General features: G+C 43.3%; 14 protein-coding genes across 38 annotated transcripts; 5 read left to right on the top strand and 9 right to left on the bottom strand.

The window, feature by feature from the left end:
• The first annotated feature begins 3,625 nt into the window (after positions 1-3,625).
• On the top strand, positions 3,626-19,245 carry LOC143322262 (BTB/POZ domain-containing protein 10-like). Of its 4 annotated transcripts, none has more exons than XM_076733349.1 (8): positions 3,626-3,792; positions 11,083-11,336; positions 11,435-11,756; positions 12,502-12,604; positions 14,442-14,562; positions 16,071-16,268; positions 16,960-17,070; positions 17,801-19,245. In XM_076733349.1, exons 2-8 carry the CDS (start codon positions 11,144-11,146, stop codon positions 18,289-18,291), a joined length of 1,539 nt encoding a protein of 512 aa, XP_076589464.1. In that variant the 5' UTR covers positions 3,626-3,792; positions 11,083-11,143; the 3' UTR covers positions 18,292-19,245. The 4 variants fall into 4 exon arrangements, with proteins under 4 accessions (XP_076589464.1, XP_076589465.1, XP_076589463.1 ...); XM_076733350.1 differs by having other exon boundaries at positions 3,671-3,792; positions 11,086-11,336; XM_076733348.1 differs by lacking the exon at positions 3,626-3,792 and adding an exon at positions 6,072-6,362 and having other exon boundaries at positions 11,086-11,336.
• A 1,294-nt stretch (positions 19,246-20,539) lies between these two features.
• Positions 20,540-49,657, bottom strand: bmal1a (basic helix-loop-helix ARNT like 1a). The gene is made up of 20 exons (XM_076732791.1): positions 49,525-49,657; positions 37,362-37,546; positions 36,006-36,069; positions 35,252-35,399; positions 34,922-34,942; positions 34,722-34,754; positions 33,462-33,491; positions 32,729-32,886; positions 32,255-32,334; positions 31,863-31,955; positions 31,277-31,394; positions 30,349-30,498; positions 27,601-27,847; positions 26,223-26,329; positions 25,976-26,126; positions 25,806-25,885; positions 25,554-25,662; positions 25,013-25,106; positions 24,642-24,735; positions 20,540-24,543 (listed from the first exon to the last, which is right to left on the bottom strand). The coding sequence occupies exons 3-20, from the start codon at positions 36,049-36,051 to the stop codon at positions 24,386-24,388; spliced, it is 1,917 nt and encodes a 638-aa protein (XP_076588906.1). The 5' UTR covers positions 36,052-36,069; positions 37,362-37,546; positions 49,525-49,657; the 3' UTR covers positions 20,540-24,385.
• Positions 49,658-53,514: 3,857 nt separating this feature from the next.
• Positions 53,515-126,083, top strand: ppfibp2b (PPFIA binding protein 2b). 20 transcript variants are annotated; one of them, XR_013077252.1, is made up of 33 exons: positions 53,537-53,705; positions 72,809-72,913; positions 75,254-75,462; positions 89,822-89,908; positions 91,917-92,030; positions 97,227-97,376; positions 104,856-105,083; positions 106,096-106,188; positions 107,184-107,312; positions 108,842-108,953; positions 109,138-109,170; positions 110,232-110,293; positions 110,400-110,475; positions 110,617-110,699; positions 110,853-110,920; positions 111,022-111,087; positions 111,206-111,266; positions 112,001-112,048; positions 113,317-113,479; positions 115,281-115,313; positions 116,352-116,384; positions 116,801-116,936; positions 117,033-117,152; positions 117,316-117,466; positions 117,873-117,984; positions 118,069-118,157; positions 118,329-118,451; positions 118,868-118,993; positions 119,079-119,267; positions 120,345-120,545; positions 121,899-121,964; positions 123,658-125,683; positions 125,933-125,954. XR_013077252.1 is itself a non-coding variant. In XM_076732729.1 (33 exons), the coding sequence occupies exons 2-33, from the start codon at positions 72,832-72,834 to the stop codon at positions 125,954-125,956; spliced, it is 3,333 nt and encodes a 1,110-aa protein (XP_076588844.1). In that variant the 5' UTR covers positions 53,537-53,705; positions 72,809-72,831; the 3' UTR covers positions 125,957-126,083. The 20 variants fall into 20 exon arrangements, 17 of the variants coding, with proteins under 17 accessions (XP_076588855.1, XP_076588844.1, XP_076588843.1 ...); XM_076732729.1 differs by having other exon boundaries at positions 125,618-125,683; positions 125,933-126,083; XM_076732728.1 differs by having other exon boundaries at positions 125,615-125,683; positions 125,933-126,083.
• A 3,558-nt stretch (positions 126,084-129,641) lies between these two features.
• poglut3 (protein O-glucosyltransferase 3) lies at positions 129,642-133,260 on the bottom strand. Its single transcript, XM_076733390.1, has 6 exons — positions 132,929-133,260; positions 132,331-132,528; positions 131,932-132,215; positions 131,581-131,785; positions 130,566-130,762; positions 129,642-130,472 (listed from the first exon to the last, which is right to left on the bottom strand). Exons 1-6 carry the CDS (start codon positions 133,206-133,208, stop codon positions 130,032-130,034), a joined length of 1,605 nt encoding a protein of 534 aa, XP_076589505.1. The 5' UTR covers positions 133,209-133,260; the 3' UTR covers positions 129,642-130,031.
• Positions 133,261-133,749: 489 nt separating this feature from the next.
• On the bottom strand, positions 133,750-139,204 carry cyb5r2 (cytochrome b5 reductase 2). The gene is made up of 9 exons (XM_076733385.1): positions 138,895-139,204; positions 138,514-138,660; positions 138,046-138,118; positions 137,327-137,433; positions 136,860-136,989; positions 136,641-136,724; positions 136,225-136,310; positions 135,995-136,094; positions 133,750-134,284 (listed from the first exon to the last, which is right to left on the bottom strand). Exons 1-9 carry the CDS (start codon positions 138,907-138,909, stop codon positions 134,112-134,114), a joined length of 915 nt encoding a protein of 304 aa, XP_076589500.1. The 5' UTR covers positions 138,910-139,204; the 3' UTR covers positions 133,750-134,111.
• A 6,461-nt stretch (positions 139,205-145,665) lies between these two features.
• Positions 145,666-154,528, bottom strand: LOC143321841 (ovochymase-2; the record flags this gene model as incomplete). Its single annotated transcript, XM_076732513.1, has 15 exons — positions 154,483-154,528; positions 154,273-154,370; positions 152,395-152,492; positions 152,062-152,234; positions 151,868-151,963; positions 151,599-151,777; positions 151,191-151,392; positions 148,781-148,813; positions 148,571-148,661; positions 148,125-148,258; positions 146,981-147,124; positions 146,302-146,426; positions 146,116-146,209; positions 145,875-146,006; positions 145,666-145,721 (listed from the first exon to the last, which is right to left on the bottom strand). Coding segments are annotated over exons 2-15 (1,620 nt in total), but the record flags the coding sequence as incomplete, so codon positions are not given.
• A 3,118-nt stretch (positions 154,529-157,646) lies between these two features.
• far1 (fatty acyl CoA reductase 1) lies at positions 157,647-186,184 on the bottom strand. 2 transcript variants are annotated; one of them, XM_076732800.1, is made up of 13 exons: positions 186,093-186,178; positions 179,388-179,499; positions 178,824-178,940; positions 177,218-177,393; positions 175,380-175,559; positions 173,588-173,765; positions 172,079-172,123; positions 170,507-170,634; positions 170,315-170,382; positions 167,675-167,846; positions 164,938-165,067; positions 162,482-162,609; positions 157,647-162,005 (listed from the first exon to the last, which is right to left on the bottom strand). In XM_076732800.1, the coding sequence occupies exons 2-13, from the start codon at positions 179,457-179,459 to the stop codon at positions 161,846-161,848; spliced, it is 1,554 nt and encodes a 517-aa protein (XP_076588915.1). In that variant the 5' UTR covers positions 179,460-179,499; positions 186,093-186,178; the 3' UTR covers positions 157,647-161,845. The 2 variants fall into 2 exon arrangements, with proteins under 2 accessions (XP_076588915.1, XP_076588914.1); XM_076732799.1 differs by lacking the exon at positions 167,675-167,846 and adding an exon at positions 168,474-168,645 and having other exon boundaries at positions 160,274-162,005; positions 186,093-186,184.
• A 1,683-nt stretch (positions 186,185-187,867) lies between these two features.
• On the bottom strand, positions 187,868-197,282 carry dkk3b (dickkopf WNT signaling pathway inhibitor 3b). Its single transcript, XM_076732798.1, has 7 exons — positions 196,897-197,282; positions 196,123-196,248; positions 195,831-195,911; positions 191,639-191,731; positions 190,637-190,781; positions 189,359-189,509; positions 187,868-189,256 (listed from the first exon to the last, which is right to left on the bottom strand). Exons 1-7 carry the CDS (start codon positions 197,077-197,079, stop codon positions 189,232-189,234), a joined length of 804 nt encoding a protein of 267 aa, XP_076588913.1. The 5' UTR covers positions 197,080-197,282; the 3' UTR covers positions 187,868-189,231.
• A 3,605-nt stretch (positions 197,283-200,887) lies between these two features.
• Positions 200,888-221,071, bottom strand: cry2 (cryptochrome circadian regulator 2). The gene is made up of 13 exons (XM_076732510.1): positions 220,748-221,071; positions 215,813-215,921; positions 211,085-211,227; positions 207,688-207,872; positions 207,224-207,312; positions 206,821-206,961; positions 206,550-206,675; positions 205,948-206,133; positions 205,697-205,848; positions 205,324-205,526; positions 204,767-204,847; positions 204,070-204,633; positions 200,888-203,943 (listed from the first exon to the last, which is right to left on the bottom strand). The coding sequence occupies exons 1-12, from the start codon at positions 220,903-220,905 to the stop codon at positions 204,071-204,073; spliced, it is 2,136 nt and encodes a 711-aa protein (XP_076588625.1). The 5' UTR covers positions 220,906-221,071; the 3' UTR covers positions 200,888-203,943; position 204,070.
• Positions 221,072-233,589: 12,518 nt separating this feature from the next.
• Positions 233,590-255,337, top strand: tango6 (transport and golgi organization 6 homolog (Drosophila)). Its single transcript, XM_076734076.1, is given in 18 exon segments — positions 233,590-233,729; positions 234,097-234,755; positions 235,028-235,141; positions 235,384-235,543; positions 235,755-235,861; positions 236,474-236,648; positions 237,285-237,349; positions 238,003-238,115; positions 239,414-239,590; positions 239,868-239,994; positions 240,172-240,375; positions 242,228-242,371; positions 243,433-243,924; positions 245,841-245,898; positions 246,061-246,219; positions 251,115-251,266; positions 251,435-251,548; positions 253,566-255,337. Coding segments are annotated over 18 exon segments (3,249 nt in total). The 5' UTR covers positions 233,590-233,677; the 3' UTR covers positions 253,743-255,337.
• A 1,927-nt stretch (positions 255,338-257,264) lies between these two features.
• On the top strand, positions 257,265-270,605 carry has3 (hyaluronan synthase 3). 2 transcript variants are annotated; one of them, XM_076732067.1, is made up of 5 exons: positions 257,265-257,959; positions 263,948-264,041; positions 264,155-264,705; positions 266,703-266,804; positions 266,987-270,605. In XM_076732067.1, exons 2-5 carry the CDS (start codon positions 263,948-263,950, stop codon positions 267,914-267,916), a joined length of 1,677 nt encoding a protein of 558 aa, XP_076588182.1. In that variant the 5' UTR covers positions 257,265-257,959; the 3' UTR covers positions 267,917-270,605. The 2 variants fall into 2 exon arrangements, with proteins under 2 accessions (XP_076588182.1, XP_076588183.1); XM_076732068.1 differs by lacking the exon at positions 257,265-257,959 and adding an exon at positions 261,561-261,639.
• A 2,536-nt stretch (positions 270,606-273,141) lies between these two features.
• Positions 273,142-275,510, bottom strand: chtf8 (CTF8, chromosome transmission fidelity factor 8 homolog (S. cerevisiae)). Its single transcript, XM_076733800.1, has 3 exons — positions 275,337-275,510; positions 274,872-274,995; positions 273,142-274,250 (listed from the first exon to the last, which is right to left on the bottom strand). Exons 1-3 carry the CDS (start codon positions 275,354-275,356, stop codon positions 273,969-273,971), a joined length of 426 nt encoding a protein of 141 aa, XP_076589915.1. The 5' UTR covers positions 275,357-275,510; the 3' UTR covers positions 273,142-273,968.
• Positions 275,511-275,565: 55 nt separating this feature from the next.
• utp4 (UTP4 small subunit processome component) lies at positions 275,566-281,888 on the top strand. The gene is made up of 17 exons (XM_076732662.1): positions 275,566-275,667; positions 275,854-276,020; positions 276,294-276,482; positions 276,597-276,681; positions 277,419-277,508; positions 277,635-277,846; positions 277,958-278,129; positions 278,325-278,416; positions 278,551-278,647; positions 278,952-279,016; positions 279,238-279,354; positions 279,770-279,926; positions 280,472-280,578; positions 280,699-280,794; positions 280,932-281,117; positions 281,279-281,389; positions 281,576-281,888. Exons 2-17 carry the CDS (start codon positions 275,862-275,864, stop codon positions 281,690-281,692), a joined length of 2,052 nt encoding a protein of 683 aa, XP_076588777.1. The 5' UTR covers positions 275,566-275,667; positions 275,854-275,861; the 3' UTR covers positions 281,693-281,888.
• A 2,174-nt stretch (positions 281,889-284,062) lies between these two features.
• Positions 284,063-286,384, bottom strand: il17c (interleukin 17c). Its single transcript, XM_076733851.1, has 3 exons — positions 286,210-286,384; positions 285,877-286,112; positions 284,063-284,974 (listed from the first exon to the last, which is right to left on the bottom strand). The coding sequence occupies exons 1-3, from the start codon at positions 286,222-286,224 to the stop codon at positions 284,707-284,709; spliced, it is 519 nt and encodes a 172-aa protein (XP_076589966.1). The 5' UTR covers positions 286,225-286,384; the 3' UTR covers positions 284,063-284,706.
• Positions 286,385-286,605: the final 221 nt, after the last annotated feature.

Here is a 286,605-nt window from a genome sequence, read left to right as displayed (position 1 = left end):
TGGTCGAGGAAGCGTTAAGGTCCTTTGCTTAAGTAAAAGTTGTCATACCACTATGTCAAAATACTCCACTATAATAAAAAGCCGCACATCTTAAAATGTAAGTAAAGGAATTGTTCACAGTCATGCAGTAAAATATCCCCTGTCAGTGCTATTTTATTCTATAATCTATCATTGCAGTAATCATTACTGTGCCTTAACGTGTGAGCAGCACTGCATTTCTGTAGCAGGGTTGAGGACATGAGCTCATTTTAATCTCCCAATCATAACACTGTTGAGTAACAATGCGTAATATTTTAGAGATGCATCATACATTTTGTATCTAAAATCTTAATCTGCAACTAATAACTACAGAGGTCAGTGGAGTAAAATGTATATTATTTCACTTTGGAGTAAAATGTATTAAAAGTGGTGGTATAATTTGAAAATACTCATGTAAAAGTACCTTAAGCAAACTTTTACTGAAGTGCTTAGATACATGTACATCCATCCATAAGCTTTTAGTCTTGTGCATGCTGCATCAGTGTCACATTGTCAGGGTTTAATGGATGGAACCGCATGATGTGACCATTAATGTTGTGAATAATACCTCAATCAGCCGGGACGATACATCACCAGCAAATGTTACCTTACTGGAAATATATTGCTATCAGTGTGTTGGTGGATAAACAAACTGCAGTACAGAAATGTCAAGTATATTTTTGAGGTACTTTAGATTTAGTTCTTCCATTACTCTTTTGGCCACTGGGGAGCCCAATTTTATTTTTCATTTGCAAAACGTCCCTTACATACAAATCAGGGTCACAGTTCTTTAAAAATATCATTTTAAGGGATACTCATAAAAAGTTTCTTTGCATATATGTTATGTTGCATATTAATGTAAAGCCTGTCTATCAGCCAACATATCATACTGAGCACAATGGATGTGAGGGAAATATGTTCCTGTGTGAAATGGCCCTTTGCTTGACCTCGTTTCAATAAGGTTTGCAGCTGAATCAAAAAGCTGACATATAGTACATGCATGCACACAGCACTCATGACCAAGACAGTGACGGCAACGGCATCACCCACTGACACACCTCCTGAACTCTCACTTACTCTTTGATTCAGGATGTTTTCTCTGACGTCAGGCCGGTTTAAAGGCTCTTTTTAGGTGGTGAACTCATTAAAACAATGTTAATTCTTGAGTAAAATGCCTATGTAACCACGGAAACTCTTTAATGGTCAATGAGAGTCATAAATCCATCCAAATGTTGGCGCTATTGTTGTGAGGCAGGCTGGGAGTCAGACAAAAAAAGGTCACATCAGATGTGGACTAATAGATCTGGCCTCTCTACAGAGATAGGGAAAAAATAACAGAGGAGCATGCAAAATTGAAAATGCGGAGGGAAGTTGCGTGCTAAGAAAGTGCTTGGGAAAGTGAAGTTTTAGTCAGGGAAACAGGATTTGTTATGTAAAAGCCCTTCAGTAACAGAAGCCATCTCTTTCAGTGGATTAACTAATGTTTCTACATACATACATGTGATGATTAAACGTCGTAGTGATATCATTGGAGAAATGAATGTCACTGGGCACCAAATCCCTTTAGAAATACAAAGAAATCAACAGATTTATGTCAGGGAAATAGCATTCCTTTAAAGGTCTAGGAATTTGGTGTGTGTGTGTGTGTGTGTGAGAGAGAGAGAGAGAGAGAGAGAGAGAGAGAGAGAAGGTATTTGGGTTCAACATGCCATTAGTTGGGTTTGGTATGACAGTGGTGAAAGCCTGAAGCTCAGAGGAGGTGTTGTCATTCCAGTCCCCCCCCCCCCCCCCCCCCCCCCCCCCCCAGAAGCTGAAGGTGTGACATCAACAGCAATAATGAAGGCAGCTCATCAATGGCTGAGCCCGGGGGCTATAAAAGGAAGTTGGAGAGTTCAGTGCTTATCATAACAGATAGGAGCTAACCACCGAACCAGACTGACTTTATACCTGGTACACGACTTTTCACTGTATCAGAGTGAGGAGAAGCCACCACCAGAGGTACGTTCAGCTTGTTCTAACTTAAAGTCAGAGATGTAGGCCGAACACACCCCAACTCAAGTTGATTCCTTTATCTATTTTAGATAAACCGTTTTTAGGTATTGTGATATATTTGAGTGTTTGATAAACTATGGGAATATGTGGATTTCAAGATAAAAACAAACAAACTTAAATCTTGGTAAATATTTGAATTGATCCCATCCACATCCAGTATCTTCCTCGCTTTCTTTAACACAAGGCAAACATTTGCACAAGTGCAGTTATTTATTTTATTTGTTTGCAATATTTTTTATGTACTGAGAGCTTTGTGCAGGAAAACGTGATTTGAGACTTTTTTTTATTTTATGTTAACAGGTCATCAAGGGCAACATGAGAAATCTGGACTATAGAATCGTATTAATTTCACTCTGCATTTCACACCTCTTCACTCCCCATGAAGGACGCCCCTTAAGGTAATCCCAGCCCGTCTCCTGTTTCATCTTCCAGATTAATTAGATCAATTTTACTACTACAAGCTCATTGCCTCATGTCGGCTAATCTTATGAGCACGTCCTGTTTTTGCAGTGTTAAACTGACGTGTATTTCATGCCTTTGTGCTACAGAAAAAGGACAGTGAGTGAGGTTCAGCTCATGCATAATCTCCGGGAACACAAGCAGGTGCAGGAGCGGCGGGAGTGGCTGCAGATGAGGCTGCGGGGCATCCACACAGCCCCGGCCCGGGGCAGCAGCGCGGAGGCGGGGCGGCCGAGGAGGAGGCTGCGTCCCGGGGATCTGCCCGACCTGAGCGACCTGACGCCGGAGGAGGTTCAGTACGCTTTGAACTTCTTGGAAAAGCTCCTCAAGTCAAAGCATTCATGAATTTGGTTGATTTTATTTCAACAGTCGCAGCAACATTTCCAATATCCTTTGAACAGACTTTTTTCTGTTTAGTTTTAAATGATTCAAGCTGTCTGAATATGTCCCCGTTGTATTAGAATGTACTTTTATTTTATTTATTTATTTCATTTTTTATTTATGAATTGATGTTTATGAAACTGATAAAGGGAAACTACCGTGACGAGGCAAAGCTTCCCCGTTGTGTATGCACTTTTCTGTGGTGTTGTAAAGCTGCTCAGCCTTCTTCAACAAACTGAGATGAAGAGTAGGACCAACAGTGTTTACGATGTGATTGTCTTTCAATTCATGTCTGTCTTATCTAGTTTAAGGGGTGTGTGTGTGTGTGTGTGTGTGTGTGTGTGTGTGTGTGTGTGTGTGTGTGTGTGCGCGCGCGTGTGTGCGTGTGTGTGTGTGTGTGTGTGTGTGTGTGTGTGTGTGACAGAAATAAACTGTATATTTCTTGTATGTGCGTCTAACTGCATAAAATAGACCGTTTTATTTTTGTAAGTAGATTTTATAAGTATTTTAAGTAGCCTGTTATGTGTGTGTATAATAGGAATAAATACAAACATAATGAATTAAAAATGTTTCTATTGTTGTTGTTTTAATCTGTTATTTACGCATGGACCTGTTTTCTACATTTTTGATAAAGTATACATATTTTATGTGTGCGCTTGCACGTGGGAGGTACTACTCTGGAATGTGCGCTCATCTCGCGATATGTTTCACGCGAACTCCGCTGTCCCAAACCAAAACAAAGAGTCTGCATCTCTGCAGTTCAGTTAAGCTGAGCGTTTCCTTCAAAACTCTGCTCATTTTGTCTTTCTCACTTTTGAGAGATTGTACAGCGGACTGCTTAAGCGACCGGACAAAGGGCAAGTCGGAATGTAGCGAAAGCAGGTAAAGAAAAGTTGTTTTAAACTCTCGATAAGAAACGCAGCTAGCTAACGTTAGCTGCCCAACTGCTGGCGAGGTGTTTAGCTTAGCGGTTAACGCTAATTTAACAGCCTACCCAAAAAGTCTAAAATCCTCTTAGCTGGTTTAAAGTCTCTGTAAAGCACGATGTCGACTAACGTCTTGCTTTTGACATCGTTGTTAAATTCACACACAGTTAGCCTCACAAGAACAGCAGCATTGAATTTTACCTGGTAATTCAACAGTGTCACGACTGACAATCGATGTTCGAAACAGAATAAATTTGGGTCAGTAAGTTAGATTTTCGTTAAAGCCATCTTCGTAACAACGATGAAACATGTAGAGTTAAAAGAAGTTCGTGCTGCTGACTGTAACCTGCTGTGTCTCCAGCCAACGTGGCCACAGTTTGAAGCTTGAAGAATCGTGTTGTTGTGAAATTCCTTCGCATTAAATTTATGAATCTGTTTCATATCTCACTTTCTTTAGCTTAGCTCACGTTAATTTATGTTATGTGAAGCTCACATTTTGCAGATGTCAAGCTCCTTCCTGAGGTCTGATGTTACCGTTGAACACACTTGGCTACAGTTTAGCGGATCACATGTAGCTCCTTTGTTTATTGACATTAACTTAGAGGACATTCATGAATGTTATAGATTAGATTAGATTTTAGAAAATGTGACTTTTTTTGAGGTCAGTGTATGCATGTTGCTTGATGGATGATCGATGATTTACTATTAAAATTCACCAGATCAGTGGTTTGAAATCACTGCAACTAAATTCCGAGTTAATTTGGTAAAACACCGTCATATCACAGAAAAACACCACCACAGCCCTTGTTGTCCAGAGGACAGACAGCAGTCAGAAAGTCGGTGTTGTAACGAGTGCAGACAGATGTTGCGATGGTTAATCCCACACTGTGCGCAGCATCTGAATTCCTAGTGAGCATTATTCTAAAAGATAAAACTATGGTAAAGCCGGAGGTGACCCATTGACGGCTCCATCTGGATCATGACATTTAGGAGGAGTTAGGAGGAGCTGACCTATGCAACAATGGCTGCTTGTGCTGTCGGTGCTGTACTGTAAAGTACAGGATATAGTTTTATCAATGCATGGTCGTAAGGTTTATTCGGCTCTGTGCCTCTTGTGCCTTAGCCTGGAAGAGTGTGTGTGTTTTATATTATTATTATTATCATTGTTGTAGTTTAAAGAAGTCCTCTAGTGTGGCAAAGGTGACATTACTAAGACGATATCCTCTTGCGGGACACAGGTCTTAATCAACCAGGGCTCTTAAAGACGATAACGTTAGATAATACAGTTTGACTTGTAAATATGAAGCTGTGTTATAATATAACATATTAGGTGGTAAATAGCGTTTTGCACTTGCAGTCTTGATGCTGAGGAGGCAGAGAAAAAAGGGGACCTACAGGCCAGTATTTTGCGATTACTACGTTTTTCTAACGCCTACATTTATCTTTTGGGCTTTTGGATCATTTCTTTTGCTATGCGTTTATAATATTAAAAATTTTGGTATTTACGATTTATTCGTGCTCTCTCAGATTTGTTTACCCCCCCCGTGCGTGTTTTTCGACAAGAGGGAAAACTGCTGTCGACAGTCTTGCAGGCAAAGCGATTCAATAAGTGCTCGTTTGATGCTGCCTTCACGTGGTGTTGGACATATTGCAATTATGTAGTCAGTTTGAGCATATTTGAAAGAACAGATCAAACGATTGCTCTGGAAAACTCCGGATTTGTTGTTCAACATCTGGCAGAGATCTACTACATTTATTGGAAATTAGATCTGGCGAGACGAATGGCGAATAAATCTGCATGTCCCTTACCCAACAAATTCTATTTATGACTGTCATAAATAGACAAGTAGTCCGATTAACACCTGGGTTTTCTTGACAATTCCTGTTCAAGGACGTTATTTTTCTTGTGTTGAGAATATTTAAAACGACGTTTTTGACAAAATTTCCGCACTTAACTGTTCGCTGAAATTGGTTGAGGTTATGCACATGTAGATCATTTTGATTCCGACATAATTCACAATTTCCATAATATTTTCCACATATTACGATTAATTGAGGGTCCTGGGAGAAATGACGGTATAAAGACATCCTGCAGTTGATGTAGGTAGCAGCATCTGTCGTTATTGAGGGCCAGCGTTCACGAGATGCACTGCATGTGTACAGAGCACTCAGAAAGGGGAGCTCGCCAGGCGCACGTGAAGGCAGCATCGCTCTGATTCAGTCAAGCACGCGGCCATTCACAGTTTAAGGTCCCTCCGGTGACTCTGAATGACTAACCGGTGCACGTCTTCCTCGCCTCGTAGACACATTTAAAGCTTTGGGTCGAAGCGGCGGATTTTACCGGCGAGTTGAAGTCCAGGTCGAGTGTGTGAAACGATGCTGATGAAGTTGGAAAGTAATGAGCGAGGATGCTGAAGCTGCCGGCAAGCCCGCTTTGTTCGGAGGAGCGCAAGGCTTTTGTGCCGCTGTCATCCCGCAGCTCATCCCCTGCTGCTTTGTCTTCACTTGGCCCTCTGATACCGACCGGTAGGCGCACGTCCGCTTTCAAAGCACCTTGCTTTAGCTCGGTCATCGTGTTACATGTGCACACCGCTAGTAACCGTGCTCGTGGTATGATTTACTGTAATTCAAAGATTTCTAATAGTGTCCTAGAAAGAACATCTGACTGGATTATCCTTGGTGGGACTCCGTCTGACTCTCGGGTACTGAGTGGAGACTAGATAGTGATCTTGTGATATCAAATAGCATGTTTTTTATGTGACATGATTTGAGAGATTTCCATAATATTTCCAAAAATGTATTGAAAAAAAGGAAGTATGATAGTCATGTTATTGTTTTAAGGGGGTATTTCCCAGTTTAAATCCTGTATTCAGCAACCCAGACTGCTGCAGAGAGCAGATTCCCCGTCTTTGCCTGTCAGTGTGCTGGTGTCAGCAGCCCCTAAATAATAGATGGGACCCTCACCCCTTAGGGCTCTCACCTCATGCTTTTAATAGACTGCCAGGACGCCAGGACTTATTGTGTCTTAGATGGGTTGGTGAACTTGACTTGTATTTAACACAGTAAACGTGCATGCGCAGCTTTTGTAAGCACTCTAGGCCACTGATCTATTCAGCAAAAGACAAGGGGGATTGTGATATCACGGGGGTGGTGACCAGTAACAGAAAACTGGACAAGTGAAATGTTACCCCCCTCTTCTAGTTTTGTCTGGCTGTGTGAAATCTTGGCTGCTGTACATTTGCATTGACATGTGAAAGATGAGAGGAGCTGCCTGCCCCGAGTGAAATATTGCCTCCTCAGTTCCTTTGTTCCCTCTACCCTGCTGGTCTGGCCACTGGCTGCCTGCCTGTTTGGCTGGAAGACCCGCTTTTGTTTTTATTATCCCATTTCTGCCAAGCATTAAAATCCCGTTGGAGACAAAACATGAATTTATGCTCTGTCAGGCACGAGTGTAAATAAACACAACGTGTTTCAATCAGTCCGTCCTCACTAGATCACTTAATGTGTCCGTTTAGAAAGGGAGACCTGATTGTTTTGGACAATATTTCCTTCAGTACAATGGTATTATAAAAAGTGGGCCTGACTTCTTTTCTTTTGATGTTGTTTACATTGTCAGTGATAGGTAGTGTCTGTTAAATACGCTGAGGGAAGTTGTCCCCTGTGTGTGTCACACAGCTGTGCATCTTTGTGTGCACGTTTCTTCCTCTCCTCAGCTGCTATGGTGACCCTTCGCTTCAAGGACATTGCCAGAGTCTGCAGCAATACTGTGAAGCGGGCATGTTATAAACAGAAAAAGAAGAAAAGGTCTCTGTTTCCTCTCTGATTTGAAATGTACCCTTTGGAGTAGAATTCAAAAGTTAACTGGCCCCATGCGCATTGATCTTCTTTGCATTCGTGTGTCGGACCTTATTAAGTCCGTCGTGTTTTGACATCCTTTGTGTCCACACAGGGTTTGTGTGCATGTGTGTGGTAATCTTCGGCATCTTTAGGCTGGTGAGGCACCACCGAACAAAAAGGATTCTGTGACCTTCACCAGGTGTAGCTTAGGCAGAGGTGCAAATTCAAGGTGATGTGCAGTCGTCGCGCTGCATCGCTGATCATTTTGTGCCATCAGTTCACTGGTCTTGTTACATCTTGGTCGGCTCTCTCTGGGTCTACCCACCCAGACAGTTAGCCAATTAGCCGCTCAATCAGTCTGTTAGTCAGCTGGCCAGCTACCCGGCCATCCAGCACATTCAGATGTCAGCTGGTATCCAGTGTCCTTCTTTCATTACCGGCCTTTGAAGCAAAACATATTCGCTGGACTCGGTGCAGGGAAACAAAAGAAGCTTAGACTGTATTATTCAGTCTGGAACAGCTTGCCCTCAGGTTTTAAACTGATATGCACTTGGTATTTTTTTGTTTCTGTAAAAGTATATGAAACCTCCATGCCAAATCTGCCTCAACTTTATGTGTTAGTGGTTGATTTATGTGTGTGTGGTCATGCGCTGTGCAGAGTAGAAGGCAGCACTCTGGGTCTTGATGTGTCACCAGCTTAATTTGTATAAAATAATAATTAAAAAAAAGACGCCTGTCCCTCCACCCCTCCTTGCTCCTGTTTTCCATCTCTTTGATTCCATAACTGAGAGTAGATGGTCATCATGGTATTTCATAGCAGCTTCTCTCAAGAGAGTGAGGCTGTCTTCGTTAGTGAGACCTGCATGTGTTTTTGTCTCACAAGCTCATAGCTATTGACAAGATAGCAAGCTACACTCTGTGAAATGGATGTATTCATCAACACAACACGTCATAATACAGCTGAATAATGATGTAATTATAAAAGTTTTGGTTATCCCTTTCTTATCAACACCAAAGCCTAAAGTATCAGTGTGATCCAATTTAAGACAATAAGGCAATAATCCAGTGCTGTTGGCCATCTTTAAGACAATGCTTACTGCAGTTCAGATGCCTCCACACATGCATGTCTAACACCCTCCCATTCATCTTCTCTGATGTTCATATATTTACTATTTAAATTTGCATATTTAAAAGTGTCCTTTTGTGACTGCATTATGTGGCTGTCAGACTCAGCCGCATGCTGTGCTTTTGAGCGTGTGCACTAATAAATCACAACCTTGCTCGAATCAAACGTTTCATCAGAGAAAGTAACAGAATGGAAAAAGACTGTTTCAGGCAAGATATTAGGAAAATGAAAGCCTAACAACAAAAGTGTCCAAAAATTGAAAGCGTTCACATCGCTTTCTGAATGGCACTCAAGTGCGCATGTATGTGCATTAATGTATGCATGAGACGGTGTGGTTAAGTCCTTTCTGAAATGGAGGCCAGATATTACAACATGCTCACTCTGGGCTCCTTGTTTGTCTCCGGAAAAAACATGGAAGTACAGCGAACCACTCCTGGAAGCATCACTCGCTCCGAGGCAAGGTGGAGTGGTTGCGACCCATCAGTCAGAAATCTGGGAGAAACCAGCCTGTGGAGCAAGTAAACAGTTGAAGGCATTTCTGTTTGTTGTCCTGTAAGTGAGTTCCGCTCGCTCAGATTGTTTCACATGGATACACTCCCTAATGGATGCTGGGGCAGTGTGCGTATGTAGCTGCAGGCTGAGTTTGGTGTCAGGGCTGTCTCTGCAGCACTCAGTCCCTGTAAGGGTTCACATGAGTTGACTGCAGACTTTTTTTACAGGCTCTCTTCTCTTTCCACAGCTCAGCAAAAAACAAGCCCCGTACCCCCTGAGCAATTTCTGCACAACTGTGCGTGTGAGTGTGCCCTGGGAGGATCTAATCTTAGCACCAAGTAATCTATCTCATTGTTGCATGAAATCATGCATCAGTGCTTTGGTTTCTGTGTGATGAGAAGTGTCATCCCGCTCGGACTTGGAAGTTCTGACCGTATCAAACTTTGGTGGCGGTTTGGAGTCCTGCTGTGATAACACAGCACACAAATAAGTGTCGCAGAGTATTTTTCTGTCAGTGTAGGGTGGCGCAGTCGGCTGGAAGTTGGTCTGTAAGTTTTGCAGTGATCGTCTCTCTCTAACAGTGGTTTCTTGATGTGGGCGGGGGTCGAGGGGGTCCCACTGTCCCCTGCAGCGCATGTGGCCTTTAAGTAGCTTTTGTCTGCTTTTCTCTACCAAATAAGCACTTGCACAGTGTTTTCAATACATTCGTCCAGTTTTGATTAAGGTTTTAGTCAGTATTAGTCAGCTTGCTTCCTACCCCAATGTAAGGCAACCCAGAAGGGCCAAAAATGTTGTAGAAGGACCAAAGAAGGAGGGGAGTTGTTCAGTGCAGGACAGTGAGAACGCAATGCTGACGGAGTAGGGAAGTGCCTGCACTCGTGCACATTTAGCATGTTACATTTTCTCACTTTGTGCATTCAACAGCTCCCCTCCTCTTCATCTCTGCTCCTTTTATCAAGTGACTGAAAGAGCTCAATAAAAAGATGCTTTGTTAAGCTGCAAAAATGTGAATTATAGAGATCAACCGATTGCAGTTTTCCAGGATGATTCCGAAAACTGTTGCAGTAGATCAATATAACGCACCTTATCGTCGACTGGAGTGACGTCTCTGTCTCTGCTGAGTGTGTGTGGAGAGGACAGGGGAGGCCTTGCCCTCGCAGACAGGCAGCAGAGGCAGAAGCTCTCAGAGAGCGTCGCCCTAAATGACAGCAAAACACATTAATGACTCACGCACTGAGCTGAAGTGAAACATAAATTAGATAGATAATATAAATAGAAGAGTTTCTTTTTTTCTTTTGGCAGGGCGCTGGCGATCCTGCTGCCACCCCGGGCTCCTTGCTTATAAATTTGACCTGTACAGAATCAGTTATATCTGATATTGATCACCAGTCATGGCCCATCATGCTGAAATCCGGCCAATTCCTGACACTGACCGATCGATCAGTGCATCCATGATCAATTAGAGTTTAAAAAAAAAGTACATTTGGAACACAAGATATTTGGAGGCGTCGGTAATGTCATCAGTCTTTTACATCACACTCATGAATGAACCTCTGGCTCGTCTTTTTTTTTTTTTTTTCTAAAAGCTTAAAGTGAGACCACATGACATTCTTTCTTCACCAGATTTCTTTGGTGCAGTCCAGTTTGAACAAAGAATTAACCAAAATCCAGCAAAAAAGTAGTGCAGTCACACTTTAAGTTCAGCAGCGACTCAGCTGAAATGAAAGTCATGCTCCTAGCTTTGACTTCCTGTGTGTGTGTGTTTGTGTGTGTGTGTGCGCTCATCTCCAGCAGTGACCGACAGTGTGGCTTGTCAGTGTTGGACTGCGACCACCAGCAGCAGGTCAGCACCATGAGTCTGTACGGGGCCGGGGCCGGGGCCAGCGGCGGTGCTGTCGGAGGGGCGAGAGAGAGAGGAGGAGCAGAGCATTACCGGGAGCAGCGGCGGCGCTCCAGCGACCGTTCTCGTGACTCCTCCCACGAGAGAGGGGAGAGTCAGCTGACGCCCTGCATCAGGAACGTCACCTCGCCTACTCGGCAGCATGGTGAGGAGAAAAGAAGTGATTCTTAGCAGCGCAACCGTTGTTTTGTCCCCGTCTGTCAGCTACATGTATGCATTTGACTGTCCCCCTCTCTCCCACAGACCGTGAACGTGGCGACGGAGGCTCGTCCTCCAGATCCTCCAGTCCACGTCCTCCCAGGGTTTCCCTTCCCTATTCCCACGTTGGAGGGACCCTGATCGGGGGACACATACCTCGGTCCCTGTGTCCTCCTGGAGCAGACCACCACTCCAAGACCCTCGGCCAAGGACTGTGTGATATGATCTACGTGTATGACGTCAGCGCCAAAGAGGGACATCGCAGCGGACTGAGACTGGGAGAGAGAGTAACGCTCATTGTGGACAATACAAGATTTGTGGTGGATCCCGCCATCTTCACAGCTCAACCGAACACCATGCTGGGCAGGTAACGACTGACAGGTGGATTAAATGTTGGTAAATGGTCCCTTTGTTCAAAAAAAGATTTCGGAGTCACAGCGTCTGAGATGCACCAGGAGCTGACAAGGTAACTTCGAGGTGAACTAGATAATGGATAATAGATAGATAATGTCTGCTTTATTATGATGTTCATTATCCGACATAACAGATTTTTTACATGTTGCTGAGGTTTTGCAGTTAGAAAAATGAACAGCACCGTTAAGGCAGATGAGCTTTATGTGCTATTTTTTTAATTTTTTTTCTGTTCACCTTTCACACCGCCTGCCATCTGCCAGTCCCAGAGGCTAAAAGCTTTAACTCTGCTGGTGCTGAAAGGACAGCTCCCTCCTGCTCTGTGTCCTCTCGCGTTCCAGCGGACCTCTCGTCAAACTCGACCTCGTCGCTCACGCAGTAAAATGCAGTCCTGAGGCTGCCAGCGCCCTCAACAATGGTCGAAGTTTCGTGGCAGAAATGTGTGAATGTTAGTTATTAAAAGTTTGCTGAGGCTTAAAAATTCACATCAAACGAGAGCGTGTTTGTGTTTAGAGATTGGGTCAGATTCCGTGTGTCTTTGTTGAAGCTCTTTTGATCACGTTCATTTTGAAACGGCACAGTTTTCCTTTGTGATTGCATGCAGGCGCTGAAGCTTTGAACTGGAACGTCTTCAGCATGTTTAGTGTGCCGTCCCGGCTTTGAAGCAGACAGCAGCGCTCTCACCTGTTGTTTGTTTTCAGGATGTTTGGTTCTGGGCGGGACAACAACTTCACGCGACCCAATGAAAAAGGAGAGTTTGAGGTGGCCGATGGCATCAGCTCCACTGTCTTCAGAGCCATTCTGGTGAGTGCTGACTTTACTCCGTCTGTATCTCCGTCTCTCCCCGTCGTCTTCATGCTTTTCCTGTCCTCTCTCTGTCTCTGGCTCGCTCTCAATCGCTGCTTTTTCCTCTTGTCGCTGTCCTACACTTCATCCCTGTGTATTTCTCTGATCTTTTAATCCTTCTGTCCTCCCTCCTCTCTCTGGGTCCACTGAGTTCAGATCCCCATTGAAGCGTAGACTGCACCTCTCACTGTTTTACTTTCTACTTCGTCTCCCTCCGTCCTTCCGTTGATATTACACACAAGATGCCTCTCAGCAGACCACCAGCTCTGTCTTTCTCTGTTCCTGTTCCATTTCTGCCAATCTTCTCTTCCACTCCAGTCCCTCTCTTCACTTGGTCCTTCATTGCCGCTTGTACTGACAGGGATGATTCAGCTCAGTATCATATGGAAGTCCCCCTTCTGTGTGGATTCTTCAGTTGAAGGCAGTCAACATCCCTGCTTCAAATCCAGCTGGGAGCTTTTGTTTCACGTCACTCCCCCCTCCCCCCACACATCCTGTGTGCCTCTTCACTGTGCAGCCCCTGTCAGACCTGCACCTCATTGTGGAAGTGTGATGGCAAATGACAAATTAATCACTCGAATAAGCCATAAAACACTGAGAAGGGGCCAATTTTAAGTTGTGCCAAGTACAGTGATGAATATGAATCCCTCGCGCTGCAGATCAATGAAGGTCATTGTATATGTTTTGAAGTGAACCAGTGGCATAGCATGTGAGAGAACAGAAAACAACTTCGTATCATAACTCACATCACAACACATGCACAAGAACATGATAAATAAGATAGTATTTACAGTGTTGCGACACAGTTTACAGGTTCGGTGTTTGTGCTCGCTCCATCGTCACAGCACGACAGTCAAATTCTACAGAGCTGAAAAATCTGTGATTGAAAGCAGCCAGTACACAGAAGCTGCTTGTCAGCATGCTTATTAGTGCTGACAGGAAACTGCAGCAGCAGGTTGTGATGTGGAAAACAAAAACAGGGCAGCAGCACAGAGACGGGTCATGAGGGGAGACGCTTGTACAGGATCCCATCTACTGTAAACCCAGGTTGCCATCGGTGGGTCAGCGGTTTTCCAGCATGACTACAAACTCTTCTTAAAAGCGTTCCTGGTGAGCTTTTGTTGACACGTATCTCCCAAATTGTTTCTGGCGAGTGCGAAACTCCCCGTTGGCCTCAGCCCTTCAGTGATGCACGCACAAAGAGCAAATAATGGCTCGATTGTGGTCATGGCATAATGGATTCTGGCACGAGTGTGTATGTGTGCAGGCATTAAACAAACCCCAAGGAGACGTGGCTGTGAGAGGAGCGCAGGGCAGGGCTGGAGAGGAGCCGCGCGCCCGCTCGCCTCCTTTCCGCTGCAGCGTGCAGTGTTTGGGTAGAGGCTCTCCTGGGAAACGGCCACTGTGCGTGTCTCATTGGACACAGGCTGCACGGAGACAGCGAGAGGAGGGAAAGTGGAGCAGGGAGGGAAAGTGACGTTGTTGGCTTCGCCCTTTGCTCTCCACCCCCCCTCCCTCTCCTCTCAGTCTCTCTCTCTCCTCTCTCGCCTGTGACGTCCGCTGGATTTTACTTTCATCAGCTCTCGCTCTCCATCCCTCCCTCTCCTCACCCGTCTCTCTCTCTCTCTCTCTCTCTTTCTCTCTCTCCCTCTCTCTCTCTAGCCGTGCGAGTGAAGCAGCATCAATAATGGCGTCTTGTTTTTTCTCCCATGCTTGTGCGTGAATGCCTGCCGTTTCTCCATTTCTGTGTGTGTGTGTGTGTGTGTGTGCGCGCGGGCTGTGCTGAAAATGGCAGGATTACTACAAGTCGGGGATAATCCGCTGCCCTGACGGCGTTTCCATTCCCGAGCTGAGGGAGGCATGTGACTACCTCTGCATCTCCTTCAACTACAGCACCATCAAGTGCAGAGACCTCAGTGAGTACACCGAGGCGTACGCGCCGCTCGTTTGGCCGTCACTGTTTACTGTGTGAAGTGTGCAGGGCTGCAGACTGATGTAGCTGCTGGACTCTGGTGAGTGTGAGGCTCACAGCCTCTTCATTGTTATTGTGTTACTGCATTAGAGAAGAGCACAAATAGACTTTGGGTTATTTTTATTGCAGAAGGCTTCGTTGCATAATCCACGGGTAGAGCTGCAGCTGCGGACTTGTTTTCATTTAGAATAGGTTAGTCGACAGATACAGGACGTGATGCAGTTGATACACGGTCGGTTGGCTGATGAAGCTGTTGCTGATGTTTGATGCACCTGTGACGTCATTTTGTTACATGGAAACAACAGTTTGTCTGTTTGCGACGTTGTTGTTATTGTGCATGTTTGTGCCTCTTGTTTGTGTCCCAGAGTATGTGTGAAAGGAGCAGCTTCAGCTCACAGGCTGCTGCTGTGTGTGTGTGTGTGTGTGTGTTGGGCTCTAAGTAGGTCATAATTAGATGTGAGATTTTAATGCTTCTTATGCAAGCACGTAACCAGCCGAAGCGAGCAGGTCTCATTCTCGTACCAACAGGATGTGGTTTTCGGGTGCTGCTTTAAGTGGTTTTTGTGGTTCATTTGAGTCTGATTTAAATCAGTCTGTGTTCTAGATGGAGCCGCACTAAGGCTGCACGGATAAACATGGTTTCTTGTGTGTGGAGTTTGTGTTCAGGAGTTGATTATATTTGCATTTTTATGATGTTTATGCAGGTCAACACAGGTAATAAATAGGTCATAGCTTGTGCAGTACTGCCTGAATATCATCAGCTGTAGAGCCAGATCTTTACATGAAGAGGCTTTCTCAGAAGAAGACGTTAAACTACAGTCAAATCTGTGTGTTAACGAAGCCCATGAACATGAACGAGCAGAGCAGAGCAGAGCAGAGCAGAGCAGCTAGTTTCTGTTTACTCCCAGAGCCTCCCTTCCTTAAACACAACACTGAAGAAGAACAGAAGCATTGATCGCCTTGTCGTTCTTAAAGTTGACAGCGTTCAGTAGTCAGTGGTTTGGCGTCCATTCAGCATGTTCTGCAGTCAGGAAACGCTGTCCAGACGTCCCCTCAAAGCGTGCAGATGTCTTCTAAACAAAGCGTCTCCAGAGCTCGTCGCGTGTGTCCTTGAGCTCCAACATGTCAGAAATAATTTTCAAGCCTTCTCAAAATTAGCATTGCTTTCATCCATGTTTACCTGCTCGCAGTCTTCTTCTTCCTCATCTTTGGCAATATTCTTGGTGCATTAACACCACCTGTCAATCAGTGGAAAAGTGTGAAACCGTTGGCAGGGATTTGTATCTCATGAGCTTGTCCATGCTTATGCTCGTGCACGACAGTGAACAAAACACAGACGTGGGCTAAGGTCGGCTTCAGGTTAGAGGAAGTCTCCAGGAAATGAATGTAGGTCTATGCAATGTCCCCGAAAGTGATCTGTGTGTACATCCCCTCCTCCCGTTTCCTCCCCAGGCGCCCTGATGCACGAGCTGTCTAACGACGGGGCCCGGCGTCAGTTTGAGTGTTACCTGGAGGAGATGGTGCTGCCGCTGATGGTGGCCAGCGCTCAGAGCGGAGAGAGGGAGTGCCACGTGGTGGTGCTGACCGACGACGACGTGGTGGACTGGGACGAAGAGTACCCTCCGCAGATGGGAGAGGAGTACTCGCAGAGTAAGACACCAATCACTGACACTGGATCTGCTCACACTGCACCTGCCGTATACCCACAGTGAACCCCGCTGCTCATGACCTGTTTTCGTAGCAGCGTGTCAGGCTCAAAGCTGGGTGAGGAGGTGACGCTCCAGTTATCAGCTTTGATGAAAACAGGTTACTGTGGCGTGAGCGCTTCCTGCAGCTCCTGTGTGCTTCACACTTTGCTGCCAGAGTAATAGCTGTGACATTTTCCGAAGCTGCTAAAACTTCAAAAAGCTCTTCAGCGTTTCAGTCAACGCTGCAGATAAAGTAAGCACTGAGAGGTTCCTCTGCAGGCTGTACCACAGAAGAAGACCGCTCGAGTGAAGCTAATCTGTCAGTAACTGAGCCAGTATCCACAGCAAATGAGACAGACGTGCTCAACGCTGACCAGATCACCAAATGTGGATTCATCCACGGCTGAAGATAGTCCCCAACAAAAGCACTGTATCCTCCTGTTTAAATGCCATTTGCTGAAAACTGAAAGCAGTCAACCTTTTAAAAAGCTTTTGTGTTTTTATGTCAGTGGGCCGAGTGCAGCAGACAGGGGAGAGAAGTCAAACTGCTGAGAGGATTGATCTTTTCGTGGGACTCGTTGACAATAATGAGTGTTTTTTCTTAAAGGCAGAGCCAGCTTCATGTGTTGAATGTGCCTTTGTTTCCTCAACAGTCATCTACAGCACCAAACTGTACCGCTTCTTCAAGTACATCGAGAACAGAGACGTGGCCAAGTCAGTGCTGAAGGACAGAGGACTGAAAAAGATCCGGCTGGGAATAGAAGGTACTGAGTCGAAGTCTTTTTCTTCTTTTGTATCGTCTCTGCATGCAGTGCTTTCTGGGCGCCTTCAGTGGAGAAGTGAGTGTATTTTACCGCCTGGTGCTGGAACTTGAAGTCAGGAGGTTGGTTTAATTCTTTGGGGCAGTTCTACGTTCCTAAGCCGTCTGAGCTGAAACACAAAAAGCAGCTATGAAGGAAAAACATTTTCAGGTCATGGCAGCAGTTTCACTTGTTAAAGAAAAATAGTGGAACTTTCCCTCAGGGCCACAGCGGGGAATGTTTTCACTGTGATTCGGCATCATTGCGTGTCTACACACTGGAGATGATGTCAGCTCACTGGAAAAGTCCTAATGGCTGAACCTGAGGCAAGACTTTCCACAACAACACCAATGAAATGTGAACGGAGAGTGTGTGTGTAATGAAATGTCAAATCTAAGCTCAATGCTAAAATGCTTAGTAGTTTTTATAACCTCCTGTAAAACCAGGAAGTGTTCTTTCACACGTTTGTCCGGATTGAACTAATGAGATATGTCAGTGAGTGAGCTTCAGAGGTTCTGGCAGCTGGATTTTGTTGCCTGTTAAGCTAACCGACTGCTGGCTCCTGCTGCATGTTTACAGCACATACATCAGCCTTCACATCTGACCCTCAAGAAAGCAAATAAGTGAATGTCAAACTAGCCGTCGTCGTTTCCTTCAATGTTCTTATCACTTTTTGTTATCTGGTTTCCTCCAGGTTACCCAACCTACAAAGAGAAGGTGAAGCGGCGTCCCGGAGGTCGTCCGGAGGTCATCTACAACTACGTCCAGCGTCCTTTCATCCGCATGTCCTGGGAGAAGGAGGAAGGGAAGAGCCGCCACGTGGACTTCCAGTGCGTCAAGTCCAAGTCTATCACCAACTTGGCCGCGGCCGCCGCAGACATTCCCCAGGACCAGCTGGTGGTCATGCAGCCTCCGGGGCCGCAGGTGGACGAGCTGGACACTCTGCCGCAGCCGTCGGGCGCCAACGACCCCTACCAGCCGCCGCTCGGTCAGGGGCTGGACAACAACGCGGGCCCTCAGCTAGCGCAAGGCTACGAGGGCCCGAACCAGCAGGCTCAGGACGGTCCCAGCCAGGCCGCGCACAGCCTGGCCCACAGCAACCAGCAGCAGCACGGCGGCAGCAGCCACACTCAGGCCACTTACCACTACGAGCCGGACCCGGACACGCCGTCACCCTCCGCATGAGACTGGCTGCACACTGACTCCCTCCCTCCACCGCTGTGCTCACACGAACAGCAACGAGTGCTTCTATTTACATCCGTACACTGACATCAGCTCAGAGAAACGAGCATTGATTGTAAAACACAGTCCTCCCACAACATGTATGAAGTTTGAAACGGTGACACTAACAAGCACAGAAACCTGATTGGTCTTCAACAGCCAATAGGAACACAGTTTGAGCTCTCAGCAGACACGGGAGGACCTCTGGCTGCTTATTGCTGTCAGTGTGAACGCAGATTTTGTCCCCCCTCACCTCCTCCTCCTCATCCTCCTCCTGAGTGGCAAAACACCACTTTGCCTTGCGTTGCACCTCTGCTGCAGCCTCTCTCAGCCAACACAGCGTCCGAATGATGGAGAACTGTTCGGCAGCCACGGATGGACGCTGCACATCAGCAGGACTCCTCGCCCACCTCTGTTCACTCCATTTGTTTTTATTTATCTGACCAAAGCAGAGTTTAGCTGCATTCTGTGTGCATGTGCGACGACAGAGTGCAGTGTTACATTATAATGATGCATGTGGGCGCGAGAGTTGTGAGTGTGTGCGTGTGTGTGTGTGTGTGTGCGCGTGATGCTGCTGAGATACTGTACCTCACTGGGAAAGTGGATCTCTTCATGGTTTATTTGGGCGCTAGGGAGTGAGTCGGCTGTGAGGATCCACTTTTTCCAGCGCATGCGAAGGCCTTCGTGAAAGGGTTTTTATTTTCCACTAAGTTTTTAAGAAAATGTTCCACTCCCTCTGTCCTCGAAACCAGTTGATTTGGTTCCTTGTTTACGTCGAGTCCTCGTTTCCGCTCCAGTTCGTGTCCTTTGCTGACCTGCTCTGAAAACTCTGCACAGGTTCATCACTTGATGTGAGCACACCGGATGTCACAAGAGATGTTGAACACAGTGTTTTTCTAATAAATGGTATTCACAACACTCTGGTCTCGGATGACGTGTCCTTATTGAATGAATGTAGCGGTGAGTGGTCTGTCTTCCAAATGACAGCGACTTGATAAATCTGAATATTTGCTCCTTGCTGGTTAATTAGGCTGCTGGAGAGGAAAATGCACACATAGAAAATCTGTTGTATTTACAAGAAAAGGAACATTTTCTTAGATTGGATGACTGCGAAATATGAAATACTTCTAAATTAACGACATGTACTGATCGGTACTGGTGTTTTTTCTTGGAAATAAAATGTTTCCACCAAGCTGCAAATACAGATGATTCCTGCGATGTATCAGGCTACAGTTTGATTCTCGTGCTTCGAAGCAGTTCTTGGTGGAAAGATGTCCAATCGATGGAGGAGGCCTGCGCCGTGTAGCCTGATCAGGGTAGAATGACTCAGCTCGGCCTCTGAATCACAACATGAATATTCTGCATCCCGGCCGGTGCAGCATTACTCGCATTATCACTCAGTCATCGCGCTGCAGTAGAACACGTTCCTCTGGAGAACAGTGCCGCAACCAGACAGGAGCGGGAGGGAATCGTGCACTTTGGCCTTCGACCGCAGGTTGATGTGTAATTGACTGTCATCATCTGCCAATAAAATGTAACTAGAACATCTGAGCACTGAACACAACTATAAAGGCATAAAACGAAGATGTTGCTCTGTTTGAGGTGCAGAACCAGACTGAGGTTCTTCCTTTTGAGTTTGAACTTTTAAACCAGCAAACCGGATGAAAGAAATGTTGAGTAGCAGGAGATGACCTGACTCCAGGAGGAGCGCCGCAGAGAGAGAATATGCATGAGCTGCTTCCACAGTAACGATGATTATTTAATGCATGAGTTCAAAGTGTATGCTAATGCGTTAAATAACTTTTGGGACCACAAACATCAAACCGCGAATAAGCTTACAAGGTTTCTGAGAGACTGAATAATAAATAGCTCTGTTACCCAAAAAAAAAAAAAAAAAAAAGGCTTTTAAAATGTTTTCATCTTCCAAAAATGAGCAGCTTTTGGCCATCAGGGATGTTCACGCAGACTGTGGTGCAGGTATGTTATGCACTGACCTCCAACCAGCTGCCTGGCTCGTGAAAGCAGCATCTGCTTTAGTCTTTCTCTCTGTGTGCAGACCTTCCAGCAGCTGGATGGCAACATCATATAAAAATACCACCGGACTGCACTGATTGGCTGAGAGCAGAGACTGGGCAGAGAAGACCTTCACCCACTGAAGGAAATATCACATCTTCATATGACCAGAAAATAAAGGTGGATATAAAGTCCATGATGACAGAAACAAATAATTTTATTTTAAAAATATTTCACTGCTGATACATACAATACACTCATCATACTCATATATATTTGCATAAAGTATACTCTTAACATGATAATATTTAAAGATTTGATACATTATTGTCAGGTGGGGAGGGGTATATCAACATGGGGGACACTTTATTGTAGTGTGTAGTGTAAAACATTGAAACAGAAAACCACTAGAACAGATACAGAAGGGGCCTCGCCAGCTGCTCTGTGATTGGAGGAGGACAGGAGGGGGTGGAGCCTGAGCTCTGCAGGTGTTTCACTGTCCTGCAAATAGTCCTGTTTCAACCCGGCTGTAAACTGACTGAGGGATTAGGGCGAGAGGAACTGCTGCGGCTCGCACCATCCCGATTGGATTGACTGACTTTAAGGGATGTCAAACGTTCAGCCGCAATTGGTTCAAGTCAGAGATGAAAAACTTTAGGCCCATATGGAAAGAACGTGTTTGCCCAGGTGTGCCTCTCGTGAAGTAACACTCCTCTGACCATCAGGATGAAAACAATCCATCCGCAGCAGGAGAAAAGATGGAGGCTGGAAACGACCTGTCACTGCTCAGTTTGTTCAGCGAGAAGCAAAACTGACACAAAGGAAAAAGAAAAAAATAGTTCAGCGCTCAAAAACTAAGTTCTCTGCTTCCTCTGGTCCGTGTGGGATTCCACTGACAGCAGAAAACTCCCGCATGAAATAACCAAAACCGTTCTAACTTTGGCACTAAGTCCCTGCTTTTCCTGCACGATGAGGTGTTTTCATTTTTCTTCTACTGCACAAACAAGCTAGGACTTCATTTGAGTTTGAGTTAAAAAAACTAATTTATTCATCCAGATGGTGAGAGGAGTCTTTGAAGCAACACCTTCAGAGCAGCGGTGAGTGTTGACTTTCAGAGAGGCACAAACGAGGGCCAGACACACAGCGCGTGACACATGAAAGCTGGCCACTTCATTTTACTGTACTTCTTTCCACAGAGGCAGGCAGCAGGACTGCTGACACTCCTCAGTGTCCCCCTCCAATCACACTGGCACAACTCTGTGAACGGCACAGAGCTGGCGAGGCGACGAGGTCGTGTTGAGGATATTCATTATCGTGGAGGAAAAAACGGACACCGAAATGAAGAATTCCATTGGGACGCTTCTGGCCGTCCCTCCTGACCCTGTTTGTTGTCCCGGGAACAATCGGAGAATGTCCTGTCCCCGTTACTCTGCTGGATCACTGTCGCCTCCGTCACTACCACATTTATCTGTTTCTATACTCGCCCCCTGTCTCCGTTACAGCCCTCTCTGCTGATGGGGCAGTCTGCATTGACAGTTATGTGTAGCCACAGTACATCTGTGTATTATCAAGTGCTAAACAGACCAAATTCGTGAGTAACTGCAGAATTTCTTTTTTTGAATCCACCCACTGTAAATCTGTCATCTGTGCAGCAGAGTTTAACTCTGCGGGCCTTTTATTCCTTGAACTTCTCCCAACTCCAGCAAAACAAGTTGGAAGGGGGCTGCTCTTAAATTCAGGTACTGATGACGGACGTGTTAGGTCCGCTTTAAATATTCGAATCACAAAGGCAAAGAAATACTTTGGTGAAGACCTGCTCTGAATCAGAGAACTGATCCAGAACCAGCTCTCCTGTCTACACCATCTTAAGTGCTTCATATGGGTACTAGTGTCGAGGGAGGGTGAGCCGGTAGAGACCCTGTGACCCAGGCCGTCAGGTTTTTATGCTCGTGGGCTGATGCTAATTAGCCTTCCAGCATGCGCCGACCTGCAGGAAGCCGAGCGTGAGGAGCAGACCTCAGTTTCATGGCAGTGAAAAACGTTTCCTCGTGGAGGAGCACTTGAATCGTCTCCGGCTGCAGCTGAACTGTTCTCTTTTGAGACGGGAAAACGTCTGCAGAGACATGAGGTGCGCTGTTACAGCCTTGAACACACACCTGCACACTGAGCTGCTGCTCCCACCCCATTGGACTGACCTCCTTTCCTCCATTAATATGTGATGCTGTGTTGTTACGGTCGTTCTCCTCCTGCAGAGTGCTCGCTGTCAGCACTCTGAGGGTTTGCAGGGATTTTGCAGCTAAACTGTGCAGGAGAACACACGCTAGAGAACAAAGCAGTCCAGGTCCTCACAGGTCCAGATGGTTTCTAATCACAGAACTGGGTCCATATTATATTCAGCCTAATTGTGTGCGCGGGGGCCTGCTGTGTGTTACGCACCGCCTCAGTGGATCGGAGAACACATGCTGTATCATCATCACCAACCAGAGTGTGAACCGTGAAGTCCATCCATCCTCTGGGATAGATCCATGTCCCAGCATGCATTAGGTGAGAGATGGGGCGCACCCAGGACCAGTTGCAGGTCTATTTGAGGAATTTTCCTGTGTGGACACACTACATAGTGAAAGCTTGCGACTGGGCCACAGCTGGACCCTCGCAGGACCTGCACCGGGCTGTGAGGTCGCCTCAACGTAGTGGTCGTAGTCGGGATCGCAGGTCACATGACAAAACTGGCCCAAGACACTTTCTAACATAAACGCATTGGTTGTTAAACATGGATAAATCTGTCTGAGAGTGAGAAACATTCCAGCATGGCGCTTTGCGTTATCAAAATTTGAGCCATATGGCTCAATAGAAATGGGAAAGTCTTCAAGAGCCGAATCAGTCCGTCATTCTCATGCCATTCATGTGTGGCACACGCACTCACTTGACTCCATGAGCCCAACATGGAACTTCAAGCTCATGTAACATGTTTTCCTCCTCCTTCTGACTGTGTTGATGTTTGGGTCGAATCATATTTTTGATCATTTATCGTCACAACTTACTTCTCACAGAAGTACTGCAGGTAGTTTCAGGCAGAAATGAATATTTAAAACTGTTTTAAACAAAAAAAAAAAAATACAGAACCCGCTCGACTCCTCAGGGAAAATAGAATTTAGAGAGGATGAGCTTTACAGTAGCTTGGAGAAAAACTGGTTAACGTTCATGTTAGTTCAGGAAACAGCAGCTTGGTGGGTTTTTCAAATGACTGAAATCCACCTGCTTGTGGATTTTTGTGGCTTGGGCATAAAGAACCTCCGAAGCAAATCTCTAGAGGATAAACTGGTGTGTGTTTGTTTCCCATGTTGGAAATCAGCTGGCTACAACGGCCAATCAACATCCTACGAGCAGACTTGAACGTACAGTTAGCGATGATGAGGGCTGCGACGGGAGGCGGAAATCAAGCTCTCCCCACCCGACGCCAGTCCACCCCACATCAAACTTGAACCACTGTCTGTGAACGCCTCAGGAGTCCTGTGTTGGTCTGGGGATGGCTGCCAACGACAGAGGCCCAGAGCCACTGTTAGACAGAGTTGAGTCCCTCAGCAGACACGTTAGCACCGCAATCCTGTAACGTGACAGTCCACTTCCTGGACTATTAGAGTAATGGTCTCTCGCTGTGGCGACGTTAGGGAGCACCTCACGCCTGCAGGCGACTGACACTGCAAAAAGAATCATCTCGACACATCGTTTGGAGCGGGATTTTGAACCCCGTGTGCCCCACTGAAATTCAGGGTCACCTGTCCTGAATTTCATTGGAGTGTAATCCAAAGAGCAGAGAGAGCCTCGCCTCCTCTTGTGTGCAGTACTTTTCAGATCATTCTTTTATCTACAGCCTTTTCAAATTCAAAAAAATCACCTGTTTAGATGGACATTTTTTGCAGTGTAGTTGTGTACAGGGGCAGGGAACATGGCCGCCACAATCCGACCTGAATAAACTCTCTCCATCAGTGGCTCTCGCTAAGAGGGAGTCTCCCTCTCTCCCTCTGCTTCTTCCCTTCCAGCTTCCTCACAAAGGCCAGGGCAGGTCGCTGAAGTCGACGGGGCCGCCCAGGCCGGCGTCCGCCTCCAGCAGGGACATGATGACCGCCATGGCTGCCTCGTCGTTGCTGGGGCTGCTGGAACCGGGGTCGTCCATGATGTCTATGCTCAGGTGGGAGTTGTCACCTGGACGGGGGACGAGGCATTGAGAAAAGAATGTTTGGAAAGGAGACCACACGCAAACAAACTAAACAGGATCAGCGGTGTGTTTGTGTCTGACTCACTCATGATGGACTGGTTGGAGTAGGGGTAGCCGACAGAATCAGGTCCAGGAATGATCCCTGTGCTTGGCAGCTCAGGTGTCCCTCCATTCTGAATCTAGAGACGTGACACACATACACACACATATCAGTTCACTGCGAGCACAGATCCGTTTCACCCAGAGCTGCAAATGTTTCCATTCTGTCCTCGGATTCCTTTGTTTGTCCACAAAGAGAAGACACCGAGACACATGGGAAGGACGCGTCACGTGTCCATGCATCAAGTTCAGCTCAACCATAATCAACACGTCTCCATGTCGTTCTTTTTTCAGATAATCAGCAGCAAATACAGGCGAGAGCAATGTGAAATGTGTGTGTGTGTGTGTGTGTGTTACCTTCTTGCCCCCTGGAGAGCAGGTGTCGGGTGGAGGGGTGCTGGTGATGTTCAGCGGGCTGGAGCCACAGCTGGAGGGGGAGGAGCCTCGGATCCTGACGGACAGACAGATGGCTGCAGTGAAGTACGCTTCACTTTTCCTAATCAGCAACCTCAAGTGCAAAAACCTGCACTGACTCATCGCTTTTCTTTCCAACTTAGATAACAGGTACAGATAACCAGACATGTGACCTGCATGCAACTTATTTTTAACACCTGTACTGGAATTTGACAGCGTTGCCATGGCAATGAGTAGATACTACATTTATCAGTGGTCACAACTGGTGTAACTTTAGCAGCTATCTGATGCAGCGTAGGCCTGGAGGATTCAGACCCTGCAGTGTGAACACACTCGCACGTCTTCTTTCACTGTACAGCTGCTTTCTGATATCTGATCGATCACGCCATGACACCTCTCTGTGTCACCTCTACCGCCATCGGCTGCATTCTGAACCAGGCCGCAGCTTTTGAGACTGAAATGCACCGATCCCATGTGCTCTCACCTCTGGATCTCCATCACTTCCTCTGCGATCATGCGTCCAATCTTGCCGGCTCCCGCTCTCGTGCCACCGGGGATGCCGGGCACCGTCTGGAGCGCCCGCCTTCCTCCACCTACCAATCAACAGCAATCAGGAAAAGGACGTGTTATTCATTGTGAAGAGAATGTGATTCACGGTGGGGGGTGATTTTGCTTGTTTCTTTTTTAATCAATCAGCTAAACTCGTTGGAGTGGTGTTTATGAAGAAGTATTTTACCCTCTGAGGTGAGACAACTGTCCATGCTCTGTGGTGAGGCTGCAGATTGAGGGTAGTCTGATCCTTCCATCATGGGACACCTGAGACAGATGAACACATATGTGGAAACGTTCTGATGTCATGGCTACACATGGTCGGTCCTAGAGGTGTGAGTGTCCTCGGCTACTTACGAGACAACAGTGTTGGTGGAGACGATGTACTCCACCTCCTTGGTCCAGGGGTTCATGAAGCTGAACCATCGGCTCCTCAGCGTGATGAAGGAGCCGTCTTTGATCTTGAATTTGTAACAGTTGGTGTTGATCTTCTCTCTCATCTGCAGCACTGTGGACAGACCCGTGGACGCGGTCAGTAAACACACACACATACCGAAGACCATTAACAACCATGATATTATTTCGTATGTCCCTCAGCAGGTACCTTGTCTGTGGCACTCTGCCAGGTGGCCAATGTCGTCCTGGTGGAAATACTCATAGAAGGAGGTTCCCAGCAGCTCCTGGGGCAGATAGGCGAGGATGGCTGTGGCTCTGGAGGGACAGACAGAGAAGACAGAGACGGGCTGTGTTTACTTACAGCTGACTGATGTGGTGGCTCCTCACCACCGTTAGAGCTCTCAGCACATTGATTTTTTTCAAGGCCAGCAACCAATCAATCAATGTTAGCTACATTCTCCAGCTTGAGGACATGTGTTGACTTTAGGTCATGTAGAATAAATGAAATCAGACAGATGTAAATAGCATCAGGTCTAAAACACTTAAAATGAGTTAAAGCCAACTATAATTGCAACAGCAGATACGCTCTATGGTGGCAGTGGGTGAAGGGACAAAAATACTTTAAAAGCATAACTGTTCATATGAACAACCAGTGATACATGTGTAGGTGGGCAACTGTACAAATGACTGTGGCATCATATGCATCAGGAGCTGTGGAACTGATCGTATCGAAATCTGATCTGATCAGTTCTGACAGAGCAATTCATTTTCTGTATCAGTTAAACGGCTGAAGGTACCATGAATGTCATCTATTAACACTGAACTGTCAGAGGTCTCAGCTGCTGTGTGAAAACTTGTTTTAAAAATTGCTTATTAAAAGTATATAGTAAATATAGTCTAGATTCTGTGGCCTACTAATGGGTTTTGTTAAAGTACTCTATGAGAACATCTAGAAATCTTTTTGGTATCAATTAAGTTGTAAAGATCGGCTTTAAAAAAAGGATTTCATTTAAAAAAACTCTCATTTGCATTTTGCCCTGAAGCCTTTTCACTCTTCTTATCATTTTATGAGTAACAGCAGTAAAACTTTAAAGTGGGGAGGGGGAATCAGTGAGGACAGTCGTGTGATTTGTGCATTGACAGTGTTGACAGGAGAATGATGACGGAGGGGAGAGTCAGTGCTGCTGTATGAATCGCCCATCTGAATCTTCTGGAGTCTTAGATGCGAGTAACACCCGTGTCACCAACGAGGAGTAGAGGTGCGATTTAATGTTGAAGCACTAAACCATTCACCTCCAAACAGCCTCTTACAGTCATACAGCCAGATCCTCTGGTGGATAGCAGGACTTTCAGGAGATCACTGTGGACCTCTGTCCTGCTTTCTAGTATTTTGACCAGGGAGCAAAATGTTACAAGCGTCTTTACAAGACTCCAAAATGACAACAGAGATAAGCTGAGGAAGCTTAACTGCACAGGACTTGGCACATGGTGAACTTTATATTGCTATATATCATAAAAAGAAACCAAGGTACAGTCGGTCACAGACCTCAGTCTGAGTCTCAAACACACCCTCCTTAGTGTCTCACCTCTGGTCAACGAAGACGAATTTGCCGTCGATGGCGTGCCGGGAGACGTACTCTGTCGGCTTCACCCTGATGTCTGCCAGGCTGGGTTGGGGGACGATGTGGGGGTGCAGGCGGCCGATGGCCACCAGGCAGCTCAGGTTGCAGCCCTCGTTGTCGGGCTCGTTGTCCTCGTCGAGACCCATCTTGGTGGGCGGCCAGCTCTTCAGGTAGCCCGTGCTGTGGATGGTACAGAAGCTCTTGCGGTCCGCTGTTATGAGAGTGGAGGAGAGACACAGCGTCAGGGGTTATAACTGGAAATGGACTGAGGCCATCTTAGTGGGAAGCCATCCCCGTGCTGTGAGGATGATGGGAGATTCTTCCAGTTCAGTCAACTCAATCTGAAAAGGGTTGTTTGGATTATGAAACCAGCTCTGATTGGCTGATGACATTTGAAATTGTTACAAAACCGACTTCAGAAAGCCACATTTAAGGTTTCTAAAGTCGTCTCAAAGAGTTCAAACACACAGAGACATTTCCATTCCTAATTATGAAAAACAGATGAGATGAAAGGACTCTACACATGAAAAAACTAAACTCTGCTTTATTTCATTTGCTTGTTTCCTTTTCCAGATCTGCTTTGACGTGACGATTCATGACCATCTCATTTCAGACAGTTTATGTCAACACACAGCACTACATGCATCTTCTAATGCATTCTGACATTCTAGGTATTCACCCATCATCTATAAACAGGTGAGGGCACAACTGTTCTCTTCAAAATGACTCCACTAAATAAGAAAAGCACGAGCCTTGTGTCACCTCACAGCCATATTTTGTTCCTGTTGGAAACTTGTTGTGGTGGTGGATGGAAACTTGACGTTTCCATCCACAAACTAAATATTCTTGAGTGTGTTGTGGATTTTCCCTCATATCGTCCATAACGGGATATTAATACGAAAATGCTCAGGCTAGGCTCAACTCCAAAGTAGCATGAAATGACTCTTCGCAGTCCAAGGTTTAAGATCAGGACACTAAAGGTTGATTTACACCACATGAGGGACCTTTTCAGGGATGGTATTTTAATCTCTTACCAACAACTACAGACAGAGTTTGACATTCCTTGGCTTGTCTACACAGAGCGCAGCTGAAACCTGCTTCAAGTCTCTTTTCTTTGGTTTTAAGCGGATAACTACAGTGATTGTTTATTGGGCTCTTGGCGCTTGATGACCTTCATGCAGTACCATGCCCAAACACATCCTGTGTAGACACAGAGGGAGGATTGAAGCTGCTGCTGCTGCTCTGCCGGCCAGAAGATCTCACTACGCTGCAGATTTGGCAGTTTGCAGTTATGATGAGTCTGTGAGAATGGTTTGGTTGTTCATTTATTTTCTAAAAGTTCAATAACAATATCAGGATAAAAGACCGGATGACTCTACAGTAAGACAAAAATATATCACCATGTGCCTCTGAGGAGGTTTGCCGAACTCCATTTCTTCCCATTAGAAACACAAAGCACGACATCAGAGGCAGAATAAAGCTCGCCTCCATGAAATATTCAGCTAAACGCTAAAACTTCATTCAACATGAATGGTGACACAGCCAATCTGAGTTGCGTGACTGAGCTCGAATGGCCTGCAAATGTTCTTCTGACTATAAAGACACTTAGTTTACACTCCAGTTCACCCCATCAGCATCTAAGCAGCCAGCCATATGTTTCATCTGCTCTCAGTCTCAGGCCACTGCAGCACAGACGACGCAATGAACTGGACAGAAAAAGGAAGTACTCCACAAAAAAAAAACCTCTCAAAGTGTGCTGAGATAAAGACTTAAAAGTTCATTATAAAAACTTGAGTGTCATTAGCAGACGATGACGTCATGCTGATCAGAATGATGCAGTTTGTCATTATGGCTCAGCTGACACTTTATACACATAAAGGAACATCAAAAGTCGTTTCTTGCTTCCTGCGTTTAATTCACAACAGCACATAAATGCATTAAGACTGAATGAGCCCCTGCTCTCAATGCCATCTACAACTTTAATTTTTAATCTTCCTGCACTGTGTCCCAGCCCCAAAAGTGATGTAACACTGCACCATTAGCGTTCTGCTTCATTCATCACTGCTAAAAATCATTATGGCCAAACCTGACTCGAGGTCCTTTCACACATAACTTAACTTTTGGTCAAAACAAACCCTGATGCATTTGCCCTTCTACGGCGATTCGTTTGGGCTTGTGTGAAAGCTGTGACCTGAACTCACATGTGTAGTACAGTTAAGTATTTCTATAGTGCTGAGTTCTATGCAAAATGCTGTTTTCGACAGGGCAGTTTGCTTAAATAAGGGTAGAGTAAATACATTAATAAATACATGGCTTTAAGAGGCCAGCTTCCTGGGTTGTGCAATGTAGATGCTCTCATGCTAACTGAGGTGTGATTCCTGGCTTCAATAAGGATGTGCCTCTAAAAATACAACAAGAGCAACAGCAGGAAATCAGGGCTTTTGCTTTCATAAGATGGAAACTGAAAGGCTAAAAAAAACTGTATCTTAAGTACATGAGGCAAGGGCTGAAGGGAGAGAAGAGCGCTTGAATGGTACTCAAAGATGAAAACGGATGGGGAGACGCTTTAAGCAGCACAGAGCTGCTTTCACTGCTGTTGTGAGAGGCAGCCTTATATTTTAGGGCAGGAGGAGGATTGTCTGCGACTTTTATTCAAAGAGAATTGCAGCTTTGCAGTTCCCCTTCATGTTTCAGTGCCAAACAGTGCTGTACCTTTTTTCTTAGAGCAGGTGGAGGGAAAGTCTTTGTCCTCTACTTTGACAGAGGGCCTGTTGCACTTCATCCTGCAGAAGAACGACCGCCTGGCTCCGGAACAGAGTCGAGATGGACCGGGGGTGATGTCTGTCTTCACCGGAAGGCCAGCTGCAAACACACACCAGTCAGAAGATTTAAAAACATCATCATTACAGTCTGCACTCTTCCACTTCTTTTATCCAGACCACACAAAAATTACTTTGGAGAAAAATTTGGCAGATGCATTCTATTAATGCATCCGTCAGTCTGACGCTTCCTGCAGGGGAATTCAATTGTTCTTTCTACTTTCAGTGCCTCTATTTTAAGTCGCCCATTTTTCCTCCAGCTGCATTTGCAGTTTCGAAAAAAAAAAAGACACTTTTTCCATTAAGAACATGCATTCAAATATTTCTAGCCACTGGTCCTCTGTAGGGGGTTCAATTCTGCAGCATTTCCAATTTTTTACTTGCATTTAGTAATCTTTCAATCAGATTATGATCTCTTCTTTAGAAAATTCCTGCTGCCAAGTTATAAAACTAAAGGCTCACATATCTCAGAAGAACATCAAATCATTCTATTGTTTGCAATGCAAAATGTATGGTACCATAAACTGACCCTTAAGCCACACTAACAAAGGCACTAAATGTAATATAACATGCAGATGGCTATAAATGGGCTCGTATTGCTTCATATTACAGAGAACAAAGATATAAAGCTGTTTTATGACGACTACCTTCAGACAATACAACTAGGTGCTGATATAAATACTTCTACTGATGTCAGAAGGCAGCCTTGAGATTGCTGAGAGTTTTCAATGAGGACACAGATTAAGACGTAAGCAAACGGAGGAGTTATCCGCATAAAGCAGACTGATTCTACACATTAGATGATGTGTATTTGGACTTACTTTTAGCGTCAATGAGCCGCTCTCGCGGGGCCGTATCAGAGGAGGACAGCTGCTCTTTGACCTTGGCAATGTCCTTGGGGTGAAGGTAGTCAAACAGGCTCTGGCCGATCAGATCGTTCTAGAGACGGTGGGTGATGTTGAACAGAGGGAATGACGTGAGAGGGGAAAGAGGCAGAGAACAATGCAGACAAGTACAGAGCTATCAAGCAACTCCAAGCAAACGTACTTCCGTAAACAACTTCAAACATTGACTTCTCTGAAGTCAGTGCCGCAAGGCAACTTAAATCTTTCCTTTAAAACTGAACTGCTGAGACTGACAGAATTTCCAACTCAAGAGAGAGAGCTGTGATGATCTGAATGACATTACTCATGGTGATGAAATTTTGCTTTTATCATCTCTCCAGGAAACACAAGGCCACGACTGTGAGCTCCTGCGTAATTTGCAGAGAGACATTCAGAAAAATCTTCAAATATGAAACATGCTGTAAGTCCTTCATGGCTGAGTGGCTGCTAACAATAACGGCTAAAAAAAAAGCAGTTAAGACCCCCCTTTTCTCTCCAATGCATAAAAACACCGTCAGCGTACCTGGCTGTAGTTGAGAATCTTGTACACGGATTCTGAAACAAAGAGGATCTTTCCACGGTCACACCCAACCACAAACAGGAAACCATCAGCAGCCTGCATCATCCAACACAGAAAACACTGGAATGAACATGGGCTATTTCAAAAATACAGATTCTTCATGAAGAAAAAATACCAATTTTGGTCCAATATTAGGATACTTGGTATGATTTAGCTCTCTCATATACAGCTTGATGTTCACAATTAGTAGACAAGACTGACTATTAATGATGAGATAAACAGTAAAATGAGGAAATTGCTATATGTTATTGACTGTATGGTGAATAAAATATTGTGCAACACTATCTGACACTATCATTAAGTGTTGAATACTTAATCATTTGTGCTGCACTCACCCTTAGTATCAAGTGCTTCAGTTCATCATCTGAGAGGAAGGAGGGCTTGTAGTTGGCCTCTGTGTACGGGTTGGCTGCACCTGCACGCAGCAGTAAACATTTGTATGTACATGTTATCGAGTATGCAGAGATGGTCAGCAGGGCTGTTGATCAGTAAGCGAATCATAATTCCTAATTCTTCCTGTTTCTAACTGCTCAAAGACGGTCTTTCAAGTCATCACAACACATTTTGTTCTCCAACTAAAAAGCAAACTTCAAGAAATAATAGTCTTTTCAGTAAAATCTCATAGCATAGCGAAAAATGTCCATCACTGTTTCCCAGAGCTGAAAGTACATATTTAAAAACTCCTCTTTTTGTTAACTGACTGATGGATTAATGGACTTACACTGACTAGTCATTTATAACATAACTTCCCACTCCCCTCATACCCTGAGCTGTTCTGGTATTCAGCGATTTTTCTAGTTCATGCTAACCTCTGAGCGTCTTCATGTGCTGGACAGCCATGCGCAGCACCGTCAGCTTGTCTAGCTTGCGCGACATGGCGTTACAGGTGGGCACCAGTGACGCGAGCTCGTCGATGAAGCTGTTCATCTTGTCCCTGCGACGCTTCTCAATCTGGCTGTGAGCCTCTCTGTGGAGGGAGAAGCACTAGACGTTAACAGACGGTCATCTTGCTTTCTCTTCCCATCTTGCTGGCATAAATCCAAATAAAAATATGCAGGTAGAAAAATCTTTTTGCTTTCAATCCACCTGTTGCATAAAAAACAGAATGCAGACTGCGGATTATCCATCACCTCACAGTCTTATCTAACATAATACACATCAGCTAGCTCAATGCTAAGAAAACAAGGCTCTCTAAAGATGAGAGACGAAATGCCATTTCTGCTATTGCATCTATCCTTCAGGACTGTAAGAACACATCTGAGGGTCTATCCCACTTGTCTGTCCTGCCTTCACTTTCCTACTGAAGGGGGAATTCTTTGCACGCCAGAGAAAGAGAGCTTGTCATTGGCCATTAGGTTTGCTCTTACATTCACTCAGTTCCACATAATGCTCAGATCTATACACTTCAATGTATAAAGTTTCTTATTATCAACGTACACAAAGCTCTCTCTGTCCCCAATCAGACAGTGACATTTACTTCATGTAAGAGAGATTAGAAGGCAGAGGGAATGAGAGAGTGAGAACGGAAAGGGGTTTGTGTACCTGGCATTCTTAATCCGGCCCTGTGGGTCACTGAAAAGACAAACACAGAATTATTAGAGGCCAAAAAAGGAAAAGAATAACCTTGAAGGTTTGAGGTTTAAATTTATGAGACAGGAGGGATTTTAAAGAGCAAGGAAAGGAGAGGAAAGGAGGGAGGGAGGGAGGGAGGGAATGGGGCCATGGCTAACCTCACAGGTTCTGTAACCAACCTCATTTGCTGGTTTAAACGGCATCAAAGCTTATGCAACAAGCGTAATGCTCTGGGGTTATATTTGACTGTACAATCTGTTGACTGGTGGCATACAAATATGACGTAGTTTTGATTAAAACCTGCTTCTCTCACACGCACGGTTATGTAAAAAGTGTAACAATGAGAATTTCCAGCATCCACCCACTACATAAACTGAAAGATTTCCTCACTTTCCTGATCTGAGCAGATTAAAAGATGAATGATACTTCGGATGTTTACAGCACTGAGAATGTTTGTGCTGAAATTAAAGGCTTCAGTTATCCAGTTTCCTTTTTAAACCAGCTGAAACTAGCTTAAAGGGTCAGTTCTCCCAAATCACAAAAGAAAAACATATTTTTTTATTTACCTATCTATCATGCAGACTGTTTTATTTCCCCAGATTTTGAGTCCTGCTGTCAGAAAATACGATCACAGCTGCAGCACTGTGTCATTGTGGAGCAGTACCATGACAGAAATAAAGAAGGAGTGGTTTGACATGAAGTAAGATGACAAAAAGCTTTGCTAAATGTTAAAGCCAAGCAGTCCATAACTAAAACGGGAGGCGGTCAAGTGAACATGTCACAGGGATATGTTCCAGTTGAGACAGTGTTTCACTACTGGCTGGATTTGATTTATCTGACCTTAAACTCATATTATTTTATCAATACTGCAAAATTAATTGAGCCACATTGCTCCATAATGCGCCCACCCCTCCTTTATTTTCCTCTGACCAAATTTTCCAAATTATTTCACTTCAGGGTTTTTTTCCATCAGATGCTCCACGTTCAACGCACACAGTCGGACACTCTCTGCACAATAGCAAGCCACGACTCACATGACCCACTACCCTGCTACACAGCGAATGTGTTGACAACACTGCATTAGGTGAGGTAACCCTTTAAGTTGGGTTTAACTGATGTAAAAGGGAAACTGGATAATGGGAGCAGCAGGGAAAAGCACAAAAGTACAGGAAATACAATACAGACGATTAAAGCGCCCGCTTTATCGCCATGGTAATGGTGGCCACTCACCTCCCCAGTTTATCTTTGTCTGGGTCCATGTCGCTGAGGAGGAAGAGACAGGAGACATCAGTTTCAACAAGATCAGAACAGTCAAATAACCACAGCACTTCAGAAAAGTCTGGTCAACATTTCATGGTGAGTCACATTGATATTTCAGATTTTGATCAATGAAACCAAATCTATTAACAGTCAGTCATGTTTGAACTTACTCAAAGGAGAAGCCATCAATTCTGCAAGGAGACACAAATTGAATAATTACTTTGTTATCAAGTGCTCAGACATCTGTACACCCAGTCATGAGGATAATGAGGCCAGAAATGTGTCTTTTTTCTGTCTCTCCTGGTCCCCTACTTTCCTAATTTCTTTCTCTTCACGCCATCTTTTTTCATTTATATATTTATTTATATATTTATGTTGTCTTGATATAATTCTTTTCTTCACTTTCCTTCCATTGTTTCATTGTTATTCAGTTGTCATTATTTCCCTTTCCCTCTTTTCCCTATTTCTCTCTCTGTCTCTCTCTTTCCTGGTGCCCTTACTGATAGTCAGTGGTGCTGCCCTTCCTCTTGCGGGTGTAGTCCATGCCAGGTGTGCTGATGGAGCTGGAGATGAGGTCGGTGGACCCGGGGGACATGAAGTCAGTCATTGTAGACGAGATGTCCATCCTTTGGTCTGCCATCAGGTCATCTGCAGAGCAAAGACGAAAAACTTGACTGACTGGAAATCAAAAATGACTTTCATTACTTTCCATTACTTGGCCACAAAACAGAGGTTTGCAAGCTCCTCTGTCAGCCGATAAGGGAAACTCCAAAACAAAGTGCAGCGCAGACTGTTTCCATGGATATCAATCAAAACACATGTCAACAGAAGAAAACGTACATTGCATAGGAAGGACAGTCATTCCAAACACAGCATGCATCAGGGAGCTGCACCCGAAGCCACTTGAATATCAATCATGAGCCGTTTTTGATTGTAATGGGTGCATCTTCAAATACGTGAATAGAATGCCCACTGATAACCTGATCACTTTATCTTTGTTGACTGCAAATCTTGGTGACAAGGAATCCCTACAAGTTAAAGGGCAAGATCAATGCAGCCTCTGTGGAAAGTTTCAGGCATGCAGACAGAAGTTTTAGGGGCCAAGAAAAAAAAAAGTATTCACAAACCACAGAGAGCTGATACATGGAAGGAAATCAAAGATAACAGATGTCTTTCTTTAGGATGGGGCAAACACATTCGCTGATGTAACAGGGAGTATCCCTGTTTAAAGGCAGAACACGACGTCACACTCACCACAGATGTTCATCACAGCCTCTGTGTTAAAATCATCTCCTTCCATCCACTCTGGAGCCCTCAACTGTGAACGTGCAAAAACATCACATTTGCAAAATAACTGTCAGTCCCGGCAGGAGAGGAGTCATTCTGAAACTGTGCAAAAAAAACGTCACAACGCTGAAGGAAAAACACAGACACACAGTTACAGTTGCCTGGACACACGCGGCAAACAGCCAGGTCAAATGTGGTGGCAGAATAAACAGGAAGCCATCATTGTCTCAGTAACTGCATGTATGGAGATACTGTATGTCATGGTTACGGTTTTCAAAGGAGGATTTAGGTCACCATATTAGTTACATGACATGCATCAAAGGCGCGGCGATGTGTCATGTGCGTTCCACTTCCCTCATTTCAATTCAGAGAAGTATCTAAATTAACTTGTGGTGTTTTCTCCACCAAATCTGACCAAATTTTATTCAGATGAGCTACTTTAAAAGACACTGTGAGCTCACTGAACGAGACTTGCCTTGGCCGAGCTGCCTACTTTAATTGCTGAGTGACTTTACTTAAAGAGTGACTCGACACCAGGGTGAAAATCTCTAGCTGAAAGTTTCAAGGCCGCTTCACCTCTGACAAAGAAGCGTGCTGTGCTGCACGTCAGAAACCACACCCAAAAGTATTAACACAGGGTCGGGGGTATTAACACGCCCTGGAGCACACTTCTACGTCACTGGGCCAAGATGAGAAATTAAGGCACTGGGTGTCACAAAATACAACATCTTTAATTAGACAATTTAGTAATTTGTTAAATTTTGTCCTTAATTTGTACATGCAAACATAACTAAGTTGGCATACTGGGTGTATTTAAGCAATACATAAGTTTATTGTTAAGTAAAATTACTCAGGATACAACATGGATTTGCTTAAATTGCCTGCATTTTCATTAACACTTGATTATTCCAGCAGATATTGACCTCGTGGTGGAATCTCAATTCATTATACCTCCATATTATTTCCTTCTCAATCTTCTGTCCACTTGGTAAATGGACACACTTTCAAGTACTTAACACATCTACAATTACCATCAAGCTGTTGATAGTAGTTACTCAGAATCAACAGACCAGAATGCAATGGTGCCAGAGGAAATGAGTTGTTTCCAGGAAAGGCTAGCTATCATTGTGTGATCCCATAACTTGACCGGATGAACAGGTAACAAAAATCTCTTTATTTTCTGTTCACGTATTCAACTCTCAGGCAGTTCTCACATGAGTCAGACCCATGTATAAGATCAGTAGGCAGCCTTGGTTCAAACTGAGCTCTCTGAAATATGAGTGGGAACAGCCTGCACATGGAGAACAGGGCTGCTTCAGTTACCTGGATAGGAAACTGGAACAGGTCTCCTGGACGGACCTGGTATTTTCTGGATCAGTCTGGTCTGCTCCGTTCTAATCTGGTCTGAGTCTGGTTTGATTCAGTCTGACCTAGTTTCATCCAGTTTTGATGGTCAGTCTACTCCGATATGATCTGATCCTTAAGCAGCAGGCTCACCCCGTCTACACCTGGAGAGAGATGAAGAGAAAAGTCAGTCAGGTGCTTGTCTAATCTTCCATGGATCTAAAAATGTAAACAGAATGAAATACACCAACAGAAATAAGACCACTTACAAACGCAACATCATACAGAACACAAACAACTCCTTATGTTCACTCCTGCTGACCTGAAAAATGTCATAATTGAATCTGAGCTAATTGGATCACTTCCTGAAGCTTCATTAATGCACAGCTGAAAGCTAAAAGCTGTCTGTTTTATCTTGTTTGCAAATCTGAAGTTGCATGGTTGTTGTTGTTCAATGTTAACACTTCAAAGTTTGTGCGAACATGTTTTAAATAACCTTATAAAGCTTTATATATAAAGGTTTATGAGATGACTATACACCCATAACCGTGCTGACAGCCCAGCTGATTCTATATATGACTTGCCAGATTACAGCTTTCATTCACACACAGCACATACACAGTGTATACAAAATTAGCCATTTCTGATTCTCATTTATAGCCTGTGATCACTGACTTTGTCAGCTAAAATGAAGACTGGCAGATTTGGCCAGCTGTAGCTAGCTAATGAAGCTAAGATTAGCTCCATGAGGCTGGTTAAAAACGCTGTCTCCAGCTAACTTTTTACTGTTCCAACTGATTCATTTTAACCCTGTAAAATGGCTCTTCACTATGCACCTGATGCTTGCTTGAAGCTACAGCTGTATGTCCTAGATGAGTCATCAGCATCCCCACCAGTTGATGATCAGAATCAGATCTATTATCAAGTATGTTCTCACAGACAGGGAATCTGCCTACGTACTCTGGTGTTAATGATGAAGATTGTACGAGAACACCACTTCTTCAGGCTTCTTCAGGTCTAACTAACTGGTAAGGAGTCTCGGGCATCTGTCCTCTTGAAGTTAGAACTGAAAAAGCCTCTTGGATGAGAGGAGAAACATCCTCTACAACTTCAAGCCAGTCCAGTTGTCTTTTTAAGCATTTAGAAGTACTGTGAGCTGGATGAATGAGAATCGTTACAGACAGTGTGAAGCCCTAGTTATCAGGTACATGTTTTAGTTTCCTAGTTGGATAAGCAAGAGGTTGCCTGATTGTAAAAAAAAAAAAAAAAATCACTTTGGTGGGTCACCTAAATGTTTAATGTGCAGTGGCAACAAAATGAAAAAAAGAAGCCCCACTGAAGCAGCAGGCAGCAGAGTACTCGGTCAGGACAGGCTCGGTGAGCTCTTTTACTGGGACAAAGCTCTGGGCTACAAGGGGAAAACCACTATGTCATGATTGAACAGTGAAAGGAACTGGTGCTGGAGTAGAAACTGGGTCAGCCAGTCTCTATGGTCTCAAAAGCAGCCAGCCTCAATTTCCATCCACCACCTACTTCTAGTTCATCAGTGAGTCAGCAAGCCATTCAGCTCTGCTTCCCTGTTCTACACTCTACACCCACTCACACAGGAAACAGCCAGCAAGCCTGTTCATGAACCAAGGAAACATCCAGGCAGCAAGTCAACTGTCCAGGTCTCACAAATCACAAGCCTTGCACCCTGACCAGGGATGGAAAGAGTTTGGGAGATGTGGGAAAACATTTTACTGACATCAGTGGAGACACACTGTGAACAACTGTCACTCAGAGACCGATGTTAGCAGAGCAGCGATCTGCGGTAACAAACAAGACTGGCTGACCAAAACACCCTACATTAGACAGCTTAAACCAGCAGAGGTGAAGAAAGTAAATCGGTGCTGAGTGTGTGTCACCTCAAAAACCCTGCACCTGCATGTTTTCTACAACGATGGCTTTCCCCGGAGCTAATGACATGGTGGAGAGGACGCTTCCCTCTGCTGGAGATACAACATTAACAACACAGCAGAACACCCCCCCCCCATTTTGTTATTCATATGCAGGCAGGAGACTGCAAAATGCTTTCAAATTAACTCATTAATTGATGCTCTTAAAGAAAAGGCTGCAGATGATTTATCTTAATTGCCAGTTAGGTTTCATAAATAATTTCAGTAGTGAGAATCGATTCTGAATCAAATCACACATCCAAGAATCAGAGTCAAATTGATTCCAGAGATTCCCAAAGATTCACACCCCTACCATATACTATTTGCTGATAAGCCACACACTACCATTCATCAATCGCGACAAATTTCATCGGACTAGAATATCAGCCTTGAGCATGAAAACAGAATAAAAAAGAAAAACTCGCCTACATAATGATTATTATTGGAAATTCATTTGTGTGCAAAATGTCCATGAAAGGCTGTGCAGAGGAACCATGACCCAACGCTGGCAGAGAGTACACGCTAGTTTGGCTCACTGTCTTATTTGCTTTTAATAGCTGTAGCCTTTTTGAAATGATTCACACGTTTGTGTAGTCACACTTTACTGAAGGCTGCTGAGTTTTTTGTGTTACACTAGAAACCCTCTGATGACTGTTCCTCAAGCCTTTGCACACTTACTTGTTCAACAGTATTTCGTTTAAAACCCATTTCTGTATTTTGTAATGGCACGAAAGGAATTACAAAAGCAAGCAAATGTGTTCACTAACGATTCATCATCTTATTGTTTCAGCGTGAAATTAACCTGATGCAATCTTTGAACACATTTTTGCTAAGTGGCCTCTGTCAGGTTCAGTCTCTTTAAAGCAGCACTTATCAACGGCTGTATACCAACAGATCAAATAACTGTATCATAAAAAAGGTGTCATTAGAGCAATTAGCACAGAGAATTATCACCTGACTCTGCAGTTCCCCTCAGCTCTATAGATCAGTACAGCGCGTCCATGCTGAAGTCTAGTTTATTTGATTACCCACTTCACATTGTAGTGCAAATATGAACTCACTCAGAGTCTAGGCAGAGCAAGAAAAAGAGGAGTCCCGACAGAAGTCACATTTTTCATCACAACTTCACCCACTCGCACTTTACATCAGCCGCTCACAAATCCATTTGCTTCACACTGCAAGAACTCGGAAAATTCTCCATCAGTGTTCCTTATAACAGGGTGACTGTGAAATGTATTCGAAACATGAAATGAAACTGCAGTTTCTGTACGAGGCAGCAGGGCTGGGAATCACAGGGCGGCTCACAATACAATGTAATCAGCATATTCTGCCCATCGCACCAATACTGGCAATTCTGCAATATACTGCAAGACAGTCATCTTTACAGCACCCTGATACCTGAATAACTTGAAAGCTGCTTTCAGACAGTGAGCGGTCACCTCTTTCACCTTTCTGCCATGGCTCACACTGTAACCACGGCAACCGCAAAAACTACAGCAAGTGAAACGATGTAAGAGGTGATTTTACTGGTAATGGCAGAGAACTGACAGGTCAGTGAAGAGAAACGGTACTGGAGCAACATCAGCTTTAGTTTGATTACCCCATGTAGCATAATAAACAATAGAGGTGTAACAGTACATGTAGTCCTCCTGAACCTTTCAAACAGGACATGCGGTTCAGTGTGCAATTTCCTTCACACCGACCTGTGACCCAAACAACTAGTGTCAAAATAGTCTATTTATGTACTTGCATGTGTGGAATGGAAATTCTAGAGCACGAGTTTTACCTGGAAAGATTTGGCAGTGCACCAGTTGTTGTCTATCAGCAGCAGCATGCTGGTCGGCTTAGCCAGGCAGGCTGAGCTCGTGTAGCACCACTGCTATCTGTATGACAAGTACCAGTGACAGACCAGAGCTGGGGGATCCTCCTATGACATTTAGATCTACTGTATGTGAACTAGGGCTGCGTATCTAATGTCGACACTTCTATGGCACCAACCAAATTGCTGTGATACTACTGAGAATCAAAAAATGTCTCGTCATTCAACACCAAATTTCAATACCTAAGGAGTACATCTCATCACATCAGCACTGGCTGTCTAACGTTACAACCTTCAGTTGCTTATCTGCTCAGGAAGCTAAATAAACTTTGTGCTGCTTGTTAGCTAGCCGGTGCAGCCAGCCTGTATCTGCTCATTAGTGAGTCTCTTCATCACATTGTTCACTGGCACATCTTCTCCTCGCCACCACGGGGATGGACAACCTGGACCAGGGTCTTAGAGCGCTTCTGAACAAACGTGGTGTTACTTACAGGCTGACAGGTTAAAAGAAGAGAAATGTTGTGACGTTGACGTGGTGGATGATTGTCAGACCTGGGCTAGCTGCTCGTTGGTGCAGACAAAGTAAGAGGTCTCATTCTGCCACTATTTTCCAACACCACAAACCATTATAAATTAAGTAGAAGCTACAAGTTTACAGATTTTCAAAAGCAACACATCTATGTGTCCATGGGCTTGTTTCGCTTGGCAGGGCTCTGTGGTTATTATTATTCATCACTGACAATGCAGTTCACCCCTCCTGGAGGGCATGTTAAACTGTTAAACTGGATGAACCTCGGGATGCATTTATGATGTTGTGTTTTCAATGTTTAAGCCAAATAAAGTTGTTGTAGACTGACAGGGGAGCAGGGCAAAGCAAATACCAGAGCGGAGCCCTACAAGTGCAGCAGACGTGATTTCAGTTTGCTTTTGCATCTTCCAGTGATGAGGCTACAAGGCTTCTGTGAGAGGAGAAAAAAAATCCCATGAAAAGATAACTGCTTGCTGTAGCTAGGTAACTTGGAACGGAGGATTATTTTGACAACTGATTATCGACCATTAAGAATATGAGCAATTAAGAATATATTAAACAATGGTCTGCACAAAATTATCAGTTCCATCCATGTGGGTCATTTTAGGTGATAGTTCAAACAGTTTCACTCTGGATAGCTGTGCTGGAGCAACCATGGTCAGAGCCAGTGGTGCTCCACATGTCAGGAATGGCACAGTTGAAGGTGGTGTTTACCTTGATGATGTGTTAGAAGTTTGAGATCATCCAAACTGAAGAAACCCCTTTTTGAATTCAGCTCTTCATCTAACAAAGCAAACAAATCAAATGTACATGTGTATTCCCATATTCTTATACAAACACCTGTAGGACTAACTCACTAATAGTCAAACATTTTAAGCAAATTCTGGGTAAAAGATATCATCTCACACAGTCTGTACACAGTCAATACAAAGCTACCATCAGTAGCTAGCTAATTTAGCTTAGCACGAAGACTGGAAATTGCAAAATAGCTAGCCTGGCTCTCACCAAAGGCAACAAAAATACACCTAACAGCACCTCTATAGCTCACCAATTACCACTTTATATCTCGTTTGTTTAATTCATACAAAAGCCAAAGTGTAAAACCGATAATCTGCATTTTATGGGGGTTATGAGCCAAACTATTTCTCTGCCAAGACCAGCTGCCAGGCCAGCGGAGCCTCCAGGTAGTTACTGGTCCCTCTCATCTGTTCAGGAAGCGAATACATTTTTAAAACATTCTCACGAGATCGGCGCAGCCCATTGTATTTGTCATTGCCTTAAAGGCATTTGTAAACAAGAGTCCAGACCGCAATCATTTAGTTCCATTTTCTGGCCATTTCTGGAGACAGTGCTACTAAATTTTATGAGTAAAAGCACCAGTGCAAATATGGACCCTGGTAGGCATTCGGCCCTGCATGTTTATTCTCAAATAATTTATGTCCTCCAGTACACAGTGTGGAATCATGTTTAATCTTTAGGATTCATCACCACATGTGTTTTCATTTATTTTGATTGATTAGACTTCCTCTCAGGAGTTCGTATACATGTACAGAAGTGACAAAAGGGACATGTCTCTTACTCTATGGTTAGGACGAGACAAATTGCACAAATATTCTAGAGGTGCAGTCATGCTTAAACATGTTCCCCATTCATTTCATTGAGGAAGGGAACCAGATATATTAATCTCAGGGGTGGAACAAAATATCAATGCAGGAATATGTTGTATCAATACATTATCAATATCTATCTATCTAGCTATCTATCTATATATATGTAGAGAGACAGAGAGAGAGAGAGAGACAGAGACAGAGATTATTAAAACATGCAGGGCCTCTAAATACATTCCCCTGCCGATCTGACTGACTGAGGGTAGGTGACGGCTAGCTGGGCCTTCATCTGATTGGCTAAATGGGGGGAATGCATGGCCCATGTATTCAGGGCTCCATCTGACATATCAAATGTTTGCATGCTGAGTGTGAATGCATGTGTCCAAAATTAACTTTTGACCCACCAGTCAAGGGGGCTGGTAGAGGAAAGAAATCCAACAGCCCAGCATATTTTATTGTAACCAGCCAAAATATATGCATGACTTTAGTGTTTAATTATTAAACAATACTGCAGTAAAAAAAAAAAAAAAAAAAAACCCTGAAAATTATCCCAGCGATACATGATGATCTGTGGTACAAGCGTATGGTTGAGTTTGCTGAAAGAAATGAAATGAATGGGTTATTGCTGTGATTTTAGCATGCTATAGTTCAAGAGCAATAAAGTATTGACAGATGTAGGTCTATGTATTTTCTGAGTTTAAGAGGTGCACTTGAATGCACTATGAAGTCCCTGTCGCTGTGTGTGTGTGTGTGTGTGTGTGTGTGTGTGTGTGTGTGTGTGTGTGCGCGTGCATCAGAGACAGTGCATGTGTGTCAAACTCCAACACACAGCAGAAGACAGAAGCAGTGCCTGTAAACACCACGATAACGTGATAGACTCTCTCAGCCTCGTTTTTTTTAATCAGTGTGCCAGATAGCTTTCAAAGCATTATCTGCCAAACAGAAAATGAACAATATGCACAAAAAGATACAGTATCTCCAGTGTACCAGCGAGGTTGTGCAGGGTTGCAGTATAAAATCTACATATTGTGATAAAATAATGTCAGAGTTTTATACAACTGAAAGTGAATGACTTCAGGCTGCATGTTAATATAAGCAAAACAAACAACACAAATTCAGCTCTAATCTCATGCAAATATATAAAATGATGGTTGAGAAATATCATTTTCAGCATCTTGCTGATACATAATTTGAATAAAAATAGTCATCTTTTTTCTTTACCTGAAATAAGTTATCTTAACTTAGTATCAGGGCAGTCATGCCCTGATATCTTAAAATAAGGTTGAGAAATCAATGAAAATGAAAAAATGAAACAGGATTTCCTTTGGACAACTTTTGATGGGGAACAGCAGCTCTTGTTCTGTTTCTGGTGCAGGGGGGCTCCAGAAAAGATTAGATGAGCCAACCCTTAAATAATGTCTCCTTTTATTAAGTGACTTCTGCTCACAGGTTGTAGTTGTGGCCTTTGTTGAACAACAAAGAAATCTTTTGGATTCTAGTTTTTAGTTGCTAGATCACATCCTATTTTTGTTGGTGTAATTCACTAAGAAGAGAATAAAAACACCAGTATGAGTTTAATATAAATGATTTTGTATGTGTGATGATTTAGTGAGACTGATCCTGCACATTTTAAGCATAATATATGGATGTTGTGTATAAAAAGAGGTGTTATGTCCCTGAAATTTACCATTACAGGAAAATAAAGAAAATATTTGCCTGAAAACATTTCTTTTTCAGGTTCGGATGGAGCCCTGTGTGCAACATTAACGTCACATGCCTTTTTTAAGTGATGAACTGCACCATTTATGGTTGTTTTTAGAGATGGTAGCAGATGTTTTATGTTCACGCTACAATTTTGTGGCCTGCGCTACAAAACTTTTCAACTCTGTGCTTCATGAACAACAAGATGGTTAACTGTGATCCTGCTGAGTCATCACAGCTAACTTCTGTTATCAAAATGTCTCTGTGGCAACATCGATCAACAGTGATAAGCACTAATGTAGGTTGCTACCTGTATATGAGTAGAAATAACACTTGTCAGCCCAAGTCTGAAGTTCACAGTGGATGTCTTTCCTGTCATGAGAAGGTTAACACATAAACTACTGATAAGACAGTAGATGATGCTGACTTCTATATTTGCAGATTTTTCCAGAAATGAGAAAACACAAGTTGTAAAACAAAAGGTGCACATCTAATAACCCGGCTAATATAACAGGCAATGAGAGTGAGAGATGGTGAGTGCGATTACTGACAGTGGCACTGCAGGGGCACTCTACGGGCAGTTGAGACACCTCCTTCGTCTCACTGTCAATTATGGTGGGACCGAACTTCCTTGGAAAACCCAGGAGAAGTGTGCATGGTTTGTTGTCACGACAGGTCAGCAGCTGTTAGTCTGCTTTAGGACGGTCACTGAGCAGTCACGTTCTACTTTTAGTTTTCTTGCTTTTTATGTAATTACTTCCGCCAAGGAGGTTATGATTTCAATTATGATTTTGAAATAAAGATGAACAATAATATGCTCTTTACTAATATAATAAATGAAAAATACAATTCTGCAGAAAAGCCCCCCCATGTGGTATTAGACAAGAGACTCTTTTTCCGTTTGCCTCAGAGCCCAGCAACAACCTGCATCACAGGATGTATCGCATTTGTTTCACAAAGTCCATGAAGAAATGTCAATTGTCATCAGAAAAGCAATAGTCAAACATAACATTGCTTGCACAACAAGTAACTGCAGCAGGGGCTGGCACTGGGATGGAGGGGGGAGCAGAAGAAAACATTAGGAGAAAAAGCTTGCGTTCATTTATTTTACCTATAGTGGACATTAAAGCAGACAGAACTGGTGCCAGCCTGACTGGATCACCAGTCAGTCTTCACTTTCATCGTTCCCTGTGGCAGACAAAATTGCATAGTAAGAGCGAAGCTTATCGGGAACCAATCAAAACACTTCATTCTCTAGCCATCACGTTTGTGCGATCAACTCTTCCTTCATAATGATAAATTAAATAATAATAATAAAAAAAAGAGGAGAATAAAGTACATCTTATCTTACTTCTAATCACAGAGCTTCAACTTCAGGGTTCCCAGTCTTTTCTAGAGATCATTTTGTGGGACATTTTCAGTGATAATCTACCTGGCATGACAGACAGGGATCGTACCATACGCCAATATGTTCCCCTCCATGGAAGTCTGATTTAAAACAGTATACGGGCATAACCTTGAGATGTTTTAATGTAATTACTTGTGCTAATATTTCCTATTACAGTTCTTTTTCTTGCCTTGTTTTAAGGCTGCTTGAATATTGTTATTACATTTGTTTTACTGGGACTATTCACTGCCACTGACTCTGATTAGTTTATCATGCCATACTTTGGCCTCTTTATTAGTAATATTTAACCAGCCGAAACCCACTGTGTGCTACCGCTGCAAAAGTTCCACATTGCATGTTGTGGTCCATTTATTTGCAGCAACAACGCAGCATTGTGCTTGAAGAGACAAAGGCATGTCAGCCCCAACTCCCCACACCTAGCTATTATTTTGTTGGTTCCAATATTGATTTTTACAGTGTAGAGTTATTTTCGCAACATCAGTAAAATATTCAGCTTGGTAATGAGCTATTTCTTCAATCTGCTGCATGACTGTAATCCATGTCATGTAATTGTTAACTTGCTCGTTATCCTGCTAACACTAGCTGCCTAAAACATCAAGTAAAATATGCGTGGGAGGTCACTTGCTTTGTCTCTTCATAAACGTAGCGAGGTCCAACAGCTTCACAGGGAGGGGCTCACATGCACTAACACGTACGCACAATCGCCCCAGCTACCAAAACAAAGAGCAGAGAAGCTCATTACAACACACACAGTCAGCATGACGTCATTCTTTGCTCAGGACGCCAGTAATCTCCTTTATCTTTACACAGCAAACTATATTAATGTTCAAAATCTCATTTGTAGAACCTTTAAACCTTTGCAGGCAAACCAAGGGAGCAAACATAGCAAATAAACCAAACATGCTAACCAATGTCACATTATTCAACAGTTTACAATTGGTTGGAAAGAAAGCAAAGCTAAATCTAGAAACCACCACATTCACCAGTAACTAATACTTATATTTGAGGAAAAATTCAACTTGTATTATTCTGAGTTTTCACCACTGGAGTTGTAACGTCATCTGACCTGCATGAGCTATCATGACGTGACTGTGTTCACAGCGTTTTCACAACTTAATCAAGAGCAGCCTATTCAAATTACTCTTGTCCATAAACTACGACTTGAATATTAATATGATCCCCAGCACAACTTAGCCTTTCAGATGGCAATGTTACTCGTTCTGGGAGGCTCTGGTGGATAGCCTACAAGTTCGTTCTCAACTGAAGGAAAATATGAGGAATGTTGAAATAACTTTCCAGGACAACTTAAGATTTTCCAGGACATTTTACTTTTTCCTCCCATTTTCCATGTGTTTCCCATGAGTGGAAAATTGGTCAGCTGTTTTCCAGGTTTTCCAGGAAGCATGAGAGCCTGAACTCTAATTAACCTTGTTTTTCTGCTTCTTATAAGTACTGATACTCTGAGTATAATCAGTTTTTTTTATTGTGTTATTGCATTCCCAGTGTTCCTTAGCTGTTAATTGTTCATAAAACATATTTCTTGTCCTGTTTCCTGATTGTCTCCACACCTGTTTATATTCCTCCTGTGTCCCCACTCGTGACAGCTGCAGCTTTGTTGATTCAGCACATGGAGTGCATCAATGTCAAACTTTAATTTGGCTTATCAATGTTATTGAGTTGTTAACTGACAGCAGTTTATCATTGAAAATAGAACCTAACTCAAAAACAAAATAAAAGCTAATGGCACTCCTGTGACACCTAGTGCCACTGACTGTGTGGCATCTATTGACACAGGTCATGGCGGAGTGACAACTGAAACTGACATGAGTGTATTAATATATTTTCTGTACTGTATTCCTGGTGTTCAATATTTTCATATCTGCACAACTATGTCAGTTGGTGCTGCTTAGAGGTTTGTTTAAAAAAAAAAGTGAAAACAAATGTAGATTACTTTTTTCTCTTTTTTTTATTAGGTAGCCTAAATATTAGTTATATATTTTAAGAATAATACAACAGAGGATTTGTTTGTCATGTAGCTGATTGTTATAAATGGCTAGAAAAGTAATTGTTAGTAGAGAGTGTATTTTTGTTCCTTTTTATTTAGTTAATCATAAACTAATCAGAACCTCCTGGACGGAAGTAATTCTAAGCTGTATACTGTTCCGTTACAAATGCCACATTTTATTCACACAAGGGACCGGGAATTGATCTACAACAGACCACAGTACCCCACTGGCAAAGACTATGGGGATTCATGCTGGTGAGTATGACTCAGAAGATTAAATAACAATGGAAAGCAACTACTCCTCATCCTATTGGAGACCTCCAGGAACCCTCCTCATGAAAACCCGTTCCTCCACGAGCCCACCTTCGGAATCCCCTGCTGAAAATCATTCACCAAAAGGCACCGATTGTACCTGGCGCACAATGTAACCAAACCCCAAACCCCAATATCACGATCATCTTTTAGCAACCGCTGCGGACACTGCAGACACCGAGCTGTCGCCACATTTCCACTGACAATGCCAACACCGTGTCACGATATTTCATAACCACATATTAGCCTGCTGTTTCCAAACGGCTAAGGTATCGGTATGGGTTGCAACCACACGTTACTGTGTCGTCTGAGGAGATGTGAGACCGGGGCTTTGAAGTTATCACAGCAGGACGGATGCTGTCGAAGAAACCGTGTGCCAGATACCCACCAAGGCCTGTTTACATCGCTAGCGTGCTAGCACTGGATAGCACTGCTCACTTCGCTCGCACTCAGGTCACGTTTAGTTAACATTTAACAAGCCCACGGACCGGCACTTACCTACTCACGGACTTCCTTAGAGCCCCGGTCATTGCCGACAAGACTTAAAGCTACCCTGGCACACTGGAGGCGTCTTCCCCACCTTTGTCCATAACAGCATTTCGTCCGGTTGACTAATATTAGCATACAGCTGCTAGCTAAGAAACGCTAACTGTCAAGACTTGGCCAGCGAGCTAACGTCCCTCCTCCTGCTCTAGAAAACCACACTGACATGACCACAGCGTTGGGGAAAAAACATCGACGATATCCATCCTGGATTACAACCAAGCAGCGTCACCAATATGCAATATCGATAACTCGTAGGCTTGTTTTCATTGTATACTTACAGTAGGTCCAACGAGATTTGTCATTCCATTGAAAGTCGCTGGTAACAGGTAATTGCAACGCACACAACTGTGACATAAACGATTTTCGATCGGTGACCCAGTTTCTCTTCACCGTCATGCCTGTCGGACCACTAACCTAGTTTTTTATCCAATGGCGTCTGTGCTACCGCCGTAGGTGCCCCTCTGGCCAATCAGACACAGGTTCAGTTTGGGAAAATATGACGGGCGTGCTAGTCAACCAATGGCAGCCAGGGTAGAACGGAATGCAGAGGCTACTTGTGTGCTAGAGTGTGTATGGAGAGCACTGCATCACGAGTCATGTCGTCGGTAGGCGTGCAACACGAGCCGGCTCTGAGCCTGTATAATACTGTATTTTGATACTTTAAATTCGATACGTCACGTCTCTCCACTTTCTTACATTGAATGTGGACAATACTAGAAATATGAGTGAAATATGGGAGAGAACTACATTTTTTGGTCGGGAAAAGATTAAAATTGAAGTGTTTGATAGGAGAACTTCAGTGCGACCATGAGAGAAAAATGCATTTATTGTGTTTCTCCAGTCTTTCAGTCGGATTTCTAATAATTTGTCACCAGTCTGAATATGCAAAAGCAGGTGAAGGTGAACTCGTATTTCTTCAAACTGATTTATCTTAGCATAACTTTTTAAAATAAATATTCATGTGCACCTTGGCGCCTCCTGATGGTCATATTTTTACTGCTTCTACTGTCCGACCGTGAAAACACAATAAATACTGTAATGTGACTGTAATTTAAAAGGTCAAATGCGCACATTTGTTATTGATCTGATTCCTTTTTTATGGTCGTCTTTCCTTTATGTTAGAACTGATAATTAAAATAGGAGTGGAACACAAACACTGCAGGTCATATTTATCAACTAGGGGGCCTTCAAGGCAAAAACTCCTATTGACTCCATGTTTGTTATTATTTGGTTAAACAAGTATTCATAATGCACCAAGTCATTTTTGACACAAGGTGAAAGGTAACAATGCAGAACCTGCTTTGAGGTTTTTATATTTGAGTTTACATTGTGCTTTAGTGGTGCACAGTTTATTCAAAAACAAATAAATGCATTAAAATGACCACAGATCTGACCTGTAATGAATTCAACTGCTCTCAGAGTCTGTGTGCAGAAGGTAATCGCTCACCCTGCATTTTAGGACAGTAAAACACATAAAAGTTGAAGGAATTACTTAAAAGGAAGGATGTAAGAAAATACGGGGTTATGTTTCTCCCCCAAATGTATTTGCATCCCTGGTAGTTTCATGTTGCTCAGGAAGTCACTTGGCTCACCCAGCTGCAACAGATAGAAAAGATGAGGTACGGTGATAAAGGTAGGAATAAATGACCTCCTCCATACAGATCTTCTCATTTGCATCAAACTGCTTTTGAGTCAATAAAACAAGTGTGTCTATTGGAGCCAGAACTTACAGTTATCCACTTTTTGATCAACACATTTTCAGCACATTGTGATTTACATTTGAAATAATTCAGTCGCTTTAGCTTCTGCAACTATAGGTTTTCCTGCATTATTTGTGTGGTTACATCTGATTTGGCACTGTGTTGACGTTTCACTTCACGACATCACAAACCTACTGTTTGGACCACTCTGTTATTTATGTGTAACATTTCCAAAGATACATTACATCTGTGCAAATATCTTGTGCAATATTACATATTTTTTACTGTGCTTAAATATTCTTTTTCTAGTGTGTTACATATTTCGATTGTGCCATAATGTATATAGAATTTTTGTTTTGAATCCCTTTTTATTGTCTACTTGTTCTTTTTCTACATGACCTTTTTTATTCTTGCTTTTATTCTTACTATTATTGCTGTCTGTAACATCTTATTTTCCCTGGTGTGTCATCAATAAAGTTATATATCTTATCTTATCTCAGTTACCTGGATAATCTCTACAAACAGGCTATAGGGGTGACCCAAGATCTCAGTCAGTTTGTTTGTAGTTTACAGGTTAATCCACAGTAAGGTGGGTGAATATGATATACATACATAGATACGTTTACTTTTATACAATAATATATGTGGTTAGGTTTGCTTGTATTATCTGCCCAAAACCTCAGTACCACATTGTAATCAATAGAAATAAATAATAATAAAGTACAAAATGTCAGTTCACCTTGATAATATTAAACCTTGATAATATTACATGATTTTAGTACACTGCCTCTCTTGAAGTAACTGCATTTTGCATTTCTGTCATTTATGTTTCATTACCACTGTATTTGATTATTATTGTTAGTTGTCTTTTTACTGATTTCTATTGCACCACATTCCTCTTTCTTGAAATCAATGATAGTTTTCACTCAATCTGTGGAAACACAACATCAAGCTTCCACTATTCTGAAAGTGAAACTGAGGCATCACAGAGAGAAACCAGTGAATCTGTGGGTATACCTGAATCTGGTTTGACTTCATGCTTTATATACTTCTATCTTGTGCCCAAGAGCACATCTTAGACCACACACGCTTTGTAAGAGCAGCTCAACCTGATCTGGCTCCTGATCCAACTTATTAAACAAATGAAGGAGGAAGAAGAAACAAGGTCGACTTGAAAAAAGTTGTCTGACTCCTCCAAATCCAAACTCTCCAGTGCAGAGATGTTAAAACAGGAGTGATATGACAGGACCTCTTAGATTTACTTAATATTCTGGCTGCTGAGTTCTCAATAAACTGCAATTGTGAGACCAGGAGTTTAAACAGGTAAAGAGAAAGCTGCAGTAGTCGAGGCATGATGATACCAAAGCACATGTGACTTTTTCGGTGTCCGAAACTGAGCATGTGTCTTATCTTGGAGATGTTTCTTAACCAATAAGAAACAAGAAGCGTCTGCCTTGTGGCAACACAGCAGAGGAAGATATTTCCGGTACATGCTGAAAGGACAAGTGGCCATCAAAAGTTACCCCAAGGCTCTTTGTCAAGACTTAACATTGACACTGAGTGAACCCAAGGAGGACTGTATCTGTAGCTTCAATGTTCTGGAGCAAAAATCATAATCTCTGTGTAATTGCTATTAAATTGTAGGTAGTCAGCTGCCATCCAGTCCTGGACACTAAATTATAACACACAGAATACAGAAACACCACAGCTCAGCCTCATCAGTGTTTGTATCTGTACTGCTGTAACGTGGTTCCTAATTACTACTTTTTACATACACAAATCAGTTACACCAAAGACAAACAGTACATTTTCAGTGCGATAGAAGTGGTTTAGTTGTTGTATGTTGATGCAGACAGTCTGCCACTCGATGGCACTGTTGAGTCACATTAAAACAGCTGTGCCACTTGTGTGGCACTCTTAAAGTTCACTTCCCCTCTTTTTTTCCGCGGTGCAGTGCAAACATGGGAGACTTTAAGATAGAGAAACTAAAGAATTTTTAAGGGAGTGTGGAGTTTCATGACTTCACATTCAAAATATCCAGCAAATTATTAGGATTACCTCCCCACGTTGCTGCCTTCACGTACTGTCGGTTATAATCGCACTCGTATATTCGATCTGTCAATGAGGTCTGTGTTGCCACCGTGTTTAATACTTAGTTACAATATCAATATCATCTTAAGAATAACAGTAGCACAGATATTCAATCTATATTTTAGTGTGGGATTTGAAATTAATCTCGCACCATATCATTATTTCATAATCATTATTTTCCTTTTTTCCCCTCTTTTGTTTATCCCCAAGAACCACACACATTAATCAGTCAACATTTCTGTAAACGTAAGCTGAAAAAATGTTCAACTTCAACTTTTGGCGAGATACTTTAAAACCTACAAAGCCATAAAATGCACACAACGAACTTAAGAAGAGGCCACAAAGACAGCAACAACAACTTTAAGCAAAAAGGTCTAATATGAATATGAGCGCGCGGGCTATTACGAGGGGCTCGTGAAGGCATCGTGCCTATCACATGGCAGGTGATAGTTGAGGAAGCTCGCGCTCCAGCGCAGCGCAGAGTGTATAGGAGGGAGAACTCAACAGTCCGGAGCACCTTGCGTGTGTGAGTGTGTTTTACGTGTGAGTGAGGGGGCATGTGTGTGAGTGTGTGTGTGCGTGTTTGCCTGCTCACTTCATCTTCAAGTGTCCCCCTCAAACAAAATCAAAGGATTTAGTTCGACAAAGCCTCAGAGGAGTCGCATTTCGTAAGTAATATACAACTGCACGCAGTTAATGGCTGTAGTATTCTGCTTGTGTAGTGCACTGTGAGGTTAGTCTGCTGTTGAAGTGTCATAAAGCTCATTTCTTTGGGGATTTTCGTGAGTAACGAAGTGACAGCCTGTCTGCTGTTGGAGATAAGTTTGCCACAAACTCAGCATTTGAGTGTACCAGACATTAGACGAGTCCATAAATGCTGATTTAAGGGACTGTCATGACTGTTGTTCGGCTGTCCAGCTTGAATAAATGTCCGGTTTCAACACGAAAGAGCTGGTTAAGCTTTTTTTCTTTTTCTTTTCATGTTTTAAGTCAGAAAAATGGATCCCATGGTTCATGGACTGTTGTCCTTAGCTAAAAACAATGATGATGTACCTTTGCTATTTATATCTGGACTTCCTGTGTTAATAGTTATTCTCTATGGTCACCATAAGTATTTCATATTGCTCATGACATCATTCCGGTAGCATGTGTAGGATACTTATGGAATATTTAATATGCACTTTTATTTTACAGACTTGACTTTTTTTCCCCTCATAACAGCAAATCTGGCTTGTGTACGAGTGAAATGCTCCAGGATAGAAAACATTCTACTTTTCTTGTGACACTGGTGTCTCCCCGCTTGCTCAGTCATGTATTGTCAGCTTGGAGCTATTAAATGATGCTTAGTTGCACTGACACATGCTGTGTAATTGCAGATCATCAATTTCTGACAGCGTGAGTAAAGGAGGGAGGGGGTGAGAGAAGAGGGAGGGAGAACAAGAGGGGATGCTGATATGCTAATGGAATAATATCGAGGCTGATGTGTGGCTCCCCTCTGCTGAAGCATCTGCTGCATCTAACACTGGAGATGGTGTACACATACACACGCACACACACACTTACACACATGCACAGACATCACAGACAGGCGACTTGAGAGAGCTGAAGGAGCCTCCTGCCACTGAATACAGCAGGCCGATGCCTCTTTTCTATTGCAAATCTCATTTAAAAGGGAGACAGTTGAAAGGCATCATTGCCGCTGTCAACAGTGAATTGATTAAGGCTGCTTTGGTTAGCACTTGGGTGGCATTAGCGCTTAGAAACAACAGAGGACATGAAAACAGGAGATGAAGTGAAGTGGCAGTGGATAAATGCCCTAAATTTATAATTTCATTGTTGTAAGAGTTAGAAAACAGTTTGTCTTGGCAGCATTATCAGCCTACTTTCGTGTAGGTTTTAGAGCCGTGTCTGCACACATATGCATGCATGCGTGACGGCACTCATCCCTGTGATTAAAGCAGCTTGTGTAATACCGAGAGTGGTGGTTTTCTCTGCAGCCATGTAGGTTCAGATGATTGCTCTGTCATCTTAACCACTGCTCATAATTGCACCACTACTTTAGTTCAGTGGAGGTAATCTGCTTTTTCCTGATGGTGAGAAGAGACACAGGGAAAAAAAAAAAAAGACATGAATAAGAGAAGACGGAGAGATATTGGTGAGATCAAGGCAGAGGAATGGTGAGAAAAGAGAGATGAAAGAGGAAGCTCAAATGGAGGAAAAGGGTAGAGACCAGGAAGACAAAGTCAGGCTGTTAATCTACAAGGAATAATCCTCTGCTTGCTGAGGGAGCGGAAGAAAAGATAGTGGCAGAGAGAGAAAGGGGAAAGAAAGCAGAAAAAATGAAATCATTGTAGTTTATTAGAGGTTATCTTTGGTTTGCTTTCAAGGGAGGGAAGAGGGGAGGAAAGGAAATGAGAAAAGAGTGGTAGAGAGGAGCAGAGGATAGATGCTGCACAGGCTGCAGTCATATTCCTGTCAGACAGAAGGAGAAATTAAAAGAGTGCTTCTTGGGCCTCGTTGGATTCCTGAAAAAGAGAGAATAGAGAGAGAAAAGGGATATGTTATTCATATTATCTTTTCTGACATTTCTTTGCTTTTTCTGACAGTCCACACCACAGCGACATAACACATAAGTGGGTGAGGGACGAGTTAAGGGTTTAACATGCGATAAAGCAAAGTATTGTGTTGGTGGAAATGCTCCATAACCTATATAAAAATATGCAAATGTAGTTTATCACCATGGAGTGTCATGGAGCTTGACAACAACTTTAATCCCCTTTTGAGAGTGCAGTTAGTGTGTAGCCTGCAATGTGTGGTTCTGGCACGCTCCCTTAAAAGATACAAGACTGGTGTTCTTTGAGGGAAGAAGCAGGGAGAATAATAAAGGTCTGAGATGACTCCCTGGAACGTGTTTGACTTTGTGCTGCTGTTCAGAAAACCAAAGCTAAATTTGTTTACAGGGGCTTTATCACCATTTTTAAACCTATAGACAGCCCCTGGTTCTTTGAAATAACCTTGTATTGTCTGTTGTATGACCCAAAGCTTAAGGTTTGGTTTCAGAGGTGAGGAGGACTCATGAAGTAAGAGTGACACCCCCCCCCCACCCACCCCCCCAAAAAAAAAAAAAAACTATAAATGGGCAAATATAATGTCCTGAATTATTTCCATCAATATAGCCAATAACATATAATGGAATCCGTTATCAGGCTTTACAAATTAAAGGTCTAATTTAAAAAAGTAATGGAATATATTTACACCACTGAAAAGTTTGATATGTTGTGACAAATATTGTATTTGCTTCTTTAATGCAGAGAGCCTTTCCTTCTCTGCCTTATCTTTGATTGACATATGTTTAATGATTTTTTTTTACCTGGGAGTTTGCAGTCTTTTTATAGCCCCGAGTGGTGCCTGCAGGGCTTCCTCTCAGGCCGCAGGTACAGCCGGTCAAACCGGGGGCCAAAAGAACGTCAGCTCATCGTTCGCTGCTGCTTGTAAAGCCAAACTACTGTGAATGCGCAGTGATACCTGAAAGTGATGAACATATCAACAGTTTTATTGTTTGGGAGGTTGTGTTGGAGGAGCTAAACTGTGCAGCTTTGTGCATGTTGAATGAAGGCAGAGAACGGAGGGATGGATGACGGGTAGGTGGACATGTAGAGGGTTTGGAAACACAAACAAGAGATGTCCAGCTGGTGTTGTGTGTCAAATATAAATCACTCTTTGCTTATATTTGCAGTAGCCTTATTACTGACATTAGTGACCTGAGTGCAGCCACACTATTTAATCATGCATCTCCCTTCCTGTCGGGGTTTCCATAAACATATCTTCAGAATTCACTCCATGAAGACACCGACATTGATTAGTCTGTGACACAGCTGTGAGAGCTCGGAAACAAAAAGTGACACAGCCCAGTACTGCTGAAAGGGATGGAAGGCAGGGTTGAGGACAGGAAGCGTTAGAATGGCAAATAAAGATGGAAGGAAGGAAAATTAGCTGTGTCGTTAACCAACGAGTGGAGGATAAAAGCTTGTGTTATTTGATTTTCTTTCCATCATCTCTTACTCTGCTGTGTGAGAAGAACAGGGAGTGTTTGTCAGACTGCTGAGATGATGTAGCACTTTAGAAGCACAGCCAGCTTTATTAACACATATCACAGTTGTTAAATCATTTCTGCTTTTCAGCATTAATGGAACATTAAGTATGTGTTTTTGCAGGCTGGGTTTAAAGTTTTCAAGATGCAGTATGTACAGTAAATGTGTTAATTCTTCAATATTCACTGCTTTGAATACATTTCACACAACACGTGACCCTGCTCTGAAAAAGTGAGGCATGTGAGCATCGCTGTTGTAACATCTATCTCCGTTTGACTTGTCAGAAACGATACCAAACAGACGAGCTGACAAGCAGAGGAGAGAGGAGGTGAGGAAGGAGGAAACGACGAGGGAGAGAGGGCAGGAGAGTAGCAGCGGAGGAAAGCATGCAGGGCACTTTGAGAAAGGAGGCGTGTAGGAGGGAGGAGAGGTCAGCTCTGGATGACAGCTGGAGTCAGGGAGGGGTGATGCTACGAGCTCCACTTCTGTTAATGCTTCACACTTTTCCTTGTTTTCTTTTTGTGATATGCAGCAAGTAGAACGTTTGTTCATAAAAATACAAAAGTGCATTATAGACTGTGTTCCTGTAACTGCTCCTGTGCTACAAGGATGTGATCCTCTTCATGCAACAGTTTTACTTAGACCAGTGCTCATAATCACCCCGGGAGATACGTCCCATGTCAATATTTGATCTGGATTTGATTATTTGTCTTAGCTCTACACTCAGTTGCAAGTATTTCCAATGCATATGCTGCACTGGCAGGGCTGTGTTTGGGTTTCGGCTGGTGTTTTATTCCAGAAATGTATAGATCTGCTTTTTGTGAAAGTTTTGCACCTTTGTTTTGCTGAAACAGGAGGAATAGCTTGGAGATCTCTGCAGCACCAAACTCATGCAGACACACACATCCATAGAGAGAGAGAGCTAGAAAGAGAGATGAGAAGGAGGCCTAAATGAATATATTACCAATCATATCTCACTTTGAAATGAAATGGTTCACTTTCCTTAAGTGAGAAGATTTCAGTGCACAGATAAAATGTGTGAATTAGGAGGAAAGAATGAGATGTAAATGGTGTCCAAGCTTTAAATATGTATCCCAGTCACTGGCTTTTCTGCTGTCTGTGGAGACATTAATTCACATTCTCCTCCTTCAAATCAAAGTGGCAGTTGAAAGCGAACTTTCATTTGTTTGAGCATTAGTCCTCTCAAAACAGATGGAGCGGTGGCTTCTTTTTTTAGCCCAGATGCAGATTGTTGTGTCTGTATCCACAACAACAGGTCCTCAATGCTATGCAACAGCATTTTCTTCAAAGCTTGAGATTTGGGTCGGTTTAGCTGAAAGAAAGCGTGTTTGTGTGTGTGTGTCTATGTACCGGCTTCTTGATGACATTCACCTGAAGCCCTTTAAAAGACAAGCATACGCAGCCGATGCCTATGTGACTGTAACATTATCCTGTAATGTGATCGCGCTCTGTTCTTGTCCAGATAGCTTGTTAACAGGTCATGACTCTGCCTCTTTGTAACTCTAGTCTCCTGTAGCCAAGGTGCCGGCCTCTTAGGTGTAGCACTTCGCTCTTTTGTCCTGCTCTACGTGCTTGGCTGTCATTGTGGAGATATAAACTTTTATCACCCTGCTAGCGACTGCTTGGTATGTTTTCACGAGGTGGAAAATTGTTCTCTTTGGACAGAATTTGGATGGAAGCTAGTGAGGACGGCGGTTGACTGAGCTCGCAAAGCTGGCGGCCAAAATCATTGAGCTCCATGGGAATCAGCTGGCACCAATGGTTCATGGTCTCAGCTGGTTTACTCTACTGGGGCTCCAGCATGATGCAGCTCTGGCATTCACCATCAGTGTTACTGTCGCATGCTGGTCGAGGTTCAGCTCAGCATCGTGCACTTTCATGTAAAATTTGAGTTTGTCAAGTTTTGGGGAGATTGGCCTGATGATGATAAAGGTGGGCTTTCTTGGGAAAAAGTGTTCTGACAGAAAGCTGGCTTTGTTTTGACTTCGAGTAGCATTCCACCCAATTATGCTCCTAAAGGTCAGTTTAATTGTCACGAGGAGGAACTCTCAGCCTGTTAAAACAGATGTATAAAGTCTTCTGTGCCTCTGGAGGAGCTTTGTCAAATAAAAAAGGGAAATAATACGAGAGACCGTCTTGTGATAGGATCACACCAGCCGCAGCACTAGTTAAGGTCAAAATGACTGAATCTTGATTCTTTGCTCAGATTTGGTGCTCTGTAACAAAAATAATACCTGTAAAACTTGAATTTGAGCTGTGGTTTTGTAGTGTACAGCATAAAACGATACGCGAGTGGACAGACACCTCTGAACTGCCTCGATAGCACATGTGCCTCCCATGATGCTTTGCTTCCTCATCAGCTTCAACAACATGGCAGAATGAGTCCACTACCTAACTAACTTTCCAGTTCGTTACTCTCAGTGGCTCCCATTGGCTTTCTCCCTTCCCAGCGAAGTGCCGATTGGTTCGTCCCAGCTGTCACATGAGGTTGTGACCGTCTTTAATGTGTATGTTTTAAGTGGTGTTGACATGTTGTTTTTTGCAGCACTGGCTTGCTGACACTGGTCTTTGAGCTCTCTGCTGGTTTCTCTGCCTCAGGCTGTTTCATGGCTTCAGAATGAACTGGAAAATAAAATCTGCATCTGCTTTGGAAAGACAAGACTGTGTCCTCTGCACAGCTGTACTTCCTATTCCAGCTGTTGCTCAAGATGAATCCACAGTTTCTTTTTACATTTGTTCTGCACCAAAGAGATTGGGGGAAAAAAATTGTTATGAAGCTAATAAAGTATTAAGTTTTTTCCTCAGGCAAGGAATTTATGCTATGAGGCTTCCCCCCTGTGATTACTATCCTGGAGTTGTAAAAACAAACCAACGAAAAATCCTCGAACACCACTCCAGAGAAGAGGGACCACCAAAGTTTTTGTCTCCGAGAACTTTAAAAATACAGCATCCACTCCTGCTGTTTTGCCTTGAGACTTAAAGGGAAAGCTGAGGTGATGAGTCAGCATTAGTAGACGTCAGAACCATCTCCTCTCTGTTTTGGAGGTCCTTTCTGGAACAAAAGAAAACATCTATATTATGGTGTCAAAGTTAAGACTGTTCTTTTCGGACTGGTGATTCTCCACTGGAGCTGCATCAGACTACTTTTTACAATGTAAATACCCAAGAGGACCAAACTGTGTATGAACTTTTAACATCATGTAACGAGTTCACACATCAGCATGATATTACGTATCTAGAACAAAGCTGGAGACTGTCCCTGAAAAAGACAAAGCATTCATGGACGTCGCTGACGTAATTGATCACAGTAAATGCTGGGTGATTCTACTTGAAGCGTTTTCCATTAGCAGAAACAAACAGTCTGGTTTGTTGGTGGTTTAAAAGATTCCCAGGAAGAGAAGTTGTTTACACCAGCTTGAGAGCACTGGGTGTGGATATGTGATGTTCTCACAAAGAGTGCAATCTGAAGGCGCTGGCACACCGGAGTTTACAACTCTGAAAATGTGTCGTGAATTTACTTTGGTTGACTTTTGAAGGAACAGAAAAAAAAACAGACAGAAGGTCCAAAACAGAGAAAGCTGTTGTTGTAGTTTATTGGCTTTGTTACACCAACGACTTTAATTTAGCTTCCTGAGTATAAACTGCTGAGACAAGAGTCGACAGTACAGATTCATCTCTTGAATAAATTGTGATTGCTTTTTGTTCTGTTGCTAACTGACAGCTCACTCACTGTGTGTGAGGCCGGTGTTTTCATGGTTAGCCTGCCAGGTGCAGCAGTTTGCGAGTCCTGACATCACTAGTCTTCAAGGCGTCTTCCAGAGCCACATATTTTGCATATGGATGAACTTTGCTGAGCCACTTTCAGGTGTGACTGGGCCATAATTGATGCAAATGAGTACTCTTATAGCATGCCTGGTATTATTTAGTCAATGTTTTCGCCTGAAGTCTAAATTTCAACAGGTGCGTAACGCCCATGACGCGTCTGTCAGAGCTGATCGCTGCCAATCTAGACAATGCTTGCAATTCCACTGACCGCGTCGCATCTCCATGTTAGAAGTTTCCCAGAAGTGTAACACAAGCCGAGTCTATTTTTGATGGACAATCTGCACAGAAATGCAATTAAAACAGAAAATGAACTATTTAACTACAAAGCCGATTTGCCAATGGTAGAAGCACAAATATCAATTGAAAATGACCAAATCTGAGCAAGTCAACAAAATCAGGCAGACAAAACGGAGGATGGAACAAAAATTTGTTGCAGACTTATCGTCACAGACATGTGATGATGGACTCTCAGGGTAACACCTTTACCTCGTCCTCGTGATGCTTTTAAAGTGAAACCGAAAGCTTGAAAACTGTCAATATATGTTTGTTTTTCTCAGTAACTCTACTCTTAAAATTACACAAGCCTTCGTTCTATATCAAGAAATGTGGTTGCAACAGAGACCCGACCGTACTGTTCAGGATGGTGTCCCCCATCAGACCTAGAGAATGAACTCTAATCGTCACATAAATGACATTAGAACTTTTCGGGTTCGTGTGGAGCGTCACACATCTGCTGTGTCGTTGAGGATAATCATGCTGTGTGCATTTACCTGCAGGTGTCAGGTTACAGAAAGCCATCGCAGTTGCAAGCACAGGGTTTAACATATGATAAGGAAGAGGAACAGGCCAACACTTGAAAACCAGAGAAGCTGAGAACCTGTGCTGTGTGTGCGTGAGGCTGTTTTTGTGTTCTACCTGACAAACTCGCTGCCACTGCTGCCGCACAGTACTCTGCATCTGCGTGTGAATGTGCGTGACAAAGCCGTTCAACCTCTCTTGTCAAAGTGATTTCACTGTGGTCATCGCACCGACACACACTTTCATGTCTGAGACCGAACTAACGACCATTTGTTAGCGAACTAGTGTGGAAGATTTTTGAGGTGGAAGAGCTAAACATAGCCCTGGAGAGGTTTGTGTAGAAATCAACCGCAGCTGGCTTTCATCAAACCTTTCGCCATTTTTCTGTAGAAACCGTGGACACCGAAACGATCCACAATCAGTGCGTGCAGTGCTGCCTATTTATTTTTAGCCTTGGCTGCAGTTTGATTTTGCTCAATTGACACAATCATTGAATAAAGTTGTTTTCCGGCTGCTTGTGTTTAGACATTTAATGTTAAGAGGTGTTCTTAGGTGTTCCAGCACCAGACTAATTGACAAAAGCCAACCCTAGACCGGGTCAATCAAAGTTCCTCATACAAAGCAAGTAAACAAGCTGCCATTATTTCTTAGGTGCCCCACATGTATGAGCGGGATTTAATTTTTCAAGAGCTTCTGCACACCTTGCTAGCTTGGTAGACCCTACTGTTTCCAGGCCCTAACCTTAACCCGAATCATGGACACCAAGTGTGATTTATGATCACGAGGTAGCAAGTCATTCTCTCTGGGTTTAATCATTCCACACCATGTTCACATCCACACTGCAGAGGTCGGACAGAAGCACTTAATGTTGTTTTATCTAAACCCCGTGTCATAACCGCAAACACACAGTCACTAGACACTGAAGTAATAATAGTGGTGCTTGAGAGTACAGTGCATGTCTATTTTAGCCAGTATGCTGGTTTAGCTCAAGTTTGATTGTTAACACTAACACCAGTTGCTTGACTACTGAGATGACCAAGTGGTGAAAATGAAAACACACCTTGGAGGGAGGGAGGGGGAGGGGGAAAGGGAGAGAGAGAGAGAGAGAGAGAGAGAGAGAGAGAGAGAGAGAGAGAGAGAGAGAGAGAGAGAGAGAGAGAGAGAGAGGCTGAACTTCAGGACGGAACAGGGAACATCCCCATCTTAAATGTCAGTGGTCCCGTCGCATTGATGTTAATTGGTGAAGAATCTGGTGTTTCTTGTTGGCTTGGCTCCACACACACACACACACACACACACACACACACACACACACACACACACACAGTCGCACAGAGTTGTATTTACCCTGTGTGACAGGAGGGCCTGGGGGGCTTAGGTCTGGCCTCTAGCTGGTGACACTAATCCAAACAGGCTAAGCCAAATGAGGAGGAACGGTAAACTCACACACACACACACACACACACACACACACACACACCCCTCAAAGTGTGTCTCTCTCTCTCTTTTTCTAGTGTTTCTCTGTGTTAATGTTTAACTCCCAGCCGTACAGTTTCACATGCATTCTGGCATTTCCTGTTCTCAGCTCAATAATTGAACCTTTCGGTGATGGTGGAATTTCAGAGGTGGAGGTTCCCAGTTTGCAAAACACTCTCAGCTTTCTGGAGATGTTTGAGCAGCAGCTTCACTCCACATCTAACATGCCGAAACCCCTGACTTTCAGCTTTCTGTGTTATTGATTCATTCTGAAGGCTAGTTTTGGTCACTGGATGTAGTATTGTGCTTTAGCGTGATACTCTTATGTAACTATGAAGACTTTGTCGAGGAGATTTCATCATTTGCATGTGTAATGTATGCACATCCAAATGTCTTGGCCAGATTCTGTATATATGTGAGCACGCTGGAATAATGTTCCCAGCCTTCTGTTCCTGTCAGGCGAGTTAGAAAACAAAGTGCAGATGGAACATTTTCTTCACATAGATCTCAGCTGTTACCGGTTCACTGCCTCACCTCCCTAAAATTTCCTTTTGTGTTATTATCTGGAATGCAGTGAAGGGTGAACCCACCTTTTATATTTGCAACAATGAAAAGTAAAAAAACAAAAAGATTTTCCATGGTACAGTGTTACGTATCAAACTGAATTAGCTGATGGAGTTCAATTAAATCATTTAGTTAAGAACATATTCTCATGGTCCTTTTGTGATGCTACAGTGTTAAATATCAGAGTTTACATTACAGTGCATTTATTCTATTGTGTCACGTATGAAATCTGCCACATGAAACAATGAAACAATGAAAACATGGACATGAAATGGAGTTAAGAGAGAATGCTGTCATCTGTTGAAAATCACATTAGACATTCTGGACATTAAGGACTAATAGGATCAATATCAATGAACAACAACAACAGAACATTAATTGGCAGTAATTTGGAATTAGGTCATTAGTTAGCTCATATGTCAAACACTCTCTGTTTCTAGATTCTCAAATGATTCGTTGCTTTTCTCTGTTTCATATCATTGTAAACTGAATATGTTTGTCTGTTGGACTGTGATCAAAATAAAAGAGAGCAATTTGAAAACTAACGTTAAAACCGACATAAGCCCCTCTGATTGAACTGCATACTTTGTGACCATCACAATGACTGATTCAATGATTGCCGCCATGATCATTTTCCAGAGAAGCAACATCCTTCCTATTAATATAATAAACCACTGTGCAGTGTTGATCTGTCCCATAAGCTTCAAACTCATGGGTCTGTTACTCCAACTTTACTTCCTGGCTCATATTTCATCGTCTCGTCAGTACCTGAAACAACACACCTCCGCTAACGCAGCACCTTGCATTTTTTTTAAACTAAATGTCTGCTAAAAGAGTAGTATTTATAACATCAGCTCACCCTTTGAAAGTGTGAAAGAGAAGCTTATTTAAAGCAATTATGAACCAATTCCATAAGCAACTTCAGAAATGAAACTTAGTAAAAATGGAACTTTGTTGTTTCTATTAGAAAAAATGCAATGTTTCCATGCTAAGTTAGCCTAGCTTACTTTCCAAGCTCAGACTAGCTAAACCAGTTAGTTAGCTTGCCACTGTAACTATTGCCACACATGAAAAAGTAGTCTGCACTTCAGTGAGTTTCAGATGGCCTTTGACAAATTGTTTTTGCCCTTATTTTTGCCTCCCGAGTTTCTCTGCCTCTGAGAAATGTATACTGAACAAAAGGTGCAATCTGTCCTGAATTAGCAGTCAAAACATCGCCATTATAAGCGATTCTCTGGAGCTCCTCCGCTGACTGAATGAATAGAGGGCTGACACTGGGGAAATTACTGTGAAAATGAGGATGTTTCACTGACATACAGCCCAGTTGTGTGTGACTGTGTGTCTCCATCCTCTTCTGATTACAGTAAGTCAGCTTGATGATAAGTAATAAGCTATGCTTATGATAATAGTCCAGAGGCTAAGTGTCGTACATCAATCCGCTCAGTGTCAGCTCATATCAGCTCTGCTGTTTGCCTTTGTTGAAGCAGCTCTGCCTGGGGTGAAATCTCTTTACCGCTGTGTCTTTATAATTCATCTCTCCTTCACTTCGTCTCTTTATCTTTCTGTTTCTGTCACTGTGTGTCTGTTTCCGTTGTTGCAGTACATTTAGTTGCGTCACCTTTTAATATTTAAATGCTTTTAATTATTGCGTCCCAGGCCCAGAGTTGCCTCAGAATCTATGTGAGCTAAATGCTCTTTGATGGCGTTTGCTACTAATGCAGTAGGTTTACTTGGAAGTCATTGATTATACTGGCTTTTGTTCATTCCAACAGCCTGTATAAATATACACATATAGTTCTTTTACAGGGTTAATCTATTGATCTTTGCTGTTGGCGCCTTTGGGCAGTTGTTATACTGATGATTACTAGTCGAGCCGCACAACTGACAACTGACATTACAAGAATGTGGCAGTGCTGGACACCTGCCAACAGTTTGCAGGGCTAAGTGTAGCCCTGCAAACTCTCCTAAACATAAAAGGTGTGCAGTCAACGAGTGCTTGTACAGCAAGGTGGTATTTTTGTTGCAACGTCTGCAATTGCTTCACTGTAATTAATAACCATGTGAAATGACTAATCGGCCCTCAGACAAGTTTCCCTTGAAATGAGAAATGAAGGAGTGATTATAGGTTACAGTGAAGGTTTCACACATACACCATTGCTGGACCAAATCAACAACAGCAAACCTCTTCTCATCAAGGTTTCTGGACCAAAATCAGATCAGAAAGTGGTTGTTTGCTGCACGTGTCTGTCTGAGGGTCAGAGCGTTATAGTCAGCACATGGTAAAGAGTCCAGGACTGTGTTGTGATATGGTTACTCTGGCATGTTTGCTGTTCCTCTACCCTTCCTGTGACGCTTGTCAACAGCACGCTAGTTCAAATATGGAAAGACCAACTCATCATGTGCGCTCCTAGGTCAGTAGTCTTGTCTGTATTGTTGTGTATTATTGTGTTCATCCCACCTCACCTCACTTTTCCCAACTGTTTATTTGTAGATTTTGTGACTTAAATGCACTGTACACATTGTAGTTAATAGCATGAAGCAGATGACAGCTGGGGTACTCTGAAGGAGAAAGTTCACATTGCTGTTTGTTAGCCCCATGCTGATCATCGACTGGAAGTCATGTGTTGCTTTGTGTTATGGTTCATTACCCTCACTCTGAGGGCAAAATAGATTACAGCAGAAATGAGAGCAGAAGACAACTGGACTGACCAGAGAATAACACAGAGCCCAGGCAAGGAGTAAAGAATCAGATAATATATGGAGGGAGCGGAAAACAGAGCCATATTTCCTTGAGAGAACTGAGCAGAGCTGAATCAAATGCACTTTAGCAGGACTAAATAGGACAATAAAGAGCAGAGCAGTTCAACACAGAGCAGTACAGATGAGTGCAGCGCTGGGAGTCACATGAAACTATATATTCCTGCTCCCCCAGCAGCCATGCATCAGCCACGGTTCAGATCACACACTACCCACAGTCATACACTAGAAAAGATAATCTAACCAGTGTTCAAGCCCACAGACTCAGCTCTGAGATGATACTTTTTATAGCTTTTCTGTCTTTGCTGTGTCTGTGTGTTGGGCTGGGAGTGAGCCTGAGGAGAAAGGAGCCCACTTAGAGAAATAATCTTACTAAATAAAAAAACTTCAGCTTCTCCCTGTCTTCACGAAGCAGATGGTGTGTCGTCAGGCCAGCAGACGCGTTCAAGGGCCGTTTAAGGCTGTGTCAGCAGTGAGAAAAGGTGTAACACAATATGATTGGAATTGTTCACGATTCAGTATTTTGCCCAAAACATGTTGTGTTGCCACGAGTGTGTTCATGTGCAGCATGGAGCGAAAATCAAAACGGAAACAGTGGCTGTGTTGCTGTAGTTGCCTACTGTATGAAACTATGCAGAATCACTGTCATGTGGCCATTTGGGTTCCATTGGTATGAGCTTTTCATGGTACGATAAAATGTCACACAATTATTATTATCAGTGACACTGATGAGACACAGGGGTCTTTGTATTTCAACATTTTAATTGTAATTTCACAGAAAACCACCTGACAGAGACAAGACTTTTTATAAACTTGAAAAACACTTTTCAATTACTTGGTGTAATAACACCAACATGGTCGAATTTAATACAGTAGATAAACTAATGTACGTGTTATGGAAGTCAATTTTCATACCACGGTGTGTTAAACGGGCTTCCTGCTGCAGGCCTGGTGGGCAGCAGTAAACCTCATCGGCTAACATAGCATGACCTCCTGCTGTCACACTGATCTTTAATTATATGTCGGTCACATTCTTACTTACCTCTATGTGTCAGTGACAGTAAGTTACTGAAGTACTTTAGCTGTATACATCAGTGTTAAGCTGCTGTGAAGGAAATGATGCCTTGCAACCTAACGTGGTCAAAAATGTTTTGATCGGGACCACATCTAGAATTTAAAGCTGTGTTAATCAGTATTTTTAGACTTACGGTGGATCAAATGACTACCTGTAATGTGAAAGTGTTTTTTTTATAGTGACAAAACCAATAAAAAATCATGAGTTTTTGGGTTCCCCTCAGGTGCACCGAGGGGAAGCTCTGACAAACCCAAAGTTAGCGACTAGCTGGTGAACATAGTGGAGCATTTAGCAGCAAACATTCTTCTCAGGAAGTGGTGTACACTAAACCAGACTAAATATTAAAGGTGTAAATCGCAGATAGGTTGGCTCAGACATTAGCCTGAACAACTTTATAGAGATAATAAGTTGTGATTCCCCTCTAAGTGTCTCAGTAACTGTGAACGATGAACTCTTAAAAGCTGTTTGAATTGTGTTTGCTGCACGACATGAACTGCAGCACATTGTCCTGATCTCTCCCTGTTAGAGACAGCCATAGACTGTAGCCATGACAACACACCTTATTCATTTTGATATGTCACAGCAGGAAAATCTCAGGTGTAATTAATAACATTATTAACGCCTGCACTCCATTTAGATGAGCCAGTTGCACGGTTCTGCTATTGTGCACGCTGGCTTAGTGGATTACACTTAATGAAACTGAGGTATCATTAATGTTATTGGTTACACCTGTGCTGCTCCTGCTGTACGGGGGCCAGTTCTCTGCAGTGAAAAAGGTCCACTGCAAAACCTTACTTTAACTTGCCATGGCCGACAAGCTGTGGCTCGTCTGCACATTTTGCAAAACGCTGCCAGAAGACGCCAGACTAGCTCTGAAATAACTCTGCACTGCTTTGGTAATACAATTGTGTAATATTTTTACTCAACTCAGCCTGCTCTGTATGCTTTCCTTAAGTCCTGCCCAGAGACGAGGACTGAAACACCGTGGCATGCTTTAACTTCATCATAATGTTTTGCTGTTTCTTATAATTGCTGTGTTTTGCTCTTGTGTCCACTGTCCTCATATGCCCGCAGTCGCTTTTGTTTTGAAATGTGCACCATGAATCAGGGTTACTAATGCTGTTTTGATGAGACAACCGAAATGGCGCGGGTCCATGCAGAGACAGCAATTGGCAAATCAATAAGGATGACAGCGGGCCGTGCAGCAGAAGTGTGTAATGAATAGAGGAGTTGTTTACTAAAGTTTTTATGTACATGGCTTTAAGCCTCAGAGGTTTGTCAGCGTGTGGATGTGCAGAGCGGCAGGAGCGGTGCGGAGCAGTAATGAAGAGCAGTGCTGGATGACACTAATGCACTGAGGCCTGGTGATGCTCCTGATGGAACTAATCATGAGGCTGATAGCAGCAGAGCCGCTCGGCTCACAGACAGCGAGATAGCCGCAGCTTGTGGATGGGCGCTTGCTGTAAGCTGTGGGCAGCTGAGCACACAGACACACTCGCTGCCTAATCAACTCCCCTCTCCGCTCACCTCCGTCTCCTCCCCGCCTCTCTCCCTCATACGTGGATGTCTGTGCTGTTCTGTTGGACTGAGACTGGAGGTGAGAGGAGGCATAAAAGCAGCCGACACGCTGCTTTGTTTTCTGCTCTCACACACAGGGGCAGTATATGGGAAAGATCTCTCGATAAGATCGTTTGCATACAGGCACGAGCAGATGTTTCATCACAGGCCGTCTTCATGTTGAGACAGTGGCCGGCAGAGTGAACCATTCTCACACCTAGTTTCCAGCCGTGGAAGCTAGATTCTGTATTGGCGTCTGACAGGTGAAGCATCAGTGTTTATTGTCTCTGTCTGAGTGGAAGATATTGTTCTGAAGCCTGCCGGCTCTCACCAGACAAGGCCCCAGTGTTGATATCTGGAAGTAAAAAGACTGCAGACTGCTGGATTTAAGGACCTTTTAGTTAGTAGCTTAATCCTCTCAGAGCAGCAGGCGGTAGGTGTTTGCACAGGGTATGTGTGTGTGTGTGTGTGTGTGTGTGTGTGTGTGTGTGTGTGCAGAAAGGTGCTGATCCATCATGCTTTGTTGTCAGTAAACCGCTCCGTCAACATAGAAACATGCTTGTTTGGATGGCATGTTGAAAAGTAGCAAATCCTGTTGATTTCAGATTGATTCACATGTTTAATTGATTCAGTCGGAGCCGTTTGACTTTCTTCACTGTCCGCACACAGAGAAATGTATGTGCTGTCTGCTGAAAACAGCGATCCAGACCATTCTTGCCACTATCCAGAGCTTCCAGCTGTAAACATTTCAGGATTGGATATGTCCTATCAGCGCCTGATGACGTTTTTTCATTGTTGGTGAAGCGTCCAGATTATGCAGAGAGCCAGCTCACCTTTTCACTCAGGAGAGACAGCAGCGAGGCGGGTGTAGCTGTAAGAAGCAGGAGACACATCGTCATGTTTGACAAACTCGTTTTTCTGGACTGGTCTGGTCCTGGGAAAAGGTGTGTTAGTTTCAACATCTTTCTACCAGACGTGAAGAACTGAGCGAGCTCAGGGAATGTGATTTAAGCTCAGGAGATGATCCTGTTCTTCGTTTTAACGCAGATTTTCCGTAAATACCTGTCTGCATACAATGAAAACAAGGACTGATTTTTTAGTTTTATTTAGAGAGTAATCCACGACAATGAGGACACGCTAATGTAATAGCTGTTTTTGTGTTAACATCTGAAATAAACTATGTATTTGCCTTCGTTTTTCACACAGTTACAGTAGACTGTGACATACACACACTGCTCTGTGTGCTGGGTTTGGGAATTTCATGGTAAACTTTTGAACTTTGACCTTTTGTTGCAAGAATGTTTCCCCTACTGATTTGATACGAGGGTAATTACATTGTGGCTAATTATTGCGACGGATAGGCTTACATCCAGTGGTCATAGCAGATGTGTCGACTGTCCAGGAGGTGACAGCCAGCAGAATTCGCGTTGGCATAGAGGGACTGGAAGCTGGATGTTTCAGTGGCTTCATACAGTGTGATGCGCTGATCAATAGCAAGTACTCCTTGATGTTGTATCCAGCTGTCAATACACTATCAACATGCTGACATGGCAGTCCTTCTTATTGAGCTCTCAGGGCCACCGTACAAATCTCAGTTAGAAAGAGATAAGAAGGACAGTTTTTCATGTCTCTGTTGCAAACATCCCTTTCTCAGCTAAAATATTATATGGCTGAAGAAAGCTCAAAACATTCATTATAAAATTTGCCTCTGAAACAGTTTCATTCATTAAAAGATTCTTTACAAAGATTTAATCCGAGACCACGAGGAGAACACACACACACACACACACACACACACACACACACACACACACACACACACACAGAGATACACACAGACACACCCTCACTATTCTGTCTCTCACTCGCTTTCCCACAAGCTCGTTTCCACACACATAGCAGTTGTACAGATTGTGGAAAATGAGAGACAGTGGACGGCGTTGTTACCGTTTGTCTTGTCAACTGTGTGCTGGAACAGGACAGTAATCTCTATATCAGCACCTTGTATACACACAGTGTCACAATGGAACACACAGTCATGAAAACCCAACAGTTTCCTTGCGTATACAGCACACACACAGACAAAGGCATTATTGTCCTGTTGAGGTCAGCTCAGTTGAACAGAGTCGGTCTGTCGTAGTGTCTGCATGGTGCTGTCGCCCTCTGTCTCAACATGACTAATAAGCAGCCGTTTAGAATTATTAGCAATAAAATTACCATGCTTTTTCTCAGACACACACATCTGCATAATGCACACGCACATGCATCGTGGGAGCAGACACGTGCTTTGACTAAAAAAAAATGGGAGAATTGTGATGGCACCACGGCTGTAATGACAGCATGTTACTGTAAGTCCATTGACTGTGTTTTATACAGATTGCCACTGTCAGCTGTCATGATGAGTTGTGGCTGTGAAAGTTAGCGCTAATGTAGATGAGCATTAGGCTGCTCTGTAGGGGGCTTTATGCTCCCAAGGCATCAGTGGATTACATCACTGTCCTTCCCCTTGATTTCTGCATGTTGATGTCTGTTTGTCTGTAAGTCAGCATGACAGCATGACAGAGGGATGAGCGCCTTGAAGGAGAGATGACAGAAGGGATGAGTGCCAAGCAAAGATGGGGTGACGGGGGGGGGGGGATGGGTGCGGTGAAACGCTGGAAACAAGGCAGGAGCTGGAGGGGCAGCCAGAGGCAGCGATGATGGATGAAAAGTCAATCCTGCTTCGAGGAATTAAAAATGTCTCCGTGTGTGCGTTTCGTGAGGCTGTGTGTGTGTGATCGCTCCTGGTGACTGTATTATTGCCTGCAGCGGTGGTTTTCAAAGACAGGAGTGCATGTATGGGTTTATGCATATGTAGAAAATAAAAAAGATAAACAGGGAATACGGTATCAGTGGGGAAACCCTCAAAACGTAGCAAATAACCTAACTTGAGTTCAGGCTTTTGGAAAACTTTGAACTTTTTGGACCTCTGTTGGCGACCAGTGGAAATTGCAGCAACAGTTTAACTCCTGCTCGTCCTTTTAAGCAATCATTGAGCCATTGGTATTGATCAGTACTCAGTTCCTCACTCTCTTAGTGTTTTACAGTCACTTTATTACCTTCGGCTGTAAGATCAATGCTTGTTGCCCTTTCAATTAAATGTACCTGCATTAAAAAATGAAACATCAGAGATTATTGTGCTCCAAGATAAACATTTTCCATGAAAGATCATGTGATGTGAGGTTTAATAATGATGATAATTAAACATTATAATTCTGTTTTTATGTAAGCGTCATCTTTTTCCAGCTGCAGAAAATATTCCAATGCAGATCACTCAGACATAAATGGTAAATGGACTGAATTTATATGTGCTTTTTTAGTCTAATTTGACTTCTCAAAGCGCTTTACAACACATACCACATTCATCCATTCAGACACACACTCACACACCAATGACACAACATGGGTAGCAATCTGGGGTTCAGCATCTTGCCCAAGGACACCTCAGCATGTGGACCAGAGGAGCCAGGGATCAAACCGTACTTTACATACTACACTGTGTTTAAGAAGACAACGTACAATAAGCTGCTAATAAACCCAATTTTCTGTTTTTTCTCTCTTTCAACAGAACATCAGAACACCTGAGATCTGATGCTTCCTGCCATCACCATGGAAACCGAGGCCAGTCACATGCTGGAGGCGGCGCTGGAGCAGATGGATGACATCATTGCAGGTCAGAGCTACGAAGCAGCAGTGTCACCGTGTGACATCGCGGGAGTTACTGCAAATGTGTGGTCTTCATTTTGGGAATTTGCCCGTGCTGGTTGTAGCACCTCGGGTGAGATGCTGTGGGCGAGTGGAAGCCACAGGATCTCACCAGCTCAGCTGCAACTTCCAGGCCCATTCTGCACACTCATATTGAGTTATCCCAGCAACTGATATCTGTTCACAAACCGGCTTCTCTCTGCTGCAGAGTAACGCTGGCACAGAGAGCGCAGGGCAGGTAACAGTGTCACCTGGGCGGTCAGTGAGTTGAACTGTTCAACAGAACATGTTGGTCTGGTTAGACATTACGTGGGGCTAAAACTTTGCCAAACTAAACAAAACAGAGATGACACAGTAAAAATAGTCACTTTGAATACAGGGTTTTGATGCAGTAGGAACCTGCCGTGTGCACGTCTCCATCTGATCAGCTCACTGTAGTTGCTCTTCCCTTACTGCCATAAATATGCATAAATATGTCCATATCTGCTTGTTAACTAACGAGTTAATAGTTGCTAATGTCATTAGCTTAATTTGCAGGGACTCCACATAAAGCTTTTAATAAGCCAACTATGTGAACATCCTTGTATGTATAGACAACTGGGATGACATGTCACATGTCATTTGTGAGATGAATCATTAACAGAACACATGTGAAAGCAGCGCGGCTGACCTTCTCACTACTAAGATCTCTCAATAGTGACATATTCTCAGATTGTGTGTGTGTGTGTTTGTGTGTGTGTGCGTGCGTGTGTGTTACTGGGGTCATGTTTGCTGCAGCCAGTTCAACCTTGGCCAACAAGATTTAACTAGTGGGGTAAATGTTTAATGTGCTGCATTGACAGTATGTAGGAAAACAGAGGTTGAGCAGAGCAGAGAGAGACAGACACTGGAGGCTTTGGGATATTCAGCATTACAACATTTTCTGTGACAATTACCAGATATGTGAAAACTCACCAGCTGATCACAAACCACACAGCACAATTCAACTAAATAAGGTTTACAGGTGCCACTGTTGCATCTGAAGCTCATCAAGTTGCTGCTGTTTGCCCAAAACACGCTGACCTCATCGAGTGCTCGGAGTTTGCTATTCCGGCTCTCAGTGACCACAAATAGAAATACATTAAAAATCCCATTAGCGATAGCATCAGCCAGTCGCTAACAAGGAAATTAGAGACACTTATCAACAGAATTCAGATATGTTGGTCATACTGCATTCCATGATCAACATTTCTTTTCTCTCTGGTCGAGCATCTTGCGGTAATACGAGTGAAAGCTCCCCACTCGATAACAAGACTTAGACCTGTTTTTTGCCATTAACCCCTGCCCACAGTTCAGAGTGGTCCACAGAAGAGGGGGTGCATTTGTGGTAGTTACAGCTCAGACAGCGTGGGCAGGCAGAGGTCATCAGAAGTAGTGTATTACTGTGTTATAATGGCATTGCAGCAGTATATGACAAAAAGAATGCAAGGATCCTTGAGCTGTGATTTATTTCTATTATAAGCAGGTTTTAAGCTTCCCAGTGGATACTGGAATTTTTCAGGCCAGAGAGAGTGAATAATACTTTCCTCTGTGTGCTCTGGGCCTGATACACTGAACCCTGCACGGATGGATGGATGGATGGATGGATGGGGGAATGGGTTCATGATCTGTTTCTCTATTCACGTTGTAAATGCTCATGTTGGCTTCTCCCTAGCCAGCCTTAAGTTATTTGTGAATACAGTGTGTAGTAAATGCAGCAGTGAGTTAGTGCACAGTGTCCCACTGTCACTGTTCATGCTCCATCCTGTAACAGTCACTCTGTGCCTGTCCTCCATCCTGCATTCTGTAGAAGGATAAACAGCTGTGTAACATTTCTTTGGACTATTAGGCCGCATAGATTAGAAGTGATCTGTTTCTTTGTTTTATTCATGAACACAAAGCCTCAGCTCAGAGTTATTCAAGCGAAGGTTGTTTCATCATGTGCTCTTTATTAATTTTTTTGGAAGTGCTGTAATGTGTGGCTGTTTTTCAGAGTCACAGTTATTTTAGTGCATCCAGATGTGTGTGTGTGTGTGTGTGTGTGTGTGTGGGTCAGGGAAATGATCCAGGTGACACATGGACGTTTTGGAAACCTTCAGGAGGATGTATGGCTCTGATTAAATTCTGCTTTCCAAGTATTCAGAGCTCCATTCTAGGACATCTTGTAAAATGGCTGGTAATGCAGCTAATGGATTTGTATTGCAGTCATGCTTCCTGTTTTTATTTTGGTGTTAATAATCTTTCTGTGGTAGGTATTTGTCTCAGCTCTCCTCTTCCACACACTCTGCAGGTTCCAAAGCTGCAGCGGTGGAGTTTTCGAACAGCATGTATGACCTGGGCTCTCCCGTCAGTGCTGGTCCGCTGCAGGTCGTTCAGCTAGCTGAGGACCTCAAACTTGCCTTGGAGCTCCAACCCAACCAGGAGGGGAGAGAGAGCCTCCGAGCACAGCTCCCTCCAGACACAGCGCAGGCTCTCATAGACTGGCTGCAGACTGGAGCTGTGAGTACACCGAGTGCTATGCTTCGAATCAACTTAAAGTCTTGAGATAATGTTTGCGTTCTGCAGCGTGGACTTCAAAAATGTAATTGCGGCCACGTCGACTCGAGATGTCACATTTGATTTATCTGTTTCACATCAAGCTGCATCATATTGAGTCTCCATGGTGATTGTTTAAGTCTTTTCATGAGCAATCGAGAAGATAATATTATTTCAGCATGATGGGTTATCTGTGCTTTTTGCTGTTTTTAGTCTTCTTTAGTGTTGATTTTGTTAAACACATGAAGAAATAGCTGAAGATGAGCATCAGTACAGACTGTGCATTCTGCTTCGCTCATTTTGTTATGCTCTGCTTTTCAAGCATGAGGAGTGTGTCCTTATTCCCTGCAAAGCATCGTCTGTTTGTTGTTGTTTCCTCTAGTTGTGGTAGACTCCAGTTCTCTTGGAGACTCTTGGCTCATACTTGAATTTCAAGGTTCAGCTTGTTTAGTCAGTGCCTCCAAAGTTTGAATTGCATTTGTTTCACATGCACAAATCCTGATGCACCTCATGTCATTAACAATAAAGTTATTGATGACAATTTAAAAAAAGTTGTCTGACATCAGGAGAGGTCCTCTTTATTTTAAGTGCGGCAGAGCTGTAGTCGCTGTTTAAAACACTGTGGGAATCCTTGAAGTCTCACCTTCAGAAACCTAAAAAATATTAACTTTGATTTGAGAGCTCTGTATAATCTTTCCATATTGGCCAAGACAAAAATGCTGAATAGCCTACTCTTAAAAGTACATATTAGGACCAAGTCCCTAAGCACCTACAGAGGTTGTATCTATGCCCCATACCAGGAGTGGGAAACCTCTGGCTTATGGGCTCTATGTGGCCCACAACAACATTTAATCAGGCCCGTAAGGCAGTTCATAAGTACATAAAGCAATAACCTTTTTTAAGTCATAAAGAAAATAAAATAATGGTCCACCAGTGCGACACACACATAGCAGTGGATATCACATCAATGCGTCATGGCACCTGTCAGTAAAACATTAGTATCTGCAGAGTGTCGTGCTTTCCAAGAGCAATGAACAAACAATCTTTTTTTTTGTTGAGATAGTGTTCTGTAGTTTATAGGGATGGGTTTGCAGTGATGAAAGAGGCTGATCTCACTGGATGAGCTGCAAGGACAAATGCGCTTGGATAAAGTTTTAGGTGGAGTTTGGATGCCCACAAGCAGCTTTCACAGACCGCACTCTGACAGAGACAGTGTGGAGTTTGGCCTTCATGGTGGACATTTCCAAGAACCTTTCAGAGCTGAACCTCAAGCTTCAGCAGCTTCTCAGCTCTCTGTTTTCAAATGTGAAATCATTTGAAGGGAAATTAAAGCTGCGGCAGGTGAAACTGGAAAGAGTACTACTGCTGTGGAAGAACAAAATCCTGTTTTGACTTCTTCAGGTTCTTGGTGAGAGGTTTGAGGACATGAAAAGTCAACAAAAGGAACTGAACATATTTGCTGTTTGATGTTGAATCAGCTGGTGTGCCTGACAACCTGCAACATGAAGTCATTGAGCTGCAGAGCAACGACCTGCTGCTGAGAGCAGCTCTTTTCATGACTGACTCTCGCAAAGTCTCAGTTCTGCTCAAGATGGACTCACCCAAACCTGGAAAACCAGCTGTGAGTAGCATCATCAGCAGCAGCAGCATCATCGCTACCATCTGACATCAAACACCTCGCCAAAGACACGCAGTTGTAGTCCCTCACCCTGGGAGCATTTCCCACCCCTGCCCTGTTCACTTATTTAGTGGTAGTAAAACTGTTAATGTGGTAACTTTTGTTTCAACAAGACTTACATATGTCTGCACAGCAGGTGTAGCATGAGCGGCATGTTAGCAAGGCAGCAGCTTCAGGGTTCCATCTGTTTGTACAGAGGATGCATCTAGGCACAATATTAATTGTACTGTAGGTTATCTGCATTTTCATAGCACAATCGCTGTAGTTAGGCATGTAAAATGGAAGACTTCAAGTGTTAAATATGCTTTGGGTGCATATAATATATTTCAAACAGCCTGTGCAGCCAGCTGGATTGATCAGAATAGGAGTGTATCTGTTGTGTGTCGAGTGGATGCTTTGAGCTGAATGTTAATGTCAGCATGCTACATGCTCACAGTGACAGTGCTAACATGCCAGTGTTTAGCAGGTGTAATGTTTACTCTGTTCATCATTGTAATTTAGTGTGCTAGCATGCTAAAATTTATAAATTAGTCCTGAAGTCAAGGTAAAGCTGAGGCTCATGCAGGTAAATGAAATGATTGGACTATTTGAAATTTTAACCCGATGGTGGCGCTGGATGAAAATTCAGAGGATCACAGAAGTTATTCCAATCCATCCTGAGAGGGACATGAACATTTCATGGCAATCTATCCTGGAGTTGTGAAGACATTTCACTCAAAGCCACAAATTCAGTAGGATTCATCCTCTGGAGACCATTAATGTTTGTACAGAACTTCATGGGAATCAATCCAAGACATATGTCAGTCTGGACCAAAGTGATTCAGACTGGCATTGCCATCCATGGAGTCTGATAGCAGGACTAAACAGCTTGCACATTTTTAGATGCTATTTTTCCGTGTCAAAGGCCAGAGAGTTTATAGAGCTGCTCATTTTCAATTTGTGCTGAACCTCTCACTATCCTTACAGATTACACAGCTGGGTTAGAACTGGCACTGTGCGCTCAGTGTACCTGTCTCTGGGAATTAAAGTTGTGCTCACTCACACTCAGAGCGTCATGCATTGCCTGGTGATGCACAAGTTATTTAAGCGAATTCATTGTGATGTTTTGGAAGTTGGCTGTCTCTGAGAAAAGGAGTCAACCGTTCAACATGCTAACAAAGAAACAGCTGTTTTATGTGGTTTGTTTCTGTATATAGAATATATTTTATAATATGATAGAGAACAACTTTTGCTCATCAGATCATTGGTGGACAGCATTTTCTCACCACATTCAACAAACAATAAGACCCTACGTTGCCCCAGCTGTTTCAGATCTGCTTTTGTCTGCCTATAGGCTGAAACTGAAGTAAGACACACCGATGATATGGACCTCTCAGCTCTGGTCCGGCCAGTCAAACTCTGCCCTGCGTCTCTGCTGTAGCACTATGGAGTGGTATCTGTTTCAGGACAACAGTACTGATACGTACACGGATGTGGTCATTGACTACGTTGGCAACTGCATCAATGACGTTGTACCAAAGACTGCTATACAAATATTCCCAAATCAGAAGCCCTGGGGTAACGGGGATGTCCCTGAGCGAATACAGGAAATCCATCGATCCAGCTACGCAGTGCAGAGAGCTATCAGCACCGTCCAGAAGCTGTACAGGGACAAACTGATCCAACTACCAGGCCTCAGACTCCAGGAACATGTGGTCTGAACAGTCATCTATCACAGACTACAGCAGAAGACAGCAGTGGTGAGATGATGTCTGCACCTCTCCCAGGTGAGCTGAACACCCTCTGCGCAGGCTTTGAGAACAAGTGGAGGTCGAAGAGGCTCAGGACTCCTGTCCACTCGTGATATCCGGGGCAGATGTGTGCCGATCCTTCAACACGACTAATCCACTCAAGGCACCTGGACCTGATGGCATGTTTGGCCAAGCTTTCAGGGTGTGTGCAGATCAGCTGGCAGATATTTTCAACCTCTCACTGCCCCAGTCTGTAGCCCTCATATTCACGTTCTGTTTTATTGGTTTTACCCTACCCAACCGACAGTTCTACTGCACTTGTACTGTACATATATATTCTGCTGTATTTGCTCCACCTGCTGACTCACCTGGTCACTTGCTGTTTCCAACCTGTTTACATCTCAGTGTATTTATAGGCCATTTATTAAACCCATTACTCTGTTACTATGTTAATACACAATCTGTTTACATGACAGTTAAAACATTTTACTATTTCTCACATGGCTGCCACAGTGTTATATGTTATATTGTATTTGATAATATATTTATTTGAATGCTATATATTAGCTGCTGCATTAATTTATCTGAGATCCTGATTAGATTTTGTTCCACTTAAGTGATTTTTCTACATACTGTTCATGCTGTTTTTGTTTTCTACACATCTGTAAGAGGACGGTTGGAGGGTCCCAAGAATTTTATTGCTGACTCCTCATTGTAATTGTTGTGCATAGAAAAATGAAGACCTTGAAGTTCAAGATCAGGGTTATTCCTTATGCATCAGAAAAGAGACGTCAGATTCATCTGTTGAGATCAGAACAGGAGGCTGTTTTCAGGAGTGCTGGTCCAGGATCGCAAACACAAATCTGCTCATTAGCATATTTTTCTGCAACGCTAATGTTCACAGACACTCTGTATTAATGCTTCTAGAGTGTGTTTGCGAATTCATTTATTTAGATGGATGTTCTAGATGGTAATCGATCATCTGCTGCTCCCGCAGTAGGGGGACAGTTACAGCGGGGTCACACGGGGTCAGCTGAGGGGTCGGAGGCAGAGGGGAGGAATTTAGCTGCTGTGCTACAGAGCAGCTATTCCCTGCTGCAGCAGGTTGGCACGTCTCTGTTAGGATGAACTCAGGGCTCATTTGGTCTCTGTCCCAGTCTTACGCCAGCCTTCATCTATTCGCCCGTTTCATCATCTTTGTTCTTTGTTTGTTTGCTTGTTTCTTTATTTCATTCTTTCTTTCTCATTCAATACATGCTCTTGAAAGCGCTCTTACAGCCTGCATAATGTAGTGACACACACATATATGAAGTATATGTTTTATTTATTGGCACCTGTCAAAACAGTTTTACAAGTGCTTTATGAAAAAAAAATGCAGACATCCATTACATGAATAAAATAGACTCAAATATCTAAAATGCAACTAGAAGAAGAAGATACATCATGTAAAATAAACAAATAAAACATAGCACAATAAAACGTAACACCTAGTAGAAGTGTGTTTCCCTGTTGGTATTCCAGCCTGGGTGTAACGACAGAGGCTGCATGCGGTGGTTCTTATTGTAGCCTCTTCTGTGGAACTGTGACTTTGACGATTCCTTGCATACATTATGCCATCAAGTTAAGGACTGAGCTCAAAATACTGAGCAAAGAGTGATGGATTCTGACGCGTGAGCAGGCGCCACGTTTTAATCGCCATCCTCGTCATTGCTCTGACATCTACAGTTAATGTTTTCATAAGGAGAGAAGGAGAGAAGGGAACAAGGGGAGAGGTTTGGAACGGGTTCCATGAAGTTTTCCTCAGAGACACTATTACAACTCAACTATTATCAACTTCCTGCGCTGAGCCCCCTCCCTCACACCCTCTGCCTGTCCTGCGTGGCCTTTCAGCCATTCTAGCTTCTATGTTTACAGCCACCCTCACTATTTTAACCTCTCTCTCTCTCTTTTCCTTCTCTCTCCTCCTTTTTCACTGCATACTGCTCCTCTCCCCTCTTCCTCTCTCATTGCTGCTCTGCATGTTTGGACGCCCTCCCTCGACTTTCTGACGTGAGTCTGTTTGTAAATGAGGTACTTAGTGTAGTAGTCAGGCTCTGAAGGCTCCTTCAAGAGGACTGGGTTGCTCAGGACTGTTAAGGTATGTTGAAACTGCTCAAATAAGTTGAAAGAAAGGGGAGTTTTTAACTTTTTTGCTGAATTTGATGCACTATTTCTATTACTACTGTTTATTTTTCTATTTTTGCAAATGCCAAATGTGGTGTTCTGAATCTCTCACTGCTTTGTGATCCCACTGACTCACAGCTGTTGGGTTCAGTTGTGTTTGTTGCTGAGTGTTGTCCTGCAGAGGCTGCTGTTTTCTGCTCACAAAGAGTTTTACTCGCCGGTGGAGACGGTTGAAGCTGAAAAGGGAAAGTGGATGTTGGACCCAGTTCAGCAGCTTTTTGAGCTCCTATATTGTTTCAACAGCAGATGTCTCACATGTTCCACACAGTCACTGGCCAGCCCTCCCTCCTTAGTTTGATTTCTCTCTTTGATTCTTCCAACTCTCTCTCCCCTCTTTCTCCCCTTCTCATTCACCCCTCCCTCCCTCCTTCCTCCAGGCTGTCCCAATTCTACTCTCCAGGTTCAGTTTTTTGTACCGTTGTGATATGCAGGCAGTGTAATGCTGCTGCAGGGGTGCTGTCATCTTTCTGAATGCGTACATTTACTTTATTTGTGCTGAGCAGGTATCACAAAGATTGAGGAAAAGGTGATGAAGAAATATTCAACATAAGTGAAATGTTTATTCCTCTAATCTACTCTAAAGGGATTCATCCTGTGTCTTTGATGATCTCTAATAAAGGTTAATCTGTTTTTACAATTTTAAGTGCAAAGAATATCTGTTTTGTAAAGGAGCAGATTGGTTTCTGATAAATATTCCCGCCCCCCCCGACATGCAGACCTTGTGCTTCCTGCTGCACACTTACTTGTTGATTCTTGTTCATCACAGTTTACGGTAAACAAGGTGCTCTGGTTGTGAGCATGCCTCATAGTTGGCTTCTGGAAATATGTAGTGGGTAAAGAGAAAACTGGAGTGCTTCTGTCGCAAATTGTGTTTTTATTGTCCAGTTTTGCATTTAATATAGAGAGTCGGATGACAGGAAAATGAGGGGGTGAGAGATGGGGAAGGAAGAAAGGTTCATAAACTGTAGTTATGGTCAGGAGACAGAGCCACTTGGTTAGGGTTAACAGTTAATAAATTGAAGGTTTGGGTTACAAAAAGTGCTTTTGAAAAGCATCCCTGTTACTGTGGATGATCCCCAATCCTGGACTGTTTCCTCAGTGGAAAGCAGTTCCAGTGAAAACTGATGGTGCGGCCTGTGAATTTCAATAGCCGATGAACAAAAGCCTGGCAGATTATCAAGGCAGCTAATATGTAAGGTTGACCGCTCCCTCTTGTCCTCGTTCTGTCCACCGTCTCCCCCTCCTGCTGCTGACCTAGAGGGACAGGATCAAAGACACTCGTGCTCTGCAATTAGTCTGCACCCTGTGGGCTTCTCTCCAGGGGTGAAACACACACACACACACACACACACACACACACTCACAGATACACACATATAAACACAGGAAGCATCATAAGTGTATCATTGGCAGGAAGTTGTGATTCCCTGCGACTCCTGACCCAGAAACGTTAGCATGCCTTCAGATGATCGTGTGTTTTTGCCAATTCAACAAGTTGTTAACACAGCATTGACACACTCTCACACTTTAAAGATTGTTTGCATATTCGTTAGCAATTGAATTTAACATCCAGCTGCAACATTCACTTTCACATTACGCAGCGATCACAGTCAAATTGATCAGTTGTTAATATAAGAAGCGGCAGCATTAAAACATGTTAAAGTTCTGGATAACTGACTTCAGACTGACTTTTTCTGTGGTCTGTGATTTTGTTGGCAGCGAAACCTACAACAATTCAGTAAGTGATGTAAAAGGAGCAGATTCAAACACTGCCTCTCAGTAATCCTCTCAATGTCCTTCATGCTGCAAAACCGACACACCCAGCTCTGCACAGCATGTCCTGCAGTCGCTGTCTGTGTGTGTGGATGTGTTCCACACATGTGATATGCAGTTGATGCATTTTTATGTATATTCCAGAAGCTAATGCGTTTTGCACAGCTTAGATGTACCGCTCCAAATTTACCCTCGTGCACACGAGCAGGGGACGACATGTACGTCACGTCTTATTTGAAGACTTCAAAAAGGCCATTATCCACTGAGCAGTTACAATATTCGCGTGTGTGTGTGTGTGTGTGTGTGTGTGTGTGCGTAAATGAACCTGTCATTCAGACAAATGGCTGACATTGTTACGGCGAACAGTTTTGTGAAATACACAGGAAATGGAAACCTGAGCTAATGGGTTTAAACATGAAGACGATAAGCCGCAGAAAGACAGACAGATGGGCGAGAGAGGGAGAGGTAAAGAGGGAGAGAGAGTTTTGAAGTCTCCCGGTGCTCCGACTGTAACTTCATTAAAAGAGAGCACAAGTTGGGGGGGGGGGGATCTGGCATGGTTTGTGTTTGTGCCAACATTACAGCCTGTTGCTGCTTTGTTCGTGTGTCTGACATCAGCTGCTGCTGGTTTAGTGTGTGTGTGTGTGTGTGTGTGAGAGTGTGTGTGTAAGAGAGAAAACATGCGCCAACAATCAGACACAAACAGATGACAGAGAAAGAAGAAAAACGGCGAACCCTCCCACCAGCCCCCTCCTTTCTGGGCTCGGCCATTTGGCTGTCAGACGGACCTCAGCGGGGAGGGAGAGCAAAAGTTGGGGAGGGACTGAGGAGTTAAGAAAGCAAGGAAAGAGGGAGAGAGTTGGGGAAAGAGAGGAGTGATGTTAAATTGAAGAAGAAAAAGAAAAAATGCAACACCTCCAACCAGATCGGGAAAGGGAGGAGGGAGCACAAGTCCGACGGAAGGAGAGGGAAGCGGGGAAGTGAGGGAGCATAAAGGGAGGAGAAAGTAGGGAAAGAGAAAGAAGAAGTAGTGTTGCAAAGAGAGGAGTACTGTAGGAGGAGGGGGACAAAACAGGGGGGGAGTAGTCCCACTAAGAAGGCAGAGATCGTAAAACGCCTTCCTCCACAGCTGTGCAGAGCGCAGACACACACACAGACTCACATCACACACATGACAGGACTCACATGCTGCAGCAGTCTGCAGACACAAGAATCCACTCTTACTTTGGTCTGTGGGCCGCGCTCACACGTCCACACACAGACACACAGTCTGATCGAGTCAGACAGCCACACAGTGGACTCAGGCAGGGCAGCGATGGGCTGGGAGCATGGAGACTCCCATTGACTTCTACAGGCACTTCTCCTGGCTCAAAAAGGTGAGCGCCGCGCTTCATTCGACTTTCACATCTCTCTTTTTTCTTTGTCTTTCCTTTTTGTCACATTCCTTCCATTGAGCTGATGCCTTGAAGGAGTTCCCAGCGTTTTCTTTGGAGCAGAGAGAAGACGCATGTTTATGGGAGAAAGGGGAAGCTCGTCTGTCCCTGTGAGATAAATCTCGTTCCAGCTCAGATGTGTGTCATTGTCCTGTTCTTATTGTGTTATTTCCCGGCGGCGGACTGTTTTCTGATGTAATTTCCCTTCACTTAAGAGCTGGGCTGCATCTCATCTTGTTGCAGTGTTGTTAGTGCGTTTGTGTGTGTGTGTGTGTGTGTGTGTGTGTGTGTGTGTGTGTGTGTGTGTGTGTGTGTGTTTGTGTGGAGGCACGCACCACACGGACTGTGTGTTATCAGATTAGGAGCATTATCCATCAGCTGATTGCTGTTGACAAAGCAGTGTCTGATACTGCTAGATTCAATCAGAGGGAGACTTTGCCACAGGAGATCTGCGCTGGTGTTAAGACATGAAGTTTCGGGAATAAGAGTGTCGAGTTTGGGCTGAGTTCCTGTGTTGTCTTGGAGTCATGTAAGCGGATTACTGTAGATGTAAATCAGCGCCTTGCCAAGTCAATGCCGTCTTGTCAGATGGGCATGATATATTTAACTTGAGGGCCATGAGAACTGTTCTGATTATACAGTGACCTCTAAGCTGACCTTCACAGAACGCTCAGAGGGATGCAATGCAACTGCTCAGACTATGAACCCACAGAGAAATGTGTAAAAAAAAAACATTTTGTTTATCATGCAATGGTTTTATTTCAAGAAATGCCTCCAAATCTGATATTAAAAACAAAAAAAACTCTTCTGAGCTTTGTGCCGCTCAAAGCAACTTCTCTATGTGAGAATGTGTAACACTTACTGCAGGTGGCACTCTTTGTCTTTCTAATTGCCTTTTTTCAGTTGGTAACAGAGAATAACAAAATGTACATCCACATTTTGGACACTATCACATTTTGCCTCAGTCACGTCACGCTGCATTCTGGGTACTTTTTACTCCGCTCAGCTGCTGACAGTCGAGCTCGCCAAGCAGATACCCTGCTATTTCCAGCACACTATTTCTTGTTCAATACACTGACACAGCAGATAAATAAATGGAGTGAAGCTGATTAAGATGTGTTTGAGGCAGGGATCTGCTTCCAGTGAATGGACTCAACTGCCTCTGACCTAAAACACATCTGTGAAAGGGGACACTTTCTTCAGACTGCCACAGTTTGTCCTGCTCATTCTTAATGTAAAAAGACATGTTTTTGATGTCATACTTAGAGTTTTAGTGCAGTGGTTTCACCTTTATTCCCTGTGCAAGAGAGGTCTTAGTTATTGCAGCAGGATGCCACACCAAACACCACCAACCTGCCTGTGCTTTGGTTTGGTGCACTCCATAACGTTTAACAGCAGTTGTTTATCTGTTTATCAGTGTGTGCAGCCTGATTAAACATGTTTAGAGCATGCTTAACGCCTTTGAGAGAATATATTTCAACCTAGAAGTGCAGGTACAATAAATGTAAAGTCATCCAGAATGAGACCGGCTCACCTTCAAATTCACTCTCGGCGCTCACTGTTGATTGTCAAGCTGTGCAGACATAAAATTGAATTGGAGCAGCTTTTAAATTCGATTTAGAGACCCGGTGGTGTGACTAGAGAGACTACGTAAGCTAATGTGTTCGACATGCTCCAGGAGCAAATCAAATCAACACTCACCACTGGATTTAAGGAAATGTTGTTTCCTACCACCGAATCAGTTTCATCAGTGTTTTTCAGCAGCACTGCGTGTCTGTGTATGTACAGCAAAGGGACTGTAACATAGAGAACCATTAAAAGCAGGTGCTGTCCTGCATGTTGTCATGCATTCATAGACAGTGGGATCATATACGGCACTGCACGTCATCAGGGGTCCCACCCACTCCACAGGCCAGAGCTGTTGTTGTTGAAGCACTGCCTTCAAGAGACAAACATCCTATACAGTTATATAACTTCAACCGCTGTGCTGCCACTTCTCTCACATGCAACCTTTAGTATGTGGTCTGCTGCAAGTGTGCTTGTTGTCTGAAAAACAAGCTACATGCTGTTAAACTCTGATTCTATTCCCAGCAGTCTTGGAAAAATAGCCACAGAGGAGACAATGTGAGAAACCAAACTCTGGCCTCAATCCACCAGGCGATGACAGGCAGCACCAGGCTGGCCTGCTCGTCTTTATCAGCCCCTTCGAGTGCTGTGTCACCTCCCCGGCATGGCCCTGCCTCGCTGCGGTCTCGTGGGAATATCTGTGATTAGAGCGTGTTTCGCATACTTCCTGACTTCCCCCGCCCGAGTGACCAATCAAAAGTCAACCCGGAACAGTATTGCAAATCTAAATATTAGCAGTTTAGGGACTTTCAGACACAAGCTCTTTACACACTGCAGTGTTTGATTCCCTTTGATAAGTGAAGTCTTCTGATCTCACGCTTCCCCTCTCTGTTTAGTTTGCAGAGTTAATCAGTTTAATGTGTCCATATGGTCACTGTCAGGTCTGTATACATCCTCTGAACCCGCTGACCTCAGCTGCAGACAGATCATGAAGGATTACCTGCTGATTTCACGCTCATTTGTCTTTGTTCTTAAACCATCAGAGATGTATGGCTCGCACAGAGCTGAGATCTGCTCATCAGTGTGATAACGCCATGAAAATGTGATCAGGGCACTAACCGCTGTGCTCTTTCCTTTTGATTTGCACTGCTGGTGGTCTAGTGCTTCAGCTTTTTTCCACAGTTTCTACTGTCATTGCTCTGTACGTACTGTGCCATCAGATAAGAGTTTCAGCAAAAGGCCCAACATGCAGGTGTTTACATTCTCCTCTTCAAAGCTGGGTCTCCGTCATGGAAGCAGGAAGGGCCTCTTATAAGCAGATACATCTGCACATATTTTAGGTTAGGTTTTTGTGTCCTCTTGTGGACGGTCAGACTGTTTTAAACTGTTTTGGTTATTGTTTAGACAGCTGTGGGGTGGACTGTAGACACTAAGGCATGTATGTGACATTCAAGCATTGATGACTGTATGAACACGTAACGTTTGAGGTGATTGCTAGCTGCCATTCCACACCAGCTTTATTGTTTATGCTAGTATTTCTTAAAATCTGTTGTGTTAATGGCCACCTGGTCAATAAAAGCTCATTAATCACTCTTCTTTCAGATCAGTTTTGGTCTCCACCGGCTCCCTCTGGCTCTTCAGCTGCTAAATGTTCCACTGTGTCTAACTTTGTCTGCTGTTCGGAGCTGAAAAGGTGGTGTAAAGTGAGTGTGAGAGAACCTTCTTGCTGAGAGCAGCCGCCTGCTGCAGGAGATGAGGCTGATGAGAGTGAAAGAGAACCCAAACAGTAAGGTTGCAGGTCGTAAAACTGATGAGCTAAAACGCTCTGTAGAGCTGAGAGCTGACGATTTCTCTGTGGGTTTGTGACTATGAGCAACAACTTTCACAATAAACGTGTCATTTCATCTGTAGTTAACATGAAAATACTGATTAAAGCTGCCTTAAATTTCAATTAGTCTGTTGAAATGTTCATTCAAAGTCCGCCGCTCTGCTTAGGTGTTCTTTAAATACATTACAGTCACAAATATCCCACCCGTGTTTTGTCCTGTTCAGGCTTGGCATAAATGTTCATTTTGATTCAAGGATGAACTGGTTCGACTTTGGTGGTCAAAGGTCAAAGGTTGCCATAACCTCACAAAAGAATTTTGACCAGAACTATTTATGAGAATCATACATGCCAGTGTAGTGATCACTTCCATTTCACCAAAAATACACTTAATTACATCTATTAATTCCTTCAAAGCCTTCACTGCATATATTCCATGAGTCTGGACAGACGGGATGTGAAGTGCGACTTCACTGGTTGGTGGAAGCAGACAACCACGAGGCGGTTATTCTAGTTTGTCACATAGAATCATACTCAGTTAACACGTCCCTGAGGAGCAGTGGGCAGCCACTGTGCCGTGCCCGGGGACCAACTCCAGCTCCAAGCCAGTGCCTTGATCAAGGGCACTGACAGGAGAATTGACCTGAAATACTTGTTTTGATGGTGGAGGGAAACCAGAGCCCCTGGAGAATTCCCATGCAAACACGGGAACGCGGGAACAAACACAAAGAAATGCCCTGCCTCGACGGGGAATCGAACCCACACCAACCCACGCAACAGTGCTGATAGCCAATGCTCAGCTACCACCAGCCTCAAATATCTGTGCTCTACTGAGTAGTCCATGTCCATGCTTCATAGCTAGATAATAATGTTTTCCTCCTTCTCAGTTTCCCTGTTAGCAGCAGCAGCAGGCTGAGGAGTCAAGGAGTCAGCAGCCCTGGACACACACACACACACACACACACACACACACACACACACACACACACACACAGACAGGATAATCTGACTCTTTAGAGAGAAATGAAAAGTGTATGTACTACATCATTTAAGCCGAACAGCATATAAAATAGTTCTGCTTGATTTTCAGTTTTACTTCCTGACTTGCGGAACACATGCAGTGATTCTGCCATAACCTCAATAGCTACAGACCACAAGACTGGCGTAAGAGCTTTGACCAAAAGGAAAGATCTCTTTCGCCGTGTTTGCATAAATACGTATTAGGAAGCATTTCTATTTCTAGGCAGAGCCTGACGCAGCTTTTTCTCCTGTGGCTGCTAAAAAATAACCATGCCTACTTATTTCAGGCATGTTTTGTTGGCCTCAGAGTGCTCAGAGAGGGAAATGGTGTGGTCCTGAAAACACAAGCTTCAGAAAACACCATTTATTCCTGTCCTCATTCTGGAATGGTGGGAGTCAGAGAAGTCAAATGATCTTCCACAACTCTTCATCAGGTGCTTTGTGAGGAATCTGTATTTGAACAGCAGCAGCAGCTCTGTCAGCTGTTTCGCTCCGAGCGGTCCAGTACACAAAGCAGGCATCAGTGGATCAACACAAGGTTAATACACGGCAAACATCTAGAATACTCTCACTGCTTCCTCCGACAGCCACAAGCCAGACAGGTTTAAAAGGAAAAGAGCAACATGTCATTCAGGTTGTATGAAGCTCCGGACAACAAAAACAGACTCTTCTAAAAAGTGTTCAGTCCCCGCCGCAACTTTTCAGGTGCAAATGTTTGACAAACTGAAATTAGTGTTTCATTTTTAAGATGTATTGCGATTTAATGTGTTTTTTTTTTCACATTTACACACACTTACCCTTTGATAACTGTCTGAAAACAGATTCATTAATCAAGGGGTTTCAAATGATTCCTGTTTCTCCTGATAAAAAGCAGCAGCAGGCTGAGGGTCCAGGGGTCAGCAGCCCTGAACACACACACACACACACACACACTCACAGGATAATCTGACTCTTTACAGAGAAATGGCAATTGTGCTGACGACATCATTTAAGCCGAACATCATTCAAAATAGTTGCTTACTGCTTGATTTTGAGTTAAATGTTTTACCTCATGTGTTTCTGTGCCTTCGTCCAGGTGAACCTGTGTTCTCCAGCCAACAATGAAACCTACCAAGAACGACTGCTCCGCCTAGAGGGAGACAAGGAGTCTCTGGTGCTACAGGTCAGAACTGTGTGTGTGTGAGCCTGTGTGTGTGTGTGTGTGTGTGTGTGTGTGTGTGTGTGTGTGTGTGTGTGTGTGTGTGTGTGTGTCATATTTACAGCTGAGAGAGAGAATGCACAACCAGTGAGTTGCATCAGTTTCTTCTGAGACTGCTCACGTTCACAGTTAGTTTCACTGAACTTAAAGGTCATCGGTGGCTATAAGCTGACTCTGATCCTCGTGGCCATGAAGCCTAAACTGTTGCTGTGAAACCACGAGTCCCTGGTTCGATTCCCGTGATCAACCCACACTTCCTGTCACTCTCTACTGTCACGTTTCAAAATAAAAGCCAAAAATGGCACAAACAACAGACTTTTGTCATCAGAATCGTGATTCTAGCTCGCCTGTGTTTATTTGGATATAATTATTTGAATCCCCGCTTTGAGTAAATGAGCCTGGGATTTGTCTGGAAGGATTGCTGCCACACTGGAAAACAGCTTAGTTTCTAGACTTTAATCCTACTACTTCAGATATTTCGTGTTATTTCATAACAAAACATGCACAGGCACTTTGAAACTGCCTGAGCATGTGTTCACTGACGACTTTTCCAGCAACTATCAACACGGGCGCTTGTGTGGTAAAGCAGAAGATTACATATCTCTGTGCTGTATGATGTCAGCGGGCTCTCTCTGCTCTTAGATCACTTTAATAGCTGGTTCCTACAGCTGTGATCTTCTTGACATTTCTCCCACTGAAATCACAGTTTTCAAACTGCTCCTCGGGCTCTCTTCACCCGTCTGCAGGGGTGCGTTTGTTTTGTATTCAGGGTAAGGTTAAATAATGAGTTCAAACGCACCGCCCGCCGGAACAGCTCTGCTTCATAAAGTTGTCATAAATTTCATATCTCATTTCTCACCACCAGTACTCACACATTCACACACACACGCCTACTTGTTCCACATTCCTCCTCTGAGACGCTGTGATTGGTTGATACACAAGGTGACTGGGACAGGAGATTTAACTGGCTGCTGACAGGTTGCACTCTTCCAAGTTCTTCGCTTTACTTTCTCTTCACCTGCTTGTCCTTCAGGTGTCGTCTTGCTTCAGTGTGTCAATGTGTCTTTGTTAGCATACACACACACACACACACACACCCACACACTCTGTGTTTAGTCGCTAACTTCCCTGTAGCCCAGGAGGGAACTTTCACCTGCATTTGTGTGTGTAGCTCAGCGGTGGAGCACAGAGGAGGTAAGAGTTTATAGTCATATCAAAGCCTTGTCTTAATAATGGTTTAGAACATTTGTCAGGAAGTCAGATACATGTTTTAAGTGCTAAACCACACAGGATCTGAGACGTAAATCATTCAGATACGTGTTCATTCATTTACTCAGCTGTTCACGGTGCAGGAAGCGCAGGCTACCGGATCATTCACACGTCCCCCGGCTAGTCCTTGTTTTCTTTGTACTCTGGGGTTTGATACACGATGAGCCAGAAACTTTGCAGGAGATTCTTTATTGCCAGAGCGCCGAGAGACAGGACGTGGCTGCAGGGTGAAAAGCGGGGAAGCTGAAGTGACAGAGAAACAGCTGCTGTCAGAGGGATTTGGCAGAGTTGGGGAGAACAGGAGAATTGTAGTGTGTGATGTTTGGCAGGAGGTGAGTGTGTTGTCAGGGAGATTATTGTAAATGTGCAACACATTCCTGAGTGACAGACTGCTGAGTAAATGTGTGTTGTTATGGAGTTGAGGTATGCAAGGATGAATGCGTGTCTGTGTGAGGAGTGAAAGAAGAGAAAGAGGCCTGATGTGGGTATGAATTTCTGTTTCTTAGTGTTTACCAGCTAGAAAGTCATTGCCACTACATAATGGTGTTTGTTTGTTTTTGTGGGTATGTATATATGTGCAATGTGTGTATATACGCACCATTGTTTGTGCATGTTTTTCCCATGTTTCTCTTTGTGCAGCGTTTCCTGCATCTGGTTCAGCTCAGTACGTGCGCTAATAGAGAATGAATGTGTCGCCCTTTAGGTGAGCGTTCTGACTGACCAGGTGGAGGCGCAGGGAGAGAAGATCAGAGACCTGGAAAGTTCTCTGGAGGAACACCGGCAGAAACTGGCCTCCACAGAGGAAATGCTGCAGCAGGTAATGCACACACACACACACACACACACACACACACACACACACACACACCAAAACAACAACAAAAATAGAAAGTAATCAGTATCTGTGACACAAGGCTGTAAACTGTGTTGACTTAAACAAACAATCACAATATGTTATAGGCTCTTCTCAAATGTGTGAGATAATCCATGAGTCTCCAGGTGGCTAATTACTGCTGCTGCTACTTCGTTATGTGTTGGAAGGCATTTTCAGTGTGGCGCTCTGGCTTCATGCTCTCTGATTAATGGTGTCCTGAGGAGACCAGAACACACTGTATGTGTCCCTCAGGTCTAACAAAACACATTGCATTTCGTTCCTCATGAAGCATTTGTTAAGCTGTTTTTTTACTTTATTAAGGTGGCATGTTGCTCTTAATGTATGTATGTATTGAACAAGTGTCAAGCCACTGATCTTAAGTAACAGCATTAATGGCATTAGCACATTAGCATGATTAGTTTTGCGAGCTGTCAAACAGGACGTAGACATTAGAGCAGCAGTGGAATGAAGTAAGCTGGTCCTGTAAATGAGTAAATAAAGGAGCGGCACGGCGTTTCATTCAGAGAGTTCCAGCCTGACTGTTGACTTCCTCTGACTCATCACCTCTTCAGTTACGTGTGGGTAGTGGATTTTACAGGTCAAAGCTTGACATTACACTGTGTTTCTTTAGTCGTTACTAGATTAGGCAAAGTTTACTCCTAAAACAAACAGAGTTTGATGGTGACCTTTGGATCAAGGCCTGTGGACTGCTCTGCAGCCACTGTTGGTTCATACGCTGTCAGTTTAAAGCACCGTTATTGGCTTTGTATCATAGGGACTAAAATGTTCTGTTTTTGGTTTGGTCAGTTGTTATTGGGGCTGAAGTAAAATGTTCCACTTGAGATGATAGAAGACATTTGCTTGAATCGGAGCAAAGAAATTAAGCATTCCTGCAAACTGAAATGAGAAACATCTGAAGGCTGTCTGTTCATCTGTCGTAGGTCAACACCCCTCTACAACTGTAGGTCAGCCCTGCTGCAGACTACAGGACACACCTTTGCCTAATTGCCTGCAGAAAGCAGTGTGAAACACTAAATGTCTTCAAGTTGTTCCCTTGTTTTTTTTTTTCCTTTTTTTTTGAAACATGACGTAATTAATACGGCAAACTCATGAGCTCTGCCAGGCTGGACACAACAAGACCACAGCTCTGTGCATCACAGAATCCACCCTCTGTTTCGACTCCACAACAGACTCTTTGTCCTCTTCATTGTCAGGCTTGAGGATAAAAAGGCCACAGCCTCAAAATAAATACCCCACAAGGGCTGTGACGTTTATCATCTTTATCCAGCTTGCTTTTACAATCCCCTAATTGATGCTGTCTGCGCGGAGTAAAGAGAGGTTACAGAAAAGGCTGCAGGAATCTTCTGTTTTCTAAGGACTTGAGGTCTCTTCTGTTTTTCTGTCAGTTGCAGAGGATAAACAGAATTTGTACCGAGCTGTAGTAAAATGGAAGCACTTTGCTAACAAAAGGATCGAGTCTTGCAACCACAGTTGCTTTCACAGCGTGCATGTAGATCTCCACCTGCCACTGCACCTGATCTCCTTTACAATCCCTCATGACCTGTGTAGGTCTCGAGGTTTGATTGGATTCAGCTGCACTGATCTACAGCTGTTGTCCCCATTTGTGTGTGTGTGTGTGTGTGTGTGTGTGTGTGTGTGTGTGTGTGTGTGTGTGTGTGTGTAACACTGTGCCATTCCACAGTTAATGACGGCTGGTCAAAGCTAATGTGATGCGGGATGTTTGCTGAGATGGATGAAGGTGTGGATAAAGATAACGCTTGTGTGGGTTTGTGTGTGTGCTGTGTTGTATTGTGTTGCCTTTTTCAGTATTTATCATCTCCTCAATATATAATTAAAAGGTACGGTTGAAGGATTTAAAAGGGGACAACACGCAGGGATGTCCAGGATGTCTTTCATCTGTGTCACTTTCTTTAGTGTGTGTGAGTTTGAGTGAGAGAAGAGGAGAAAAAGAGACAGCCATTTAACATTATTTGTCAGTGCTGCAGGGCTGCTACTTGCTGTGGGAACCACAACTAATCTAATAAGAAATAGTCCTTAGTCAGCACACACACGCACGCACACGCACGCACGCACGCACGCACGCACGCACGCACACAGTACAGTGTTCTCATGCTAGAGGGGATCCACCCACACATGTAGTCATACTGTGACTACGTGTCCTACTGTGCCTTTATTTAGACACAGAAATGTCTCAGTACAGTCATTTCTGTGTCTGAATGCTGGGAATATGGTGTATACACATGTGCACACACACACACACACACACACACACACACACCCACAAAGCTTCAGTCAAGGGTCATTGTCTTTCTGGTTGTCTTCATAGATAAAATTAATCGACTCTGCATCAATCCCTAAATTTAGTCGGTTCTCATCAGCATTAAGCGTCTGCACTGTACCTTCCTGTAACTCACTAACAGCCATTTTCAGTCTCCATTACTTGTCCATTTTTACTTTGTTTGAAATGGTTTTGACCAGACATGCAGCCGTCGGGATGCCCCAAATTGGGAGCTTTTTAAGAAATGACCACATATACAACATCTATGATGATCTAAGCCTTCTGCTCGGCCTCAGTTTGACGTTTCTTTGAAGGCAGTGGAACACCAAAGTGGCTGAATGTCCCTTGTTTTTTGAACATCTCTCACAGTAGGTTACTTCATAATATCAAATGTGTTGACAAAAAACATGTGTAGACGAGAAATGTGTATTTATGACCAATGACAGACGCTGCAGTCTTCTTCTCCTGTTGAGTTTTATGGCAGTCTGAATGCAGAAATGTTGCATTACAGCCATCTGCTGGATTGTAACAGCTTCACAGTGCACGCTGTTTACAAAGTCCACAGAAAGTGACCCCTTCATGACATTGTCCATTATATAGCCCAGACCTGCACAACCGGACATTGCGTTTGTCCGTTTTATGTCATGCATGTGTGCCTGCAGGCCAGTTATGTGCAACCCTGTGCATAAAAGGCTTTGCTTATACTTGTTTAAGAGTTTGTAAAATGATTACATGTTGTGTGAACGGTGTTGCATATATTGACAAGTGGCTCAGAGCTTTACTGTTTCAGTGCAGTCTCACTACTGTTGGACTCCATCAGGTGGCTCAGAGCAGGAGTGCTAATGTTGCTCTGTGTCTGCTGGATGTGTAGATAGGCAGCTGTTTAGTAACACATTACCGTGTTTACACCTGTTGCCCTTGTTAATAGACATGGTGCATCCTGGGTTAAAGGACACAGTGGGCTTGCTATCCAGATACAGATCACATGTTGATGTTAGGTCGAAATGAGGTGTCAGCATATAGTGCTTAAATGGAGGGCACATTTTCTAAGACCGGGTGTCTTTCAAATTGTGGAGGATTCATTTTGAAATGACGTTCTTGAGATTTTAAGAGCTCCAAGTCCAGATCTGAGTTCTGTTGTGTAACTGTGTCGTGTTTAACGCTGTTGAGTTTTGGAGTGCAGCCTCTTTAAAGAGATCTATAAATGCTGTAGAGAGGATGATAATTTGTCACATGCTGCTCCTCATAACTAAAGGAAAGCAAATGTCAGACAGCTGAGCTTTAGGCCACAACCACACAGTTCTGATAAATTACTTCTAAAGACTGTGGCTTATCCAGCTGTAAGTGACACTGGTGTTAGATTGCAAAGTGACAGTCAGCTGCCATAACTAAGCAGATTTTCAGTGTGTGTGTGTGTGTGGTGTCTGTGTGTGTTTGTGTGGTGTGTCTGTGTGTGCGTGTGTGGCTGCTGAGCTGGAGTGATTATGGGGTTTTAACTGTCTGGCTGTGGCGTTGACAGAATTTGTTTACCATGTGATCGTTTCATTTGGACGGTATGGCGTCCCTGTGTGGTCAAACAGAGTCGACTCTAATGTGTTTAACAAGGCAGTCACATGAGGAAAAAGAAAGGTCATAAAGTATTTATCAGCACAATTCAGTAGAGCTTAAGTATTTATAAATATTCAGTTATATTTTTCGGTGCAAGTTGGTTGGTCGTTTCAAACTGAAATATCTGAACGGCTATTGGATGGACTGCCGTCGGCTTTTTCACAGACATTCATTGTGCTCACAGGATGTGACTCAGTGACTTTCATGATCCTCTGATTATTTCAGTCGAACACTACCTGCTCAACACCAGCACGTCTGTCATTTTGAGAATTGCTGCATGCAGATGTTAGCATTTAGCTCCTCGCATCGCTGTGTGCGTGTAGCTTCACAGAGCTGCTCGTGTGGCTGTAGACTGGTATTGTCGATTAATGTTGTGTTGCTTGACTTCATGGTTGCATCGAGTGTGAGCTAGCATGCCTTCTTTGGATATAACAGAAAAGTTGTTATGTCCGTTTTACAGAGTCATGTCCCTGAACACTTAATTTCCTGGTGTTCCTCGGATCATATAATTCTCACTGGCTGCATTCATAATAGACATAAATATTTGCTGCTTGTTTTGACTTTTCTCCGTCTCCAAAATCATCCCCAAATTGCACTATTGCACAAGTGGTGTGTGAAGTTACAGTGCATCCCTGTCTATTTGCTAATGACTCATAAAGTCACCATTTTCTCAAGACCGGGTTCATCCAATCAGCTGGCAAACAGTTTGCAGGCTCGTTTGTGTAAGACGGTGGATGTCAGAGGCTTAAACAACAATCCAAGGCAACTTAAGGTCGAGTTTAGGAAAGGGGAAGTGGGATTAGCAGTAGTTAAGATGAGGAAACGAAAGCAACACATACACACATAGTTGGCAAAGAGATGCGTGTTTTGCGAGTCAGAGAAAAAACACACTTCTTCATGTCCCGTTGCCAGCACACACTCTGTCCGTCTCTCTTTTAGACACACTTTCTTTTGCTCTGTCCCATACCAAAGAAGCACAGAGATGTATTAATAGAGTCCCTAGCTCGGCTGTGTGTGTGTGAGTGTGTATATTTAGCTTTGTGGGGTCTGGGCCCCCAGCCTAGCCTGCTCTGTCAGTGTGGGAAGAACATTACACGGAGTGGAGGAGCGGACCGACTTCTCACTGCATCGATCTCAGATATCTGTGCGTGTTTGACATCTTCTATAGCTGTGGTCAGTAAAAGCTGCTCTTGTGCTGTTTTCAACTAACTTCAAGTGTGTGTTTTATGCAGGAGCTGATGAGCAGGACCTCTCTGGAGACTCAGAAGCTGGATCTGATGGACGAGGTGTCGTACCTCAAACTGAAGCTGGTCAGCATGGAGGAGACACAGACCAACGCACACCCACAAGATCCTGCGGATACGGAGCAGAACAAAGCCGAGGTATGGAGAGTCATGGAGAGTCATGGAAAGGATTAACAGCTGAAATGCTGATTGTGTTTAAGTTGCTGTAGGCAAAGTCCTCCGCTGCATTAGCCTGAGTGACGTTTCCACGCGTACTTTATGTGCACTTCAGTTTGATGCTGTGTGGGGGGATAGAAATGACATGATAGACATTTTGTCGCTTTGGTCCAGACTGAAGTATCTCACCAGCTATTGGATGGATCATCATGAAATTTGGCTCAGACATGAATGATCTGCTCAGGATGGCATGAAATGACTTTGGTCATCACTTACTTTAACTTTTTATCAACTATCATCAGCGGGTCAAAAGTTTAATACTTTGATTCATAGTGCTAATTAGCAGATCAAGTAAACATTATACCTGCTAAACAACAGCATGTTGGCATCGTCATTGTAAGCATGCTAACACGCTGATGTTAGCATTTGTCTTACAGCCTCACAGAGTCGCTACCGTACTGTGATATGTAAGTGTATGAATATGATTTTAGGTGGGTAATAATCACAGTAAACTGGGTGAGGATGGGTTTAGCCTCTGCTATGTCTCTGCTAGCTTTGTTCAGCATCACATGTAAAAGAGTCAAACATCAAAACGTGCTTTAGTCTTTGTTCCTGTGGTCCTGAGTGGGGACAACAATGGCACTGGCACTGTTAGGTCTAGTGGTTTAGTCTCCACCAGGACCTCATGTGGTGCCTTGGATGATGTTACCCCACAAAAAAGCATAACTTTAAAAGATGATGCAGATGTTTTTCCACAGTTAAAACAAGCCTTATTCTATTCCAAGCATAAAATGGCACAAATGCTGAAAAAGAGCTGAAGGACAACAATCGGATTCCATCAGGGTGTATTTGGGGACGCGTGAGGCTGCTCTTGTTACTCTTGGACCTGCTGTATAAGGACGTCTGTCAGTTGTTGTCTCTTTTCATTGTTTTCACTGTCTCTGAGCCAAAGAGCGTAGTAACAACATTCACCACTGGCTGCTGTGGTCACAGTAATCCACCACAACTCCAACCAAAATAAATGGTTTCCCAGACACGGAACCCGTCTCATTAGGGCTTTTGGGAAGAGAGGCACAGATTAAGATGACTTTTTGGTCCACAAGATATCTTTATTTTCCTGTTTTACTTGTAAATTACTGTCTTCAAGGTATGCTTTTTAACTTTTTTCCAACTTTTTTTTACTGAAGTCTTACTATGGTGCAGCCGTGGTGTTTTCAAGCTGTGCCTCATTGTTCCTTTTTTCTTTAGATTTCATGTGTTTTTCTCTAGTTTGTGTATTCCACCAAGTCTTGGCTCACGCTAACATCTTCTATTTATTCCAAACAAATAAGCATTGTTACTGCTGGAGTGAAATGCATCACTTCCTGTTTGGCAGAAGATATTTCTTTCAGGAAGGAGCTACAAGACACAGATTATCCAACAAATGTTACATGTTGATGCAGAAATATGCATACGTTTATTTGAAAAGTGCCAGTTTAGTGACTTCTATATGACTTGATGTATTGAGATACAGTACATGGAACAAATTCCCTTTAAATCTTATTTGTGTGCACTCACCTGTTGTCTGGTGGCAGATAATGAGAGCATGGACTGTGTCAGACAGTAGAAAAAGTAGAACAAAGGAAGCTAAATTTTGTCATTCTCCCATAAAATTTGTTGTGTCTGGTACTTTTTAACTAAACATGAGTCCTTTTACAAGGAGATCAATTCTAAATATGCATCAATGTTCATACCGATTTTCCTTAAAATCTATTTAAACATAAATGGGTACCCCAATGATTTAGCATCACAGTTTTTTTTTAAAAAGCAATCCAGCAGACCCAGAAGTAATGCACTCTTCTTCAGTGTCAAAACTTGTGCAGCTATGTTACCCACAGTGCAGCCTGACCACCAGCACAAGGGTTGGAGATTTGGGTGTGTTATGTTAGCAGTGGCTAACTTAGCCTCAAGCCTCTCGCCTCCAGCAGCGGCGAGGAGCAGGCTGTGGAGGTGTGTTAAGATCATTTCTTTCTACCTCCACACTCCCCAAATTTGATGCTGACTCAAAAAAAAAATGGTTGAAACTTCATTCACTGTTTAAACAGGTTTAACCCCTTTTGTTCTTTGTTACACCAATAACCTAGAAGCTCTATTGTTGGCTCCCATTTCCAAAACCGACATCTAAAGTTGCTACAGTTGGTTGTTTTTCAGGTTTTTTTTTTTTCCACGCTGAAGCAGTCAACAACTCCTACACATTGGGCTTTCCCACAGCTCTTTGCCAGCACAAAGTGAAAATCATCCAGTAATATCCAAACTCTAATCAGTTGATGAAGGGCTGTCCCAGCACCATATCGCAATCAGATCTGTCACCCAGTTAATAAACACTCAAACAGTGAAAACATGCCCAACATCCAGCCTCAGTGGCTGAGGTTATAATGAAATGTGTCTGGATGAGATTCCAGCTCCAGTGTTGAGGCTCTGAAACAAGCCAGAACACATCAAACGGTCGCTCCAGACAGTTTCAACAACACCCTGCAGACGGCCTGCCAGACAAACAGCTGACACCAAACTGTAAAGTCTGCAATGCAGAAAAAAATACATCGTACTAACTAACATGTAGACATTTAGACTGTTAAGTAAAGTCTTATGTCCCATAAAATACAGTACTGTCTTTACTTTAAAGGCCCTGAAACGATATTTAATCAGCTTCTTACTATAAGTGGTGGCTATTTTCTGTTTCTCAGTAGGACAAAGTGATGTCACTCATGTCCACCTGTCAGAATTTAGCAACATTTGAATCAAGTCTGATGTGTCAATGGTCGAGTTTGTTTATGTTGCTACTAAATTAGACCTTATCAAACCACACCCACACAGTTCGGATTAAGCAGATTAGCTGAGTTTCTGAGTGTATAACCCTTAATAGATACATTTTAAAGTGTCAGTCTGAAATTCAGTACTGGTTGATTTGGTAATATGTGTAACAGCGCTAATTATAGCAAAAAAGAATTTTTTATGTTTCTCACTGATTGCATAAACAAAACTAGAGTTGTCAAATTTCCTTAGAAAAAAACCCACATGTGTTTGAACCATTCAAATGTTTGTTTTTCCTCTTTTGTCCAAAAGAGAGAAAACCAATACAACTAGAGACCGACTGCCTCCACATTATTTCAGTATAAAGGTCTTTTCAAAGACCTGCAAACCTACACTTTTCAAAATAAGAGTAGGATCATTTCCTCTGCCTTGTTGAATTATTTGCTCGTTTCAGCTTGACACCATGTGCACAATTTCCAGTTGGTGCAGGTGTCCGCGTGTCCTGGAAGATTTCAATGTTCTGGACAGACATCTGTCCATGGATCCTATTTTCCCATGTTTTTGTGTCCAAGTGACTATTGGAGACAACAGTTTTTGAAGTTTTTTCGGTATTGAATGAGCGCGCTGCAGCCGGCAGCGACAGAACACGCTGCAGTGTAATCTCCCCGCGCGTTTGCATGCCGTCGACGTACATCCACTAAAAGTGTTTGTTTTTGCTGCTAACAGGCTCAGATTGTTACAGTTTCTGTCTGGCAAGATTATGGAAAGGGTCCCTTCAGCGACACCTTCTTGTTCAAGAGTAAGATCCGTTTTGTTTAACCAGAAACAGCTGTTCTATCGCTCTGGCCAAAGCCACCAGACTCTATTCACAGAAACGTTCATTCATCATTGTAAAACACACTTCATTCAAACACAACTAAAACAAAATAAAACTCACCGAACCTTCCTCGTCTTTTCACTGTTCCCACAAACATCACTAACTCTGGTTTGGTTGAATTAAGTAAACTCTTCAGGAGAGGTGACTATATTCACATCTAAATCAGGATTTTTTTTCAGCTGGCATTATGACGAGAGCGAGTTAAATACGTCCGACTTCATCAGATTTTCCACGAGCTTTTTATTCCACAATTGAATGCATTGATTTCTTTTTTACAATTTGAATACAAATTCAAATTTAACTTATTCATTGACACCCTAACATACGTACACATATACATACACAGATGCACACGACACCCACGTCCAGTTGAGCAGTCTTTGCTTGTCTCCACTATTTTCTTTGTGTAGGCTTTGTTCATTGTGGCAGCCAGCTGCTGCTCCCCACTGGCACCACAAGATATTGAAGCTGCTCTTGTGGTTTAGCTCAATCACAGTGTATATGTGTGTGTGTTCATGTGCATGTAGCTATCACAAGGAATCCAGCACCCAGGGCCATGCTTTGATTGAATAAACAGGATACAGCATTTTTGACACGCAGAGGCCCATGTTCTGCACACACACATGGATGGAGCGTGATAAGCATCAGCGGAAGTAGACAGAAAGGGAGAGGCGGTGAGGAGAGGGCACGACAAGAGAGAGAGAGCACCGAGGGCGGAGAGAAAGGGAAGAGAGGGCACGAGAGGGACAAGATGAGAGACAGTGACAGACAGATGGAAAGATAAGAAATGACAGGATGTGCTGTGGAAATATTGTTTTCTGTCCTGCAAGGCCCACACACAAAGTGAACATGCAGGACATTCACACTACAGATCCTGCAGGATGGAGTGTGATCTGACTCTCCTGGCAACATTTTCTGCCTCTGCAAAGCTCACGTGAAACGAGATTCTGAACTCAGCAAAAAGCAAAGTTCTCTGATTTCAGGCTCTTTTGGTCGGAAGGCCACATTTAGAAATAGACTTGCACTGAGTAATGTATTGACCTCAGTGTCCTCAAACAATGCCCAAGTTTTAATAAACTCCAATTCTCCTTTAAGAAGACGTCTACAGTCATGCTAGCGCCTTTGTGAGACTCTTGCTGGTGCTTTAACCGAAATGCTAATGTCAGCATGCTAACATTCTTACAATGGCAATGCTAACATGCCGATGCTAAGTATCTGTGATGTTTACCATTTTTACCATCTTAATTTGGTGTGTTGGCATGCTAATACTTGCTAATTAGCACTAGACACAAAGAAAAAGTTATGAAATTTGCAGGTGTTTCATTAAAAAAACGTATTTGGCTGATTTTGACGTAATGATGGCACAATTCACACAAACCACAGATGTCAACTTCATGATGCTGCCAGATGAGAGTTCAGGAGATAACTGACGTCAGTAGGCTTCGTTCTACATATGTCTGCACACTGTCTCATGGTAATACATCCAGTATCTGTTGAGACATTTCGGCCTGGACCATAGCGGTGGACTGACCAACCCCTGTCTTTCATGGTTGTCTGTTGTGAGAGTATTCCCTCTGTCAGGTCAGAGAGAAGTGTTGTCCATGAACACTTCTTTCATGGTCAGACTGCGACAGGCATTAAATAATCACGTGCCACGCTGAAGGGCACTTCAACAGAGGTTTGCTGAGGAAAGAAAGAGCAGCACTCGTGCATTTCCTTCAGTGTGATCCTCCAGCTGGTTCAGGATCACACGGCTGCTCCTCTGAGCTTCAGGCTGCACCACCTAAATCCTGACACCAGTCCTGCCTCTGTGGTGTCTAACTGAGCTGTTTTAACTTTGACAAGTTAATGCTGAGTTGGTGTAGTAATGAGATACTGTCTCTGATCTGATACAGCACAAATGGACACACATCCAGATCCAACGCATCCGATGTGCAGCGGCGGTGTTTTGCTTTAGTAACGTTACAGTTGCAACTGACACCGGCTTAAATTTTTGTCAGCAAAGTGTGTGCGTGTGTGTGCGGTTAGAAACAGCTGCGAGGCTCCGGTCGGCTGGCGGGAGGAATGGCAGGCATCCATTCTGAGCATTCCTGAGGGCCAAACACTTTCACCTCAGGAAACCACCCCAGCACAAACTCACTGCTGTCTGATGAGCACTTTGGATCGCAGCAGCTTTTCAGGAACAGGGTTTTGAAATTGATCATCTGGACTTTTTGTGTTTGTTTGTTTGTTTGTTTGTTTGTTTGTTTGTTGTATCGGGCTGTGGTCAGACCTCACGGACATTCTCTGACCATAGATGTGGTAGAGCCCTCCATTTATATAACAGCAATGGAAAAGCTGTTCTTCAGTCTACCCAAACGTCTGATGCTGTTCCTCTCTGTCTGCAGTTCCTCGGTCTTCTCTTCCTGTCTTGCTCTGCTGGTCTAGATTCTGAGTCACGGTCCTGTTTCAGGGTGGGGCCGTTAGTGGAGTGTTAAGAGCCCGTAATTGTCCACTGAAAGACAGATCCCGTCAGTGAGTGTATTTGAGGATATACATTTTCTGGACCATATAACAAAGTGAAATGTATTGATTGAAACAACACAGCAGGAGGAGTATGCTGCTGCCTGGTAGCTTTTTTCCCTGTGAGAAATGTTGTGATACACAGTAAGAGCTGTTCGATGTGAGTGGGGTGATAAAACAACGAGCACATGATGTGCAGTTAAAACGACCCAGACCCTGACCTGTGTTCCATGGGAGCACTGGTTGTGCACATGATATGAATGCAATGCATCTGCAAGCCCCAGCGTAGCCTGTGGATGGTACATCCATACTGGATATACATTTTGTGCTGTTGACTGTATGCTGCATGCCGAGCTTAAAATTCAAAATAAACCTTATTTCAGAGACAAGTTATCTCTTGAAAACACGGTGTAGAAACTACAGCCTGACTAATGTTGGATTTTTGAGGCTGATGCTGATAATGACATTTTGACCTGTGCACTTTTTGTCTATTACATAAACACAAAACGTAAACAAAAACATACATAATACATAACATGAGCTGATACAGATCTGTGATGAGAAACGGTTGGTTTTTTGCTCCATAAATAAAAACGGACTTGATGGGACACAACGATCCATCCTCTCCTCAAGTGCGCAGTTATTCCAAAGAACGTGATCCGGCCCCGAACCACAGCCCCCTTTTCAGATGACAGAAGGCGTCTGCTGTCCAAACTCCACTGGGCTGTCCACTTTGTGCAGTGACCCCAGAATAACCTGAAACTAAACACATTGCTCTGGTCCCATCAGTCCTCACATGGCACCAAAAGAGAAGTGGGGCAGAAACACTTGTCCTGTGTGTGTGTGTGTGTGTGTGTGTGTGTGTGTGCGTGTGCGTGTGCGTGTGCGTGCGTGCGTGCGTGTGCGTGCGTGCGTGTGTGTGACTTCAGTTGTATGATTGAACGTGTATCTGTTGCTCTCACCATTCCACCAATGAGACGGTGAGACTCAACACCTCACCTGCATCTGTCTCACACGCTCTCGTGGCCCAAACACTGACTCATTTCGTACAAGGAGGATAAAATGTTCAGATGTCTTGTGGGTTTTTCAGTTTTTTCTTCCTCAATATGGAAACAGATATGGAAACATGGCATTCCCAAATACTGACTAGATGAACAGATCGTGTAAGTTCATGTGTGATTCTCCTCTCCTCACCACTCATTTTCATTCCTCCCTCTTTTTCTTCTCTTCATCACACCAATTTATCCCTTCCGCTGCCCTTCATTTGTCCTCCATTGCTCCTGCCCTCCCAGTGTGTGGTAAATTTCATCAGTGAGCTCCAGGAGCAGATGTGCAAGTTTCAGGAGGAGATCAGCACTCGTATCCAGGAGAAACGGGCCCTGGAGGAGAGGGAGGCCCAGCAGGGGGAGCCCAGAGGCGGCCAAGCCGAGGGCCACGACCCTCGGGTCGTGTCAGCCGGCTCAGACCTGAGCCCGTCTGGCTCTGACGCCTGGATGCGCAGTGGAGGACAGACTGTACACGTAGGGAGACTTGATGGATGAACTCATCTTCCCCTCCTCCCCCATCATTTCTTCTCTTCCTCTCCTCCCCCTTTTTAACCAGTCCACACACCACCCGGTATATGGAAATTTTCCACAGAATCAAACTAACAGTCTCTCTTGTAGTGTGTCTGTGTGTGTACTGCAGGATGCTGGGGGTCACGCTCTGCCCTGGTTCTTACAGATCACTCTCCAGATTTAGAGCCTTTTGATTGGATTTCCAAATACTTCCATACATTTGAGGGGTCATTAAGGTCGGTAACATGGTAAAATAAGAAACCCGACAATAGCTACACGTAATATGTGCCACTGTAATTGTTTGCCGGTACACGCTAACTCCTCAAGGATTTGAAGAATTTGGAAAAACATATCACAGCCCCATCTAGAGTTTGCCTTTAGAAGTTCTTTCCAATCGGGTTTTGGACCAGGCGTTGTGTCTTTATTTGATTTGTTGTGGTTTGCTTGCATGACACTGGTTCCTCCCTCTACTAACAAAGTTTACATCTGTCTGTTTCCTCCTGCACTGACCAGGTGGATGGGTCATGTAACTGTTCCTGTAATAATATGAAATGCTATACAAGGTTTCCCTCGCACAGTGGCGCTGTGCGGCTGGCAGACGTGCAGCCTGGACAGCTTTCAGTCTTGTTCTGGGTCCTCTGGTTCATCCTTTTCCTGGTTGTCGATAACTGCACGCTGTGGTATCTGTTTCAGGAGGATCGTGTTTCCTATATTAACCACTGTGCTGTCCAGCCCTGGAGACCTTTATAACTGCACTGAATGTCAAACCTGATGTTTGAACACCCTCCCATTTAAATGTTGGCATGTGGACAGTTCAGTAATGTTGTTGATTCTGACTGTTTAGGTCATTTTTCAGAATTTGAGATAAATTCTGCGCAAGTAGGTGAACTCGCCTGCATGACTGTTTGCTCTGCTGCATGTGGCTTCGAAAAAGACATATGAAGTAAAAGATGCTGTGTTTTGTTTTCTTCTGCAGGATTTGCTGCTAGAAGTGAAGCAGCTGAAGAGCAGGGTGGAGGAGCTGGAGGGAGAGAAGGGCCAATATGAGAGGAAGCTAAGAGGCACCAAGGTACTTGTTAAGATAAGATTGTGAAAGCAACATGTAGCACACAAACCTGATGTACAGACTTGAGAGCAGTATCAGTTGTCTCATCAAACTCTCCGCAGAACGGTGGAAAAGTCTATTTCCCAAAATGTGGTTCCTGCTTTCTGCTGTAACCAGGATTGTGAAACATCATGTATCACACAAACCTGGTTTCTGTATTCGGGATAGGGGATTAGAGGAACCCTTCCAAGCTAGATTCCTCCTGGAAAAAGACAGTCTTGTTGACTATATGTACGTGTAAGTGGATTTCTAATCTGCTGTTTCCAAATGTGAATATGATGTTGTGAGCTGTAAAAAGAAAAAAAAAAGAAAAAAAAGGAGAAATCATTACTACAACCTCATATTGAGAATAATTCCAGGAAAGCAGGATTGGAAGATTAAAGTGGCATTAAGTCATTTATGGCTAACAACCCGCTCGACTCACCTATTGATTTAACCTCTTAAACTTCTGATTAACTTTTAAGTTCCTTTAAAGGTCAAAACAAACGCCTTTCCAGCTGTATGTATTTATCCTTTATCGACGTCACGTTTTTATTGTGCGCACAGTGAACCAAGTGTTCCCCATGAGTCAGCCTCATGCAGGAAATTAGAATGAATCAATGTGAAATTAAAATGAGGCTTTATGAGTTGGAGCATGTTGGTGTGGGTGTACACCATGACGGAGTTTAAGAGGTTAACATCTTTTGATTAAAAAAAGCATCTCCCTCCTAACATTGTTTGTTATTGGTTGATTTGAAGGTGGTCAAACTGCCGTTGCTTTCTCTGTGCTCACAGTGCTTCCTTCCTCCTCTCCCTCCTTCACTCTGTATCTGTATCCTCTCTTCTTCTTCTCTATTAACCCCTCTCTGCGACTTGCCCTCTTCTCCTTTTTCCCGCTCTTCTTTTCTTTCTCCTCTTCTCTCCTCATCTCTAAATCGCCCCCCATCATTACCCTCTTCCTGTGTCTCTGCTCTCTCTAGCTCTCCATCTCTTACTCTCTCCATGTGTGTTACCAGTCGCTCATGACCCAGCTGTCCAGCCTCAAGCTGACTGTGGAGCACACACAGCTGGAGAAGCAGCACTGGGAGGAGCGCTGGCGCAGCGCACAGGTGCCTCCTCTTCCTCCTTCTCTGCCTCCTCTTTTGCCTCTTGCTCTTGTTGCCCGTCGACTCACTGCTCCGTGTTTGTTCCTTTCCTCTGATTAGTCCTTTTGCTAATACTTGGCCTCCCTCTGTCCTCCTCCTTTTCTACCACCTCCCCACCTGTCGTCTCCTTTTGCACTTATGCTCCTCCACCTCCCCCTCTTCTTCCTAATTGACTTGTTTTCTGCTTGCAGCTCTTCTTTTCTTCCTCCTCCTGATCCTCCATGTTTTTCTCTTGTTCGTTTCAAATACTCAAGTGGGAAGAAATGGGAGAAAAAAATTAGATAGTAAGAAATTCAGATTTTGACACAAACAAGGCGTCTGTGCTCATGTGTCTGAGCAGAGGCAGCAAAAAGGAAACTCCATCCTCTGCTTCTGACTGTCTTCCCCGTCTTTGTCTTTTCGCTTTGCATGGATACGTAAAACGATATGTTTGTGTCGTGTGTAGGCTTTGTCGTGTTTGTAGTGTTGTTCAGAGTCACCACCTGAAGCTGCGCAGCCGGCAGTGACGTGTGGCCACTGATAGGTCAAGGAGTAGCAGACCTAACCATCAGATTTGCAGCTACTTAGCAAACCGATGGAAAAACAGCATTAAATGGGAACGTGCGGGAAACATTTCAAATTAATGGCCACATCATAGCTCTTCCTCCTTTGAGTTATTTTGTGCCTCAGCCCAGTTCACTTCTCTATTGTGCTTCTATTGTTGGCCTTGAGGCTTCCTTGGCTAATAGGCTTTTATTGTGAGGCAGCTGCAGGAGGTGTTAAGTTTTCATTTATAGCGTGCCAGCATTGTAAACAAGTCTGTGCAGGCACCTGTTTTATGACACCTGTTGCCTGCAACTGCCAGTCTTCAGCAGCTTTGTCCCTATTATGTGTTCTTCTTTTTTCTTCAGCTCAGATGAGGTTGTCAAAAAGCACACTAAGCCTCACGTTTACCTTAAAGTAAAATCTCAAAGAGAGCACATGTGCGGCCGGAATCGAACTACGGACATCGTGGCACCAAAACCATAAACACATTCTTTAAGTCCTCTGTCATGTGGGCTTCAGTGTAAGTGATGAGAAAGGGAATAAAATGTTCTCAGACACTGGTGCAAGTGTGATCAAGCCGTTAGCTGTTAGTCAGGAGGCAGTCAGGTTGGTCATGTGAAGACTCATCAATGGCGCATTAATAGAGATGTGAGCTGATGTTGGACAACATGGAGCCCTTCAGGGATGGTGGGTCCAGTGACACACAGTTGGACTCTCAATAAGCTGTTGTTTTTGATTAAAATACTGTAAGTCGCTCTTTTCAGAGGAGTGTCTTCCTCTCAGTCGCTCCCTCAGGGCTGCCATGAGACTTGGACGTGTAAACGACGTACAGCAGACCTGAGAAAATACTCTCGTTACTAAGAGGATGCTGCAAGTCCAGTTGCCTTAAACTCCTTCCAACAGCTAGATGTGTGGTGACCCGGAAGACTGACACGATTCACAGACACGTACTCTGCCTTCCTCCACAGGCAGAAATCTCAGAGCTACAGCAGCTCCTGGCCTCCAAAGACGCTGAGATCGAGTGCCTGCAGACCCAGCTGCTGGCCAGAGGCAGCACGGCCAACGACAACGCAGAGAGAGGTACACTCAACCGACAGTCTGACCAATCACTTTAGATCCACATCTGTCAGCGTGGATGTGTGCGTGAGAGCCAGTGATATGCATGTGTGTCAACACCGATTACTGTAACATCTAATCAACATGTCCTTCTCTCCTCTGCTGGATACTTGACTTGTTTCTGACTCTCTGCTGCCCTCTGCTGTAGAGGAGGTGTATGTCAAGCAGCTGATTAACAAATGTAAGGCATGATGTGCTTTTGCTGTGCGTCTAATTTTCAAACACACTCTGCCTGGACAGCCACTTGACAACAACTTGATTCCTCTGTTTTTGTTATGATGTTTAACTCAGTATATCTCAACAAATCTCAAGCAGCAAGCGGCCACTTTAAGTGACGTTTAACTTTAGTAGTCTCAGTCTGAATCAGGCGTCTGGCAGCGTGGCGTTTGAGATTTGGACCACGGCCGAGCTTCAGTTTGTGTTGGTTGTAGTAAATGTTCCAGCTTCATTAAACCAAAGCACAGTTTGGCTCTATATCCTTTCAAACCTTCTAATGTCTAATGTGTCAGATTTTAGCTCGAGTCTCTTTGGGTTTGCCTGCAATAAGCCACATAATTTAAAGAGTTAATCCAGCAATTTATTACTGCACTTCCATTAGAAGTTGAGCTACACACCAGATACGGCAAGAAAGAATATTCAAAATGGATGCAGCAGAAGCCAAGACGTCCTGAAACACTGGTTCCTACATTTCCCAATGCAACAAACAGCATCTTTTTTTGTAGACCCTTCCTGCCTGATAAAAAGCAATGGTATCTTTTCTAAACTGTAGTCTCCAGCCCCAGCTGAGGTAACCCTGATGACATCACTGTGACATAATCCGGGTTATTCTTGAAGGCAAAGCCACAGAGGACATTATGCAGCTGGAATCACAGGCTGTGTAGTATTAGTAAATTGGTGGAGTTCTCCTTTAAGACTCATGTGTTTGAAAGGCTGTGGAACAACATCAGTGTGTGTTTGTACTGTGTTGCTTGTGTGTCTTTAAAAAAGTCATTTTGGGAGTCCAGTTGATAGCTCTCGTTTGTTGTTGGTACTGTTGTTGGCTGCAGTGTTTGTCCCAGGTGATGGTATATGGTGACACTGTTGCTGTCAGTGGCTATTTGTTTTGCTTGTTTATTCATATTAGCATGGCTGTCCTGTCTGTCGCCAGCATCGCATCAGACACCCGCTATGTCCTGAATTCACAAGACACGAGGTGACTGTGAGTCCAAAATAACATTTAAACGCCTTGTTTTTCTTCGTTAGACCAGGAATACCAGAGGTTGAAGGTGGGGATGGAGTCTTTGTTAGCTTCAAATGATGAGAAGGTAAATGAAAGCTGCTTTTTACACACACCCAGTTTGTTCTAATGAAAAACAAAGTGCCTCCTGGTTTAACTTGATTCACAAAATATTCGTGTCCTGCCGATAACAGGATCGACGTATAGAGGAGCTGACCGTCCTGCTGGGCCAGTACAGAAAGATGAGGGAAGTCATGGCGCTCACACAGGGTAACAATTATATCCTTTTCTTTCCTGTAATATGAGTTTTCTGCAACGTCAGCAACACTGCACAAGGTACCTTCTCCTCTGGCCTTCCTATTTTTTTGTAATGGTGCTGTGCTGTGTGATGTTTGTGTTTGTACCATCCAGGCAGTAGTGAAGAGGAGCTGAGTGGCAGTTTAAGACTCAGAGCCATCACACACAAAGCGCACTCTGACCTCCTCAGGTCAGAGGTAAGATGATCCAATATATAACCGTCTAACAATGCAATTTTGTAATGCATGCGTTATCTCACAGTATTCATCCCCTGAAAAATAATTGGCCCAAAAATGCACTCTGATGTATACAAAACGGAAAAACCCAAATAATGTTTTTTGTGTGCATAGATGTCATCAAGAGGGTCTTCTCCACTTATGTTATCCTCCTCCCCTTATCAGAGAGAACTGGACTCTAGGTATGAACTCTCAAAATACACACACACACACACACACACACACACACACACACACACACACTTTCCTATTAATCTTATCTCTTGTGTGACGTTGGTTGTAGCATCCAGAACTCTATGGACACATCGCTGGTGTCCACTGCAGACACAAGCTTCTTCAATGGATCGTGGTAAGTAGAAGCTCTCAGAGCGTTATGCATTGTCCAAAAATTCAATGTTGCCTTCGCTCACCTCAAAGTGGTGTAGGCAGTCATCATAGTCATGATATGATTTCTGTTTTTTTTCCAGGCATCAGCGCAGGTTGCTGTCCAGCAGTCTTGAAGAGCTGCAGAGTGGCTCCTTACAAAAGGTTCATCAGTGCATGTCAAATTATTATTATGTCAATTATTGGAAATACACAGCAAGGTCCCTGGTGCCTCATACAGCCAATGAAATTCCAGAAACCGGGATATGCCGCTTCAGTGGGTAACCTTAAAGCCACAACAAGGACACACATGCAAATATATATGACACAGGGCTTGAAATGATAAGTATAAATATAGATATTCATAACTAAATATAATAAATAGCCTTTCTTTGCAGAGCGCCTAGACATACCTTTGGAAAGACATATGTAAAATGTTCATTTTCTGTGGCATTGTCATCAATTTTTACTGAACTTGGGCTACAGTAAGGCTCCATGCTGCCGTCCCATTGTGTTTTCCAGCTAATGAGGCCCAGTTAGAGTCACCTGCAGGCACCTGTTTGAAAAAAAAAAAAAAAATTCAGGCCTTCAGTGTGTTCAGACGTCTATTACTCAATGCCAGTAGCAGTGGCAAAGTGATCCTGACTTTTGGGGAAGAAAAACCTCAGAAAAGACAGCACCACCATACATGAACTCCACCTGGTTCAGAACCAGCTTTCACCAACCACACCTGCTGCTGCACCTGACCAGGCTGCACACTAACTTTGTTCTCTCTAAACAAACACTGCTGCTCTTTTAATCTGACTGTGTGATTGCTAACCTGCTAACTCTGGGTTTCTGTGTACATGTGTGTACGTGTGTGTGTTCTTTCCTCTCTCCTGTGTTTCTGTTGGCTACAGGCTGTAGAGATCCAGCCAGTTGAAACTGAATCAGACGTAGGGGCGGAGGTACTGATCTGCTGCATGACTTCACTCAACCTAACCTTCACCTAACCCCCAGAAACACACAAACACACGCTTTACATCGCTGTTCATGATATAGCAGGGATAGGGCCCACATGATTTGTGGATGCTGACCACACAGGCTGCTTGCCTTTTTTTGTTTTATTCATCCATTATATGGATGCATTTTTGGCTCTCAGCCTGACATTGTGTAGGCTCTAAAATTTGTACTTATGTCAAGTTGTGTGTAGTTTTCACTTACTATGCAAATTATGCATTGGATTTGCAAGAAAGAAGTGTGTGCTACAGAGCCTAAAGCTGCAGTCCGTTGCAAGTCAGAAGTCAACAGCTCTGAGTTTGTATTCCCAACTCCCAATCTAAAGACGTCCCAGCTCATCTGCTCAGGAAAACATGGACGCCTGCAGCACGCTGAACTTCACAAGCATATTAGCACACTTTAAATGAGACAAGAGGATTATTATTTTTATTATTATTATTATTATATTAAAGCATTCTTACCTCTGCTGAATCATCGAGGTTCTTCCAGATATACAGTACGTAACCTTTGTGAATTCTCTGCTGTTCAACTTTTTCATATAATCCCATTCAAAAACTGAGCTTAAGTAAATGATGCTATGTCTCAGAACCTGTTGTGAGCCTTGTGTTGCACAGCACAGACAGTGATGTAATGCTCCACGTACCCTTTGACCTCATGTTCCCAGTGTGACAAGCAAAGTTCACAGCTGAGTTTTCCTCCTGAGTCAAAGAAAACAATGTCTCCTATGTGATCACAGCCTTACAATCAAACACATATCATTGCTCCACACAGGCAAACACATATCCACACAGTGTTCATACACACACACACACACACACACACACACACACACACAAAGGGCCAAGACCCACCTGAAGTGGCTGTCAGTAGTGCTCGGCATCATGGCTGCCTCCCAGCTGTTTCTCTCTGCTGGCCTTTCTCCTCTTATTCCCTCAGAACCCCGGTGACTTTGATGCCTGGTCAGATGCTGGCATCATCAGACATTCACCCTCCAAAAGACACTCTGTTATGCAACAGAGCAAAGAGGCAAAATCAAACCATGACTCCGCTGTTCACTTATGAAAGATATTTACTCCAGGTTATCAGTCAAGAACATGTTTGAATTCAAAGCAGGAATGAATGAAAGATGATACGTTGATCTCACATTACGTTCATTCATTTGGTTCTAGTCCAGACTAAATGTGGAACGCATGGTTTCCTTTTCTATATTCCACAGAATCCTCCTCTGGAGCTGAGCAAGTACCAGACTCTGCCGGGAAAACGCAGCAAAAAGAGCGAACTGACTGCCGAGCTGAACGGTAACAGAGAGGGAGACGGAGAGTATTTATCTCCTGTCCAGCTCTCTGCTGTCCACAGCCATGACCAGGACTACAGTCTCAGTGAGTGTCTACATCACTAACCAACAGGAGATGCATAAAGTCTGTCCTCCGTCTTCTGCAGCCGCTTGTCACACAAAGATCACTTTCAGTGTTTTCTGCCTTTAAAAGGAAAAATGCTTTAATGAAACATGTTGACAGTGAAGTCTGTAGATTATCCAGAGTATGTGGGAAACTGGGCCTCATGCAAGTTCTGACAAAATTGTAGTTAAGTGGCAGATATTTAGGAAAGATTGTCGCATTGAGCAATTTTCCTGAATGTAGTACTTTCTCTTAGTACTATAATTTAGTATTTAGTAAATGTCATTTGCAGTATCAGTAGACAGTCACATGAGAGGTCAGTGTGGGGCAGCTCGTGGCAGTTTTTCACGTGCTGCTGTGCTGAACTCTTCCTCAGACGTGTGTGTGATGTGGCGTTTGCATCAAACAAAAACACAGAATGGACACAATTGACTCAGTCTGCAAGAATATGAGTAACATTGGACATAAAATGAGGACACCACACAGATACATCAGCACCATCTCACCTGCACGCAGGCCGGCTGCACCTCCTGCTTTGGCAGCGTGTGGGACAGCTCAGGAGGAGGTGAAGACACGTCCCTGAACTGCTCGAGCTAGACGAGCCGCCCCGACGAGCACGAGCGTGGTTTCTGTGCAGACTCCAGGGTTTTAATCTCAGATCAAAGAAATTTGTCTGAGACAGGCGAATTGTGGCAGGAGTCTTGGAATCTGCTCTCGTCCTCCGTCTGACAGCTGCCTCGAGCTCGTTATGCAGGTCACCTACTGAGGGCTATATTCTCTCCTCTGATATCTCCTCGACTGTCACGTCCACTGCACCGCCTCTCGTATTAGCCATGGACAGCTTTGTTTAAGCAAGCCAATTTCTGACAGCCCTGATGACACCTTGTCGCTCGCTTATTAATATTTTATGGCTGTTCTGGGTCTTTATACGAACGCTAACGCCGCTGGATGTGCTCAGTTTTCGTCTGATGATTTCTGACAGCAGGACTTGCAGCTCTGCGGTATGAAATTCTTTTACTCTCGGGTAACCCCGAGGTCGAGCCTCTGCTCACCGAGCTCCGCGTCTCTGGAATAATCTGCACATTCAGGAGGCGAGCTCTGTTGATTCTTTCAAATCTGGGCTGAAAACACACCTGTTTTCTGTTCACTGTGATCCCTCCTGACTGACAAGTGGGCTAGCTACTCCAACCCAGTTACAGTTATAGAGCATGAGCAGATTAGCATTATTACCTTGTGTGTTCTTCCCATTTAATATCTTGTGTTCTCTTTTCTGCTGAGTGTACAGCGACTCTCTGGGTGATGTGCACTTTAGATCGACTGAAGTTTTCATAAATGGAATTTGCTCACAGTTGGAGCAGAACAGACAACCTTGTACTGTTGATTATGCTAACGATCACACCTCCTCATGTATAGCTGGTGTTCATCAAATTGAAGTGAGAGTTTGGTGCATCTGACTTGAAACACTGTTACGAGCAAACCTCACAGAAAACACTCAGAGAGATTCAGGATGGGGACTCGGAAACGTTCTTGCACGAGGCCCATTGTTTCTGAAGAGAGACGCTGCTGTTGCTGCTCTAATCACCACAAATGGACTTAACTCACCTCAGTTGTAGTTATCTGCGTTACTAAATACCACAGGGCTTAAATGGGAAAATATGTCCTTGAACAACTCGAACTAACTTTGCTCCAACTGCTTCCCTCTCTGTGCCCTTTCTCCCTCTCTCCGCCTCCTGTCTGCTTTGCTGTCGGATTGCTCTTTTCTCTGTTTGTGCTCTGGCTGCAGTTCGCTGCAGGAGCGCCAGTGCTCCGGCTCTAGGTACTGTATGCTCACACAATATTCAAATGTCAGCACTGGAAATACACCGGAGAATTGAGTCAGCTCGCTAGTGTTGCTGCTCCGAATCTGGAGTCATGCAAACAAGTCTTCTGACAAACAAAATTCAGTTATCTCACGAACAAAACAAGATTGTCCCTGTCACAGCCAAACCTCAGAGGTGAGCCGAGTCAGGGTGAGTAACACCGAGGATCAAGCTGCTCTAAAGCCGGGATTATTAGGACTCCCTCGACTCGGAGAGCTGTCGAAGATAATGCCCGGCTCTCTCGCATCAGCATTAACTGAAACACACACACACACACACACACACACAGGCGCACTTCAAGCTAATAGGCATATAAGCACACAGCCAGCCATGTATCATCCTACACAGAGCCAGAGCTTAAAGCAGGAGGGTAATCAGAGGGCTGTGAGAGGGCGAGGAGCGCCAGCTTAAAGATGTTTGCAGTTCAACTAGCTTAGACATCCAAAGTAAACAAAGAAGGATGCAGCCTGACATGTCCTCCTTTCCTCACCCGGCTCACTCTCACCGACAGAGCAAGGTGTGCTCAAAGGAAACAGGTGAAGCATAAGAGAGAAGTGATTAGCTTCCCCATCAAACACACATGTGATCGGGCTTGTTTTAGCTCCACTTCAGTTAAACTCCTCAGAGTAGGTGTTCTCTTTTCAGCCTCTTGGCAGGGTTTTTGAGAGGATGTGTCAGGTTAAGAATCGAGACAGGAAATGGGTGTGCAGCGACCTCATTCCAGTTAAGGTCATCCTGCCAGGTGACCTCTCATATATGGGTTCTAAACTGTTGGCCACCCCCACTCAGCATCTGTGCAAACAAATACAATTTTCATGTAAACAAGGAAATGACTCTCTGGCCCAGTTAGGCGCCCGCCTGAGGCTTGTGGATTCACTGCTTAATACACTTCACATGTATATAACATACATTTTGGAGGTAAACTAATGCTAATGCTTACTTCTGCTTTCTCTCTGCTGGCTCTCTTCTCACTTCACTAACCTCCTCTGCCTCAGGATCTCCTGGAAAACATGACCTCTATGACGTTGGTGCGTATTGTATCTCAACCCCAGCGTGAAACTCTGTTACATTGTGTTGAGATCAGTGAGCTGTAGTCCGTTGAAGTACAACAAAGTGGAGAAATCATGTTTGATGGAAATGGAAAACACTAACTGGACTGTTGGATGCGTTGTTGTATTAATTCAGGATGACAGTTTCTGGATGATTTCCATCAAGTGGTCAAATGATAACCTGTTGCAGCACACGTCACCTCTGTGGAGTTATCATTGAAACAGCCACTGTTTTGAAGTCATGGGGCTTTTCAGGAAACTATATATTATGAAATATGCAAGAATAAATGTAAAATGAGAGAGAGTGTGCATGAACTTTGAGCAAACATGCAGTTTGCATGAACTCGCATGGTGTTGAGAATCAGTGATTATATTCTTATGTTTTTGTCTGGCAGGGCGTCCAGAGAAGCTAGAGGAGTGTGTCCTCTCAGACCAGTCCCCTCTGTCCTCCGGAGTGGACTCTGGACAGCAGTCCCCTGTCTCACCAGAGAACAGGAAGAGTCACAGAGGAATCAAGAAACTGTGGGGGAAGTAAGTTTGACAGTACTGTTTAGGTTTTGGTTTTGTTTTTCTGTACCTCTGTCCACTTTTCCTTCACACACTCATCAATGCTTTGGTTGGCCTCAGGATCCGTCGCAGCCAGTCAGGCAGTCCTGCGCAGGTTCATGACCCAGAGCTGGGGGAGTTCAAGAGGGGAGGCTTCAGAGCTACAGCCGGACCAAGACTGTCCCGTTCAGGGAACACGCGGTACAAAAACACACGTACACTCACACAGACTGTATGTTGTGTTTACCTGGATGGGACTGAAGGATGTCATAATACATTAAGACTTTACAGTGTGTGGTTCCAGGTCTCATTTCAAACTGTTTCTCTCCTCATCGTTAACCTTTTTGTCTTGTCACCCTGTCAGAGACCTGAAGATGCCTTTTGCCAAGTGGAGCACCGAGCAGGTTTGTGACTGGCTCGAGGACATTGGGCTCGGTCAGTACTGCATCCTCGCTCGCCACTGGATCACCAGCGGTCAGACTTTACTGTCAGCCACCCCGCAAGACCAAGAGAGGGTACACACACAATCACACACACACGCTACCTACTCTATATGGAGCATGCTTCCTAAAGATGTGTCTGGCTCATTTGGTTTACCTGACAGAATAATCTTCCATTCAGCCTGTCAGATAGTTTTCAGTTCTACCTGTCTCATCATTGTTGCTGTCTGTCTGTCTGTTTGGCATTTAGCAACGCCTGCCTCTGCTTTTCAACCTGCTTGTTAGTTTCGCCTTCAACGCTGTCACCTCAGACCCCCCCCCAACACCCAAATCTGTCTGTCTCTCTCAATAGGATCATTTTAATGAGATAATTCACTCTCATGGTGGTGTGTTCTTCCTCTCTCAGGTGAACCTGCGATTTCATCTGTAAGATTTAAGTAAGTGTGACAAGGTGCTATTTTTCCCTGCGCTGTGTCTCCAGGAGCTGGCGATGAAGAATCCCCTCCACAGGAAGAAGCTCCAGTTAGCCATCAAGACGATCAGCGGCAAGCAGGCTGAGAAGTCCGCGGAGCTCGATTACGTCTGGGTCACTCGTACGTACCGAAAGCACACATAAGAAAACGCTGACAGAGCTTCACTCTGAGGTTTCCTTACATGTGATGTTTTATGATCCCAAGGCTGGCTCGATGACATCGGCCTCCCCCAATACAAAGACCAGTTTAATGAAGGCAGAGTGGACGGGCAGATGCTGCAGTACCTCACTGTGGTGAGTTTGGAGCTAATGATGTGAAGGTCAAATAAAAGCTGCTTTAAAGTTAAACCAGGCTTCATGGAATTCCACATCAAAAGTGACCCAAAGCTTGCGAGCAGAGATCCGATGCTCACTTTCTCCTTCCGCTGTCGTAGCTGCTCTCATCTCTCTGTGTTCTGTCTTCAGAATGACTTGTTATTCCTGAAGGTGACCAGCCAGCTGCATCACCTCAGCATCAAGTGCGCCATTCATGTTCTCCACGTCAACAAGTTCCACCCTAACTGCCTCAAGCGCAGGCCCAGCAATGAGGTAAGTGTGGGGGTGTTATTTTCTTGTTTTATTGGTTTTATTCAATTTCAGCTTATTTTCTTCAAAATCCTGTTCATATGTGTCTTTTTGTATTTCCTTGTGCACTTTGAATTGCTATACAAATAAACTCTCCTTGCTTTGTCTTAACTCCATCTCTTGTAAAGTTTACAATTTTTCCAACCATTTTTCACTGCAGGTTATACAGTTTTAGATTTTGTGGATGTGTTTTATTTTTCTCCCATTCCAGGCATCCATTGCTCTCCATTCTTTTCTGTTTGTGATGTCTAATCCATACTATTATCAATTCTCCAATAAAATGTTTGAAATTTCAAAGATTTTCTAAAGCACACTTGCATGGAAATTGAAAAATTGTAGTCATTTGTGTATCTACAGCACAGTGTGTGTTTGTGTTTTAGAACCAGTTTGCTCCCAGTGAGGTGGTGCAGTGGTCCAACCACAGAGTCATGGAGTGGCTGAGATCTGTGGATCTCGCAGAATATGCACCAAACCTGAGAGGCAGCGGTGTGCACGGAGGCCTAGTAGTGAGTGCACGAAATCACACAGTTTGTGGGACAACAAGAGAAAAGCGCTGCAGAAAGCATCATAAATGAGTCTCTCCTCTCGCAGATGCTGGAGCCTCGGTTTAACTCGGACACGCTGGCCATGCTGCTGAACATCCCTCCTCAGAAAACCCTGCTGAGACGCCACCTAACCACCAACTTCAACAGCCTGGTGGGAGCACAAGCTCAGCAGGAGAAGAGGGAGTACACTGAGGCAGCAGGGTACACCCCACTCAGCATCACAGCCAAAGTCAAGGTACGACGATGAAGTACGGGAAGAGCAAATACTCAGAGGCAACAATGCCGCATTAGACAACACACACACACTCACACAGCTACCCCGTCCTCTCTTCCTGCATGTGTGAGAGAAAGCACCTTAATTCGAGGTGAAACCTTGATGTGCCAGCTCAGTTTAAGCTGTGAGCCCTTCGGTGTGGTGCAGCGTGTGAGCAGAGTAAACCCAGGACTGCGCTGCTCCTCCTCACAGCTTTAGGATCCAGCCATTAGCTGCAGCCTCAGCTTTAAGTCCCTCTTTTGCTCTGCTGAAGAAAAATGGAAGAATAATCCACCCTAAAACACAATACGCTCTTGCTGTTGACCCAGTTATGACCTTGGACACTTAGATCTGAAATTTCTTAAGCTGCTCTGTGAGCGCTGAATGTTTATGCGGATGGTTTGGAGAACACATTTGACCTGGAAGGCATAAATAGACTGGATCCAAAAAAAAAAAAAAAAGATTTATTTGTGTGCGTGTGGATTTCCTCCCTGGGGGCCAGCCAGCTACCCAGTGATATCCTTTGGTGCTTTGTGATAATATCAGAGTGGCTTTAGTCAGCAAGAGCAAGCTTAGAGGACACATTTCTATAAGCTGCAGTCTGTTGCTGCCTGGTATCACTTATTACTCACATGCACAGAATGCAACACTAAAGCACAAGAAAACAACCTGGCTGAAAGCATGTGCCAAAAGAGGGAGACCACGTATGCTCTCTGAATAACAGCAGATGTTTTAAAGGTATTAAGTAAACTGCAATAGAGTGTGTCGGTCAGCAGATCAGTATGTATGCTAACAATGAGCTGCAGAGTCTGTAGAGTCGTCACAACAGGCAACTCCTTTCATATAACACATAGTTGTTTGCTCCTTTTTTAATACAAAAATATTGAATAGAGCAGCTTTGCTGGAGTTTGGGACCACGATGATAAAAAATGTTCAATGTAAGACAAGACAGGCAAAAACACAAGCACATAAATCATCAGTCATTTTCAGTCCTGTCACCTGTGATGCAGATCAGTCGTATCTTATCAGTCTCATCTCTGTCATTTCTTGTCATTGCAGCCGAAGAAGTTGGGCTTCTCTAACTTGACTCACCTCCGGAGGAGACGGCCGGATGAATCCACAGACTACGTCTGTCCGGTCGAGTCGTCCTCGCCTCAGTCAGAACAGTCTGCAGTGAACGGGGTGCAGGTGCGGCCCTACGCCGGCTTCAGAGGCCTGAGCCCCATCCTGGACCGAGAGTCCGACCGCTCCAGGGACCAGGTGGGGCTCGACGACAGCAGAGCTGACGCGTCTCCGTGAGAGCTGTGGCAACAACATGACGATACTGTGTTGTCATGCTTTTCATCAGCCAATCAGCTGTCACTGCTACTACTCTGCTTCCTTTGCTTGCGTCCCATAATACCTCAGTCCATCCGCTCCCCGCTCCTCTAAACCCCCGCCCATCAGCCCGACCCTGTGCCTTACGAGTGAAGAGATTCAGAGACGCCCAGATAAACCTGCCCGACTGTGTTACAGTCACAGCTGCTTGTCATGAAGGGTGTACTGAGACGATGAATCTACACACTTGAAGTATTTTGATTTCATTTCCAGTCAGATGCCTAACTAACCCGACCTCAGCCTCAAACCTGTGCCATGATCTAACTCATCATGAGAGAACACAGCGTCTCTCTGGACTCCACTTCCTGTGACATCACTTCCTCTAATCCATACACTATATATGGACATCTCTTGTTGTGCAGTATTAAGCCATTGTTCTGAGGTTTGTGCACCACCATTATATGATTTTATATGTGTGTGAGTCAGTCATCACGTCATTTAAAGCTTTGATTTTAATACGGTTTTGTCACATGGTCAAGATGAACTTGTGCAATATTTGCATAATATTATGGAGGGATTTTATTTAATATTTATGTCATTGCAGAGGAAATGATAAAATAGCATGTGTAGTTTGGACCTGAGGTGGTGATTTTGTACTGTTATTTTCATATTTTCTGTAATAGTATTTTTATAGCAAAGAAAATCCTGCTCCGCAAAGGATGCTTACATGTGGTCATGGAAATGTAAAAAGATTTATCAAATCATTTCATAAATAAAATCATACGTGTGTAAAGTCGATTCATTCTTTCTACACCGAGGCAGAAAGATCAGGTATTAATTTATTTTGGATGTAGAATATATAAGGCACATTATATGCTGCATCTCGTGGACAAAATAAAGTGATGGACTCACTCTTGTGGAGCCACAGTTGGACGGCATGGCTGAGTAATCTGCATCAACCACTAACCTGCTTTCATCATCATCATCCTCACATCACGGTGGCTGTCATGACTCTTTATGACACCAGCTTCCCCCTCGGCGGACCAATCTGAGCCAAGATGGCTGCTGATCATTACCATGGTAACCCTGTTCGAGTTGACATGGGAAGTGCATGTTTGGGGGGGGGGTTAATGGCAATGCATACTTACATGAATGCAAACTGTATTCTGAAGCCAAGGAAACTCATCATTTAATATCTGTAATCGTGGCTTATAATGGGTTCATGAGACCCTGTATGTGCCGTGTGTGTGTGTGTGTGTGTGTGTGTGTGTGTGTGTGTGTGTGTGTGTGTTGCAGATGGCGATCACAGAGGGTACCATGTTGCAAATAGAAGCTCTGTCTGAAAGCATCAACAACCTCACAGTAAGCACCAACACACACAAGCTGCTGGTAATGACGTGTGCAGCTGATTCACTCACCGAGTAACTGGCCCTCAATGCTGGTAACAGTTTGAGTCACTTGGATGTAGAGCTCTGGAGTGTGTCTGGGGGAGAAACGGCATTAAAACACTGCAGATGTGTATGATAAGTGATAAAGGGATACGATGAGTTGTAGAGTGAAACACAGTCGCTGGCGCTTCATTATTTGCTGTTATTTTGTTCCTGTTCTGTTTGCTGAAGTCATCTCAGTAATCGAACCCGAAGGCTTTGGATAACAAACATGTAAAACCACTTCTAGAGGAACATCTCCTGTGAACCACATGAACCGTGAGATCTTTGAGAGAAAAATGTGACCTTTATTTCATTAATATTGAAAGAGATTCATTCAAAGGTGAAAGATTAAATCATTATATTTGAGTATTTTAGCAAACCTATAACCCAGTGGATGAAACCTTCCATTTATTATTTCAGAAACGGTGACCATTTTTATGCCTCCCATGATACTACAGAGGCCACAGGCCTAAATTAATCAAACTGACGGATAATTAAAAACACATTTTTCACAGCTGAGATGTCATAGCATGAAAAGCACGGGTGTAATTAATAATATTAATTACAACACAGCATTCTATGTAGGTTTGCTACTTTCCACTATTTCTGCTTAGCTTAGTGGCTGCAAGGTCCAGGTTCATGTTTGGTTTACAGATGTTTGAATGATATCTTCTCATCTAACCTTTGACAAGAAGGCAAATAAGCAGAGTGAGTAGGATTTGTGGTTGAGGTCTGTAAACACAACATTCAAAGCTGGCCCCTCCTCCAGCTCAGTGACACCTGAGTGCTTACGATCTGGCACCTGGGTGGTCTGTTTTTAGTTTCCCACCCTCACACCTCGTTGTTATTAGCTGGGCGCTACACACCCACTGCCCAGGTTGATGCACAGAAGCTTGTTTTTTTTGTGTTTTTTTGAGGAAAATCCTACTGATTTTACTGACTGGCCCTTTCCTGAGCAGAACGTGAGATATCACATCAGCGGATTATTATTGATGCATTAACATTTAAGAAGCATTTTAATGTAGCTGCTCGAGGTGGAGCTAATTGTCAATATTACACTGTTGGGGGAGTTTTGTGTGGAAAAACCTGAATCCACAGAGTAACTGCTATTAATAGCTGTGAAAATATTGGTAGTAGGAGTAGAAGTAGCAGAAGAAACACCTTGTAATTGTATTAGTTCCACCTGTGCCTTTCCAGTAAAAACCTGCTGTGTGGACGGCCTGTTGTTGCTGAACTCTGCAGTGAAGCTGGTTGTGTGCTGACTTTGGATAAATTCTCCTTATACCTCTTGCATGGTGTTATATATTACATGTAGCATTTTACACATAACTGGTATCATTTCTAACAAAGGAGGCTTTCGATGACACAATTGGAAGCCTTGTCATCGGGACCACATTTCTCATAAATCCTCACTGCCTCTTAGGTAATTTGCTGTCGTAATAAAACTGCTGTGTTCTGTTTTGTGTGTAAAGCCGTCTGACACAAAATAAGACTGATGGCCTTATTTGTTTGCAATATCCTCCCATAGACTGAAACTAAATGTGTTATCAGATCCCAGCTCAGTGGCAAACACCAACTGCCAAGCTTTCTAACCCATTACCACTCCCATGATGCTTTGCTTCCAGTACCTGCTCAGCCGAGATGAGCTGCGGAAGGAGCTGAGGCATTCGCAGACGGCGCTAGTTTGAAGGACAATGGCGCGGCACCGTTGGCTCACTAATGCTGTCGATCAACCACAGAGACCTGTAGCAACCAGTCTGACACCTGTACTGTACCTCAAGCCCCGGCCTAACACTGCAGTGTGGAGCTCTCACATCTTCTTCTACTAGCCGCTGATACCTCATGTAACATGTACAGTCACCCACAGTGGACCTACAGATGCCAGTGGACGTTCACAGTGCGGGAAACATTCATCAAGGGTTGCTGACACAAATCTTTGTTTAATTTCTACAATAACGAACTGAACTGTTACTCACAGGCCATTTGGTGTCCCTATGCAATGTACCTTCTAATGATCACACTGACCACTGTGTACTATATATATACTGTGCTGGTTAATCAAAGGGGAGAACAGGGCCACATTAGCCAATACTTGGTTCATGACAATCATATGAAATGCAGTATCATTTTGGAACAAATACTTGCCTAACCCATGTTACTTTGAAATAAGTTATATGGTTTATATGTCAGTCGATTAGTAGAGAGTACAGTTCTGTCGCCATTACGTAGTTTGTCCACTAGAGGGCACTGACAGGTTTATTTAAAATGTGACATGCCCAGTGTAGTACAGATCTTGGTCACAACTGTGGATAAATAAATCTGCACTAATCAGTATTTTTATATTAAAAGTGTATTAAATAAATGCTGCAGACGGACAAAGTTAGTGACTCACTGATGAACACGGTGGAGCATTTAGCTGCTAAAGAGCCAGACATTTTTCTCAGGAGCTGGTGAAGACCAAAACAGAGCTAAAAATAGAGCGTGAACATAGGACTGACATTCATCAGGTGAACAGAAACTTCGAATGAATGCTCATGTTGGCTGGTGTCAGCTGGTCCTGAATATGTAAATACACAGCTGTTTGTTCACAAGTTCCTTATATCGGTTTTATGGGGCCACAGTGTGTTTTCAGTTTGTTCAGCTGCCAAGTGAATCCTTTTCAATGATACATTTTTATGCTATGTGCTTATTTTAAATAGGAATATTGGCTGATGTATCATATTTTGAAACCCCTCAAATCAGCCACAAACAATTTGTGTTAGTTGGGCTCTAACTTCCATGGATGAGAATATTTTGTCCGGTATCAGCACAAGCTGTGGCTCGTCATGTGACCCTGTTCTCCTGTATTGTACTGTATATGCTCTAGTACAGCCCTGTTTTTGTAAATGACCTTGTCCATGTAGGCAAGCGTTAAAAATCAAAGCCTACTTTTACCAAGTCTATGTATGACTGCACAGATTTCAACGGGGTGGTCAGGCAGGGCAGTAGATTGTTATGTTTGGTTGACAAAATAAAAGCACTTTGACAAACTGGGTCCTCTGAGTGGCAATCAGCTAATGTTAAAGGTGCGCTTACCTTCATTGACAACACTGATATAGGAAGCCTTAAGCCAGTGGATGCTCTTACAGCTGGACTGCCTTACAAACAGATCAAGTCCCATTGGTCAAACCTGGAATTTCAACAAAGACAGAACATGTCAGTCCCTCCTAACCATCCAACCATTCCCCAGCAACTCCATTCCCTTCTTAAAGTTAAACTCCCACTTCATCCCATCATGTGACTTCAGAATACAAAGCCATTTGAGCTTCCTCCTGAAAAGAGACAGTTAAGCATTTTGTTTACCCATCAAACCCTTCAGGCTTACCCCCGTCCTCAAGCTGCTGCTGCTGCTGCCAGTTAACTGGTAAGATGAGTCTTTTGTTGACTTAACTAAAACTTGACAGGTTACAAACACCACACCCATGCTAACACTGTCAACAGGAACTGTGAAAATCCTTTTTATTCTACTGAAAGTTCTGTACATGTCAGGGGACTGAAGACTGCGCTTCACCCACAGCACCATACACACACTGTGTATCTCAGCAGGGCAGGGGACAGGAGTGGAGGGCAGGTAGTGGACTTGGAACGACAGAAACTTCCAGACCCATCTTGGTACGTACCTGGAGTCATTTTTGAAACTACTTTTAAGTAGATATCAGACCTAATGGCAGGTTTTCGATGTGCAACACAGAGAAATGCTCATTGATTCGCTGTTAAAGGGAAGAGCAGACAGTATTTCCCTATGATGCATTTACTTTTGTACCTCAAGAACACAACTATCAAAATGCTTGACCAAACTTTTACTATCCAGATGTCCATCCTAGATTATAGTCTGTAATCTAATCTTATAAATCTTTCCAGTGTATCAGAGAGACCACCCTCTGATCTCCCGCCCTCCGGCATCAGTCCAGCATGGGCCAGAACATCACCAAATCCATGCCTAACCCCTTCCAGAACTCCAAATTGTTCGCCTCCTTTAAGAATGGTCCCTCCAGCCCTCCCGCCTCCAGTCCCTCCTACGATCAGAGCATGTCACCTCGACCGAGCATCTTTGCGACACTAAGGAAACCACCCGTGGCCAAACCCAATGATTTCATTCCTCTATTCAACGACTGCATCTATGCCGCCTCATCCAGAACTCAAGAGTACCTCCTCTTCAAAGACCCAGAGGACAAGTTCCACGCAAGCCCTGAGGTGCTCACTCAGGTAGGTAGTTTTTCTTCTGAAGACACACCTCTTTAAACTTCACAAAATGGCTTTTAAGAGATCTTTAAAACACCTTGTCCTCCCTCAGGTCTTCCTAATGACCTACATCTCTCAGAGCGTCAGCCTCAACATAACTGATGCCTTCAACTGCACAGCCATGACACTCGAACAGCGCATCCTCCTGGGGGCTGACTGGGTTTGGGCCGTCCTCGAGAAGCCCACCAAGAACCCTCGGATCCAGATCGCTGTGCAGGTCCTACATCTGCCTGACAAGGAGGACTCTGAGGAGAACAACGTCCCCCCAGAGGCCTGCAGTGAATCCGTCCAGATTGCTCAGAAGGAGTCCAGCAACAAGACCATGTGCGAGAGAATGGTGGACTTCTGCACCTCCATTGGCAAGGACTGCTATGCCCTCTTCTTGTTCATGGGGAAGAAAAATGACAAGGGGAATATCTACGGGGTACTCAGCAACAACTTTGAGGCTGCCATCGGCAAGTGCAACAAGATTGACAGAGCTCTTATCGAGAACTTCTTCAAAGGCTCGAGGTATCTCCACACACCTTCAGGAATGATGCAGGCAATTGTCACCAAGAAAGACAGAGAGCCTCTCACTCTCATGATTAAATTCAGCTGAACCAAAGGGACTCATAATATCTAATGACCAATAACATGATACAGTGACACAGTAATAAACTGTATGCAATAAAATAAAAATGTGGGGCTTAATAATGGCTCTTTTGAGAAACAACCTCCAGTCTTACTAAAATGAAAATAGGAGGCCTTTGAAAGCAAATTCTGGTTATTTTCAACCTATCCCTGCTGTCGATGGAGCATCTCACAAGTATGTCAGTTCACTTGGAGAGTTTGCTGCTGTTTACTTAGATTCCTCTTTTCTGAAAGCTTCATCTAGGAACTCATTAAGACCAATCATACTGTGCTTCTGCACGTCTTTAATGAACTGCAAGGTTTCATCGTACCTTTCTGAATATCAAGTCTTAACTGTTAAAACGAGGCAGGTCCCACTGCAGTGTCTTAATGTGCGCTGAAGAAAAGATGTCTCACAGTGTGTATCTGACTTCTCATGTGTGGTAACTGCAGCACATGGTGGCAAAAACAAGAAAGATTAAACCCAAAGTTGCGTCAAGGATCCCCGTTAAAACCAATTTGTCGTAACCATTCAGATTTCTTTAAAACATTGCTCTCACAGTGGACTTTTTGACTATCCAAACGCAGGTGTGACTAATAACATCATTGATTTATGCATTCCATTTACATCTTTTACTTCAAGGCTTCTCCTGAAGGCCTTTTTGACAACAGACATTTTGACTTTCATAGTGGGAACTAGGAAACTGAAGCAGCTTAACGGAATTTAGCCATAGTTTATTTTATGTTACATATACCCGTGCTTCTCCTACGACATGTCAAACTGTCCTCAGTGACAAAGGCCTGTTCTCAAAGCAGACATTTTAACTTGTCATAATCAGGCGTTACTAATAACATGAATGATGGCTGCATCCCATATGCTTTACTCTGTGAGGGTGTTTCACTTGTATGTCTCACTGCTACACCTGAACTGAAAGGAGCCATTGTTAATGTTATTAGTTACACCTGTGCTTTCCTGCTCTGACACGTCCAAATAGAAAAAAAGCAAAACAAATGTGATCAATAGCAGAACTTCTCACCCGTCTTCAGTCTACAGTGAAAAGAATCGACAAGCCACCAAGCTGTGAACTAACATGAGTACATGTTACAAGGCAAAATATATGAGTGCAGAACCAGAATTTCATTGGTTTTATGAGCCGCATGTCATCCATCCTGACACTAAACACAGCTCAAAGGACTAGTTCACCTGATAATGAAGGTCAATCAGTGCATTTACCTGCATCCTGTGAAACCCCAGATGAATGTGTTCCCTACCTGCTGTGTTTGGATAGCACGTAAATTTAAGGTGAAGCTTCCTTTACTGTGATGTTTTGCATATTTCCACGGAGCAGCTTGAACTCCATGATTTTGCAGGAGCTATTTCACTGTTTGGATTTAGGCAGAAATTAGTCCATGAGTACTTTTATCTAAACATACTGTTTGTGGGGGGAATTTTCTTGTTTTCTTCGTGTTTGCGTAATAGCTGGCATTGTGTTAAATTGAAGACTAATGTACTGTTGCTGTAAATATGAGCGTATGGCGTATTTGGTTTTGGGTACAGCAGCTAAAAAACATGCTGATGAAAGGGACTGATGTGTCTTTTAAGCTACAGAGACACGAAGAAACTGACATGGAAAATATTCTTGAATATTAAGATATTAACAGCATGTAGAGGGTCAGAAAATATCGTTTGTCTAATTTATGTTTTCTTGTCTACTATGGTATTTTTTTGGATGATGTCACCATAGCACATCAGTGCACAGTGGGTCCACAAAGTAAAATATTCATTTTCATCATTCATCAAAGATTACTGTAACATGACTTTTTAGATCTTTAACATGATTGAATTAATTTGGAAATATTGTAAATGGCTCTTATTGTCACAGACTTCATTTAAATATAAACACATATCTCCTCCACATATCTGACTCAGTTGTTTTCATCACTGTTCTGTGCATTGGTGTCGTTTTTGTACGTCACTGAGTCTTCTGAGATACTTTAAGGCAGCGGTCCCCAACCACCGGGGCCATTTGGTACCGGGCTGCATAGAGAGACTGAACAAAAAATATTTTATTGCTCATAAGAGTCTGAAAGAAGTTTGATTTTGAAAATCAGGTGCACCCACCACAAAAAAGGTTGGGGACTGCTGCTTTAAGGGAAAAATGTTCTCCTGAAGTGCTCAGGTCCTGATTGGACCTCACTACAGCCAGACCAAGAGCTCCTAAGAGGGTTGGAAAACTGCTAGTGGTTCAAAGGATGGCTTTATCAGTGCTGATCAGTCCACCACTTTGGTCCAAAATGAAAAAAAAACATGAAACTTAGCAGATAAATGAAACCAATTCACTGTCTGTGATCCCGACTTTATCTCTTGCGCCACCAGCAGGTCAGAGTTTTCAAATACCTGCACAAATGATGACATTCTCAGCAGCCTCTGTTGTACTTTGTTTTGTGCTAATAAGCACGTTAGCATGCTAACACACTTTACTGAGCCACTAGCACGGCTGCCGACTCTTAGTCTACAGCCTTGGTTCAAACGTGGGAAAGCATGTAGCTGTACAGCATGACACCACACGGGCAAATATAAAGACTGTCCTGAAGGGTAAGTGCTGCTCTCTGACCACCGACAGATGAACACATTGATGACAGTTCACTGTATGTAAGACTCACAACGCACAACTTAAGGACTGTGTTTGGATTAAACTGTCAACCATCAGATATATTTAACATGGATTTATTTTAAGATAATACTGTAAAATGTCCAATGAAAAGGCACAGTTACAAAACAGCAAATATATCCTCAGTTCCTTGACTTACTAACCAGAGCTTTACAAAGGCACAAGAAAACAACACAGTTAAAAACTAAGAGTGGTATTATAATTCTGAGGGCAGCGTCCTGCAGCCTCACCTTGAAATAGACAGTTTTTAATTGTAAATCATTCCTCCAACTTCCTTTACTGTCCACAATAAAAGCAACAATTTGAATTCAAATGCTGAGCTGTAAACTGTGAAATTCACATTTTCCTGTGAGCATCGGGAACATTGAATTATCCTCAGACTTTACATGTCGGGAATGTTTCAGAGAAAAAAGACAATAACTAAGAAATCAGCTCCATCATAGTTCATCCTTCATGTCGGTGTCTTCTTTGTGGCTTTTCCGCTCACATGTGCACACAGCGGTGTGGTCGTCCGGCTGAGGGACCAGCTCCATGTTTGCGTGCTGTGTTGGCTGTCCTATCTGCCGCTCTGAGTACATGTGCAGCACTCTGTAGTAATAACAGTACAGTCTGCTGGGCTGCAGCAGCTCTCTGGCCAGCGTCTGACCCGCTCTGGCGATCTTTTGTGCCTCGGCGTCGTTCTCCTTGGCCCATTTGATTTTTTCCAACAGGTCGGACAGGTTTCTCTTCACGGGAACGTAGTGAGTGCCTGCTTTAAGGTGGCTGTAGAAATACTCATAATACTGTGAGTCCTGCTTCAGAACCAGACTGCTCCCGAGCATCAGGTACGGGAAGCGATACGCCGCCACTGTTCCATCCACGTTCACTTGGTACTTGTACTAAAACAGGCAAAGAGTAAAGCCATTTTTAACTTCAAGAATGTCTTAAAATGTGTGTATTTATTTAACTGCGCTTATTTTTTTTTCCCTTACCTTGAAGAAGTCAAAGAATCCGACAAGCGGTGCCTTGCCGACTTGTTTCTCCCTGTCTCTGAAGAAGAACCATCCTGTGATGCCTGCGTCCAGCAGCTCAGGGTTCTCCTTGGACAGAGAGACGAGGTGAAGACGCTCCTCTCGACTGTCCCGGCCACGGAAAAATGCCCGATCTGTTTTGTTAATCCATGGAGGACCTGGAATAAAGCCGTCCAGATGTTACACGAAAAGGCAAAAAATGTGAGGATATGATGTCAAAAGGACTCTGTGTGTTACTAAATAATAAGATGTAACAGAGAATACCACACTGACAGTGGTGTATACAGCCTAGCACCCAAAGGAGTGTGCATATTAAGGTCAAAAACTATCTGTAAGTGAGTAACAGGCTTTTATTCTACAGCAGTATAATAATCTGTATGTACAGTACTTCCATTAAAGTTAATGACTATTTGACACCTGACGCCTGGGGTAAGGGTGGCTACGCCACCTGACTCATTAGGTAATTCAGTTTGACAACTGCTGATTCTTTCTCACTAATCTGATGAAAAGGCAAGGCTAAAATCCACATACACACGCATGTATAATATTTCAACACCATAAAGAGCACGGTAAGAACGAACGATTTATTTCAAACTACGGAGTGAAATTAAAAGTGAACTGCAGGTGACCAAATACGTCTGTTATTGTAGCTCACTGTATCATCCACATTTGTGGGTTACTGAATATGAACGATTCTCCTCGTGATCATATGCACTATAACACCAAGAGGCCCAGCAAAGAGCCATCTGGCGCCCCCAGGTGGACACGTTATGTGTGAACGGGAAATAAATTCCACCTCTGAGTGACCCTTTTCGTCTTCCTGTATGCACATTTTTCTGTATTTGTTCAATACTGCTGTGGTCCACATTATTAAAAACGTTCAATAAACCATGACAAAGTTCTGCGCCATGCAGACCTTAGGAGGCCTCACAGTGACACAGGAGTGTGTGTGTGTGTGTGTGTCTGTGTGTGTTACCTGTGTTTCCCTGGACAGACAGCAGGTCATTGGTGACACCCCTCATGGTCTCCAGGGTGGAGTGTGTGACCTCATAAGTTGGGAGGACAATGTCCCGCGTGTCTGTGGAGCCACACCACGACAGGACCGGAACAGCATCCGCTCTCCTCGTCTCTAATGGCCAGTCGCCAACGTTGATGTAAAACTCCACATCAGGCACCCTCACCTTCAACAGCAAAGAAACCACGATGTCACAGCCATCACATGATGCCACGCGCTGTCTCTTGGCACTAATATTAAACACACTACAGCTATCAAAACGTGCAAAAACACCCATATGATCCTTTAACACGCCTGAAACTTAGAGAATACCTTTCTTGTTAGAGAGAGCAGCATTTCATCAGAGAACATTTTGAAGTCGGTGTATTTTCCCAGAGTGCGGCGGTACAGCTGGTTGTTGATGATAGCGTAGTGAATGAGACCCCCTCTGTTGACGAATCTGTGAGGCACTTCCTGTCTGAGACGCTGCAGGTCCACTGTTGGAAAAGACTTAAAGTCGGCCAGGATCTGAGGCTCCTCAGCAGGACACTGCATGACGCTCTGCCAGGTGGAGGCATCGGGGTCTGGACAGTCACAGTATTCATGATAGACTGGACCTGAGTGTGGACAATAACACCGAGGATCAAGACAAGGACGCATTTGTTCCATCTCTCCTGCATCACACTGCAACCTGACCTGACTGTGCTTATTAATGCATGACACAGCACAAACCTTGGATGGTGTAGGGTGACTTGGCAACAGCAGCATCTTGGTGGAGGACCTCCACCTTCAGGCCCCTGATCACGGTCCCGTAGAGCCGGTACCTGACCAGGAAGGAGCCGTCTCGTCTGTCCAGAGGTGGAGGGACGTGGATGCGGATGTGCTCCTTCTTGTCCAGCGGACTTATCTTCACTTTAAATGTGTCCATACCTAAACAGCACATGTGAAGGACAGTTCAGTGACCTGTGGGGCTTCATCAATGGCGAAGACTTCCGTTATGTCTTCTGATACATTGGAGGACAGAGGACAGCAGAGCCTCGTGTTTTAGGGTTAGAGAGCACTGAGGTTTATTAAAATGAGTACCGAAGGTTTTGCAGGGTAAATGAGGCAGTTATGACCACTAAACTCGTGTTTAATAATCACGTTTCGTCGACATTAACACGAACACGGCTGAACGGAGCTAGCTAACGTTACGTCTGCTGTTTAACTTACATACAAAATGGTCACAGATCAGTTTGTGGACGCACCGGCAGATGAGCTAGCAGCAACCGGCCAGTGATGCTACGGTTCATGACACTTTCAGTGCACACTGTGTTTGTGGTCAGCTCACCTGGGGACACAGTCAGGTTTTCTCCGTTTGAATTGACCGCCTGAATAATGAAGTAGCGGACCGGTACAACTATGTCGGGGTTCAGCCCTGGACCCCCGATGAGACATCTCTCTGGAGCGATTCGTTCACAGTCACAACCCGGGAGGTTTATGCTGAGAAATGCCACAAAAACTATAACCGTGCTAAATGCAGCACCGTGAAAAGGCTTAACTAAGTCTACGCCACGCTCACACAACATGTTCTTCCAATTGTTCACTGCTAGAAGTCTAAACTTCCTCATTATTGACAGGAAAGTTTTGATAGTAACTCTAAGCCGACATGTTGGTGAGGAGAAACACGCCCATTGTCCGGTGATGCTTTCACTGCATATTGGAAATGTTGGTCGCGACTGTGACGCCCCATCAAACACCTAAATACTGCTCACTATACAGTACAAAACTACCGCAGCCACTCAAGGTCCACTTAATTCATTTATTCTAGAGCTTTCGACCAAACCTAAAAAAATGCAATGGATAATATTACACATAGTTTGTCTCGGTGTTTCATCGTTCATCTTGGGCTGCTGTCATAGTACATTGCTGTGGTTAGTTTGAGAAGATCTCGAATTTTAGACTTTGCACTATAACTTAGCATCCAGTGAATTAAAAGTGGAGCACTTGTATTTAACATTAACGTTAGGCAAAGTCTTATTTTGATATATAGTATTTTGTAGAATGATCAGAATATTTGGGAGTTTTATACAAATAAAATGATAAAAGTATAAAAGTACAACACATTAGTGTTCTCAGTGTATGAAGCATCATGTAGTAAAACCACCACTATTGTCTTTACGTATTTATTCCACAAAAAAATTACACTTTGGCCTAAAAAATAAAAACATTCAAAATGTAATGACACGTAGGAAGCCTGATGACAAACTGTAAACTGTAAGACTACACCTGAGTCCTCAGACATTGTCAGAGTGATGTTTGTGGGTAATGTTGATGGCAATTACCCATTTTATGGCACAGGTTTGCATTGTTGGTGTTCTAATGTCACTGACATCAAAAATCATCACACATGCTCAAGTGAAAAGCACACTTTGTGGATAGTATGAGATCATAAACAGTGTTAATAGATGGATTGTTGGTTCAGTGATTGAATGATTGCGGAGAATAAACCAGTTCTGGAGTTAATTAAAACTCTAGTATGTGAAAATGTTTTCTGTTTTGTGTCCCAGCTTGTCCAGATTTGGCAGACAGGCGTACTGGATCATCGGTGGAGGACCGCACAGGACGATAAGGACATCACTGGACGGAGCAGGGAGGTGGTCCTTGATCATGTCATGGGTAACAAAACCTGAACCATAGCTCCAATCTGGAGGACAAGACGAGAGAGAGAGAAAGATCAACCTCCTACTTCAGAGAAACATATACAAACAACAGAATTAAGAAACAGCAGGAGGCTGGTTCAACTTGTGCATTCATCACAGATAGTCATCTCTCCTTCCAATGCAACCAAATAATGACACCGCTAACGAAGAGCAAGCACACCTCTTCTAATGAATAATGATCAAGGGCTGATGTGTTTCTATTCTGTGTGGAACTAATGACAGACAAGACCGAATACGAGCAGCGTTCAAAGGCCTTCACAGCGGAGATTATGTAACAATATTGTGCTCATTAATTTGTGCTCGCTTTAAGGATTATGCAAAGGAGGACATGAGCGTTTGCTAAGCTACTGTAACACCTTGTTGGAACTATCTCTCTCCTCAGCCTGCAGGGATTTTCCTTCAGCCGGAGAGTCTTTGTTTGCTTTCCCACTCTAAATTTTCAGCGGGGAAACCAAAGGTCTAGGCTTTCAGACTTTAGAGAGATTTGAGATTTATTCAGCTTCATATAGCCTGGCACCGTGCTGTATGTCCTTTATGGTAAACACGATGAAACTAGAATTACGCCTGATGGTTGTTTGCCTCCACCAAATGGCCAAGTTGCAGTTTACATCCATGTCTGTCTTTTTTGGTGAAATGAGTTACAGTCACAGTGACCTTTGACCACCAAAGTCTAATCAGTTCTTTCTGGAGTCAAAGTGAATGTTTGTGCCAAATCTGAAGAAATTCCCTTAAAGATGGGACAGACGGACGGACAACATGAAAACATAATGCCTTCAGCCACAGCTTTTGCTGACACACAGATGTATTTAGTCATGGAAAATTTTAAAACCAGATCCCACATGATGAGGAGGTTTGAAGATTCTTCTCTAGATTTTGTCTTCTGTTATAATGTTATGTGGTATGTAGCAAATAAAGTTTAAGATCTAATACAATTTCTTCTTAAATTAACATTAATTCAATTCTGCTCCTGTGATGTAGGAACTGTGACGTCTTCTTCCTCTAAATAGACATTTTCAAAGTTACACATAGCTTGTTGAGTCATCCAGCAGGTGCAGAGCTACATTAGCTTTTATTTGGAGCCGTGTTTCTGGCAGCCTGATGACTGTCAGTCCTATTGGCTACTTATTCTCCTTTTAGCCTTGTTTTTTTGTCTCCATCAGTTCTTTAGAAAGCGTCTGTTTCTTGAGCTGCTAAATGCTCCTCAGCAACTGCAGCCGTCAGCTCTGTCTGTCTGGTGCTGTGCATGCAGCGGGCAGAGGGTTTATTAGAAATTTTCCTCTGAAAAAAGCTGCCTGCTGATGCTGGAAATGAGATCGATGATAGCGATGAGACTGAACCAACAGTTAAGCTGTGGGCCATAAAGCTAAAACAATTAACTGAAAAATGCTGAAAAGCTCTGCAGAGCTGAGGAGAACTGCTGACCTGGGTGATAATGTTCTGACGGTTCATCAGTACAAGCGACTCCTTTCACATTACATGTTGCCTTGTGATTGACTGTGCAAGGTTTTTGCATTTTACTAAAAACGTGGCAGCATCTGTCTCATGTTAATGTGTCAAAATTAAGGCCGCATTATACATACGACCTGTTTCTGCTTTGGTCAGAGGTGATTTCATCAAACAGTTGCTTCACTATAATTGTATCTTATATGACAACAAATAACTTGAACTTGACAGCTGCAGGAACGCTGCCTGACCTTGTGGAGGTTTGTCCAGAGTGAACCACAGTTTAATTTTGTCAGGATGGTTCTTCTTCGCCTCCTCCAGCTCCTCCCTCAGTAGGATATCTTTCTCGGTCTGAGAGGGAGCAAGTGAAAGAGATTTAATTTCTCCGGAGTATTTCCACTTACGTACAGCACAGTAATACTCTTTTACAATGAGACACAAAGGAAAGACTTCCCAAAACAATATATGGTGCAGAGCTGACCTGGTTGGCAAATATGAGAGAGCACTTGGTGTTGTCAGTGGGGTCTGATGTGATGCTGTGGATTAACTGCAGCATGGGAGTGATGCCTGAGGTGGTAAAAGACACTGAGGTTAGTCTCAGAGAAGAACAAGGGTATTATTTTCAGGTACAACATTTTCAAAAGAATGATATTGTCAGAGTGAAAAACATCATCAGATGGTCCTGAAAGTTAAACTATAAGGCAGCTTTGGGTGTCGTTTATGTGTTATAAGAGTGAAAAACCACTGCAGAACTTTTCTTTTTCCACTTGTCACCTATGAAACATTTATGTTCAATGCACATGTACGGTCAGCCAGCTGAGCCTCTGTGATGCTCTTCTGAATACGTGCATGAATGTTCATTAGAGTGATTGAGAGTTTAAAGAAATGTAAGTGAACCTGTTCCACCAGCGATCATTCCAACGTGTTTAAACTTCCGAACCTTCGCCTCTGACTTCTTGTCCGGTCGGATGGAAAACTGCCCTGATGAGGAGAGAGTGAGTCTCAGTGTCAGTCTGTGTTCTGGCAGCTCAGACAGTCTTATATTGTACCACAGTGACATCTGCTGGTCACAGCAGCTTGCTCCGCTCTCTCTCCACACATGCACACACTCTGTACCATTTCCCTTATACACCAGCAGTCCATTGGGTCCTCTGAAGTCAATGGTATCTCCAATAGCCATGTCGTCCAGGTACTGAGACATCTTTCCTCCCTCTGGGAAGGACGGGTGGCTGTTCTTGTAGTACACCTGGAGAAGGTACAAAACGGACACAGCAATTTAAGCCTCTCAGTTTTGGTCTGCATCAGCTCCTGAGAACAATATCTCAAGACAAAGCATCAGTAAATGACTTACTAGGATTAGTAATCGTAATAATTATGACTTGCACAGCTTTTCTAAATGGTTGATAGATGGAGGAGTTAACAGGTCAAAAACATGAAAAAGTAATTGTAGAGAAAATCAGCCAAAATAACCGAAAAAAAAAAAAAGAAAAAGAAAAAGAAAAAACTTCTGCAGTTAACACATGGGCCAAGCAATGCTGGTAAACTTGTGCTGTTCTGTGCCCTGCATCAGTAATGTTACTTACCTTGACCACGAGGTCAACGTATCCCTCGTGTTCATCACTGGAGACTGGAGTGTAGGCTCTGACCACCAGACTGCCCTTCACCTTGGCTGACAGGTACACATGCTGACCTGGTCCACAGGACAGAGGGGAGAGAGAGCAGGGAGGATGGGTGAGGCGGTGGATTTGAGGGAATAAGAGGACAAATGTGGAAACATGGATGTTTGAAGATTGTCCTGTGATGGAAACAAGCTGTGTTTAAGCTCTGACCTCCACAATGGGCCTGTATGACCATCTAAATGTAATTTGGGATTGAACTGAAGCTCTTATATAACACATATATAAAGGATATACTGTACTATTCTTGGGGAGACTTTCATTGGTCATTTCACATGATATCAGCTAGTATCCTTTAATGTGCTTCAGTTCAATCAGTGGAATCACTCATAAGTATTAGAAGCAGAGTGATATCATCTTGTATTTTCATTTATTGTCATATTTCGAGGTACTTTGGATCAAAAATCAAGTTGGACCAACTTACAGCACAATTCAGGCTTCACATGTTGGAAATTCACAAGAAGACATATTAAATTACACAACTGTATGCAACTGCTGCTCAGACATGAGTGTGTAAATACATTCTCATCACCATGAAACTTGGTGGAGTGCCTTACAGCACTGGCAGACAATCTTCCTAGTTGGGAGGAATTTTATCAGAGAGGAGAAGAGAGCTGTTTCAGTACCTACTGGCAGTCCAAGGATATGAGTCGCAGATGGAAGGCCAAACCGAAATTTCTTTGTGTCATGGCTGATTTCCTGCACAAGGACGCACACAGATAAGAAATAAACACAAAGAACAAAGACATTTAACATACAGTGTCAATGCTGCTCGTTTGGAAAGCCTAACTGTACAGGTGTGACCTCCACAAAGCAGAAATCACAAAACATGGCATAAAAAAAAGGCTCTGGTTGATGCCCAAACAGGAGCTTCACATCAGTTTGGTGTGTGTGTTAAAAAATATGACTGTAACAAAACTCCTTTCATCAGTTCAATATAGCTTTAAACACCAACTGGTTGTTCCCTCACAGTACTGAAGTCATAACACAGCAGCTGAATAGGAAGTTTCTGTATAATCAATGTGAATTTGAATGTGTCTGTCAGAGTAAAGCACAGTAATATTGCTAAATGTGGGCGTCTGTGTGCAGTCTACCTGTTTGTTTATAAGGGGAAGGGGATATTTGACCGTGGAATCCTGCAGAGTGATGGGCTGCTTCTTCTTCTTCTGTCCTGCAGAACTTTGCAGGAAGTACAACACAGTCACTATCACCACAGAAATAGCCACTGTGGCCTGGATCATCTGCAAGACAAAGATCACATAGCCTCCACTGTATGAGCGCTGCCTTACTGTACGTAGAGTGATGCATTGTCATGAGTTTTAACAACATAAACGAGTGAAAGAGGAATGTTGAGCACATACATAAAATCTCACAGTCTGAGTAAGACCTTCTTCAAGGAATATTATACACAGGCACAAGAAAAAAGATAACATGGAATTATTCTAAGAGGAAATGAAGTGAAAGTTCCCTCTTACCATAGTCTGATCCATAGTTTTACCATGCAACAAGGTGTGCTCCAACGTCCCTGTCCTCACAGAAAGACCAGAGTCCACACACAGGGGAGGCAACGACAGCCTTCACAATCTCTCTCTCTCTCTCCCACACACACACACACACACACACACACACACACACACACACACACACAAAGTGAAGGCCTCCAAAGGGGCGTGGCTTACCGCTGGGGGAAAGGTGACACAAGGTCCAAAGCACCAATAAGAAGACAGATTTCATCGTGACACTATATAGTACAGAGGTGGTGTTCAGACAGTGAGGAGCAGAGCTATGAGATCACACCACGCAGAGAGGGGTGGAGACACAGACACAGAGCTTACATAACCAACACCGAGGAAAAATGTTTGTTCTTTACAGAGAAGAGTTAACAAGTACGCACACAGTCACAGCTGATGGTCCTGACTGTACGGGCAGGAAACATACTGCACGGAAGATTTCTTTAGAAATTGTCCTGAGGAAAAAGAGGGCGAGTCCTCAGATGCTTGCAATCATTACGGAACAAGTTATAAAAACAAGTACCACTAAAATCATAAAAGGTTTCCGACCAACCTGCTGAATCACCAGATAAACTTTATCTACAATGGGCTCTAATGGATAAAGTACAAAGTGCTCCACATAAATGACACAAGCACCTGCTAACCTGAAAAACATAATGCACCTCTCAGAATGTAAAAATGATAACCTCTATTTAGCATTTAGAGGCAGCATACAAACATTTAGTAAAAGGCTGTGATGTGGTGATCCTCACATACAGACATTTGTACTGTTTCAGTATTTGTCAGCACTTCTAACCTCTCCTATGAAGACAGAATTCACATTACTGCAAGTGTTTTCTTATACTGTCATTCTTGGCCTGTTTATACACCAACCTCCTCTTCTGCATGCCCACAGAACTACTTACAGTTGTTGACAAATACATCAGTAACTACTTATATCTAACCCTGACTCTATGTGTTGACCCTGCTCCTACAGCATTTTTAAGCAGGTGTTTGACAGTGTGTCACATCATGTCCTGAAGATCATAAATACATCTCTGCAAACAGGCATCTTCTGCAATGCGTTTCAGGCAGCTGCTGTAAAACCATTACTGAAGAAACCCAACCCAGACAGTAATGCACTCACCAACTCCAGGCTGATATCTAACCTTACTATTTGATACTGTGGGGAAATGAGCTCCCTGGATTAAATCTGAGGTTACAAGCCTTGGTGTGTCCTAGATTCAGATCTAAGTCTCACATCAATAAGGTGACAAAAACTTCATTTCTTCACCTTAGAAACATCATTAAAGAACAACCATTTATAAATCAAACAGATGCTGAAAAACTGATTCATGCCTTTATTTCAAGATGAATAGATGAATTACTGTAACGCTTTATTTACTGACCTCCAGAAAAAAGAAAAGATTTCAGCTCATTGAAAACTCTGCAGCTCAGCTGTCAACCACAACCAAGAGCAGAGAGCACATTAGTCCAGTTTTAGATGCTCTGCACTGACTTCCTGTAACATTCAGGATTGATTTGAAGGTCTTCCTCCTCATAAACAAAGCTCTTAATGGACCAAGCTACATTTGTGACTCTGTTGTTCACTATTTTCCTTCAAGAACACTGTGATCATCTGCTGCTGGTCTGCTGGAGGTTTCCAGCAACAGTCAACAGAAAACTGGGGATGCAGCCTTTGTCCATTACACCCCAAAGCTCTGGAACACACTACCTACAGATATCAGAGAAGCAGCTCGCTGAATATCTTTAAAAGAAAGATAAAAACTTCTCTTTGCTTTAGCCTTTCGCTAGCTCTGACTTCCTGATACAGGTCAGAAATACATGTGCTTTGTCTTGCAGTTATACACTGCTGCACTTTTTTAAATGTTGTTTGATTTTATGCATTCTATGTACTCGATTTTTAACTTCATTATTTATAGTATTGTTCAGCAGGTTTTATTCTCCATCTTATTTTCCATTCATTTTTTATCCCTGTTTTTATGTCCTCTCTTATGTGAAGCAGTAGACTAGCCAACCTTATTTGCGCCATGGACCAGTTTCACTTAAAGCAATAATTTGCCGGACCGGCATAGTAATGAATAATAACAAATTATTAAAAACTAAACTCACCATTAGGCTGAATGTAGTTGTAGTTGCATGAAAGGTGTTATACAGCTAATGTTTATTATTATCCATATGTACCATTTTAGCATGTTAACATTTGCTAATCTGTAATAAAGGCAATAAACAAAGTGATGGGACTGTAAAAGGTTTAGCAGGTGTTTGGTCAGAACAAACTATGGGACAACCTGAAATTCTGACCTGACGATGACACTGGATAAAAAGTCAGAGGGTTTATCCAGTTTAATGTCGACATTGACAAGACAATTAGGAATCAACAAGAGGAACCACAACGTCAGCAAGTGGATTTATTTCACCCTGTTAGGAGTTTTTCTACTTGTTTTATTAACCTGAATTTATTGAACTGAATCTATTATCAGAACACTTGAATGAATGTCTGTACAAACATGTCAAGTCAACACAAGACCACAGTGACATATTTTACACTTGGTGTATATTTGTCTCAAGGCCTTCTTTTAATACATTACTACCCACTTCCTGAGGATTCTCTGCTATAGTCTTCCTCATCTGGGCCCATGTCCATGTGCAGTCTGGGGTCCTCTGAGCTCGTATGGTGCACATCATCATGGTGAGACAGGGCTCTGTTAGTGGAGAGATGCACAGCTGGGTCTGCTGCATCCAAGTTCACTGAAAACAGAATTGTGTAGAACTATGAAAGGGATGCTGCACAAAGACCCTGCCATGATGTCTAAATAAGTCCAGACAGGATAGAGTATGACCCAGGTATGAAGTGGAGCTCATATTTTGATACTATGCACTTTACTGTGACTTATTTCTTACACCGCTTACAATAAGGGAGAGAAATACCTTTACTTTTGTCAAAAGAGCAACCAAGAAGTTCATCAATACCACTCCCCTCTCTTAAAGCTACGGTAAAAGAGCCTCTGAGCAAGGCACTGATCCCTAGCTGCTGCAGTGGAGCTGCTTGGTGGTCATCAGCTGACGGCTGTAGTTACACTGCAGCTCAGCTCCAACTGTGAACATGCTGCCAATCAGGAAAAGAAAAAAAAAAAAAAAAAGGTAGAGAAAACGAGAAGAGAGTAAGGCTTTACCCATGAGACTGCTCCAGAAAAGATTCCAGGAGATGACCCTCGTACACTCACTGGTCACTTTATTAGGTACACTACTCTGCCATCAATTCTGCCTCTACAAAGACAATCATGTTTTTAATGTCAGCTTTGACTGACACTGTCAGGGAGGTATTCATCTAATATTTTCTGCACCCCATTTACATACATGAGAGGGCCAGAATACTAGAAACACCTTTCTGCATGATACTCTCCAGCATAGCAACACCAGCCACTACGACCTCAATGGTTATTACCATCATTACCTCACAGGCTCTGTAGCGTTCTATGTGCTAAATAAGTTAACATACAGGCCTGATAAGTCAGACTTATGTAAGTACTTAACTCATCTGTCCCACCTCTGTTCTTGTTTCTAGTACCTGAAAGCTGATAGTGAACATCACACAACCTTACTGTTTTATAATGAACGCGTGCAGAAACACACACATTATTCAGAATGACTTACAGTAAACCGCCACTAGAGGGCGCCCTCTACCTACAGATGGCAGACTCGTTCCATGTAGTTTTCGACTGACATTGACAAGAGCTGCTCTAAAAGATGGAAGGTCACCTCCTGTGACATATGAAAGGAATGTTTATATGATAAACAACGTAAAAGGCCTCTTCATGTGCTGTGGATGCTGGTGATGGCCATGGATGTTAGCAGGACTAATGTGTCCTCACAGAAAAAAAGCAGAAAAAACACAGTTGTTAATCAATTAATTTCTACTGAAACAATCCAGAAAAAGTGACAAACTCAGATTAGACCTGGTCTGACAAGTCCACCATCAATCACTCACTCAAACAAAACAAAATAAAATAAAATAAAAATCATCCGTCCAGAGGAGAGCATGCAGATGTCATGAAGAGGCTGTGCCTCTGCTTATCTAGCCTACAAATTCACTTTTATTTATTAAGATGGCCCCTTCATTAATGAGTCTAACACTTCTGGTCTAGAAGGACTAACCTATTGACCTGCAGCCAGTGAAGACGGGTCACAAGTAGACATAGCCTGTTTTTAAGGGGCCACAACACAAAAGGTGGGGAACCACTGTTGTAAGTTATCTATTGAATTATTTTATGTGCATTCACTTGAGAAATAAATCATTTGGTAGTGAAGTCAAATGGTTCTCTCCAGTTTAATGTCTTGGTATAGAGTAATTAGAGTGACAGAATGTCTTATTAGGGGAAAACAGGTAAGCTGTGTGGCCAAAACACTGAACAAGTTGCTGTATTGTGTGTTATTCATCTGCCTGGTGGATGTCAAGCATGTGTTGTGTTCACAGGCTCTCTGACAGGCTGCTAAAACACAGAACTATGATATGTCTTTGGCCTGGGGGCCCATTTTTATTAGAATCTTGCTCTTGTATAAGTAGATTGTAAAATTCATTTTGATAAAAACAAACACGAGCACTGTGTATGTTTCTCCCACATGTCATGCTATGATTTGTTCTGGTTGCTTCAGTGCTGACAGTTTGACGTGTGTCTGATGACAGCTGACTGAGGCGACAGTAATCCTGAATTGGCTTTGTGACATTTCATTACAAAGTCATGATCTTGTGGGGCTGATAATACTTTAATCCTGTACTGACACAGGTTCTTATGGATGCTGTTTTGCCTGTATTCACTGCAGTCAACTTATAGGAGGTCTTTAATGACATCACACTTCTGGCATATAATATAGCATGACTATAGTATCCAAAATGAGGGAGGATTTGTGGTCTTAACTTGCACAACAGGCAAACAGCAGCTAATTCATTTATACTCTATTAGTTTTTTTAAAATGCTGGCATTACTGTTTTAAGATAACATTACATGTGTGAGCAGGACTTTTGTGCTTTTCCGTGCCACCTGTTGATGGTTTGGTACAGACATCAGTCATTTTTAATGACCTTCAATAGTTAACTCTGTGTCATGTTAGCACAAAAAAAGTGTGGCATGTAGTCAAATAATCAATTAGAATAAGCACCACTTATTATCAAGTTGCTTTATTTTTTACTTTATACTATTTCATTTCAATACTGAACTTCCATGTACAGGCCCAGCATGCAACTCTGTTTATATGAGGTGCTTTTACACAAGAATTTTAACACTAATTAAGTGTATATCTTTTTTGTCTTTTGTATTTCTAGATTTCGGATTTCATTGATACAGACCTTAATCCTTACAGAACATGCTTCTTCAGCCTTACTTGTTGGCTCCACCCATCTGTGGCAGTGCACACCTGCATGGGCGGAGCCACTAGTCACACAGTTTAGGAAGAAGAGTTGGAGGGGAAAAAACTGCACTGTAGTCCCAAAAGAACTGGTGTGGTGAGAGTGAACACTGGAGATATGATGCCTCTGAAAGACACACACACTCACTCACTCCCTCCCTCACACACACACACAGCTGTTTGTACTGTACCTGTTTCCCATGTCCTGTTGTCACCAGTGGCAGCCTGTTTAGGGATTTTGTCTGTCTGGAGGGTTTCAACACAAGCAGGAACACCCTGAACACACAGTACAGGAACTGAACAGGGACGACTGTTCAGAATGATGAGCTTATGTGTTTGTTTGCATGATCACAGTCCGGACAAGTAGTTGCAGAGTGCAGGATGCAGAGGGCGTGGATGAGGATCTCACAGAAACTGCAAGGCTTTGCAGGTGGAAGGTGATATTTTTCAGTTGAGTTGAATAAAACTTACGAGCTGCACCTTCTGATTAAGCTCACTGATTAACATGTAATACCTCCTTTGTTTAATCTGTACAAAAAACAAAGTGCAGAAGTTACAATCTGAAGTCTTACCAACCACTCGAAGCACTTTACAACACGAGCCAGCACTCACACACACATTCACACACTGGTGGCAGAGACCACTATGCAAAGTGCCACTTGCTCATTCATACACACAGCTCTCAGGCTAAGTACCTTGCAGCAGGGACCAGGGATCAAACCGCCGTCCTTCTGATTGGTGGACGAGCACTCTACCTCCTCAGCCGCAGCCGCCCTGAGCTACTGCGCCGTTGTACTTCTCATGTCTCAATTGTGACTCCAGTGTTAAATGTCCCATTGTCGCTCTAAATGCCAGTGATGTTCACTGCTTTGTTGAGCCAATGGCAGCACTGGTGGACTGTACAGCTAAAACGGACACAAGCACTTTCCCCTGTGCATTTCATTATTGTGTTGCTGTTATGTGCATGAAGGGAGACCATTCATTAATGCAATGTCATTTCACTCAGACAGTTAGATGAGCCACAGGCCTGCCATTGGGAGCTGTTGAGCACTATTCCCTTCCACTGCTGACCGTTGCAGCTCCATTGCAGCAGCTGAACTGTTACTGACTGAACCAAAGCACTCAAGGTGAGGAGAGTTACTCATTCTCTTTCACTTACATAACGCTTTCCTGTGACCCGCGTTTCATGTCGCCGCCTCCTCTCCAAATCCACAAACCTTAAGTCAACATGTTAAAATGCAAGAGAGGCTGAAGAGAATGCAAAGATTGAGCAAACCACCTACCAGATGACGTCATGAGTTGCTGCCTAGCTGCCAAGTCATCTCGGTGCTCGTCATCCTGGTCTCTTCGACTCTCCGCACCTGCTGTGGCCTGATCATGGAGGTCTGCAGAAAAATACAGGAGGCAGTTTGCGTAGAGTACACAAAATAAACAATACACAAAGGGGGGTAAACGCTTCTAAAGACTGTCTCATTTAAACCATCATGAAACAAGACGACGTTCACTGGACCCAAACATTGAACACATCATGGACACACCTGTATGGCTGATGAATGTCAGCGTCGCACTGAAGCCTCTATGTGTGATGCTGCTGTCTGACGTGAACTGAAGCACCATGACGCTGTGGTAGGACAGGACAGGGGGAGGAACACTGTCTCCACACAGCATGGCTACACAAAACAAACAAAAAAAGCTCTTCTTGCGGGTAACGTTGAAAGGAATTTTCAAAACAAAGTGCTTTTGATTGAGTTTTGCCACAGAGAGATTCATCCGTCCTACCGATTTCCTCTATTCCTTCCACATCTCCCAGGACGGTAAGGGAATCGTACAAGCATCTGTCTGACTCCTCCAGGTAAAAATCAGCAAAGTCAAGCTGAAACACAACAACCAGAAGAATCTGTGACAACATGCTGTGTTTTGAAGAGTTTCATTCACCTGAATTCATTGGAAGATTGGGTGCATCACCTTAACCACATGACCCTGCGGAGCATAGACAACCCAGCGGAGGACACAGTCATTACTGTAGAATTGTGGGTAATTTGGGCTGCGGACAGCAGTCTGATCCTCGACTAGAACAACAGTCCCGCATCCTGATTGCACACACACACACACACACACACACACACACACACACACACACACACAGGGGAAACATAAACACAGCTACACCAAGCATTACTACACTTAACAGAATAGCAGTTTGGCTCACACACACACACACACACACACACACACACACACACACACACACACACACACACACACACTCATCTGCACACTGAAAACAAAAGACCCATTATTAGCAGCTGGGTTCACCCACTCCACAGCCACTCAGCCAAAGTCTTTGTGTGTGGGTGCAGAGTGTGTTTGTGAGTGTCTTGTGCAGCTCATTATTGTGTCATGGGACATCTGCCAGGTTGCTACGAGATGCACAATCAACAGCCATAGCAGAGAGTAAAGCTGTGTGTGGACTGTAAATACAGCGTGCACATTTACAGTTTAAGTTAAGTGAGGAAGACAGAGCAGGATGTGTGTCGGTCTGTTACACTGCACCGTACATATACCTCAGTACGATGTGCGGAGATGCATGTGGCTGTGTACTGTGTAGTATCTGTGTGTTTGCATTGTGTATTGTGTGTCCCACCAGGATCAGAGCGTCCCTGGACAGCGTGATGCGTAATGACAAAGCCGCTTCCTGCTCTGGTAATGTCAGAGGAGAAGAGGAGCGTTGCACTCTGGGAATTATTTAGCAGCACCGGGCCAGGAGTGACACTTCCACAGAAGATCCCTGAGAGAAAGAGAAAAATGCAAAACTGATGAGAGATGATATAATACATGATGGACTGATTCATCGCAGTCTATTTAGTTTGTGCTTCTGCCAAGTACTTAATTAAGAACTTAATAAAAAAAAAAAAAATAGTTCTTCAGCCCCATCATTTAAAGGTTCATGAAAATGGTGTAACACTTAGTAATAACCCTTATCTGCTTTCTTCATCAAGCTGCATGTGACGATGTGCGAGGACTCTTGTTCACTGCTTTTCCTGTTTTATTCTGTAATAACTTTCTTTATGCATTCCAGTATGTTTTTTTTACTTTCTGTCATTGTTCAGTGTCCCATCACTTTCACTCATCACCTGTTCTCAATTATCCAGTCAGCCCTCCTGGCACCTATAGCCTTAGTGATTTGTTACCTGTTTTTCCAGATTGTGTTCATCATTCTGCAGATTAAAGTTCCATCTTTTGTTGCTGCTTCGTGATTTATCTCTGCCTGATATTTGAGTTTTGACAAGTTCCTTGCTGATCTTCTCCTCTGCTAGTTATCTTAAGTTAATTACATTTTTTAAGCATTGGACTTGTGTGTGTGATCCTTGCAGGTCTTGCAGTTTGGACCTAAATGTAAAAAGTGATTGAACTTTGCGGTTTTAGTTATTTATTATATTATTATTCCTCTACAGAGAGTGAAGCTAAAAGCTGTGTTTGCAGACTGCACTTTGGCTGGATGAAAGGATGAACAATAGCTCCCACAACAAACCACTGTTCACCTTAAATCAGTCATTGTAATTTTTACATTTCTCTTCATGCACATCCCCTGCCTGCAGTCTTCATGCTAAGCTAGCTGACTCACAGATGTAAGACTGGTATTTTACTCGTCGCACTTTCAGAACTATTCCGTTAACCCAATCAACTGGCACATTTCCAGAGGTCTTGGGTGGCTCTGCTGCCTCTGATAAATGTTTCTGCGGTTAAAAAGGGCAGGCTCATCCTTGCCAACTGTGTCTGAAGCTCACCAACAGGCCTGTGGGTCCCCACTGAGACGCTGAGGCGATCGTAGCGGCAGTAAGAGTCATTCTCCAGGTCAAAATGATCGAACTCCAAGAGAATACTGTGACCCGGAGGAACACTGAGCGTCCACACACACAACCTAAAGAGACCCAGAGACAGAACTGAACACACAGGCTGTTTCCATTGATTATGTTCCTTCTCTACATTCTTATAATTATGAGCTATAAGACAAATATTTCCTTTCATCTGACGTCTGACACCCAGAAAGTCAACATCACATTACATAGGTTGTACTAATTAGAACAGTTTACATGAGGAACAAAGACTCTTCGTTCGTATAATTGTGAAAGAATGTTACTGAAAAAGGTCTTGGCTGTTTGGTGGCACACACAAGTCACACACAACCATTTATTATCTAATCTCTTGACTCCTTATTTGGAACGTCACTCACTGGTTGTTGTCATAGTGATCACCAGGGTGGGCAGGGTTTCTGATTACCCCCTCACTGTCAGTTACAGGTCCGTCTCTCACACTGCAGAGTTCTGATACACACACACACACACACACACACACACACACACACACACACAGAGTAGACATCAAAGAAGCATGATGAAATATATATGAATAAGAGCTGCTGTGACGAGGGAAAACAACTCACTTGATGAAGCTGCTGCCTGCTGCTGCTCCTCAGCTAAAGCAAACACACAAACATGAAAAAGAGAATATAAACAAAACTCTTATCGATATCATTCTATTATTATCTTTCAGTTATCTTGATATAATATCAACAAAGTTTTCGTTTTATTGAAAGTAATACAACCTGGTGGGCCGTGTTCGCTGTCTGTTTTTAGTTCCTTGTCAAAGACTCAATAATTGAGTCTCTGACTTTTAAAACTACTCATGTGAACTCAGATATTAAAAAAACTGGACTGGATCCCTCTCTCCCTCAAAACTATAAACCAAGTTACATATCAATCTGCACCAGAAAATAACATTTTAACATTCCTGTTTTGTGGAAGTGTCACAGCACTGACACTGCCCTGCTTGAGGTTACTGATCACCTTTCAGTGGCTGCTGCTGCTGACCTGGGCTCAGCCCCTGTACTGCCGCATCACGATCAATCCCAGCATCCTGTTAGACAGACTGAAGCACTGGGTGGGGATATCTACCAAAGATATCGACAAATATGTCTCTTCATATTCGTCTGTTCAGTATGGTGTGCCTCAGGGATCAATTTTGGGACCAATATACTTGTCTTTATATGCTTCCCCTTGGGCACATTATGCATTGACATGTTGTCTCTTTTCATTTCAATACTGATGATACGCAGATGTACCTGCCTGTTAGATCTACAGACTGCTGACTACACATAACAACTGAACTCGATAACATCCTTGTTATCGGGTTGCAGCACATGGCAAATCAAATTCTGCCAAATTCTGCTGGTTTCCTGTTGGATCTTATCAAGCCTGTCGCAAAGAATTTTGCATTTGGTTTGACTGTATTTAAATCTTTGAGCAGCACACCATAAAGTTCATGCAATCGAGTTTTTATCATCTTAGAGATACTTCAAAAATATGATCTTAAACCATTTTACAGGCCATCATCTCATCACACCTAGATTGCTGCGACAACCTTTTTGCCTGAACTAATATATAACTAATATAATATCATCAGCATCAGCTATACCCATACATAAACTTATTTTGAAGATGGATTTTGAATGACATTGGACAGGTCATGTTTTACTCATATTAAGGCGTCTAGTGAAATATAATTCTTTTTACATGTGACATGTCAGCAGACCAGCTAACTTTAACCCTGATTTCAGCCAAACCCCATCACAATGCAGACACTCAATACTTTTCAAGGGCCATCTGAAAGCCAATTAACACATTCTAGTCAGGGCATTGAATTAAATAAACCGTGATTGAGTGATCCACTATCCAGTGTTTCATAAACTACATGGACCCTAGAGAAACAATGGTTAAAAACAAATCACCACAAATCATGAAGAGTAACGCTATCCACAAAATGATTGACAGGTTGACACCCCCAACCAATAAGTGGATGTGGGTGGGGTTAGCTTGCTAGCTGCTAGCTGGGGTAGCTTGAACTCGTGGGAGAGGAGAGGATGAAGTTAACCTAACCAATGAATGGAGGAGACCATTTTTAGCCTGAAATATCAAAATAACAAAACTAAACATGGCCAAGAGTACCATCGATCGCAGTTGATCTGTAAGAGGCCTGTGACAAGGCGTTTGTGCCGGATCCAGAAGGCCCAGCTAATACGCTCCAGGAAGAATGGACTTCAGAAGGAGGATGATACAAACTGTGCAGCAGGGACAGCAGTGTCAGGGCTCCTGGCCTGCAGTGCTGATAGTGATGTTGGAGGGAAAGTATGTGTTGGCTGCAGTATGAGAGGGCTTTTTCAGAGTTTGTCGCGTGCCTGCTTTAAGCATGCTGCAGAGAGGGTGGGGTTAATGGAAGGAGGTGGAGGAGGAGCTGTCTGAAAGAGTTTTTCTCACCAGCAGACTGTTCTTTGAGGTCTGACTCCTTTGGAAGAGAGCCTGAAGCCAGGGGCAGGGAACCTCTTCCTGTCAAGGGCCATTTCAATTTTTATAACATCCTTCCAGCGCACACACAGGGAAGGGGCTGGGGTTGTGTTCAGGGACAACTCGGACGAAAATGTTTTCTAATATTTCATGTAATTTTCTTTATCATTGAAAAAATTGCTACCACTTTGCTACTACTTTAATACTGTTTTGATCAAAGTGTAACCCCGGGACACATCTGGATATGGCACAAATACCTGAAACTGTTTTTGGGTTCACCCCCCTGGTTTTGATTGTTGACAGCTCATCACAGGCATCTTGCAGATGACCCATGAATCAGAGGTTCTCTTGGGCATGTAGTTTTTCAGTGTTTTGGGGTGAAAAGGTTCTTTCATATTCATTGAATCCATTGATTGGTTGGGGCAAACACCAACCATGTCCTCTCACTGGTTCAGCCGAATGCAGAGACACAATCAGCATGACTCATTTCATGATAATCCTATCTCTACCTACCGTCTCTCAGTTTACGCTTAATCCAGGGCAGCAGCAACCTGACATCAGTGAAAACCCCTGGAGTTCCTCTTCTTGAAGGGAGGCGGCTGCTGTTGTTTCCCCAACTCCGACCACATCCCTTCCCCCAGGAAGTTACACCCAGTGCTACCCAGTAACGGCCATGTGAACCTGCTGGACAAACCAGAGGACCTCCTGAGTCCCCCTGGAGGAGGAAGGGAGGAGTAAAACACTGCAAAACCCTCTCAAGGCTACTAAATAATGGGATTTCTTCAAAACTGATGACTGATTCATAGTTTCCAGCTATTAGTGAAACATCACTGCTTTCAGTACCTCAGGCTGAATTAAACCAAATGAAGTGCAGAATGGAAAAACAGACAGATGCTGCAGACAGTACATTCCGTTTTCTACCTGGCAGGCATCTCTTCCTCCTCTCTCTGGCCCAGCACACAGAACTGTCATGGCTGGCTGAAGCCTAGCTGGTCTCTGGTTGAGATTTGAGCTTCTGACAGTCTGGAGGACATATTTACATTTGGCTGGGTCCACCAAGTCCAACTGGACCTCTCTCAGCACTGCAGGAAGACGACCTTCTAGGAAACAGTAGAGTAGAATATAACATAATCAAAGCTTGAGTGTGCTTTAACAACATTTGGTGGGAGTGAGAGAACTACTGCACTTACTTTCCTTCACTCTGCCCCATCCACCTACACTGCAGCTGGTTTCAGGTGGGATGCTTTCATCAGGCAAAGGCAGACATATTGGGTGGACACGGGCTCCTGTTGAAAAAAACACTTATCAGTTACTTAAAACATGATCAATGCATCAGTAAGGGCTCACCGTCATCTAAACTTTACCAATCAAAATGGAAACCTGCCCATGCGAATGTGTTGCTCCAGTTCCATCAGCGCTATGTCGTAGCTCATAGGCAGAGCGTGATGATACTTCTCATGGACTGAAACAGATTTGACAACAAAGACCTGCTCCTCTTCATCTTCTATTCTCTGGTCAAACTCTCCCACCACTACTCTCACACCACTGAGAAACTCTCTAGACAGAGGAGAAAAGGAGTAGATTCATGACCGTCTATCGTAATATTCAAACAATAAACATAGAACATCAGCATGCACATCTGGAATAAGTATGTGGCACAGGAAGAACCTGCAAATGTAGTACAAAAGACGCAATGGCACACAAGTGACAGTGGTACTTTGACAGTGATGCAAAGCAGTGTGCAGCGGTCATTATCCAGCGATCAGTCAGGATGGCCCCTCCACAGAAATGAGAGCCTCTGTACTGCAGGGAAACCTGCCCAAAGCAACGCAAAGTTCAAGATGAGATCTCAGTTATGTCACATTTACATCATACACAGTTACCTATCACTTCAAGTCAGCCTTTAACTGACGATGACTTTCCTGATTTAACTTTATTTTCCGTCACGTGATGCATTATTTGTATTCTACTTTCATCCTTTCCAGCCGACAAAACTGGGTATTTTTAATGAGGTGGGAACTCATGAGGAGTACATGTGTGCCGCCTGATGATGCTACTGCTTCATTCTGAACTTTTTGCCACCAGTCAGACCATCATGCTCCACTGGGATCCACCCACAGTCTTTCCCCACATTCCTTGTGTGTTCTTCATCTTTCCTTCCTGCTTCAGGTAACATTGCTTGGACTTGTGAGAACAAACCTACATTGCAAATCTGTTTTTTTTTCCGTTTGGTATCTTGCACTGGCAGGTGAAGCAGCCATTTGTTTTAGGCCTTACTATTATTCATTATTATTATTTGAGTTGTTATTCCAGGTAACTGTGTTCTACAATGCCATATTTTAGAAATCTGTGATTCCAGATAATTACTGTTAAACAGTCATACGCTAATTGCCTCACACAGACTGCAGTTAATCCCTCTGACATGTGTAAACAAAATCTGAACACAAAGCAGAAGTACTCTGTTTCATCACATTGCATGACGCCTCTTTTATTTTGTACACCTCCTGTATGTCAGAGTAACCAACAAATCCCAAATTCAGACACAAATGAGCACAGAATAAGTCAAAAATGAGAAGTTCAGTTAGTCTAATGACATCAGAGTGATCAACAGATGCGCAGATTTCTCTCTGTGGCTGAGCATACACAACACAAGCTTGACTGCAATTCAACATTTACACGGCTAAGGGTACAGATGTCAGAGGGATGCATGAGTGGTATCTGGATGTAACTGTTTTATCAATTTAAGTGTTTTTCTATTAGTTCAGCACCACTTGGAATAATGACACTCATTAATAAAATTCTCGATATAAATCAATCTAATGACACTATAATTTAAGTCAGTATGATGTGTATTTTAATCCACAATGAAGAGTAATTTATTATGCATTATGCCTTACATGTCAGCTAACAAGAAGGAAAGTTTAAAGTTGGAGGAGCCGCCACATGTTAACATGCTAACAGGGGAGCAGCTCTTACCGTTTACCATGTTAGCTTCTTGCCATGTTGTCGTGTTACTGCTACTGTGCTAACAGCAACACCATGATGTTCATATTTAACCAGTATATTAGTGTATTATGTTAGGGTTTGCATGTTAGCATGCTATTTTAGCATTAACAGCTGAATTCCTAGCCATAGGCCATTGGCCTTTTTAAGTCAGGGTCATTTTTTAAGTTTAAAGCACCAACGTAATGGGAAACATGTAAGATGATGAGGTGAGAAGGCAATTAAATAAAATAATGGTATCCAAATCATCAGTGACAATATTTATTGTGACTTTACTGTATATTATTACATAAGCCTTAGTGTCAAAGTGGAGCAACTAAGTAATAAACTGCAACAGATTCATGAAACATAATGTCTTTTTTGATTAGTTCATACGACTTTAGAGCCCTTTGGTAAAATAGTAATGATTCTGCGGCTGGATGTTCTTCCTCTGCAGCACAGGAAGTTGCAACTGAGGTGGTTAACAGATGAAGAGGTTGTTCTGCACTAGTAGCGATAGCGATCAGGGCTGAACAGACAAAGAAACCACAGGTCGTGGCTGATCAGCAAAACAGCAACTAAAAAGAAGAAAGAAGGAGAAGAGACAACTGACCAGCCACGGATGTGAGCCGTATGAGGCCTCGGCCCCTCCAACCACCCTCAGAGAGTGAACCATCGGGCTCCGCACCTGAGGAATCCCACACTTTGAACCTGACAGACAGGATGAAAACTCAGGCTTTGTCTCAGCAGCATAAAATCATCCATTAAACACATGTAAGGCTCTACCTGCCTTCAACCTGTTTACATCCACTCTATCACTCACCTGTTTGAACAGCATTGATGCCAATGTTTACCCAAACCCAGACAGAGAGCAGAGCGGCAGTAGTCCTCATCACTAACACACACATCAAGAATGGGTCCTACTGGGCCTCGCTGTGCGTGAAGGGATACTTGTTAACAAGCCAGTAAAAATCTTGCAGTGGGTGGTTGGTGCGTGCAATCGTAACAACTAAATGAACAGCACTTTTCCATTGTGTGTAAGTGTTGGCACTCTCAAGGTCATCCGCCGTGTGGCATGTGGGATTTCGTTCCCAACACAAAGACACAGCCGAGCCGCTGTAACACATTCAAAGAGGAGGAACAGTCATAAAATGCAGACAAAGATCCAGGGAGGCGAGCTGTTAATGCTGCGTATGAACAAACATGCTGACGCAGAGGCAGATGAAGTGAAAGAAAACAGAGAAAGAAAACTGAACAGCTTCAAACTTTAAGATGAAATGTTGTCTTTCCTGACCTCTAAGCTTAAAAAAAAAAAATCCATTCCAGAGAATTTAATCGTCGATGCTTTCTGGTTTGTGGTGCAGGTTTACAGCAGGAACTGTCTCCCTGGGTCAATGAGCTCGTTGTGAAAGCCCGAAAAAACACCAGACAGCCTGTGGTGGCCAGCGTGACCTTTGAGGCAAAGCTTTATAAGACGGGACACAAGAAACACAGCGCTTAGCACATTCACTTTATGACTGAACTGCTGTGTATCTGCGTGAAGAGAACAGCGTGAGTCAGACCTGTGGATGGTTCAGGTAAAGGTTGTAGAAAAACTGCTTGGTTTTTCTGTCACAACTAGTTTTTAATCAATGCGTGCCACCAACTTGGAACAAATCATTTGGAGACATATTTCTGGCCACCAGAGAAATCTAGACCAGAGTTCTAACCAGCAATGCATTTGATTGCACCACTTCCTGAGTGACCGTAAAGACTCACCAGACAGCAAATCTAAAAGCTTTCATAACATTGATTGCATCACCTCTGTTAGCAATAATGTTAAAAAAGTGAACTTGAACCGCTGACAAGCCCTTATATTAACATTCATTAGCAGATATACAGTCTAGATGTTGAGAGCGATCCTGTGTGAGTGTGAGTGTATTTTCTGCCTCTGGGCTCCCGCTCTAAGCCCTGTAAGCCCCTGGTTCCTGTTTATGCAGCCCAGCGGCCCAGGCCCCACTGGGTGTGCACGGCTGGTTGTGACTCAGTGCTTGGCATGGTTGCTGGGCCACAGTTGCCATGTGGCTGTTGCCAGGTGTCGCAGAGAGGAGCATAAAATACTGAGGCATGACTGTGGGACTGTTTTCAGCACCTGATGACCCACATATTCAACAGAAACTGGAAGAGAGGCGAGCTGTTAACAGACCATTCAGTCAGAGGTCACTTCAGTGTGTCACCTTTTGGTTTCATCACAGATGAAAAATAACATTTCTGTATAAAGGCCTCTGAAGAAACACTGCTTTCTATTTCTCTGTCTGTGTAACGCTGACGAAGAGGATCTATCCAGTGTATTCACATAGTTAAGGCCACACTGATAAGGCCAAGACACACATTCATGACAAAACCAGCCAATTCTCCCTGTTTGGTTACATTCAAGGCTCTGTCTATCACATGGGGTTTGTTATGCCCTTGTAGGTGGGTTTTTTTTTTTTTTTTTTTTGTCAGAGGCGGCAGAGCTTGGTATGATAAATGAATAAAAAGAATAGCGTACTATATCATCATTTTGACTTCAATGTGTTTTACCTGTTACTTCACTTGGACGTTTGAGCTTCACTCTGCAGGATGCGCAGAGGTTGATATTCCAGGGTTGTCTTCAGATTCATGTGGTTCAGGAGGAAAGTTTCTTTGTGCTCCTCTTAAATCTCAGTTTAACACATGTATTGATGATCATGATTTTGTGACATCACAAATGGAAGCCAATCATGGTCCAACATGCAACATACACAAGTGTTACGAGGAAGCCCGAAGCCTTCAGTGTGGGAACGGACCTCACAGGGAAGTGAGACATCTTGCAAAAAAAAGTGATTTAGAAATCTTGCTTTGTAGGTATCAATAATTATTCAAAGCAGTCTTAAATTGCTCTTAAAACACATCTAAAGGGGACCTTTAATTGAGTGTATGAGCTTTGATATACAAGTTTTTGTGTTAATCATGCATAACTTTGGCAGAAATGGGCTTCTGTATGCAGGTCATGCATCTTTGCACTTTGCTCTGTATTTTCCATATTCTCGTTATGATATACAGTATTGAATAAATGTTGGTACATTCATGAATTCATTCATTTTTCAGTCTTTACTTTTGCTGTACAATGTATATTCTGGTGCAGCTGAGATTTGATTTATTCTTACAGACCCTAATTTCCCTGATTGAGTTTCATTTTAGTTTCAAAATGTGTAGAATTACCAAACACCATAATCTACAATGACCAGACTTGAATGACGGCAATGTAGTAAACTCATGTCCTCTAGGTTTGATGTCTGCCGTCCTCAGCCTCTTCACATGCAGCGAGAAACCAAAGCTCTCCAGCATGAAACAATATCCAGACGCAGTCTCCAGCATCAGTTTGCTTAGCAACCAGAGTCAAACGAGGGCGACAGATCACTTTATGCTAACCGGTAATCATGTTACCTGTCCCTGCATGGGTTTACACTGTCACAAACAACACCTGATCTTTCATAGCTTTTATGGCATCATCATCTTTTTAAATTACACCTACTCAGAAATAAAAGTTTTAGACCCCAAATGTGAAAATGTGCAGATTAAAGGTTACCATGGCAGGGCGCTGCTAATCTTCCTGGAGGCTGTACCACACACACACACACACACACACTGCCCCTCTGGTCAATTCTAGATAATGAAAACTGACACCAAATGAGGACGGGCCAATCCTTCTATTCATGGAGTCGAGTATAATCCTGAATGGATGCATTAAATCTTAATGGAGCCGTTTGACAGCTTCCACTTTAGCCTGGCTTCCAGATACAGCGCATGAAGAGAGGGACAGATCTGTTACGCGCCACAGAAAACAGGTCAGCTGGACAGATTGAGACTAATGCTTCATTTGTTTCACTGTCAATCACGCTGTCAGTCCCCGCTCGAGTCTCGGATGGTGAGGACACCTCTGCTCAAACTGCAGCGTTGAGAGAAATCAAGGGTCTTAATCAGGAAGAGGATCAAACAGTTTATTCCTTCTTTTTGGTTTACAAACAAAAGGCACCCATTGATTTATTGTTTTTTTTTTTTTTTTTGGAGTTTCACATTGACAATGGCAAGAGCTCCTTTACCTCCTTCTCAAGGCGAACACAGCGATCTGCGCTCGTCACGCTGCTCAAAGTGGGAGCGATGGAACAAGTCACCTCAACAAACTCATGAACAACACCTTGAAAAATGAACATTGACACTGGAACCAGTCTGAATGCGATCACAACCTCAGGAGAAACCTTATGAGCACAAAGAACGCTGGGAAAACAAACAAAGCCCAGTCCATATTTGATGCAAGTGATCAATACACAGACTCTGGAATGAGAAACATGAAAGCAGTGCATCCACACACGTTTCAGCAGGAAAACAGATTCTTTAAATAAACAGAAGAAAAAAATCATTTAGTCCCAGAAAAGCCTGAAGGGAAAATATACATAAACCAGTTTAAGCACCAAATCCAAAGAAGAGTTGCCAAAGCTGTGATCCATTATTCAGTGACTGGTTTCCTTGAAGGCATCACTTTCTTTACCAGGAGACATTTCCCGCCGGAGTTTTGGTTACTTCATATCAAAGATTTCTTTATTTGCATTTTTGGTGGATTTAGCATCATTTCAATCAAAATCTGATGACACGTCAGGCCAGTGTCAATCAAACCTGATCCAAGCACACCCACACAGTCCTGATGAGGAGTTTCTGATCTTAATCTCTCTCTGGCAATACTGAAGGAAATCTTTTTCCAACTTTAAAAGGACTAGTTTGACATGTGGGGAAATATGCTGATTTATGCTGCTCATGTCTGTACAATAAACATGTGGGTGTTTTGGTTGGGGCCAACAGCCTGTATGTTTAGTTTAGTGCAAAGACTGCAGACAGGGGAAATCAGCTCCCCTGACTCTGCCTATGATGTATGAAGATCTACTTATTTAACTGTGCTAATCAACATGTTGCATCTCCTCTTTAATCTGTTCAAAGCGTTGCCAACATGAGGCTGCTAGATGACAAGAAGACTCCAGCAAGACGTCCTCGCCCTGCCAAGACACGGTTTACTAATTAGTGTGCATTAGAGGTGCTGTGGGCAGGTTAGCTTTGGACAGAGCTAGGCTAACTGTTTCCAGTCTTAATGCTAAGCTAAGTAAGCAGCTGCTGGCTGTAGCTTCATGTTTATTGGACAGATATGAGAGTGGTATCAATCTTCTCATTTAACTCTCAGCAAATAAGTGTACTTCCAAAAACGTCGAATTCCTTTAAGATTACAGGGCATTTAATCCAAGGGTGTTTCATGTCATACAGATACACTTGTAGATTGGAAACTATGTTTTCAGGGGCTTTCACTGATTGAATAACAGATCAATGTGACTGTTTAGGATTTGTTCTGAGTGGAGTTAATGTTGATGTTACTCGTGTGTGATGCCGTTTGATGCACAAATCATTGGTATGGTTCAGTAGCTCCTGACATCAAAAGTGAGAACATGAAAAGGACCCGTTTGTTGGTCTCACTTCTCAAATTACAAGAACAAGCTGAAGAAAACCCTGAATTAGACACACCATTACCCCCCTCCCCTCCACACACACACACCACCACCACCACCACAACACTGAACAAGAGCATGACAGCCATTCACCGTCACAAAACTAACCTACTCACTCACACCTTCACCAGGAAATGGAGTTAGAACTGCAAAAATGTATTGCACGGCACTCCAATGAACAAACACTTGCTTAATATTAAAAAGTACAGGCAATTAAAGTATTGTTAATTTCTTGTTTCAGGAGTCAGAGGAAGATTCTGGCTGTGCAAACAAGTCAGGCTGTTATTCTATTACATTCAGAGAGAGAAAAAGTACATATACATATCGAGTAAATTCAAATGACAAGCGACTTATAACAGTTAAATTCAGCTCTGAACATACTGCTCTTATGTTTACATATTTCATTCTTCAAAGTCCTATGTACAGCAGCTGATGTTGGTTCAGTAAGCTTTTTGTCAGTAAAATAGCCACGCAATGTCATTAGCATAAAAATACATCTGTTTCATTATATATTGAAATCTACCTAAATAGAGCTGTACACAAAATAATTAGAAAACATAGATCTGATTGCTCTTTTTTCACATTGTTAGAATATTCCAAAAAAATTCAGGCACGATTCACACTTGCACACGTCTTTCCGAAAAGGGCTGTATCCTTCCATCGAGTCACATGATCCTATGTAAAACGGCTCATGCTGAGAGAGCGAAAAAGACTAGAGTCACATTCCTTCATGAATCAAAGACATTCGCAGGACGCACGCGTACGTATCTGAAGCTGCTATGGCCTATGACGCTCCGAGGAGACACATGCAAGCACAACCAAACCTCTGCACGCGCTCACACCCTCTTCTTCAAACATTGTAGTGCGTTCGAGAAACAGGTAACAGACAAGACCAATATGACAAAGAGCACAGGTATGTTATCTGAAGACTTAGTATGGCAATGGGGGTTAATTCCAATGGAAACCCAGAAAATTTCCAACATTTCTTATGTGAAAAGGCAAGTTTCTGATGCAACAAGGAAGAAAGATGAAGGCAACGCAATGGTCCAAGAGTTTAACAGCAGATTATTAACAGCATGACAAATCCTGCATACTTTATTTACAGAAGCATCGAGGATAGCAAATCAACACGTAACATGACAAATATGACCTGTAAAAGTTACTTTAACACACAGAGGAAAACGGCTGAAGTAACAAAACCTTCCACGAAGATGGTGAGCTACACTTAAGAGCTACCTGAAAAGTAGTGTACGAACAAACACCGATGATTCAGAGCCATCACCTGCAGTGGAGACCATGACTCAATATGTCCGTCAGCACTGTCTCATCCTCTGCGAAGCTACGAGTCTGTTAGCTAAGAAGTCATTTGGCAAAACTGGACTGACACGCAAGACTTTGAGACATGACAAAAAAAGGAACCTGGAGAAGAAGCTTTGCAGGATTTGCTGATGCACGAATGATCAGTTTGTAGGCACTGGATAAAGCCATCGCATTACAATCTACATTGTGCTTGGTCGTAATTAGGGAACTAGCCACAGCAGAACGCTGGGGACATACAGGAGAGTGCATCGTTGTTGAGTGTGTGTGCCAATGACAACTCTTGGTGGGCCATGGGTCAGTATAAGCACTTCACCCCCAAACCCCTAAAAGCAATTAAGTGCAACTGTCATAAACATTGGCTGAGATGGCTTTGGTCTTGGGGGTGGGATCAGAAGGGCAAGACAGAGTTTAAACAATGGTTCCTAGGTCAGCCTGTCCCTGAACAAACTTTCACTGAGCGAGCACAGATTCATCCCTCAACTGCCTCCGACCAAACGTACACAACCAGCTCCAATGGCAGAAGCTGAGAGTAGCTTACGCCTTGCCGAGCAAACACTGCTGTCAAATGAAAACCCTGCTTGTTGTAAGCTTTTGTAGCAGGTTTTTAAATCATCTCCACTGGCCTTATTAGCAGAAATTGACAAGAAACAGAGGAAAAAAAAAAAGAAAGTTTATGTTTTGTGAGTTATGTTTTCAGTTGACAGCAGAGAAATCTAACTTACACAGCAGTTGAAGTGGTTATTCTTCAATGAGAGATTACACGTAGAGAAGAGGAAACCTGGCCCGACTCAAAACCAGCGGAGGACTTTTGCAGCAGAGCACCATCCAATGCATAGCTTTGTTTTGCAGGCAGGCAGCCAGGCGAGCAGATAAAGGAGACAGAGCAGTTTCAGGTGCACTGGAGCTTAAAAGACTGCAGGAGTAAATCTGACACCAGAGGGGGACCGGATTGACTTGTAATGAACAGAATGAGAGTGTGCGGTCCCCCTTCTTTAACCAGTCCAGGTGCTGTGAGTCTGAGTGTTGTACATTGAGATAAATCCATGCCCTCAGTGTTTCATAAAATGCTAGGTGGATCCGAGATATGCAACATGGAGATGGCTGTGGACTCCAGGATCACCCCGCAGCTCTGTCCGTGTTGATGGATTTAATGGTTGCATTTCATTCTTGAGTGTCAGGGGAAACACGGGGACACATACAGACAGCATGGAACCATTTTGAGGGCTTTGAGGCTCAGGAACCTCTCATCATCCACAGCCGGTGTTCTTCATTTCCTCGCCCTTCTGCCTCGCCACCTGCCACCCCGTCCCAGGCTTATTATCTCATGGTGGAGGAAGCTCTGAAGTAGGAGAGGAATTTGAAGCACAGGCTGACCACAAAGTACCAGATGTTTCTGGCCATCTGGGAACGGGCGATGAAGATGCGCCAGATGAGCACCACGAGGATGGTGTTGAAGGAATAGCGGATGTTCCTCAGCCTGGGAAACACACAAACGTGACAAAACGTCGACTTCAAAAGGTTTTGCCAGGGTGAAGATGTGACGTGTGAGAGGAAAATAACATTACTTCACGCCCCTTCCTTTTAATACTTTGAAATTTTCTGCACGCTGAATTATTCACATGAGCTTTCTTATAGCGGAGAGGATCATCGCCACTGTGGCTGCACCATCCACTCAGAAGGAGTAGGGAGACAAAAAAAAAAAAAAACATCCTCATAATCATACCAAATGTAAAAGACATCAGTGGTTAGTGGAAGGATGAACTGAAGTACTTCACAATCCGAAAGGATATTTCAATGCTAATGCATAGACGTGCTGTATGGTGACCTAGAATAATAAAAGCCGCCTACTCTGCAGAGGACGGCAGCTGTCTATAAGAGCTCGTCACAGACAGCGTTTCATCCCGTCTCTGTATATGTTGGCAGAACTGCAGGTTTGATTCCATAGACTCTTACTTGTTGAGGTGTTTACGTGCAGCAGGCAGGCCCGACAGCTCTTCATTGAGGACGTATTTTTTGGTGCCCATACAGTAATTTTCCATGTACTCTGCCCAGTGCAGCTGACGCACGTCGAAATTAAACACCTAGAGCACAGAAATCAAAACACAAGAAACACTGTAAGCAAAAAAGCAACAAGTAGTGGCAGTACTTGGTATAGTTTAACGAAAAAGATGAAGGTAACAGTTCATATAGAGAAAATACAACAAAAAAAAACAATATTAACCACAAAAAACCAAACAAATCTAAAAACTATTTAAAGGCTAAAATAAAAAAGGCAGAACAACAGCTTTTTGTCATGTTAGTGGCTGTGAGGCACAACAGTGCTTTGAGGTATATGTCACGGTGACATGTTAATATGCTGATGCTTACCAGGTAATATTCACCAGGTTTAAGATCTCAGTTCAGCCTGTTAACATGCTGACATGTGCCAATAAGGACTAAACATACAGTTCAGCTGTGGCTGTCAGGAATATCCTTGTGTTGCAGGTGTGACGTCATCATTATGTCAAAGACTGAGTCACCTGTCACCTATGTCACCTGTCAAAGACTGAGCTCCTTGTCATCCAAGTCGGTCCCTCTGTACAACAACAGATCAGTATCCAGCTTGACTCAGCTCTGCTCACTCCCACAAAATCTGGTAGAAACTTGGGTGTCGTGATTTACGACCAGGTAACTTTTAAAGAGCATGTGGCATCTGTTGCTCGGTCATGCCGATTTGTGCTGTACAACATCAGGAAGATCAGACTCTACCTGTCTGAGCATGCAACACAACTCCTAGTACAAGCGCTGGTACCATCACGCCTCGACTACTGTAAGTCCTTACTGGCAGGGCTCCCAGTATGCTCGCTAAAACCCTTGCAGATGATCCAGAATGCGGCGGCTCACCTGGTCTTCAACCAGCCCAAAAGAGCACATCACTCTGCTGTTCATATCCCTCCACTTGATGCTTGATCCTTGATGCTTGCCTACAAAAACTGCCACCAAAACCGCTCCAACCTACCTGAACTCCTTCATTCAGGTTCATGCTCCCTCCCGCTAACTACGCTCTGCCCAGGAACGGCGCCTGGTGCTGCCACCTCCAAAAGGCCCTATATCTAGAGCTAGACTCTTTTCTTCTGTGGTTCCCTGGTGGTGGAACGAGTTACCAAACTCTATTCGATCTGCAGAGTCCCTCTCGATCTTTAGGAAAAGGTTAAAGACCAAACTATTTATATTATATACTATTCACTCCATGCATTATTTCATAGGGCTGTTCATAGCACCTACATCCAGTTGGACCAGAAAGTTGCGTTAGGGTTTAAGATTAGAATTTTAACCTGATGATGGTACGTATGTACTAGAAATCCATCCAATAGCTGTGGAGATATTTCACTGAAAACCCAAAATGAAATCAAGGGGGAGTCAAGATGTTTCATCCCCTGGGTAGCATGAATACCTGTAGAAGACATGTTGGCTTGTTACAGAATGTTTTTTGCAAACCCATGCAGTAGATGTAGATCTTTTCTACCAGAGAAACTTTACCATAACTGTGTGTGGGGAGTTGGGTAATAAATGAATAAATAAATGTAACTGCTTTAACACACATCTGTATGAGCCTCTTAAAGACTTAAAAGTTATCACAGCGAGGAGTCGGCACTGGGCACCAGCAGGCTGCAATTTGGGCCTGCAGAGACAGAGCCGATCTGAGCTCCAGTTGGCTTTGGTCCAATTTAACCTCTAAATTTAACCTCTAGTGGTGCCTTCCATTAATAGAGCAGAATGAAACTGGATAACTGGCTGAGACCTGAGGAAGACACAATGGTACATGGCTTGTGGTTGTGTGAGGTGGGGTTACGGTTTGTAGCCTTGGACACAGAGACTACCTTTCAGTCAGCACCCAGGGAATCAAAGACTCTGAATCCCCTAGTTGGGTATGTTGGGAGAAAGGCACTACAGAATCAAACATCATTACAAGAGACAGGTTTTCAAAATGAAAAACTTCAACACTATTCAAAACTTAATGTAAAGTCTTAGAACAGATTTGCCATCAGCACGCTTCTGTCAGGGGAAGAAAGACAAAATGTCAACGCCTCGCTGCACAGAACAAAAATGTCTAATGTGTAAACAGGACATGAAGTCTAATTCTTTCACTTTCAGTCCACAAACATGTCCTCCACCAATGCAGATTCCTTAGACAGTTGGTCTGAACAACGCCGCTGTTCACTACAAACTGACGTCACCAGTGAATGAATGACCCACTCTATTGTAGCCAGCCGACAATCAGACATTAACACACTGAGTGGTAAATCTGTCTGCTATCTCCACAGTGTGTATAGGTCTGTGTTCTGTGGTGGGGGCGGACATGGGTGAATGATGTGAGGGAGACCGATTATTTATTTTTACATATAAGATTACCATCATGTGTCCTATACCTTCTTATCCTCTGGGCTCATCTGGGATATCAGCATGGCAACATTGTCAGTGTTCCACACCCAGGAGTGACTGGTGAAATACTCCAAGACCATCGTGGCTTTGTGGAGACGAGTGATTGTCTTCATCATCCTATGATAAACGAGCGGTGGAGGCAAGATGGAAAAGGACGAGGAGGAGGAGATGATTGGCAAAACACAGAAGAGAGGCGATACAGGAAGGGAAGGGGAGCAGAAAAGAGGAGTGTGGCAAGGCAAAGAAGCACAACAGAGAGGTGGTGGATGGACAGACGGGGGGGGGGGGGGGGGGCAGAAAATAAAGGAGCGATTGAGTGTGGAAAAGTCATGGATGATGACAGAAAGGAGGAATAATGAATGAAAAGCACAGTGAATGAGGACAGGGTTCCGTGGTGTTGGAGGAGGGCAGAGCAGAGGCAGAAGTTTAACACGAGAAAACTTTAAAACACAAAGACAAACACCAGAGTTTGACTAACAAGTGTCTTTGTGGCATAGGTTTACATAGCGAGTTCTTTACAGTCCAATTTAGTCTTATAACTGATCATTTAACACTACGAGATGTGCATAAAGACTCGTCGTTTCAGATATGCCATGGGCATGATTTCACAGACTTAGGAATATTTAATGAAGCAGATTTAATCACTGTAATGTTTGCAGGTGGTGATTTGAGCTGTACAGTGCTACGTGTTTGAACACCTCTCGACCGTGAATGATCTGCCTACAACTTGAATCGCTGTCCTCTGAAAACCACACATTTCCAAAATGTCAACTTTCAGGGACTAAAAAAAGCTTTGGGACAAAGATGCATCAAAAACCAGAGTTAAAAACCACAACTCAGCATTTTATGGGTGTTATGTGTCGGACTATCTTAGCTGGGAGCAGCAACTTTGTTACAACTTTTACACTTAGGATTTGTCAGGACTAAACGAATGAGATATAACGTGCTCACTGGAGGGGACTGGAGGCAGATTTTGTTACCTTTGGACAGAGCCAGGCTGGCCGTCTCCCCAAATCCACTCTTCATGCTAAAATAAACTGCTAGACTATTCCTTTAAACCTTCAGTTTATCTGAAAAATTAGAAATCACCAAAATGGGAAATGCATGGTTTTCACTGGATAGCAACAATTTCATTTCAGTTAAAAAGCAGCTTTGACATTTGGAGTTGTTCATACTGAGTCTTTCACATTTTCGTCAAGACGTAACAAAATTTCTCCAGATCAGGGTAAGAAATTTCCAAATCATGTAATTATTTCACTTTTACAAATTCTCCAAATAGTCAAGAATGTTGCCCAAACGTTGTCGCAGCACTGTAAGTAGTCACGTCTCCCCTGGGGACAGTGACAGACATAACTCAGATGAAGACTAACTGGATTTAATTTGTGTGCAGGCCAGGAGGACAGACAATACACTGTCAAACAGGGACACGAACCAAATTTCATTCAAACATATTGAATATTTTAAGAAAAATAATCAAAACCCAACACAAAATGAATAAATCTCAGGGACTTTGAGGTTTTATGTTCTGTTTTTAACACTGTCCTCCTGTTAACACAATTGAATCCAGTTAAGAATACTTCATTTCTGTGTCAGTTCAGATCTCGGGGACCATAAGTTAAGTGATAATCATTCAAAAACCCGTTAAAGTGCATCGGTAAACAGGATGAGAACTGGTGGTGGGAGTGTAAACACCGCAGCGCCCATTATTGTGAGAATTAAAAGATGGATTCTGAGTCCTCAAACTCCGCATTTGTTATTCAGTGAACTTACATAAACATGTAACAGCATTTGTACTGCATGGCTGCAGCTACCGCTTTTCAATTTGTTCAGAATAAAAAAGGCCTTAATCCGATGACAGGCCCGTTACACGTTGGACAAAATGCTGTCATTTGAAACACTAATCGAGGCGGATTAAGATGACTCAGATTCCCCCTGTGAAGGCGGATGATTCAGAGGATGAGACAAACATGCATGGTTGATCAGCACACAGAGGCAGAAATAACTATTACTTACAGCTGGTGACATACCCAACTAGGATCAAACCACACCACTAGAATGTGAGTTAGCTACTGAGCCAAATCCATTTCAGACAGCCAAACGCTGAGTGAAACTCCGCCACGAAAAATATTGTGTAGTGGAGGAATGCTTGGCACTGCTTAACAAGAAATGTCTGAAACACCTGTGGCTTGTAGTGAAGAGGAAACACAAATGTAGATATCGATCAATAATCATGCACAACGGTTGTATTCAGTGGGACATGATCCATCTCCAGACTGGACACAACTTTTTTAAATGACCAAGAAGTCCCATGGTGCCTCTGGATTTTCCATGATTGGGTGAGAATTGGGAGATGAGAGTAATGAATATCATGTTCACAGCATGGTTCACAAGAAGGCAAGTCTTCTTTGATTACAAAAAAAAAAAAAAGAAAAAAAAAAGTAGTTAAAAAAAAACAAAAAACAAAACACATTCCCAAAAACAGAGCAAAGCTGAAAGTGTGCTCTGGTAGAAGTCATGGCGTGTTGTCATGACACCGTCTGTACTAACAAAGTCCGGCTGATGCCATGAGGTCAAATAAAGACACAGCAAACGTTTTGTTTCTTCTGCCCCAGACCAGTCCTTGTTCCATCCCATGGAACCAGTCAGTGAAAAAACAAAGCAAACAAACAAACAAACAAACAAACAAACAGGGCTGACTGGTGTGGGGCTTAGTTGCAACCTTACCGGGGCTTGCGGCCTGTCACCATGAGATAGCCGTCATAGAGCAGGGCTGGCAGCGTGTGGCTGACAGTGGTCCAGTACTGATTAGCAAAGGAGTTGGAGCGCAGATTGATATTGGGCCTTCTGAAGGCCTGGTCTAATGGATTGGTCTTGAAGGTCGTGTTTATATAGTACTCTGTAGGAGAGAGATACACATATGACAGGACAAAGGAGGACACAGAGAGGACGAGATGAGGAAGAATGTGCGTTTTCTCCTCCGACTGATACTTGGAAAGATGCAGGCCCTTGACTCCTGCTAGCCTGCGAGCAGCACTATGACATCTGAAGGGCTGCAGATCTTCAAGTATCTGTATTTTAACAACAGATCCAATCACTTAACACTGTTGTGACAATTCAGCAGCTAGCAGAGGTCTTTCAAAGGGCCAACACCTGTGTTGGCTTCCCAAAGGTATCTTCAGACTTAAGTCCACCTTAGTGAATGTATCACCTGGACTGAGATGACCTTAGTGCTGACATTTTGGGAGCCCAACTGAGAATAGTAACATTGCAAGTAGCAAGATGTAAAGAGTGCAGAACCCATCAGTAACCCCGTGCACGTGCAGGAGAGCAGCTGGGTTATACATTCTTCAACTCCAAGCAAAACTGCACACAAGCATAATGTAACACATTAGCATCACAGCTACGATGTTACGCTACTACACTCAAAGAAAAGTGACAGACTAAAGCAGGAGAGATGTGTGTGCGAGAATTTTGGTGTTAAAACAGCAGACGGGCGGCACGTCCGAGTCGGCGATGAGGTTACCTGGGCTCTCGTCCAATCAGCCTGAGGTACAGATCATAGAGGAAGGCCGGAGCCTTGTGGCTCACAGCGATCCAGTACTGATTGATTAGGTGATTGGATGTGAGATTAACATTGGGCCGACGGAAGGCCTGCTCAAGGGGGTTCCTCTTGAATGTGGATATTACATGGTACTCTAAGAGACAGAAGGTTGTTCAACACAAGTCATCAATCAGCAATTAAAGATGCCTTTTGATTCTTCAAGCCTGTCTCAAAGCCTTGGTCCCACTGGCAAAATAAATCCTTAAAAAAAAATGACTATCACTGTGTCCCTCACAAGAGAAACACAATAAACACACTTAGATCCAACACAAAACTACCACAAAACTGCAGCTTACAATGTCTATTGAGTTAAAGGAATGGTTCTGATGTTTCCACAAACCACTCGAACGTCACAAAGGTAATATTTGGAAAAAGAATTTTGACAGTGTGGTCTATCAATGACTGTTCTGGAGCTTTTGATCAAGTTACACGATCTTCCTCAGCTGATGGAGTTGGCACAGTTGACATGGAACTGCAGACAGAGAGAGAGAGAGAGAGAGAGAGAGAGAGAGAGAGAGAGGGAGAGAGAGGGAGACAGACAGAGACAGAGACAGACAGAGACAGAGGGACTGTCTGTTCCATTTCATGCACTCTTCTTTGCCAAAACCTGGCACCTACATTATCCACGACTAGACCACTGACAGCTTGGCTGGAGATTTGCGTGCGTTATGCTAATGTGGCCCAAAGCCACAAGTGTCAAGCGGAGACGAGCAGTGTGCTGCAGAGGACTGGTTTTTCAAGTTTTCAAATTTGCGGTTGGTGTTCAGTCCCAACTGACGTTGACTCAAGTGGCATCACTTGAAGCATCCGACTTCACACAGTTCCCTCTGGAACCACAGAAGGCTTAAAATAACTCTCTTTATGTATGCAATAGAACTCCAAGCCCTGAGAACATGAAAACTGGGCAAACTCCTGCTGAAGAAGATCGTGTGATAGAACCAGAAAGACGGCTACTGATATGGACCTCGTGGTGAGACCATTTTGTCAACAACAGTTTCCCGAGGTCAAGCATCCACTTCTAATCTCAATTGCACATCTTTCTGGGCTACTCTAATGGATGGCATGAGACTGTGAGGTGTTGCTGTTACTCTGTCAATCACTGTATAATGAAACAGAGTGGCACAACTCAAGTTCTGAGGATGGCAGAGGAAAACAGCATCAGTACAACCTTAAACTGACTGTTTATATTGTACTGATTCACTGTTTAAACAAAATGTGTTTTCACCCTGAATCCAACATTAAGTCTGCAACTTTCAGTCTTCCTGAGATCAAGTTTGGGAACCATGCCTGGTTTAGATAAATGATGTTAAGCATCCCTGTGACTCAATAACTTCATTTATAGTGTACAAGCTGTGACTTGATGATTTATGGCTGCACTGGTGCTCCCAGCTTCTACTTTTAGGACACTGCTGCATTGGCAGAATCATCGTTTTACTACAAACCATGAAGTTTTGATAAAAACATGGGATTTTGAAATGCCTGTGGGCAGTGTTCATAATGACCTCCAAACAGTGTGTGACTCCTGTTTAAGAGTAGGAATTCACTTTAAGAACACTCCCTTAATGACCGAGCTACAAACCAGGATCCTTCAAGAACCTCTGAACAAAAGCTCTTGGTTTGGGTGTGGTAGGCAGCGGATCAGATTCCAATCAGGGCATGTCATTAGCTGTCACGTTTAAACATACAAGTGTCCGTTGTCAGGTGCCTTTACAGAGACTGTGTTTAAAACAGAGGCTGTGTGATAAAATAAAGAGACATCATACCGACTTCCCCCCAGTGAAATGGGTTAATCCCGCCGGTCGTGCAGTTGTAAACCAGGATGTTTCTAGACCTGTAATAAGGAAAGAATAGTTCCACTCAATTTTACTTTAAAAAGTACAATCAACGTTTCAAAGCAAGCTGAGGATGTTATGTAAGAATTCATATGATCTCGTGTTTATGTGTGTCTCTTCAACCTGTTGAGCATCTGTGATCCAGAGTACCAAGCTGCAGCCAGCGTGTTGTTGATGACCACGTCCACAGGCACCAGGTCAGCCACTGCATCGTTAGACGCTCTCATTGTACGCAGGATCCCCTTACCAGCCTGGAAAGGGTGAAAGGAGGCCATTAATGCTACTGATCAAGTTTCCTAGTCTTCAGTTTAAGATCCAAAACGGGCCTTTGCTACAAACTACAGCATGACAAAAACTACCAATACGTATACTTCAGTAAAGAAACAGCTGGTTGCACAGATGCTAACGTCAGGCCCATAGTCAAACTGAAATTCATTTCTACCTACAATGGAGCAATGGCTGTTTTTCCCAGCAGAAGAACAAGTTGAGCACGAGGCAGTAGTTTACTCAGACCATACATTTACGTTTATAGGCTCTGTATAGAAGCTATAGTTGGTAAATGTATATGTTCTTATTGAGGGGTGACAAGCTATTCTGTCTATTTAGGGAAAAACGCCTTTCTCACTTTGAAATTACACACAAATTCACTGAAAGCCCAGATGTCCCGGTTTGCCACTAGTACCTAAACACAGCATGCATTTGTGGAAGGAGACCATGAAAAGGGTCTCAAATCTCCACATGCAAGTGTAACCTGATCCGTGCAGGTCAGGCGATCTGTGCACACACATTTAACAGTCTGTAAATAAATACAAAAGAACGTCAAATATTCTGAGATATTTATGCACACAGTAAGTTTATCTGTAAGTGAAAATGATCTGCATTGGATCTTAATCGGAAGGTTGGAAACTTGGGTTGCATTTGTAATCATTTTGAGTGTAATTTCTCTCCATATCTCCAGTGTCCATGGGGAGGACTGACCTCCTACTTAGGAAATATTGTTTGTTTATATTCTTGTTTTATAACTGCAGCATGGGATGGGATGAGAAGGGATGCTGCTTGGCTGCAGTGAGTGCAAGGACAGTGACAGAGGTTAATGACAGTGAAGTGTTTGATGAAAAGCTCTATAGTCAACAACTTCGTGGACTTGGCTCTTGTTAGCCTAATAGCCCCGCAGTTTAGGTTTACAACCCTTCCTATGAGTCCTGCTTTTTACTACACCATGCGAGTACATTTCTCCATGTGTATTTTAGTACAGTACAGTAGTGTACAAGTCAAATTATATAAACCACCAAGCTGTACAATATTACATGGACTCATAAAACAGACCAAGAACAAAAACTCCCATCCACAAGAGAAACTTCTGTCATTTGAAACAGAAAAGAGGTTTGCTTTTAACCTTTCCTTGGGGCTCACAGAACTTTAAATTGTCTAGTGAATGGAGCATTTGGAACAAGCCGTCAATCTGTCATTTAAAAGAAAATTAAACTGCAGTAGACAAAGCATCTCAGGATCTGAGCCAGTAAGACAGTTTCATGTGTATGTGACCTTTCCAGATGCAGCTTTGTGTCATAAATGAAGACAAGAGAAAAGGTGTTGGTGAAATCTACTGGTGGAACAAATTAAAACTACTGAGAACAGACAGGCTTTCATAATGGAGTACACACCACCTCAATGGTTTTCTCTCTTAATACTTACTGCAATGAATATTCCACTAGGTCCATTGTAGTTATCAATCCAGCCCTGAAAGAGAAGTCAGTGGAAGGAGCACAAAATCAGCATTGAAACAACTAGCTGAAAATAAAACTTGTTCTTATCTTTATAAATGACCGAACAAATTCTGAATAATTACTCAATTATTGAAAAAAAAACATGTGCTGTTGCAGTTTCTCAAATGCAAGGCGTTGCTTGACTAAAGCATGCACGACTTATATCATATTGTTAGATGGAACACACACACACGCGCGCACACACACACACACACACACACACACACACACACACACACACACACACACACACACACACACACACACACACACACACACAGTCCCTTTGAGATATGCAGACAGAAGCCGTCTGCATCCCCCAATCTCTCAAACCTAAACCAGACATCCAACAGTCCTCCTGCTTCCCACCGTGATTGGCCGGGAACAAAGGTGTGCAGGGCTTCATTACTCCACATTCCTGACATTCCTGCTCCCACCATGACTGTGTTCACTGCTCAACTGCTCCGAACGCCTCTGTGCTGGCAGCAGCAGAGTGCTTTCAGAGAAGAGACAGGAAGGGTGTGATTGAAACCTGGATTGCATCCTGAAGAATGAACACATCTGTGCTGATAGATGGGCCTTCTCCACTCTATGCTACCTGTTAAGGGAACATTTTATGTACAGTACTAAAGAGGAGGAAGTCATTGTTAATTGATCTCTTGAAACAATCTCCCTGCTTACTATGATAACCACCTCTTGAGGGGTGAAGAAGCACTTCCCTGTCAAGCGCCATTTCAATTCATATAAGACAACATCCTGCCAGGGCCATATATGCTCAGAGGTTCTTGGTAATAATGTCCACCATGAAGGCCAAATCACACACACACACCCACACCCCATCACTGAGTTTCCACGTTGGGTTTTCCTTCGTCTCTATGCATTATTCCAGACAAACGGACACTTTGGAGCAGATTTACTCTGTCTGGTGGTAGCAGCTCCACAACAGCAACAAGGGACTCCTCCACAAATTCTCCTTCTGAATGAGGTTTCAGCCCCTTCGCTCGCTCACCACAAAACTCGTCTGCATAACCCTGTCTGTGTCAGATTATGGTCTGTGTGTCCAAAGCTGCTTCCACTGAAAAGCCTTAACTCTATCCAAGTGCATTTGTCTCATCCAGTTTAACATTGTAGCTGTAATGACTCTTGAGATTAGCCGTCTTCATCACTGTGACCGTGTCTAAACAAACTAACTTGGACACACTGGCTTGTCTTTTACTTCAACAAAAAAATAATCATTTGTCCATTTGTCTTGGTAAGGGCGACAACCCACATCTCATGAGATGTGATTTGTATTTGTTTCCTTTGCTCTTTCTTGGTACAATTTATAAAGCATCCAAAATGAATCTGGTGTGCAGTGAATTTCTTTTCAACAGTAATTCTTTCCCCAATTTAAATACCATGAAAAAGCAATGTGGCATTAATAGCAGGAACCACTCACAGGGAAGGGCTCTTTCCAGCTTGCTCCTACTATGGATGGTCTGACGATGGCTACATTGAGGTCTCCTGCCTCCTGCTGCACCAAATACTCAGCCAAGGCTTTGGTGTAGGTGTAGGTGTTGGGACGCTCACCGATCAGCTTGGGAGTCAGAGCAGACACCAGTTCGTCATCCATCCAGCTGGACAAAAAAAACAAAACAAAATGACCAGATTAGTCTAAATTTTTGCATTTATTTATCCACCTACAGCACTAGTACAGAACAATGAAGATTCGTCTTCAATCCCTTGAAAGAAACATAGAAAAAACTAAGTCTACAGCTGTGCTAGAAGCTCCGTGAGGATGGACTTACGATAACATACATGATATGTTAACATGCCGCTGTTACGCAGGTATAATGCTTACCATGCTCGCAATTATAGTTGCAAACTAACATCTGCTAATTAGTCATGGGCAAACTTCAGCTGAGGCTGATGGAAATGGCATTAGTTCCATCATCTGAGAAACATGAATGTTTGTACAAAATGTGGAGCAAATCCATCTGGTAGATGTTCAGATTATAAGTAAACTATCATTACAAGTATGTGTACTAAATTTCTAGGATATCTGTACCAAAAATAACTAAGACAAGCAAACTTACTTGCAGCTTCTCCAAGCTACCTTGTAGAAATACTGTAGAATTCTATATAAAAATGCACAATGCTGCAACTTTTCCCGTCGCATAATTGTGCTTTTGATGGATAGTTTAGAGCAAAATTATTGACAATGTTTTCAAAAGAGCTGCCATGTTCCTCCAAACTCAAAATGGGAAGCAGTGACCAATGACAGTCAAGCTAGTGGTGAGTTTGTCCATTGTCCAACTGTATACTCTCACTTTCAATTTGTCCTTTAAAATGGAAACATCCAAAGTCTGAGCCTTGGATCAAAATGTCAATTTAGACTTTGCTAGGTCATTTATCACAATACCAAATATTTAAACCACACACAGGGTGTGTTTTGTTTCCATAGGCTGGACAGAGTCAACTGAGCTTTCAAAGAACTCCCAAACACAAGGAAACGCCAAAGGTTAAATGGACTGAGTTATGTTAGGCTGGGTTGCCAGGGAAACCATTAACTTTTTCACTTTACATGTGAGTACATATACACTGTGCAGTTATAAACAAGCACAAAATCAACCTGAACCTCCCTGGATGTAAAACTTGAAAAGGTCCACATCAAAGCAAAGCAAGGCAAAAGAACATCACGTCACTCCACAGCCAAGCAACCCTGCATCAACTAAGTTTGTATCTCACTCCAAAAGGTACATCTTCTTTAAGGTCCAGTCAAACCTAGGCATTTTGTGTCTGTACACATCCATCCAAGTTCCCTCAAAAGCTCGATGCTACTACTACATACGATCTGTGAGAATCATCCCACTAATCTCTACTCACTCTGCAAGCTTCTAATGCTTTACTAATCTCTCTCAGCAGCTAAGACTGGCAGCATCTACAACATTAGTGCTACTAAGCAGCCATTTACTCCATGGCCATGGCTAAGCTGGCATGCTCAGTGCTTCACTGACATTAATCTTGATAATGCCTTCCTACTTGCTTTTTATGCATCTAGCAATTTGACAAAGTAAAGACTCCTTTTAAAAACCTCAACCCTAATCCCACACTACTGTGCTAATGACAAAGAGAGACCATCCCCACATCTGCATACATAAACAAGGCCATCCTAATTCAACCGACACCACCAACAACAGTTTGTTGACTGTGCAGCAGCTGTTCATTGGAAACTGTCCAGGTAAACTTACTCAAGAGAATCGATGAGTCTACGGTAGTCTACGGGGGGAGTGTAGACGATTTCCTCAATGAGCTCTCTGTCACAGTTGGCGTAAGCTGTGGAGACATGAACGAAGATCTGCAGGTTCTCCACCTTGTGGGCCAGTGTCATCATCTTCTGGGTGGCCAGGACATTCAACTGCATTGCATCTCTGAGAAGGGGAAAAGGAATAGAGAGTAAAGTTGGACTTACCTCAGTGAATGAAATTAACGGACCAAACACAGTAAGAACATGTGACTAAACATGCGTACTCAACTTCAATACTTTTATGGCACCAACCAAATTGCATCAATACAATCCAGTATCAAAACAAGCCTTATCATTCAGTAGCTAATTTCAGTATCTAAGGTGTAAATCTAATCAGCCTCAGTGAGCAAAGAAGTGTGCAGTACGCTTGTAGTAAGATCTAATAACAATGGTGACTGGGTGTATAGCCTTACACGGTGTAGAGGCGTGCAAAAAAAACCAAAATGTTAGATCCAGAGATAGAGTTCACTGTATGTTTTTACTGCCAGTTGCTTATCTGCACAGATAACTCAGAGTGGAAATAGTTTCTCAAGCTCCTCCGACATCTTTCAACAGCTTCCTCTTTTGAAGCAAGTAATTGTACAACAACACATAGTGCAAATTTAAATTGTTATCAAAGTCAACATACCTGTTCGGGTATTGACTATTTTTTTTTTTTTTTTTAAACAACCCTGTCCAAGATAAGCAGTGGGTAAGATATTTTTGTTTAGTCACTTCTTATTTGCAACTGGGGACTTCAGAGAGTGTTTTGGTGTTTGGTGGTTTTGGGGGGAGGTCGAAAAATGTGAGATGAACAGAGAGATACCAATCTCATTTTTTGAGCTGAGATGCTACAGCCTAGCGAGCCTACTGGTACCCCTACAGCTTACTAATTAACATGTTATATCTGATTTGTACAGTAATCACAACATATGAAGTCACATTGTGGAACTATTTCATGGTGAACAACAGCTGGGGGCAGCGACTGTGTGCAGCATGGTGCTGTCGTCACAGTGAGGTTGCTACCATCAGGCTTGTACAAAAAACTGTGTTTACGGACTGACTCTGGCAACCAATGCTATCGCCAGACATGCTGCACAGAAGGACTCTGAACACTGCTTGTCTAGAAATAGATCCAGCATGCAACTCCCCTCTGAAACCAGTTTTACATTTCTCTTTGTATATGGTTAAACAAATGAGATACAACATGTGAATCAGTGAGCGTGCTTGTAGGCATATTGTTGGTCTTTGGATGGAGCTGGGTTAGCTGCTTCCACATGCTTTTAGTCATTAAGCTGCGCTCGGCTCATCACATCCTGACTCTAGCTCCATCCTTGATGCACAGACATGAGATTGATATTGATTTTCTAACATCACTCTTGAAAGGAAAGCAAAAATACTTTTTTTTTCCAAAGTGCTGAATTCTCACATGAAGAAACGTTGTGTGTACATAAAGTTGTATCTTACCACAGGAACACAAAATGACCTCAGATCAAAGGTGTGGCATCAAATTTAAGTGCCCAGAAACATGAAGGACAACACAACTGCCTTTAAAAATGAGTAGTTTCTCACCCTGAGCACAATCTAACATGTTAGCAGCAATGAGCAGAGATAATTAGCTGCTAACATGCTGCCACTGCACTAGCACACAAAATCAGGGAGAAACACACTGATAAACACGGCTGACTTACAAAGTGCCACTCGAGAGAAACAGGCAGGAAATGAATGTACTGTACATACTCCCAAGAAATTCATGAAAACAATAAAGACCAAGAAATTGAGTAAAACAGCAAGACAACTCACTTGAGTGGCTCAGTAAAGCGGACGGTGGCGGCACAGTGGAAAATGATGTTAACGTTTTCAGCCAGGATGCTCTGATCCTCTTTGCTCAGATCCAGCTCCGGCTGTGTGAGGTCACTGTTCACTGCTATGATCTTCTCTGCAAAGTCCGGCTGCTCTTCTTGCAATCTTTCAAACAGCTGAGCGTGGAAACCAAATGAAAATGATGCCCAAGTTACAGTACACAGTAAACTGTAAGCACAGTTAAAACTTGCAAAGCATAAATCATTGGACTGTTATTCAGTGTGTAGTTAAATATCTTTTCACAAAAGACGAGTTTCTATTCCCTTGCTTACTGCTGGCGGTGTCGGTGGTGCATGGCTGATGGCAGAGTGCCCTACTTTTCATCCATTCCTCCTGCAACAGATCTCAGCTCTCTGTATTCCTCTTTCTCGATGCCTCCTCTTATATACAAACTGGTGATGTAAGCATCTGCTGCCTACAGTCTCCTTAAGGAACCCCTTCCAATGAAAATCAAGTCTTTAAACCTTTTTTTCCACAGCATTGTTTTGAACAACGTACCCAAAAACAGATGGGTTTTGCCACAAAACTTACATCTAAGTCTGACGCTGTTCCATCATTTTATCCTGGGGACACAGCGAGTACGAGCTAACATGTTGCTCAACAATGTTAGCCAACGTTACATGATGACTGATGTCAAATACTGACAGGACTTTTTATGGCTCAGGGATGTTGATACAGAGATTACAACAAACATGACTCAAAATAGTTCAGATAGCTGAGTAGCTTAATTAGATGATGGCTTCATTCATTATGATCATTCTGACAGAAAACCTCTCATGACTTTGGGGTTGTTCATGAAGAAAACATGATAAAGGTTGTCCTCATTAGCTGCTAGTATGGGTAAGGTGAGGGCATTCAAGTGCTTTTGGCACGTGGGAGAAGTTTTCCTTCAGGGCTTTCTGCCAGAAAGAGACACCAGAGGCTGAGCAGGTATGTCTGAGCTGCAGGCGAATGGTGGAGGGGTGGGTGGAGATGGAGGTGGGGACTATTTGCATATTCATAGATCCGCACATACTGAATGAAAGCAAAGGCGTAGAGTTACATCTAAGCAAATATAAAGCATGAAAGGATTTTAGCCTCCATGGAAGAAAAATTCTGATGAACAGAGATTTGTTTTGAGTGTTTAATCAGCACCAGGAGGGGAACTTTCAAATCAGCAGCCAGTTGAACAAACGCTTGATCAGAAGCATCAAATGTAAAGTCAATGGAAAGTTGAAACTAGTTTAAACCCCCCAATTGACTTAATTAAGATGACTGTAATCAAAGCATTGTCACAGAAAATGTCAAAGGTCAAAATTTCTGTTACTGCGAAGCGCTAAGCTAAGAGTACAATAAGAACTAAATGTCCTCTGGCTCTACAACAACATGGACTGACGCACACCAGCTCAAGAGGTGAAGATTTTAAGTGGCATCTGAACTCCGTGCAGGTACCAGCTTGTGTGTGGTGCCTAACTCCTGCACTCTACTCAAACTGAGACATGGCCGGTGCAACAGGCCCTCAAGCCCATCAGGTCATGCCATCCCAGTCTTTTAGCCCACTTCTCACCTTGCAGTTGATGACGTCAGCGAGGCGGGCCTGAGGGCTTTGACCAGCTTTTGACCTGACCATCACATAGACAGCTTTGACTCTTGGGCAGGACCTCAGCAGCTTCTCCAGCAACACCTTTAAAAATGACCAAGTAAGAGATAAAATCAGCTTTTATTCATTGGACTGCTCAATTGAGGCACTGCACACTTCTTTTAAAGCAACTTCCTTTTGCTGGTTGCAGAAGTGTAGCCTCATGTGTTTTGTCAAGAATGCTTCTTCCTCCATGACATCAGAACAGCCACACGGAAACAAATGAAAGTCAGATCAGTAGAGGAAGGCAGTAAAAGGACACCCATGCTCACGTGCTCTGCTACATTTATCAAATGTTCTCACCAAAAAACAGATTCTTGTTCTTACTCATGCCTTCACAGCACAAACACACAATGAAAGCCTTGAGTCAAGATGAAAATGTGACCAACAGACTCCACTAAAAGGATTTCCTCTCATCTTGCTTGGTAGCTCGCATTTTAGGGTTCAGGTACGTCCTGTGTTGGCTACTTGTCCATTCAACTAGCACTGTACCTTGCCGATGAAACCTGTTACACCAGTGATCAGCACACTTTTCCCTGCATAGTATTCTGGGATGGTCACCATGATGCCTGCCGTTTCAGTGTGCTCCTCGACACCACTCCGCCTACACAGAAAGGGGAAAAAAAAAAAAGACAAAAAAAGGGGAGGTAATATTGTGAGACTGACAAATGAACAGAAACAATCTGTGAAGGAAATATTACTGTGTTGCACTTCTCCTTACAAACTTTTTATTCTTTATTAGATATGAAAGAAGTCAGTAAGTCAGTAAGGCGGTCTTATCCGAAATGACTAAACACACAGTTCAAGGTCTGCTTCCGAATGTTTACAGCCAGGAGAAAAATCAGACATCAAAATCCATGACAGGATCAAAATTATGACTCAAACACTGAATAGAATTAGACTAAAACTGAGTCCCACTGACTAAATAAAGAGTGAAGCAAAGCAAAAAGGCTAAAATGTGACTTTAAACCAAGCACAATTTTCAGTAAGCGAGTAAAACCAAATTTTATATTTTGTAAAAATGAACACTGCACGGGTTAAATAAAGATCCAGCGTAAAGGGAAGTCGACTCTGCAGCTCGGAGGGAAGTCCAGTTTTGTGCAGACCACAGTGTTTGAAGAGTTGCTCAAAGTTGTCAGACATGTCTTACATACAGCTCAGCCATTTTTACCCACGAGAGTTGATACTTTATACTTTGATTAAGCGATTAATCCCTCCATTCCTTTCCATAATCGAAAGGTGACATCTTCAAATTTATAAAATATGCAAATTTGAGAAGCTGCAACCAATTAAGATTTGCTTAAAAAGTGACAACTGATTATCAAAACAGATAAGAGCAGATTTATTTGCTGTTTCTTAATGAACCTCTCCAGTTCCACATGTGTGGCAAACAAAGCACATTATATTGTGATGTGTTGACTCTGCACTACTGTATGTGGTCAAATGATGTTGGTTTTTCAGCAGAATGACACAGTGGAGCTGATAACAGGCCATTCAGGAGATAACTCAGCTAATCATTAACTCGTGGAACTTTCTTTTATCACCTGCCGTGTGAATGAAATGTATTACAACAGTTATCCAAACACTGTGATGCCCAAATCTGCCATTCAAAGTCATACCAGAAGTGTACTGCCACAACTTAATGCTGCCTTTTAACGCTGCTGTTACACTGAAGTGAAACATGTTACTGAAAGAACCCATGAACGACAACCAAATCATTACACAGACTTCCTATAAACTTTTATTCTGGCTTGCAAGAACAAAGTGCAGGAATTTGCAATGATAAAAAAAAATGGCACAACATGGCAAATATAATAAAATATAGTTATCTTTTCACAATGCCTTTACTGACAGACAGGTACGAACTGGAATATAGATAAATGATGAATGACAAGACAACGCTCTGCAGCTGCTGCAGAAACACTGCTTCTTTGAGGTCATGAATCATTTTGTTCTGTACACGCAACTCCTGACCCATTAGCTGGTGTCAACATTTCACAGGATTTCCAAAGACTTCTGTGCAATTCAAATACTTCAGTCCATCTGAAACCAAGAGTTTCAGTCACCTGGGATTATCTGTGCTACACTCTGACTAGGATTTTAAAAAAGGCAGATAGGGATGAAAACATGTTTGGTATTTATGCTGCAACAATAATCCAGAACAAACTGCTGCAGACTTTACAGCACTAATGGTGCTGAATGGTGATTCTCTTGTTAAACTTGCTTGATTTTTGGTAGCATCACTGCTCACGTCGTCACAGATAAACCAGTTTTTCAGCTTTGCATGCAGTCAGATTTGGGAGCACATGATATTACAGCATGTACAGTGTCAACTGGAGGGTGGACGTCAAGATTACAATTAAACCTTCATTCTTGTGATTTTGAGAACCAGTAGCTTGAAAAAAAAAAAGGGGGGGGGGGTTTTACAAGCTTGTGTGAAGAGCTTGGCTGACAGAATCTTGAACAGAAGCCAAGTCCCATCACCACCAGTCTGACTACAAAAATAAAAGTTTTTTCCACTGACAGTGAATTCTGCCACCATACAGAGCTTTTGTCCTACACAGCAGTAGATCAACACCACGAAATAACACTGACATCACATCTGACTCAAGAGAGGACACTAATGGAATATACTGCACTAATATTAACTACGCTCTGAATACCCGCTCAGACTCTGGCCAATGCTGCAGATGTAGTTTGCTGCATCGCATCCGCTGCCAAGTGGCCGGTTCCAGCTGTACGCCTGTCAGACCCCGACTGTGACTACGGCCAAGCTGCACACTGACTCAAAGCTGCCTGTGAATACGTACAGTACTCACACAAAAGAACAGAAAATAATTTTTTAAAAAAAGGCAAGAGAAATACATTTCAGTGCCAACATTCAAAAAGTGTCCAATGAGGGATGTTTGTGTGACATTATGACTACAGAATGAGACCACATGCACATACGGCCAATGAAAATGTGTGTTTAAGATAGAAACATCTCAGAGAACTCTCAATTGTGGAATAACAGATTCACTGATGCACTGATGTTTGGGATTGTTGCAAATAAATCTAAATAAAACAAATCAGAAATAAGTATTCATTCACCCTCGTAGTTCATATTAAGATTAGGGATGCACCAACCGACTCGCCTGGTCACTTCGCCTTAGTGCCTAAGGAGCTTCCTGAGTTCTTGTTTAATATCAACAGCAGAGGTGGAAAGCTGTTAGGCCACAACTTGTGCAAGAATTCAACCATGCGAGTGTTATACCTGCCAGAGAAAGAGTGTAAAGTCAGGGTGTGTGTGTGCCTGCACAACCTGGTATTAACACACAGTCAGTGTAAACGCGACAGCAGACGTTGCGCTGCCTGTTTCTGGTATTTTACACTGATTATGTCAACAATATCCCAGACAGAATGAGACTAACACAAAATAGACTAATCAGGTGTATTTCAGGGTCCATTTGTTGTTCAGAATAAGCACTGGGCTGCAGCAATGAGCACACACCATATCAATGTTTGTCTTTTGTCTAGATGTCTATGCAGTTTGATCTACTTGTGTGCGACTACAAACTTTGTAGTATTTTATGTCTTATGTCACATGTATTTTGTGTCCATGTATGACAGGTACACTGAACAAAATGTCCGACAAAAGGTTTTCAGATGCCAGAAGCCAGTCTGGAGTGAAAACTAGGCTGCAGATACAAACTCCAATACAGCTGAGGGGTGACAGCATCTTTGGCTGGGATCAAGAATTATTCCAAGCCATCGAGGTAATGCTGCATCAAAGGCAGCACCACACCAAGGCTCACGTCTGCTCCTGCTTCCTTGTAGGGTTGTTCTGGTAGCAGTATCCGAAATGCCTCCAGTACAGCCTGAAATGCCGGATCAGGTATTGGCGAGTAAGCAAGTTTGTGCACCGATTCGACGTCACACAATTTATTAGCCCCGAGGATGGTCCCCATTGCTTCTCAGGAGCGTTCTGTACAGCTGTACGCAACTTAACAGAAGCAGCCAATATCTATAAATGGCAAGCGACTTGTGTAACTTTGAGCATGTGTCAGCAAACTTACATTTGTCCTTTGCGTATCGGTCGGCTGACGGGGAAATGCACCTGGTTAAAAAGGCCAAAAAAACAAAACATAATATAAAACAGCAGTTTGCTTTTGCTGTAAATCAATTCTTCCTTGATGCTCTGAAGCAGCAGCCGGTGCAACAAGTTGCACTGCGCTGGCACTGGGAACGACTGCTTCAGAGCAGCAAAGACGAATGGATTTCTGGTGGTGTAAGGTTAGCCGGACCGAGCAGAAAGTCACCAATTTATTTTACAAAACTGTGGCTGTACTTTTAAGGAAGTGTTATGTATTCCTAGATTTACTTGCTTATTTATTTCAGTTATGACTGTCAAGATAATAAAAGAAAGTTCTATGGTATGCATTTTCTCTGTATTTGTTCATGCTTGACAAAGGGTTTAATCTGGGCAGGACATACAGCGATGACAGCAATCACATCACACCCATACAGGGTTAGTAGAATACAGCTGTTAAAAAATATGTGTATATATATATATATATATATATATATATATATATATATATACACCTATTTATTTATTTATTAATTATTTTAAATAATGCACTGGTAACAGATGGGTACTCATGATTGGCAGACATACAAAGTTCAGGTATATGGAAAGACGTATCAGAACATCTACTTCCTTATCAACAAATGAAGCTTGTCCATTTTTGAGGAAACGCACAAGATGTAATCTTCTGGATCTTTTTCTGAAGTTCTGGAAAACAAATTTTGATAGACCAAACTGGTGCCCTGTTTAAGTCACTGCATCTCTGTGCATGTCAGGGCGAACAATGCAGAACTGGGACAAAAGACAACAGCTAAAAGCAGCTTCCCCTCTGCAGCACTCCCTGAACAGAGAACCTGGCACTCTCCTATATGAACGTCCTTGAAAGCTGATCGGCCAACGCTGAAAAAGTAAAATCTTGTTTTGCACGTATGCTAACAGGCCTGCTGTGGCCTTTTGATCAAAGTGTCTGTGAAAGCGACTTTAGCTTACAGTAAGTCAGACAGCAAGCTGATCCCCGATGCCACATCTTGACTCTGAATAATTGATCAGACACATTAGAAACCTTAAATGGGGCACCTGTGGCTGAGGTTAAACGGTTTACAGACGGCTGAAACTTTAAGGTTTGACAACAAACACTCAGGAGCAACCTCTGTCTGACTAATCCCACTGCAAAGCAAAGGAAAATCTTAGCGTTTAAAGCTTTCCAGACTTTGTGACAAAGGCATTTACTTACATCTCTATATCAAACATGACATTAAGACCCTGCTTTCACCTCTTCTACATGGTTTATCCTTCGTCAACAGCCATCCAACCCCTACAGCAAAGAGATTTACCCGGTCGATGAAATATATGGACTGAAAGGCAACAGAGTCAGACCGTAGTGATGGACAACTGTCCCAGAAACACTGACATGAAGGCACATCTGTCCACGCTACTGCTTATTCCAACAGGAAATGTCAACTTCATGCTTATGATGCCACAACGCACTCAAGTGATTGTTTTTCTCCTTTTTTTATACTCCTGCAAATGTTTAAGAGAGAATGTCACAAAATATAAGATATATTAACATAAAAAAGTTCAATGGAAAACACTTTAACTATAGCACAGTAATGCAGCGTCTGTATTTGGGCTGCTCTGAACGCGCCGATGTGGTCCGTTGCCCTCATCCACAGACCCTCTGCCTGCTGTTTGACAGCATTCTGGCAGGTGATACAGAGGTTTTCGTGGTGTTTCAGCCTCATGTGGGGGCCGGTCTGTGGCATCATTTTCAAAGTACAGTTTCCTGCTCTGTCACACTTTTCATAACTAAACCACATCCACGCAGCAGAAAAGCCTGCTCTTTCAGTCTGAGCTCTTTGCTTTGTCTTGACTGGTTGGAGTCCTTCCCTTGTTTGGAATTACCCCGACTGTCCTCCATGTTTTTATTTCCTGTTGCATCCACATGTGCAATAACACAAAGCCTCATTCAAATGACCAAATATTTCATATCACGCGTGCGTCGCACTGGACTGACTAGTTTAAGTTTGCCGTTTGGATGTTGATGTTACCTTTTCTACGAATTTCTAATGTGTCTTTGGCAAATGTTATTTTTGTGCAGGTTTATAGTTTTCACCATTAGTGAGGTGGCTGTTACAGCCCATGGCACCAGCTGTAACTACTACTACTGTGTTGAATGTCATTATAATTCAGTACAACAGACTGTGTGTCTGCTGTCATGAAGAAAGTAACCAGCAATTAGCCCATTTTATTTACAGTACTTGTGATTGCGTTATTTAATTAGTTACCATCAAAAGTTGTGGAATTACAGTAACACCCAACTCTGATGATCAGAAACACAAACTGCCTCTAATACTGTGTTTAAAGTCCACAACACATCAGAAATATGTCTGAAAATGGGAAATCATTATGAGGGCACCATTTCCTCATCACCCCACAAACCACCAGCGAGCACATTACTGCAATTAGAGCCATCCCGCACGATGATATCCATCAGGCAAAACGCACAACGAGAGCACACTTCAGCTCCAGCAGCCTAAACTATGAGGCGACGGATCCCGTGATTCTCCGTCCGCACAGCTGCCTCACATCATTATCAGTCACCGTCCATTTGCTCAGTGGGCGACGCTGAAAACCACACCGACTGTTGGGCTTTGACAGCCTTTGACGTGATTACTGCAGGAGGAAATGAAAAGTGAGACAGCTCAGCTAACCCTCGCCACAAATGAAAAGTACCGGAGCAGCCGACCTTCCTCATTAAAGTGCTTCAACAAACTGCCAGTGGCGGGGAGGGCACAAGAAGAAGCGCTGACAATTACGTTCAAGTTTAACGCAACAGCTCCATGGTGGCTTGGCGGGGAGCAGTGGTGACTGGCTGACGTTTCTGTCTCTGTGGTGGAGGGGTGGGGGTTTACGCTCAAAGCCCACGAAGTCTAACTTAGTCCAGACATCTGCGTTCATCTTAGAGCAACACTCCAGTTGGTGTTGCGCCAGCCCTCCCTCCTCTTTGGTGCATCTCTTCCTACACGATGTCACAGCAGCATTTGGCGCTTTGAAACCCGGCAACGAGCGCCACAGTGACACGAGTACACGGCACACACGGCTCGTGGACGTAAGTCAAAGGGGGTACGTACCCGAAATGTCGACGTTTTCCCCGACTCTTCAACTTGTCTGCTGTGTGGCGGAGCAGCGGCGTGTACCGCTACAGGCGACAGTGTGGAGACTCAGCAGGAAGCCAGCAGCCAGGGCGGATAAATGAGCCGCCGTGACGTCAGAGGGACGGCAGGCTCCGGCACAGCTAGGGCGCAGACAGAGGTCTCACTCCTCCGCGTTTCACCGAGCCTCAGCTAAGCCAGCCCCTGGCGAGCCAAGAGGCGCCGAAGCAGCTCCACAGGTATTTTCGGAGGCATGTCAGAAGTCCGAGTGGGCGTGAAGCCTGTAGTGAACATGTCAGCTTTAGTGATAGTGAGCCGCGTGTCCAGAACATGCAGTCGCTTAGTTTAAAGTCAGATCTTGTCATTTCTGTGAGAAGGAATTACACATTCTTCCCCTGAACGATAAGAAGACCCACCCCTACTGAATTCAAGACACTAAAGCGTTTTGCAGCTACAGCCTTACTGAGCTGGTGAAGCGTAAACCAAGCTTTAAGCAAGAGCTTGTGGTGGCTATAATTTTGGCCAGTGTTGGCAAACTTTAGACAGATGTTGCTACCTGACACGATTCAGCCAGCTTGCAGACTTTCTGACTCTTCTTTCTGCTTGTGTTATGGTTAATCTACGTTTCAGCTGCAGTTATCATGGCTTCTGTGTCCATAGCAGATTTAATCCTCTGCACTTGGTCCCGTCATGCAGCATGGGAAATCCACTCCATTCCTGGTTATCACTGCCTTAGTCACAGGCAATCATGGCCAGATTGACCTGTTAGCTGCCCCAGGTCAAACATCTGCTGATGGGCTCCTATTTACCTCATGCTGAAACAATACAAACTGGCCCCAGGTGAAACTAATGCCTTAAAATTGGATTAATAGTGGACCCAATTTAGTTGGTTGTTGCACATTCCCATACAAATTTGCAATAAAATTACCAAAGCCCCATGACTTGCACCACACTAAACCTGGGACATTTGAAGCCCCCAGGGGTTTTGGGTGCGGTTGTGCTTGCTGATACGCACCGTTGGAAATCCAGACTTGAGAGCAAGGGTGGTTTTATACCTAATAAATACTTTTCAGGCAGGGGAAACCAGCACATCCAGAGGAAACCCACCTAAACAGGGGGCATTTTCACACAATAGGTCTTGTTTAGGATTTTACACCCTTGATTCCAAAAAAGTGAGGAAACATACCTAAAACAAAATGTGGTGATTTGCTCATCTTTTGTCACATATACTCAATTGACAGTACAGCAGCACAAAGGTGATATATTTAATGACTGACCTCATCAACTTCATCGATTTTTGTAAACATATATTTATTCTGAATTTGGTGCAGCAACACATTTCAAACAAGTTGGGACAGGAGCAACAAAAGACTGGCCCTGAAAAGCCCAGTCTGTGCTGACGGTGTCTGCTCAGCTCTGACAGGCCTGAGCAGGCACCACCCACCATGTTTCCTCACCGGCACTGCAGATGTTTTTGTTTTTGGATGACACCGGTGATTGTATAGTTGTGATATAACAACCTCAAAAAAGTCCTGACAGATCATGTTAAGGCAAAGTTTCTGAATACGTGTTGATGGAGTGTTTTGATACTTTCTTTATATAGCACCTCGGCATACTTTATAATCAAAAAAGATATGGGTATGTCACTTTCTACAATATGGGACCTTCAAAGCTCTGGCTAATGAGTTACTATAGAAAAAGGTTGATGGGTACTGTGGTACTACCTAAACTGACAGAAATAGCATAATTTGTTTGGAACAAGTTTAAACAGGTTTAACATTTAATAGCAGAATCATCCACTCCCACCCCAACCTCAGGAGCTGAGGGCAGAGAGAGGGACGTCACAAAACTTCAAAAATGCACAGCAGTTCAGATTAGTTGTAATAAGCCATACCCATTTTAATCAGTCATTACCAAATTTTATGCATCAGCTGAGTCATGCCCCTGGATCATGTTAAGTGAATTCCCTATGAATCCAAGCGGCCAAGTTCAAGGTATAAAATCTTTGCATTTGTGGCGTCCTCTAGTGGGAGAATATCCCAAGACTGCAGAGCAAAGCTTGGACCAGGCATCCAAACATGTGCACCAAGGGTGGTTACAGTAGTTTAAGCCAAATTTGATTTATGAGCGTTAATGTGAAATTGAACTTGAAGACACAGCTCTGAAAATGTATTATTTCAAAATAGACTGATGTACTAAAATTTCCTCTAACTCTGCAAAGTCCATAGATGATCCTGACTCGGTTTGGGGACAACTGGCTCAAGTTTCTGATGAGATGTCAAAAACAGGACAAAATGACTGCATTTCGTTGTCACTACTGCATTTCGTTGTCTCTGTGTTGCACTCTGATGATGACAATAAAGTTGAATCTAATCTAAAACAAAGAGAATGATAAAAGCAATAAGAAAGAAGAAGAAGATGAAGAAGAAAAACGATAGGGCTCCAGCAGAAAGCATCATTGGTTGAAAGAAAAGGAAAAAGGAAAGAAAAGCAGCCTATAATTTTGCATCAGAGTGTGGACCGACACATTTAGATATTCAGTCTCTCTGTGGAAAAACACTGAAGATGAATCTCAAGATGCAAGTGAAAGACCTTTTTGTTTCCTTCAGTTTTACTCTTCGCATGTGTATGTGTGTGTGAGTGTGTGTGTTTCAGTCTGTCCTGGGATCATGTGGCTATCAGCCTCATCCTGAATATTTCCTTCACGTGTCTCTCTGACTTTGCGTGTATGTGTGCTATTTCTCAAGTTCCGCTTCCTGACACACAGAAAAGCGATAAAAGCTTGCCCTCTAGTGGTCAAAGCTGTGATTTGCTGTAGTCCTCCATTGCAAAAAGAAATTAAACCCATCTGTGAATATGAAAATATCACAATAGTGCTTTTCTTGGTTCTCAGTCAAAACGAAAAACAGCTCTTTTATTTGCTTCATGATATGTAATACACATTGGTAATAAGGCATAAATAACACAGTGCAAGTCCTTTCCTGAAACAACATCCTACTCCTTTAAAAAGTGTTGGTCAGCAGGTGGGCTGTTGTTTGATGAGTGCTCAGTATGGATGTTAATATAGCTCCCGGACAGGATTACGTATAACTTCCTCATGTTCTGTCCATCTCCAGTACTACTCTCCACAAACAGATCCACGTCTGTGTGTGAGGAAAAAAAAAAAAGGAATTTAGAAAAACCAAACATTTGCAGTAAAGCTATGGATTTTAAGTGTAAATGTAAAGTAAACTGCTTGCTCTCACCCATGAGGTTGGCACTGGAGGTTATCAGCACACGGGCAGTGGTCACGGGGACCCTCCTGGTCCCAAGCCAGCATGTCCATCAGCAGGTTGGGGTGGTTCCAACAGGATTCCCCCTTCTCTGGTTTGGGGTTACACACTGGAAACAACAGCTCTGGAGAAAGTACCAGAGAGAAAACAAATGACACTGTCTTTGCTTTGCCTGTTCAGCCACAGTGGCCACTGTGTCACTGCTGATATTAACTGCCCAGCTCTTGTAGTTACACACAAAGCAAACATATGAGGCCCATGTCAGATGTTCAGGCCCAGTTTTGCAGAAATTAAGAACGCACAAGAAAAATTTTCCATGAATGTCTCCATTCAGTTTTGTTTTAATCTTCTTGGACAGAGTTTGAAGCATCTGGAACTCAGCTGCAAGCTGAATTACTAACAGATGACATAAATCAGTGAGAAAGGAGCTAATTTGGAATTTATTTATGTGAAACAAAACTGTTTATTATTTTAATCAGTCAGACCAGTTTTACTGCATGTACGCCATTTCATCCGACTGCAGTAAAGAGAAAAAATATCAGTCAGCATTAAAGAGTGCACATGGTCCTCCACTATTACTCCTCTCTGATGTTTTCTTAAGCATTTTCATTGCTTAATCATTTCATTGCTTTCATTGCTCTTTAGCATTATCCAACACTCCTCACTTGACGGCCTTCATACAGTACATTTGACCATGAGCTGTATATGGAGAAAGACTATACAATGTGTTTGATTTCAGTTGAACTGAAGCTAGAGAGAAATAAGGAAATGTGGTTGGTTGAACACAATGCTGCAGTGATGCACAGGTGTACTCCAGACAATATTTTTTTCCCTAGGATGGCAACGGACTCATCTAATCATGGAGAATGACTACCCCATGCCCCTAAGTCTAAACTTTTGGGTGTGACGTCAATAAAGTTTGTTTGCTATGACTAAATAAATATCATGACTCCTCCACTGTCATCCTTGAAAAAAAAACAAACAAAAAACAAAATGCATACTCCATAAAAATGAGATAAAGTTGGATTACAGAGAAAAGGACAGGAAAAATTCAAGCTTCCTTGAGGGACATGCACAAAGAGTATGAGCTAAAATGATTTGACCTGAGCTCAACAGATTTGACTTAAAACAACATACCCTACAGCGTGTATCTGAGCTCTTATACTAAATATGTGAAGTGTGGCTTTAACTGAGTCAGGTTAAGTTCTTGTTTTCCGGGTCGGCCTCTGAGGGCGTCATGTTGTATCTCACCTCGTTGAAAGGCACAGCAGAGGTCCGGCCTGCAGTCACTCTGACCCTGACAGATAGTTCCCTCTGTTCCTTCGGTGGCATTGACTGTACACTGGCCCCACACACACAGCTGATCTGAGCAACACTCCTCATCTTGAGTGCAGGGCTACATGGGGACACACATTCAGATATGCAAACAAGTATGTAAAGCAGACATGGTCTGTTGCTGTCCTTCATGGTTCATGTACTTTTGTGCTATCATCTATTACTTCATGGATCCTTTTTGGTTTTTTATGTGTGGCTTTATAACACTTAGATATTTCTGACCTTTGACTTATTAATGCTGCTCCACTGTACAGGATTAACACTTCAGCTAACATTGTTATTCTGATTTTCTGTGTGTTGAGACATTTTATCATGATAATCCATGTTGATATGACTTTGGCATTATACAGCAGTGTGTCACATTGTGTGCAAACTCTGCTGCTGGGTTTCTGTACAGAACAGAGGGAATTTGCTTTGTGGCACAGAGCAGAAACGATGCCAAGATAAAGTCTTCATTGTTAGTTTTCACCAGCAGACTTTCACTCTTTATCCTTTTAGGCAACCTTTTGCCAAAGACACTAATTGTGACCAGATGCAAACAATTTGTGAGAAATGTGATAGAGTTGATGCTTGCACAAAATTATGTGGTTTTTAGCAGCTAAATGCTCCATTAATTTCACTAGCCAGACGCTAACTGTGTCTGTTTGTCGTTAAGAGCTTGGCAGGTAGCGAACTGTAGGGCACGGTCAGTTTATCAGAGATGTTGGGGTAGCTAGCTTACATGAAACCAAAACAATGCGCTGAAAGCCGTTAAAACAGCACGAGTCAGGTGATTATTGTCCGCGGGCTCGTCACTGTTAGCGACACTGTTCACATTAAACATAGCCATTTGATCCATTGTGGAAATGAAAACACTGAGCAGAGCAGCTTTAACTGAACAAGTAACCACAAAAGAACACAGTGTGACTGAATCCTCACCATATCTGTCGGTATGCAGGGGAGGCACTTGGAATTCTCTATCTCATACAGGCAGTATTTCAGATCACCACAGTCCTCATCCACCATGCATTCCTGGGTGGAGAGATGACAAGAGTTATATATTGAGTCGGTGAGAGAGCGCAGAATTAAAATGCACGTTGAAAAAGTGAGTTGAACCCGACTGTACAGCAGGATTAGCGTTCATTAGCTTCCTTTGCCTTGTACTGAAACAAAAGCTTTGATTTGAATCAGTTTTAATCTGAATTGACTTTTTGATGTGAATGGTGTTCAAAACAATTGCATTAATCTAAAGTGTTATATGTAAGCCACCATATATGACATCTGGGTTACATTTTCCTGTCTCACAGTAGCAGTTGTCCGATGCAACCCCACTTAATTGGTTCCTCGTGGTTGATGGTTTCTGAAGTTGTCCCTCTGCCAGCTACAGTCCATCTCCATTAAAACTGCCTGATGGACAACATCAGTGAAATCTGAATTGCACAGATGGGCTAAATCTCAAGAATTTTCACTCCTCTTCCTCTACATTTTGTTTCTTTCATAGGTTGTTGATAAAACGTTTCTTGATCAAAAGTAAATGGCAAAGAAGTGCAAAAGTGAAGTGAGACTGCTTTCTATTATGGCCTCTAAAGGTAAAGACATGAGCATCTTTTCCACCTCTGTGATGTGACATCTCCCAGTTTCACTGTATGACACAATGCTTGAGACCGAACCCCAACATTTACATCTCTGAAACATTTTCCATCAAATTCCACTTTAGTTGAGATGCAAATATATAAATGTGATTAGAAATCATGTTTGTTTTGTCAGTTATCTCCTGGGACACCAAATACATCATGCAACAAAACAGATGGCAGCGTACAGAGTGCAGTGCACACTGCTTTCTAAAAGAATTTGAGGGCTTTAGGGCGGATTTTCCTTTAGAATACATATGACTAGTTTAGTTGGGCTTTTATTGTGAAATGTTGGAATGCTACTCAGACATTTGAGATCTAGTTCGACTCTTTTCCAGTGGACAGAGGAAACAGTGTCTGCCAAAAACAGCACTGGCCTGCTGTGAACTGAACTTTTTTTTTTTTTTTTTGTCTTTATCTTTCGTGTGTTGCCTCTGGGAAATCAGCAGAGGAACAGAGCCAAGTCCCTGAAACAGCATGCATTATTGAGGCTGACTGGACTGTGTCAAAGTCAGAAACAGGATCAAGAGGCTAACAGTTGTTATCAGACGAGGCCACTCATAATGATAGACACTCGAGCATAGCTGCCGCATCTCTGCCAGCGAGTGCATCATTTATCCTCTGTGAGTCTGTCTTCAAAATATGTGCATGTTCGCTGTGTACCTGTGCGCCTCTGATCTAAAAACTTTCCTTTCTCCCTGTGAGTACACTGTCTTCTGCTTGAGACATTCAGTTTTAGAAAGCTCTCACTGGAAATACAATGGAAAATATGTAAAAAGAACACACTGGAAACTACAAATATGGGCCATGCTCCCCACAATAACCAGCAATTTTCTCCATAAATGCCAGATGACTACAGCTGCTATTAGTTTCATAAGCTCAGCGGGGACTTAAATATGTTTTTAAATTGTCTTCCACATAGACCAATAAAATGCATAGTCTACTCACTGAGCAATACACCCCATTCAAGCACAGCTTACATGTTTTCTGGAACACTTCGGACTCAAAGTTCTGGCCTTGGTTGATGTGCAGTGTTTTTGGTGCTCCATAATGACACACTAAGGTGAGCACTTCAGTCACAGTTACAGCCTGGTCGTTGGGGAGGGGAAAGACCTCCACCCATTTGGTGAAATATTCCTGTACCATGAGGACAGCTTTTGTGCTCTGTTGGGTTGTTACATGGTTTACACCCATGTAACAAGACAAAGATGTGTATAATTTCCATAGCAACAACTCTCTGCTTCATTGTTTTTGTCAGTTTTCTGTAACTGGATAGTTTGAAGCACAGCTTCATGCTGCCTTCACAGGAACAGGACATCAGAACATCATCTATAAAGCTTCACCAACATGGCGTTTACTGTGTCAGCTCAGGAAGATGGACGCTCTCTTCTTTGGTATTCCTCATGGAAGAAATTAAGAGTTTCTTCCTCTTGAAAGAATTTGTTTCTCCCGAGGATTCACCTTGAACACTGTGTTACCTCCATGATTACAGATTTACAAGAGGGAAATTCGTCTGAAAGCAGTTTATCTTGCATCCAGACACACGGTATAACACTTTTAAAACATTGGCCTATCTATGCATTCTTAATATAAATAAACACTGAACAATAGCAACTATATGACAAAAAAATATTAGTTCAAAATTGGACAGTGTAAAAACCTGCACCAATAACAATTTGCTGGTTATTTTGAAAAAAAAAACAAAAAACCCCACACTGACCACATGAGGATGGGTTTTTTATTATTATTATTTTTTGGTCTTTTTTTTTTAGCCTTTATGATAGTGACAGTTGAAGGTACAACGGGAAAGGGGGCAGAGAGAGAGGGGACAACACGCAGCAAATGAGCTGCAGGTGGGAGTTGAACCTGCGGCCACTGCAGAGGACTGACAGCCTCAATACAAGGGGCGCACACCCTACCAACTATAGGGGCTATAGGGGCACCCACATGAGGATGGTTGAAGCTGACGTGGAGATCCGCTTCAGGGATATCCTGAATCTTGATGTTGTCATATCACTGGTGCAGCCCCTCCCAGAGAGCTATTCATCTTGTCAACTTCCGGAGCAACAACGAGGCCCAGCTACTTTCTGCACTTCTGGCTGGGGCAGCATGTGGGTCAAATATGCCCAGTGTTACCTGGCTCTCTGGGAGAAAACCAGGCTGCTTCTTTTTGCTTTCCCAACAACATATCCCATTGAGCAGGGATTCTTCCAGGTCCTCCACACGCACTTTAAGTACTGCAGTCTCTTGGACTTGATAGCCTCAGATGCACTACGGCTGAAACCTCTGCAACCCACCAAGCGCAGTTCTCATACTAACTGTCAAAGCAATTGAGCTCATTTTATCACCAAATGAGGGTTTGATTGTCAAATCTAACCTTTGCATTTGTTTAACACCATTAAAATATAATTTCTATTCATGTGACTCCTTTGCTCCCTGGAAAACTAATGAAAACAACATTCCAACTGTCCCCAAATCTGTTATTTGGCAATCACGACATGACATGACATGACTAAGGTTGAACTAAACCCTAAAATCCCACTAAAACAACAGTACTAACTGTCCAACTACAGAAATCTAAAAGCATAACATTTGAACCACATGTATCCCAGTTTTCTTCCACATGTCTCTTCATCTTAAAATCACAGAAAAAATGATGCGCTGAATCAACCAACTTTACTGTGACTTCCTTAACTGTAATTCAAGGGTGACTCCATGCAGAGGGTGAAATTTCTGTAAAGTTAGTCATTTTAGAAGAGCCGACCTTAGCCTGCCTGGCTTGCGGGCGTACTTGCTTCCCTGGCAGTTTTTTTTTTCCAGCGGCAAACTCTATTAACATAACCACTTTCTGTACAGCTGCCAGGAAAGCAAAAGATCAAAACCACCATTGTAAAGTAAAATGGCAAAACAGGCAGCAAGCAGCAGTAATGACCTCAATCCATCTGGTCTCCTGTTGGCTAAAACTATGAAAAGTACATGGTAGATGTGTTTGCTGGATGATCTCATTCTTTATAAAACAAGTTGAGACAATACAGCCACAGTTTTAGAAAGCGCCTCCCTGCCTCTTCTTACGGGCGCTATAAATATTTACAAAACTGAGTGGAATTGTTAATGTAGAAACATTACATTGAAGTAAGTGCTCTCGATAATTAGACAAATGAGGATGTTCAGTAGAATATGATAAAACATAGTAAAGACTCAAGCCATTATCTGTGTTTCCAAAGGGCTGCTTTTACAGTTTGTATCATCGCCTCTAAAAGAGAAACATTTGGTCTGAAGCCTGGGCCGTTGGATTTCGTGGCCTCAAAACCAAATGTTTCCACTTTTCCGCAATCCTGAGTCGACAGGCTATCAGCTGGACAAGCAGGCGCAACACGTCATTCAGTCAAAGAGCACAGACTCGTAAGAGCTACACCTTGATCAGAAAGGAACGCTTTGAGCCCACAGTCCTCTCTAATTGACCACATTGACCACATAGACGAGGAAGGCAAAAGACTCACGTGGTCCACACTGTTCCACTGGCCAGAGATTTCCGTGTGGATGTGTGAAAGATGAATCTCTCCTGTTTGGTTATTAGTTTCCTATAAATGGCAAAAACAGTGACATATTGTGTGAGACCTCAAATAGAAAAGCGAGTATACTGGTACTCTGTGTTTTATTCATGTGAAAGGAAAAAAAAAAACATTGCTGCTTTTTTCCATCCATGAGAAAATTACCTGGAAAAGATGAAAGGTTTGTTTTTTTGGACTGGGAGTTACATATTTTCCCATATTTTCAAAAGTTAACCCCTACCTTGTCAGCTCTATCCAGGACCCGAACAGCTCTGTCTCCGTCCTTTATCAATTTCTTCGTCTCGTTGTGGTAGTTGGGACGCAGATCCAGTGACATTGAAGAAAATTTGGCACTCTCAGTAGTTATCTGTTGGATTGAATGTAAGGATGCATGAGGAATCCATTCATAAATCTTATATAAAATAAAGCACATGGTTTTTCCATCATGTCCACAAATCAGATTTCCATATGAGGGTGGGGGTATGAATCCTCAAGGCAGCTATAAGGAAAGGCAGTTTGTTGATACACGGCATCCACTGATCGATATTAATCTCCACTTCTTGGATGACATGAAGGGAAACCTCCACAGTAGTTCATGAAAACCAGGCACAGAAACATCAGCAGACTTATTAGACTTGTTGAAATCCAATTCCAGGCAAATATAACAGACCTTACAGCTGATGCCAAGAAGAAGTTGGTTGTTTAAAGTGACACATGTGGGGTTAAAGTCGCTCAGTATTACCTTTTCTTGAGTTGCCTTGAAAATATTTTGGTCAGCTACTTTAATTATGAGAACTATTAATAGTATCAGGCACGGTGTGGGTCAGACATAAAGCAGACATGGAAACTATGTGTAATGTTGCAACACATACCTACGCCTGGTAGTCAAAATGAAGCTGACCTACACTGATACTGACTCTTCCCAACATTACAATACAGGCTACAGGTAAAAGAGCTTCCTCTACTGAGAAATACAACACTGGCCTTGCATGAATGAATAAAATATGACGCAGACCTGGTCCACAGCCTCCTCCAGTATGTGCTGGGTGTCCTCCATCAGCTCCTCCACCTCTCGGAACATGTCGTTCAGACTGAGCGGACTGCGCTCCATGGCGTCCCGCAGGATCACTGCGCCGCTCCGCGCCGCGCAGCCGCTCGCCCACAACAGGCATAAAGTCAAAGGTACCGACAGCAGCATGATACTGATAGCTTTCCTTCTCTTCCTTCCTCCGAGAAGCTGTTGTGCGCCCGTCGACCGAGCAGCAGAGCCGTGTGACGCACCGGTGGCGCACAGCCGCACACAGCTGGATCCGTTTTATTTGGAAAGTCTGAGGAGCGGTGGCGGAGGGGTTGTGGGCGAAACTGGAACGAATCAGGTTTAATGGCGTGGAAAACGTTCCTATTGCATTAGGTGACGTACAAGTCAAAATCAAACGGCGGGTTATGGTGAGGTTTTAGAAAAGACTTGAAAAAAGAGCTGACAGGACTTGCCAGATGTTCACCTACATACAAGGTTTAGTCATCACGCGCCCGTGAAGAAGCACACAGCTCATTGCAGATTTCCCCTGTTAACGAAGCTCTAAACTAAGTTTGGTAGCTTTTGCACGATATAAAATGAAAAGATAAAAATAAGTCAAAAATATTTCTGCATATACTTATGAGGTGAAGTATGTGGAACCAAAATCAGAAAGCAGAAATGTCTTTTTTTTATTTTATGGTGATATCTGTGCTAATGCACGCCTAAATGCAGTTGGCTATCAAGACATAAAGACATTGACTGACTGTCTTATGAATACATGTGTATTTAATCTTTTTCATCCTGTCATTGTGGCTTTGCAGCACTGCCTGGCTTGATTCATTAAACAAGAGTTGCATGGCAGGACACCAGGTGTGACTACTGCCATCGAACCGAGTATTTTATTACATCATACTAGCAGTTGTTTTAAGTACAAAGTTACAGAATGAAGATGAAGCAAAGAAGCTTCCTAAGACTGTGGCCAAGGCCTAACCACCGTAGACTATTAGGACAAACTTGCATTGTTTGGAAAAGCTGCTGGAGAGACCATTATGTCCATTACTTTGGTGGATGCAGAGTTTTACCAGTGGGTCATGGACATTTATTCAACCTGCACAAGGTAAATGTACCTCTGTGTGTGTATTTTTGAACTGCTTCAAAAGTCAGATGCTAGTCGTGACTAACACATCAGCGTGCTAACGATATAACCATATCCTCATGCCTTTTATTTTTCTATATTTGCTTGTACTTCCATATCAGCGGTCAACCTTTCTTCTTTCTTCAAAACGAAAAAATGAAAAACCATGGTATTTCTGTTTTTGGTTTTTCACGTAAAAACAAACTGTCTGAACGTGCATGGACGTGAAAACAAACTCAGTGTGAGAAGTAAAAAGATGAAAAACATTTTTATCGTCATAATCAAAAAAAAAAAAGAAAAGAAAAGAAAAAAAGAAACAGGAGGAAACGAAATTCCAAAACTCTGTTTTATGTTTATCTGTTTTGCTTTGTAGTGAATCTCTCATGATGGAAAAATACTGAACCACATTGTTTATGCATTTTTCCGCATGTGTGGCCAGGGTTAAATGACCATATCAACAAAACTGCTGCGGTTCATGGAGCTCAGAGAGTAATGAAGTCACACCATGACAAATGCGTCCCCACTAATCTGCACTGTGTCGGAGGGTGGATAATTTATATTTGTACAGTGCTTCTGTGGGCTGAACCTGTTGTTCTTCAGTATCAGAGTGTGCTGTTTCCATATTCAGAAACTCATTAAAAGTATATACAGATTTGAGTCCACATTCACATAATCCTACTACTGGCCTGTCATCCATCAACACCGTCAACATTATGTAGCTATGTGACATAGGCTTTTCTGTCACAAAGTAATTAGCATGGGATGTGTGGTTTGCAGTCGCCAACTCATATGTGAATAACGTGAGGTGGTGAAGATAAAGATGGCAAATAAGTTGGAAAGCTTTATTTACCTTGATTCTGTCACTGCAAAGCTACAAATGACACTAAATTGAACTGTGTCCTAAACATTGGATTATGCACTGAAACGGCATCATGCCATGCAACAAGACTGAGCTGATGCTAGTTTGTGCTGAACACCAGGATGTTTGTTTCGGTCTGGCGACCTCTGCTGGCCACTCGTGGAAGTGACCCAATACCTGAAGCCAGCTTCCACAAACTAATGCAAAATATTGCCCATCACTACTGCAAATCGCTCTGTGCAGATAACTTTATCTTCATCTGCAGGTGAAAATCACAAGTATTTGCTGAAGTTAAACAACAACAACAACAACAACAACAACAACAACAACAACAACAACAACAACAACAACAACAAACAAAACCCATAATATCCGCCGGGCACCTATCGTCCGTGACGCATATGATGGAGCTGATCGCACTTATCTGACGCCTGATTCACCAGGCGAGTAGAAGCGTCCCTGAAGTGTATCTATGCTCTGCTCCATGCGCTATAACATTAAAGCGAATACAAGAGACCCGTCAGTGTACATCTACTGGGTAGCATCTGGATAACAACTACGCCAGGTACAACAAATTTCACATGTAGTTATTTTATTTCCATAGCTATTTATTCTACAAGGAGCAAACAGGCTACTTTAAACTTCAATCTGAAGTTATTAGTTAGCTAACTTTATGCTACTCAAGTGATGATAAGCATATTCCTGCAATTAGAACTGGGTGATAATGTTATGGGCACAGCCAGCTGCTCGCCTGGCTGATGAAGTGATTCCTCTATTTCTTGCAAACTCGGTCATGGTACTCCCTTGAGGAAACGTCAAACAGGCAGGGGTACTGATGCCACAGCTCAGCGAACTTTTCCTCTCTTTCGTTGTCCCACCTGACAGCAGCAACCTCAGCATCCCGCCTCCTCCTCCTCTTTGCCATGTTTGTCTGCAGAGAGCACCTGATTGGTCAGCGCTCTGGAACATGTTGTGGGAGATGTAACAGTAGGTGAGTCAAGAAAAAAAAAAAAAAAATCTGACATGTAAGACTTTTGGTCTGGATGTTGTGGGGCATCCCAGACCCGCCACCACAGGGCGTTCAGCATGTCACACTACAAGGGTATAGACGTCCTATGGTCATTCATGATCAGCCACGACACTGGTAATTGGTCGGCCACGACAAAATCATCTCAAAATCGGGCTGGAATCGTGCAGTCTGATCCAGACATCAGGGCCCTCTCAGTATTAACCAGGCTCTTCCGGCTGGCGTCCTTCACAATTTCCATTGTGAGGCACCTGATGATGGTCCTTATGAGGCTTTATAATTCCACTATATTAACATCTACTACATATTATATATTATTAACAATGTAAGGCAACACATCCTAGAGAAGATGATAAAAAAATGGATGTTTATTAGTTCCACACTGGAGTGAGGTATAGGCGTAACCTGCCCCATTATGTAGGGATGCTTGCATGCAGTTTTATTTCAGACTGCAGCAGAAAGCTCCGCTGCGTTTGAGCTTCGTGCAGTCTGATGAACAGTAAAGATTCACTTGTGTGACATTACAGCATGAGATTGGTGTAGCGGTTGGTGAAAGGGAGCTGAGGATGTTTGTCATAGTGCTTGCACTCAAAATCTCAAAATCTTGCAGATTTTTCTTGTTTGGTTATCCAAACCCTGGATAGCTCTAACCATAAGTAAACATGGATGGAACATACAGCATTTCCTAAATGTCATGAACAGAATCTCAAAATCATAAACTTGGATTGAGAAATTCACGATTTAAACATTTTCCTTCCTAAAGGTGATGCAGGGTTTGACTGAAGAATGGCTCCATCAGGTTAAAGCATGTGCAATAAAACCAAGAACAAGTTTATCAAATCAAAGTTGTACATTTTGGAAAACTGAGTAGACGGACTGTAATTGGTTTTTTTCCACTTACATGAATTCATTTTAACATATGTGTTATTTGGTAACTTAAAAAAAAAAACATGGAGTCCCATTTCAATCACAATTCCTTCAGCAATTTTAATGAAAATAAACTCTTTTTGTACAATACAAAACAAATAAATATCCATGGAGCCCACAGGTCTCAGACAGACATCATACTGTTGTTCGTTGGAATGTACAGCAAAACACAAGCGTCTGACGAGGGCTTGTGTTGTGTTCAGGCTAAGTGGGAACTGTGAGCTTTCCTGGCCCGCGGTTGGCCGTCTAGCCTCGAGAGGCTGAACTGGCTGATCTGCCCTTTTACCTTCTAGGATTCAAACTTCACAGTTCCCACTTGTCTTTAACACCAACAGTACCACACCTGCACAGGCTGTGAGTTTTATCTCCTTAACAATCTACGATCCTTCTTTGGGGAAACTTCGACCCATCCAGGCAACACTGAGGGGGGTTTCACAAAGGCAAACTGCTACTATGGCCTGCTCATTCTGCACAGGTTTGAAGTAGGGGAAAGAAAACCCTGAGGTTTCAACACAAGTGGTGAGGAGCAAATGTCACCTTGTGAAACATCCTGATCCAACCACAAAATCCTCCAATTAAAAAAAATGCACGGCTCCTCCAGAAGTAGCCGGAACTGGTCGGTTCAGGATTGGATTTAATTGTTCGTAAAGACTATAAAGTCAAGATTGTGTATGAACAGTTTTCTGACAGAACATGAATTTGCTAATTTAATCAGAAAAAAAGACAGTAGACTTTAACAGGTAACAACTTCTACAATGGCAATTTGGGACCGAGAGGTGAAAGTGGGCTGTATGTTACATGTTATTTTCTGAGAGAGTTAATCAACTAGCTGACTGACAGACAATGAATCTGCAATTATTTTGATAATGAGATAATTATTTGGTAATTTATCAATCAAAAATGGCTCACTAATTTGCTGGTTCTACCTTTTCTGATGTGAGAACTGACTGCTTCTCACGTTATTAGTTGATTAATACAGAATATATTCAGCAGTTTTATCAAAATAATCTTTAGTTTGAGCCCTAGTAAATTTACAACTTATATGAGTCTCATCAGTTCACCGACCATGTGCAGAATTGGCTCCTTCTGCTGCCCTCTAGTGGACACTTTTGGTAACAGCCAGGCAGAAACAAAACAGAAGGCTTTGCGAAACCCCTTTAAATGAGACCATTAGTAAAACAGACAGGTTACAGTTTTACATATTTCATATACAAACTCTGATAAATACTGTGTATGGGTAGAACAACACACCAGTTCTTTCCTCTACATTCAGTCCACACAAGCAGTATTTCAATTGCCAGAGGAAAAATGTGGCAAATGCAAACTTGTGTGTTTTTCAGATTAAAGGTGCACAGAGGGTCTTGCTTTAGCCTCTTAATTTAGATTGTTTCAATTGTGCTCAACCTTCAGAGATGTGTGACCCTCCTAAAACAGGCCGGGACTTTGTGATTTAGGGAGATGAACTATATAAAATGTTATGTTCCCTGTTACTAACATCTTCACTGTCGTTGGCAAAAATACCAGATATTTCCCAAAACATTCCCATTGGGCGTTTACATATTAAAATATAGAATTTCAATCGGGTTCTTTAATATGGTAAAAGCAGGAAAATGTCCTGGACAAAATCCTCAGGGCCATGTGAACAGAAATCCCCTCGTTGCCTGATATTAGACAGAACTGTCGCCTCATTACACTCTGCTTCCATCTTCAATCCCATGTTGTGTCCACTCTAACCAATCTCCGTGGGGAGGGGATTCAATCATCTGTACCCAGTCACTAGAGACCAACGAATCTGCTTGAATCTAACAGCATTTTAAACTGATGCGTAGCCATGCCAACATACTGGTTTTGCCGGAGATTTAAGAGGAGCAGAGCAAAGTAAAAACTAACCACGACGTCGGGCAAAGAGCAGCCTTGACAGCAGCATCCATCTCGACTACAGCAGTTGCCATTGTTGTTATTACTCCTTCCGCCCGTGCTGCTGATTGGCTAACGGTTCGGCTAACTGGCTCACTGGATCAATCTCTTTTTCAGATGAGGAACCGCTGTTTCATGTCACAATACCTGACAAATCAGTAAACTCAATAGAGTGGGCAGGTTCAAAGGTCTGAACCCAAGCCAACACCCTCCAGTTCCCTGTCCCAGGCTTTTTTTTTTTCCTTAAATAAAAAAAAACAAACAAACAAAAAAAACAAGTCAGATGGTCAGATCCCATCTGAAGCACGCCCAAACCATCCACAGCTGTACACTGAAGGGAGCTACAACATAAAGTGAAGTTTATTACATTTCACTAAAGGTCAGGAAATCAGTCTGAAGCTCTAACAATGTTCCTGTCTGCCTCTAAATAAGAACAATAGTCAGTTTTTGGCCTGGCCAGGACCCACAATGAACAGGTTTAGATTGTCACTCTGGGACTCTGTTGTCACCCACATCTTATTAAATCTCATAAACCACAGTTATGCAAAATCATTACTGCAAAATGTCAAAATGCACTGCTTTATCAAATGACATTGAGTTACTTTTCTTTCCCAGAACACAGAACAGCAGCAGAGAGCGTCTGCTGCAGAGACAGGACAGTGTGTTTTTGGCAGGTGACCTTCAGGCTCCTACACTACCTTGCTTCTAAGGAGAGGACATTCGTAGAAGCAAGAGGACAAGCGGAAAGGTGCTACTGCTGATGGCAACACTGTACGGGTTCAATGTGGATATGGTGTGTACACTGTGCTGCTCCTTATTCTGTGTGTGTGTGTGTGTGTGTGTGTGTCAGATGGAACTGCACAAGAGAGGATTACTCATTACTCATCTTAACTTCTTTTTGGAAGAACAATTTCCTCAGTTAAGAATTATTTTTGAATCGTTTGCAGAAATTCTGGACTCCAAAATGTCAAAATGCTTCATTTATTTTTAAGGACTTATTATTATTTTAATGCTTGTTGTATTTGGAGTAGATGTGAGTAAAATGCTTTTGTACTGGTTCCACTTGTGTTGATTGCATGCTTATATATGTTTATCTTGTCCATGTATCCAGAACTCTGTCTGTCGTATGTCTTCATGAGTCCGGGTTGGATGTTTGAGGACTGTTCTTTTGAACTGCACCTGGAAGAGAAGCCAGACCAGAAAATGCTGTTTTAGCCACTTAGAAAGTACGCTGATAATCCAGGCTGTCAATCACTGACAGAGGGAAACACTGCATGGAATGTTGCAGGCACTGCCTCACTGTACCTCACTGCTGATGTCCTGCCGTCTCTCCAGACGTCTCCTCCTCCATTCTCTCCTCGTCCTGCTCAACGTCCTCCTCCATCTTCTCTTCCCCGCCTGCTTCCTCCCTCTCCTCCTCCTCTGATCTCCTGTCTCCCTCCCTGGTCGCTGGAGTGCAGATCTGTCGCCCTCGTTGCCTCTGGGTGCGTCGGACCTTGCGGGTGAGGCCTTTCCGTCTCGGTCCCAGAGAGGAAGGCTGAGTCATAGGCGTGGCTGGATTTGAGGACGGGGATACGGTGGGACATGAAGAGGACGAGGAGGAGGGTTTGGACCATGACAGAGGGCTCTGGGCTGGTGAGGGAGGAGCTGCTGTGGGTGGAGGATGGGTGGAACATGTAGATGTAATGGCTGCAAAGGGATTTGTGCATGAGCTTAAGGAGGTGCAGGGTGTCTGGGAGGGGTAATTGTGTGCTGCCTCCTCCAGGTCTGGCTGTGAGGGGTAGGTGGAGGGTGCACAAACTGTGGACGAGTCAGGAGCTGTAGAGCAGCCAGCTGCTTCACTGTCAGCAGGACCTCTGGGAGGAGAGTCTAGGATAATGTGAGAGAAAAGTGGGCACAGTGAGAGCTTGACGGTGACACAAGGACGTAAATATCAATTCTGACAATATTCTGTAGATCCTCAGAGGGAACATAAAGATCTTGCTTCTGGGTTTCCTCCTACCAGGGCCACTGCTGGTCTGGGACTCATCGGTCATTGGTGGCTCTGCCTCCTCTTGGATTGTTGGTACTGATGCTAGTAGACCTGACACACACACACACAGCGCTGTAATATAATTCTCCTACCTACTGATAGGTGTATCTATACACAGTTGCTAAATTGACTTCAAGTCCAAAGAACACATATGTGTAAAAACGTGTATCTAATCTATACATCACACCTTAAACTCACCGACTGTTAGAGGCTTGTTCCATTTGCCCTATTACTATTCAACATTCTTATCAATAAATCATTTTTACTGCAAATCTATCTCTTTATGATTTTGCCCCGAGAGTACAATGAGAAAGGGAGGCAGATTAAGGCAAGCCATGACCATCGTGTCAAAAATGGAAAAAACGGAAGGAGAGGGAGCGTTCACTGGTCCTGTTCTGCATCTGTTTGGTTTGGAAGAGACATGAGGGCACGCTTCCCTGTTGTGCTGTGCTCCCTGAAAACAACAGTATCCGTGGTAACGACAAAGAAGTTAACCAGGTACAGGTCAGTCTTGTGTGTTGACTTACTGAGTCCTCTGTAATGGGAAAGTTGCTGGTAAACTTGTTTCATTCTCTCGATATTGAGCCTGCTGCCCTCTGCGTGGTTTATCATAGGTTTGGGGTAATCTACTCCCACCACGCAGTTGGCTGCCTTCTGGACCGACTCTGGGGCGTTCCACGGTTCATAGATGTACCGGTTCGGGTAGTCCTTCAGGATGGGGATGTAACGCCTGCAGGGAGTTTCAACAGAAAAGTTCAAATCATAAGAACGCCAATCCTATTTGCTACTGACATTTACATGCATATCCAGTCAGATTACACAGAGGAAACACGCCTGAGACTGCTGAGATTTAATGCGGAAAATGATGTGGTGTGGTAGGAGTACCAGTATTAAGTCTACCTGATGTAGTCTCCTGAAGGGTCGGTTCTCCTTCCAAAGCCGACGGGACAATAGCAGTGGAAGAACTGCTGGAAGAAGGCACTGCAGGACAGCCACATCCAGCTGCCAGCATTTACACTCCAATCTGCATCCAGCAGCAGCTCCTCAAACACCTGCAGGAACACACAGGCAGCACATGTTAGACGCTGCAGGGTTACATGTTCTCCACCTGTCACACACCAGCCTCTTCATTAAAAGCTGTCCTGGCCTACCTTCATGCCGCTCTCCCAGCTGATCCACAGGTCTCCCCTGGTGAGAAAGCAGGCGACGGCATGTCGGGCCAGGTGGTGGATCCAGCCCTCTTGCCTCAACTGGGTCATGATGGCGTCAATCCAGGGAAAACCAGTGCGACCCTCAGCCCACTTGGCCAGTGCCTCTGGATTCTGGTCCCACGGGATCTGGAGACATGTGACACGTATGACACAGGAGATTCACTAGTTTGTCTTGTGTTTAGGCATCAATGCTTGGTTTTTTTTTTTTTTTTTTAATATCAGCATAATCCTCATGCTACCTGTTATTTTAACAGCATGGGATTTTTGGCCTCTTTTGGCATATTATGCTGATGATGTTAATTCACAGTATACCACACATATAATCAGTAGACAGATACAACACAATGCTTGACGAGTCATTACCCTTTATATAAAGTGTCTATTTTAACATCTGACTCATAAACACTCTTATGTAAGACAGCTGCTTGTGTCATGTCTGCAGACCAGAGTGATGGCAGCTTTAAAAACTTTCAAAATAAAAGTTGTTGACAAGTTTCCTCTCTGTGACCCTTTTCTTTGAGCTGAGTGGTGCAAAGGCCCACCTGGACACAGATGGGGTTTCCCTCCATGCGGTCAAAGTTTGGGTTGTTGGTGGCAGCTGTGTAGAAGAACTCCCTCCATAACAACTGGCCAAACAGGGACAGAGGAGGACTGCAACGCTTACGAAGCTGATGGAGAGCACAAGAGAGAAAGAGATGATGGTCGGTGAGAGTAATGAATTATATCTGTCAGAGAACAGAGCGAATGGGCGTCGGTGTGTGTTTGTGTAGCCTGAAGTCATGTCTGAGGTTGAGTGGCAGGAATCCACAGTACCTTCATGTAGAGCTCTCTGAGATTGTAGTACAAAACCCGACAGGACAGACAGCCAAAGCGCAGGTAGGGGCTGAGGCCCGTAGGACTGGCGTACAGAGAGCACATGTTGACCCGAGGGTGCTCAAAGTTGGCCACCCACACCTACACAGGCAGACACAGTGAGGGCATGTTAGTGATCATCTGATGTACGGACACGTTTTACTCCTCAAACACTGTTTTATTTAAAGGATTTATGGAAGTTCATCCCGTCCTAAAAGCCAACAAACTCAAATGGAAACAAAACCAACGTATAAGTTCAAAGGTCGTAGCCACAGCGAAAGATTGTCACTACAGCTTGGCTAGCAAACTGAAAATGCTGTGGATTAGAGCAGTCATGGGCTTTTAACGTCAGCTTCTGGTTTACCTTTTTGTCCAGATGTTTATTGAGTCTGTCCAAGGCCTCTGACTCTCCTCCCTGCCAAATAGCTGGAGGTAAACCCTCTGTCCTGAAACCTGGGCAGATGTTCACATGGTCAAATACAAAGAAGCTATTATCTAATGAACCAAAGCTTCCTCTAGTGCTAACTGTATGGAGGAAATGTAATAAGATTTTTGAATGAGATGCACTGTATGTAATCGCCATGCAGATGAGACGGTCAGTTGGTCTGACAGGCTGCACAGACTGCGTGTTAGGCGCTGTTTGCTGGACACTAGCACTCAGATACATATAGTGTGGAGTTATCAATTCAAACCTAACAGTAATTAATAAATCTCATCACATCCACTCTCCTCGTCGTCCTTCTCTATACTCAGAGCATGCTGTAGTGCTCATCAGCCTTATGAATCCCACAGCTGTCATACTCTAAAAATGTGTAAAGACAATCATACCTAGCTCTTCCAGTGAAGGTATACTGTATAGCTGATCGTGGTTGTCAGCTATTTTAGTGTGACATTTGTCCATCTGCTGCTGGGTGATGGGAGGCAGAGGTCTCCTGGGCAACTCCAGTCTGCTCACAATGGTCTGAAACCGCTTAAAGGTCAGAGGAGGACTGTTGTTGTTCATCTCTATTATCCTGTGACCAACACAAAGGAGGACAGAAAAGCAGAATTTATGTAACATAATATTACAATATTTTAACATCTTATATTGCAAAGGTTGGACTAAACTTTTGATATGATGCTCGTGCTGTAAATTCATTAACTGCTGTATTTAAAATACAACTGAGTTGATTATCAGCAGCTTATCAGCAACGAGTCACAATGACACCTTGAACACTTGTTGCACAATAGTCGGGTAAAATCCTGAGGGTGGCGAAAGAGTTAACATAGTGTGATTAGTGAAATGAAAAAGGATTATCTTCTTGTTAACATGAAGTGGGAAACCATTTTTACTGATAAAGATCACTGAACGACACCTTCACAAATAATCAGAATAACCTTAACGCCTCCTTTTAAGGCTCTTTTGTCAGTGCAGCTGACAGTGGAGCTCTGTATTTATAGTTTCAATCTTATACAACCTGTCTATATCAACAAGGCCGTTCTGGATCCTTGGCTGCTGGATTTGCAGCAGGGATAGTTTCCTATTGGTCGATGCACTGTGACTACTATAAATGAGCACAGTAAGCTGGGCACATGTCCACAACTACCAATATAAACCCTGCAGCGCACACAAAGCTAAGCTCCTTCCTGCCTCATCCACTCATACAGCATTCTCACACACAGGCCAGTAATTCATTTTGTGTTGATGTAATACTGTGCCGGTCTGAAAGCTCTCCATGTCGAAGGCAAAAAAGTCGCTTGGTACTCCCTCCCCTCTTACTCATTCCGCCACCTGGTCCCAGCACATGGACAGGGGTGTGACCTGCAGTGACATCAGATGATCACTGGAGGGCTCTGCCTTTTATACGTGGATGAGTGTCTGCAGCATTAAAGCCCTCACCAAACAAGTTTACACGAGGGTGAATCCTTCTGTGTTTCACCAGAGTTTTTAAATCTGGTGTAGAAAAAGAAAACTTCAGGTCTGCTTCTGTGGCTGCTTCAGGTGAGTCTGAGTCACCACGCAGCGGAGACACAAGTTCACAACAAGGCTGCAGAACTCAGTCTGAGTGAGGGTCCGGTCAGGATTCAATACATGTGACTGGAAACCACAGGTCTGAGCTCAGGCCAGGGGGGAGGGGAGACCCTCCTCACAAGTCTGAGTCGATTTATGTAAATTCAACACAACTCCTTCAAAGCAGAAGGCAAGCTGATTATTGGGTTTCCTGGATAAAACAGATTACAGTTCAGTGTCACTCAGATTGCTGCTGTAATGATGAAAGACTACAAGGGAGGAAGAGCGGCTGAGGAGCGAGCTGATAGTAAAGGTGTGACTCCCCACAGGGCGGGTCAGGGCTTCTCCATGAGGTGCCAAAGATTTAATCACAGAAATCTATCCATTTATGAGAAACAGTCTGTCTCAACACAGAGCTCACTGTCCTACAGGAGGACACACACTTCAGTCAGGCTCCAGGGAATAATCTGATTCTGTAGAAAGGGTGAACTAGGAATTACAGGCTACTTGGCTCTACTATGGGGCAAAATAATCTACCATGACTCTCAGGACAGATTAGGGCTCGTCCACTGGTGAGCAATGTTAGATGTGCAAATTTTGTGAATACGTGAAAGTCTGCAGGCCAGATAAAGAGTGTCTGTACCAGCTCCATGTGGAAAGAGTCCTGAGACAACTTCTGTTGTGATTTGATGCTAAACGACTGAAACAGAACTGGACAGAAGGGACGGTTTGGGCCGCCAGTTGACAATGACTAAGACAATATAACGCAAATTTAAAGTAGTTCAAAGACAGCTAGCACCTCCAAATCCCACTAATTGTTAGATGTTATATCTTTCTGTTTGTATGAAAAAATGTTCTTAGGGAGTGCTCAGCGTGACACATTGTTCTCTTTGTTTCGTGTGAGAAACTGTTCAGCGAGACGGAGATTCGGCCTTCGAGCTCGTGTTCTCAGCAGACAGAGACAGCTCTAACGATTGTTTGTCTCTGTGGATGACAAAATGCTCTGTGACTTGTGAGACTGTGCAGAAATATGATTGCTTCACTCTCGCTTTCTCAGCCTGACGGAGATCCATTTGGAAATGATTGATTGAATATTGTAAGAATCTCTTAAAAATCGCTGCTTTTTTAATTTTGTTTATAACGGACATTTCTACAGGGGATTATGTGTATGATTATTTCCAGTCTGGGATAAAATGAAGATATAGGGCTGCTAAAATTGGCCAAAAACAGAATATTATTTGAATATTCACAGTTAAAAAACACACAGCTTCAAACCATATCTGTATTATTCTAATATCTGTATTATGTCCATGCGATGTCCACTAAAGTGTTCAGTTTTGCCACTAACAGGCTCAGATTGTTATAATAAGTGTCTAGCAACATTATGGAAAAGATTCTTCTCAAGTAAGATCTGTTTTGTTTAATCAGAAACAGCTGTTCCATCGCTCTCACCAAAGCCACCAGACTCCATTCACAGAAACAGTCACTGATCATTGTAAAACATCAGCAGTTCACTGTTCAGAGGCAATCAGGTTAAAGTAACAACTCAATATTTAGAGCAGCATTTACAGCAATGTATATATAGAAAAGGTCCATTGAGATTAACTGCCAACAAGTGCAACAACCACAGTGGTGGCTTGATTGTGTGGGTGTCCCCAAGCGAGCCTGTCAGCTTTGTTCATGTATGTACAGCAGTGCAAAGTGCAAAAGGGTTGGGTGGACTGGAGTGTAGATCAGAGAGTGTGGTGATTAATATGTACAGTCGCAGCCGGTAACATCACCGGCCTCATCGCTGTGAAACGGTGGCTGGTGCAGAGAAGCACCATGTGAACACACAGCACCATGATTTCTATAACGGTTAATTAGCACAATGGAGACAGAAATACACGAAAAAAAAACTGCTTGAAGCTCGAAGCCATTTATGTGACTGCATCGATCTGATGCTTTTTCAGTTTGATTCTACTTTATTTCATCTTGTGATTGTCACATCAAATCATAAAATGTAATAAAACTTGAATAAACGCAGGAGACATTAAGTTGTAAAGGAGGCTGTGAGATTAATGAGCTGCAGTAATCCACCGTCTCCAGTATACGCAGCAGAACGCTGAGTTATAAAGGACCTGTCTGATGTGTGTCGAGGTGTGTGAGGTTACTTTGTAGCAGCCTATGGTCAGACCGAAAACATAATCTCCTTGGTGGTGATAATGAATGTGTGTGTGTTTGTGTATTACAAACCTATCCAGGTTGTAGAGGGTGTGTGAGTTTCTGACAATGGTCTCCACTCCAAACTCTTGGGCCATCTTGATGATGGCCCCGTCCCTCTCCTTCCCATACGGTTCTGGGTCATATTCAAACGTCAGCCTGGTCACTTTCCACTCCTGCAACGAGGCACAGGAAGAAACAGAAAGCGAGAGAGAGAGAGATGGAGTCAACAGAGAGAATGAGGGACAGACAGAAAGAATTTGTCAGCAAGGCAGTGACATGTTGTGGCATGTTGGTTAGGGTCTGCTTCGTGTTCACAGCGACTTGAACAAACCAAGAAGAGTAAACAAGTCATATTATAAAGAGGTCATATTATTACAAAACAAACATTTGCTTTTTAGCACATCCTCTAGAGTGTGCCACCCCCACAGTGCACTGCACACACTGAAAATATGATTATGTGACAAGTAACACTTTGAATCATGAATATGGACTGTTACGTAACTCACTGATAGGTCAGTTTGGTAACTATACAGTGGCTTAGCTTTAGAGACTTCATGCAAAAATCACATATCTTGCATGATAACACACTGTGGTTGGTCTGCTTCACTTTCAAACTACAAAAAAGCAGCAGATTCCTTCTTTTTCTAGTTGCGCATCAGAGTAAGTGACGGCTTTCACACCAGTCAAAACAAACAAAACCAAACAGAGTCTGAGTCTGTTTGTGTGAAGGCACTCTGACAGACAGAATCTGATCTGAATCAGAAATTCCCCCATCATCTTGTAACAAGTGCTGCCATTCATTCATTCATTTTCATTATAATCCAGCTGTGGAGTGGCACATTTAACTCTCTGGTATGACGCTGATTGGCAGATCTACTGCAGCTGACCATGTGTTTGGCAGGAATGGAAATCTGAAGACTACTAGGTTTCCTTACCATATAATGGAAACAGCAGTGCCTTACGTAATAGCTGTTGTATAGAGATAGTTAATGCCTGAATTGCTCCTCCCTGCCTGGAGCTAAATCCCCACCAGGAATCTCCGTCTGCAGCTGCTCTAACGTGCTTCAGTGCACTGTGGACATGCAAACTCTGACCATCTGTAAACTGCATATTGTATGTATCTGCTGTCACAAACCAATCAGATAACTGTGGGCTCAGTCACAAAAACCACAATAACCATGTTTCTTGGCTTCAAGTCAGCTGGTGCGACTGTCAATCCCCTACAAAGCGCGAATTAAAACAAACACAAAGGGGTGTGTTCACTACATCCTGAGATCATAGTTACTGCAGGTGTGGTGACAGGTTTGACAGTCCAGCCTGATCGGACAGAGCCAGGGGCCGACAGTGGCACACAAAAATTAAATGTACATGCATACATTGGATGTTACATAACCATTTACTCACTGATAGTGCTGTAGTTAAATTTAAGGATATTATCCCATCAGCATTTACTTCAATGCCATGTCTCAATAAAATTCCTTGTATTAAAGGAATCTAGTTGATGGTGCTACAGGTTCTTTGCATATGACACTTGACTATTGCCCATCTAAAAAAGACAACAAAAAACAGAGGAGGTTAGCTCCGTGGTATACCCCCCAAACCCAGCAAATTAGAGCAAACTTGGAGTTGAAAGGAAATGGCATTTGACTAATTTGGAAGAATTTCATTTTGCCTGGCAAGACAGTCTTAAAACATACAGGAAAGACCTCCGCAGTGCCAGAGCAGCCTATTACTCTGCACTAATAGAGGAAAATTAGAACAATCCCAGGTTTCTCTTCAGCACTGTAGCCAGGCTGACAGAGAGCCATAATTCCATTAAAGCATATATTCCTTGAGCCTTCAGCAGTAATGACTCTGTGAGCTTCTTCAATGATACAATTCTTACTATTAGAGATAGAATTCATCAGCTCCTGCCCTCAGTAGGTACTGATTTCTTCAAACATAGAAACCATAGAAATTGTTATTGAACCTGTTGCAGTTTTAGACTGTTTTTCACCTGTCCACCTTCACCGAAATTTCAATAATTTCGTAATTAAAATCATTAATCTGTATTTTAGAACCCATCGCAACTAAGCTGCTTCAAGAAGTTTTACCTTAATTGGCTCTTCTTTATTAGATATGATGAACCTGTCTTCAACAACTAAACTAAAGTAGCTGTAATAAAACCTCTTCTTCACAAACCTACTCTTGATCCAGGGGTTTTAGCCAACACTTGACCGATACCCAACCTCCCCTTTCTCTCAAAAATTCTTGTGAAAGCAGTTGCTAATCAGCTGTGTGACATTTTACACAACAATAGTTTATTTGGGGATTTCCATTCAGGATTTAGAGTGCATCATAGCACAGAGACAGCACTGGTTAAAGTTACAAATGACCTTCTAATTGCATTAGATAAAGGACTTGTTTCTGTCTTTAGTATTAGATCTTAGTGCTGCATTCGACACCATTGACCATGGTATCCTATTGCAGAGACTGAAACACTTCACTGGCATTCAGGGATCTGCACTAAGCTGGTTTAAATCATACTTTTCAGATCGATCTCAGTTTGTACATGTTAATGATGACTCCTCTGTGCTCGCTAAAGTCAGCTACGGAGTTCCGCAGGGTTCTGTACTTAGACCAATTCTATTCACCCTATATATGCTTCCTTTAGGGAACATTATCAGGAAACACTCAAAAAAAATAAATAAAATAAAAAAATACCCACATACCAAGAAACCAATCAAGTAACTAGATTCCAAGCATGTCTTAAGGACATAAAGACCTGGATGACCTGCAATTTTTTGTCGCTAAAGTCACACAAAACTGAAGTTATAGTACTAGGCCCTAAACACCTTAGAAACTCACTACCGGATGATATAACAATTATGGATGGCAGTACGCTGGCCTCCAGCACCACTGTAAAGAATCTGAGTTATCTTTGATCGGGATATGTCCTTTAACTCCCATGAAAAACAAATTTCAGGGACTGCCTTTTTTCACCTACATAATATTGCAAAAATCAGCCACATCCTGTCTCAAAACGATGCAGAAAAACTAGTCCATGCATTTGTTACCTCCAGGTTGGATTATTGCAATTCCTTACTATCAGGCTGCTCAGATTTGTTGCTAAATACTCTCCAGTTGCTCCAGAATGCTGCAGAGGAAAAGAGATCATATTTCTTCGATATTAGCCACTCTGCACTGGCTCCCTGTAAAATCCAGAATAGAATTTAAAATCCTTCTCCTTACATACAAAGCCATGAATGGTCAGGCACCATCTTATCTTAAAGAGCTCATTGTACCTTATTACCCCATTAGAACACTGCATTCCCAAAATGCAGGCTTACTTATGGTTCCTAAAGTCTCCAAAAGCAGAATGGGAGCCAGAGCATTTAACTATCAAGCTCCTCTCCTGTGGAACCATCTTCCAGTCTTTGCCTAGGATGCAGACACCATCTCCTCATTCAAGAATAGGCTTAAAACTTTTCTTTTTGATAAAGCTTATAGTTAGGGCAGGCTCAGGCTTGCCTTGGACCAACCCTTAGTTATGCTGCTATAGGATTAGATGGTTGGGGGACTTTCAAAGATACACTGAGCTCCTCTGTTCTTTTCTCTCTCTCCATCCGTACACTTCATGTCCCACCAAGGCATATCACTAACTTAGCTTCTTCACTGGAGTCTTTCTGCTTTGTCATCTCACAGGTTCCCATGGATAGTGGTTGAACCTGGATTGTGGATTAAAGCGACATCTCCTGCCATGACCCTACCTGACACCCACTGTAACTCATACTACTATTAGTAATATTTCCATTATTATTATAACCATAGAGCTGTACTCACACATATACCATCTGTTACCAATACTAATAGTTAAGAGTCTATGATTAAAGCTGTCACTGTTACTCTGACCACATTTCTTTCTTTCTTTCTTTCTCTGGTCAGTCAGTTAGTCAGTTAGTCGGTTGGTCAGTCCACAAAATTTTCTCCACCCTTTGGTGGTGTAGAAGAAAATAGTCAGGATCACTGCAAATCAGGTCACTAATACCACCTGGATTGTAGTGCTCCTGTCTGTTGTAATGGCAGCATCACTATGTCATCGGAGGCCAAGTGTAAACGATTGTCATTTGAGTTGTTACATGAGTCCAACTGTGAGAAATTGTTAAATCTCTTGGGAAGGGATGAAAGGACAGTACTGTAGATACAGGATAAAAGGTATCACACACCTCCTCCTCTATTAAGGCAATGTTTCTCTATTTTTATGTAAATTGCCTCCCTCACTGCTCTTTCAAACTATCTGTCCTCCCTGTGCAAAATATGTATGTTGTTATCCTGGTGAGAAGAGCCACAAGATCCACAAAGAACACCAACACTCAGCCACTGAATGTACATCCCTACAGACTCAAGTCAAGGATTCTCCTCTATGCTCCCTGGGACATGTGTTGACAGTGTGGACACTCAAAGCAATGGGCTAAACTGCCACCTAAAGTAGAGCAAATCTCAACAGTGATAGAGCCACAAGACACAGAATGGATTGTTTCTGTATTGTTACATTTGTTATTAGGGAGATTCTTTTCACCAGACCCATCCGCATGGTGCCTAACTGTGGTCAAACATAGAGGTAACAGCTGAGATGTTACTAGTGATTAACCCCTGATTCCTGATGGTGAGGAACACATCCGATGTCCACAATGTCAGACCCTTAGAAGTTAGAAGGAAGGAGAAGTTTAGGTGTTAGGCTAACCTACAGGTGTAACTGTGGCGAGCAGGAATACAGACCTTTAAAAGCCTTGGAAAAACATCAGTAGGCTGCCCTCTGATGACAAACAATCTGGAGTTGAGCTTCTTCAGACTGCTGTCCAGGTCCTCCAGAGCCTCCAGCAGAAACCTGCACACAGAAAGGCATAATGTAAATGTAAGAAACAGTACCCACATACCAGAAAGCAAGGTTTATAGTTGTGATGGTATTAATTGTTTTTCAGGGCAGAGATAGATTGGCATGCCATCTCAGTCCTGCAATTCCCTCTGCCAAGGAGGTTATCTGTTTGGTTTGGCTTGTTAGTTTGTTTGTCTGTCAGCACAATTACAGAAAAACAACTGCCCTGATTTAACTGCTAAAACTTGGTGGAAGGGTGTAGAAGGGGCCAAGGAAGAACACATTCAAATTTGAAGCAGATCCAAATCATGGGATGGATACACAAATTATTTTTCACTTTTGTTATAATCACAAGATAGGGCATTTGGTGATTAAATGCCATCCATTATAAAATCCAGTAGATGTAGTAATGCTCAATTTTGACAAAACAAAGTCAAATACATATATGATGACTCCATATCACAATCCACATTCACAGGTAGAAGTGATCCTCTGGGATTTTTTTTTCTTCAAACTAAGATGTGGCTATGAAAATGGAAATACATACATATCATGCAACTAGAACTACTCTTACTGACATCCAAATATGAATTGTCGGCAATAAAGTCCTCCAGAGATATTAAAGGAAAATGTTCAAACTTAATGCCTGAGAGAGAATAAGCAATAATACTGACCATGGGATTTGAGTGGACTTGAGTGGAATGCGCTCTTCAAGTGCCCTTCTAGTAATCCCTGCATCTGTTTGCTGACTGGGCAGAAAGTAAAACTAAAGGACTTTGACTGGTTGATTGCCAATTGCCAGAGATCTGCTGTGAGGAGCACTGGCACACTACGGCTGATGTAAAATTGAAACTGAAACGTGGTCATTTCAGTTTTGATGTTGGTGCATGTTCATAAAAAGCAGCTTGCAGATTTTAGATTCACATTTAAGATGTTCTCAGAGATTCCAGATATTGGACCACGACTTTTATGCCTCTGTCTGGTGACAGCTGTGGCTGGAGGCACTATGTTTTCAGGTTGTCCATCCGTATTGTCAAAGATCAAAGCTCACATTGGATAAAAGTATGAAGTGATGACATTTTAGGTCCACAACGTCAAAGGTCAAATAATCTTGTGTTCCCACCTCAAAACTAGAGCTCGGATTATCGGATCCAATATTGCTGTTAGGTGCTGATATAGAGATAATTCACTTATCAGCACCAGACTGACATCAACAATACATGTAGCAATCCAGATTCCAGAAATGAATGGGGTCACTTTGTATGAACACTGTAAATAATTTGCTTTGTGAAACTTAATTCAATTCAACACTTACAGGTGCCAACTGCCGTAAAACTCAACAACAGCAGCAACTATCATTGGTCATCAATACAAATTTCTCATCTACACGCATTTCTTCTAAACACGTTTGATCCAGTGAGGTAACCTACTGTGAGAGATATCCAAATAACAACACACATTAAGCAGCTACTTTGAAATTCCACCTTCACAAAGAAACATCAAACCAAGCCCAAGCAGCTAACGCAGCACTACTGCAACAAACTGTTGCTGACAGACAAGCTAGTCAAGCTGAAAAGTCCAGCTGTCCACTTCCTAAATGGTGAAACAAGTTGAATGAAGAACAACAGCAAGCTCTGTGCGATGTTCTTCTCCTGGCATTTCATAAGGCTGAACACACACATCCTATGTCTTCTTGTGCTGAGGATTTCAGTGAATCTTGTGGTCTGCTCTTTGATGGATCAGAGGACATCACAGAAACAACCTTGAACTAACAGAGACTCCACAGAGAGAATGGATGCACTTAAAGCAAACAGAAAAACATCTCACAGCGTCCTCTGAGTGTGACTTGGTCCAAATAGTAAAAACAAGCGATCCAGATTGTTACTGCAACATCAACAAGGTGGTTAAATTGCCTCTTCCACTGCCTATGAGCATAACAGCATGTGAGAGGGGATTCTCACAGCTCAACATCATAAAAACAAAGGACAGATCTCGTCTGTCACAAACTCGTCTCTCAGCCCTGACGCACGTTCACCTGTCAAAGACGACCACAGAGACATTTGACCCAAAGCCAGCTGTTGATCTGTGGAGACAGTGAATTGTGGTTCAGCCAGGGGCTGACAGGTCCACCTTCATCATCTACCATGCAAGAGGGTGAAGTGGAGGACAATGAGGGAGACATCAAGGAGGACAGCGAGGAAGACTGCATTTCTTAAGACCATGCTATGTATGGGGTAAGTACCAAACAGCATCTCCTGGTACTCACCAGGGTACCAGCCTAAAAAAAAGTTATTGTGTACAGATTTTCTGTGCTGCTCTGATGAAGATACATGTGAAGCATCCACATTTTACAGTTTGTAGCTTCTTTGCAGTAACATCAATATGGAAAGATAGTCTCTAAGTGAAGACAGCAAGTCTCTCACTGGAAATGATTCACTGGAATCACACATGTCAATACAGTGATAACTTCCATTCCACTAAAAATTTTATTAATTCCTTCAAAGTCTTCACTACAAATGAGTCTGGACTGACATGGATGTCAACTGCAAGTTAACTTCTTGACAGAGGAGTTCAAACACAAGAGTGAGACAAGAGTCAGAAATGCAGGTCCTGTGACAGCAGCACCACAGCCGACTATGAGCAACTGTGATCAGACATCACAGGTCACTGTGAGCGCCTTTCCAACCAGTAACAGCAGCACAGTGAAAGGTTTGCGTACAGATGGCGTCATTTCCTGTATTTAATCACGTGAGCCACACAAAGCACAGCCTTGGCTGGTTTACTGCCCTAACCTTAGAACACGCTGTCATGGTGCGTGTCGTCACTACACACTGCAGACTTAACTAATCCATGACGAAGTTCAATTACTTTCAATTCAATTTGATTAGAAAAATATTTCATAGAAAAATACTTCCTTTTAATTCTATTTGTTCAACGTGACAATTAATCATGACGCTGATTTTCAGGTGATACTGCCCCGTCCTGGTATGAGCTACAGTTTGTAACAAAATAAATGCTCTCAAATAATAAATTAAGAGATTTGCGTTAACCAGTAGCTGAATTTGGCACCGGGGGTTAGCTCTGAAGTTATTAGGAACACCAGTCTCCCCTGTGCTCCCTGAATATAGACTGGAAGACTAACAAGGTCATTTCAGACGCAGCAGAAATAGAAAATGTTTAACAGACCTGATGAAACAAATAAGCAGATGCACCCTTTGAACTAGAAGAATGATTGTAATAGTCATTCTAATAACTGCTGTTAATACCTGACTAAATGTTTTGCTGGCCCACAGTACTTCACTGACTCCCTTTGGTCTGAGCATTAAGTTAAGAAATATCTGCCCACAGTATATATACGGCAGAGGATGTGCTGTGTCTTTATTCTGTGGGATCATTCTGATGAGGATGAAAGAGGACTTTAGAAATGGCTGCATCAAATGGTGGCTTCACACAAGTGGGTCTACTTGCTTTGATATGTGATCTTAAGCACCATAACACATTTTGCATTTGATTATATTGTTGTTGCCCATATGTTCTCTTCTTTCCATGTGGAAAATGTGACTAAGACACAGAATGTTTATCCTTTATCTAAACAAATAATCCACACTTCAGGGTTAATTATGGTTACATATTCCAGTGGGATTGTAGACTATGTAATTGACTGTGTCTGACTTCCAGTGTACTAAGAGTGGCTTATGAAACACAAAATTCATCTTTCCCTGTCTCTCTTGCTCTTCTCATTTGACTTATGTAACGAAAGCAGAACTTAGAGAAAATCAAAGTTAAAAACGATCTATTGGCAGAAAATCACATTTCACACCTCAGACCTTATATAAATACATATTCAGCCACTCTCGTTTTAAAGTCTATTTTTGTTACATAATTTGACTTTACGCTCAAAATGACAGTTAAGCGTTTGTTTGTTGTCAGTAATTGGCTCAGTTTGTCATCAGTGTTGGTAAAAGTTAAAGTATCCATAAGTGGTCCATTAGCGGGCTGAATGAATCGACAACCATCATCATTATTGTGAAATGACGTTACTGTTACCACGATGGGATCTGAAAGCTTTACTGAGGGTGACTGAAGCGCAGTGTTTAACAAAGAAATATACTGTCGCCTATGTGCATTAGATCTAGTTTATAGAGCATCTTTCACTTAAACATGGGGCTCTCCATGTTTACATAAACACGCATTCACCACAGCTGGCCTGTGACGCTTTGCTTGTCATTAACACTCGACACGCGTTGACTTCGACCCCACATACTGCGCCATTCCCTGTGTATAGTTACATAAGTAAAAAAAAGAGAAAAGAAATTGTTTTAAATGAAAAGCCGTTCATAAGCAGGGAACTGCGTGGATTTACGATAATGACGTTTCAGTTTCTACCACCAAAAAAGCGGTGCGCGAAGTTGGGCGATAGTAAACATTGTGGATGTTTCTCTCGGGAGCTAAATACGTTTCAGAAAATTCAAGAGCTTCTTAGAAATTCAGGTGTATGCTGAACAAAACCCGGGGACAGCAGAGACTCCATTCAGAGGTGGTCTTCCTCTGGGTGGGGATACACTGCCGATTGACAGCGATAATGCTAAATTGTTCGTTTCTCCTACGGAGCCTGGCAGGGCATTCTCTCCATTTTAAGCTAACGTTAGCGGACTGACGTAGTAGCATATATCCAGACCTGTCTCCACAAGGCCCAAGCCTCCACTCCAAGCGCTGCACATTATAAGGCAATGAATCATAGAAATGGCGACCTGATAAACTGTGTTTACATAACGTGTTGTGTTCAACCAGCGTTTCATGAAACTTAAACGTGTCACAGAAAAAGACGATTTACAAACCTCCATCGGTTGATTCCCACGTTAGCGGCGCCAGCAAACCACGGGTCAAGGATATAAACACAGCGCACTGTGTCCGCTCCATTGAGGGCCTCCTGCAACGTCGGATTATCGTGCAACCGCAGACCTTTGCGAAACCAGTGCACTGAATTCACCACCATGATTGTTCCTTATTCCATCATTCGGGGAAAATACAGAGGGATCGGTCGAAGTGAAGCCGAAAAAGCACTGATTAAGAGGCTAAAACAGTCCCAGTTTAGGAGACTCCCACGAAACTTCAGTTGCTGTCAAACGAAAACTAACACCGAAGGGGGGCGTGGACAGTACACTGTGACACTGGGTCCACTGCGCTGCACCTTCTCCTTCTTCAAGTCTAAATGCCGGTTGGCAAAACATTTTATATGCACATTACCGCCACCTACTGGACTAAACAGTGAAGCGGTAAATTGGAGGACCAAACAACAAAACAAACCAAAAACAGCTACATTAATTCTTATTCCTGTTGTTCTTCAGTCATTAATTAGACGATTTTGTACTTTCCATGATGTCTTTCATGACAGATTCCTCAGTCTAATACTGTTTTCAATCATTTAGCACCGATAAACGAACTGGTCAGCCGGCTCTGTCCTGGACTGCGTCTGGACACCATCGAGGAGGTGGGTGAAAGGAGGATGGTGGACAACCCATCCCACCCCCTGCATGACACAGTGGGGGGCTGAAGCAGCTCCTTCAGTAGCAGACTGCTGCATCCAGAACGCTACTGCAAGTCCTTCATCCCAACAGCTGTCACACTGTTTAACTCCAGCAGCATGTAATGTACCTCTATGTTGATGCTGTCTTTCTCTATTCTATGTCATAAACCCACTTTGTTTTGCACTACTGTTATCAATGCTAATATCTGCTCACATTATCCATTTCATCTTATGCAATTTCTAAGTTGTATATTTATCTCAACTGTGCAATAACACTATTTATTATCCATGTTGGCAACAGTACTTGCATAAACTGTATATATTGTGCATTTACTTAGACATAGTCTTTCTCAAGTGCAATACAACATATGACATAAGTAGTTTTCTCTTAAGAATATTGGCAATAGTATTTTATGGCATTTAGTATTTCTGTACAAATGTACCTAAACATAGTTGTTTTTCTATTCTGTATCCTGCACACTTTTTTATCTCAACCATTTTATGCCACTGTGTTTGCTTTTTGTAATACATTTATCAACAGGAGCAAACATGTCTTGGTTGTTGAGGGGAAAAATGACCCGTTTGAGCAGAAAAAACACAGCAAAACTGTTTTCACGTTGAACACACCCCAGGCTTCCTTGCTATCAGCTGTTACTACTTAGCCATCAATTAACACAGGCTGGAGAATCCTTTAAAATGAGCTTGTGAGGCTCATGAAGACATCACAGACAGGCTGGTGTGGAAGACGCATGTTGCCCCAGTAGCAGGTATGAAATATTTTTCCCTGGGTTGTTTCCTTTTTAATCTAGTCTTTGATACTTAATTGTTAATAGGACCACTGTACTTTGCCTCTGCAGTTTCTTGGGAAGAAATCAGAGCAGTCATATCTTGAGTTTATCCACTTCCGAAACCAAAATGATGTAAGTAGATGACTTTACTTCACTTGTTGTTGGTTTAAATACAACTTAATCTAAAACCGAATATGTCTACAGGATGTTGTGGATTGTATGTCTACTGATTGGAAGCATTGCCTGTGGCCCAGTGAGAAAAGGTAAGATGTCTCAATCTCTTCAAACAACTGAAATTACCAGTTGAAGTTCTGTACTCTGAATTACTGAATTGTTTAAAATGAATGCTGACTGCTCCCAAACTTGTTTCTTCAGGCCATGGATCACATAGTGGCTCAACCTTCATGCAGCAGCCGTTTTCTTCTGGGTCTTGGTTCAGTGGAACAGGGGGGAGTTCTGACCTGGGCAGCAGCTCCTCTCTGCCAAGTCTATCCTACCCAAGCTTTAACCCAGCTGCTGGTCTTCCTGCTCCTCAAGATACTGTTTCCAGTGCTGGCCCCGTCAGTTATGGCAGCGCTCCAGTTGTTTACAGCAGTAACCCCAACATTGCTGGGGGTGGCTATACTGGTTTCAGCCCTGAGGTGGGTGCATATGGGGCCACTTATGAGGCTTCTACTTGGTATGATGGCAGTGCTCCAGGTGGCAGCTATGGCGGCAGCTATGGTAGCTCAGCTAGTGCTTATGCAGGGGACGGCTCTTACGGGTTTGTTCCGGCCCCACAAGATGAGAGCTCGAGTTCTGGATCTGCTGTCGGCTATGGAGCTGGTGATGAAAACCCTGAACCAGTTTTGAGTGACATGTCTGATCTGGAGCCAGTGTACTCCTTCAGCTCTCGTTCAAGCTACCAGCGAGGAAGAGCAGTATTCGCTCAAACAAGCTACACCCCAGGAGAGCCTGGTCCCCAAGTCATGCCGGTATCCAACCGCGTCAGCAGGCCAGCTGCCTCTTCAAGGCAGAGAAGTCCTGCTAAAGCTCTGACCAAGGGTGGCTTCTGAAGATCTTTCTTGTAAGGTGGGATTCACTCAATAGCTACCATGTTGTGTATCTGCTAATAGTTGACTTTTTGTCTTTACCTTGCAGGTCTCAGTGTTCCTGATGTCTCATTGCTGCTACATGATTTAATGCTAATAAATGGCTTTCAAATCAAGTCTTTGAAATCCTTGCTTTACAATGTTTGTGTGTGATCAGAACATTTATATTCTGTGGGAAATGGTGCATGCAGCTTGTCTCAAAGATCCCAATGCTAGATTGGCATGTCATCAAAATGTAAATAGCTATAGTACTGGTGACATGAAGTTACACCAATTGGCCATGCTAGACACAACAGGCCAGGAATGGCACACAACCATAGCATCACTAGGCCTGTTCCACTATGCTGCCTTTAGCCCCATATGTTCCTGCAGGACTAATTTGGTCACATGGTAAACTTTTGAGCCATTCATCAGCAGAATCCATCTTGAAAGGTATTTCCACAAATGTTTGCCTTTAAACTTGGCTGTTAAAGAAATATTCAGGTGTGGATTTAAAATGACCGCACCTACTTCAGAGGAAGTAGTCTTGGTGGGAATGTGATCAGCCAGTTGCAACAAATTTTCCTACTTATTCAGGCCAGAGCAAACAGCCATTGGTTTTGGTGACACCCTGAAATCCAATATTCAGGCTGCAGACTTATTTCATTCCTTAAATTAGTGTGACTTGGATGTTAAAGAAATATTCAGGTATGGACTTCAATGGCTGCACCTACTTCAGAGGAAGTCTTAGATCAGCCAGTTGCAACAAATTTAGCTACATACCAACTTATTCAGGCCAGAGCAAACAGCCATTGGGTTTGGTGGCACCCTAAAATCCAATATTCGGACTGCAGAGCTAAGTTATTCCTTCCAGATAAGACAACAGATCGTAAAGATACCTTCCGTAGGCAACCTGTTCTTTGGATTGGTTTGTCAAACAGTGATTTGGTTTCTAAAGGTGCGGCACAAATTATATCTGGTTTGGTTTAGCTATAGCCAAGGTTAATCTTCAAAGGCTAATGTAACAGAATACATTAGATCCCCCCATCCTTGTCAGTTTTAGCCAAATACTGTAGCAACAGCTGTTACAGCCCTTTATCTTAAGTGTTAAAGATTGAATAGTTTCTCAGAGTAGATATCAAAAATTCAGGAGAGAAATAGCAAGTCGTGGATAAATGTAGGACTTGAATAACACAAGTCCTTTGCCCAGCAGGGTACCATGGTTCCACACAAAGAATGCATGATCAGTTACAGGACATGACCACTGTGGATTTTTGGTAGGTTGCTGAACTTGCTACCACTGTGACCTAGAAAAGTGGTGTGGATGGGTTTGATATATATATATATATATATATATATATATATATATATGTCTTTATCTGGTCTAACATAAGTTGCAAATGTTAGCATATCTGGCTAACAAGTTTACAACCTACAGTAGTAACCAAGCATTATATCCAAAGAGCAATGACAGCAGCTCAGTCCTGACCTTTATTTCGGGCACATACACACTCCAGCAACTACAGTCAACTTGTGTTAGATACCATTACAACTCTTCTTCCTCATACCCTATAATCCCTCTCTTGTAAAAGTGAAGCACACTGTTTGAAATACATTAAAGCATAGCCTAAATCTAACCACTGTATTGCTTGTCCAAGTATGTTTTTTTCTATAGTGAGCATCCAGACAATTCAAGGGATGTTAGAATGAATAACTTTTTTTTATTATTACTAATACCATGCTGTGGGGTGAACTAGCTCTACACTGAAACACACAATCAATGCTGCTCCCTTGAATTCATTACGTAGATCAACAGCTGGTGAGGATGCTGATGGTATGCCTGGGACATGTAGCATTAAGCTCAGTCTTTTAACATTATATAATGTATGCAGCCATCAAGTGCATAATTAAGACCCTTTTAAAGGGTTCTCTTTTTAAATTTGTGTCACATGGAAATGTCAGCTGGAGACAGACTTCTCAGCTGACCCGTGGAGTTTAAGCCTTAGCATTAGCTTACATTAGCCAGCGACATTTATAATTTTTAATAATTTCTATGGTATATCTGCCACCATTATCTCTGTAAACCCCACATGTGTAGTGCCACGGTGGAAAAGTTGACAGGTGTGGCAGCAGTAACTAAGGAGGGCGGGGCTTAGCAAAGGGTCAACTTAGGTACAGAGGGCATTTACAAATGAGTCTTCCAATCTTTCTCAGCAGCAGGTGCAGAGCAAACAGAGCCTTTTTCTAAAGCAGTCTGATGAAATCTTCAGACAAATATTTAGCCAGACTGGTGTAATGAATTTAGCTGATATGCTCATCCACAGACTGATGCTGCTCTCCAGATGCAGTAAAAACAGAAAGTCTGACTTTCTATTGGCCTAAGAAAAATCCATTTGAGCAGTCCCCTCTAGGAGCCATTCTCCCAATACTTTGACTTTCTTCCCCTGTCTATGGTACTCAGCCCCAAGCCCATTGGTTCCTACTGAAGACAACTTGCACAAATGTTGACAAATATATGGTTTCATTAAAAACAAAAAACAAAAAAACAAAAAACAAAACAAAACAAAACAAAAAAACTGTAGTTTTTAGCAAATATTTCTCAAACAGGAGGAAATTGTGCATTTATTGGGGATTACTTTTAGCTGTTGATTTGGTGCTTTAGTGAGTATTTGTGGCTACAGGATAGTGTGTCTGGTGTTGAGGTGAAATAAACTAGTGTGTGTTCATGAAGGAGGATATCACCCGGTGCAACAGTGTTGCTCATTAATGTGTTCTTAATTGGACAGCAATGACATGGAGGATTAAGATATATCAGGGTTTGGATACACAGACAGTCCCTGTTGGTTTGGGTCTTATCATGGGATTTGATGACAATGAGAAAAATATATTGTACTGGCAGACTTATCATCCAAAACAAACACAAAACACAGATAACACATAGATAACAGAGATGGAAGCAGGAGAGCAGAGATCCACACTGTGTAAATTGACACTTTCTCCCACCTTTTGTCTCTTTCTGCCATGAACATTGAAGCATCAATGCATGAAAGTTCTCAGCCCTGAAGATGCCCACATTAGCCCATTGTTTACTCTCAAACAGGGTCAATTAACCACAGTACAGGTGTGTTTTTACCACCAGCTGTTACCAGAGAGCAATCAGTTCCCACAGCATTAAGAATCGTTTAAAAGGAGCTCTTGCAGGTCAAAGGCACTACGGAGGGGCTCCTGGAGGGAAGAGCTGCAGGTGTATCAGTTGGTATGAGATGACTTTTGTTTGGGCTGTAATGTTTTATCTGTTGTTGGTATAACATCATACTAACAAGAACTTTAAACTTTCATCCTTTGAATGTACAGTGTTTTGGGGAGAAGTTACTAATCCTTAACTGTGTCTGCAAATTATCCAATTGCCTGTGCCACAATGAGGTAGGTAAATTACTGTATTTTCTTTAATAGTTAATGAACAACTTATGATTTGGAATCATTTTATTTAGGGTGTTGTGGATTTCATGTCTGCTGATTGGGAGTGTGACCTGTAGTCCTGTGAGGAAAGGTAAGACAACCCTGACTCATAAAATGATTAATATTCTACTTTGAACTATGTAACTCCCTCAAATGAACGCTGCCTCAAACAGAATCTTGTTTCTTCAGGCCATGGATCACACAGTGGTTCAACCTTCATGCAGCAGCCGTTTTCTTCTGGGTCTTGGTTCAGTGGAACAGGGGGGAGTTCTGACCTGGGCAGCAGCTCCTCACTGCCAAGTCTATCCTACCCAAGCTTTAACCCAGCTGCTGGACTTCCTGCTCCTCAAGATACTGTTTCCAGCGCTGGCCCCGTCAGTTATGGCAGCGCTCCAGTTGTTTACAGCAGTAACCCCAACATTGCTGGGGGTGAAGCATTTGAGGGTGGCTATACTGGTTTCAGCCCTGAGGTGGGTGCATATGGGGCCACTTATGAGGCTTCTACTTGGTATGATGGCAGTGCTCCAGGTGGCAGCTATGGCGGCAGCTATGGTAGCTCAGCTAGTGCTTATGCAGGGGACGGCTCTTACGGGTTTGTTCCGGCCCCACAAGATGAGAGCTCGAGTTCTGGATCTGCTGTCGGCTATGGAGCTGGTGATGAAAACCCTGAACCAGTTTTGAGTGACGTGTCTGATCTGGAGCCAGTGTACTCCTTCAGCTCTCGTTCAAGATACCAGCGAGGAAGATCAGTATTTGCTCAAACAAGCTACACCCCAGGAGAGCCTGGTCCCCAAGTCATGCCGGTATCCAACCGCGTCAGCAGGCCAGCTGCCTCTTCAAGGCAGAGAAGTCCTGCTAAAGCTCTGACCAAGGGTGGCTTCTGAAGATCTTTCTTGTAAGGTGGGATTCACTCAGTAGCTACCATGTTGTGTATCTGCTAATAGTTGACTTTTTGTCTTTACCTTGCAGGTCCCAGTGTTCCTGATGTCTCATTGCTGCTACATGATTTAATGCTAATAAATGGCTTTCAAATCAAGTCTTGTTTAAAATCCTTGCTTTACAATGTGTGAGATCAGAACATTTATATTCTGTGGGAAATGGTGCATGCAGCTTGTCTCAAAGATCCCAATGCTAGATTGGCATGTCATCAAAATGTAAATGGCTATAGTACTGGTGACATGAAGTTACACCAATTGGCTGTGGTAGGCACAACAGGTCAGAAATGGCACACAACCATAGCATCACTAGGCCTGTTTCACTATGCTGCCTTTAGCCCCATATGTTCCTGCAGGACTAATTTGGTCACATGGTAAACTTGAGCCATTCATCAGCAGAATCCATCTTGAAAGGTATTTCCACAAATGCGTTTGGTCAATGTTTGCCTTTAAACTTGAAATTAGTGTGGCTTGGATGTTAAAGAAATTCAGGTGTGGATTTAAAATGACCGCACCTACTTCAGAGGAAGTAGTGTTGGTGGGGAATGTGATCAGCCAGCTGCAACAAATTTACCTATTTATTCAGGCCAGAGCAAACAGCCATTGGTTTTGGTGACACCCTGAAATCCAATATTCAGACTGCAGACTTATTTCATTCCTTGCAGATAAGACATCTTAGATGCTTTGTTTAGGCAGCCTGTTCTTGGGGTTGGTTTTTCAGACAAGTTTGTCAAACAGTAATTTGGTTTCCAAAGGTGCAGCATAAGTTTTATCTGGTTTGGTTTAGCTATAGCCACAGTTAATTTCCAAAGGCCAACTTAACAGAATGCATCAGATCCCCCTATCCTTGTCACAGGTGAGGCCACATACTTTAACAGCTGTTAGAGCCCTTTATCTTACGTGTTGGTAAAGATGAATCCAGTTTTTCAGGGTACATGTCAAAACAATTCAGGAAAGAAATAGCAAGTAGTGGATAAGTGCAGACTTAGGTAACACAAGTCCTTTGTCCAACAGGGTACCATGGTTCCACACAAAGAATGCATGATTCATCAGTTACAGGATATGACCGGTGAGGATTTCTGTTAGTTTGCCGAGCTCGCTGCCACTGTGACCCTAAAAGTTATCTGGTTGCATAATGTGTATTTACATTTCCATTGCCACACCTTTGTTGGAGAAAAATCTTCGTTACAATTGTACTTTTCTCCCATGACACTACTGTCCCTGAGTGCTCCATAACGACAGCTTTCTAACAGCATTTCACAACACATTTCAGATTTTCAAAAGTGTGGGATAACACTTCCACTTTGTGCTTCAACCTGTTTCACATGGGGTTGTGCCACAGACCTGACACATGTTTGCAGGGTAGTTGCTCAAACTTTGTTCAGAAAGCAGACTGGACATTTCACACTAATGTCTAGTTGGATAAAATGATAAAGCGATGACATGTTATATCCAGAAGATCAACTTCACTATGACACCATAATGCTCTGCAACATCCCTTTTCTGGCCATTATTGAACACCATAACTCAGGAACAGAAGGGGAGATTGTGACCATATTTCACTTTGGTCAGATGTTAAATCAGTGACACTAATCTTGAGTGTCTACCTTGTCCACCTTGTGGTCAATATATAAATAGATCTTGTAAATCATCCACATTTTACAATTTGTAGCTTCTTTGCAGCAACATTGACATTTGCAGCATAGTCATCCACACACACGCTCATTGTTTTTGTTGATATTGAGCTCTCCCAATGACATTTATCAAACAGGCGCAAACATATTTTAGTAATTGTTGGGAGAAAAATGACTTGTTTGAGCAGAAAAAACACAGCAAAATTGTTTTCACATTGAACACACCCCAGGTGTCCTTGCTATCAGCTGTTCCTACTTAGCCATCAATTAGCACAGCCTGGAGAATCCTTTAAAATGAGCTTGTGAGGCTCATGAAGACATCGCAGACAGGCTGGTGTGGAAGACACATGTTGTTCCAGTAGCAGGTATGAAATGGATTTTTGCTTTGTTTCCTTTTGAATTTATTCTTTGTGTTATTTAATTGTTAATAGGACCACTGTGCGTTGCCTCTGCAGTTTCTTGGGAAGAAATCAGAGCAGTCATATCTTGAGTTTATCCACTTCCTAAAACAAAATGATGTAAGTAGATGACTTGACTTCACTTGCTGTTGGTTTAAATACAACTTAATCTAAAACCGAATATGTCTACAGGATGTTGTGGATTGTATGTCTACTGATTGGAAGCATCGCCTGTGGCCCAGTGAGAAAAGGTAAGATGTCTCAATCTCTTCAAACAACTTAAATTACCAGTTGAAGTTCTGTACTCTAAGCTACTGAATTGCTTCAAATGAATGCTGACTGCTCCCAAACTTGTTTCTTCAGGCCATGGATCACACAGTGGCTCAACCTTCATGCATCAGCCATTTTCTTCTGGGTCTTGGTTCAGTGGAACAGGGGGGAGTTCTGACCTGGGCAGCAGCTCCTCTCTGCCAAGTCTATCCTACCCAAGCTTTAACCCAGCTGCTGGACTTCCTGCTCCTCAAGATACTGCTTCCAGCGCTGGCCCCGTCAGTTACGGCAGCGCTCCAGTTGTTTACAGCAGTAACCCCAACACTGCTGGGGGTGAAGCATTTGAGGGTGGCTATACTGGTTTCAGCCCTGAGGTGGGTGCATATGGGGCCACTTATGAGGCTTCTACTTGGTATGATGGCAGTGCTCCAGGTGGCAGCTATGGCGGCAGCTATGGTAGCTCAGCTAGTGCTTATGCAGGGGACGGCTCTTACGGGTTTGTTCCGGCCCCACAAGATGAGAGCTCGAGTTCTGGATCTGCTGTCGGCTATGGAGCTGGTGATGAAAACCCTGAACCAGTTTTGAGTGACATGTCTGATCTGGAGCCAGTGTACTCCTTCAGCTCTCGTTCAAGATACCAACAAGGAAGATCAGTATTCGCTCAAACAAGCTACACCCCAGGAGAGCCTGGTCCCCAAGTCATGCCGGTATCCAACCGCGTCAGCAAGCCAGCTGCCTCTTCAAGGCAGAGAAGTCCTGCTAAAGCTCTGACCAAGGGTGGCTTCTGAAGATCTTTCTGGTGAGGCATACTTCACTAAATATAACTGTTAATGTCTTTATAACTGTTGTTCATCAACTAACTGGCTAATATCTTTGCAGGTCTCATGTTCCAGATGACTCAAGATTGACTAATGCCAATAAACTAGATTTCACAACAGCTTAACATTGTCTTGGTGGTTTTCATTTTGGAAAGCTGGCAGAACATTACTTAAATGAAGTGAGATGCTTTGCTTCTGCCAACAGCCATGTAAGTCTGGTGTACTGTGGAGAAACCAGATCAACAATGATCCTACCTTTTGGCTTGTCTCTCACTTGAATAAGTTTTAGTACTATGCATAAACTTGGCACCATTATCACCTTTTAAATATTTTGCACTTGTTAAATGAGCTGCTTCACAACCATTTTCTCATAGTGGAACTGTTTAACAATGAATAGGTTAGCAAACAGTCACTGATGGGGCTATGAAGTACATACCAGGATGTTGTGCAGGGTCAAGCTTAGAAACATCAGTTGTGGCTAATTAAACTTCTGTTAGGACTTTAAATGTCCTTCCAAAGTAATTGCATCCTAATTAAACCAAGCCTAATAAAATTTAGCTTTCAGACATCTAAAATGTAACTGTAGCTTTAGGTCATTGTAGAGCAGGACACTGAGGCTGGAGGTCCAAGTTCAAAGTGGAATTTAAGGATAACTTGATGTGATCAGTGCCAACATGTACTCAGTGTGGAGTCAGTCAGGGGTGAATGGTTGGTTCTGAGATGTGTATCAGTGTTTGCATCAGAGCATTGTGAATGTGAGGATTGTCTAGAACCACCTGTTCTCAACTTCAGTCATTATTTACAGGTTGGTTTCAGGGTTTTTTTTTTTTTTGCTTTTGACCACCTTGAAATAATTGAATGCTGAAATCTCTTGTTGCTGGTGGTTCCTGACAGCTCATTTGTATTCTCCACCATGGTTTCCCCTCAGCTGGGATGCAACATGGATTACCTTAAACCTCAATTTTCTGCAATTTTTACAGCTTTATAGAACATTTTTACATTTAATATTATTACAGCAATACTGTAGTATTAGTTATGGTCTTAGTTTTATTACTGGACTGACATTTTTCCCCAGTCTGCACACTGAATTGTTTACACCTCAAAGCTTCTGACTTTTGCTTGATCTGAGACTTCAGAGCCAGTACTTGAGAATTTGTACCGCATCTGATTTCCTCATTCTTAGTCATACTTGAGTTTAGTGACTCATGTAACCTGACTGCTCCACCCACCCTTTAACCTGTGCGTAAGCCAGAGAGATGGTAAACACTGAGGGTGAGCAGGACCTCTGAAGTACCTGTTTTTTTTATTTTTTATATTTCATGCTGGACAGAGTGCACTATGCTGGGTCTCCTCATATTCTGTCCCACAGCAGCTTCTGTGTGTTTATTGGAAAATCATTGTCTATATGGAGTGCCCTCTGCTGGACATTATTGCCCAGCTGCCCCCATCTGACTGACAGAACTGTTGCTTTCTACACAAAATGATGCAGGTTTCTTGAGGGTGTCTGTTCTTTTCATGTCACATCATGGTAGCGTTATCTTGCTGTGTTTAACCATTGGTCACTGAACTGCCTGTACAGACTTTCTAATACTCAGTCTATCAATTCAAACAAAACTGAACAATTGTTTTAGGTATTTCACAAAAGAGATATGTCTTGGGCACAATTGTGTTCAGTTTAGCAAAAAAAAGTCAACACTTTGGCACTTTATGAAAACCCTCCACACTGACTTCAAATCAGATCCTGTGTTTAGCTTGTGTCTCTGACTCAACTTTCTGTTTTGGTCAAGGCCTTAACACAACAGTGCCCTCCATTTCTCATCTTCAAATCTACACTCAATGGATTTGCTATGACCCAGTTTCGCAAAAGTATCCTTTTAATCAGGAGTTTTTGTCCGATGGTGGCTCCAGGGTTACTTGTGTGGCCTGATAGAGACTGATATTTGTTAGAGGTTAAAAGGAAAGAAAGATAAAATTGATTTAAGTTCATTCAGTTGTCATGTAATGAAAGAGTATAGGGATTTTATACAGATTTATATCAATGGTGCTAAGAAACCTGAGACAGCAGGTGGCAGTACCAGCAGAGGGAATCAGAATCAACAGAAGACAACGTCCAGTAAGTTTTATAGGTTTACACAGTGGAGATGTTGGTAGTGTTGGTTGCTTTAAATGGGTGGAAAAGGCAGACAAGGTCGATATGCTCAGATTCATCCTCATCTCTAGCAAGTTTAAAGTCTTTCCATTTAAACAGCCATCAAGGTGTCCAGTATGAGGTCCATCAGTCAGTAACAAGAACAGCAAGTCAAGGAGGTCAGATCAAATTTCTGTGGTTCAAGCACATTTTGTAGGAGTGAGAGGGGATGACAGTGTGGATAAGTTGGCAAAGATGACTTTAAAGAAAGGAAAGATAGAAATGTCAGTATAATTTTAGTTTTTTATATCATAATGTATGACTTTAGTATATTGGTACTGTATAGTAGTACAGTGTATCATTGTAAAACAGTATCACTAAAGCAGAGGCTCAATGTCTAATCTGGGAAAAAGTATAGGATAGGGATTTCACTAGGACTAGGGTGTAAAGCATGGACGATAAAGTGTAGTTCAGGGTGTGCGTGTGTGTTTTTCATTTGGAGCCTAATTTCTTAGCCGTGCTCCGGACCAGAAGGTGGCGGTAAGGCGCCAATAAGCTGGACGCCACCCGCCGTCAAAGAAGAAGGCGAGCTGGGCTACGTGATGACGTCTATTTTCAGAGCCATTTTGTGACGTTTTGAGTAGCACAACACAACCGAAGCATGAACAGGTTGTGCTGTGAAGAGAGAGCACATCCAGACTGATACAGGACCGTGAAGTTAGCTGTGTGTGTGATGGAGAGATGACCTCCGCCATCCTCTCCGCGATAAATGTTCTCACCAAGCCTCTCTGCGGTAAGACGATAGTCTGACAGACCGAGGGTAACGTAGGTAGTTAAAGGTAACAGTACATGGAGTGATTCCGACATAGTGGGTAAAGGTAACTAAGGTGCTGATGGCTGTCTGTAAAAGTTCATTTTAGCTGCTTTAAGCTAACTTTTAATGATAAGAAGTGTTTCTCCAGCTGGCGAAAAAACTCCATTATGCACCGTACTTACACGTTCATAAATGAAGTTTCATGAGAGTGTGTCGTGGTCACCTCGTCAGTCTCAAGTTGTAAAGTCAGGAGTATATCTTAGCTTGCATCAGTCACTGTGTTCAGACAGACATGCTAAGTCCCCACAGGCTCACAGTGCCGTGTCTTGTATGTTACTGTCTGCAGAGTCGTTTGTGCGCGATGCTCAGGCCTCACACCAAGAGGCTCTCTCGGCAGTGCTGCGAGCCAACAGAGCCTCCCTCCTGGAGCATCTTCAGAGTGACACCAGCCTCCAGCAGGTGAGGAGGCTGAGGGAGGAGGTGATGGCAGCAGCGGACTGGTTCTCCAGTGATACAGAAGATGCCACATGGGGCTTTGTCCAGGAGTGTCTCCTGCTGCTCCTCACCTTGGTGCAACACCTTTCTGATGAGCTTGAGCTGTTCAAGCAGACCCCTGCTCCCCGTGCAGCTAAACCTGGCACCCCTGAGATGGCTCCGCCGTTACCTCCTGATGTGCTGAGCGTCAGCCAGCAGAAGGTGCTCGGAGCTGCTCTTCAGTTTGTGGTTTCTCTGGGGCTCTGCCCATACTTGGCCCCTGGTGTGGGTGTGCCACTCGCTCGCAGGTCAGCGTTTGGAGCCATGGTGGAAAATCTTGTCTGCGGGGGGGCCGTGCCAGCAGCGGGACGCCGCCTTCTCACCACCACGAATGTCCTGCTGCGGTTGGCAGAGCTGTCATCTCTCGCCACAATGGTGTTCACGCGGCATCTGGGTGATGTGATGGCAGCGCTGTGCCAGCTTGGCTACCAGCCACGCCGGGCAGAGAGAAGCGGCACAGAGGAGGAGAAGGTAATGCATCCTGATCTGGATTTATTCTTCCCCTGAAAAATAACTTCAAGAGTACTTCACGGATTTAGCATTGCACTCCACACTGAAACACTGTTGTAGTCCTTTCTAACTCCGCATCCCTAGATTTTTTTTTGACATTTTCTGACTTGAAGTCCACATTGCAGCTCCTTAAGACCCCGGAAATCTTTTTTGTTGAATTTGCTTTTGATGCATGTAATCAAGATAAAAAAGAGGGATCTGTGTTTCTTTTTCTTCTTCTTGCAAACTTGCAGCTCAGTGCTGAGGAGTGTCACAGTTGCAAGGAGGCCCTCAAAAGCCTTCTAGGGAAAGTCTACCAGCCAATCGTCATCAAGGAGCTGCTGATTCTCCAAGGTGGACCCAAACAGGTGTGCATGTCTACAGTTGGTGGGGAATTATGGCAGGGACAGGTGGAGTACTGAGTCGTAATGGTGTGATTTTTATTTGGTAAATATTTGACATTATTACATGGTGTTGTTGCTTCCTTTTGGTGAGATGTTAACAGTGACCCAAATCCAAACCCTTAAAGAAGTTTTGTTCTCCATTTAGATTTCCCAATTTTGCTGTTTGTAAGACTCACTGTTATTCTGTGTACCATCTGTCTGTCCAGTCTGGTGCAGCAGGAAGGTCTGCTGGTTCCGGCAGCAGGGCAGCTCTGGGATCAGCCCCGGCCTGGCTGAGGCGTCTCTGTGGTCAGCTGCTGTCTGAGCGCCTGATGCAGCCTAACGGCGTGCAGGCTGTGGTCAGAGCCATCCTGGGGGGAGGAACAGGTGAGTTGGAGAAGAGGTAATGATGGAGGGATTAAAAGTGGTGAGGGGCACAGACTGACTGAAATATGTAGAGGCTTAAATATCTTCTCAAATATAGTGCAGGTTACCTGTTCAACCTGAGCAATAACAGCACAGAGGGAGTACATCAGTGTCTCTGATGTCTCCATCACACTATATTTATCTTACATTACACATTATTTCTGTCCTCCAGGGGATGAATCAGACTGGAGGAAATGTGAAGGTGTGGCCAGGATCTTGGTGACCTGCCCTCAACAGTCTGCCTCAGCAGACAGCTACTACAGAGAAGTCTGTCCTCAGGTGTGCTGAACACACACACACACGCACACACATTGTGGCTGTCGGTGCCTTTACGCGCACAGGTCCCTGCACATCTGTGGCTTTTCAAACTAAAATGGTGTGCATCTGCTCACCAGTTAAAGAGGCACTGTCGAGGTACTGTCTGTGGGTTAGCTCGCTGTCCCCAGACCTGCAGCTCACTCTGCCCTCTCCAACATTGACAATGCAAGGCAGTGTAGACAGCACAGCTGGATGAAATAGGGGAAAATGCACATCTGCAGCCTAAAACAGAAGACTGCTGATGTGTCACCTCTGCACTGGGTCATACAAATGTCCTGACACCCAAAATGTTTGTTACACAGGACTCTCCTGTGAAAAGCTGGACTGATTGACTGCAGTGTAGACAGAAAAGAGCCTTTATCCAGTACAAGGTCTCATTCACTCTTCTTTGTCAAAACAAAAACCCGTGCTGGCTAAAATTATTTAAAGGAGAAAATGAAGGTAAACAGTAAGTTATTGTGCAAACAGTCCATTTTAGACATCCGTCACAGTGTATAGACCCACCTTCCTGTCCAGCTTTGAACCTTTAACAATGTTTGTTCTTTTTCTGTTGCATTTCTTGTTTTTGTCTAGATACTCGACCTTCTGCATTTTAATGACAAGCTGACAGCCCAGCAGTTTCAGCGTGTGGCCACCAGGGCGGTGCTCTCCATGGTGCAGGAGAAACCCAGCTTTGCCCAGCAGTACCTGCTCACGCCTCTGCTCGCACCGCTCGTCCGCTGCACCACTGATCCCTGTCAGTAACACGGTCATCTGATCGATATGTGTTAGATGTGAAATTCAAAGTACACTTCCTTTTGGTTCCGGAGAGTACTGTTGCCCACATGGAGTCATAGCAACATCTTCCAGCTTTGGAAAGATTCTAGTTATTATTTCTTACAAGCAGTAAATTATTAAGGCCACTGGAGTCCATCTCATAAAGAGATATCACATATATTTTCAAAAACACCTGTGGGGAACATTCCACAGGTAAACAGGTTAATTGGTTACAGGTGATAGTGTCATGATTGGGTATCAAAGGGGCATCCTGGAAAGGCTCAAACGTTCACAAGCAAGGGTGGAGAGAGGTTCACCACTTTGTGAACACATGATTGGATAAAGGAGATTATTACATGGACTCAGGAACACTTTGGAAACCAGTTTTAAAAAAAAACGTCTTTAAACACAGTTTATTTGCAAATGATTGTTTTTATTTATGTTTTACACAGTATCCCAGTTTTTTTTTAATCGAGGTTGTACATTTTATATATACAGAAGATGTGCAGCCTGTGTTTATATGAATTTTCCATCAGGAAAACAGTAGTTGTTGTTGTTCGGTTTATCTTGCTAGCTATTATCACCTTGTCACATACTCAGCACGGTGGTGCATATGTGTGTTGTCTAGATGATCATTCCCAAGCTGCTGTGGAGGAATGGGAGCTGACACGTTGTATAGAGGACGTGTACAAGGTGAGAACACCTTTTCTCAAGTAACTCCACAGGTCCAGACATTGACATGAGGTGCGCTTTCACACATATGGCACATTTGTCGATATTGGACGCCTTTATCCTCTGGAAATATGCGTGTTTTTGGTGAGGGGTGGAGTGTGCAGGAGTAATGTTTTTGCATTGATATCAACATTACGTGTATTTGAACATACCCACAATACATATGGAAAAAAGGAATGGAAAGCAATACACAGGCATGCAGAAAGAGAAGGAAGCAGCTGCACACAGTGATTTCATCAACGCATCCACTGTGTAGCAGGGTAGCAGTGCGTACACTGAATGACAGCGAGTAAATACAGGTACAAGGGATACAAGGGATAGATCCCACAGCTGGAAACATTACTGCCAAACCAGTATGGGTTGTAAACTGTCGTCACAGTATATACCGTCATATATGCAGACACACAGATGCACTGCTAACACTGTATTTTTCTTCCTGTCTGTTGTGGAAAGTATGGCCCTGTGCTCTCAGCTGAAGGACAGACAGAGCTCCTAATGAGGGACTCAGACAGCGGTCAGACTCAGAATAAGAGTATAAACTTCTGTTTCATCGTCTCTACTCCTTATCATGCCTCTCACTGTGTTTTTGGTGTCTTTGTTCTTGTTGCTTTCAGGTCTGGGTGGTTGGAAACAGTCCATCAGCTACTCTCTTTGAAGCTCTAGAACAAGTTCTTCCAGTTATCTTCACACTCTTCTGTTTCACCAAGCAGAACGTCTCCCACCTACGGTAATGTTTCCTATGTCACTAGCTGAGGTTTTGGACCATGTACCAGATCACAGGCGTGGATGTATAAAAGCAGAATTAAACAGATGATTTGAGCAGCAACAGCAACAGAGATTCTCACACTCATAGTGATCAAAGCTAAGGAAGTGAAGAAGGGTCATCAGGTTAATCCCTTCATTCTCCTGTCAAAGTAAAAACTGGGACAGTGGAGTTTTTTAACCACCAGATGGGGACAAAGAGCAGTGTTTGGTGTCCGTATGACGTTAAAAATCAAAGTGCATTGACTACGCACTGATTGATTTAAGCTAAATGACTTAAAACAAGTTCATTTTTTTGAGGAATGATCTAGTTTTTAAGCTATTATGGTGAAGTGGCACAGTTTTAGAGCCATTATAAGGAACGCATTTCTGAGTGAGGCTCTGTCACGTCAGAGCCTGATGAGGGGGTGGTTTGGTTTACTGTGATATGCTCCATATGGGATTCATGATACTAATGCTTCAGAACAGGTGTGGCACAGATCTGACATACTGTACCAGTATGAATAAGCTAGGCCATCAGGTGGATTGCCTGAATTTGGCCAGTCTTCAATATATAGTCCAGATCCAAATGTCCAAAATAATTGAAATTGCAGGTTAAACGAGGAATACAGGCTTAGCGTACGTAAATCACATGTTGCTGGCTACAGGCTGGATACAGGCTACAGCACAAGTTTGTTAAATGTGTCTCTCATTCCAAACGGTGTCACACTGACACTCTGGCTGCCTGCCAGCTGCTGGCAATCGAACACAGACGCTCCCCGCCATGGGGTTGAGACAGAAAGGAGCATTTCTGATATTTCCCCAAAGACCTTATTTCTTCCTTTTTAATAATAGAAATATGAATACATATAGAAATGTGCTATTATTTCTGACAGAAAGGGACGACTGAGTCTGATTTCAGTTGGACCTTTGGGTCCTGTGGGTTATGAGGTGGAGCCTCCGTTGATTGGACTTGTTCCAGCAGCAGCGGTGTTGTTTCAGCAAAAGCCGATGTATGGCAGTGTAACATGATGAAATACTCAGTGATGATGGCATTTAGACAATATGACAACGCCTAATGTCTGCTTGGAGAGAGGAGTGAAAACGCCCTTCATTGTATCTCTTGTGGTGCATATTTCAGCACCATGGACAGAGAGAGAGAGAGAGAGCGGAGGTCCAGTTATCATGAGTCACAAGTTTAAACATCTCAGAAAGTAAAGAAATGTTGCAGTTCATCAGATGTAAAATAAAACCCCTGTTGTGTGTGTGCTCTGTGCTGCACAGCGCCCCCTGTCAGGAGATTCTGCTGTGGTACCTGAGCCACGCTGAGACGTTGGCAGCCATGTCAGCACTGAGGCAGCTTTCAGGCCTGCAGGAACAGAAGAACAAGGTGGCAGCAGACCTCCACTTCACCCCGGGCAGCGATGGAGGAGCCAGACTTCGTTCCAGAGAGAGCTGCAGGTGACTGACATGTTCTCACCTGTGGTTTTTGAGAGTGCTGTCTTAGGCACGTTTTAAATGGCTAAACACAGACAAATGTGGACTGAAGCAGAATATTTCATCAAAAGATAAAAATGTGAATTTAGGAAATGAGGATGATATTTGTTATTGGAAACGGGATCACATGAAACTGAAACAATCTGATGCCACTACCACTGGAATCTTATTCGAGCTTCAGTGCCTTGAACAAGTCAGTATAAGCCTTGTCTTCCCTCTCTTCTCCGTTCTGGTGTCCCAGTGATGAGGACGATGCTCTGTATGAGAAGCTGTTGGGGGAGCAGTGGAGGCTGGAGTGTCTGATGCAGCTGCTGGCTGAACTCAAAGACTGTGACCTTCCCGGAGACTTCTTCCTGGACCTGCTGCAGGTAAGGAGGAATAAATTCTCCCATTGTGTGAGCTGAGCCTCGGCTCTGTGGTAGGTTTGAGGCTGTAGTGTGTGTAGGTTGCATTCTGTTATATAGTCTTTCTGTTATTTCTTTGCACCTGACGGAGGAAGTAACCTCAGTCAGTGGTCCATCACTTCTTTTTTGCTTCTCCTGCAGGAGCTGACCAGCTGGGCAGCTGCAGAAGATGAAGAGAAGGAAGATGAAAAGGAGTTTGACCTGTCAGCCATGACACTCCTGGAGGTGGAGCAGAAGCTGCTGGGCGGAGCTGCACGGCAAGGCCAGAGACTCACTTTGCTTCAGGCGGTGGCCGTGATGGTTGAGTCACTGCATCATTCTGTGTTGCTGAGAAAAACCACACAGGCGAGTGGAGACAGATGCACCCAACAGAAGGGGTAGAGATAGAAGTTGCACAAGCCAGACTCTTTAGCCACCTCAGAAGACAAGCAGACATGAAGCTGTACACTTGGAGCAAACAAACACAGCAACACAAACATTAGTCTTGAATCAGCATTTAATTGGTTCCATATGAGCCTCGCTTTGCAGTTCTGTCTGTCTGTTGTGTTAATGCATTATGTTCATTGGTATATACACATAGTATATGATGCTTCAAAACTACTGCTGCTCCTGCTTTCTGTTGTAATGTAAATACTCAAGCTGTGCATGTAACTAATCATGCTTATTAGTGTAGCCTGATGAAGACAGACAGAAACACAGAGACCAGATTATGTGCAGAAAAAGGGCCTGTATACCTGTATTTAATAGGCAATTAATGATGGAACATCACAGCATTATCTTCTAATTAGTCTCAATGAGACATCTGATATGAGACATTATCAGAAAGATTATTTGGCCACGCCTCTGATCTTATTGTATTCGTATGATTGGAAAGATGTGGATGTGTGCTGTCTATGATGACACTGGGACATCTGTCCTGCAAAGTTTCAATCAAAGTTTAAGGACTCTTTTTATATTAACTATTTGACATAACAGACACAGTCAGTCAGTCTATGACTAATTTTACCTCTGCTTGAATACTTGTTTTTGCAAAGTACTTGCAACTTGAGTACTTTTACTTGAGTACAGTTTTTGACTACTCTCCCACCTGCTGGTCAGCTGTAGCACACTGAACAGATTTAAAACACACCTGCAGATGTCATCACCGGTCAGTTTCAGTGCTGAATGTGGTGCTTCTCATTCCCCAACACCACTGCTAACACAGCACTGTCCTCGGCCTGTAAGCTGCAGTTACATGTATTACACGTTAGATTAAGCCCCCAAATCATTTACTTTCAGTAATTACAATAACGGAGTGTAGTGTACAGGGGATGGATGGTGAATGTCTGACTCAGAGCAACTTCTCACTAAGCGCACTGCCTGCTGTGGGGATCGAACTCTTACCCATTTGTAATAGAATAAATACTCTAATAACAAGCCTCATTGCCAGCCAAAAGAAGTTTCTACATCTAGCAGATCACACATTCTTGAGGGTAAGTAAACCGTTGGTGTTCTGCTCCGCTGGCAGTAATTGAACAAGCCTACCAGGTGGCACAAAACCTAAAAATATACTGTGGAGGATTTTACTTGCTTGTGTAGAATTGCACTATGTATAGCACACCTGTCCTAGTTGTGACAGCCTCCGTGTCCTAGATTCACGTTGTGTGGTTGTTTTGTTCAAGGATTACATTTAATGTGACAGATGTTGCAGGGCAGCCTGCTCCGTGTGACTTCCCTCAAGTTTCACGTTGCGCCCTCTCTTAGGTGTTCGGTAATCCTCCTTGCGTCCGTCCTTCTCCAGTATACTTTAAAATCTGTCTGTGCTCCTGTGGGAGTTCTTGTAGCCGAGGCATGCCACGTTGAGTCACGCTGCCACACAAAAATAGCTCATTTGCTTCATTTTTGGGAGGGTTCAGAGACGTGGGGCGGGGAGAGTTGACGTGCTGCTGTTGCAGGGCCGACAAACATTCCCTCAGAAACGTCTCTGATAAACCTCACTTTCACTGGATAACGTCTTATTTTTAGATGACGTACCTTTGGATGTCTTTATAAGGACTGAATGTTGTCTCACATTTCTACATGTAGCTCTTGTTTGTAGCACTGTAGTCCTTCTACAACCTTCACTCTGAAGTTCAACTTTTATATTTAACTTATTTGAGCCCTTGAATCACTTTCTGTTCATTATTTGTGTACATGACTCTGTTTTTCCTTTCTCCAGGTGGTGGACTTCATAGTGTCCCTGCTTCAGAGGGCCTGTGTGGGTCTGGATCAGGCCACTGGTCCAAGTCTTGTGAACCCAGTAGAGAGTCAGACGCTGAGCATGGGGATGGGCCTGGTGGCCACTCTGCTGTCTGGACCTCAGGTACCCACAACATGTTGCTCTTCAGACTACGTCTATCTTGTGCTGCTTGCACTGTATGTTTTCTGGAATAGGTGTTAGTAGACCCACTGTTTAAGGGAAGCTCTGCCGATTTTCAGCCTCATCTCTATACATGGGAATTAGGGATACAGTATAGTGTGACAGACATCAAGTTTGTGAATGTGCTCTGTGTCTCCGGGGTGCCGCTTTAATTCTGTTGTTCTTCTAGGAACCAGTGATGTCATTGGTTCTCAGAAGAACTATTTCAGCTTGGTTTTCTAGTCTCCGCCTCTGCGTTTCCAGGGGTCGTGCTCTAGATGCTGCTCAAAAACAAACCTTCCTTCTTCTCTCCCTTACATTCTAAAAGGGCATGTTTTAATAAGAGTGCAGAGGATGTTATTGACGAGGATACTTCAGTCCAGGGTATTTTTTTGAGCTGAGCACAGAGCTGAAGCAATCCAGCAGCTGTATGGTTAAAACTGAAAGTGTGGAATAGAACAGACCTGTTTGACCAAAAAACAATGATGTGTCAATGCAAGTACAAAATATTTATCTTTTTGAAATACAAAAAGCTAAATTTCCAAGCTTTTCCAGCACCTTGCAGCTGTGGTAAATTACATATTAATATACATTCAGAAGAATCTTTCACTTCATCATATTAAATCAAATGTTAGTTTGCCATTAACAACCAAAATAATGTTTCGTGATAGCATTTTATGTAAGGGTGGCAAATTAAAGATAATGACAAAAAGGCATGTTTCTGTAACATTTGTTATCTGCACTGTTTCCAGTGAGATATTATGGAATTTATATGGTGACTTTACTACTAGCTCTAGAAACAGCATTTAGTTATATTTAAGATTTAAATCAGTTTGAATCCAGTTCTGAATTAATTCTTTTCTACAGATGAGAATTAAAAAAGCCCAGTTCTTTACTTATGAAAATGTGTGTTTTTAACTAAATATTGTAATGGTAATTGTCTTTTTCATCAAATAACATGAAATTCTCTTGGACGGGAACCCCCAGTCCCTTCTAATCCTCTTCCTCCCTTTTGAATATTTCAGCTGAGTGCAGAGGACTACTCTTCTATGTCGAGGCTGCTCCCACCGCTGCAGACACTGTCTCAGATGCACTCTGAGGTGGTCATCCAGGAGCTGGCGTCCAGCCTCAGAGCTGTCATTGCCACTCATGGTGCCTACCGGCCTGAAGATCTCACCGCTGCTGCTCAGTCCACCAGGAACTGTGCTTTTAGGAAAAAGCAAAAGATGCAAACTGAAGCAAACGACTCACAGACCACTCCTCATTCATCTCCCCCGGACAGCAATTCTCCGAGCAACGCCCGAATTAAACACCCAGCGTCCTCTAAAGGGTCTGCAGCAGCAATAGGTTCAAAAAGTACCAGTGACCCTTGCCCCCCTACCAAAGCCTTTTCTGATTGGCTGTTAGAGGCGTGTGATCCGGATGTGCCAACCAGAGCAGTTGCCCTGAGGGTCCTGACCCAGATGGTACAAAATAGAAATCAGGAGGCTGTCCAGGCCCAGGAGAAAGTTCTCATGGTGGGTTGCTTGATATGCTTTTAAGATCTTTTGTTTTTGCTTCAGCATTGAGTGAGTTATGATGCTCTGAACGTATTGATAGATAAGTTTCATCATTTTTATCGTAGATTTTTTTTCTTCCCACTTCAGCTAAGTCTTAAAGCTGAAGAAACATTGAAGCTAAACGAGCATTAAAACTGTGCGTACATCCTCAGTGATAGAAGATTCGGCTCTTCTTTGTACCTCCTCTTTACCAGCGTGATGTATTATTCATCTGCAGTGGGTATCCCCAGCCTCTCTGGCACTGATATATGCTCCTTCTATGGACTTCCTGTTATCTCTTCTGTGCACCAGCACCCCGAAGGACTATGCCAGTAGCATTGTGGGTGTGTATGCATGTGTGTGTTTCACTCTCAGGATTATGTACCAGAGCTACTTGTATTACAAGATGCAGTGAGTTGTAACAAGTCAAGATGAAAATGTAGAACAGTGTGGCAAAAATCTGACATTAGAAAAATTAGAGATGAAAGCTTTTCAGCCATCGCTAGTATGTCTTGAATGTAGCCATCAGTGGGACACAAACGCCTTCACAGGACAAGGTTGTCGCTTGGTGAAGACATCAGTATTAACTGGAATTCACATTTTACATGAAAATTTAATTTGAGAGTTGTTAATCGCAAAAAACTAACAATATACAGGCATTAAGCCAAATTCCTTTCTGTTTCATCTCCTTTGCTCAGCTCACACCTTCAAATTTGCATGGTTTCAGGCATGCCCTTCCACAGTGCAGAATTTGCTTGACAGAGGGTGAATGTGAGCATACCTTAGTCCCGTGTTCGGACCACTTACCGTATAAAACATGGACGTAGTCTCCGTGATGTCACCCATAGGTTTCGAAAGAGCCGCTGTGAACCTCAGTGACAGTGGTTCTGGTTGCCGCCATCCTGCCAGTGCCTTACTCCGACAAAGTCCCGGCTAATCCAATAATGGGCAGATGGAGCCAAATGAAGCGTGATTGCTGAAACCTAGCAGGTTGCTATCACTCAAAGTGACCATGCGCACAATTATTCATGGCTTTAAACCGTAATTCATCCCTGTACAGTTATCATGATTGTAAAAATTAGCTATAGAAACCAAAACCCACTGCTCAGCCCCAGAGGTTGGCGTCATCATTTAACCAAGGTGGATGTTGCTTGGCTGAAGGCTGGCTTGACTATATGACATTGTGCTGTTGTTGCTTGCTCTGTACACTACGTGTGCATCAGGAAGGTGTGGGTCTAGGTCGCGGTATTATTGGTCTCTCCTGGGACGTACTGAGCAAACATTTATAATAAATGAGGTGGTTGAACCTCATCCCCAGGGGAGCAAGAGGGGACAATGGTTCACTCCAGGGACTTGTTAAGGTGGTATGGAACAAGAAAGAATAACAACTCATTTAGTATTCTCTGTAATCAGAAGACCCCCACTGTGTGCACCTTAGATATACTTCAACACCCCACTGTTACATCAGAGACCACCCCCCTTTGTTGATATTTCTCCCTTTCAGGCCAAGGTGAGGTTGAGTCCTACAGTATTGTGCAGACCACTTTTCACAGTCTATCCTCCCATCTCCTCCTTACTTTACCCCAAACTCTGGCCCAGTTTGTCTAAGAAACACTCCCCGTTTCTCCCCCACCCAGTCAAACCTGTATCGTCAAGAGCTTCTTAAAGTATCTGGGGATAATGTTTGGATTATTCCCTTTGATAGTTGGTTGCATTGTTTTCAATGTATTCAGTTCATTGTGCAGTATTGATTCTCTGTAGTTCCACTGGCAAGATCCATATTAGAGATGTTTTTGATGTTTTTCATACATAAATGTCAGAATATTCCCAGATAGGGAGGTATAACTATATACCAGTCTGTGGGTGATTAATCATGTTGATGGTGTCCTCTCCAGCTCTTCTTAGAAAACTTGGAGCATGAAGACTCATTCGTCTACCTGTCAGCTATTCAAGGTAAGACAATGGTACAGCTTGGCCATATGTGATGTTATAACTGGTTTTTATGATCATCGCTCTACGGGAATAGTCTCTTTAATCCACTGATAATATTAACGGCCTAGATTAAACATTTAGTGACTCTTGACAGCAGATGGATTGAGTATAAACTGTCTTTAGGTCTGGCTGTATTGGCTGATTCCTACCCTGAACGGATTCTGGAAAGACTCCTAAAAGACTTCCAACATGGTCCCTCCCTCCCTACATCCAACAAAGAGCGCTCCCTGGAAACCCGCCTGAAAGTGGGAGAAGTCCTGATGAGGGCGAGCAGAGCTATGGGTGAGCATCATCTGCAGTTCATGTTCATGTTTGGATGAGCAGACTTGTGAGGATGGTCAGTTGTCTCGATACCCATTTCCAGACCCGGAAGAAAGCATCAATTCATGTGATGAATTTGTAGCTTCAGAGTCCAAATTCACACTTAAGCATACTTTTAGCTCCATCACTTAAAAGGTTCATCGTTGAGGGAAATACAGTACACTTTCTTGCTTTCTTTTTAATAGTGAGTCGATACCACTGTCATATCTGATTAAGTATGGATTCGGAATTAGGACATGGCTATACAAATCTCCATGCAGTGGTACATATTTGTTAGATGTTCTCAAGCATGTCCCAAGAATTTTTCAGATTTATTGGCATCTTTTTTCTTGAATCCAACAATGCTGCAGAACACGTTTACTTGAGTTCTTGTGTTTGTAGCAAGGCATCTCATCATCCTCACTGAACTAGCCTTCAGAAATACTGATTTACTCCTCCTGGAGACACTAATGACTCAGGTGATTGTTCATGTCATTATGAAGTAATTTAATAGGTAACACAACACAATGTTAGGACATGAGTGAGTCGGCTCATGGCAATTCCTGGATCCCATACTAGGTCTTAATCTCTCTGTTTTGCTTCTTTACTCTGTTGTCATACTACACACACATACACACACAAACCACACACCACTCACCACATACACACACACGCAAGTTTGTTCTTTCAGTTCCTTTCATTGTGAACCTAACCTTAACTATAACCAATTCATGTCTAACCCTAACCTTCACATAACCTCGATTCACACCTGACCCCTACCCTTAATTTACCAGGACAGAAGTGACATTTTGCCTCATTGGGACTGGGCTGTGGTTCCCATGAGAACTATTGGTCCCTACAAGTTCGATGTTTAGGTCCCACGTATCATTGTGTCCATACTGACATCAAAATCTGTGCTCATTGGCTATTTGGCAACCTGCACTATAGGCAAGGATGCTGCACAGAAGAGCTGGTGAATGGACAAACGGCACAAAACTCCAAACAAAAATCACAGGTTGGCTGCTGCTGCCAGCCACATGAAAATGAATGGAACCCCACAAGGTTGAAATAAGTGCCACTTCACAACTCTGCAGTCTGCATTGAGTTAAAGGTACAATGTGTAAGAATTGGCCTGCTGTCAAAGGTTGCTCCAAGCAACTGGAGCCAGAATATTTTCACATCTGACTTGTAGAAACAAACCAGAGTTGGTGATTATTGTACCACTGGAAAGATTAGACGGTTTTAGTGAGTTTTATGTCGAGTTTGAATGAAGTGTTGCTTGCGATGAGTTTACTTGGCAGTTAGGTTCCTCTTAGTTCTGTAAAGAGACAGACTTTTATTCAGAAGGTGTGCAGTTGTATTTTTCTCTTCGATAAGGAAAATGGGTGTAAGAATATTTCCTTTTTTGACATTTTGTGACTTTATTTTGTTCATAAATCAGACTAAAAATGCAAAGACAGCTTGTGAAACATAGCAAACATGGGACTGTACTATCAGACTATCGTCTCTTTAGGTACAAAGTGGTATTTTGAGACAGGAAGGGACAGAGCTACCTGGTTAGCTCGCTAACTTCAGGAGACATTTTTTAAACCTGAGTTGGAGGAGACCAAAGCAGAGCTTAAAGGAGAGTGACTCTTGCACTTGAACACAAATTCCTAATGAATGCTGCTGTCTGTCTGTGTCTGCTGGATGTGCTGTGACCTCTGTGGAGGCTTGCCAAATGCCAAAGTGTGCCATTATCTGGCCAAAAGAACATAATAGTTGACTTTGTGTGAGTCCTAAACATTCACGTAATGATATGTGCTTTTTTATTTGATATGTATGTGTTTCCATATTTGCTTACATGTATATTTGTGGTGGATGGTTGCATGCGACCACCACATCAAAAAAAGTCACAGTGCAGACTTGTTTCCATGCAGATCTCTGTTCAGAAGGGACCCTGTGTATCAGAACCTTACCCTGATAGAAAACCCTGTTTTGTTTTGTTTTTTTTCCATGTTCTGGTTTTATCTGCCAGATTGCCATCGTACCACTTCTCTGGGACAATCGAGGGGTTTATATCCTTGCTGAGAGATTGGATAGACCTTCAGTTTGCTGCACAGACATCCAGAGAGCCTCTGTGTTTGTCTTGAACCCCCCCGAGTGGCCAAGATTTGCCTTTTGCCAGGCTGTCATTTGTAAATAAGAAGGTTTTCTTAATTGACTGGCCTGGTTGAGTAAATGTTGAATAAATGAATGTTTGGCTCTGCTTTGGTTTGCTCCCAGTTGCTGGCTTATTGCACTTGCATACAAGCACTTGCAGAGTCCTGTGAGATCCCACAGTGTGAAATTATGGGTAGAAAATGTACTAAAAGAGAGGAACTCCAGACCAAATGATGTTTCTAACAACTCAAGTTTATTTACATATACAGGAAGGGAATGTACTGTATAGACTAAATGCAGTTCAGTAAACTTGGGAGAATCTGTGGTTCTGTGTTCTATGTTGCATCAGTTTTCCCAGGTGTGTGTGTGTGTGTGTGTGTGTGTGTGTGTGTGTGTGTGTGTGTGTGTGTGTGTGTGTGTGTGTGTGTGTGTTAATGTGTGCAGTGATGCAGGCTGATGCTCCTGCTGACTCACACTCACTTGCACAAAGCGATTCTCCGTCAGTAGGCCTATTATAGCTGTGACAGTCTATTGAGATGTGTAAGCGAAGGGAGAATAGTTGGACTGGTGTGTTTGTGTGTGTGTCTTAAGTGTCTGGCTCTGTGTGTGTTGTGGATCTGAATCTTGTGATTCTGAGGAAGCTCTTGGCACTCTAGAGCAATGTAGGACGAGCCAAATAGATCAGTACATTACATTTATTTAGCTGACACCTATTCAAAGCAGATTACAATGCAGGCATTCAAAATATGCTGAACTGCTTCAAGCACTATATTTAGAAACAATAAGACAGAGTTTTAAGGTGGATTTGTTTCTGCAGAGGCCCCTTTTCTTTTTATATGGGCCAAGGTGCAGTCTTTCACAGACAGTGTGTAGAGTTTGTGCTGACCTGATGTCAATGAGGAGCTTGTTCCACTGTTGTGGAGCCAGGACAGCAAACAGCTGTGATTTTGTTGAGCAGTAGCCGGGCCCCCGTCAGAGTGACGGAGCAGCAAGATTGCCAGTAGCAGAGTGCAGTGGATGGGCTGGGGTGCAGGGTTTGACGATGTCCTGGATGTAGGCTGGACCTGTGCCATTGGCAGCATGGTAGGCAAGTACTTCATCAAATATGCTGAGCTGCTTCAAGCGCTACGTTTAGAAACTGTAAGAGGTGCTGAGTTGAATCGGACTGGAACAGCCACTGGTAGCCGCTGGAAAACCAGCTCGGCTGCTGTGTTCTGGATGATCTGCAGATGTCGGATGGTTACAGAGCCTGGACCAGGACCTGTGTTGCATTCTGGGTGAGGGGCAAACAAATCCTCGTGATGTTGTGGAGTATGGATCTGCAGAAGGAGGTTGTCACAGCAGTTTTGGTAGTGTAGGAGAGCTGGTCATCCAGTGTCACCATCGACACCTCTCTCTATTGTGGTTTGGCTTTGAGTAGTTTGGCATGTTATTAAATGGATTTGAGCTGTGCTTTTCCATTTGGATCTGTAGGATAAGGCTAGTTTCTCTTTCCAACAGTCTATCCCCATGTGATGTGCTTATTTATTCTACTTTTTTTTTTTATTCCTGTGTCTTTCTACAAACTCTTGGATGCATTGTTTCCTTCAGCATATTATACTGGAGGTTGGGTTCCTGGCTCAGAATAAAGATGCTAACATTGTATTAAATAAACATAAACCTACTAGCCAAATATTTAACTAGAAAATGTATTTCCATCTCAGTGAAATGCCTGAAAATGGCCTGAAAAATCTCAAAGCTCAAATGCATTGAACTGAACTTAAATCCTAGAAGCTGAAATGCAGCACTGGCAGGATTCAAAACTGAATCATGTTACCTAAAGAAGGCCCTTTTTAGTATTTATCATATTCAGTCAATCATATTTCAATCTAGTTTAACAAATCCAGTCATTTTTTGTATTTCATGTAAGATTTACTGAATCTTTATCTGATAAGAAACACAGGTTGAATGATTAAGAATGCAGCTTTGCACAAAGTGTCTGGTCTTGTGGTCTGATGGTATTAATTTAAGAAATACATCCACCAATCAGAACAGAGGATCAGCATCAGCTTTATGTAAATGTCACCTGAAAGTGCTGAGTCATTGAGAGGGATGAAGAGCACCTATAATAATTCCAGTCAAAGCAGATACCAGCAGTCAAAAACTGTACGTGATAACAATGAAAGAACCGTCAGCATCCTAACACCTAGCTGAAGATGAAAATGTGTAAATGCTGAATCAGCATTCATACTAATAACTGAGGTGATTGTTCATGTCATTATGTAGTAATTTAATAGGTAACATAACACAATGTTAGGACACGAGTGAGTCGGCTCATGGCAATTATTGACTGATGACGTTGTGCATTCACTTTCATGTGTGAGATACCAGATGAAGAGTTCACAGCTATGCTAGTGCCTCACTGGGACTGTGTTTAAGCACACAGATGTTTTAGTATGCTAACATCAGGGTTTTTGGGGGGGTTTTTTTGCTTCAAAAATTGTTCAGAGTTTAAAGTTGAAAGATGTTTTTGCAGTTCTGTGTCTTATGTAACACAAAGAGAAGCTTATTTTTCTGATCTTACTGTATTTCCCATAGAAGATGAAGGCTGGTGTCCGCTCGGGGGGCAGACATCTTTATTTAACCTGACGTCATTTGGTCATTTTTTTGGTCATTTTGTAACTGTGATTGCATCTTACATGTACAATATGGCAACTAATGTGTCTGTCGGGTCTTCCCCTCTCTTCCTCCTCCAGGGGAACTGGCACCCCATCTCGGCCGTCCTTTGGTGGCCGTCTTCCTACAAGGAACCAGAGACCCAGACCAAAGCGTCCGGGCCAGCAGTCTGTCCAACCTGGGGGAACTCTGTCAGAGACTGGACTATGCCTTAGGACCACTGGCTCAAGAGGTGAGAGGGAGCATGCTGACTAGTTGACCTCTCTGGGTCAGAAAACTCTCATATTCATATTATTGCTGAGTGTATTGGCACATTGTTTGTTTGTGTGTGTGTGTGTGTGTGTGTGTGTGTGTGTGTGTGTGTGTGTGTGTGTGTGTGTGTGTGCGCGCGCGCATGTAGCTGAGCTCCTGCCTGACTGCTCTGATAAAGACAGAGAAGGAGGCAGAGGTGAGGAGAGCTGCTGTCCACGTTATCACCCTGCTGCTCCGTGGCCTCAGCGACCGAACCACCCAGGTACACACACACACATTCGTCCACTACTGAGTATGCATGAGACACACACACTCTTGTGCATCTGTTTAACATTAAACCTTACAATACATTTCCACAGCCACATAAAGTATTCAGGTGAAGAATGACGGTGTCAGTAATTTTCCCTTTGACCTGCAGGTCAGACTGAATCAGTCACTCTAAGTGTTCCCAAAGTGTTTGTTCTCCCAGTCAGATTTACAAAGTACTCACTTCCCCCTCTGCCAAACAACTGGAAATAGCTGGTGGTTTTGAAAGTGTCATGGCTGGTAGTTTTCCATCAGAACACATCATGCTCAGATTCCAGCGATGGAATGTGGGGATGTATGCTGAAAGGTTAATAATCCAACCTGGATTGGGGGTAAAACTGCTTTGGAAAATTGCAGAGAAATAGTCATTTGTGATCAAATGGTAATAGTCTGCTGACAATGTAATCTTTAACATAAATGTGATTTCATAAACACAAGAGAGACTGTTAACAAAATGTCAGGAGTGTGGAAACATGTTGGGAAGCTTCACTCTGTCTTCACCTCCATTATATCAACAGACACAAGGCCAAGATGAGTGGTGTTGGTGTTATGTTTTGAACATTAAATAGGATTCGACTGAAAATGTAAATCAGTGAATCCGATGAGTGTATTCAGCTCATCCAGCATGGCTCCTCTCTCCCCTTTCTTTTGTCTCTTCCTCAGCAGGAATGCATGAGAGAGATGTGAGGAAGAGACACAAGGATGAAAGCCTTGTTTTCACCAAGCGAGACATGCTTGCTCTCTCCAATTACTCAAATTTATTAATGTTACAGTAAAGCTGCCTAGACACCCCCCCCCTCCAAATCAGCTAACCAATCATTAAACAGTTGCCATCCAGTAAAAAGCTTCCAATCCAATCACCTGTGGTTTCCCATTCCAAGCTCGTCCTCAGTCCTCGCTTCCAGGGATCGGAGCATCCTCCTTCATCCTCGATGAAAGTGGATGTTGATCTATTTTCAGGTCACAGGCTGGAGGTTGGAGGAGCGAGGACAGGAGGAAGCATAATTAGCAGAATGGAAAACACCCTATGAGGGCTGTGATAGTCAGATGAAAGATTACTTCATCCAACAGTGTGACCTTTTAATGGCTTTTTAGTCTTTTTGGGAAATTAATGCAGGTCAGTAATATACTTGATCATGCTGTACACAGAGTACTTAGATGGATCAGTTCATTATCTTTGGGTTTACTGATGCTAAAAGATAAATTAACATTAGCTTTGTCCTCTCATCAGGATGAATCACAGTCGTGTTATATCAAGCAGCAAGAGATGTGTTCAATATATCCAGGAGCAGCAAACCTAATGAATGCAGCCTCTCATCTTTAGGCCCAGTCTCCTATAAAACCTACCAGTTGCATTGAAAACAGTGAATAAATTCATCCCTCCTCCTGTGGTTGCCAAGTGGAAACACACATATATGTGTATGTACGCTGGCTCAAGTGTGATGTTGGCTCGTGAACCGCTGCCACGACTGCAGTCAGCTGGCCTGCTGCTCTTCCCAGGCTCAGGTCCTGTCATTACTGGAGCAGCTGGAGAGTGGCAGCACCAGCTGTACGTGGCTAATGATACACAGTGACAGGAGAGCAGATGAGAGGGACAGACCGAGGCAGACCGGAGCACAGAGGTTAGGCCGAGGTGGAGAAGAGCAGGCCAGGTGTCGAGGTGTGGCTGGCTTTTTTTGTGCTAAACTTGTGTACTCCTGAACAGTTAATTTGCAGGTTTTCTTTTTCTAGTTCAGCTCAACTGTTCTTAGAAACTTTTGAAGGGAAATCCTGGTTACATACAACCTTGGTCTTAGTGTAGAAGCTCATCAGTTGTATTGATACAGTCATTAGTAAGTTAGTTGCCAAACGTACTTGATTGGGAAAAGGCGAACAGGAACAACACACTGTCTGTTGCATCCATCCCAGTCCACAGACCAGACCAAAGTGTTGTTTCAACAGCGTAACCTCTGTCTCTCCTGTGACTTCTCCAGGTGCTCTCTGATGTTTTGTTGGACCTGTACCGAGCTCTGAAGTGGGTGGTTCGCTCAGACCCAGACGATGTTGCGGTGCTCCATGCCCAGCTGACTCTGGAGGAGCTTGATGACGTAATGAGGAGGTTCATCTTCCCTGAGCAGAAGCTGGAGAAGAAGATTGTTGTCCTGCCTTAGAGTGCAAATTTTTTTTTACATCTGTTGGGGTCTGCATGACCCCTTTGGACTTACAGAGGACTTTATTTTTATAGGGATGTGCTCTGCTTAAAGACAGTACTCGTGTTGGCTCCATGATGTGATAAATACTGCACACATGCATACCAAACCTGTCCTTAAACAACAGAGCAGTGATCCTAAAGCATTGTGTTCTACTTAACCACCAAAAATAACAACAATAATAAACAATAAAAAGTTGTAAACACATATTCTCACCAATCTTTATGTTACAGAGTCTACAGAATATGTAGGTAATCTACTTTTCACACTGGTACTGCCACTGTCTTACCCAAGATATACTGACAATGCACACATCAGCCAAAAACCTTGAATGGAGGAAAACACGAGCGCTCTATTGTCATAATTAAAAAATAATTGCCAGTTTTTTTGTCTTTTTTTTTTTCCAAATTATTATTCTATTTCCATTTAATTAAGAAATAAAAAGCTCTGCATCCCCACAGCTACCTTCCAAGCCATAATGTTTCACATGATGCTGATACGATAAACCATGAAATCTCTCTGTCCTTGTTTGGTAGAGTTATTTTGCTTTGCTGCACAAACTTGTACAGAGTTGTGATTGCACTTGTACGTCTTTGGAAAAATGCTGGCAGTAGTCGATGTTATTATAAAAATGATTTCTGCTTTGGCAAATATTAACACCGACCTTAAGTGGAAACTGGACAATGGCTGGGCTGCTCTATGTAAACAAGGCCAGTTGGGGTCCAGCAGGGTTTGAACAGCCAGGCTCAAGGCTGATGGAGAAGAATGAGACATTCCTCCTTTTGTTTCATCCATTGAGCAATCCGCTAACACTGTATGAGGCCTGACCTGCTCTCTCTCCCTCTGTGTGAACATACAGCCAACAAACATTAGGAGCGCCAGCCTTGTTTGCAATCCAGGGATATTTCCCCCAACGTGGAGTTAAGGTATCACTGTGGAAATGCACACTCTTTCATCATGGTGGCAGATTTAGGCCTCTCCGCCACCACACCATGGCTCTTAAATCACACCTGTGTGTACTCTGGAGGTTATGTATTTCTTGTCAGTCCCACCTCAAATAACCTGCTGGGAGATTTTCAGCACTGACAGGACATGTTTAAAGAAAATGTTTGCCAAAGTCTAATGTGTTATTTGCATGTCACACGCTGAATTTCCATTAAGTTGAAAACACCTGACACTGAAGACAGTTTAAATGCTTAATGTGTTTTAAAATCTTAAACTACCTCTTTGCATTTTCTTGTTGAGCCACAGTGGAGGGATGGTAATAAAAAGGGGAATTTCACACTAAAATGGCTAACTTTGGAAGGTAGCTGCTTGATTTGTCAGACAGCTGAAGCCTCATATTAGCTACAGATAAACACATCTTTGCAGAGAATGAGGACTGTAGATTTCGTCCCTGGTCACTTCTTGATTTGGAAGGTAAATACTTGCATCTTATTTCCACTTTCATGCTAAACTTCCTTGGATGGATTAGCAGAATGTGTGTTTCTTGAAGCGAACAGAAAGCTTCTAATGCAGAGTCGAGCCTGTTTTAGGTGTTAAGGTGAATAAAAATTCATTCACAAAGGCCTAAACTGGAGTGAAGGAACAAATGTGTGATTTCCACTTGAATTCATTTGACTGTGACACTGTGAGCACCTACTTTCACTGGTTGCTTACAGTGTGTGGATATTGTCCAAAGTATTCAAGTTTACTGGGCTTCATTTTTTGAGAATGAGACATTGCACAGTTATTTTGGTCAGGGTCCCAGTAGATACTATAAATGGAAAACCTAACAGTTTTACACCGACAGTTTGTCTGTGTAGCTTTAATTGCTTGAATGGGGAGAAACACTAGAAGCTTTGAATCTACACTAACTGATGTTGGTTTGGCATTATTAGCGCCTCTGAACGCTCAAATTTGCCTCAGTTCATTGTTTTTGTTGTAGTCTGAAGCTGACTTTATGTTGACTCTTGAGTGATTGTATGTTTAAAGCTTTACTAAACATCGTCATTATGGACCAAAGAAGTAAAAATGGTCCCTCGTAGTGATGAATCCACAGACAGTTCAAACCAACACTGCAGTTCAGCCCGGCTCTGTGAAGCTTTTTAGCATCAAACAACCAAATTGGATCAGAGATTTTAATCCTATCAGCATTTTGACCAAGGTCATCACTGCTTTGAAACAGCTGGGCTCCCTTCTAACATGCCAGTAGTGCAGCACACGGTATAGGAGGCATTGCCAATGCACTTGGCAGGGTGAATGGCAGAAACTGAGTTTAATCAGAGGTGAACAATATTCTATTACATTTTAAAGACATGAGGCAGATCATGTTACTGCTGAATTTTTTTGTTAGCAATGAGTGCATTCTGTCAGTGTTCATGTGACGTAGACTAGCTGAGGCTTCTGTATAGTCTTCTTGCGCTCCAGAGGACAAAAAACAGCAAAAGGATCACCGCTGGTGTTTAATTAACATATGTTTGATTGTAACTGTATTTAGATTGGCATATCTGCTGATGCATTGTGGCATGAAGCCTTCATCAGATCTTATATGACGCGCAGGTCGCACTGTGTTGTTGAGATTTGGAGGTGTTTGCATCACCTCCTCTGCAATCCTCAGTGACCCTTTTCTGTGGAGTTCCAGTCTGACAAATGACGCTGTTGCATTATGGGAATTGTAGCCATGCTAGTCAGGGCAGCTCCATCTCTGCTGCTTTGACTTTGACCATTCTTTTTTAATCCAACTCCTCAGTGCAGGCTTAAATCAGTCAATTGGACTGCCCTTTTAAGATACTGCTTCTTTAAAATGTTCTTCTCTGGTTAATTGGTAGCTGAGTTTTCGAAAAACTCTTTTGTTCAGTTAAGTCTGGTCGTCCGTCTCAAAGCCTGTAATACGCTCACCTCCAGTTTTCCTCCCACTGAGAGAGGGGGGGGAGAGAGTGCTGAAGCCACAGTGCCTTTAACTGCTGAAGAGGTCTATTACAGTAATTACTATACCTCACCATGTGTCTCTGTCAGTGAGCCAGAAAGGAGAATGCAGGCAGGAGTGTGAAAAAGGCTATAAATGTAAACTGGTGGAACCACTTCAGTCTTATTTCCTGTGAGTCCTCTTTAGGAAATGTGCATTCTATTACCTGACTTCAATGAAATGCATTTGAGTGGCTTTGGCAGTCGTGTATCGATTCTCAGAGGCATACTGCAGTTTGTCTCAGGCTGCCAGCCCAGCCGTGGTCGTGGAATCTGCAGGACGTCAGCAGCTCAGCCTCAGAGCAGGAGAGGAGAGGGAGGGAGGGTAGATAAATAAGCCCATAAAGGATGCTTTGACTCAGGCGGAGAGGTGGAGAAGAGAGGGGGCTCCGGTCAAACAGTCCCCAGGCTTGTTGGAGGCTGCTGGCTGCATTGCAGAGAGATAGGGAGCTATGGCTGGGGTGTCCAGAGAGGGGAGGGGGGAGAGACAAGGAGAGGGGGTTTAAAGGAGACAGAGAGAGGAGCTGTGGAGGAGAACTCAGCAGTGTCGGTCTGCCAGCCAGGCAGCCGGGCAGAGCAGTGTGACAGAGGAGGAGAGGGGGAGCAGGATTTAGGCTGTGCTGCAAACGGGGGGATGTAGAGACGAGTTGCAGCACAGGACAGAGGAAGAGGGGGTGAAGACACATTGGGATGATTCATTGCAGGGGGAAAAGAAGGAATCAGACTTGAGGACAACGCCGAGATTGAGCTCCTCAATTTTGGCCCTCAGGAGTCGGGATGGAGAGCACCAGAGGCAGAGACCAGACTAGCTGCTGCCCCCAACCTGTAATCTGCAGATGTAAGACTGCACCAGCATCAGCTGCTGGCTGAGCACCTCTGATCACATCTCAGCTGGAGGCCTTCATGCCCTGGGACAGTCCTGGGAGATAGAGGGAGGAGGTGGAGGAGGAGGAGGAGCAGGCAGTGGGGAGGCTGGATCAGAGAAGTGGTGGAGTGTGGTGGTTTAAGCTGCCTGCTGTATTTTTGGATGTGGGATCTCCTGAATTAAGCGAGCAAGCTGGAATAAAGATGTAGTGTGAGCTGCTGGAAGGAGGGGGACAGAACAAGGAGAGTGCTGTGTTAAGGACAGGAGAGGGCTGGACGTCCCGGCTCGACGGACGGACCAGGCGGACGGAGAGCTGGGGGGAGTCCTGAGGGGGAGACGAAGACGGAGGGTCCACCGGATCAGGAAGGTAAGGGTTCTAATAATATGTTTTGCACTATGATGAAAATTGTCCCCACAAGAAAGATAAAAAGATGAAAGAAATCCTTCTTTTGCTGGTCCTCACTTCTATGAAGGACTAGTTTAGTATTTAAACTTGTATTTAGGATTAAGATCTGATCTAATTAACCAGAATTAAGTCTAAGTTTGAGTGCTGCTTCAGGTTTGGCAGGTAGATGTAAAGGTTTTAGAAAAGAGAATGAATGAAAGCATTCACAAGTGAGAACAAACATGTTGAACCAGACAGAAACTGAATGGAAAGTTTTGGAAAAAATAGGACAAGCAACATTAAAGCTTAGTATGAAAATGCAGGACAAAGAGTTGAGTGTGTTCAGGCTTGTGTGGTGACTGTGTTTGCAATATGAGGCAGAGAAAATATTTTTCTGCCTGACACTGCGAGTGTGTGTGAGTGATTGAGTTAGTCAAGCAATGCGTTGAACAGGACTGTGGAAGTGTAAAGCTGCTGCTGTCTGTGCATTATGACCGTGTTTGTGGCGTTTACTACATGTGCTGCTTTCCCCTCTGTGGAGGCAGACAGTGACAGTTAGGAAACAGTTGACAGGAACGCCTGCGAGCGGCTGTTTGCAGGCTTCTGGCATCTCCAAAGAAAACGCTGGTCTGTTTGATTTTCCATCATGGCATCACTACTGGACCTGCCTGGTCTGGTCCTGTTTTCTTTTTTTTCTTTTTTTTATACAAAGCCTGCTGGTATTTGACAGGCTGCTTGTAGGCAGCGAGACCTCAGGTGAAGTAGATTTGCCATCCGGGGGATAACTTGTAACATTCAGGTGATGAAAATAAAGCTCTAGAAACAAGATTAAAGCAAGACTGTATGACTTCTGAAGAAATAACATATTCTTGAAAGTTTGAAAAGCAATCAAACACTCACTTCAACACACTCAGAGGTTTTTGCTGCTACCACTGTACTTGGTCTGGTATGACCAGTAGCTTATGGTGGCTAAGGTTAGCTAATGTTAGCTGACTTTGTTTAGTCAGGTCTAACTTTATGACTCCACTTGTTTAGCATGCCACAGACAAACATTTCAGTGCATTCAGAAGTGCAAGTACACACAATGTATGTCACCAGGGGCCACGCTGTGGGCAAGTTTCCTACTTGACCTTGTTCTCAGTCAGTTCACCCAATGATAAACTCAATGTGCATTACTTTCCCAACACCAAACAGCAGAAAGACACCTAGCTAGTGAACACAGTGTACCCTCAGCACCTACAGAGACAGATATATAATTCCTCAGAGTACAGTGGAGACCAAAGCAGAGTTATTAGGAGAGTGAATATTGGACTTTTGTCATTCATCAGGTGGACACAAACACGACTTCAAATTCATGCTGATCTTGCTCTGTGTCTTCTAGATTAAACATGCTAACATGTTTATGTTTTATGAGGCCGTAATATGTCAAATATGTGTGATTTTAGCTCGTGGAGTTTGAATCGAAAGACCCTAGGAAGTGATAGGAAGTGGACGATTCAGTGTGCTAGAATCATGTAATTGCAACTTGTGGCCACAGGGGCCGCTGTTCAGCAAGAGTTACACACTTGCTGTAAAGGCTAGAGCCCCATCAACAGCGCCTACACATGGCCTTGATATTCATTACTCTCCCAGTATGAAAGTTTTGGACAAAACAAGCAACATGCTGAGAATTTCTCTGTTCTCATAGCCTAACCAGTAGTAGGCCTGAGGGTGGTACTACAGGAGGCCATGGAGGATTCATCTTGGAGCTAAGTTAATGGTCAGTTGTTGTCAAGGACTGAATGATACTGGTGTTGCGATGATTGTGACCTATGATGCAAATTGACCGTTATGTCACTTTTCAAAAGCAGTTAACACCATATGACATGTTCAAAGACTGTTAAACTGAGCTATCCCCCATAAATTCTGAAAGGAGGGCCGAGGCTTTAATGAGCTCAGTTCAATGGCATCAGACACACCTGAAACACAATCCAGGCATTACTTTTTTATGTCGGTTTTGAACGATCATCCATGGATAGAAGTGCCTTACACACATATCTTCAGTTGTGAGTGCTTTATCACAGCTACATCACCTCCTTCATTATGTCATGAGGTCTGTAGAAGATGACTTTGTGCTACCTGGAGAAACCTACGTGGAGGCACTGAGAGCCCTCTAGTGGCAAATTACTCTGAAATCCCTGATATATTTCTGCTGGTTGGATTTTTGTGTTTGTCATCACGAGGTCAGCACAAGGTTTATGCATGTTTCACATCACAACACATCTGATTATGCGTTGGTTGCGTTTGCAGCCCTGCTCAGCTTTGACCTTGACTCATCTCATTGATGACATCATGATTTGCATTAGCAGTACTTGGAGCTGTTCGGAGCGGACAGGTTAGTAGCTGTAATTGATCACATATTCAGGTTTGTTCATATAATCAAGATGAACACGTCCTGTCCTCACCTCAGTCATGCAGTTGCAGTCTTGCAGTCTGACCTCCAGTGCTGAGTATACTTCTACATCTATATTTGCAGTCATTGCCATCAGGGAATGCTGTTGGCATGAGGGGGTGTACTTGCTCTGTAGCTGTATTCAGGTGGGTGGTATGTTTCAAAGTCACAGCCACATGAATATTAACATTGCATTATACTGAGCTGATCAATGTCAGTCATTTCACCTGTTAGCGGTTTCCCGATAGTGACACAAGCAAAAAAAAAAGCAGAACACATCTAAACCAACCTGTCGAGGCCTGAAAATATGTTTAGTCACAGGCTGATTCTGAAATCTATGCGTATTGCCCTCACCCTCTCAGACTTTTCTGAAGAGCTCTGAGTTCTGATTGGTCAATTTACAAACAGCAGACAGTTGCGTCCCTGACGATCTGCCTCTCGAACTCTGACCTCCACTTTGCCATATTTGATCCTCTACACATGCTTTGTTAGTGGTGACATATAAGGAGGTACTGAAGGCACGTTACCGTCCAGTATTCATCTTTATCTCTTTCCTGTTGTTTCCTAACTTCCCTCCCTCTTTCTCTTGCTCCACCCAACACTCTTTCTTCAAACATATTTATCCTACCCCTCCCATCTTCCGCCTCGCTCAGCCGGGTACAAGTCCCTGTCCCCAGGCCAAAACCATCATTCACTACCCACACCTCCTCACCTAGACTCCCAGCCCATTCATTCAAGTGCTCTGGACGCAGGAAATCCTTCCCATGAGAGACTGCCACTCCTGGGATACAACTGGGAGTATTACTACTGATTTGGATAATGTGACCTGGAAATATTGATTGTAGCTCTGGGATGACTCTTTTCTTTACCTTTTTTAACTTTGATATTTCTGCCTGCATCTTTACCGAACATGCTTAACATGGAAAATTGGAGTTATCTGAATCCTGGATCCTTTTATAACGATGACCCGATGGCCCAGGTGGGCAGCTTTTCTACCAAAGATGGATCCTGATCTGCATCTGGACTTAGACTTGGACCACATGTAGACAGGTTAGGTGAGGTGGATAAACTCTGGATGTGAGTGAAATATTAATCCACAGCCTCAGTTTTTACTTATTACTATACGAGTTCTGCAAGTACTACAAGACTGTTACATTTGTCATTTTTACCACATTTCTTCATAAATGTGACTTTTTTCCAGTGGGATTGAATTCACACTAAAGATTATAAGGTGATGGTGTACTTTTTTTTACCTTTCATATCTTTCAGAATTTTGCCGATGTGTCTTTTCCTGGGATTCAGTTTCTGTTGATTACTGCAAGACAAAACTTGCCCCCAGATGTTGATATTACTACCATACCTCCTCCCACGGTGACCTTAAGACAGCATTATCTGCCATTATGAAATTCTGCTTCATTGTGCTGTTCAGCGGAAAGGAATTCAGAAAGCTTACAAGTGTTGAACTTTTACTTTTTATCACTTTATTGTAAAAGGTGGTGAGTGTGTTTCATACAAATAATTCAGAGTATTTTGGTTTTTGATTTCATAGTGGTGCATGCCAGTCATCAGTAATATTTGAGCATCCAACATTTGTCTCATAAAACACAGAGCTGTCCTTGTGCTGCAGTCAGGATCGCCCTGCAGATATAACCTTGGGGCTAATTGCACCTGTGCCTGTGTTCTGCGAGGACCCCCACCAGTCCCCTGACTAATCTCAGCTCCCAGCCTGCCAACGACCCCCTCTGGTGACTGTGGCCTTTCAATCAAGCAGTCCATGTTACTGTGGCCTTTTTATCTCGCCTGTTGCCCCGGGGCGTTCAGACTACGCTGCCTCGGCCTGCTGGTATAATCCACCATGGATAGCATATCAAGCATGGGTGCATTTCTCTTTGGCCCTCAGCAGGAAAAATGTGATTCAGATATGGTCCTGAAAGGACACACAGGCTACTACATGACCTTGTGGCATGCTTTCTACCAAAGAGATGTCCCAGATTATCCAGGGTGACAGGGACACCGTGTCTGAAAAAGACCAAAGTGGACATTTCAGAGACAGAAATCTTGAAACCTGAGCAAATAAAACCAGACAGATTTGCTTAATTAAAAATTCTAATTTCGGTCAATTTGATTTCATGTGTTGGATTTTTCATCGTCATTAGACTGATGCTCTTATCCAGAATGAGAGTGAGTGGCACAACAGAATTAACTGCAGTACCATTATAACCAGAATGATGAGGCAAGAGTCAGAACCAGGAGAAGAAAACAGGCAGTCAGTGTAAAGTCCTGGTTTGGAGATTATTCTGAAGAACCTCTGAATGCTCGTGATGAGCGTCTGTTTTGTATGTGTTCCAAAACCTCTATTTACAAAATCCCCCTTTCTGTCAGTACTGTCAGGAGTATCAGAGCCTGTTTCCATGTAGATCTGTGGAGCAAGTGTGATTCAGTGCCAGGATGTAAACCTGTACATCCACTCAGAGAGGCAGATAAATCTGTCTGTGCCAGTGTGTCCCACGGAGCTGAATATCATAAATATCAGTCTGTCTCTCCTTCGTGGGTCGAGCCAGGTGAGTGGGAGGGGGCAGGAGGTAATTTCATGAATGAAAGGACAGAATTGTTCCACCATTTTGACCGGTCCTGAGCACCGGCCAAACCCCAGCTGGCCTTTAATTAGAGCTATTAACCCAGAGAGAGGGAAGAAGGGAGCGCCAGAGGGGCTGATGGGAGGAGGGGTGAGAGGGGAGGAAAGAGGGAGGAAGATGAAAGAGAGCAGAGCAGACAGGCAGGTGGTGTTCAACTTGGTTCTTTCTCTTAAAGTAATTGAATTCCCATCAGATCTGAGCAAGCTAGTATTCTGTGCAGTATTAGTTATAGAGAGGCAATATTAATAGTACTGGCAGTAGTAATAATAGCCCTAGTGGTAGTAGCAGGTTTAGCACTCCCTCTTTGTGGGAGTTTTAGCAGCAGCCATATAGTACGAGCACTAGAAGTGGTAGCAGTAGTGGGTTTGGTAATAATACATTGGTATTATTAGTAATAGTTTTATGAGAAGTACTAATTGCAGCCTGGGTTGAGTATTAATAGTAGTAGCTGTAGCTGTAAACCAGCGCTACACAGGGCAGTTAGTGTTTTGTCTTGTGCTTCTGGCACTGTGTCTCCATGATGTCAGTAACTGATGTGTCTTCAACTGATGCTGGCTGATTAAAGGTTTTAATGGAAAAAAATACCAAAACAAACAGGAAATGGCACTTGAGTCGACTAATGAGGTGTTTCAAGCTCTCTCTGTCAGAGTCCAGAGGCCCCGCTCTCTGTCTCACCTGACGTGCACAATGGGCCTGTGTTGATATGGCCACTTTCATGTACTGAATAACACGCTGAAGGTCTTCACGTGTGTGTGTGTGTGTGTGTGTGTGTGTGTGTGTGTGTGTGTGTGTGTGTCTGTCCATCTGTGCAGCTAAGAAGCAAATGATGTGCAACAGGTCTCGAGTGAAATCCAGTTCAAACACAGTTTACCTACTTACGGTTTGATTTTTCTCCACCTGCAGATGCCCTCTCGCTGTAGGAATGCGCTGAACATCGTGGTCACCACCCTTTTTGCTGCGGTGGTCCTCTTCACCATCCTGCTGGCCTATGTCACAGGTTAACTTGTGAATTTCAATGATGCATACACAGACAAACATGTACATGACAATCAAAGCAAGTGATGTTTTTGTTTTTTTTACTTGTTTCCACTGTGTGACTTTGTTCTAAAGGCTACCAGTTCATCCACACTGAGCAGCACCACCTCTCCTTTGGCCTCTATGGTGCCTTCCTCTCCCTCCACCTCTTCCTCCAGAGCCTTTTCGCCTTCCTGGAGCATCGGCGGATGAGAAGCCCCGCCCGGCCTCAGCACCTCCGTCGGTCTGTGGCCCTGTGCATCGCCGCCTACCAGGAGGACCCAGACTATCTGAGGAAGTGCCTGCGTAGCATCCGCCGAATCTCCTTCCCTGGCTTGAAGGTGGTGCTGGTGGTAGATGGGAACCGGCCGGAGGACCGTTACATGATGGACATTTTCCAGGAGGTGATGGGCGGTGCTGACCAGGCTGGCAGTATGGTGTGGAAAGGAAACTATCACAGTGATGGGAGCGGAGGAGCAGGTGTTGGAGGCGGAGGGAGGGGCACAGTGCACATGGAGGAGGCAGCACGTATTGCTCGGCTGGTCAGAGGCTGCCGCTACTCTTGTATTATGCAGGAGTGGGGAGGGAAGAGAGAGGTGATGTACACCGCCTTTAAAGCACTGGGGGACAGTGTGGATTATGTGCAGGTAAGGCTCACAGACACAGAAAATACTCTGCATGTACTTCTATACTTTTCTTTAGATTAGACCATGTGAGCAAATGTTGGAGATATAAGAGCTGAAGTTCATTTCAGGGTTCAGAGTTACAAGAGCCACTGTATAATGTCTTGCCATGTCTGAGTAAATAGCCCCGATGATGTCAGCAGGGTTAGCTCCACTTGGTCTGAAGACTTCATATTTGAACAGAAAAGCTGTAGAAAAGTCATTATATCTTGGATTTGCAGCTTCATGTTATGATTTTTTTTGAGGACCTCTTTAATTTCAGAATCCTCTCCCTGACCCTGCTGCTGAGAGTAAATACTGAGAGCAAAGTTCAATTATGAGATTAGTCGAGGTCAAATTAACAGGACTAAGAGTCTACAGCCATGATAACTGCTGATCCAGCAATTCAATTGTTTATTGATGGCTCCCAATACGTTTTCAGATTTTCTACCAAACTGGTAGCAGTTCTCCACTGTTGCAGGTCAATGGCATACAGATGTGTCCCCTTTGTACCAGTTCACTTGTGTGTCAGACATTTTTGCTGTTTGGGGAAACGGACCACTTAGATTCAACACTGCAAGCTTTGGTAGCCAATATTTATTGATGGGAGATGGAATTAAAAAGTTATTGCACTTCCATGCAGAGCTCTGAGAAAGTTGTCCGCTCAGTGTGTGTCTCAGGTGATTGCAGTGTTAGAGGAGAAGTGAAATGAGTTGTTACAATTCATCCCGAGGGGATTGTGAAACCAAATTTTATGGCAATTCACCCGATACTTATGAAGACATTTCACCTAAAACATATGTAACATCATGGTGGCACTAACTTGAAAAGTCAGAGGGTTACCATGTCCTTAAAATACTTCATGACAATCCATCCATCCTGGGTCTCTATTATATTTTGATCAGGTTTGACCATCTTGGTCAATTTATTGGCCCATTATGTGGTATTGTCCTACTAAAATGTCACTGGTTTATAACTTTTGGCATTGTGCAGTTTTTAGCTGCTGCTAAAAAGAGTATTTTCATCTCTGAAAGAAGATTTCTTATGTTTAGCATAAAAAAAGCAGGATTTCAGCAGCAGGTCTCACACCGAAACATTTCCATTAAGCACCAATAAAAATGTGCACATAGAGGTGTCTGAGCATGTGTAGAAGTAGCCAGAAATAATCATGTTACACAAAAAGCCATCAGTGGAAGCCCATTTATATGCATCTGCACACTCCAGCCTGATATCATCCAGGCCAGCTGTCATGCTGATTTGATATCATTCCTGCTTCTGTGCCGCAGCATACTGATGTCAGCCTTCCTCTGTGTAAAATCCAAACAGGAAACTGAATATGGTTTGCATACTGTCAGTGATTTTGTGTCAGAATGTTAAAATAGGAGAAATACCAGTAGCATTGAATTGGGTTCGACTTGTGCTCAAACTGTACAACAAGGTACCATAAGGCAAATGTGGATCAATGAGTGCTTTATCTTGCCTATATGTTAATTCTCCACAGACAGATCATACCTTAAAAGACTCATTCTAAACATGAATTTAGACCAAACAGGCATTGAAACTCACTGAAACTATTTTTTGATCTTCTGCGTTCACCTTAAACCCGCTGAACGTGCAATAACAACCCCAGAAAATCAACACTGGACTTCTCACATGAAGAGTTTACTTTTTTGCATTCCAAGCCGATAGACCGATGTTGGCCAGGCAACTCACTCTTCATAACCAGCTGTTGCATGGCCTCTGTGCCCTCGCTGTGGGTCAAAGGTCATGTCCACATGTGACTCAGTTCTGTGCAGTTTACAATGAAGCAGCTGGGATCTCTGTCTGCAGCCTCTCATTTCTCTCATGGATTTTTAGCGTTAATGCTGCGCAGCGTTCTGTACACCTGCAGCCTTCATTTTTCCACCGCTTGTATATTTTTGAGTCTTTCCATGACCCTCAGCATTACTGTGCGCTGTGTGCTTGTTGTAATCCTTTCTCAGGTGTGTGACTCAGACACAGTTCTAGACCCGGCATGTACCATAGAAATGCTGAAGATTCTTGAAGAAGATCCAATGGTGGGAGGGGTTGGCGGAGACGTGCAGGTAAGATACATAAGAAATGACAAGTATAATGAAAGTCAACTCACAAACTGTAGATCTACCAGGGGAGGCGACTGAGCGCTCCCTACAGCATGCCATAAAAGTACAATTGACACATTAAATTTTCCTTTTCTTCCTGTCTCGACTTTTTTGGACTCATTTCTCTACTCTTTCCTTTCCTCCAGATCCTTAACAAGTACGACTCGTGGATCTCCTTCCTCAGCAGCGTGCGTTACTGGATGGCCTTCAACATCGAGCGGGCATGCCAGTCCTACTTTGGATGCGTCCAGTGTATCAGCGGCCCTCTGGGGATGTACAGGAGCTCCTTGCTCCAGCGCTTCCTGGAGCCCTGGTACCACCAGACCTTCCTCGGCTCCAAATGCAGCTTCGGTGACGACCGCCACCTCACCAATCGGGTGCTCAGCTTCGGTTACAAGACAAAATTCACGGCGCGATCGCAGTGCCAGACTGAGACGCCGACTCAGTATCTGCGTTGGCTCAACCAGCAGACTCGATGGAGCAAGTCTTACTTCCGGGAGTGGCTGTACAACGCCCTGTGGTTCCACAAACACAGCCTCTGGATGACTTATGAGTCCGTGGTCACCGGCTTCTTCCCCTTCTTCTTGGTTGCCACGGTCATCCATCTCTTCTACCGTGGAAGGCTGTGGAACATCCTGCTCTTCTTACTGACAGTCCAGCTGGTTGGTATGGTGAAGGCCACATACGCCTGTTTCCTGCGAGGCAGCCTGGTCATGATCTTCATGTCACTCTACTCTCTGCTCTACATGTCCAGCTTGCTCCCTGCCAAAATATTTGCCTTGCTCACCATCAACAAGGCTGGATGGGGCACTTCAGGCCGCAGGAAGATCGTGGTCAACTTCATCGGTGCTGTGCCTGTCACAGTGTGGGCTATGGTGCTGCTCGGAGGTGTGGCGTACACAATCTACTGTGAAACACAGGAGCCGTTCAGCGAGACAGAGAAAGCCTTGTTGATAGCAGGGACGATACTCTACGCCTGCTACTGGCTCATTCTCCTGGTGCTGTACCTGGCGATCGTAGCCAAACGGTGTAACAAGAGGGAAGAGCAGTATCACCTACCATATGCAGAGGCATAAACCTGGTATCAGAGAGACGGGTCGGACTTTTGCGCCGGGTTTCGCTGCAGTATGATTCTAGCAGGGTCTCTGTTGACTCTGTGAACTGCTCAAGTGATGAGCTGTGAACCAGGAACATGCTCACATCTTCATCACTGGTGCTAAAAGGCGTGAATCTGAAATCTGAGCAGGAGGAATCTAATCCAGGTTCAGGAGACTCTGAGATGACTGGATCCATACAGCTCTCCCATTTATATCATGCTCAATGGTGCTTCACATTGAAAAACCAAACCAAACGCAACCGATCCAGTGTTCATACACTTGTAATAGTGACATGCTCAGAAGAACATTAGGTAGTTTATGGGTTTATGGGTGCAGTTTGGTGCTTTTTGCTTTTGATATAAAGCAGAAAAGGAACAAAGTGAGACTAAGAGACATAAAGGTCTTACTTACTGGTTGGTCAGTTTTTCATGTCCATTTTAATAAAGATGAAATGGGATCAACTATGATGCAGCTGAGCTTCTATGATAAACAACAATAAATAAGATAGCAAGGCAGTTCTCTCAAATTAGTCAAAGCACCTCTATTTCAGATAAGAAGAGCAAAGCTCAGATGGATTGCTCAGATTTAAACATTGCAGTGTATCGTAAATGTGTTCAGACAGAACGTAAAGCAAATTTTAGTTTTGATTTTAATTTGAAAGGCGTGTCCGTGCAAGTTGAAAATGTGTCATCTTAAGTGTAAAAATGTGCACCGATGTCTTTATGAATCAACTTTAGAAAAGCATGAAGACGAGAGAAAAAGAGAGACTGATGGAAAATAACAAAGAACTGAGTTTTTCTGAGTCGTCAGAGGTGACTCACAGACAGTCACTCTACGCACACACTGTTTGTACATGAGTTCCCAGCTAACTGCAGATAACATCTGTGCAAGTTGATACATTAACTGTGAACACTGTGAAAATTTGGTTTGTGTTCTGTCTCAACAAAACTTAAAGCAAAGGTTTGGATTTTTACAATCTATCTCAATACAATACTCACAAGCCACATGCAGACTGAGAGCTATCGATTGCTGTAATCGTTCCCCCTCTGCTGCTCTGCGCTGGCCGCGAAGTGATTTCTCTCTAATGCATCTACAATGGTAAGCAATGGGGCACAAAATCCATAGTCCTCATTCTGTGTAGAAATACATTCAGCCAGCTAATATGAGCAGCGTTGGCTGATTGGCAATCATATTACCTACTAATTATCCCACAGCAAAAGTAATGTGTATTAAATTACTGGTTACATTGCTTTGTTACTCGGCCCAGCTCCGTCAAACATGCCTTAAAACAACTCTAAATTACACCCACTTGCTGCATCTTCTGTATCTGACACACTGAGACACTGTGGTGTCACCAGCCGTCCAGCAGTTTGGAGGGATTTACTGACGATCCGGCAGCTAGCTTAGCCTCAGTGACTGCATGCAGCTTCCTAGTAGACCCAACCTCAGCTGACAGTTCACACACCCCTGCAACTGTAAAGAAAACTGTGTTTCCTGAACATACGTTCACACACAGTCCCCAGACCAGTCTCTCCACTGAACACACAGAGAGCAAACTGATTAACCCTTCATCAAACTCTGGGTGAGACAGCAAACAAGCGGACCCCCAAACGTCTCTGGATACCTCTGGGGATACTTTAGCCCCATTGCTTACAGTGTTGCTGCCCCATCAGGAAGATATTGCTACAGCAACCTAAAACTTTTTCAACATGCATGTGAGTACTGTCTCGAGATAAACTTAAAAAACCCAAACTTTTCCTTTAAAAGTGTCGATATCATGACAGAGACTGCCACTGAGAGTCACCTATATTCAGGAAGTGCAGAGAATACGAGACGTTCTCTTGTCACACTACTTGCAGCTGGATGCAGTGGTGTGGATGTCTTCAGGGCAGAGACTGAGACGGCTTGTGTGGTTATTCTTCAGCTCTGAGACCGGCCCCCATGTCCTCTCATCAGCCATGAAGAGCACAATCATCTGCTCCAGCCGTGTTTCTGTGGAGCAGCTATGATTTACCAGAACAGACAATCTAAGGTTTCTGAACACGTGACATGCAGCTGTATCTTTGGTGCTGTGGAGCAGTAACTTATTGTTGTACATCGTGGTCCAATTCTCAGTTTACATTTGCCAGTGGGTCGTAGCTTCATTCTGTGCTTCAGAGATTTTTATACGGTCACTTTTCTACATTGTAAAGGTGCCAATTATGTTTGTGTAACAGTAAAGTTTTACTACTGGACGCTCTTCTCTTCACTTTGGACATTTGTGTCCTTTTACACTAGATGTAGCCTTTGTTTATTCATTGCATCAAAAACAGTGTGAAGACTGAACACCAAAGAGATTTCTTCTGAAGTGAGAGGCTCGAGAGCTTTGCTTTCACTCTTTTTTTTTTTTTTTTCAGTTCACATCAGATTCATTTCTGGTACGTTTCAAAGCCTAAACATCTTGTCCACTCGTCAAGCGTGAGCACCATCAGCATATCTGCGCCTCCACTGACAGCTGTCTTTGCATTGGCAGTGGACATTTCCTCTCTGTGCCATTTAAGTTCATATTGTTTTATTGTGAGCAGGCTGTATAAGTTTAAACTTGAAAGTTCAAAAAGGACGCATACATTAAGAGGACATTGTGTGTGCAGGCTGGGTTGGCCTTTGTGAGGGTTAACCAGCGATGCAAGAGGTTTTCTTTTTGTATCTTCTGCTCCTTCTGTCTCTGGGCATCACAACATATTGGAATTTTCCTAAGTCATTAAAAATGCTTTCTGTTTTGGGCACAATCCTCCAATTCATACCAAATAGAGAACGTCTCCATCATTTAAATGACTGCACTGACATTTTCCCCGTGCTGCCTTTTTCAATGTTCTGGGAATATCTTTTGTTCACTGTACTGCTTGTTCACTTAAAAAAAAGAGAAATATGTTTTTAAGAATTAATCCGACCAGAGCATCAGTGTTATAACATTTGAGGCTTAAATTACTTGGGCATGATACTGTCCGCTGCATGAAAACAGTTTGTCGTCATCAACCTTCGTTTTTCATCGTGTCCGTTGTGTCAGTGGAAGCAAACAGGTCACCGGGATGAGGCTGCTGCTCAACTTTGATCAGTTAATGTGGCTTTGAAGCGTCCTCTGTTGCAGCCTCAGCTTTAAGTGAGATGCATGAATTCCTTTGCCGTGTGTTTGATTTAACAGAGGGGAGACACCAGAGAGACTACAGAGAAATCCTAATATACAGTGACTCAGACAGCAGATATATGGTGTCATTTTCCTTTTATGTCCAGGGATGTAATGGAGGGCAGCAGGGAATAAATTCACCATGTATATTATAAATCTGACCAGAAAAAAAAAAAAAAAAACTACAGGAGAACGAGGCTTTTCAAACTTAAAAGTATACTGGATTATCCAATTGAATTATTCATTTATTTCGCTTTTTGCCTTCATCCAATCGTTACAGTAGAGATACAGACAGAAAATGCAGTGAGAGAGAGGGAGTAATATAAGAAAGGTCCCAGAACAAGCCGTCAGCACTGCAGAGCTTGGGTATAATAGTCCTCAGAAGACGGTTTCTCCTGCTGACCTCCTGAGGGTTCACTGAGCGCCAGCATTCAGTCAAAGTTTCCACTTGATCCAGTTTGGTCCATCATAAAGGCTGGATTGTCATGAAACTTACCAGAGATATCTGTAGATATTTATGGTCCCCTGAGAATACATCCTGATGACTTTTGAGTAATTTGGTGCCATCTTCAAAGTGTACACTTAGATTTACCTGAAAGTCAAGATGCCAGACATGAAAGAGATGGAGAAGTTGGTATTTTAAAAAAGAGAAGATGTAATAAAATATCTCAGTAACCGATTTTTCTAATGCACCTGAATGCCACAGGGCCTGAAATCTGCTATTTCTTCTGTGCACTTGGATTTTACAGTGTGTAATGACACTGTGCTTCCAGGGGCTCTTAGATCTAGATGATAGTCTTATTTGCCAGCAACACCACTGTATTACTGCGACCATCCATGAACACGGCCTTATTTTCTCTGAATGAGAACTACTGTACAGGACAGAAGAGCTACATTATTTCAATGTACTTCATTCAAAAGCAGTATGGAGAGTGAACACAGATATAAGTTATTGGAGAAGTGTCAGCCACTGACTGTAACGACTGAGTTTTAACAACATGGTTCGAGGCATGAGTTTAAAAACGTGTTGCCTGAGTGTGTGAGGGAGGTGTCTGAATGCTGAGCAGAGGGGACGGAAGCAGCTGAATGAATCGGTCCCTTCAGTAACGGCGCACTGGACGGCTTTTTTTCTTCTGGCGATACACCTCAACATGGGAACCGCCCTCAAACAAACACACACATACCTGTACTTACAGGCTGTAAACATCCTGGCAACATGCCAAAATACTGTATGCTGGAAGTCTGAGTCTAAGAGCTTGAATGTTTATCACCAAACAGCTGTTCACATGTGCTTCTGTACAGTTTTATTCTTAGTGTGCAGTGCTCCTCCAAACCCTGCTTTACAAATATTCTCCTTCAAATTATATATTTTTATGCCAAAACAGTGAATCCTGTGAATCCTGAATGACACCGCTGAGATGCTCATCGGCCTCCACACTGCACCTCGACTTCTATTCCTGTCTATCTGTTCAACGCGCTGCGGTGCGTTTCCCACGCTGCGTCTGTCGTCAGGATGCTGAACCACCTTCACCACGCTGTCAGTGTTTAACGTCTACTCTTACAGCAGGAAATCTGTACGCAGGAGGGACTCACTCAAACTGATTCAATAAAATCTTTACTTTCTGAAGGTTAACATGGAATCCTGCTGGGGCGACAGGTTGGGCTTTATATTCAAGGAGTGTCATTTCATTTCACATCTGTAACCATTTTCTAGTGAAAAGGCTTGGTTTAGAGCCATGCCACCTAAACATTCATCAAGATCGGCTATGTGGGCTGCAGCTGATGATTAAATGTGAGAATATTGCTGCTACTTCTCCATTTTGAAAACCTTCTGAGACTTGTTATGCAACTTCAAATGGCACCTGTAACCTGCTACTTGTTTCCCATCCAGTGTGTGTGATTCATGCTGTCATATGAAACAGTTACGTAGAGACTGTACGTCTCTGAGCGCCAACTGAAGTCAAAACAACAATTCATTGTTAGGCAACTAAAATTACACATAATATTTAGAAATAACGTTAATCTGTAGGATTTTTTTTTTAAATGTAAACTTTATTTTCCAAACACAGTCACTGAACCCTTTGAAACTGTCAAAGTGCCCATTAAGCCTGCAGCAATTGCCTGAATGATTTTGTCTGGTAACATTTCTAAAGTATATATTTATCTCGACAGCGTCAGATATGAGACACCATTCTTATCAGTCCTATCAAGAAGAAGTGATCAACCATCTGTTGAGGCTCCACCATGACTCTGCAGCGTCTCGACATGAATAATAATCACATTAAATTCAGCACGTGAAACTTCCACTTCTTCACATCTTATTCTTGATCCTAAAACCAGCTCACAGGAGAATCAACAGCGAGTTCAGAGTTCACCTTGCGGACATTTGCTTTCAGATACGTTATAGTGGATTCACATATTTGAAGAGAACCCACCCACCGCAGCAGAGACGTCTGATCCAGTCATAACATATGATAATGCTGCCATCTGGTGGACACTTTGCTGCTGTGTCCCTTTTCTACTCCAGGATTGAAATTGCTGCTTAATTTAGCTTTTTTTTTTTTCTCAGAAAGACCTTACAGTTACTAAGTATTCCATGCTGAATGTGATTCCTGTCAGTGTGCAAAAGCCTTTAAAACAACATTTACTCCTCATGCCGATAAACGCCGTTCATACATACAAAGAGCCTGGACAGGTTCTCATTGGAACCTGTCCAGGTTAATGGTTGATGGCATTGATCAATTGTAGAACAAATGTATAAGCAAACTGCAACATATCAGCGTGGGACGACACTGAATCAAGTGTAGAGTCAGAGGTCAGAGCAGTGTGTGCCATCACACAGGACCTCTGTGACCAAGTGAGGAAAAGTCACACCTTCTTGGGTACGTTAGTGATGATGGGTTTGGGACGCGTCTTAAAGATCAACTTTCGTTTGATGAGAGCAGACACGGAGTAAGAGGTGGAGGCGGGTCCTTCCTGGTCTGTTTCCATGGGTACTTCTGTGACATCATCATTGTTATTGGCGTTGTCACGGCTGCCCAGGCGATCCTGCGAATGGCCAGAGCGCTTGGTGAGGACAGCGAAGGGTTTCTCCAGTTTGACCTGCTTCCCATACAGAATATGGTGCCCAACAATCAGCACTGGTACCCCCTGGTGGAGGGAAGAAGAAAAACAGCTGGGTAAAATTTTTCAGCCTCTACTGATGACCGTTTACAGCTCGAGCATTTACACCTACATTTTCTTGATTAATTGTTTGGTCTGGGAAATGTTGGCCGATCAGTAGTAAAAAATCTAACAAAAATGTATTTATTGTCACACTAGAAGGAGAAATGCAGCAAATCCTCAGTACTGAAGCTGGAAATTTTGGTTGAAAAATGACAAAAACAATAAAACTGATGATCAAAATTGTTGCCAATTAATTTTCTGTCGACTGATTAAACTGACTAGAGTCTTCACAGACACACAATCACAATAGGAAAGAGTAGATATACTCTATTAACTTACAGAAAACCCAGTGTAAAAACATAAACACTGGAGCTGAAATGCTCAGTTGATTAATTGAGTAAAGCCAGTATTGATTCAATATCTTTGGATTTTCGACTGTTGGATGAAATCTTCAATGTGAAGATACCACCTGTGGCTCTGGGAAGAGCATTTTTGTTTTACTATAACTGCTCGAGCAGAGAACTAACTTAGCTAATTTTGCTTAGCCACATTGTATCTCTAAAACTTAGTCTGCATCTGAAGTGTGCTCTCCAGTCTTTTATTTACCTCTGTGGTGTAGAGCAGGTCTCCCATGACATTTCCAGCCAGACCAGAGTTGTGTCTGGGAATCATCTCTCCCTGCAGCTCCACCAGCAGCCATTCTGGAGGACTGCTGCCATCCACACTGCCTCTGCAGGAGCACACAGACACACGCACACACACACCTGGATCAACTAAACACACCTGGAAAGACTTCAGTCTAGAAGTGATGAACACTACAGTGACAGTCACACCAAACTCTACTCAAGCATTAGCTACCTTTCGGATTTTATACTGTGATATTGTTGAAGGCATAAAATGCGTTCAACATAACGAAACCTTTAATAATCCGCATGAGCCACTCTTCAGGTCGGCGTGCGTCCAACTTTACTCAGAAGCACCTCATCAATAAAATGTCAGCTCTTACATGAAACACCGCATCACCAGGCAATAGGAAGATAAACTGGAGTGAGTTCACCATTCGTACGTTACCTTATGACTATTTGAACCATTGTCCTGCCAGAGAGCAAAGACTGACGCGTAACATTCACACAAAACAAAACAAATGATCAACGCATGTCCATGGAACTGGTCCCAGCTCAGCAGTAAAACAATAACTAAGACCACTCTGTCAGCGTTCAGAATCCGGTAGTATTTCCCGCCAGCAGTGCGTGCTCTCAGCGTGATGACGTACTTCCGTTTCTGTCGGCCCCTGTGGGTGATTCATTACCGGTTCAAACGTCTTCAACGTGGGTCCTGGTGTTTTTCAGCGTGTTGAGTTGATAGCAAAGAAACTTTAGCGACGCTGGAGGAAGAATAGCAGGTAAACGGTGTTTTATGAAGACGAATAATGTAAAAAGTGTTGAACTTAAACAGACTGCTGAGCACAGACTCTGAACTGTGTGTCTAACCTGAGAGGTTTTTGGTTTGCTAGCGGACTGCAGGTTTACAGGTTGCCTTCGCTGTCGCCCGACCAGCTTCATTAACCTGCTGTTTTTATCTCCCTTAGTGGTGAAAATGGGTGAGTTTAAGGTGCACCGTGTTCGGTTCTTCGACTACATGCCCAGTGCTGTCAGAGCCATGGCGTTCAACAGCCGCACGGAGCGACTGGCAGTAGCCCGGGCTGATGGATCCGTGGAGATCTTCAGCTTCTTGGACCACTACTTCCAAGAAAAGGTAAGAGCTCAGAGGAAGTCCAGACAGCACTCCCACAGGCTATAATCATCTGCTGAACATGACACTTTGTTAAAAGAAGTCTGTGTGGTAATGAGAGGACAGGAAACCTTCACACTTCACTGAGTTGTAGTGTGTATGTGTGTGAAACAGTACTTTTGCAGATTGACTAAGAAACACTAAATTGCTCAATTTGTCAACTGAGTTCTGCACAAGACAAATCCTTCAAACAGGAGCTAAGCTAACGTCCACGCTTGTTTTGATTTTGATGCACAGGTCATCCCAGGACGGGATGGCAGGGCTGTTGAGGCGCTGTGTTGGGTGGGCCAGCGTTTGTTCAGTGCTGGTTTGGATGGAGAGATCACAGAGTATGACCTGGAGAACCTGAGGCCCAGGTACACTGTGGAGGCCTATGGAGGACCCATCTGGACCATCACTAGCAACAGCCAGGGGACGCTGCTAACGGTCAGTCAAGTTTCATGTGAAACTCCAAACCAGGCTTTTGTTACCTAGATTAGTGTCGAGCCTCATCTAGCCTTGAGCTTTGATTGTTGCTTGAATTAATGTTGCTGATTTCAGGTCGGTTGTGAGGATGGAACAGTGAAGATGTTTGAAATCCTGGAGGACAGGATTCGGTTTCAAAGAAACCTTGACAGACAGAAAGGTAAGATGACAAGCTGATTCGTTATTTTTACTTTTCAGCTGGCAGTCATAAACATAAATACACACCCTGGGCTGAGTAGTGACGTTACATTAAACAGGAGAGGCTGTACCACAGTCAGTACATTTACAGGAGTCACATCTCTGTTTCTCTGCAGAGCGTGTGTGATTGTCAGTAGACGGAGCGGTAGAGCGAGAGGAGATTGTTCACGACTTAACTGATCACAGATAGTGTTGTTCTTTGTTGACGTTGTTGCAAGCCGCCATGAAAAAATTAAGATATGGGAAATCCTCTTTAAATATAGGTGGATAAAACAGCCCTGTTGGGCGTTAGGACTGATGCTCAGGTCTCTTTATTGGCTTACCCTGCTTCATTCAACAATGGGCTGCTCCTGTGTTATTGCAGCAATAACCATGTTGCACAGTGGCTGTTTCTAACCTGATTTAACACCTGTTATTCCAGAAAGAGACTTGAGACTTGGCTCTTGATTAAAGACCTGAAACTTGACTTGGACTTGCATAAAATGTTTTGTGAAGATCTCTGGGCTGCACACACTGAACAATATGAAAACACAAAGTACCTGAAGAGTTTATTGTCTAAGTGTTTTTATGCTTTTACTTCAGCAACTTTGCCAAATGGTATTTTTTTGTCTACTTGAGCAGTTTGTTATGGGAGTAATTGGACTCTACCTGTGACTTCTTGACACTGACTGTTTCATTTTGGTTTATGTGATATTCTAGGTCGTATCATATCTCTGTCCTGGCATCCCTCTGGTACACTGATCGCTGCTGGCATGATGGACATGATCAGAATATTTGATGCAGAGACGGGTAAGGAGATACAACTGAACTAAAATATTCAAATGGGCGTCAGAAGACTTCTCCATGTGTTCCTTGAATATCCCCTGATGGTGTGATTGTGACCTTTCAGTGTCTGTTTGCTTTTGCTGACTTCAGGCCACACCACACACAGACTGCTGGTGGAGAGAGGTGTGGGGGCATCCAAGACCAAAGAGGTTGTGGTTTGGAGCATCGTCTTCCTGTCTGACCACACAATCATCAGCGGTGATTCTGCAGGGAAGGTCCAGATCTGGGACGGACTCACTGGAACTCTGGTCAGAACTCACCTGGTCACCAAGTGGGACGTCCTGGCTCTTTCTGCTTCAAGGGTGAGTGTGTCACCACGGATTACGACACATTACACAACTTAGAGGTTAAAGGCAGGTGTAGGTGTGTGTCACCTGACAGTCAGTGATGTAAACTCTCTGAATATTGAACAGGATGAGAGCAGTGTGGTAGCTGGGACATCAGAGGGCACCGTCATCCAGTTTCAGTTCATCTCCTCCACCGTGGACCAGCAGGATAAGGAGTGGGTCCGAACGAGGACCTTTAAAAACCACTCGCATGATGTGAGGGCGCTCGTCCACACAGACACCGCTGTGGTTTCTGGAGGTCAGTGTTCCATCTGCTGTTGGTGTTGCATAAATGTATATTATAATTATAATATTATAATGTCTAAGAGCTTTGAGCCTGGTTCAGCTGCAATAATGCAATTTGATGTCATGCAACAACTCACCAGCTGGTTAGACTGCTATTTTAAATGTGAACTTGCGATATGACGTGTTTTGGTGTCTGTAATCCTGTCAGGCATGGACACCCAGCTGGTCGTGCGACCCCTGCTGGACAAGGTGGAGAAGAACACCCAGGAATCAGCACTGCGCAAAATAGCTTTCCCTCACGTGAGTTCATGTTGAGTGGAGGAGCCAGCTCTCACAAATAGTTTAGTGTCTAAGAAAGCACCTTTAAGGCCACTGTAGGTCACGGCTGTTCCCATGACGACATGCTCACTTCTGTCCGTCTGTCTTTCATGCAGAGAAGCCTGGTCTGCTGTGCAAATAAAGGAGGACTGCTGCTCTTCCAGTTCCCTGATCATTTAGAGCTGTGGAGAGTGGGGGAGAGCGATGGACACGGTGAGGAAAACATGCACTTAACAGGCAGCTTGACTCTCGGTAGCTAGCTGTCCAGGAGGGCTGAGACGATATGTTCATCTCCTGATTCAGTACTGTCACTTCCTTACGTTATGTATTACCATTCGTAAGTATATCAATTCAGTGTTACAATTTATTGTGATTCTTGTTTGGTTTTTTAGCACTAGGACACCTGTTTTCTTCTCGTGGGCATACCCTCAGAATCCCTGACCTGTTAGCATGCCTGTATCTGACTGAACAGTTGTGCAGTTTAATAATTGCGCCACTTTATTCTGTGTCTGAACAGGGAAGCCTGGCGACAGTCTACCTTTGAAGAGAAAACCAGAGAAACTGATCCAGCTGAAGAGGAAGGTGTGTACTGATTTTATTTTACATTGTCTATGTCTAGCTTGTTGCGTGTTGTTACCATCTCCCTCTGCCCTTCACTTCCTGTCATCTCTCTAATGGCAGCTATGTAACGAAGGCATAAAACACACATCTACCAGTTGACCTCACTGTCTTTGGCTGTTTTATGCCTCTTTATTTATCCTTTGAACTCTGAGAATGAAGTGTGTGTGTGCTGACTGTTGCAGGGAGAGGATCACATCTGCAGCAGTGCGTTGTCTCCCTGTGGAGGCTGGCTGGCATACTCTACTGTCTCCAGTGTCCGTCTCTACAGATTACAGTACAACAACATCAGCATCACCAAGGTGGGCTCCTCAACAATGACACTACTGCCCCCTTGTGCTCCTCTGTATCAGTCATTGTTCTCACAGCCCTGCCCATAAATAAACTGCTTCTTTACAGGAAGACAGGTATTCCTCATCAACTCTGTGTAGAGCTTGAGCCAAATAGAAAACTGAGTTCTGCAAACGTTCACTCCAACATTTTTCCATCCAGTATTTGTTGTGAAATTAGACACTTGCAGCACATAAAGTAATCATTATTTTTACAGATATTCCGTATCATAGCAAACAAAGCACCTGAAAAATCAAAGCGCGCTGAAGTGCTTCCAGCTGGGTGTTTTCACCTTGAGGTGGACACAGCCCCTAACAGGCTGTCTGTCGGTAGCAAGGACCATTACAGAGCTCACCGTCTGTGTCCCCTTCCTCTTCCTCCCTTCAGTTGTCCAAACTACCTAAGGACCTTCGCTCAGCCCACCAGCTCCGCTTCTCCTCTGACTCCTCCAAACTCTTTGCCTCCTCCAGCCATTCTTCAGTCATTGTTGTCTCCCTCAACCAGCTGGAGTGCAAATACCTTCACACTCTCAAACCCAAGTCAGGTGAGTCTGAGTCCAGGGTCTGGACTGCTCATGGGGTTTTCAGCAGTATTGTACAGTTGTGAGCAATGCATCATTTTTGTAGAAACCTTATGAGAAAATAAAAACCAGATAGTTTGCATCCAACATTAAATCCAGTCTTTAAAGTGCTGACGAGCCTTTCTCTAAACCACGGGGGACACTGGAGTCTGTCACTGCTTTCCGTGTCGGCCAGTAAAAACAATGTTTTGGTTGCACAAGTGAAGTTCAAGCAGTTACATAGCTGACGTAGCATTGAAACAAAGGCTGCTGTGTAAATAGGGTTTTGTTAGGTTCTATTAATCACTGTCAGATGTATATCTGAGCATTCAAAAGGCTGAAACGTGTCCAGCTTCAGCACCGTTTCAGCTCTACAAGAAGTTAATTACATAAAGAAAACACATCTCAATATATAGGTTTGTGTGTGAGAATGTAAAAATAATGAAATGATATCTGGACAAGTTATACAATAGGCAGAAAGCTAAAGCAGCCGCAACAACAATATTGATTGTTGAGTGTGTGGTGTCCAGGCTCCAGCCAGCCAGTGCACCTGCTGTGCGCCAGTGACGACGGCAAATGGCTCGCTACAGCAAACACAGACTGTGAGATCCACGTCTACAACCTTCACAAGCTAAAGGTGAGTTGGAGCTCACCTTTTCTCCTCTATCCATGTTATTTCTCTGTGCGTAAAATTTGAATCGTAGCCAAAGCAACAATAGTAACTCCATGTTTCTCTTATTGCTCTGTGTGTTTGCAGCTTCATTGTACAGTTCCTGTGTACAGCTCCTGTCCCACGGCCATAGCCATCCACCCAACGACCAGCAACCTGGTCGTGGCGCACGCCGACCAGCAGGTGAGTAAACTGCTCTGTAAAAGACGAGCACACAGAGTTTCTCAGAGGTAACATTGTGATGGATATGTTGCACAGATGCTGATACGGTGTGTGTTTCCTGTCCTGTGTGTGTGTTTGTTTGTGTGTGTGTGGTGCAGATCTTTGAGTACTCTCTGGTGCAGAAAGAATACACAGAGTGGAGTCGGAAGCTGCAGAAACAAGGACTGCACTCTCTGTGGTTGCAGAGGGACACGCCCGTCACCCACATCACCTTCAATCCCAAAAACCCAGCTCACATCTTCCTGCACGACACGTTCATGTTCTGCATCATTGACCAGAGTCTGGTATGTGAGCACTGACTCCTGTCTGCACTTTGATACAAAGCCTCCAAAACCAGAGGTGCTAACTGCTTCATCTGTGCCATGTGGAGGCTGTTTCAGCCGTCTCGCTCTGGTGATTGAATACTGCTGTAACTGTATGTCGGTGTCTTTGTCTCCACGCGCAGCCCCTCCCTGAAGCAAAGACTATGCTCTACAATCAGATGACACTGAGGAGTCTCCCTGAGCAGGAGAGGATCAGACACAGCCACGCCTTTAAGATATGCAAGAATTTCCAGGTACGGTCATACTGAGCACAGTGGAGCTCTGCTTTTACTGCTGCGCTGCCTCCAAGTGACGGAGACGAGAGGAGCCTTAGAGCAGAGCAGAGCTGGGCGCCACGCTCACAGACTAGTTTAATTAAAGAACCACACCTGCTAATCTTTATGATGTTTCTAATGCTCTCCTCGTATTTGATCCCACAGCATATCCTATGTGTCACTTTACTGGAGGACCATTCTCTGGTTGTGGTGGAGCGCCCCCTGCTGGACATCATGTCTCAGCTTCCCGCACCTGTCCGGCAGAAGAAGTTTGCCACATAAATGAACTGAAGCAGGTTTCCAGGAGGGATGTTCATATCGGAGGAAAGGATTGTTACTTCTTTGAGTTGATTCTCTGTAACTCTCACATCTAAAATCATTCTCAGTAAGTGTGAATGCGTCACCACTTTGTAAAGAAATGCTTTGATAAAATAATAAATTGAACTATTTGCTGTCAGTCTTGTTTGATTGAGAAGTGACTTGAATTTGTAAATGGAATTGATGTTTTTAGCTCACCTCACTAAAGTCTCTTAAACATTAGCTTTAACAGAAAGAGCAGTTTCATCAGTGAGTTAATAATGAAATATAAAGTTTTACTGTTCAAAATGACTAATTCCCATCTTAATGTCCAATTCAATGTCACACTGTATGATCTGGCTCCACTTGGCTTAAACAGTCTGAATCTTTCCTCAAACTGCAATTTGGTAATGATCAACAAACTGCACTTTCACAGGTTTGGGTTTAAGGACTTGTTGCTATGACAACAGTTCCAGATGGATTTTATAGCAGCTTCAGAGAAACCAGATGATCTCGACTGATATCAGGCAGATAATATCTAAGTCTACCTTCTCTCTTCCCTCCTCCTCCCTTTGCTCACCCCACGCCCTCATTAAATTTTGTCCCTTTGACATCATGAGATATTTCTTCTTGCATCTCCTATTTTCACACATGAACAAACTTGAGTTTTAAATTCACATTTACACACTGAAATACATCTATAAGGGAATAAGTGATGACCAAATGCGGTCTGTGGTACAGCTGCTGTTCAGGCAGCAGAGACCACTGTTGAGCTACTTCAATAACATCATATCACTGAATCAGTGGCTGGTAGAGCTTTCATGTAGCCACCAGGCGGCGGCGTCCTGATGTAGACTATCAGACTTTCACAAAACACAACTGAACTGGATACCTGAACATGGTCAGCCAGAGGTATACATAAACTTTTGTTTTTTTACTTTGACAGTCAAAAGAGCTGTTTGAGTTTTGTCATTATAATCCATTCAAATGAGGTGAAAAAGAACTTGACCAAAAATACACATTTTGACTGAAATAGTTACTATGCAAAAAGATCATGTTACATAATAAGGGTGTGATATGAAGCTAAATTCTATCGCAATGAAACGAAGCTGCCACTTCTGACTGTGCGGTCAGAGGTTTTAGATGTTTGAATAATCTAAGCAATGTTCAAACGGGTGCCAAAATATAAACAAATAAAACTTAACGAGCGGAGAAAAGGCTTCCCTGCAGAGAGCGGGGGTACCCTGACTGATTTGATGTGTATGAAAATGATGTGAATCATACACCTTAACACTCACCAGGCATCAACTCCACTGATACCTATGGGGGCAGCTTCATTTGACATGTCACAGTAGAAAAGGCACAGGTGTTACTAATAACATGAACGCTGGCTGTGTGTTCTATTCAAGTGTCCCAGTCAGCCGTGACGGTGCGACAGTGAGCCAGCATGCACAGCACCAGAAGCATGAAGCTGACGCGGTTACATGGAGTTCTGCCATCAGTCATTTCATTGTTTACACTTGTGCTTTTCTCACTGCCTCATGTCAACATGTCTTGTGTGAAAAAAGACTTGTAACTTAAACTGTGTGGATGAGTGCGCAAGACAGACCCAAAACACAAGCAAAGAAGAAAGCATTTGATAAGTGCTCCATTGGCAGCTGGTGTCATGTTAAATTACTCACCTTTTCACCGATGGGACGGTTTAGTGTTTAGGCAGATTTAAAGCCACTGCAGAACTCTGTGTTCTATAATCGAACAGATTCTAAGAGAATGTGACAAAGATGTATTCCATAATACTGCACAACATTTAGAGAGTATGCAGGCGGACTTGCACGTGCTAAGAAGACTCCCATTTTCAGTGATCTACAGCCTGACTCATGCACAAACACAAACACAAACAAACACAAACCACAATTTAAAATCGGTCAAATCACAGCTTATTGGACATTTGGAGATGTGACCTGTGTTTTTTTTTTTTTTTTATCTTATTTTATGGATTTCTGACCTGAAGTAATTTTATTGATGACAGTATAGGATGATGTTGTTTAGTGACCAACTCCTGCATCTTTACATCAAGAACCACAATACAAATACACATAATACAACAAGTCTAGGGCTTTACATTATGTTGTCATTATCTCACTGGTGTGTAATTTTATGTCCTCCTTCTGATAATGTCAAATAAAACTATTTTTCATTTCTTTTTTAGAAGACACACACACACACACACACACACACACACACACACACACTTACTACATCGACCTGGAACCTACAAATCCTGAGTAAATATACTGAAAGGAATACCTGACTCCTGAGCTTTGAATATAGAAACAGAGAGACTTTATTTTCTTTAACATCGGACATTTTTCTTTATTTTGCTTCAAAGAAGCTGAACTTTTAAGTCTTCATTAGACCTGTAAAGTCCCACTGGGACAAACCTACAAGATATTCAACATAAATGAATACAAAGTCTTCTTCATCCACTCAAAGCATTCTAAAGATGCCACATGCAAAACAAATAAATAGATAATTATTCAAATATTAATAGCAGTTAAATTATCATATTACACAACTATACAATAGCAAATTTCTTTGACGACAAGGCCATCAATATGAGAAGAATACAGAGTAAAATACCCACTTTACTTTCGCTGCACTATGCAGAGCTATAAACAAGTCATGATGAAGAGTAAACAGGGCCTACAAAGACCTACAAAACATATTGTAGATGTATCAATTATGATGTCATCATTGTCATCAATAAAAATAAGCTGCTGTGACTTTGACTTCACGTCTCATTAATGATTTCAGGGGTGTGGGCTGTGCGTTCAGGTTAGCGCTGTCATGACTGGATCAATGTGACCTCTGAGCCAACAGTCTCACTGCAGCACCTGACACCCCTGAGATGGATTTTGCAGAGAACTTGGTGCATTTTAAAACAAATGCAATATAAACTGTAGTATGCCAGTGTGACAGCAGGTCCGGATAGTTCCCCTCTAGGAGGAGGTCCTGACTCTGGCACAGGTACAGCCCACAGCTACTTCCAGAGTCACCGGCCTCAGATGGTACGTCTTGCCGTCACTGCAGAGCTCCCTCTTGAGAAACACCCTGCTCTGCTTTATGGGCACCGAGTTGTAGTCAAAACTCTCCACTGAGAGCGGTCTCTTCTCCGGGCCTGAGTTATCCTGGATGAGGATGCATCCTGAACACAGGCACTGAGCCTCAGCATAGGTGGAAGGGTAGTGATCCTTCATTGTTACAAGCCTGGAAAGGAACAAGAAGACTAGGTGAGCAGCTGATCCAGGGACAGTGAGGAGATGTGACTGAGATAGGCAACATCCAATAAAATGCTTTCCTGGAAATGCTAAATCTTTCTTTTCCTTCACTGATAGATCGAATAAATCAAACTAAAACGTGTTTTTTGGAGATACAGGGTTTTCATTTCTGCGCTTTGCATGTTCAAACATACATAAAACCTGCACATCACATCCAAATGACATCTCAGTGCAAACTCACAGTGGGAAAAAGCCAGTTAACAAAGTGCAACACATTAGCGATAACACATTTCCCAAGAAAAGAAACCACGTCATTCCCAGCGGTTGTGTGCAAGCAGAGCTGTGAGGGGACTTTCCCTCTGCGGAGCCGGGGTGTGCCGCACCTGAGCGCGTCATCGGCGCTCGAAGCCCGGAGCCAGGTGTGAAAATCACCACCACGAATAACCATGAAGGTTTAAGGCTGATGCAAGTACGCAAATGCAGCACGACGCATTTGAGGACAGTGGTAATGTACATTCCCATTAAGAGTTAGTTTCGCTTAAGCTTTACGATGCGTAATGCCTGGTTTTTATGGCGGCTTCATTCCATCATATGCAAACACTCAGGACGGCTTCAGAGTGATTTTAAAGAGGATTTCTTTGCCCTGACATAGTTTTATTATGTTTGAAAACTTTGGGATTTTAACAAAATTGAAATGACAAGCGTGTATCACCAAGTTTAGCCATTTGGATGGATGTGGAACTATGACATTTCCCTTAATCCCGTTAGGTCTGTCATTAGGGGTCCAATTATGCGGTTTGATTAAAAGTCCCTGATCCCATGCAGGTGTATCTTAAAAGCTTTACAGCAGCGGACTGTGGGTGTCGTATTAATGTCTGAAATGTCACTTACACGTATCTCCAGGGGGACAGCGACCTGCCGCTGATGTGCTGCGGCGGCTGCTGCTGGTACAGCGCCACCGGGCAGGAGGCAGGTGAGTCAGGTGCCGCCGCAGGTGAGGGGTCCGGAGGCTGCGGGTAGCGGCTCCTCAGCTTCCTGTCTGCCGCGTCACTCAGCTCGTGGTCGGCATAGCACCGGTTCCCCATGCACGTTCTCACATGCACGAGGAGAAGTCCGAAGATGAGAATCTGTGTGGGGACAGACAGACAGACAGAGCTGAAGTGATGGAGGACGCAGAGAGTAGCCGCTCCCAGCAGCAGACCCCGTCCTGTCTCTGTCACTCACCTGTTTCACGTCCATCCTCTGTGTCTGTCCTCTCACTGACCGTTAACGAGCGGATCCGCTTTGCTGGAACTTGCCACCATGCTCAGGCGTCTACTATTTATCGGTGCGCCTGGGAAAAACCGGCGGCATGAGGAAATGGAAATGCTATTTACCTCCTCGACTTCCTCTTTTAAGTGAAAGTTGCCTTCAGTGTAGGTGTGAAGGCTACTCGCGTGCTGTCATAGGAATGTGCCCCGTGGACTTCTATCTCCTGTGAGGGCGCTCATTGACGTAATGCCCAGCCCAGCCCCCTCCCCTCACCTGAACCATCACACCTGACCCTCCAAAACAGGTCTGAACCCTCACACAGCCCTTTGAAGCTCTTTGAAGCACTAACACTCACACTGTTTCTCACAA

The sequence above is a fragment of the Chaetodon auriga genome, chromosome 6, assembly GCF_051107435.1.
Source record: "Chaetodon auriga isolate fChaAug3 chromosome 6, fChaAug3.hap1, whole genome shotgun sequence".
Lineage (NCBI taxonomy): Eukaryota > Metazoa > Chordata > Actinopteri > Chaetodontiformes > Chaetodontidae > Chaetodon > Chaetodon auriga.
The sequence above is the reverse complement of the archived record's forward strand: the minus strand, read 5'-3'. Positions and strand labels throughout refer to the sequence as shown.

What these genes read in the sequence shown, in the direction of transcription:
- LOC143322262 (XM_076733347.1), top strand. Translation starts at nt 6,235, where the DNA reads ATGAGCGAGGATGCTGAAGCTGCCGGCAAGCCCGCTTTGTTCGGAGGA. An exon ending in TGGCCCTCTGATACCGACCG is followed by an intron (nt 6,363 to 11,082) that starts GTAGGCGCACGT and finishes GCTCATCTCCAG; the next exon opens with CAGTGACCGACAGTGTGGCT. An exon ending in GGGAGAGGAGTACTCGCAGA is followed by an intron (nt 16,269 to 16,959) that starts GTAAGACACCAA and finishes TTTCCTCAACAG; the next exon opens with TCATCTACAGCACCAAACTG.
- bmal1a (XM_076732791.1), bottom strand. Translation starts at nt 36,051, where the DNA reads ATGGAAGGAGATGATTTTAACACAGAGGCTGTGATGAACATCTGTG. An exon ending in GACAAAGATAAACTGGGGAG is followed by an intron (nt 33,492 to 34,721) that starts GTGAGTGGCCAC and finishes TTGTCTTTTCAG; the next exon opens with TGACCCACAGGGCCGGATTA. An exon ending in TGAAGCACTTGATACTAAGG is followed by an intron (nt 31,956 to 32,254) that starts GTGAGTGCAGCA and finishes TGGATGATGCAG; the next exon opens with GCTGCTGATGGTTTCCTGTT.
- ppfibp2b (XM_076732724.1), top strand. Translation starts at nt 72,832, where the DNA reads ATGCTTCCTGCCATCACCATGGAAACCGAGGCCAGTCACATGCTGGAG. An exon ending in CAACGACAACGCAGAGAGAG is followed by an intron (nt 108,954 to 109,137) that starts GTACACTCAACC and finishes CCTCTGCTGTAG; the next exon opens with AGGAGGTGTATGTCAAGCAG. An exon ending in GCATCACAGCCAAAGTCAAG is followed by an intron (nt 119,268 to 120,344) that starts GTACGACGATGA and finishes TTGTCATTGCAG; the next exon opens with CCGAAGAAGTTGGGCTTCTC.
- poglut3 (XM_076733390.1), bottom strand. Translation starts at nt 133,208, where the DNA reads ATGAGGAAGTTTAGACTTCTAGCAGTGAACAATTGGAAGAACATGTTG. An exon ending in AAACCTGACTGTGTCCCCAG is followed by an intron (nt 132,529 to 132,928) that starts GTGAGCTGACCA and finishes TGTGCTGTTTAG; the next exon opens with GTATGGACACATTTAAAGTG. An exon ending in TGCTCTCTCTAACAAGAAAG is followed by an intron (nt 131,786 to 131,931) that starts GTATTCTCTAAG and finishes TTGCTGTTGAAG; the next exon opens with GTGAGGGTGCCTGATGTGGA.
- cyb5r2 (XM_076733385.1), bottom strand. An exon ending in AATGATCGCTGGTGGAACAG is followed by an intron (nt 136,311 to 136,640) that starts GTTCACTTACAT and finishes TTACCACCTCAG; the next exon opens with GCATCACTCCCATGCTGCAG. An exon ending in CTCTCATATTTGCCAACCAG is followed by an intron (nt 136,095 to 136,224) that starts GTCAGCTCTGCA and finishes GCTCCCTCTCAG; the next exon opens with ACCGAGAAAGATATCCTACT.
- far1 (XM_076732799.1), bottom strand. Translation starts at nt 179,459, where the DNA reads ATGGTGACCATCCCAGAATACTATGCAGGGAAAAGTGTGCTGATCACT. An exon ending in CGCTTTACTGAGCCACTCAA is followed by an intron (nt 175,560 to 177,217) that starts GTGAGTTGTCTT and finishes TCCCCTTCTCAG; the next exon opens with AGATGCAATGCAGTTGAATG. An exon ending in CTAGTGGAATATTCATTGCA is followed by an intron (nt 170,635 to 172,078) that starts GTAAGTATTAAG and finishes CACCCTTTCCAG; the next exon opens with GCTGGTAAGGGGATCCTGCG.
- dkk3b (XM_076732798.1), bottom strand. Translation starts at nt 197,079, where the DNA reads ATGCTGCTGTCGGTACCTTTGACTTTATGCCTGTTGTGGGCGAGCGGC. An exon ending in AGTGGAACAGTGTGGACCAC is followed by an intron (nt 191,732 to 195,830) that starts GTGAGTCTTTTG and finishes CTCTCCACCCAG; the next exon opens with GAATGCATGGTGGATGAGGA. An exon ending in CTCCAGTGCCAACCTCATGG is followed by an intron (nt 189,257 to 189,358) that starts GTGAGAGCAAGC and finishes CCTCACACACAG; the next exon opens with ACGTGGATCTGTTTGTGGAG.
- cry2 (XM_076732510.1), bottom strand. Translation starts at nt 220,905, where the DNA reads ATGGTGGTGAATTCAGTGCACTGGTTTCGCAAAGGTCTGCGGTTGCAC. An exon ending in TTTTTCCAAGGCTTTTAAAG is followed by an intron (nt 211,228 to 215,812) that starts GTCTGTATTCCT and finishes GCCTCGTTGCAG; the next exon opens with GAGTGGAAAGTGACCAGGCT. An exon ending in ACCCTCTACAACCTGGATAG is followed by an intron (nt 207,873 to 211,084) that starts GTTTGTAATACA and finishes TGTTGGTCACAG; the next exon opens with GATAATAGAGATGAACAACA.
- has3 (XM_076732067.1), top strand. Translation starts at nt 263,948, where the DNA reads ATGCCCTCTCGCTGTAGGAATGCGCTGAACATCGTGGTCACCACCCTT. An exon ending in CCTGCTGGCCTATGTCACAG is followed by an intron (nt 264,042 to 264,154) that starts GTTAACTTGTGA and finishes TTTGTTCTAAAG; the next exon opens with GCTACCAGTTCATCCACACT. An exon ending in ACAGTGTGGATTATGTGCAG is followed by an intron (nt 264,706 to 266,702) that starts GTAAGGCTCACA and finishes ATCCTTTCTCAG; the next exon opens with GTGTGTGACTCAGACACAGT.
- chtf8 (XM_076733800.1), bottom strand. Translation starts at nt 275,356, where the DNA reads ATGGTTCAAATAGTCATAAG. An exon ending in ATGGTTCAAATAGTCATAAG is followed by an intron (nt 274,996 to 275,336) that starts GTAACGTACGAA and finishes GTGCTCCTGCAG; the next exon opens with AGGCAGTGTGGATGGCAGCA. An exon ending in ACCTGCTCTACACCACAGAG is followed by an intron (nt 274,251 to 274,871) that starts GTAAATAAAAGA and finishes TCCCTCCACCAG; the next exon opens with GGGGTACCAGTGCTGATTGT.
- utp4 (XM_076732662.1), top strand. Translation starts at nt 275,862, where the DNA reads ATGGGTGAGTTTAAGGTGCACCGTGTTCGGTTCTTCGACTACATGCCC. An exon ending in GGGGGAGAGCGATGGACACG is followed by an intron (nt 278,648 to 278,951) that starts GTGAGGAAAACA and finishes GTGTCTGAACAG; the next exon opens with GGAAGCCTGGCGACAGTCTA. An exon ending in ACAACCTTCACAAGCTAAAG is followed by an intron (nt 280,579 to 280,698) that starts GTGAGTTGGAGC and finishes GTGTGTTTGCAG; the next exon opens with CTTCATTGTACAGTTCCTGT.
- il17c (XM_076733851.1), bottom strand. An exon ending in CTGTCCCCCTGGAGATACGT is followed by an intron (nt 284,975 to 285,876) that starts GTAAGTGACATT and finishes GTTCCTTTCCAG; the next exon opens with GCTTGTAACAATGAAGGATC.